This window comes from Pristiophorus japonicus, chromosome 16, assembly GCF_044704955.1.
Source record: "Pristiophorus japonicus isolate sPriJap1 chromosome 16, sPriJap1.hap1, whole genome shotgun sequence".
Classification (NCBI taxonomy): Eukaryota; Metazoa; Chordata; class Chondrichthyes; family Pristiophoridae; genus Pristiophorus; species Pristiophorus japonicus.
In genome coordinates this window covers 39,404,753-39,693,110 of record NC_091992.1, presented here as the reverse complement: position 1 = coordinate 39,693,110, position 288,358 = coordinate 39,404,753, and the positions used below count along the sequence as shown (strand labels likewise).

General features: G+C 47.1%; 3 protein-coding genes across 7 annotated transcripts; 2 read left to right on the top strand and 1 right to left on the bottom strand.

Moving 5' to 3' along the window:
• The first annotated feature begins 11,990 nt into the window (after positions 1-11,990).
• LOC139226458 (complement C1q tumor necrosis factor-related protein 2-like) lies at positions 11,991-29,331 on the top strand. 2 transcript variants are annotated; one of them, XM_070857242.1, is made up of 7 exons: positions 11,991-12,102; positions 16,424-16,500; positions 19,406-19,457; positions 21,324-21,388; positions 22,541-22,702; positions 24,921-25,082; positions 27,777-29,331. In XM_070857242.1, the coding sequence occupies exons 1-7, from the start codon at positions 12,071-12,073 to the stop codon at positions 27,818-27,820; spliced, it is 594 nt and encodes a 197-aa protein (XP_070713343.1). In that variant the 5' UTR covers positions 11,991-12,070; the 3' UTR covers positions 27,821-29,331. The 2 variants fall into 2 exon arrangements, with proteins under 2 accessions (XP_070713343.1, XP_070713342.1); XM_070857241.1 differs by having other exon boundaries at positions 26,933-27,809.
• A 53,188-nt stretch (positions 29,332-82,519) lies between these two features.
• Positions 82,520-156,039, top strand: LOC139226456 (myeloperoxidase-like). 4 transcript variants are annotated; one of them, XM_070857237.1, is made up of 15 exons: positions 82,520-82,618; positions 109,777-109,850; positions 117,349-117,442; positions 118,646-118,818; positions 120,588-120,717; positions 127,576-127,705; positions 135,101-135,307; positions 137,043-137,385; positions 138,083-138,243; positions 139,372-139,630; positions 145,659-145,829; positions 146,282-146,519; positions 148,000-148,205; positions 151,775-151,936; positions 153,882-156,039. In XM_070857237.1, the coding sequence occupies exons 2-15, from the start codon at positions 109,778-109,780 to the stop codon at positions 154,037-154,039; spliced, it is 2,505 nt and encodes an 834-aa protein (XP_070713338.1). In that variant the 5' UTR covers positions 82,520-82,618; position 109,777; the 3' UTR covers positions 154,040-156,039. The 4 variants fall into 4 exon arrangements, with proteins under 4 accessions (XP_070713338.1, XP_070713337.1, XP_070713339.1 ...); XM_070857236.1 differs by having other exon boundaries at positions 118,643-118,818; XM_070857238.1 differs by lacking the exon at positions 109,777-109,850 and having other exon boundaries at positions 82,539-82,618; positions 118,643-118,818.
• A 394-nt stretch (positions 156,040-156,433) lies between these two features.
• Positions 156,434-270,556, bottom strand: LOC139226457 (myeloperoxidase-like). Its single transcript, XM_070857240.1, has 14 exons — positions 270,478-270,556; positions 267,360-267,453; positions 263,882-264,057; positions 263,235-263,367; positions 183,935-184,064; positions 181,872-182,078; positions 178,769-179,111; positions 175,323-175,483; positions 174,380-174,638; positions 172,861-173,031; positions 168,459-168,696; positions 167,247-167,452; positions 163,907-164,068; positions 156,434-156,754 (listed from the first exon to the last, which is right to left on the bottom strand). Exons 1-14 carry the CDS (start codon positions 270,548-270,550, stop codon positions 156,732-156,734), a joined length of 2,376 nt encoding a protein of 791 aa, XP_070713341.1. The 5' UTR covers positions 270,551-270,556; the 3' UTR covers positions 156,434-156,731.
• Between the last annotated feature and the right edge of the window lie 17,802 nt (positions 270,557-288,358).

Below are 288,358 nucleotides of genomic sequence, written 5' to 3'. Positions count from 1 at the left end.
TGCGACCACCCACACCAGGTACAGAAAATTCCAGCCCAAGTCTGTGAACAGGATAAATTCACAGGGAGAAAAACTGACATGTGCACTGGGAGTAAGGTCTCATTAGCCAGTTCTTTTAATGAGTTTTGCGTGCATTTCACATAATAACGTTTTGGTTCATCTAAACCTATCCTTCAAGCCTTCCAACTGGTTCCTTACCCTGAACTAATAGCCTTGTATCCATTTCCCAAATGGGAATTCACCTGTTCCATTTTCAAAACCTGCCATGGTATTATGTTCTACCACCCTGCTGGGAACCTATTCTGCAATTCTGTCACTTCTTACTAAAGTTGTGGTATAAATGTCCTATATTCCTTTGACTTTTTTTTAAGCTGTATCGCCAGCCTATGATTCCTCTATACAACAGAAGAACTTTCCTGGATTCAAATTCTCCATACCTGTTAAAATTTTAAAGACTACCAGAATATCCTCCACCATCTTCCTCCTCTCCAGAGACTAAAGTCTCATGGTAGACAAAATCTCCTGATAACTTAACGCTATAAATTCAGGAATCAGCACTGGAGTCCCTCCAATAATTCTACATATTTTCTATAATACGGAGACTAAAACAGTACAATACTATAGATCCAGGGGTAGATTGTAATCATCAGATGACTGACCAGTGGGTGGAGATTATAAAAGCCCATGGTCTAATTTACATGATTAACAAACACCTGTGTAGTTTCCTGGATCAAGTATTTTTCTTGCCCAAAAGTGAATTAAAATGTGCCCCAACCTCCCCCCCCACCCAAAATATCAAATGCACTGATAACTGATTCATATAAAATAGGAAAAGTAATTGCTTGATTTGGCCAAAAAAAAATAGCAGCTTTTAAACCATGAAATGATGTTCCAGCAATGGCTCATGACACTCAATGTTCATCACTGTGCTGAGTTAGCTGACCTCAGTCACGATAGCACTGGTGGCAACATGGTTGACCGCAATGCTCCTAGCTTAGAGTGGGCAAAATTCAGCTCGTGTTTCCACTCCTGATCACTATCCAGTGACCCCCTGCTGGGAAGTGTGTGTGTGTGAGGGCACTTTGGTTAACATAGAAACATAGAAACATAGAAAATAGGTGCAGGAGTAGGCCATTCGGCCCTTCTAGCCTGCACCGCCATTCAATGAGTTCATGGCTGAACATGCAACTTCAGTACCCCATTCCTGCTTTCTCACCATACCCCTTGATTCCCCTAGTAGTAAGGACTTCATCTAACTCCTTTTTGAATATATTTAGTGAATTGGCCTCAACAACTTTCTGTGGTAGAGAATTCCACAGGTTCACCACTCTCTGGGTGAAGAAATTCCTCCTCATCTCGGTCCTAAATGGCTTCCCCCTTATCCTTAGACTGTGTCCCCTGGTTCTGGACTTCCCCAACATTGGGAACATTCTTCCTGCATCTAACCTGTCTAACCCCGTCAGAATTTTAAACGTTTCTATGAGGTCGCCTCTCATTCTTCTGAACTCCAGTGAATACAAGCCCAGTTGATCCAGTCTTTCTTGATAGGTCAGTCCCGCCATCCCGGGAATCAGTCTGGTGAACCTTCGCTGCACTCCCTCAATAGCAAGAATGTCCTTCCTCAGGTTAGGAGACCAAAACTGTACACAATACTCCAGGTGTGGCCTCACAAAGGCCCTGTACAATTGTAGCAACACCTCCCTGCCCTTGTACTCAAATCCCCTCGCTATGAAGGCCAACATGCCATTTGCTTTCTTAACCGCCTGCTGTACCTGCATGCCAACCTTCAATGACTGATGTACCATGACACCCAGGTCTCTTTGCACCTGCCCTTTTCCTAATCTGTCACCATTCAGATAATAGTCTGTCTCTCTGTTTTTACCACCAAAGTGGATAACCTCACATTTATCCACATTATACTTCATCTGCCATGCATTTGCCCACTCACCTAACCTATCCAAGTCGCTCTGCAGCCTCATAGAATCCTCCTTGCAGCTCACACTGCCACCCAACTTAGTGTCATCCGCAAATTTGGAGATACTACATTTAATCCCCTCGTCTAAATCATTAATGTACAGTGTAAACAGCTGGGGCCCCAGCACAGAACCTTGCGGTACCCCACTAGTCACTGCCTGCCATTCTGAAAAGTACCCATTTACTCCTACTCTTTGCTTCCTGTCTGACAACCAGTTCTCAATCCATGTCAGCACACTACCCCCAATCCCATGTGCTTTAACTTTGCACATTAATCTCTTGTGTGGGACCTTGTCGAAAGCCTTCTGAAAGTCCAAATATACCACATCAACTGGTTCTCCCTTGTCCACTCTACTGGAAACATCCTCAAAAAATTCCAGAAGATTTGTCAAGCATGATTTCCCTTTCACAAATCCATGCTGACTTGGACCTATCATATTACCTCTTTCCAAATGCACTGCGATGACATCCTTAATAATTGATTCCATCATTTTACCCACTACCGATGTCAGGCTGACCGGTCTGTAATTCCCTGTTTTCTCTCTCCCTCCTTTTTTAAAAAGTGGGGTTACATTGGCTACCCTCCACTCCATAGGAACTGATCCAGAGTCAATGGAATGTTGGAAAATGACTGTCAATGCATCCACTATTTCCAAGGCCACCTCCTTAAGTACTCTGGGATGCAGTCCATCAGGCCCTGGGGATTTATCCGTCTTCAATCCCATCAATTTCCCCAACACAATTTCCCGACTAATAAGGATTTCCTTCAGTTCCTCCTCCTTACTAGACCCTCCAACCCCTTTTATATCCGGATATTATCGAGTTTGGCAGTGATGACCTTTGTGGACATGATCTATTTAGAGCATTGCATTGATTCACTGCATTAGTATCAGGAGATAACCGAACATTAAGGGAAAATCACACAGAAGGAAAGAGAATAAAACTATCCAAACGGCGAGTGCTTGGAACTGGGGCAAAAGCAGAATAGCAATTTAGTGCATTCCTGAGAATATTTCTAAGTTGGACGAATTCATGCTCAGGAGTTGTATATTACATCAGACCATTTTTTTCCTTGTATCATTATATGAGCAATAGAAACAAGAAAAAAATGTCATGTTCTACTTGTTAATGTTCCAATAAGTTAGCCCAGCAGAAACGTTCCTGGCTCCTACATCAGTGAAAATGTCCAAACACGAATAAGTACACATCGTGGGAGAATACGCTGCACTTTGATGTTGTTGGCTGTCATAGAGTTCACCTGTTAATGTGTTAGCTCATGTGAGCTTTCCAGCAAGTTAATGAATTAGTGTTAAAAGCACAGCTACAATCTATACCATCACAGCTCCATCTGATGGAGGACATGATAACCAGATTACATAACAATATAGTTTACATAAACTACAGGAGCAAGTAAAAAGGTCCATCCAAGTCACGCAATGTACATTCAATGGAACTAAGATATATAGTGTTGGTCGGGAGACTTTGCACAATGTCTCAGAATCAGATCTAATCTGCCACATCTTTGTTTGATTGAGGGCATGATAACCTGCTGGAAGTCAACATGGTGACTAGTGGAGCAAAAAACATTGGCCTTCCCTGCCAGAAACTATCCATGTAAACTAGTCCGAGTCTGATTGTTTGATTAGTTCTGGATCAGGTCATTATTTATTGTTTGGTTAGTTATATTTGAGACACGTCATATGTACTGTGATCAACATTTAGCAATTGCTGTCTTGACCATCTTTGCTTTGGAATGGATTGAAAGATGAATCCCTGGGTTTTTGTATCCAAGGACTTAAGACTTTAGTTTTAGTGAAGCTGAAAAGGTTAAAAAATGACATGATTTAGGTCTTCAAGATTGTGAAGAATTACGAGATAAGCAATGGTAGTTTGTTCCCACTAGACAGTGATATATTAATGAGAGCACATATTTAAAATAATCACAAAAAGAGTTTCAGACGAAGTTAGAAAAAATTATTTTCACAGAAAGTAGTTAGACTATGGAATTCTCTGCCACAGATCATTACTGAAGCTGCATTCAATAATTATTTTAAAAGGGAAAAAGATAGTTATCAAAATAAGTAATATTAAAATGTTTTGGGACCAAGCAGGAAAAAAAGATTAGACTAGGTGGCTAATGTAGAGTGAAACGCCAGTACAGACTTGATGGACCCAATAGCCTGTTTCTATGTTGCAAATCGCTCTGCTTCTCCATTCATGTTATTTTGTACCCCCTCTCGCCTTGGGTCTCCAGAGGGTTCAATGGGTTAAAAAGTAATAAATCCCCCAAAGTGAACTAACTGCACCCCATGTTGCATAAAAGAGACAAAGGGGAGATTTGTGAAGCACTGGAAGAGATTTTGAGAGAGTCAATAACATTAGGGATGTTCTAGCAGACTGGGAACTGGAACAGTAGTTCACATATTGAAGAAAGATGACAGTGAAACCTGGCAGCTGTAGACCCACACAACTGACTTCAATAATCAGAAATGTAATGTGGGAGATATTGAATAGAGTGTCTCAGGGATCCAAGCTGGGATTCCTCCGCTTCATGCTAAGCATAAATGATCTGGAATCAAGGTTCCACTGCAGGAGAGTTAAGTTTAGAGCTGACCACAAACTTTGGAGCGGATGTGAACTAAAAAGAGTCAAGAACTTACAAAAGAGAGGTTAACAGAGTTTGAATCTAAGCTGATCAGCAACAAATGGAGATTAGTATGAACATATGCAAGGTACTGCTAATTGGAAACAGAAATAGGAGACACATGTACTTCATAGAGAGAATGGGCACAATTTTCCCCGGTCATTTGCGAAGTTTTTTTGGCGTAAATTTTTTAATTAAAGTTTCCCCGAGGAATTTGTGCCAGCGTAACTGAGTTAGTTACAACTTTTATAGATTCGGTTTTTTTTATGTAATAGGGGGCATTACCTCATGCCGGTGCCAGTTTTTATCATTTTTCAAAGTTTGGCCTAAAAATTTTTATCCTAGTTCAGCGTATTTGGCCACTCCCGAAAAACCTTCTGATGAGTTAAGAGAAAGCAACGCACAATGAAAAATCGGTGCAGAAAGGCGCCATTGTTTATCATCGAAGTTTTGGAGGGAGATAAGAAAACTTTAAATATGCATAATAAAGATTAATTTTTTTTTTATCTTACAATGGAGTAGATGGATTTTTGATGGAATTCTGAACTTTTCATTTTTTTTTTAACTCACACGCCACCACCGAACGTCTTCAAACAGGGCTGGAGGGTTGGAGCGTCGGCCGGCAGAATTAGCCCCGCACCCGGACAAAGGAGCTCGGCTGCAAAACAAGCCCGGGGGGGGGCGGGGGTGAAGGAGGTGGCGATCGGAAGACTGCACTTTGCATCAAATGAGCCCAGGGTGTTTGGGGTGGGGGGGGTGGGGGGGGGGCGGGGGTGGAAAGTGCTGTTGAACGCGATCGGAAGAAATCACAAGACTGCAATGAACCCGGGGGGTGGGGGGTTGGGGGGCGGGGGGGATTTCCTGATCACTGTGCTTGCTCAGACCTGGGTGTGGTCCATACAGACCTTGGGGAGAGAGAACAAAGAACCTGTCCTGCCTTCCTGCCATTTTGAGCTTCTTGCAAAGATAAAATTTAAGCATAGGGGCAATACTGACAATGCCATACCTTGTGCGAACCTTCTCCATCATGGTGCTGTGGAGGAGACGATTGATTCGACGTCATCGCATCTGGAATCTCAGGGCGCTGGGCAGGAGGCCTTACCTATCTCGGGTACATCGAGTGATGCAGGCTGTGTCAGAAGGCTGCACTCTCATTCTATGCATCCGGATCCTTCCAAGCTACAACTCGGGATTTGTGCGTCATTTCTCAACATGCAATACATGTCTGCATTTGGCAGGTGACTGCTGCACTATATGCGCATAGGAATGACTACATAAAGTTCCCCATGACCGCTCAGGCAATGCGTGACAGGGCTGTGGGCTTCCCCGGAACTGCTGGCTTCCCAAAGGTATAAGGTTGCATTGATTGTACCCACATCGCCTTGTGAGCACGTTTGCAGGATTCTGAGATGCACAGGAATAGAAAAGGCTTCCACTCCATTAATGTACGGCTCGTGTGTGTGACGACATGCGTCGAATCATGTCAGTGATGCAAGATACCCTGGGAGCTCCCATGATGCATTCATCCTATGTGAGAGCACTACATCTGCCATGTTTCAGCAGCAGCCAGAATGGCAGAGCTGGCTACTGGGAGTCAAAGGGTACGGCCTCGCCGCTTGGCTCATGAAACCCCTAAGCATAACCCAGACAGAAGCTGACCGGGAATACAACATGTCGCACATTGCGATGTGCAGCATCATAGAGAGGACCATTGGCATCTTGAAACAGCATTTCCATGCCTGGACCATTCCGGAGGCTTCTTGCAATACTCGCCTGAGATTGTCAGTCAGTTCACTGTTGTGTGCTGCATGCTGCATAACTTAGCCATCATGAGGCAGCAGCAGCTGGTAGTAGAAGACCCAACTGAGGTGAGAGTGGCTGATGATAATGATGAGAAAAATGCAGATGATGAACAGGACGAGGAGGAGGAGGATGAGGATGAGGAAGCCATGCAAGTACCTGAACCCAGAGTATGATGGTGGAGGAGTACGGGCCACCGTGCCCCTTAAACGATTGCTCGAGCCTCGCGCCAGCTGTTCATCCGTGAACACTTTGCTGCCTGAAGGCTCAGCGGCAACTATTCCACGTGGACCATGTTTACTGTTTGGACCTGTTCCGTAATGTTGTGTTGTGTTAATGGAACAAATGATGGAAATGATTCTTGTTTACTTCAAAAATTGTGTTAATAATGGAACAAATAATGTAAATGATTCAGTTATAATTTAAAATATATTTTATTCAAAAGTTTAACAAACATTTGTACTTCACTTAAATAAAAATATTCTATATCAAACTTTAAAGTTCAGTTAAGATCACTTACAAACTTTAAGATTATTTACAAACTTTAAGATCACTTACTAACTTTAAATTTGTAAATTTATATAACTTACAAAAAACTTTTAATTTGAGAACAACAGTTACAAAATTAACAACAATAATAACAACAACAAAAACAGCAAAGAAAGGCTGCACCCATCTTTCCTCCACCTTATTCTAAGACCGCCTGGTGACTGCACCCCTGCCTGCAGGGGGTGGCGCACTGTTTCTGGAACTGGTACCAAGCTCATTCTTTCTAACATCTCGGGTAATGTGCACCTGTTTCGGTGGGGGGAGGGGGGGGAGGCGGGGGGCACGCAGGCGGCAATGTGGAGGGCCCGGCTTGGGGCTCTTCAGAGGCTGGTGTGGGGATTGGAGTGGGAGTGGCAGTTGATTCTATCAATGGGCGTGGGGTCTGGGCGTGTTCCCTTATTGCAGCAGCTAACTGCTGCAATAAGGGAACACGCCCAGACCCACTCTTGCACACTTACAGTGTCTCAATGACCTGCAACATTCACTCCCTCATGGTCATTGAGAGTGTTTGAACTCTCTGTGACAGTCAGTCCCTCATGGTCACTGGCAGTGCATCAGCTACCTGTGACATTCTCTCCCTCATGTGAACCGACATGATTTCAGCTGACTGAGATATTCCCTCCCTCGTGAGAGTGTTGTTACTTCTCCCGACAGTCCCAATACCTCATTACCCACCCCACTGATGGTTTCCAGAAGCGATTGCATAAGATCAATGCACTCCGCACTCATTGCCATCATGTGAGCCACATCTGTTAGATCCTGCACCTCAGGAGAGCGCAGTCGAGCTCTTCTTCCCCTCCTCACCCTGGGTGTGGCTCGCATCATCCCAATGGGACCCGCAGCCTCGGACAGTGAGGCCCTGGGTGTGGCTCGCAGCATCCCAGTAGGACCCGCAGCCTCGGATGGTGGCGCCCTGGGTGTGCCTCCCTGCACCCCACTGGAATCCCCAGCCTCAGACGGTGGGAAACGATGGAATGTCCCACCAACACTCAAACCGTTAGTCAGGGAAGGGGCTTGCAACTCAATGAGCAGTACCTGTACCTCCTCCAAAGTGAGTACAAGAGATGGGGCTTCATTCATCCCCTTTATCTCCCCCATGCTCTTAATCTGGAAGATGGGATTGAAAGATGTCGTCCTCTTCAGGTTCGTCCTCATCTGGATATTCTTCTGCATTATCAGGGTTGGCCTCAAGTTCTGCAAAATATAACAGAACACAGACAAATGGTTAGCAGCAGAGGAGGGGGCAGAGTGGGTGGCATGAGTAGGCACACACAGCGCAGGCAGCATGCTCATTTGAAGGACCGTGATGAATGCTAGCATATTGCATCAACCGAACCGTAGCTGATGGAGACATCCCCATGAACCAAAGTCATGGCTAGCCCACGCAGTACTTAACATTTAGCAAAGCCAGACTGTGTAATTTTCAGGACTTACCCTCACCTCAAGTGTGGGCCCATCTTGTGCAGTGGTAGTTGCTTTTCTCCAGGCAGGACCCATCAAATATTGCAACCCTGTCTTCCAAAAGTGTCAGTGGGTGCAGATTTGCTGGGCCTCCTCCTGTTTGAGTTCTTTCCCTTTTGTTATGTGCCACTTTTCTCTACAAAGATGGAAATACAACTTTTTAGAGAGGGTGTCGTTCTGCTAGGTGGGACATATACAGCTGGTCACATTTACAATTGCAATTGCATTGAATAAATGAAAATATTACTTACACTAACTATTTGACCAAGATCCTGCCACTTCATTTTGCACCGGCCTCCAGATCTCGGGGTGGTCACCATTGCACAGTAATCTTCTGCAAGCTTGTTCCAGCGTTTCTTAATTTCTTTTGGTGGAACTTTTATGTGATCTCTGCTGGTGTCCAGCTCCTGTCATCTGGCCTCAATCACAGTAATTAGTGCCTCCACTTCATCCTGTAAAAAATTCTTGGTCCTTGCACCGCATTGTATCTTGTATTGCAGCTCCGATTTTTCCAATGTTCTCACACAGCACTCAACATTCTCACACACATAACTGGCTCTTTAAAAATGGCCGATTGCAGACCAGGAGCTATACTGCGCATGCGTTCCCATAGGAATAACGTCAAAAACGTTCTCTTTTTTTTCGCGCATGCGCAGAAGGTGCAGCATCAGTTTTTCGGTGCAGACAGCAGGCTCCACCCCCGAGGCGACTGGACAGGCTGCGCGACGCCAATTTTGAAAAATACAGCGAGGAAACTTGGCACAAATATTTTTGGAGTATTTCTAGCATAGAAAAACAGACGTAACTCTGGCAATACGCCAAAAAATGGCTTTTGGGCAGAATTGAGCCCATTACAACTAACTAGCTGAGGGGGAATTGGAAAGAAACCTAGCATGTTGTCTAATTGCTTACCATGTATAAACAGTGTAAGGCAGCAAAAGCAAAGTAAATAGGAGAATATACTATACTGCTTATCAAGCTTTTTTCAAAGGAGGCAATCAGCACAGTGGCGAATGTTTCCATGTATGGGTGGGTAAACAATTTTTTCAACCCCAAGTCTCCCTTAAAGTTCATTAAGGTTCTACTCATGTGCTCTAGTTCTACAATCACAATCCAAGTATTAATTGCTACATTAAAATGTTCTACTTCTGTTATCAGAAGACCCTTCCTGGTCTTTTGAGCCTGGAAATGTCACTCTATCTGGGGAGGAATTGAGGTGCAGAATCAGAAGAGTGGCTAGAACTTGGTGCAGAACCCTCCGCATTGATGCAACCACAGAAAATTCTCAACTAATCTTTTTGGGGGATGAGTGTGCTTCTTTTCCCAACCCAAAAAATATTGCAAAGAAACTAACATTTCTAATATCATCACAGATAATTGTCTCAATCAGATCCGTATAAAATCATTTTGATCGTGTCCTTCTGGATTGGCTGCCTTGGGTGAGTGCTGCCTTGGTTAAATGCTATTGTGGTTGAGTGATAACTTGATTGAGTGATGCCTTTGTTGAGTGATGCCTGGTTTTAGTGTTGTTGTGGTTGATGCAGTTATGGTTGAGTGCTGTTGTGATTGAGCGAGGCCTTGATTAAGTGCTGTCTTGGTTGAGTGCTGCTGTGGTTGAGTGTTGTTCTGGTTAAGCGATGCCCTGGTTGAATGTTGCCTTAGTTGAAAATTGCTCTTTTATAATGTTAACATAGAATGCACAGAATATAGCTATATAAGTAATGCAATGTGGACACAGCAAATTTCACAAAGTTTATTTGATGGATTGGTTTTATTAGGTTGCTAAGATACATTCTTATGTACTTCCAGGTTGCCATGATCTGGACCAGTATAGGTTGACTCCGATAACTGGATAATTAGATCAGCAGAATTAGTTTAGCATGCAAGTGCAGACTCTATGGGCCCAAGTTTCCCCATGAGTTGCAACGTCTTTTTTGGCGTAACTTGATTTTTCTGGTGTATCTTTTTAGTTGCAAATACGGCCATTTAATTTGCACCAGTGTAAGTGAGTTTGTTAAGTTTTTTGTTAGGTCCATTTTTTTTCAAAAGGGGGCGTTCTCGGCCACTTACACCATTTATGCCAATTTGGCCAGAAAAAAGTTGTACTAAACTAACTTAGGGCAGCGTATGTGTCCACTTTTGTCCGCACAGAAAGACCTAAGTTACAGTTACTGAATCGGCGCAAGTAACTACATTTAAAGCACCACCAAGCACCAAACAAAGCACAAAAAGTAATAAGCAATTAATTAACAAATAAAATAAAATATAAGGAACCCTGCCCCTAAAGCACCAAGACCATAGTAATAAGCAATCAATAAATAAAAAATAAAAAAAATAGAAGGAACCCTGCCCCTAAAGCATCAAAATCAATCAGTAAGTAACAAATAAAAAATAAAAGTCCTACCTTAGGGAACGCAGCGGGCCGCCGACGAGGGAGCCTATTCGGCCAGGGCTAGGAGGAGGGAGGAAAAGGAAGGGGGGGGAGAAAGGAGAGGGGAGAGGAGAGGGGTGGAGAGAGGAGGAGGAGGGGTGAGGGAGGGGGGAGAGGAGGGGGAGGAGGTGGGGGGGGAGAGAAGGGGGGGAGGTAGAAGTACCCTCTTGCGAAGCACGTCTACACTGATGTCCGGCATGGCATCAAACACCCGCATGAATCCCCGGTTCATCTGGTCGAGAGCTACAAACCCAGACCCCCAGAAACTCTTCAGGAGTTTTACAATCAGGTCAGAAACGTCGCCACTGGTGGATTCAAGAACCATCACCACGGGCCCCTCCCAGGCCAAAGTTCCATCTTGATTTTCTTAAAGTGTTTCTAATCTGTAAATCCCCTAATCCAAGGCTGAAAGGAATCAAATCATCTTTTGACATGAAGGGAAGAAAACAATCAGATGACACAGCCTGCAGAGCACACTCTGGCCACCGATGAGGGAGCCCATTCGGCCAGGGCTAGGAACGACGTGCTTCGGGCCCCTCCCACACAGCCTGCAGCGCGTTTGCAGAAACAGCCTGCCAGGAACTACTGCATATGCGCACAGAGGTCCCGGCACTGTTTTCAGCGCCAGGAGCTGGCTCCGCCCCCAATCCATTGGGCCACACTGCGCCACGACCGAGGAGAGGCTGTGGAGCAGCCAGAATACGGAGGTCTTTTTTCTGCGTGCTTGGAGGCAGACAAAAGTGATGCACCTCAAGCGAGGGCGCCAGAAAAACAGGTTAGGGAAATTCTAGCCCTATGCATGTAGCAGAAGATAATGAACACCAACGTCAATTCATAGAGTTTTGGGAATTCACTGTGTTGCAACCTCAAGGTGTGCCGCTTTTGTCTGCCTACAATCTCATCAGTACTGCGCAAGATCCCTATTATCAGTGTCTGAGCCCTGGTTATTAGCCAGACAATAATGTTACTTCATAAGGTTCTTCAGAAATGCACCTACTCGGCTGAACTGACTTCTATGTCACAGTCTAATATCCCAAATATTCCCTCCTTAGATCTAAATATAGGTGGAAGTTGGTTCATATCTATTACCCAATGGAACAAGCTTTAACACTATCAGAGGCATCCAAGCACTGCCATGATCAATTCGGGGCAGGTATTATTTTACTCTTTAAAACCTGGACCATGTTTTATTCAATAATTTATGGAAACAGATGAAGCAACTGACCAAAGAAAGAACAAACAGGTATTTATATACAGCCTTTCATGGCCTCAGTATATCTCAAATTAAGTACTTTTGAAGATTAGTCACTGTTGTAATGTTGGCAACATGACAGCCGATTTTACACAACAAGATCCCACAGAGAGCACTGAGATAAATGAGCAGATAATTTGTTGTTGTGTTTTCTGCTGTTGGTTGAAGGATAAATGTTAGCTAGGATACTGAGAGAGTCCACCTTGTCATGTATGTAACCTTCATGTAACTGTAACCTTCATAACAACACTGCATACTGTATACACCTAAGAAATGCACACCTTGACCACAGGGGGTGAACTTGTGGGAGACACACCTCACCTGGTCATCCAGGTATATAAAGGGTGGTCCCACGCAGGGTCATCGCTTCTTGGTCCTGTGAATAAAGGGTCACAGAGTGACCTTGTCTGCAGAATGTGCCTCGTGTAAATTTATAGTAATGTGTAAGGGCACAACACACCTAATCTTCTTCAAGTAGGAATCTTTACACCCACCTGAACAAACAGAAAGAACCATGGCTTAATGTCTCATCTGAATGACAGCACTTCTGACAGTGCAATAGTTCAGTGCCAGTCTAGATTATATGCTCAAATCTCTGAACCCATGACCTTCTGACTTAGAGCTAACAGTACTATCAAGATTCAAGGCTGATATGGTAATATTTCTTTCTGCTGGGAAGTACAGGCCATTCTTGGATACATACTCGCACCAGATGGTCTCATATCTTCAACATTCTAATATCTTTAATGAACACTTTGACCTGGTCACTTCATTATCCTTCAGTATGCAACTAGAAGAACAAAAAGAACAAACTCCAGGACATAGTCGACGTATTTACTGAGGCGTTCGAAAGCATGGGCCTTGCGTTAAACATCCGTAAGACAAAGGTCCTCCACCAGCCTGTCCTCACCGCACAACACTGCCCCCCAGTCATCAAGATCCACGGGACAGCCCTGGACACCATGGACCACTTCCCATATCTCGGGAGCCTCCTATCAACAAGAGCAGGCATCGACAACGTGATCCAACATTGCCTCCAGTGCGCCAGTGCAGCCTTCGGCCGCCTGAGGAGAAGCGTGTTTGAAGACCAGGCCCTCAAAACTGCCACCAAGCTCATGGTCTACAGGGCTGTAGTAATACCTGCGCTCCTGTATGGCTCAGAGACATGGACCATGTACAGCAGACACCTCAAGTTGCTGGAGAAATATCACCAACGATGTCTCCGCAAGATCCTACAAATCCCCTGGGAGGACAGACGCACCAACATCAGCGTCCTTGACCAGGCTAACATCCCCAGCTTTGAAGCACTGACCACACTCGATCAGCTCCGCTGGGCAGGCCACATAGTTCGCATGCCAGACACGAGACTCCCAAAGCAAGTGCTCTAGTCGGAACTCCTTCACGGCAAATGAGCCAAAGGTGGGCAGTGAAAACGTTACAAGGACACTCTCAAAGCTTGCCTGATAAAGTACGACATCCCGACTGACACCTGGGAGTTCCTGGTCAAAGACCGCCCAAAGTGGAGGAAGTGTATCCGAGAGGGCACTGAACACCTCGAGTTTCAACGCCGAGAGCATGCAAAAGTCAAACGCAGGCAGCGGAAAGAGTGTGCGGCAAACCAGTCCCACCCACTCACCCCTTCCCTCAACGACTATCTGTCCCACCTGTGACAGAGTCTGTGGCTCTCGTATTGGACTGTTCAGCCACCAAGGAACTCACTTCAGGAGTGGAAGCAAGTCTTCCTCGATTCTGAGGGACTGTCTATGATGATGATGATGAGAAGAACAAAGTGTTTCTACAGGGTTTATAAATGTCTAAAACTGAACAGAATATATGAGCATGAGCTCATTATGTTATCTATACAAGATGGAATAGCTTAGTTTGTCTTATGGTCTAATGCTCTTGAGGCTATTTGGTTGACTTTGTTGATAACAGCTTCATGTTGACTGGAAACATTCAGTAAATAATTTCCCCCAAGCCTTTTTTTGTCCCACCTTTGCTAGTGGACAACTCACAACATGTAGACTGCTGGTCACCACAAGGCACCTAGTTTAGATTTTACCTGATTTAACCCATTTGCTTTGATTTCATTTAATTTGATTTGATCTGGTTACAAATTGGGTTGGGTGAGCCAAACCTCACTGAAAGTTGTAGAGCTTTATCCCTTTCGGGAGGTCAATTGTATGTATCCCAATGGGGTTAGGCTTGTTTAACCCATAATTTCACCAGCCTGTTTAGAAAAGAAAGAGAAGTTGCTCCTTTTATCTTCATATTTGCTATGCTCTATTCAGGATTGACTATTTAAAGTCCATCTACCATTGCTGAGTTAAATTGCTTAACTGATCCTGGTTTCATTGAATTATGTGGACGGTTAATGAGTCCATTGGTCAGGTTGAACTGACTATAAGATCTGTAATAGTTGCTCCGAGACTCCCTACCTCATTGGGCTAGACGCCTCTGATGCACCTCTGCAGGAACAAGCCTTCCACTCCAACAATGTAAATGAGCCAATCCTTGTGATTTGAGGTCAATATCCATTGCAGTGGCAGCCAGACATCTGCTATTTTGGATCAACTGTGAATACTTGAGGAGAGAGGACTTCACGCAGAAACACTCATTCTTTGATAGTGGATTTTGCATTATGGGCAGTCAGGAGTCTTGAGTAAGGTTACGGCCTTTACCCGTAAACCTGTAAACACTACTGAAGCAATCCTTATAAGTGTGGCTGTTTATAAGTTCATCAGCTCAATTAGAGATCAGTAAATTGTTTGTAAATTTCAGGCTCCAGGAAGTTAATGACTGGCTTTCTTGTTTTAAAGTCTATTTTTTATCTGTAGCAAAATGTGGCAGTTGGCACACAAGGTCTCACATGGGTAAACTAGTATGTGAAATGAGTTGTGTGACATCTTTAATGTAACATTTGATATATGATTCTAGAACATGTGGTGTGAGGTCTAGTGTGTGCCATCTGGTGCTTGGTAGATTCATGCAAGATCTGAGATACTTCATAGACAGACAGACAGACAGGCAGACATCGGAAGAATATATCTTATGGAAACTCAAATGGCTGAAATAAAGAAAAGATGACAAATATTTATTATAATTTAATAACAGATGCATAACAATAAGGAAACTAACCCTTCAGCTGTGTAATGATCCATATCCAATATTAGGTGCATTGGAATGTACAGATAGTTGAGTTTTGAAAGAGGTTTCTGAATGTTGGGACCAACGTGTTAATGTCTATTGCAGGGTAACTGAACTGGGGGTATCCCTGACACTCTAGATTCGTGTTCCTAGTTTGATGGCTAAGAGGCCAGTTTTCAGTTCATGCTTTCTTATCTTACAATAATGCCCAGCCAAGCAGATCAGTGGATTTAATAATCTATCTATTTTGTTAGTTTGATGAGTATAAAGTTTATTTGGTGATGAGTAAAGTCATCTGATGCAGCCAGCCATGCAATTCAACACCATACAGTCTAAAACATAAATGGGTTTAGAATGAGCCCCTTGGATAGAACCACTGGCTATATTTTGTTGCAATACAGAAATCTTGGCATTTCACCTTCTATATCCTGGAAATATAGACCTTGTCTTCACAAATGATTGCAAAATATTTTCACTTTATCCAACTACTAATAATTTTAGATTTGAATAAATCCTCAAACACTCACGAGCATTTTCCTCCATCAGAATTACAGATTTTACAGAAGAAAGTTGCCTTTAAAGCTGGTGACACTGAGTGATTGATTCTGCTCGGTGTGTGGCATTGTATAAACCCATATAACTCACCGTGTAAAGTGACAAGCCAGAAAGGGATCACATTATGCAAATTGTGGGAGGAGCTAAGCTATTTAAAAGGCTGGGATTCTGAAACATGTTCAGAGAGATTCTGAAAGCCTGAGGTGAGTGACTGCCCCCCAGTCTGGGGGCTGTGCAGGTCACTCGCTGACAATCCGCAGGCCCTTGTTATATTGACATTAGCATTCAAGGTGACAGCTGGGATAATGACATTTGAAACAAGAATTCTGAAAAGCTAGCTGTAATATCAGGATTGGGATCGGGGAAGGAGAGCTTTGATCGGAATATGAAAATAACAAGCTTCCCTTTCAGGGTGGAGATTAGTTTAATGTTTCAGAATAAGGATCGCTTTAATATAAAGCTGCAGGTCTCAGGGAGCGTTCAGAGTTTGGCCCTGCTCCTTAAATCATTTATTATTTTCCATTCTAAAAGCACGGTTGAGTTTTTGGTATTTCTGACTCTGTCTCTGAACTGTCAGGTCTGATTCATGTACTCCATGTGTTTCTTTCAGAATGGTGCCCATGTGGTTGTTGGGTGTGTGCCTTGCTGGGCTTTTCATCCCTCAGACTTATGGAGTTCCTTATGCAGGTAAGAGACTGAACCTGGCTCCTCAGAGTAATGTCATAGAGTAGGAGAGATTGAGTGAGGTCTTGATGCTGACACCTTAAGGAAATGTAATAGAAGTGTCATGCAATTTAAATAATCCATCAATTTAAATCATCATGAGTTTGTCATCAGCCAGTTAGAAAAAAAGGCTCACCCCTTTATTTGGAGGAGGAGGGGAAGGTGAAGTCAAGTGTGGGCCCAAAATTGATTGGACCACACACTGTGTTCGATTGAGAATGAGATCGGCCACCTCGATTTTTAACTCTGTTACCATTCCATTTCCACCAGGCGGAGGGAGTTAAATCAACCCTAATGTGCTTTATAAAATAATACATTGGTTTCAACCCTGATATACGAAACATTAAAGCAGCATGTGATGTTTTCGATAGGATGCTGTAGCTCCTCCTAAATCGAACACATGGAAGCTCAGCCATCGGTGGCCGCTACTAACATTATCTCCTTAAATTATTGCCAGCTTAGACGCTTCCTTTAAACCAACTGGACATCCTGCTACAAGATTATATCCTGCTCACTGCTGTGGTGAGATATCCCCTGTGCTCAGCTCACTAACACCAAATTGACTGGTAAAGTCCTTACCTTTTGATTTGCTGCAGAACATCACATGGGCGTCTCATTAACAAGCTGAATGAGAAAAAGAAACAGACCTATTTTCTTCCGTTTAGTCAATGCTAATCTATTTTTAGAGGGTTGTGTATGCTTGGGCAGTGCCAAATATGGACAATTAGTCCATTCATAGTTTCTCCCAATTTCACACCACTTTTTACAAATGTCTAATTTTCAGTAAGATTACTGAACTTTGGCAAGAATATCAAACCCAGAGTCCATCAGGTCAGGAAAGTGGATGTATCTGTATGTATGTTTTTCTGGGGTTTTGTTGGTGTAGATACTCTAAGTAGTGTTAACTGCTGTCATATAACATTAGATTGTTTTCATGGTCACATTAATTTGTTGCATAATTTTGCTGCCGACAAGATAAATAGTGCATATAATAATGCCCCACACAAATAAAATAATGTGCCCGCCAAGAATATGCGGTCTTTGGCACTCACTACAGTCTCGTAATACTGTGGCAGGCATTACATCAATATCATTATTTGACCATCTGATGATCTAACAAACGGTAGTTGCAATGCCACAGTAATATTTCAGTCATAGGCCCCTAACTTGGTGAAACCTAAGTTCTGCCCAAGTGCCACACAAAGGACTGCTGAGATCCTGATGGTACTTTGGACAGAGGTTTCATGAAAGACCGCCTGGCGGCAAAAAAGGAACTTACGCCCTGAATCTGGGTGACTGCGGGTGGGAGCTCCCATTCTCGGCGGCAAATGCGATCCTCAGCAAAGTACCACTGAGGATTGAGTCGGGCCCAGGGAGGGGAGAATAGATAAAATTAAAAATTTCCAAAAAAAAAACCACTAGAAAACTTTCAAGGGACCCCATCCACCTGAATCACTGCAAAAAAAAAAAGAAAGAAAGGAAATATACTAACCTTTTTTTGCAGGTCTTCTTACTTACCGTTGAGGTTAGACCTGCCTCCACGTGGTGGTCCTTTCCCCTGCTGCAGCAGACTCCCGCCTGGACCAAACTGGCAGCTTGGCTGGCAGGAGGACACTTATCTGCGTTGCACACCAGTGGACGTCAGCGGGCGGTCCCCAGCGGTCTTCCCTCCCCGCCAGGGTGAGACCTCCACCAAACTCACTCGGAGGGGAGACCGCCCAGAAAACTCGGCAGAAGCTAAGTCCACCAATTTCGGCCCCATCGAATCTTACAGTATGGAAGAAAGCCATTTGACCCATCATGCTCGTGCCAGCTCTTTGATAAAGCTATCCAATTAGTCCCACTCCCCTGCTCTTTCCCCTTAGCCCTGCAATTTTTTTCCCCTTCAAGTGTTTATCCAATTTTCTTTTAAAAGTTACTATTGAATCTGCTTCTACTACCTTTCCGGCAGTGCATTCCAGATCAAAACAATTCGGTGTGTAAAATCAATCTCCTCATCTTCCCTCTGGTTCTTTTGACAATTATCTTAAATCTGTGTCCTCTGATTACCGACCTTCCTGCCAATGGAATCAGTTTCTCCTTATTTGCCCTCGCAAAACCGCTCTTAATTTTGAACACCTCTATTAAAACTTCCCTTAACCTTCTCTGCTTTAAGAAGAACAATCCCAATCATTGTTCATTAAAGTACCATGGATGACCTGCTTATATGGCCCATTGCAATCCTCTCCAAAAATGGCCAATTTTTTTTTTCGTTAATTTTTGTGGGGCCAGGAGGAGCAGGATTGCCCCACTTGGCCCCATAAAAATAATCCCCATCCTTGCACAGCCTTCCCCCAGGATCACCTCTGCTCCTCCGATCCGCACTGTCAGCTGGCTTAGCGTAGGAGCTCACACCCTGACTGACGAGCTGTCTCGTGCGTGTCCATTTGGAGCACACAGCTTGCCCACCACATGCTAATGAGGCTCAGCCACTAAAATGGTTCGGGCTTCTCCCTACTCTGATTGGGTGAGCTCCGTGACTACAACACCAGCCGCCCACCCAATTACTGCAGCAAACCAAAATCTCTCTTCCATAATATTTTATTTCAAATCTTGAATTAATTTCCTGCTTTTGGTATAGAACCTTTCCCCCATTAAAGCGCAGCTCCCAGGAGTGGAGCACTTTACAGGTTACTGAGAGTTAATGTGGTGACTGTTGAGTGAAACGTAACGGGAATAGGTGCTGATCAAAATTCCAGAGTCTCCTAACAGAGACCGGAAAGCCCTATTTCTGTGAATTTTATTTCCTGTTTCTCTGTGATATTTATACTTGGGCCATTTTCAAACTGTTTCTGTGAGTCTTGACATGTTGTACTTTTGATTTCTCTAGATTCTGATGCATCCACTGGACTAGCGTGGAGAAACTACCTCTACGATGACAAGTAGATATTTCCCTCAATAACTATGCTCTCACGCTGGACTGTATGTAAATGGTGACACAGTAATAATGTTAGATTCCGGGTGGGACTGTACTGAGCAGGATGGGAACCCCAGGATATCGCAATCATTGACGCACATTCAGTGGAACCAATCAAAAGCAGAGGAAATTCTGCTGCTGAGTTGCTGAGGGCATTACCCCCCTCCCACTCCCCTGGGATGGACACCCTCTTCCCATGTGGAAGTCCCTCTAGTAGGCTAACCAGGAGCCAGTAAAACTAGTCCCCTGGGGTCAGCGAGGTTAATAGTGAGTCAAACTGGGACTGGAAGCCTAGTCCTACTGTATCAGTGTGATATTTCCACTGCCCACACCTGTGATTCTCCCATCTCTGAGGCTAGAGACTGACCAATCATGAGTTATGATCATGTTTGTGCTGTGGGCTGCTGTTCTTTGGGATCAAACCAAATCTCAGATCCATGAACACCGTTTGAAACAAAATTGCTCTTGTAATGGGTGTGATTTGATAGATATCTACAGAAAGCCAAATATTTTATTTCTCCCAACAGAATTTACACATTATTGCACAGTCATTCCCATTGTTTAAAATGCAATGATCCTTTCCACCTGTTGTAGGAGGTATGAACTAATTGAGACACTGACCATTTGCAAGTAAACTCACAAAACACTCATACAATTGGAGGGGTCCATTCTGCTTGACAGAAAATCTTCTAGTATCTTTGCAGGTTCTTCCTGGTGTGGCTATATGGTAGATTTTGGCACAGACATTGGTTATGAGTTGAAGAATTATTTGTTCTTGTTGGCTTGGGACTAACTTGGCATTTTCTGTAATAAGGCACTAGCCAACAGTGTTTCTCTGCCCTTTGTAAACTTACAAATATATGAAAAGTAGTGACTTAGAAAATGTTAATTCTTAGCTGGGAAACAATCATGAAAGAGAGACAATATTATAAAAAAGTTACTTTTTCTTTCTGTCTCTTTTTTCTTGCACCTTGAATCCAATTTCTCTTTCCCTCTATTTATTTCTCTTTCTGTACCTGATTTGATATTGAATTCACCATTCTAACTTGCACTTCCTACTCAGACTTTATGCTAATTTTGGAATCCTTCAATCTGATAGTTTAAGGAGATGTGCAGTTGCTTGGCCTGTTGACTCAGATCCCAGGTGTCCTGTAGGGGGCGCTGCACCATTTCCATTTTGCACTTCGAGCAGGGCAAAATAGTGTTGACATTAAACAGGCAAGGGCAAGTCTAACTAACAGCTTCTTGGCCTGCCACGGCAGTTTTTGGGCCATTAAGTGTTCGCTTCACATAAAATGTTCAAATGAATTGAGTACTTGTTCAATTAAATGACTCAGAAATAATGGAAATTCCTATCCTGATACTTTGTAATCCCAAACCTAATCTGTGCATGAGAACTAATTCTCTAATTATGGTTAACCATCAGTGTGAGTGACTCTCAACTAAGCCATTTTCTACACAGACACTACAGTTTAGGCTTGCTTCCACCTTTCAGCAACTGGGAGAGTTTGGATATTAGAAGGATGGGCTTAAATGGGTGAGCTAATGTACTGGAGAAATGAGCTTCGATGGAACAGTTAATGGACTGGAGGTTGAACTTTGATGAGAGAGTTAGGACACTTGAACAGTGAACTTCGGTGGAAGAATTAATGTGAACCTTAATCCGCTTCATGGCCTTTTCTCATTCCATACTTTTCTTTTGTATTAGTATTCCCGAATTGACAATATTGCTTCATTAGAAAAATGTGCATTGTGAATTCATCAAAAGCTCTTGCTTATTAAAAGTTCCATTAATTGGGTCATTTCATCTAATTCCTTCTTTATTTTACAGCAATATAATTGCACCATCTTGGGACTACGCGGACAATTTTGATGATCTCCAAAAACATGTTTATTGTGAGTTGAGAAACAGCTTTAGACACAATCAAAGACATATTGTAATTGGGTGAGGATAAATGGCATAAACACTATTTACTCCATTTCTCTGTGGTTTTCCTGATTGTCTGCTGAAGTTATGATGGACGATTGGAAGAACCCCCATGGAAATTCAACCCCCTTTGTTCTGTAGTAGTATTACATTTCTGACATTGGCTACCATTAGTAGCAGTATAGACTACAAATCAGAAGAGGGGTGGGATTTGATGGCAGTGTTAACGTACCAGAGTGATGGACTTCAAAAGGGACGAATGCCATTTGCCCTTACTAATTTTTATTATTTAATTGTGTTTTTACATAAGTAACATTATAGGTCACATATAATGAAAGTTGTTTGACTTGTATGACTCCGAGGTTCATACAGTTTATTATAATATTTACCCAGGGTCCTCTACACTGGGTATGGTTTACAATTTGAAATCTGACTTATTTGTAGGTAATTATATGGCCAGTTTTCCTGTTCCTTGCGCCTGGGAAACTGCGCGTTAGCCAAGTGTAAGCATTAGGAACAGGGGCCAGGTTGCAACGCTTTTATGTTGCCCCAGGATTCCTAGTGCTTTTCTGCGGGGTAAGACAGAACCATGTTAATGAGGCAAGAGGAGGTGTTCTTGGCCCCTTGCCTCTTTTTTTCAGTGGAAATACTTGTTGGCTGCCCAAATGCAGGGCTTCCCAGAAAAGGCTGATACTGTGGCCTACCCTAAAACCCCAATGAACTGTGTGAATACAAAAGTCCATATGGTCCTAAGCGAAAGCTGAAGATTTCTGTAATGTGCTCCAGCTCCACAATACCCTATCCTGAACTTTCATTTCCTCTGATTCCAGACTGTTATGTATCCTTCCACCCCCCCCACCCATTTACCCCACCATTGGCGGCTGTGCCTTCAATACTTGGACTTCCGTCCCTAAACCTCTCAATCTCCCTCTCCTTATTTAAGAATCTTCTTAAAACCCACCTCTGATCAAGCTTTTTGTCACCTCTCCTAATCGCTCCTCCTTTGTCTTCTTGTCCATTTTTTGTGCCTCTTTGAAGGGTTTTGGGACTTAGTCCTAAGATAAAAGAACCATTAAAATGTTGTTGTACATGATTCTCAGATGATTTTATTCTTAATTCAGATTCTGGTTGCGGTAATCCACCGGAAGTCTTCGGTGGAGTGGCTCATGTTGCTGGTCACACAGTGACATACACGTGCAATCCTGGTTTTGCGATGGTAGGAACAGCAACACTACATTGTCAATCCACAGGTCAATGGGACTGTGAAGCACCAGTTTGTAATAGTAAGTAACTTAATGCTCTGCGTTTACAACATTAACTGATTGATAGTGCTTATTTCAGGTGGTGTGGTGGAGGTGTAGCAAGGAATATGGAGCAAGTAAGCCCATTGCCAAGTCCTCACTATAAATCAGCCTTTGGTATTCTCCTTCTGCCGCCTTCAGAGAGATGCTGACCACCCACGTGAAGCTCAGCTAAGCCAATGAAGTAGAGTGAAGACCTGGTCTTGGCCAACCCCTACTTTTCCTAAGCCTTCCTAACACCCACAAGTTAGCTTTGGGGGAGCAAGGATGGGAGTCAGTAGAAGCGTGTTTATAAAACCTTCCTGTTGCCTTTATCTGTGCCCCTCTGTGACACCACAGTATTTCCCCCAATTGCAGTGGTGGCCTTCCTCTGCAGAGCCTGCCCTGCACATATAATTTACCCCAATTCAAGAAAATGGATCAAGGTTAACTTAGCCAGTGGTCCAATGTCCTACCCTGACCCACCTCGAGTAGTGATATCACTTTGGATGAAAATCCAGTCCATGACTCGTTCCTGAGAAGGATAATGTGTGAAAGGACTTTCTCCAACCACAAAACATTTCAGTTGATTTTACGTGTAAAGTTACACATTTCACTTATTAGGGCTGATTTTTAACTTGGTCTGTCCAATCGAAACAGGGCGGTAGCACTTCTAAGACAGCTGTGCTACACTTAGCCATTCCCTCTCCGATCCCGATTGCAATTTTTTCCAAGGTCTTCCACTGGTTGGCCCAAGCCCCACCTGAATCAGGTTGGAGTTTCATTGCTGTGTGCATATCAAGGTCCTATGACGTATATTGGACCTCAATGCAATTTTGAGGAATAGCTGGCAATTGTTTAGGGCAGTAAGGCATAAAAGGTCCAAAAAAGTAAATACAGAATTATTTTTGGTGGGGCCAGGAGAGCAGGAGTGCTTCCCTAAGCTCCACAAATAAGACTGTGGGCCGCTGTTATCGTGGGCTACCCCACCTCTATGATTGGTTCCCCCATCCCCGGACCTCCCTACCTGCCTGGCATCCAGATCTGCATCTGTCCTGCTCAGTATTGTGCCAGCCCAGAGCTAGCGAGCTGGAGCCAGGAAAATGAGGCCCAGTCATCGAAAAGGCTCAAAATCTCACACCAGCAGGAAAAGACAGGTATTCTACCCACTCCATTCTAGGAGTTCACAACAGATGGTTCTGTGAAATTCTGTGAGGCCCGCAATCTGGCAAGAGTTTTGGGCCCTTGTTCACTAGGATGACCTGCCTTTCCCAGGATACCAGAAATTGCGGCGGAAGAATGGCCGGCTAAGCAAGAGCGCTGGGCCTTCCCAGAAATGCCTAAAGAATGCCCAAATCTGCCCCTTTATAAAGGGACAGTGAACTACTCACGAACCAGCGGAACCATTCAGTATTTAGGCTGCATCTGAAGTCTGACCTCCCAAGGTTGGCCCCACATCCACCGATCAGCAGCCTGATATGCCTGGATTTACCAGATGTACTATCCACTGATGTTCCACTGTTGTTCTGCGACCAGGAATGCAGGAACTCCTGATGTAGTGAACCATTGCTCCTTGATCCCTCCCCCTCCTGTGCCATTGACCTGATTTTGGATGGGAAGCAAGGCCAGTCAGAAACTCTGGACCTGCCATACCCAGGACCCAGGCTTGATTGCGACCCTTTCAGCACAATCCTGCCGGCATTATGGCAGAAGTGAGCTTGGCAGGGCCGACAACTTTTGGCTCCCTTGCGGTTAATATTATTCATGGCAACAGGAAATACAATGAGATAAAAATGTATCCTGCCCTACATGCTATAAACACTCACTCTTGCCTCTTGTGCATCGTACCTTCCCTTCATTATATCAACGGTAGAGGGGCCTTCAACCTCCTGGGTCCTACTGTCTGGAATTCCCTCTCGAAACCCCTCCACGCCATCCCCATCTCCCTTAAAGAAAGCTCTTCGGCCATGCTTTTGGCTACCTCTCTTTAATCTTTCTATTCCTGGCACAAATTGCATTCTCCATTCATTTATTCTGTGAAGCACCACGTGGTACTATTTTACAAGCTCGGTGCTATATAAATGCACGTATTTCTTTCTGTAGTGTGTTAGGGTACACAGTATATAATTCTCAGTCACTGCTTATCGCTGACATATCATTTCTGTAGTTTCACACTGTACACTATTTAACTTTTATAATTATTCTTAATTATATCTTACAGAAATTGTCTGCTCAACTCCTGCAACCATCGCAAATGGACAATTCAGTCATGTAGGAGGACGTGTGACATATTCCTGTGCACGTGGCTATTACATGTTGGGGACTGAAACACTGAACTGTCTTATTACTGGAAAATGGGATGGGCCCACACCATGCTGTATCCGTAAGTATTATTGCACCCTCTTCTTTTCAAATATAGCTCTTTCAAAGAGCTGACACAGGTGCAATGGGCCAAATGGCCTCATTCTGTGTGGCAAGATTGTATGGGGCCGGAATTGCCCTTTCTTTTAGCCCTGTTAGCACCTCCGGGGGGTGCTAATGGGGCGCAATGGTGTTTTCGCCTGGAGAAGGGGGCGCACTGGGGAAATAGCCCTGGAGGTGTAGTGGGGGGTGCTGTCCTGACAATGGCGGCCCTTGCATCGACCGGGCCACCATCGTGCAGGCCAGCACTCTGTTTTGGATGCCGGGCTGCTGGCCCAGTTGATAGTGTTCCTGGTGGCCCAGTGGCAGTCACCAATGGGCCTGCATAGTGCGCGGTGGCCCTCCCCTTTAATTGAAGGGGAAGGGCTTTGTAGCGCATGGATGCTCCGTGTAGCTGCCTTGGGAGTGTCCCTCCAAAAAAGCGGGCAGCGCTCTGCTTCCTTTGAGGGGCGCACGGCCTAATTCCGCGTTGGGGGCGGGACTTCTGGGCCGGACGCAGGAAGTCCCGACCCCAATCGGGGCGAAGGGAAATTTCCAGCCCTGTGATTCACAACTTTAACAGATGGATAGTTTGTTACTGTGAGGGAGTAAAGTATGAAAGGAGTTTGTAGAAACACTGAGCTTTTAGTCTGTGAAGCTAGAGGCCTGGATTATCCACTTTTGCAGATTAGAGGAGAGTGCCTGTTGTGGCGGCACCAATACTGACTACAAAGATGCACCTCTGAACCCAATTGATCTCCTGGCCTTAGGATCTTTACCATAATACAGGTGGCCTTCCAGCCTCTACTGTGGAGTCAGGTCAGGGTGAGTGGAGTTTAGCCGTGGTTGGCTACCTGTGAAATTTGTTTTTTAAAGTTCAAAAATATTGAAATCCTTCCGTCAATCAATGCTTTCTGTCTGATAAAATAAATCAAAACTTTATGCTCTGAAATGATCATGGCCTCTGTCATCCAGCATTGCTGCAATGCTAAATATATTGGAGAATGTGTTTCACTCATTTTGTCTCCTTATAATATGCCTGTCCATATACAGGTCGGTAGCCTGCTGGATATTGGGGGCATTTATAAATGGGCAGGGTGTGGCAGATCTTGTGCTCGCTCTTTTTTTGACAACCGCTGGCCTCAGTACCACCAAAACAAATCAACGGAGGGAGGGCTGGAATTCCTGCACCCTTGTTTCTTGAGTAAAATCTATGACTAAAGCTCACCTAATTTATCAATCCTGTGCTGATAGGAGCTCAAAATTCCCCAGGATATCATGAAGAGACAGACAGCTTTAGGGAGGGAATTCCTGATTGAGGGTCTAAGCAGCTGAAAGCATAACTGCTGATGATGGGATGAAAGGAGAGGGGATGTACAAGATGCAAGAGTCAGCGGAACATAAAATTTGGGGTGAGAATGTTAGAGCAATACGGAGGCACCAGGCCATAGAAGGATTTAAACATGATTTTAAATTTTAAGCACTGGGAAGACCAGAAGCCAATGTATATCTCTCTACTCCATGGTACAGATATTGCATATCTAACCAGAGCTACAATTGACTGATTTCTCTGACTCATTGGTCCCTTGAAGCTGTTCCCTTTTAATTTTCAGACTTGAATTCCAATCTAGTGCAGAAGATGAAAATTTCCCTCTTTGATGAAACAATGGATGCAATCAGTATCCAACACCAATTTCATATTTTACACTTTAAGGGTGATTGCATTGATCTCACATTACCATTGGGGATCCTTGCCATGTAATCATGTGTTATTTTATCACATAGTGCATTGAAGGTTCTGTGACCAAACCTGATCATTTTTTTTTTGAACAGTCATTAAGGCCCCCAGAGGACCACGAGGGGATCCAGGTCCCATGGGACCAGAGGGACCAAAAGGTGATCCAGGTGCAAATGGAGCGAGGGGACCAAGCATGCCAGGGCAGGCTGGAGAACGAGGAGAAGCAGGTGCCCAGGGCAATCCTGGGATACCTGGACCACCAGGTCCAAGAGGTCCCAGAGGACGACCTGGATCTAAAGGTGGAAGAGGTGTTTGTGGAATGCCAGGTGATGATGGTAACAGAGGTGATCCTGGGCAAAGGGGATCACCGGGCATGAGAGGAGAAATTGGGCTAGCCGGAGAAAAAGGAGTAACTGGAGCCCCAGGACCACCGGGTCCTCTAGCACCTTTTAATTTGGCATTTGCAGCTTTCTGTGTGAGTCTTGGCTGCAACTATCCAACACCTGGGACACCAATTAGATTTGAAAATGTAATATACAATGGCCACGGTGCTTTTAATACTGCAACAGGCCAGTTCAGATGTACTATTCCTGGTGTGTATTTCTTTACATTTCACTGTGAAGTCAATAGAATAAATGCATATATTGTATTAAAGAAAAATGATGTACCCATTGTTGTTGCCTACCAGGCATATCAAAATGCTTATCAATCAATGGCAGGAGGTGCTATCATAGCACTGGATGCTGGAGACACAGTTCACTTGGAAACTTTAGACGGACAGAATGGCATCACGAAAGCAAGTGTCTTTGCTGGACACCTGCTTTTTAAATGTCCAACTTTTACTCGTTAAAGACAGACATTGTGTATCTAATTCTATTAATCTCAGTGTGGACCTTATTTAATGATGCATCATCTCACAACTTTCACATTTTATTTTAGGATTACTCACAAATATAATCTCTTCGGGGAAAAAAACACAATAAATGTGATTTCGTTTTGAAGATTTTAAAAGTGACTATAAAGCAGTCCTATTTAACCTGTGAATTATGGAACCATACCTCTCCTGTCAACACCAAAGACAAGCCAAGTTTGTTTCATCAACTCTATCTAGACACGATTGAGGAGATGGATTTCTTCAGGATAGGCCAGTGATAAAGTAACATCAAACTGAGCAGTAACTGTTCAAGATAGCGATTCTGTAAAAGCACCAGTATGTATGAACATCAAGCAGAGTTAGAGCTTTGTGTGCCCAGTTAGGACAGAATGATCGGTAATCAGAACAAAGCAAGATCACTTTAAAACTTCAAAACACAGCTTATTTCTTGTGCATTTTCAAGAGCCTGTTAGTTTGATGAGTACTTCTAAAATAAAAAGATGAAGGAATCTGTGACTTAAAACAAATTGGACAGATCTCCGTAATTAGCTGTGTTGGCATCTAATAATCTTCCTGCGTAACATATAGATGAATAGGACATGAGGGAAGTATAAGCAGCAGATCACTTGAGATGAACTGAAACCTTAATGTTGATAAGGACACAGTGGTCGGTCATTGTATCTGCTTTAATCAGACTCTGCATCCACAGGACACCCAGTGTCAATCATATGTTGTCTGTAACTGAACATTGTTAGAAGGTAATGATGCTGAGGGGTTTAAACCCCAACTGCTGTTAAACATTAGAAAGAAAGGTTTTCATTAGAATTCATTACTCTCATTGGACTATGGATCTGCTCTCATTTATTACTGTCCATTTTTATGTATTTTCTACTGTGACCCGTCATCGAACCAGTTTCACAGCAGAAGCTTTGACAGAGGCTAGCTGAAGCTATGTGACAGCTCTTGGCCAATGAGAACTCTCCTTCATGGCTACTTCTAGCCCAAAGTTTTTGCTTCATGGATGTACACGTCTAGATTTACACTCTGACAAATGTCCCATCGGCAGGTTAACCAAGAGTTTAAATTCAGATCAATGACTGTGGGTCTTGTCCTCACTCTGTGGGAATCTACTGGCTACTGTTTACTGTGGGTCCTGCCCTTACCTGCCCTGCCCCTCACTGTCAGGGACCCCAGTGTCTGCAGGCTGCTGCTCCGTGATATTGGTAACAAATTATGGAAAAGGTAAAACACTAAAGAAAATCTCTCCTGTTTATATTCATTTCATGTCTGGATTTGTCTGATTTAAAACATTCTCACTTGACCTGCCACTCACAATTTTGATTAAGGACAATTACTAATGTGGGTATAAAGGGACTGATCAGTACCTGTTAAATTACAAAATGTTCTGCAATTCATATTATGAATATTATGAATGAACAATTGTAAAGAACTGGTTGGTAACAGAGTAGCTGGGTCAGCAGCATAATAAGAACCCAGTAGGTTAGTCCAGCAGGAAACAGATTGTTAGAACTGTCCTTTCGAAATGGTTGTTTCTGTAAAAATGTTATTGTATGGAAATTGAAACCTTGATTATTTGGAAACTTGCAAAATACACAATAAAGAACACTGTACTCTCATTCAGTAATGGTGATTTTATATGTACAACTCATGTTGTCGTGAGGGGCTATCTTTGTTTATAGTTCTGCCATGTTATGGCTCAGAATGAGTAGATTTTTGAGTGAAGTTTCCCACCGAGGAAACGTTTATATAAATGCAACTGTTGTGTATGCAACAAAGGTTCAAACTGAGTACTGTTTAACTAAGCAAGGTACAACCTTGGCTCTGCTTTATTTAGGCCCAAAGTGCCTGACTCTCAAAATGACTGGCCCTTTTATACCATGTGTGTGCTGCTCAGTGACCTCTAACAATGATGCCATCTGGTGGCTACAAACAGAATGTACATACATGATAGCAACCTAACATCCAGAAGGTGAGACTGCACACAGCCCAACTCAAACTGAGAGACAGACAAATTTGTTTTGCTTCTACTGTCAGAGGGCCTCACAAAATACCTATCAACTAAATTACCAGCTTCAAAGATCTGTCTGCATGCATGAAAATCCATGTACTCCACCATAAACAATCAGCAGCTTCAATTTCTGAAAACATCTTTCTTATTTAATATTTGAGACGGAGGGGGATGGGCAAAATTGAACCTTTCTTCACCTGTTTCTCAGGCGCACAATTATGCGGGGCTACAACCAACACCATATTTGCTCAGTTGATATTCAGGCATCTCTAGTGGCCACCTTAATCAGGCGTTTGCTAATGAAGGCCCACATTTATTTATTCTAGTTTCCCTTTATTGTTCTAATGTTAATCCTCAATCTATTTCCATTGTTACTGATTTTACACCCAGAGGAAAGTCCTTTATTGTTTACCCTCTCAAACCTTTCGCAATTTTGTAAACCTCTAATAGCTTCCCCCATAACTGTCAGGTTTCCTGGTTTGAGTAAATTACACAAGTGGATTGATTGCGCAAGGCATTGCAACAGGAAATGCCTAACTTTATGCAAATTACAACCTTATCTATTCCAGGCATTTCAGAGACTTCACAATGATGGTCTCCCCTTTGGTTTGCTCAGGTGTCAGACTTGGCTCACTGAACGCACTCTGACCTCTCAGTTAACCGGTCGTGGGTTCAAGCCCCACTCCAGACACATAATCTACCTCAGTGTAAAAATGAGGGAGCGCTACACTGTCGGAGATGTCATCTTTCAGATGAGATGTTAAAACGAGACCCCGTCTGCCCTCTCAGGTGGATGTAAAAGATCCCATGGCACTATTTGAAGAAGCTCTCCATGTCCTGGCCAATATTTATCCCTCAACCAATATCACTAAAAACAGATTATCTGCTCATTTATCTCATTGTTGTTTCTGGCATCTTGCTGTGCGCAAATTAGCTGCTCTGTTTCTCGAATTACAACAATGACTGTACTTTAAATGTTCTTCATTGGCTGTAATGTGCTGTGGGATACTGAGGTTGTGAAAGTCACTATACAAATGCAAGTTCTTTCTTTCTTAAGATTCCGGTGGGAACATGAAGGAGTTTTTACTGATAGCCAGCGTCAGGCTCTTGCTCAAATCTCCATGTCCAGGATAATCTGTAAGGGCTGGCCATCCTAGACTGGACGATGTGTAATGAGAAAGGACTAATTAGCAATTTCGTTGTGCAAGGCCCCTGGGGGAAGAGTAACCATAATATGGTAGAATTCTTTATTAAGATGGAGAGGGATACAGTTAATTCAGAGACTAGGGTCCTGAACTTAAGGAAAGGTAACTTCGATGGTTTGAGGCGTGAATTGGCTAGAATGGACTGGCGAATGATACTTCAAGGGTCGACGGTGGATAGGTATTGGCAAACATTTAAAGATCACATGGATGAACTTCAACAATTGTACATCCCTGTCTGGAGTCAAAATAAAACAGGGAAGGTGGCTCAACCGTGGCTAACAAGGGAAATTAAGGATAGTGTTAAATCCAAGGAAGAGGCATATAAATTGATCAGAAAAAGCAGCAAACCTGAGGACTGGGAGAAATTTAGAATTCAGCAGAGGAGGACAAAAGGTTTAATTAGGAGGGGGAAAATAGAGTACGAGAGGAAGCTTGCTGGGAACATAAAAAGTGACTGCAAAAGCTTCAATAGATATGTGAAGAGAAAAAGTTTAGTGAAGACAAACGTAGGTCCCTTGCAGTCAGATTCAGGTGAATTTATAATGGGGAACAAAGAAATGGCAGACCAGTTGAACAAATACTTTGGTTCTGTCCTCACAAAGGAAGACACAAATAACCTTCCGGAAATACTAGGTGACCGAAGGTCTTGTGAGAAGGAGGAACTGAAGGAAATCCTTATTAGGCGGGAAATTGTGTTAGGGAAATTGATGGGATTGAAGGCCAATAAATCCCCGGGGCCTGATAGTCTGCAATCCAGAGTACTTAAGGAAGTGGCCCTAGAAATAGTTGATGCATTGGTGATCATTTTCCAACAGTCTCTCGACTCTGGATCAGTTCCTATGGATTGGAGGGCAGCTAATATAACAACACTTTTTAAAAAAGGATGGAGAGAGAAAGCGTGTAATTATAGCCCGGTTAGCCTGACATCAGTAGTGGAGAAAATGTTGGAATCAATTATTAAGGATGAAATAGCAGTGCATTTGGAAAGCAGTGACAGGATCGGTCCAAGTCAGCATGGAATTATGAAGGGGAAATCTGGAAATCATGCTTGACAAATCTTCTGCAAGTTTTTGAGGATGTAACAAGTAGAGTGGACATGGGAGAACCAGTGGATGTGGTGTATTTGGACTTTCAAAAGGCTTTTGACAAGGTCCCGCACAAGAGATTGGTGTGCAAAATTAAAGCATGTGGTATTGGGGGTAATATACTGATGTTGATGGAGAACTGGTTGGCAGACAGGAAGCAGAGAGTCGGGATAAACAGGTCCTTTTCAGAATGGCAGGCAGTGACTAGAGGGGTGCCGCAGGGCTCAGTGCTGGAACCCCAGCTATTTACAATATACATTAATGATTTAGATGAAGGAATTGAGTGTAATATCTCCAAGTTTGCAGATGACACTAAGCTGGGTGGCGGTGTGAGCTGTGAAGAGGACGCTAAGAGGCTGCAGGGTGACTTGGACAGATTAGGTGAGTGGGCAAATGCATGGCAGATGCAGTATAATGTGGATAAATGTAAGGTTATCCACTTTGGTGGCAAAAACACGAAGGCAGAATATTATCTGAATGGCGGCAGATTAGGAAAAGGGAAGGTGCAACAAGACCTGGGTGTCATGGTACATCAGTCATTGAAAGTTGGCATGCAGGTACAGCAGATGGTGACGAAGGTAAATGGTATGTTGGCCTTCATAGCTATGGGATTTGAGTACAGGAGCAGGGATGTCTTACTGCAGTTGTACAGGGCCTTGATGAGGCCTCACCTGGAATATTGTGTTCAGTTTTGGTCTCCTAATCTGAGGAAGGACATTCTTGCTATTGAGAGAGTGCAGCGAAGGTTCACCAGACTGATTCCCGGGATGGCAGGACTGACATATGAGGAGAGACTGGATAGACTGGGCCTACATTCACTGGTGTTTAGAAGGATGAGAAGGGATCTCATAGAAACATATAAAATTCTGACAGGACTGGACAGGTTAGATGCAGGAAGAATGTTGCCGATGTTGGGGAAGTCCAGAACCAGGGGACACAGTCTAAGGATAAGGGGTAAGCCATTTAGGACTGAGATGAGGAGAAATATCTTCACTCAGAGAGTTGTTAACCTGTGGAATTCTCTACCGCAGAGAGTTGTTGATGCCAGTTCATTGGATATATTCAAGAGGGAGCTAGATACTGTAATGTCTGTAAGCTTGTAATGTTTGTAGCTCCACACTGTGGATGTGGATGTATTGTGTACTGCAACTGCAGAGTTAATAATAAACAGAACTAGGCTGTTCCGGAGGCTTCCGATAGAGCTGTCTGCCATGTTAGGAGCTCTGTGTGCTGTGCTCTGTGAATATATCACATTTGGCGATAAGATGGGATTTTTCGGATGATTTAAAGCTTAAATTTTGTTGGTGAAGGATTCAGCCAGCCAACAGAGAGACTTTGGAAGTTTCTGTCTTTGGAAAAAGCTACAAAAATCTGAGGTAAAATACAGCACACAATGTGAACAGTTAGAGATTAAAATGGCAGGTGTAATGGGACATTTGGGTGAATATAGACACGATCAGGAAAGGTTTAAAGCATATGTGGATCATCTAGAAATGTATTTCACTGCAAATAACATAATCGAAGTTCCAGACAATACAGTCCAGAACCGGGCTCTGTTGGAATGTAAGAAAGCGATCTTCTTATCGGAGGCAGGTCCGGCATTGTACGAAACCCTTGTAAATCTGCTTGTGCCTGACGAGCCAAAGGACACAACGCTTAAAAAGATTTTAACGAAGCTGGAGCAGCACTATAACCCCAAACCATTAGAAATTGCTGAAAGCTATTGTTTCGGGATTTGGAATCAAAAGGCTGATGAAAGTTTCAGTGATTACATCGTAGCATTAAAGAAAGCTATCGATGCACTGTAATTTTGGAAACTTTCAAAACCGAGCATTATGGGATCGTTTTGTTTGTGGGGTGAAAAATGATGCGATCAGAACGAAGTTATTGACGACGGATGACTTGACTTTTGAGATTGCTTGTCAGACAGCAAGGTCGATGGGCATGGCCGAACAATATTCCCGAGAATTAAATAATAATTACGGTCGTCAATCAACCGAGGTAAATCACCTACAGGTTCAAAGTAAAATATGGTGGGGCCCAAAGTCTCAGAAACTGGAAATTCTAACAGAGCGTCGAAGTCGTACTATAGGTGCCTGGGACAACACATTGCTCAAAGTTGTCCATACGTGAAGACAGAATGTTTCTTCTGCAGAAAGGCTGGGCATCTTGCGAAGGAATGCCAACTGAAGGGTAAATCAGCTTTCAAAGCTATGAGTCCAGCGTTCAAAGCTATGAGTAGAAATCCCAAGATACTACATAGCATGGAAGAATAACAACAGGACGAGGAGATGTTAGAATTCCACGTCATCAGGAGCACGAGGTTAATGGACAGCGATTCGGAAAGTATCAAAATCCAAATAGATGTTCTGGGATTCAAGATACCAATGGAAATCGACAGGGATGCATCCGTGAGTGCAGTACCGGAGTCGCTGTACCTCGACAAATTGCATGATTTCCAACTGGAGAAATCCTGGATAGAGCTGTGAGGCTACTCGGGAGAGAAAATTCCTGTGGTAGGTCGTATCACCGTACTCGTGAAATATAAAGATCAATTTCAGAACTTGCCTCTAATAGTAGTGAAAGGAGACGAGCCTGCCTTACTAGAAAGAAATTGGTTGAGCTCACTGAAGCTGGATTGGAGTGAGGATTTTCTGTGTGGAAGCGAGATTTTCATCAACGGATGAGGTTATCAAGAAGTATCCGAAGGTGTTCTGCGAAACGTGCAGTCCGATCCAAGGCTTCAAGGCGAGTGTCAGGGTACAGAAGGACACTAGATTGGTTTACTACAAGCCACGTTCCATACCATATGCACTCAAGGATAAAGTTGAGCAAGAACTCAAAAGACTAGAGACTGAAAACATTATTTGTAAGATACATCGATGTAATTGGGCGACACCCATTGTTGTTGTACCTAAGTCCGATGGCAAGGTAAGATTGTGTGGTGATTATAAAGTAACCGTAAACCAGGTTCTAGAGGGTAATGTCCGCAATACATTGCCGAATGTAGAAGATTTGTTCACAACACTGAAAGGTGGTCAGATCTTCTCAAAACTGGATCTTACGAATGCCTACTTACAGCTTGAACTAGATGAGGAGTCCAAGTCATGTTTGACTATAAATATCCATCTAGGCCTATATCAATTTAATAGGCTATCGTTTGGAGTGTCTTCCGCCCCTGCCATATTCCATGGGGTGATGAACCAGATTTTGAAAGATATTGAAGGGGTAGTATGTTATTTGGATGACATATTAATTTCAGCACCAAATAGGCAAATTCATAATAACATATTGAATGAAGTCCTCAAACAGCTAGAGAAGCACAGATTATGAGTGTCTGCTCGTAAGTGTGAGTTATTTAAAAACTTAGTGGAGTACTTAGGGTACAGAGTAGAAAAGATGGTTTACATCCGACCAAGGAAAAACTGGACGCAATCAGAAATGCACCCACTCCCAGGAATGTCACTGAACTTCGTTCATTCTTGGGTCTTTTGAACTATTATGGAAAGTTCCTACCAAATTTGGCTACAGTTTTACATCCACAAAATGAACTTCCATTGGAAGTGGTCAAAAGAATGCGATACAGCATTCAAGGAGTGTAAAAGCAACTTGGTAGAGAGCACCATGTTAGTTCACTATGACATATCGAAGGAGATTAAGCTAGCATGCGATGCCTCTCCATATGGAGTTGAGGCAGTGATTTCTCATGTATCACGTTTGGGGAGGAGAGACCAATTGCTTTTGCTTCATACACTCTCAGTGCGAGTGAGAGTAATTATGCGCAAATTGAAAGGGAAGCTTTGGCATTAATTTTTAGGATCAAGAAGTTCCACAAATACTTGTATGGTCGTAAGTTTACCATCGTTATGGACCATAAGCCCCTAACAGCAATCCTCCGTCCAAAGTCCCCAGTTCCAACATTAGCTGCAGCCCGAATGCAGAGATGGACTTTGATTTTGTCAGCATATACATATGATATTAAATATAGACAATCAGCTGATCACAGTAATGCTGATGCAATGTCTAGATTGCCTTCCCCATCACAAGTCACATTCGATAGGGAAGAACTATTCTATTTTTCATACATTGTTGAACTGCCAGTCACAGCTGAAGAGATTGGTAGAGCAACCAAATGTGACCCAGTTATATCAAAGGTGTATGATTATATTGCAAACGGATGGCCAAACCAAGTAACAGACAAAGATATTCATCCATTCTTCATTCGTTGGAATGAATTATCAGTCAATAAAGATTATATTATGTGGGGTGCAAGAGTGGTTACACCAAATAAATTCAGGTCCAAATTATTCAGAGACCTCCATGACCAGCATCTGGGAATGTGCTTGACCAAGAGTTTTGCACGCAGTTATTTATGGTGGCCAGATCTTGATAAAGATATAGAGTACATCGTGAGTCAGTGTACGACATGTCAATCAGTAAGCAAGCAACCACCATCAGTACTATTACAGCCATGGAAATGGCCTCCGAGGGTGTGGCAAAGGCTACATATTGATTTTGCTGAGTTAGAAGGACAACAATTGTTCATTGTGATTGATAGCCATTCGAAGTGGGTTGAGGTGTTCCCAATGTGGAAAATAACAACATGGGACATTTTACGAAGATTATTTTCTTCATTTGGCCTCCCTGAAGAAATTGTTTCGGATAATGGGCCACAATTTCGTTCAGAAGAATTTGCACAATTCACAAGCAAAAATGGTGTGAAACATACTAAGGTTCCACCATACCATCCTTCTTCGAATGGTGCAGCAGAGAGCACTGTACAAATTGTAAAACGTGCCCTCATAAAACAAATGTTAGATCCAAATCCAAGAAACTACAGTTGTCATTGGATCACAAATTGGCTAATTTTTTGATTACATATCGAAATACTCTTTGTACAACTACTGGTAGCACACCAGCAGAGTTGTTTCTCAAACGACAGCCATGAACCAGATTCTTGTTGTTAAAACCAAATTTGGCACAGTCTGTAGAAGAGGCACAATTAAGCCAGAAAGAGAATCATGATAGAGGTAGAGTAAAAGAGAGAAGTGTGAAATTAAACCAGAAGGTGAGAGTGAAGAACCATCACCATAAATGGTTAAAGTTGTTACTAGGAAGAGTGGTGAAGATATGTTGTCCTCACACATATTTGGTAAAGATGTTTGATAATGGACAGGTTAGGTTTGTTCATATTAATCATATTTTACCTACAGACATGGAAGGAGTTGAAGGTGGAAATGATTCAATTATTTCTGACTCATCAGATAGTTTTGATACACCAGAAGCAAGTCCTAAATCCAATGTACTGGAAACAAATCTAGGAGAGAATCAGAATGAAAGTCTGAGTCCGAGTTAGGAAAACAAAGAGCCTGAAGTTAAAGTGAGTTCAAATGAAAATCAAGGAAATTCCGTGGCGGAAAACGTTCCTCAGGATGAGCCTCGAATGAGTGTGAAATCGACACCATGTTTGGAAGGTTCTGTTCGAGAGTGAAGATATCCTCTTCGAAACAGAAAACAAGTGGTAAAGTTAAATTTGTAAATATGGAAAAAAAAAAGTCTATATCCTGTGTTATGCATAAAAATAAAAGTTATGTATGATGTTTCTTATAATAACTTCTTCATTAAGGAGGGAGACGTGTAATGCCTGTAAGCTTGTAATGTTTGTAGCTCCACACTATGGATGTGGACGTATTGTGTACTGCAACTGCAGAGTTAATAATAAACAGAACCAGGCTATTCCGGAGGCTTCCGACAGAGCTGTCTGCCATGTTAGGAGCTGTGTGTGCTGTGCTCTGTGAATAATGGCTAAAGGGATCAAGCGGTATGGAGAGAAAGCAGGAAAGGAGTACTGAGGTGAATGAAGGGCCGAATGCCTACTCTTGCACCTATTTTCTATGTTTCTATGTTTCTAATACCAGGATTCAATTTCTTCCTCGGGATGCACTTAGAGTCAAACCAGATCCACAAGGATATGTAAACTGAAGCCAGATAACCACAGGTAGACCTGAGTGCCTGGAAGGAGGATGTGGAAGGTATGGTATCTCTGGGCTGGGCCCAGCCTTCACAAACCTGACATTACGGTTCATTTATGTGAGTATAAAACCTAAGCAAATCTGCTGGTATAAGAAACGGGCAAAGAGAAGGTGAGTGCTGGGACTCTGAGCTCCATTTCTCTGCTCTTTACTGGCAATACTTTGCTCTTTGATAGGCTGCCTGTAATTTCTGGATCTCGATCTTTCTCGTTTACATGCACCCACAAATTAGGCCGTGGGATCCTGTAAGCTTATTTTGTTTATCGTCAAATGTAGTGATTCTGCAGAAGGAGCTGCAGCAGTATGGGCACCAGTAACCTTCCCTCCTGATTCCACAATGATACGCAGGGCAAGGCAAAGGTCACCTCATTAACATGCATCCACTATGGGTGTATCTTGCGCATTTGCCAAAGGGATAAGGGGTGGGAAAAATAGAGCCAGAAAGCCGCTTGTCAATTTTTATTCATATTGAGATTGCATGCCCAAGGACACTGTCTATTAATTATTTTTTATTTACTAATCGGAAATACAAATAGCCTCATCGAGATTCCCGAGGCTAGTGTTGAAGATATTGAACACCACTGCTTTAGACCATGGAGGTGAAATTACACTGCACCCTAATTGGGGGCGGTAACTATCTGAGGCCGGGACTTTCCGTACCCAGCACAGAGGTCCTGTTGCCACCACTGAATTCTGCTTATCACCCCTCAAAGGAAGCGGAGTGCAATCTCGCGCGCTCCACTTCCTCTGGGGGCGGTTACCGGACCGGCGGGGAGAGAAGCGCTATGCTGATGCTCCTGGAATACTGCGTGCAGTTTTGGTTTCCATATTTGCGAAAGGATATACTTGCTTTGGAGGCAGTTCAGAGAAGATTCACTAGGTTGATTCCAGGGATGAGGGGGTTTACTTATGAAAAAAGGTTGAGTAGATTGAGCCTCTACTCATTGGAATTCAGAAGAAGGAGAGATGATCTTATCAAGACGTATAAGATTATGAGGGGGCTTGACAAGGTGGATGCAGAGAGGATTTTTCCACTGATGGGGGAGACTAGAACTAGAGGGCATGATCTTAGAATAAGGGGCCACCCATTTAAAACAGAGATGAGGAGAAATTTCTTCTCTCAGAGAGTTGTAAATCTGTGGAATTCACTGCCTCAGGGAGCTGTGGAAGCAGGGACATTGAATAAATTTAAGACAGAAATAGACAGTTTCTTAAACGATAAGGAGATAAGAGGTTATGGGGAGCGGGCGGGGAAGTGGAGCTGAGTCCATGATCAGATCAGCCATGATCTTATTGAATGGCGGAACAGGTTCGAGGGGCCATATGGTCTACTCCTGTTCCTATTTCTTATGTTCTTATGTTTTTATGTCCTTATGTTCTTAAGTTCTTATAGTCTGACACGCCTCAACGCCCCTCCCCTTCGCTTAAAGGGGAGGGCCGTTGCACACTCTGCAGTACCTCTGATGGCCTCCACCAGGCCACTAGGGCAGCGTGGGACCAGGCCTGCAGCCCGGCACCCAGAATGGTCCTCTCGCATCCCGGACCACGCCAGGGCCGCCATCGTAGAGCTGACCTGAGAGTCGGCAATCAAAAAAAGATGGCGGCCCGGGGTGCTGGCGCTCTCCCCTTTAAGGAGCTCCCCGAGAAGGGATGTCGGCAAACTTCGCGGGCATTGACATCTGCTCGCGCCAACCTCACGGCCCACCAGGCAATCTCCCCCGCGGGGCTTTATCGGGTCGGTGCGGGGCGGTGAGGGGTCGCCATACACGGCGATGACATCACCAGCGGTTGTGCGGCGGCCGGGGTTCTGACCGCAGGGACGCAGCACTGCCATGGCAATGCCTCCACAAACTCGCAGGCAATTTCCCGGGAGGCAGTAGGGTCCCCAACCTCTCGGTGAAAAGGCACCACTGCCCCATTAACGCCCCCCCCCCAGAGGTGCTAACAGGGCTTTAAAAAAGGGCAATTTTGCCTCCCCATATATCTACTATTTAAGGGTGGATCTTTCTCTGCCCAGCTTCCAATCAGTGCCCAAAGTAAGGCTGCATTGCAGAGAAAAATAGGCTCTAATCATTTTACCCCCATTCAACACCTAACTAACACCACACCTGTATTTCCTCCGTGGCTTTTCTGCATCTGAAGAAGGTGCAGCTCTGTAAATTGCATGGTAATGGATGCCAATTGGCTTTGCACGCAGATTCTCTCTAATAGTGCTGAGCACAGATCAGAAGCAGACTGCCTCCCATTAAAAACCTGGTGCTCCTGCTTTCTGACCTATTATCTGTCTTAAAGTGACAGGTTGGTATTGTGAAGAAAGGCATTTATCTTTTGCATTAAAAATGTTGCAAAATGCTGTTTATCTCTTGCACTTAGAGACAGAGGCTGCACCATCACCCCATTTTTATGATATGACATATTTAGAGGCAGATGAGCAGAAACAACCACAAATCCCCTTGACAGCCGTTGAAAAAAACTGCCTGGTCCTCTCCTGAGCCACGAACAAGTTTCCTTACCACAGAACTAGATCACTCCTCTCTGAGCCATGCAATGAGTCCATCCCCACCTTGAATAAAAAGAGATGCGTCACAGTCAAACCAACACCCTCCTCTTATTACCATCATTCTTCACACTCACACTGGTTTCATTCTGTCTCTTCAAATTCAAAATATACCAATATCACTAATACGATAAAAGCACTTACGGCCAGTGCTATATTGAAACAAGTATGTGCTTGTGCGTCTATCACTTGATCCCACGATGCTTCCCATTTAGCAGTCCTTTCAAGGCTGCCTGCCGGTGTACCCGGAGTCCTGCTTGGGCTACTGGGCCAGCCCAGCACAAACACATTCGCAGAGGAAGTATATTTAAATAATCAATAATCAGCTTCTGGCTGGCATAATGTCTTTCAACACTCAGTTATTCGAGAGCAGCTAGAATTTTTAATTTCAAGCTTCAGTAAACAATGAAATACTCATAAATCAATCTACAGCACACATGAGGCTTTTACAGTACTTGCTCCTTTATTGTTGCTACTGCCTCCGTGTCTTCAGAAGCACCCAATCACCTTCTTCCCTGTTGGCCTGCACCCTATAGTGCACTGCCACATGCACCTGATGCAGATCTACTCTATTTAAATGAGGCCCAAGGTGAAGCTCAGAAACCGAGGTGACTGTACCAGTCCTCTGCTACACTCTGCCAGAATTGCACTCGGGGAGTGCTGAGAGCACAACACCGTTATATTGAAGTAACATTTCCGCAGCCATTCTCCTGTTCTCCCATCGTCACTTCCCAGAGAAATGCCATAAATAGCATCAATGGCGGCCTTCTGGGGTTTCTGCCAAAGTTATAGCGTAAGTTCAAGAGAACCCCATGGACATTTTACCCCAGTCTTTATTGAAGAGACCGGCACTGTTGACCCTCAGCTCCCATTTGGACAACTGACCCTTTAGTACTCAGACACTGCAGCATGCCTGCTTTAATTCGATTATCTCTCTACTTGCGAGTGCCCCCATACCACCACCTCAGTAATTGTGTTTCATTGGTGTGTTTCTCTATCTTCTCACTACCTCTCTTGACCCCTGCAATGTCTCTGTGTTGTCATACTTCTTATTGGATGAGCCAGAATTTCCTCCAGTTAAACACTGGGAAAACTGGAACCAACTTCCTCAGCTGCCGTCACAAACCCCATACCCTTGCTGGTGAGACCATTTTCCCGAGCCACCATCTCTAGCTGCATCAGATTGTTCTCAAACTCTGCATCCTTTTTAACCCCAACCTTAGTTTCCAACCCCATATACTCTATCACAAAGACCACCTACATGCACCTCCATAATCTCACCACCTCTGCCCCTATCTCAGCACAACTACTGTTGAAATCCTCATCCATGTATTTATCGCCTCAAGCCTCAATTATTTCAATAATTTCTTGCCAGACTCTCAACCTACACTGTCCATAAACTTCAACTGATTCAAACCCCTGCTGCCTGTATGCAATTCTGCACCAAGTGCCACTTTCCAATCACCCCTGTCTTGACTGACCTACACTAGCTCTTGCTCCTCAATTTGTCAAATTTAAAATCCTTGTGTTTAAGGCCCTCCGTGGCCTTTTATCTCTTTATCTCTGTAACCTTCACCAGCTCTACTACCCGTCTTCTCCTAACTTTCCATTCCTCTGACTCCAGCCTCTTGTCCATGCTCTCTCCTTTCACCCAACCATTGGCGGCCATGCTTTTATATTCTCTGCCATCTAGACCTCATGCACTGGAATTCCCTCCCTAAATCCCTCTGCCTCTGCATCTCCTGCTCTGTAAAACCCACCTCATTGACCAAGCATTCAGCAATCTGCTTACTCTTTTGGCTTGACAGTTATAATTGCTCAAATATTCCCTGCAATCTCTCCTGATTAGTGTAATGTTGTTCCCTTTACAGTGACCCCCTGCGGCTCCGTCCCTGTTGTCGCTCACACCCATTTCTCAATCTGTAAATCCTTGGTCAGGTACACCAGTGAGACCAGATTCAAGCTGGCCGGAAGGGATACAACTAAATGTGTGAGCGATGGACAGTGGAACTCTGCACCATCTAGCAGTATAGGGAAGAGCATTACTAAATGAATGAATGTAACAATTGAAATGGAACGAAGGAAACAATGGGGGATAATTTATTATTTGGACGGACGGCTGCTGACTGCCTTATTTTTTATTCATTCATGGGATGTAGGCATCGCTCGCAAGCCCAGCATTTACTGCCCATCCCTCATTGTTCTTGAGAAGGTGGTGGTGATCCGCCTACTTGAACCGCTGCAGTCCGCGTGGTGAAGATACTCCCATAGTGCTGTTAGGGAGGAAGTTCCAGGATTTTGACCCAATGACTATGAAGAAATGGCAATATATTTCCAAATCAGAATGATGTGTGACTTGGAGGTGATGGTGTTCCCATGCCCCTGCTGCCCTTGTCCTTCTAGGTGGTAGAGGTCGTGGGTTTTGGAGGTGGTGTCGAAGAAGCCTTGGCAAATTGCTGCAGTGCATCTTATAAATGGTACACACTGCAGCCACGGCGCACTGGTGGTGAAGAGAGTGAATGTTTAAGGTGGTGGTTGGGGAGCCTTTCAAGCCGGCTGCTTTGTCCTGGATGGTGTTGAGGTTCTTGAGTGTTATTGGAGCTGCACTCATCCAGTCAAGTGGAGAGTATTCCATCACACTCCTGACTTGTGCCTTATAGATGGTGGAAAGGCTTTGGGGAGTCAGGACAAGAAACACTCACCGCAGAATACCCAGCCTCTGACCTGTTGTTATAGTTATAGTATTTATGTTGGTGGTCCAATTAAATATCTGGTCAATGGTGACCCACAGGATGTTGATGTTGGGGGATTCGGCGATAGTAATGCCATTGAATGTCAAGGGGCCGTGATTAGATGCTCTCTTGTTGGAGGTAGTAATTGCTTGGCACTTGCGTGGCATGAATGTTACTTGCCATTTATCAGCCCAAGCCTGAATGTCGTTCAGGTCTTGCAACATGGACTGCCTCATTATCTGAGGAGTTGCGAATGGAATGGAACATCCCCACTTCTGACCTTATGATGGAGGGAAGGTCATTAATGGAGCAGCTGAGGATGGCTGGGTCTAGGATATTGCCCTGAGGAACTCCTGCAGCGATGTCCTGGGGCTGAGATGACTGGCCTCCAACAATCATAACCATCTTCCTTTGTGTTCGGTATGACTCCAGCTAGTGGAGAGCTTTTACCCCTGATTCCCATTGACTTTAATTTACTAGGGCTCCTTGATGCCACACTCGGTCAAATGCTGCTTTGATGTCAAGGGCAGTCACTCTCACCTCACCTCTGGAATTCAGTTCTATTGTCAATGTTTGGACCAAGTCTGGAGCCGAGTGGTCCTGGCGGAACCCAAACTGAGCGTCAGTGAGCATGCTATTGGTGAGTAAGTGCAGCTTGTTAGCATTGTCGACAACACCTTCCATCACTTGCTGAGAGCAAGGAGGAGTAGCAGCGTCGAGGCGGGAGGCCTATAAAGGCCCATCAGTCGCAGTCGGGGAGCGGGAGAGCGAGGAGGAAGAGCAGTGTCGAGTCGGGAGGCCTCCAAGAGGCCCATCAGTCGCAGTCGGGGAGTGGGAGAGCGAGGAGGAGGAGCAGCGTCGAGTCGGGAGGCCTACAAGAGGCCCATCAGTCGCAGTCTGGGAGTGGGAGAGCGAGGAGGAGGAGCAGCATCGAGTCGGGAGGCCTACAAGAGGCCAACTGGTGCAGCTGCAGCAGGGTGAGAAGGCAAAAAAGAAGTAGAAAGAAATCAAAAGGTGATGTCACAGCCAAGGGGGTAAGTGATTGGTAAGTAGTTTTTCTTTTTCTTTTATCAGTAAGTAACCTTTAGCATTGTTGTTGCCAATTTAAGTATATTTAAGGGTTAAGTCACGGCAGGAGAGCTCAGACACATGTTATGGTCCTCCTATACTATGTGGGAAGTCAGGGACGCTTCTGGTGTCCCTGACGACTACGTGTGCGGGAAGTGTATCCGCCTGCAGCTCCTGACGGACCGCATTGCGGCACTGGAGCTATGGGTGGATTCACTCTGGAGCATCCACAATGGTGAGAATGACGTGAATAGCACGTTTAGTGAGTTGGTCATACCACAGGTAAAGGGAACACAGTCAGATAGGGAATGGATGACCAACAGGAAGAGCAGTGCAAGGAAGGTATTGCAGAGGTCCCCTGCGGTCATCCCCCTGCAAAACAGATACACCACTTTGGGTACTGTTGAGAGGGATGACTCATCAGGGGAGGGCAGCAGCATCAAGTCCATGGCACCATGGGTGGCTCTGCTGCACAGGAGGGCAGGAAAAAAAAGAGTGGGAGAGCGATAGTGATAGGGGTTTCAATTGCAAGGGGAATAGATAGACGCTTCTGTGGCCACAACCGAGACTCCAGGATGGTATGTTACCTCCCTGGTGCAAGGGTCAAGGATGTCTCTGAACGGGTGCAGGGCATTCTGAAAAGGGAGGGTGAACAGTCAGTTTTCGTGGTGCATATAAGTACCAACGATATAGGTAAAAAAAGGGATGAGGTCCTACAAGATGAATTTAGGGAACTAGGAGCTAAATTAAAAAGTAGGACCTCAAAAGTAGTAATCTTAGGATTGCTACCAATGCCACGGGCTAGTCAGAGCAGGAATCACAGGATGCTCAGATGAATACTTGGCTTGAGGAGTGGTGCACAAGGGAGGGATTCAAATTCCTGGGACATTGGAACCGGTTCTGGGGGAGGTAGGACCAGTTCAAACTGGATGGTCTGCATCTGGGCAGGACCGGAACCAATGTCCGAGGGGGAGTGTTTTCTAGTGCTGTTGAGGAGGAGTTAAACTAATATGGCAGGGGGATGGGAACCTATGCAGGGAGACAGGGGGAAGTAGAATAGGGGCAGAAGCAAAAGATAAAAAAAAGAAAAGTAAAAGTGGAGGGCAGAGAAACCTAAGGCATAAAGCAAAAAGGGCCACATTACAGCAAAATTCTAAAGGGGCAAAGTGTGTTAGAAAGACAAGCCTGAAGACTCTGTGCCTCAATGCGAGGAGTATTCAGAATAAGGTGGACGAATTAACTGCACAGATAGCAGTTAACGGGTATAATGTAATTGGCATCACGGAGACATGGCTCCAGGGTGACCAAGGCTGGGAACTCAACATCCAGGGGTATTCAACATTTAGGAAGGATAGACAGAAAGGAAAAGGAGGCGGGGTGGCATTGCTGGTTAAAGAGGAAATTAATACAATAGTAAGAAAAGACATTAGCTTCGATGATGTGGAATCAGTATGGGTGGAGCTACAGAATACCATGGGGCAGAAAACGCTAGTGGGAGTTGTGTACAGACCACCAAACAGTAGTAATGAGGCTGGGGACAGCATCAAACAAGAAATTAGGTATGCATGCAATAAAGCTACATCAGTTATCATGGGTGACTTTAATACGCATATTGATTGGGCTAACCAAACTGGTAGCAATGCAGTGGAGGAGGATTTCCTGGAGTGTATTAAGAATGGTTTTCTCGACCAATATGTCGAGGAACCAACTAGGGAGCTGGCCATCCTAGACTGGGTGATGCGTAATGAGAAAGGACTTATTAGCAATCTTGTTGTGTGAGGCCCCTTGGGGAAGAGTGACCATAACATGGTAGAATTCTTTATTAAGATGGTGAGTGACACAGTTAATTCAGAAACTAGGGTCCTGAACTTAAGGAAAGATAACTTCGATGGTTTGAGGCATGAATTGGCTAGAATAGACTGGCAAATGATACTTAAAGGGTGAACGGTGGCTAGGCAATGGTAAACATTTAAAGATCACATGGATGAACTTCAGCAATTGTACATCCCTGTCTGGAATAAAAATAAAACAGGGAAGGTGGCTCAACCGTGGCTAACAAGGGAAATTAAGGATAGTGTTAAATCCAAGGAAGAGGCATATAAATTGGTCAGAAAAAGCAGCAAACCTGAGGACTGGGAGAAATTTAGAATTCAGCAGAGGAGGACAAAGGGTTTAATTTGGAGGGGGAAAATAGAGTATGAGAGGAAGCTTGCTGGGAACATAAAAACTGACTGCAAAAGCTTCTATAGATATATGAAGAGAAAAAGATTAGTGAAGACAAATGTAGGTCCCTTGCAGTCAGATTCAGGTGAATTTATAATGGGGAACAAAGAAATGGCAGACCAATTGAATAAATACTTTGGTTCTGTCTTCACAAAGGAAGACACAAATAACCTTCCGGAAGTACTAGGAGACCGAGGGTCTAGGGAGAAGGAGGAACTGAAGGATATCCTTATTCGGTGGGAAATTGTGTTAGGGAAATTGATGGGATTGAAGGTCGATAAATCCCCGGGCCGGATAGTCTGCATCCCAGAGTTCTTAAGGAAGTGGCCCTAGAAATAGTGGATGCATTGGTGATCATTTTCCAACAGTCTGGATCAGTTCCTATGGACTGGAGGGTAGCTAATGTAACACCACTTTTTAAAAAGGGAGGGAGAGAGAAAGTGGGTAATTATAGCCCGGTTAGCCTGACATCAGTAGTGGGGAAAATGTTGGAATCAATTATTAAGGATGAAATAGCAGTGCATTTGGAAAGCAGTGACAGGATCGGTCCAAGTCAGCATGGATTTATGAAGGGGAAATCGGGAAATCATGCTTGATAAATCTTCTGCAATTTTTTGAGGATGTAACAAGTAGAGTGGATAAGGGAGAACCAGTGGATGTGGTGTATTTGTACTTTCAAAGGGCTTTTGACAAGGTCCCACACAAGAGATTGGTGTGCAAAATCAAAGCACATGGTATTGGGGGTAATATACTGACATGGATAGAGAACTGGTTGGCAGACAGGAAGCAGAGAGTCAGGATAAATGGGTCCTTTTCAGAATGGCAGGCAGTGACTAGTGGAGTGCTGCAGGGCTCAGTGCTGGGACCCCAGCTCTTTACAATATACATCAATGATTTGGATGAAGGAATTGAGTGTAATATCTCCAAGTTTGCAGATGACACTAAACTGGGTGGCGGAGTGAGCTGTGAGGGGGACGCTAGGAGGCTGCATCGTGACTTGGACAGGTTAGGTGAGTGGGCAAATGCATGACAGATGCAGTATAATGTGGATAAATATGAGATTATCCACTGTGGGGACAAAAACGCGAAGACAGAATATTATCTAAATGGCGGCAGATTAGGAAAAGGGGAGGTGTAACGAGGCCTGGATGTCATGGTTCATCAGTCATTGAAAGTTGGCATACAGGTACAGCAGACGGTGAAGAAGGCAAATGGCATGTTGGCCTTCATAGCGAGGGGATTTGAGTATAGGAGCAGGGAGGTTTTACTGCAGTTGTACAGGGCCTTGGAGAGGCCTCATCCGGAATATTGTGTTCAGTTTTGGTCTCCTAATCTGAGGAAGGACGTCCTTGCTATTGAGGGAGTGCAGCGAAGGTTCACCAAACTGATTCCCGGGATGGCAGGACTGACATGTGAGGAGTGACTGGATCGACTGGGCCCTTATACATTGGAGTTTAGAAGATGAGAGGGGATCTCATAGAAACATATAAGATTCTGATGGAACGGGACAGGTTAGATGCGGGTAGAATGTTCCCGATGTTGGGGAAGTCCAGAACCACGGAACACAGTCTTAGGATAAGGGGTAGGCCATTTAGGACTGAGATGAGGAGAAACTTCTTCACTCAGAGAGTGGTTAACCTGTGGAATTCCCTGCCACAGAGAGTTGTTGATGCCAGTTCATTAGATATATTCAAGAGGGAGTTAGATATGACCCTTACGGCTAAGGGGATCAAGGGGTATGGAGAGAAAGCAGGAAAGGGGTCCTGAGGGAATGATCAGCCATGATCTTATTGAATGGTGGTGCAGGCACGAAGGGCCGAATGGCCTACTCCTGCACCTATTTTCTATGTTTCTATGTTTCTATGCTGATTGACAGTAGACTGATGGGGCAGTAAATGGCCAAATTGGATTTGACCTGTTTTTTGTGGAAAAGACATACCTGGGTAGTTTTCCACATTGTCAAGTAGATGCCAGTGTTGTAGCTGTACTGGAATAGATAAGCTAGAGGTGCGGCTAGTTCTGGAGCACATCTTCAGCACAACCACCATGACGTTATCGGGACCCATAGCCTTTGCTGTATCCAGTGCGCTCAGCCGTTTCTTGATATCATATGGAGTGAACCGAATTGACTGAAGACTGGCTTTTGTGATGGTGGGGACCTCAGGAGGAGGCCGAGATGGAATATCCACTCGCCATTTCTGGCTGAAGATGGTTGTAAACGCTTCAGCCTTGTCTTTTGCACTTGCGTGCTGGGCTCCGCCATGATTGAGGATGGGGATATTCATGGAGCCTCCTCCTCCTGTTAGTGGTTTAATGGTCCACCGCCATTCATGACTGGATGTGGCAGGACTGCAGAGCTTTGATCTGATCTGTTGGTTGTGGGATCATTTAGCCCTGTCTATGGCATGCTGCTTCCATTGGTTAGCATGCATGTATTGCAACTTATAGTCCTGTGTTGTAGCTTCCCCAGGTGCCACCTCATTTTTAGGTACATCTGGTGCTGCTCCTGGCATACTCTTCTACACTCCTCATTGAACCAGATTTGGACCCCTGGCTTGATATTAATGGTAGAGTGAACGATATGCCGGGCCAATCTCAGGGGAGGTACTGAGTGCAGTTCTGCAGTGACCAGCGTCTGCCTGAAAGGAGATGCTGAGTGAAGTCACACAGAGTGATTAGCCTCATGTCATTTCTTATCAGAAAAGCATTGGAGATGATACTAAAATAGAGAGAACAGTACAGACAAAGTACACAATTAATAATTTCTGAATGACCTGGCAGAAAATGCCAAATTAAATTGAGTACGAACAAATGTAAAGTATTGTATCGCATGTAAAAAAAAAAGCAACATGATTGTACAATGAATGGGATTGAATTAACATATAGAATTACATAGAAATTTACAGCACAGAACAAAACAATTCAGCCCAACAGGTGTATGCTGGTTTTATGCTCCGCATGAGTCTCCTCCAAACTATTTCATCTAATCCCATCAACATATCCTTAGGTTCCTTTCTCCATCATATACTTATCTAAACACAGGTAAGTTTATAAAGAGGTTTGAGAATGATGAAAGACATTGTCACTTCCAATGTCTCAACAAAATAATAAAGCAATTAAAAAAGCTAGAAGGTGGCCAGAACAGTAGAGTGATTAGAGTAGAGAGGTGATGCTGAGGTTTATAATTCATTGATCAGATCCCTGTAGAGTATTGTGAAGGATTATAGTCATCATGATCAAATGGAACATAGACACTGAAGAGGGTGCAGAGAGGAACAACAGGATTGATCCTAAGTGGGTGAGCTGTGAAGATTAGAGAAGCTCAGCCTCAACAATCTGGAGCCAAAGTGGTTAAGAACCTTAACAAACTACATAAAACATTAAATGAGGCTGATGAGGTAAACCAGGAATATAAACTTTAACATAAATTAGACTAATAGAACCCAGAGGTCATAAAATTAAATTAGTGAAAAGTGAATTTTGAACAAATACATGCAGGATAATAGAACTGTCCTAAAATTCCTGGATTGGGGAAAGGGTGCAAGTCAGTATTTGCGCATGTTTGGGCGCAGGAATTTGGTGTGGGCCATAGATCCATTGGGTTTCCACATCAAAATTGCAATGTCAGAAATGCCATCAGGTTTCAAGGGGACTGAAGAAGCGCACACCCTTTCAATGATAAGAGATATGTAAATAGGGAGTTAGGAAGAGATGGCATTATTCATCACTTCCGCATTCCATTGTACTCCATTATATTACAAGTGCAGTTGCCAGGTCTGCTCAGCAAAGCAAAAGTGGTTAGTTAATGTGAAGTTACTGAAGGTGAGATAGCTTTTGCAGTCAGTTGGCAATTTCTTGTAAATTGCCCGAGGTATCTGCAAGATTCTTGCAACATTTGTTCCAGTCAGTTTTCATCTACATGCTATTATTTGTGGAGAGGCTTGTACTGAAGGGAAATTAGGGAGCAAGTATCTGATGGCCCCAATAGGAACCCCACTTAATAGGATAGACATCCAGCAGGATGTATAGACCTAGGCAATCTTTACAAGATCTTTCTCATTAGCTGTGTCTCGAAAGCTGTGCTTCAGTCAGGAGCCTTAGAAAAGCTTTTCTTTCCCTCCCCCGCTCCCCCTGCCCCGCCCCAGGAGTGAAATCAGGCAGCACTATTTCCACCCAAAGGTAGTGAAAATGTATAGCTCGCCCTCAACAAGCTGTGGATGCTGGGCCAATTGAAATTTTCAAGATTGAGACCGACAAATTTTTATTAGCTAAGTATATCAGGGGTGGAATCAAATATAGGTAAATTGAATTGAGGTACAGATCAGCCATGATGTAATTAAATGGCAGAACAGGCTCAAGGGGCTGAATGGTCTGCTCCTGCTTCTACGTTCCTAGAGGCTCAGTGATGGGGCAGATGTGGTCGGCAATAGTTTAAAGTGAACTGCATTTTCATGTCAGCTATCATTCTTGGGTCTTTGAGATTTGGGACTATCAAGGTGCCATTTGTTGCCACAGCCATCTCCTTCCACAAGACCCGTACTGCTGCACCTAATGACAACTTCCCAACTATTCCAAAGATGTCCTGGCATTCCTCTGTCCTCTCATTTTTGACAGCTCAAACTTCAGTATCAGTTGATGATCACCGTCTTCACCATCTTGCACCCGTCATTGCGCACCCTCCTATGAGATCTTTCCGACACCATTGATTTGAATGGGACCATTAAATAATGAGGTTGTGGCCCTACTTCACCCTGTGTGTGGTGCAATTGGACTATTGTTGTTGGCAATCATGGCCTTGTCCGGCACAGCACTTTTCAAAGCAGCTGACCCTGGGATTCCTGGCCGGGTGGCTGTTCTTCGATGTCAGCCACTGGAAGCTCTGCTTCACTGTACTACTGCTGGGAGATTAATGATACCTCTCAATTCATAGTCTTAGTTCACTGCAATAAGGTTTCTCCAACATATTCAAGTTTTACTTTCTCACATCATTCCCTCTAACCTTGTTAATCACACTTTGCTTTATTCTGTAACATTCAGCTCTAAATCGAGCATTCAATCAGACACTAAAAGAAAGAACTTAGGGGGAGAAATTAGCGTCATTTGTGCCTCCTGTTTGCGCTACCGGGGGACGCTAACAGTGTGCAAACAAATTTGCGACAGGCATGGGGCCACTAACGACTTGCGCTAATTTCGGCGAGAGTGTAGCGTTGGCGCTATGGCAATGCGCCACGATTTCCTGTACCCGCAGATCGTGACATCATCACTGTGCGCAACACCTCGTTAGCGCCCCGGACCCTAAATTAGGTACCACCTCCTGAAGCTTCACCGGGCGATGACAGCGACAGCTTCAGGGGACGCATAACAAATAGCCGGCCGCTAGCAGGGCAAAAGTTAAAAGGGAGGTAGCCGGCAGTTCGTCAAAAAATGTCCGTTTTTCTTTTCCTCACCGATGTGGCTTTGGACATGGGGTCTGTGCGTAATCGCTCAGCCTGGCACTCTGCTCACGCAGATACATTTTATGAGCTGCGAAATCAGGAATTATGCTTTTTTTTTCTGGTTATCTCGCAGCGATATACTTAGCATGGTATCTGGCAAGGATTATACAAGAGAGCTATCAATTGTAGTCAAAAAGATTGAGTCAGGCCTCAAGTTGTATGTTATCTTTTCCTTTGTGAGTTTCCCTGTACAGTGGAGACTTTGGTGAAAGCCAACTTTTAGTAACATATATCATAAAAACATAAGAACATAAGAAATAGGAACAGGAGTAGTCCATAGGGCCCCTCGAGCCTGCTCCGCCATTCAATAAGATCATGGCTGATCTGATCATGGACTCAGCTCCACTTCCCCGCCCTCTCCCCATAACCCCTTATCATTTAAGAAACTATCTATTTCTGTCTTAAATTTATTCAATGTCCCAGCTTCCACAGCCCTCTGAGGCAGCGAATTCCACAGATTTACAACCCTCTGAGAGAAGAAATTTCTCCTCATCTCAGTTTTAAATGGGCGGCCCCTTATTTTAAGATCATGTCCTCTAGTTCTAGTCCCCCCTCATCAGTGGAAACATCCTCTCTGCATCCACCTTGTCAAGCCGCCTCATAATCTTATACATTTCGATAAGATCACCTCTTACTCTTCTGAATTACAATGAGTAGACGCCCAACCTACTCAACCTTTCCTCATAAGTCAAACCCCTCATCCCCAGAATCAACCTAGTGAACCTTCTCTGAACTGCCTCCAAAGCAAGTATATCCTTTCGTAAATATGGAAACCAAAACTGCATGCAGTATTCCAGGTGTGGCCTCACCAATACCTTATATAGCTGTAGTAAGACTTCCCTGCTTTTATAATCCATCCCCTTTGCAATAAAGGCCAAGATTCCATTGGCCTTCCTGATCACTTGCTGTACCTGCATACTATCCTTTTGTGTTTCATGCACAAGTACCCCCAGGTCCTGCTGTACTGCGGCACTTTGCAATCTTTCTCCATTTAAATAATAACTTGCTCTTTGATTTTTTTCTGCCAAAGTGCATGACCTCACACTTTCCAACATTATAGTCCATCTGCCAAATTTGTGCCCACTCACTTAGCTTGTCTACTTCCTTTTGCAGATTTTTTGTGTACTCCTCACACATTGCTTTTCCTCCCATCTTTGTATCATCAGCAAACTTGGCTACATTACTCAGTCCCTTCTTCCAAGTCGTTAATATAGATTGTAAATAGTTGGGGTCCCAGCACTGATCCATGCGGCACCCCACTAGTTACTGGTTGCCAACCAGAGAATGAACCATTTATTGCGACTCTCAGTTCTCTGTTAGTTAGCCAATCCTCTATCTATGCTAATATATTACCCCCAACCCTGTGAACTTTTATCTTGTGCAGTAACCTTTTATGTGGCACCTTGTCAAATGCCTTCTGGAAGTGCAAATACATCACATCCACTGGTTCCACTTTATCCACCCTGTTTGTTACATCCTCAAAGAACTCCAGCAAATTTGTCAAACATGACTTCTGTTATGCTCATAATAAATGATGAAACTGAGTACTGTGTGCAATGAGCAAGTATGACCTTAGCTCCTTTAATGCAACTCCAGAGTGCAGGTAACATGTGGGTGGCCTGCTTATATAACGTGCTCCCAAGGGATGCTGGGATCCCTTGGGACTCCAACAGGTAGGCCCTCTGGTGGTAGTGTAATACAGGTTACAAGGGGTTAAATACATAACATCACTCCCCTGTGATGTTAACAGTACACTTATTTATAACGTGAGACGAGCTGGGACTTTTCGTTCCCTTGTCGATCGTCTTGGTACAAATGTGGGTGTGGGTGAGTTGGTTAGTTCTTCACTGGACTGTTGGGCAGTCGGCCTTGCTGAGCTGCTGGGGATGGTGAGTTCGGCTTCGTGGACAAACATGATGTCAGTGCCACTTGTGTGTGTGTTGGAGGGTCAAAGTTGGTGGTGTCTTCTTCGGGTTGTTCGCAGCTGTTGGTGAACCGCAATCTGATTTGGTCCAAATATTTTCTGTGCGTTTGTCCATTGGTCAATTTGATCTGAAACACCCTATTCCCCTCTTTGGCTGTGACCATGCCAGCAAGCCATTTGGGACCATGTCCATAATTAAGCACAAACACAGGATCATTGATCTCAATATCGCGTGGCAAATTTGCACGGTCATGGTACACACTTTGTTGATGCCGCTTGCCCTCCACGTGATCATGGAGATCAGGGTGGACAAGCGGGAGCCTTGTTTTTAACGTGCTTTTCATGAGCAGCACGGCTGGGGGAACCTCGGTGAGTGAGTGGGGTCTGGTACGATAGCTGAGCAACACCCGGTTCTGCAGGGAGCCTTCCAACACGCATTTCAAACTTTGCTTGATGGTCTGAACTGCCCGTTCTGCCTGGCCATTGGATACGGGCTTGAACGGGGCAGATGTGACATGTTTGATCCCATTGCGGGTCATGAATTCCTTGAATTCAGCACTGGTGAAGCACGGCCCATTGTCGCTGACTAGGACATCAGGCAAGCCGTGCGTGGTAAACATGGCTCATAGGCTTTCAATGGTGGCTGTGGATGTGCTTACAGACATTATCGCACATTCAATCCATTTTGAGTAAGCGTCCACAACCAAAAACATTTTGCCTAGAAATGGACCCGCATAGTCTATGTGGACCCTTGACTACGGTTTGGAGAGCCACGACCACAAATTTAGCGGTGCCTCTCTGGGTACATTGCTCAACTGAGAGCAAGTGTTGCACTGGCACACGCATGACTCTAAATCTGAGTCGATGCCGGACCACCACACATGGGATCTGGCTATAGCTTTGATCATTACTATGCCTGGGTGGGTACTGTGTAGGTCGTGTATGAACGTGTATGATTACATAGTTGTATGCCGACAGCGTGATCGCACATCTTTGGATGCGGGCAGAAGCATTGGTGTTAATCCCTTTGCTCTCAGAGAACAACGATATGAGCGGCTTGTGGTCAGTTTCATGCTCAAACTTGAGACCAAATAAGTACTGGTGCATTTTTTTTACCTCGTAAATGCACGCCAGAGCCTCTTTTTCAATCATGCTGTAGGCCCTTTCGGCCTTGGACAAACTCCTGGACGCATACGCGACCGGTTGCAAGATCTCCGATTCGTTAGCCTGTTGTAGCACACACCCAATCCCATATGACGACGCATCGCAAGCTAGCACTAATCGTTTACAAGGGTTATACAAGACAAGCAGTTTGTTAGAACACAACAGATTTCTGGCTTTCTTAAAGACAGCCTCTTGTGAATTCCCCCATACCCAGTCATCTCCCTTGCGCAGTAGCGCATGTAGGGGTTCTAGCAGGGTGCTTAACCCAGGTAGGAAATTACCAAAATAGTTAAGGAGTCCCAGGATCGACCACAGCTCCGTCACGTTCTGTGGTCTCGGCGCGTTCTTGATGGCCTCTGTCTTGGCGTTGGTGGGTCTGATGCCGTCTGCTGCGATTCTTCTTCCCAAGAACTTGACCTCCTGTGCCAGGAAAACACACATCGAGCATTTCAACCTGAGCCCACATAATCCAACCAACTAAGAACCTCTTCCAGATTCTTCAAATGCTCAATGGTGTCCCGACCTGTAACCAGTATGTCGTCCTGGAAAATCACGGTGCAAGGAACCGACTTTAGCAGGCTCTCCATGTTCCGTTGGAAGATTGCCACTGCCGACCGAATCCCAAATGGGCACCTGTTATAGATGAACAGACCTTTGTGCATGTTGATGCAGGTGAGGCCTTTCGAAGACTCCTCCAGCTCCTGCATCATGTAGGCCGAGGTCAGGTCCAGCTTCGTGAATGTCTTCCCTCCAGCCACGGTCACAAATAGGTCGTCTGCCTTGGGTAACGGGTACTGGTCCTGTCGCGAAAAACAGTTAATCGTTACTTTATAGTCCCCACAAATTCTAACTGTGCCGTCCTCTTTAAGTACCGGGACAATCGGACTCGTTGAATTCCACCGGTGCGATGATGCCTTCTCGCTGCAGCCTGTACAGGTCAATTTCTACTTTCTCACACATCATGTACAGTACCACCTGTGCCTTGTGGTGGATGGGTCGGGTACCGGGAACCAAATGGATCTGCACTTTCGCTCCCGAGAAGCTTCCAATGCCTGGCTCGAACAACGATGGGAACTTGTTCAGAACCTGGGCACATGAGGCGGCGTCGATGGACGAAAATGCTCGGATGTTGTCCCAGTTCCAGTGGATTTTCCCAGCCAGCTTCTGCCAAACAACGTGGGGCCATCCCCTGGTACAATCCACAGCGGGAGTTCGTGTACTGCTCCGTCATAGGAGACTTTGACTTCTGCACTGCCAATTACAGGGATTAGTTCCTTGGTGTAAGTCCTTAGTTTGGTGTGAATGGGGCTGAGCTTGGGCCTGTGTGCCTTTTTGCCCCACAGCCTGTCGAAGGCCTTTTTACTCATTATGGACTGACTCGCACTTGTGTCCAGTTCCATAGATAATGGAATTCCGTTCAGTTCAACTTTCAACATTATTGGTGGATATTTCATAGTGAATGTGCGTACCCCGTACACTTCTGCCTCCTCAGTACGAGTCTCCAATTCAGCCTGATCCACAGTGGATCGATTTTCCTCTGCAATGTGGTGGTTTGCAGGGTTTGCAGCTCGCCTGCACATTCGCTGGAGGTGTCCCATTGTTCTGCAACCGTTTCATCGCATAGTGCTTGAAGCGACATTGATGGGACCGATGATCACCTCCACAATGCCAACAAGGTGTTAACTGCCTCGCATTAATGATTGATGGCGGACTCTGGGTCATCTGAGGTCATGCAGCAGCAACCCATGTATATTTCTGCCATGTATATTTCTGCTCGAAACCGATGTTACTTTATGCACAGTACTGGCCGAAACTTCTTTACTCTGCAAAATCTGTTCGGTGATGTCGCTGGTGGACATAAATGTCTGGGCTATCGTTATGGCTTTACTTAGGTTCGGAGTTTCTACAGTCAACAGTTTGAGAAGGATTGTCTCATGGCCAATGTCCAGTACAAAAATGTCTCTGAGCATTTGTTCTAGGAATCCCCCAAATTCACAATGTCCTGTGAGGCGCCTTAGATCGGCGACATAGCTCGCCACTTCCTGGCCCTCCGATCGTTGACACATGTAGAACCGATATCTCATCATTAAAACGCTTTCCTTAGGATTTAGGTGCTCCCGGACCAGTGTACACTATTCTTTGTAGGATTTCTCTGTTGTTTTTGCCGGAGCTAGGAGATTCTTCATGAGGCCATAGGTTGTTGCCCCACAGACAATTAGGAGGATCGCCCTTCGTTTGGCAGCGTTCTCGTCCCCTTCCAGCTCATTGGCCAGAAAGTATTGGTTGAGTCTCTCCACGAAGGCCTCCTAATTGTCCCCTTCTGAGAACTTCTCCAGGATACCAACTGTTCTTTGCATTTTCGCGCGGTTGTTTGTTACCTTGTCGCCAGTTGTTATGCTCATAATAAAGGATGAAACTGAGTACTGTGTACAATGAGCATATGTGACCTTAGCTCCTTTGATACAACTCCAGAGTGCAGGTACCTCGTGGGACTTCAACAGGTAGGCCCTCTGGTGGTAGTGTAATACAGGTTACAAGGGGTTAAATACATAACAACTTCCCCTTCATAAATCCATGCTGACTCTGCCTGACCGAATTTTGCTACTGCTTCTTTGATAATGGACTCCAACATTTTCCCAACCACAGATGTTAGGCAAACTGGTCTATGGTATCCTGCTTTCTGTCTGCCTCCTTTTTTAAATAGGGGCGTTACATTTGCAGTTTTCCAATTTGCTGGGACCTCCCCAGAATCCATGGAATTTTGGTAAATTATAACCAATGCATCCACAATCCCTGACGATACTTCTTTTAACACCCTAGGATGCAAGCCATCGGATCCAGGGGATTTATCTGCCTTTAGTCCCATTATCTTACTGAGTACCACCTCATTAGTGATTGTGATTGCGTTAAGTTCTTCCCCCCCATAGCCCCTCGACTATCCACTGTCGGAATATTGTTAGTGTCCTCTACCGTAAAGACTGAATAGTGGCCAGTTTTTCTGTTGTTAGATTAATTCAATACATCTTCTCCTCGAGTTGGCAAGAAACTAAAAGAATGGGATGAGGCAGTATTGTTCACAGACTGTTTGATCAGCCACAGATCTTCAGTTAGATACTACAGCCCCAAAATTCAGGGTCCCTGTACCAATGCAGGAAGTGAATGACATTGACCCCATCCCCAATGGCAGGAATTGGTCATTTCAATTTAATGAGGCAGACCATCCACACCTGTCCCCAAAAAATCAGAAACACACAAGCTGTCTGCTAGCTGGAAAATCGGAGCAATGCTCGGTCGCTCCACAATGGAAGAGGCACAAGCTCTTGAAGGGCTAAGCAGGTACAAAGCCATGTTTATCCTTTTCACCCCAAATGGACACAAGGACAGTTCCCTAAAGGTAATAAATCCCCCCAGGGATTAATTCCAGGGAAGCATTTTGGGCGACACAACTTGAAACTCATGTAAGCTGTCAGCTGGTGGAGCTTCTGCCCAGCCAAGAGTCGGCCATAAAGTCCTCCAACATAGGGGACCAGGCAGAAGACTTGCCTGCTTGCACCCCCCACAACTTATTACACAGTCAAGCTGAAAATGCATATCTTATTCAGCCTACTGCACTACACCTCAAGAAATCTTTTGATTTTGCTTTTTCTCTGATACTGCTACAGATTGAGATAAAAACAAAACAGTTATTGAAAAACCCAGGTGAGGGGGTAAGGTCCATAATGCAAGGCACCAGCAGTGTTGAGAAGAGATGGGGGGGAAGATGAAATTAATCTGGAAGTAATGATTAGGTGACAGTATTCAAGAAGAAGAAGATTGAAGAGGTGGCGAGTTCCAAAGTTTCGAAGTCCTTTTGAGCACAGGAAATGATGTGATAAATCCTGACTTCAAAATAGTGATGATAAATAAGGGTGGAAGAACATGTAAGGTGACACATTGCAGCTCAGAATGACAAAGAAAGGCAAATTGAGAAGAACAATGGGCATTGGGTATTGATAAAATACATAGATATAATGAGGACTGTGACATGGAGTGAGTGGTGGAGACTAGTGTAGAATTTACCAATATCTCGCAAAGATTCCAGGTACCTTTCCCCTACAGAGGAGAAGAATCCCTTTCTGGGCTTTTAAAATGAGTTTAAAGGGACAGACGAAGCCTACGGGGGATAAAAGGGGATGCATTCATGGAGACCCCCCCCCAGTGTTTGGACTCATAGGAAAGGGAATTCAAAATGGACCTAAATTACAGAAGCTTGAGATCCCCTAAACATCTATGGGAAGGAGCATATCAATTTTAAGATTCTACAACATTTTGGCTGCAAAACAAAAAGAGTTACCAAATACAGGAGGTGGGCCCAAATTCGTGTATTAAAGACCCCAGACGGTCTGGGGGAACTATTCACCCTCTAAGAGATAATCGAATTACCCAATCAAGCACAATGGAAATCATGGTCAAGAAACTGGACAATTCTAAAACAATGCAAAACCAGTGATAGCACATTCTCACACCCTAATCGAGTTACTGCTGACAAAGGAGACATTTGAAAATCAGTGGACAGAACAGTTCCAAGAGATTTGATGGGAGATAACGGAGCCTTTTTTTTTGGAATATATCTATCCCCCAGTTTTTACAAGGAAAGACCAGCAAGGAGCAGCACGCAGACTAGCAGAACACAGAAACTAGCAGAAGACAGGAGAGAAGCAGAGCACAGACTGGAACACAGACACAGACACAAGCAGCCGGAGCTGGGGAGTGAAGAAATGGAGCAGTGATGGAAACTACTGGAACTCATCAAGAACTGACCAAGCACGAGGCCCACGAAACGGAAGGTTGTCAGCAACCAAATTGACAACCCGGGCCACCACAACCAGCGAAACGACTAACCAAAACCAACTCAGCAAAAACCGAAGAATCAACATTTATTTCCACTCTACAATCTACTTTGGAACGACCAACGGGTGAGAAATTACCAAAAGGGACTAACTAAACTATTCCTAATCAAAGAAAGTGGGTACTTACCCCATACATCCAAAACGCAACTTACCGCATCAACGGAGCACCCCAACCGAAGACTACGCAGTCCGAAGTCCTCTCCTCCGACCGGGGTACGGCTCGCCTAGAAGGCCAAGTGCAGCGAACCCCGAAACCACGATTCACCGGCAACTGTCAAAAGGGATTGGTGAACATAGCCCCTGAACCCCCCAGAGCTATAACTTCGTTAGTTAGGGGAATTGGGAGGAGGGAGGCTGGGATAATTTGTGTAAATGTATCTGCATTTGCCTTTTTACCCCATTTAGAGTTTAAGCTGTATTCTTTTCCCCACAGATTGTAATTGGACAATTTATTCAATGTGTTGTACCCCTCAGTGTGTATTGGTCTGTGTGTGTTATTAAAGGTGTGCCTTTTACTTCTTTGTAAACACAATAAAGCCATATCTGCTTCCTACCTTGAAACCGATTGTCTGTCCAAGTCTGTCACAGTCCCTTCATAATTCCAGTGTCTAGAACCAAGGGTGTGGGAGCGATTCGGAACCGCTCATATAAGGTCAGAAGGGAAAGCTGACCCCCTGCAAACCACCCCTTACACTAGAAGTATGAGAACAATGGGCTGCCTTTTCTGGTATCCTGTAGGCTGATAGCAATATCTCTTCCCACTCCTCCCCAATCAAACAATCCACCAAACTGTTTCTGTATCCTCCACTCTTGTAATGGGTAAGCTTTCATAGAATCATAGAATGTTACAGTAATTACGGAGGCCATTTAGCTCATTGTACCTGTGTTGGCTCTTTGAAAGAGCTATCCAATTAGTCCCACTCCCCCGCTCTTTCCCCATAGCCCTGCAAATATTTCCTTTTCAAGTATATATACAATTCCTTTTTCAAATTTGCTATTGAATCAGGCAATGCATTCCAGATCATAACAACTTGCTGCATAAAACAAATTCTCCTCATCTCCCCTCTGGTTCTTTCGCCATCAACTTTGCTTTAGTAATGCACCTCAGTAAAACGTTGCTACTGCACAAATGTCACATTTTCATTTCCCACACTGCTACCCTTGTGGCCCCTGTTTTTTTTAATTCATTCACGGGATGTGGCCATCGATGGCAAGGCCAGCATTTATTGCCCATCCCTAATTGAGAAGGGGATGGTGAGCTGCCTTTTTGAACTGCTTCAGTCTGTGTGGTGAAGGTACTCCCACAGTGCTGTTAGGGAGGGAGTTCCAGGATTTTGACCCAGCAACGATGAAGGAATGGCAACATATTTCCAAGTCAGGATGGTGTGTGACTTGCAGGTGAACTTGGAGGTGGCGATGTTCCAACATGTCTGCTAGCCTTGACCTTCTAGGTGGTAGAGGTCATGGCTTTGGGAGGTGTTGCCGAAGAAAACGTGCTGAGTTCTGATTGTAATTGCTTGGTTTGTACCAAAATATGGAGTGCTTCTGTGTTTTGGCTGCAGCATAAAAACAGCCAAGTGGCTGTGGATTTAAAATTGAAGCTGCTTTTAAAGTGAACAGAATCAGTCCAAAGCACAGACAGCTCCTTCCCAAAACTGGCGTCTCTGTAACAGCTATGGAGAAAAGCTGGATTTCTGTGAAGCCAAATGTTATTGCCACTTTGATATCAGCAAACCGATATATTTCTTCTTATGTTTTTCTCTGATTAATTTTGGGGAGTACTGTGAACAGAAAGTATTCTGTGTAGCTTTTCTTTCTATTTTGTTTGGAACATGAACTTGGAACTTTAAAGCTTGAAAGGAGCAGGACGTACATGACTTTCATTTCGTGGCTTGTGATGTCCCAGTTCAGCTCATCTCACCTCTCCTGTCTTGGAGATATATTTTAGTAAAATGCTGCAGTGACTTTGAGTATTGCAGTCATGGGGAGTGGGACTAGCTGGCACGGGTTCGACGGGCCGAATGGCCTTCTGTGCTGTAACCATTCTATGATTCTATTCCACTGGACAGGATTGTCCTTCCACGGGCAACTTCACACTAAACGCTTTGCTTCGTCACTCAAAGTCATGGCCAACTGGATCTTAGCAACTCCTAATTTTGAAGTTCTAAATGAGGGATCTATGCACTCTGCAAAGTAAATCACTTGTGTAGTTACTGTGAATATCTATCAACTTAGCCACAGCTTCATTTGCGCTGGATCCCCAAATACCCCCGAAGTCCATTACATAACATAATATAAGAACATAAGAATTAGGAACGGGAGTAGGCCATCTAGCCCCTCGAGCCTGCTCCGCCATTCAACAAGATCATGGCTGATCTGGCCGTGGACTCAGCTCCACTTACCCGCCCGCTCCCCATAACCCTTAATTCCCTTATTGGTTAAAAATCTATCTATCTGTGATTTGAATACATTCAATGAGCTAGCCTCAACAGCTTCCTTGGGCAGAGAATTCCACAGGTTCACAACCCTCTGGGGGAAGAAATTCCTTCTCAACTCGGTTTTAAATTGGCTCTCCCGTATTTTGAGGCTGTGCCCCCTAGTTCTAGTCTCCCCAACCAGTGGAAACAACCTTTCTGCCTCTATCTTGTCTATCCCTTTCATTATTTTAAATGTTTCTATGAGATCACCCCTCATCCTTCTGAACTCCGACGAGTAAAGACCCAGTCTACTTAATCTATCATCATAAGGTAACCCCCTCATCTCCAGAATCAGCCTAGTGAATCGTCTCTGTACCCCCTCCAAGGCTAGTATATCCTTCCTTAAGAAAGGTGATCAAAACTGCACGCAGTACTCTAGGTGCGGCCTCACCAATACCCTATACAATTGCAGCAGGACCTCCCTGCTTTTGTACTCCATCCCTCTCGCAATGAAGGCCAACATTATATTCACCTTCCTGATTACCTGCTGCACCTGCAAACTAACTTTTTGGGATTCATGCACAAGGACCCCCAGGTCCCTCTGCACCGCAGCATGTTGTAATTTCTCCCCATTCAAGTAATATTCCCTTTTACTGTTTTTTTTTCCAAGGTGGATGACCTCACACTTTCCGACATTGTATTCCATCTGCCAAACCTTAGCCCATTCACTTAACCTATCTAAATCTCTTTGCAGCCTCTCTGTGTCCTCTACACAACCAGCTTTCCCACTAATCTTTGTGTCATCTGCAAATTTTGTTACACTACACTCTGTACCCTCTTCCAGGTCATCTATGTATATTGTAAACAGTTGTGGTCCTAGCACCGATCCCTGTGGCACACCACTAACCACCGATTTCCAACCCGAAAAGGACCCATTTATCCCGACTCTCTGCTTTCTGTTAGCCAGCCAATTCTCTATCCATGCTAATACATTTCCTCTGACTCCGCGTACCTTTATCTTCTGCAGTAACCTTTTGTGTGGCACCTTATCGAATGCCTTTTGGAAATCTAAATACACCACATCCATCGGTACACCTCTATCCACCATGTTCGTTATATCCTCAAAGAATTCCAGTAAATTAGTTAAACATGATTTCCCCTTCATGAATCCATGTTGTGTCTGTTTGATTGCACTATTCCTATCTAGATGTCCCGCTATTTCTTCCTTAATGATAGCTTCAAGCATTTTCCCCACTACAGATGTTAAACTAACCAGCCTTTAGTTACCTGCCTTTTGTCTGCCCCCTTTTTTAAACAGAGGCGTTACATTAGCTGCTTTCCAATCCACTGGTACCGCCCCAGAGTCCAGAGAATTGTGGTAGATTATAACGAATGCATCTGCTATAACTTCCACATTGTGTGCTGAGCCACTGTGACTCTAACGGTTTTAGCGTTGGCTCCAGATGATGGAAGCCGCATTGTATAATAAGTGATAGATATTGCAAGATGCAGATAAACATGGTGATCTATTCTTACAGTTCTCTCCGAATGCCTGTGAGAATAGAAGAACGATAATACCAAGCCAGCCTGGTTAATTGGACCTAAAGGAGATGCCGGGCCACCAGGACCTAAAGAAAGAAGTGTTCTGAAAACATCAGCCTTTTCTGCACAACTTGCAACAGAGAATCCAGAATCAAGCAAACCAATCCCATTTAGGGATGTGATTTATAACTACCAAAGAGACTATCTCTCACAGGCGTGTTCAGTTGTCATGTCTCGGGTGTGTACCATGTTAATTTGGAGTGGGTCGTACTGCAACTGTGTTTCTTACTAGAAATGCTGCTACAATGGTTACTTCATATCAGAACAGTGAACAAGACATTAAAGGCACTCTAGTTATCTCCAGATCTGTATGTACTCTTCTGACTAGTAATATTTTTTCAGTTATTCTTAGAACTTTGGTGCCAATTATCAATCTGGGTATGAAGAAGATGATCAGTAATTGTTGAATTACAAAATGTATATATAATTCACATTCTGAATGTTATGAATTAGAAATTGTAAAGAATCAGTTCTGAATATAATGGCTGGGTCAGCAATGCAATAAGAGCCCAATATGTTAGTCAGGCTGGAAATGGATTGTTGGAACTGATTTCTTGAAATGTTAATTTATCTGAAAGCCTAATTATATAGAAATTGAAATATTGATTGGTTTGAAATTTTCAAATAAACCCAATAAAGAATATAGCCCTCTAAACTAGGCAATGCTGGCTTCAAATGGATTTCATAAATGATGAGGAATGGCTTAGTCACTAGTAAATGATTTACACAGTGAGTGAAATGGCTACAACCAATCCAGGAGATGTCACCTGCTAATCTGGAACTGGCCAAGACTGAAAAGATCACAGATTGAGATATTGGGATTTTAACCACCAGGGCTCTGATGTACTTCATTGTAGCTTTCATATTTTAGCAACATGCTGAGAGCAGAAACTTAAATTATGGAAATGTACCAAATATAAAATTAGGCCAGATGAAGAGTGGGATATTGAGGTTAACCCATGAGGAAGTACTACTTTCAGAAACCTCATCCATGTGCTAAAATGTTTCCTTTTGGTATTTGCTGTATGAATCATGATAAGTGTGAAACGAAGAAACGCCACTTTTAATTTTTTTTGCAAAATGTCCTTGGATACCTCGAACTGGAGATAGTGTTAATATATCCAGAACTTAAATGCCTTAGTTGATCAATTTAATTTTTAATGCTGTCACAGCAGAATCGAGCTGATCGATCACACATTGCAATCCAACAAAGATTTGAGCCCGTTAATCTGCGCACACTTGAATTTGCTATTTTGGCCATGTTATCATAAGAAGATGCCAGACAGAAGCTAGGTGCTTTCCCAAAGGATGGATGTCAAATTGGAGACACAGATCACCTAGGATTGCTTCATATGTATCTTACTCACTGGATAATGGGTTTCTCGTCTGAAGACATCTTTCCCTGTCCCTTCTCTCAGTGAGGCATGTAATGTTCAATTGGAGGAAAATTAATAGAAAACACCTTACAAAAGAAAGTGTCATTAAGGTACCAAACCAAATACTGTACACCATTGTGTTTATATCAATTAATTTGAATGTTTTAAAATTCAGGCAAATATTAACAATTCACCACATAAAAGATAATGCAAAACTTATTTTGTTTCAAAAAGCTTCCAATTCAGAGACTCAATTATTCACATTCCAATAATCCATCAGATGTTTTGCAGGATAACTCCTTGTGTGAAATGTAACATCACTGCACAAGCATTGGATAGATCTTTCCCTTTAAAATTGGTAATGCCCATGTAGTTAGAAGCCATAGAGGTTTACCACAGAGAAGGAAGCCATTCAGCCCATCATATCTGTGGTGGTTCTTTGCTCGAACAATCTAAAACTAATCCCACTGTTCTGCACTCTCCACATAGTCCTATGTCTTTCTCTGTTTCACATATTTATCAATTTTTCACTTAAAAGATGCAATGGTAAATAACCATCTGCATAAAGAAACTAATCTATCTCCTTGCTGTCTTTGTGACAATTTTTAATTGATATCCCCTCACCTACTCCCTAACCAGAGGAAACCATCATTTGCTATGCATTCGATCAAAGTATTTCATAATAAATTTTAAAACCTCTATTAAATATCCCTGGCATAATTTTGGGAATCTGCTCTGTGCACACTCTAATATCCTTTCTCAAATAGGGTGGCTGAAAACTGCACACAGTACTGTAATTGTGACCGAGTCCATGTTTTGTACTAATTTATTATTATGTATTTACTCTTGTGCTCCATGCTCCTTTTTATTAAACCCAAAATGCTATTGGGCATTTTTCACAGCTTTATCTGCACTCACAGATTTGAACCCTTAAGTCTCTTATCGTCCACAATCTTCAGTACCTTTCCATTAAATGTATACTCCCATTGCTTCCTTTTCTTCCCAAAATGCCATCTGTCGGTCATTTCACTAATCTGCCTACGTCTCCCTGAAATCTTTTATAAAGTCTTCCTCACTGTATGCCGTCTCCTACTTTTGTGTTGTCAGCAAATTTCAAAATTGTGTTCCTTACACCCAAGTCCAAATCATCTCTATTTACCAAGAATAAAACTGAACGCAGCATTGATCCCCTCCCCCTGGGATTCATCACTTCCAACCCTCCCCTAATCCAAGAAACATCCATTTACTCTAATTCTTGTCTGTTAACCAACTTTCTATTTCCTTTTCTTAATCCTGGGAGTCAAACTAGAATCGCACCTACCACAGAACTTCACCACTGCTGAATTTTGTGGGTCAGGAGACGTGGGCGCTGTGAGCGGGAATTGAGTACTTTGGGAGAAAATCTGTGGCATTGTTCCCCTCCGTCACAAAGACCCTGGAACCAATATCAATGGCTGGCCGACCCAGGGGTGGGGAGGTAGTTCAGTCTCCTCCTGACCAACTAAGTGTTCTGGATCTTGATCTTCAAGGTTCAGGCCATTGAAATCAGCCCCTCCCACAGCACCTTTGCGTGCAAGCACAGGAGATGCAACACCTGTCCTTTTACCTCCTCTCTTCCCACTATCCAGGACACCAAATACTCTTCCCAGGGTTAAATCCCTACAAATTTTATAGACTATAGAATTTTTTGAAGAAATGACCAATTAGATAGATGAAAGAAATGCTGAGTTATTGTTTTCATGAATTTTCAGAAAAATTCAAGCCTATGGTGCAAAAGGAAATAGAAAGTTGGTTAACAGACAAGAAACAAAGAGTTAGGGTGAATGGATGTTTCTTGGATTAGGGAAGGGTTGGAAGTGATGAATTTACTATACTGTATTCGCTGCTCGCAATGTGGTCTCCTCTACGTTGGGGAGATCAAGCGTAAATTGGGTGACCGCTTTGCGGACCACCTCCGTTCAGTCCGCAAGTGTGACCCTGAGCTTCTGGTCGCCTGCCACTTTAATTCTCCATTTCATTCCCACTCTCCATCCTCGGTCTCCTACACTGTTCCAAAGAAGCTCAATGCAAGCTCGAGGAACAGCACCTCATCTTTCGTTTAGGCACTTTACAGCCTTCTGGACTCCACATCGAGATCAACAATTTCAGAGTGTAACCACTGCCAATCTTTAGCTCCCTTTTCTCCACACCTCCATACCCTCCCCCCCCCCCCACCCCCCACTCCATCCCCATCCCCTCAGAGCCTGTTTCTTTCTTGTTTCTCCTTGTCTCTAATGGCAGTTTGTCATTATACCGCCATTCACACTCTACCTTGACTAATGTTTTTCTAACTCCAGCATTACCATTTGAATTTGGGCCATCATCCCTTTTGTCTCTCTAATCTCTCCTGCCTTCCACCCTATCACAAACCTTCCCTATTGTTCCTTCTTCCCCCACCCCCCTTTCAGTGCTCGTTAAGAATCTGTTCTTTCCAAACACTCTCCAGTTCTGACGAAGGGCCATTGACCCAAAAACATTAACTGTGTTTCTCTCCACATATGCTGCCTGACCTGCTGAGATTTCCAGCATTTTCTGTTTTTATTCCAGATTCCAGCATCCACAGTACTTTGCTTTTGTATGGCTAATCTGATCTTGGGCTCAGCTCCACTTCCCTGCCTGCTCCTCATAATCCTTTACTCACTTATTGCTCAAACTCTGTCAATTTCCATCTTAAATATGTTCAATGACCCAGCCTCCACAGTTCTCTGGGGCAGAGAATTCCACAGATTTACAACTTTGAGAGAAGAATTTCCTCCTCATCTCAGTTCTAAATGGGCGACCCCTTAATCTTAAACTATGCCCCCTAGTTCTGGATTCTCCCGCGAGTGGAAACATCCTCACGGCAGCTACCTTGTCGAGCCCCCTCAGTTTCATATAAGTTTCAATAAGATCATCTCTCTCATTTTTCTAAACTCCAATCAGAATAGGCCCAACCTGCTCATCCTTTCTTCATAAGTCAACCCACTCATCTCTGGAATCAACCTAGTGAACCTTTGCTGAACTACCTCCAATGCAAGTATATCCCTCCTTAAATAAGGAGACCAAAACTGTACACAGTACAGTACTCTAGGTGTGGCCTCATCAATACCCTGTACAGTTGTAGCAGGACTTCCCTGCTTTTATATTCCATCTCCATTGCAATAAAGGCTAACATTCCATTTGCCTTCCTGATTACTTGCTGTATCTGCATAGTAACTTTTTGTGTTTCATGCACAAGGACCCCAGGTGCCCTCTGTACTGCAGCATTTTGTAGTTTCTCTCAATTTAAATAATAATTTGCTTTGTTATTTTTCCTGCCAAAATGGATAACCTCACACTTTCCCACATTATACTCCATCTGGCAAATGTTTGCCTGCTCACTTAGCCTGTCTATATCCCTTTGCAGATTTTTTGTTTCCTTCTCACAACTTGCTTTGCCACCCTTCTTTGTATCATCAGCAAACTTGACTACATTACATCGGTCCCTTCATCCAAGTCATTAATATAGATTGTAAATAGTTGAGGCCCCAGCACCAATCCCTGTGGCACCCCACTAGTTACCTTTTGCCAATCAGAAAATGATTCATTTATCCCCACTCTCTGTTTTCTGTTAGTTAGCCAATCCGCTATCCATGCTAATATATTACCCCAACCCCATGAGTTCTTATCTTGTGTAATAATCTTTTATGTGGCACCTTTCTGAAAATCCAAATACATCACTGGTTCCCCTTATCCACCCTGCTCGTTACATCCTCAAAGAACGCCAGCAAATCTTTCAAACATGATTTCCCTTTCATAAAACCATGCTGACTCTGCTTGACTGTATTACGCTTTTCCAAATGTGCTGCTACTGCTTCCTTAATAATGTATTCCAGCATTTTATCAACGACAGATGTTAAGCTAACTGGGCTATAATTTCCTGATTTCTGTCTGCCTCATATTTTAACTAGGGGCGTTACATTTGCGGTTTTCCAATCCACTGGAACCTCTCCAGATTCCAGGAAATTTTGATAGATTACAACCAATGCATCCACTATCTCTGCAACTATTTATTTTAAGATCCTAGGATGCAGGTCATAAGATCCAGGGGACTTTTCCACCTTTAGTCCCATTAGTTTACCGAGTACTTTTTCTTTAGCGATAGTGATTGTTTTAAGTTCCTCCTTCCCTATAGCTCCTTGATTGTCTAATATTGGGAATTTTTAGTGTCTTCTACCTTGAAGACCAATACAAAATATTTGTTCAAAGTCTCCGCCATTTCCCTATTCCCCATTATTAATTCCCCAGTCTCATCCTCTCAGGGATCAACGATTACTTTAGCTACTCTCTTCCTTTTTATATACCTGTAGAAGCTCTTATTATCTGTTTTTATATTTCTTGCTAGTATACTCTCATACTCTATCTTCCCTCTCTTTATAATTTTTTTTACTGGTCCTTTGCTGATTTTTTAAAAATTCCCAATCCTCTGGCCTCCCACTAATCTTGGCAACTTTGTATGCCATTTTTTTCAATTTGATACCATCCTTTACTTCCTTGGATAGTTATCCCTTCTCTTAACGTCTTTCCTTCTCACTGGAATATATTTTTGTTGAGAGCTATGAAATATCTCCTTAAATGTCTGCCACCGTTTATCAACCATCTTACACTTTAATCTATTTTCCCAGTCCACTTTAGCCAACTCTGCCTTCATACCTTTGTAATCGCCTTTATTTAAGATCAGGACACTGGTTTGAGATCCAACTTTTTCACCCTCCAACTGAATTTGAAATTCAACCATGTTATGGTCACTCTTTCCAAGAGGATCATTTACTATGAAATCATTTATTAATCCTCTTTCATTACACACTACCAGATCCAAGATAGTCTGCTCCCTGGTTGGCTCCACAATGTACTGTTCAAGGAAACTATCTCGGATACACACCACAGGCAACTCTCAATTATCTGTACACGAATCTAACGGAGAACCCGCTGTAACGGCACTTTTAAAAACTGTTACACACATGAATACCAGCTGATGTAATGAGGCTTGTCTCTTTGTCCCCAGTCAGGAACAGATGAAAAACAAAACATATCCTGCAGTTGGTTCTGGTTACTTACAGGGAGGTTAAATCATTGGGGGGGAATCCTTGGGATAGATGAAGTTCCGATACACATGATAGTGTCCCGTGTACAGCTGTACCAAGATGGACATTTCGCTGTTTTTCTAATCTCAGCACCGGATAACGAGCTGATCCCAACTGCAGCAGAAAGCAAAGCAAAGCTCCTGTCCAAACTACTCATTTTTGCTCTTTAACGCGCTATTACACACGACCATTAAACCCACCCCACATACAGTCCTGTGCTGACCACTTTCTGCATCGTCCGCTGTTTGCATGAAAGTGCTGATATCATTGAGTAACTGCAGCCCTGGGTGCAATGAATTATTTATTGAATGTTCCCACTCCAGAGAGTTTCAAAATATCCGCTTCCAACACAATAGGGTTCACTGTGCCCTTGCCCGCGGTTTTACCTTTCTCTCCACGTGAAAGACCGCGGATCAAATTTGGGACCCAAACATTCTCGCCAAGTACTGAACAGTCAAATTACAGGGGCATTTAAAAATAAAACATAACTAACACAGACGATATGAATCCATTGTTATGTATTTTATTACCTTCACGCTATGATAACACGAACTAAGTCTTTGTGGTTGGTCCTATCGCCATCAAATTTCAGCTCTGAGATGTGCGTTCACCCAAGCGGCAAAATCGTTTACCCGGAATAGCCCGATCCCTGAGGGACCCGGATAATCGAGAGTTGCCTGTATCAACTTCTCCTCAAGGCTACCTTGGCCAATTTGATTTGCCCAATCAATATGAAGATTAAAATCGCCCATGATTATTGCCGTACCTTTCTTACAAGCCTCCATTGTTTCTTTATTTATACTTCATCTAACAGTGTAGCTATTGTTGGGAGGCCTATAGACTACACCCCCCTCCCCCAGTGATTTCTTCCCCTTATTATTTCTTATATCCACCCAAACTGATTCTACACCTTGATCTTTACAATCTATATTAATGACTTGAATGAAGGGACCGCGTGTAATGTAGCCAAGTTTGCTGATGATACAAATTTGGGCGGAAAAGCAAATTGTGAGGACACAAAAAATCTACAAAGGGATATAGACAGGCTAAGTGAGTGGGCAAAAATTTGGCAGATGGAGTATAATGTGGGAAAATGTGAGGTTATCCACTTTGGCAGAAAAAATAAAAAATCAAATTATAATTTAAATGGAGAAAAATTGCAAAGGGCTGCAGTACAGAGACCTGGGGGTCCTTGTGCATGAAACACAAAAAGTTAGTATGCAGGTAAAGCAAGTAATCAAAAAGGAAAATGGAATATTGGCCTTTATTGCAAGCGGGGTAGGATATAAAAGCAGAGAAGTCCTGCTACAACTGTACAGGGTATTGGTGAGGCCACACCTCGAGTACTGCATACAGTTTTGGTCTCCCTATTTAAGGAAGAATTTTTTGCATTGGAGGCTGTTCAGAGAAGGGTCACTAGGTTGATTTGGGAGATGAGGTGGTTGACTTATGAAGATAGGTTGAGTAGGTTGGGCCTATATTCATTGGAGTGCAGAAAAATGAGAAGTGATCTTATCGAAACATATAAAATAATGAGGGGTCTCGACAAGGTGGATGCAGAGAAGATATTTCCACTAATAGGGGAAACTAAAACTAGGCGACATAGGGCTCAATTTTCCGCAGTGATTTGCGCCATTTTTTTGGTGCGCACCGCTTTTTTTGGCCTAAGTTTAAAAAATACAAGTTTCTCCATCAATGTGTGCCAGCGTAACTCAGTTAGTTACGATTTTTTTAGGTTTGGTTTTTTTTGTATACAATTATGCAAATTTGGTCAAAAAAAATCTCTCTTAGGTCGACGTATATGACCACTCCCGAAAAACCTTCTGGTGAGTTAAGAAAAACCACGCACATTGAAAAATCGGCGCAGAAAACTATGCAAAGTTTTGGAGGGAATGAAGAACATTTAAATATGCATAATAAAGCTTACATTTCTTTACCTTAAAATGCAGTTAGTGGAAGTTTGATGGAATTCTGTAAGTTTTAATTTTTTTTTAAACTCAAACATCTGCAAACAAGGCTCGAGGATCGGAGCATTGGCCGGCAGAATCTGATACTCGCCTGGACACAGGGGCTCGGGCTCGGTTTCAAAAGAAGCCCGGGGTGGGCTGTGGAAGGCATACAGAAGGCATCAGAAGCCTGCACTACCCATCAAATGAAGCCTGGAGGGTGGGAGAGGTTCCCGATCACTACACCTGCTCAGACCTGACTGTGTTCCATACAGACCTTGAGAACAAAGGACCTTGTCCCGCCTGCCGTTTGCAAAGGTAAAATGTACTCATGGGGGCAATACTGACAATGCCATACCTTGTGCAAGCCTTCTGCATCGTGGTGCTGTGGAGGAGATGATTGATTCGATGTCAACACATAAGGAACCTCAGAGCACGTAGAGTGGTGGGTAGGAGGCCTTACCCACATCTGGTATATCGAGACAGGTGTTTGTACCTGCACCTGAGTGATGCAGACTGTGTCAGAAAGCTGCTTTTTCGCAAAGAAGTTGTAAGTGAGATCTGAGAGTTAGTAAAAGCAGACCTGCAACCTAGAAAGGCCAGGAGGATTGCTTTGTCAGCTGAAGTGACGGTTACAGCTGCATCCGGATAGTTCCAAGATACAACTGGGGTTGGGATTGGGATTCAGTTTTTCAGCATTTTAACCTCCCAACTGACTCCAACCAACCCATTTGTTGGGGTTAAAATCCCCCCCTTTGGCTCTGTTTAACAGAACTTATGTTTCTGCCAAAGAAAATCAGTGAGCTGTGCACTCATTGTTCCAAATGGGATTGTTTTATATATATATATATAAACTTGTATATACCCTGTATAGCCACCAGTGGGCTCAACCCCTGGAGTCCCAAGGGATCCCATAATCCCTTGGGAGCACAGGTATTTAAGGAGGCCTCACAGGTTGGAGAGGCACTCTGGAGACCTGCAATAAAAGACCAAGGTTACACTTTACTTTGAGCTCACTGTATCCAGTCAGACTCTTTCTTCACAAATAACAAACCCAGCAATGCAGAGAACAGTGGGCATCCTGGAGAAATTCTCAGAGGGAGATGATTGGGAAACCTTCGTGGAACGAGCTGGAAGGAGAGGTGATTCTCCTCACCGTCTGCGAGGCACCAACGTATGGCCTCATGAAAAATCTGCTTGCTCCAGCGAAACCCACAGAGAGATCATACGATGATTTGTGCACACTGCCCCGGGAGCATCTGAACCTGAAGGAAAGTGTTCTGATGGCGAGGTACCAGTTCTACACCTACAAAAGGTCTGAAGGCCAGGAAGTGGCGACTTATGTTGCCGAGCTAAGACGCCTTGCAGGACATTGCGAATTTGAAGGACATTTGGAAAACATGCTCAGAGACTTTTTCGTACTTGGCATTGGCCATGAAATGATACTTTGCAAACGTTTGATTGTAGAGACCCCAACCTTGAGTAAGGCCATAGCGATAGCCCAGACATTCATTACCACCAGTGACAATACTAAGCAAATCTCTCAGCACATGAGTGCTGCTACTAGTACTGTGAACAAAGTGATGTTGTTTTCAAATCACAACGTACAGGGCAGGCCTAACATGCCTGCAGCTGCATGTCCGCAGATGTCTCAGAGGCTACCATCAAGGGTGATGAATGCAAGGCCATTAATACCTTGTTGGCACTTCGGAGGTGATCTTCATTTCCATTCATGCCGCTTCAAAGGGTACGTTTGCAAGGGCTGTGGAACAATGGGACATCTCCAACGTATGTGCAGGCGAGCTGCAAATCCTGCAAACCACCATGTTGCAGAGGAGGACAGATCCACGGCGGATCTCGATGAACCAGAGCCTCAGACCGAGGAGGCAGAGGTGTATGGAGTGCATACATTTACCACTAAGTGCCCCCCGATAAGGCTGAAGGTTGAATTAAATGGACTCCCGGTGTCAATGGATTTGGACACAGGCGCGAGCCAGTCCATTATGAGCAAAAAGACGTTCGAAAATTGTGGTGCAGCAAGGCCTCAAGGCTAGTCTTGACTCCAATTCGCACAAAACTGAGAACTTACACAAAGGAACTGATTCCAGTAATCAGCAGTGCTACTGTAAAAGTCTCCTATGATGGAGCGGTGCACAAGCTACCACTCTGGGTGGTACCAGTGATGGTCCCACGCTGCTCGGCAGGAGCTGGCTGGGAACGATACGCTGGAACTGGGACGACGTCCGAGCGCTCTCGTCTGCTGGTGACACTTCGTGTGCCCAGCTCTTAAACAAGTTCCCTTCGCTATTCGAACCAGGCATCAGGAAGTTCGAAGGAGCAAAAGTGCAGATCCACCAAATTCCGGGGGCGCGATCCATCCATCACAAGGCGAGAGCAGTACCATACATGATGAGAGAAAGGGTAGAGATCGAGCTAGACCAGCTGCAACGAGATGGCATCATTTTGCCGATCGAATTTAACGAGTGGGCCAGTCCGATCGTTCCTGTCCTCAAGGGAGAAGGCACCATCAGAATCTGTGCTGATTACAAAGTAACTATCAATCATTTCTCCCTGCAGGACCAATATCCACTACCAAGGGCCAATGACTTTTTTGCTACGCTGGCGGGAGGAAAGACATTTACGAAGCTGGACTTGACCTCGGCCTGCATGACGCAGGAGCTGGAGGAATCATTGAAGGCCCTCACCTGCATCAACATGCACAAAGGTTTCTTCATTTATAACAGATGCCCATTTGGAATTCGATCAGCGGCAGCGATATTCCAGAGAAACATGGAAAGCTTACTGAGTCGATCCCGCGCACCGTGGTCTTCCAGGACAACATCTTGGTTACAGGTCGGGACACAAGCGAGCATCTGCAGAACCTGGAGGAGGTTCTTAGTTGACTCAACCACATGGGGCTCAGGTTAAAACGCTCGAAGTGCATTTCCATGGCACCTGAAGTGGAGTTCCTGGGGAGAAGAATCATGGCAGACGGCATCAGGCCCACCAATTCGAAGACGGAGGCAATCGAGAACACACCGAGGCCACAGAATGTGACGGAGCTGCGGTCGTTTCTAGGACTCCTGAACTAATTTGGTAACTTCTTACTGGGTCTCAGCACACGTTAGAACCACTGCACGCTTTACTGCATAAAGGAGATGAATGGGTATGAGCAAAAGCCAAGAAAATGCCTTTGTAAAAGCTAGAAAATTGTTATGCTCAAACAAATTGCTTGTGTTGTTTGATCCATGTAAGCGTTTGGTACTAGCATGTGATGCGTCGTCGTATGGCGTCGGGTGTGTATTGCAACAAGCTAATGATTTTGGGAAACTGCAACCGGTTGCTTATGTATCCAAGAGTCTGTCTAAGGCTGAGAGAACCTATAGCATGATTGAAAAAGAAGCATTAGCATGTGTCTATGGGGTAAAGAAAATGCATCAATACCTGTTCGGGCTAAAATTTGAATTGGAAACTGAGAGTAAGGGGATAAATACTAATGCATCGGCCTGCATCCAGAAATGGGTGCTCACGTTGTCTGCATACAACTATGTCATCCGCCACAGGCCAGGCATAGAAAAATCTGCCGATGCTCTCAGCAGACTGCCATTGCCCACCACGGGGGTGGAAATGGCGCAGCCTGCAGATTTAGTCATGGTTATGGAAGCATTTGTGAATGAGAAATCACCCGTCACAGCCCGACAGATTAGAACCTGGATGAGCCAGGACCCCTTACTGTCTCGAGTTAAAAACTGTGTGCTTCACGGGAGCTGGTCCAGTGTCCCAGTGGAAATGCAGGAAGAGATAAAGCCGTTCCAGTGGCGCAAAGGTGAAATGTCTATACAGGCAGACTGCCTTCTGTAGGGAAATCGGGTAGTGGTTCCCAAGAAGGGCAGAGACACCTTCATCAGTGACCTCCACAGCACCCATTCAGGCATCGTAATGATGAAAGCGATAGCCAGATCTCACGTGTGGTGGCCCGGTATCGATGCGGACTTAGAGTCCTGTGTGCACAGATGTAACACGTGCTCGCAGTTAAGTAATGCACCCAGGGAGGCGCCACTAAGTTTATGATCTTGGCCCTCCAAACTGTGATCTAGGGTCCATGTCGACTATGCAGGCCCGTTTATGGGTAAAATGTTCCTTGTGGTTGTAGATGCGTACTCCAAATGGATTGAATGTGAGATAATGTCGGCTAGCACGTCCACTGCCACCACTGAAGGCCTGCGGGCTATGTTTGCCTCGCACGGGCTACCCGGTGTCCTGGTGAGCGACAACGGGCCATGTTTTATCAGTGCCGAGTTCAAAGAATTTATGACCCGCAACGGGATCAAACATGTCACATCTGCCCCATTTAAACCAGCATCCCATGGTCAGGCAGAGAGAGCAGTGCAAACCATCAAGCAAGGCTTGAAGAGGGTAACTGAAGGCTCACTGCTGACTCACCTATCCCGAGTCCTGCTTAGCTACAGTACGAGACCCCACTCGCTCACTGGGATCCCACCTGCTGAACTGCTCATGAAAAGAGCACTTAAGACAAGGCTCTCGTTAGTTCCCCCTGATCTACATGAACAGGTAGAGTGCAGGCGGCTTCAACAAAGTACATACCATGATAGCGCAAATGTGTCACGCGAGATTGAAATCAATGATCCTGTATTTGTATTGAATTATGGACAAGTTCCCAAGTGGCTTCCCGGCACCGTTGTGGCCAAAGAGGGGAGCAGGGTGTTTTGGGTCAAACTTTCAAATGGACTCATTCACTGAAAACACTTGGACCAAATCAAACTCAGATTCACGGACTATCCTGAGCAACCCACTTTGGACCCTAGCTTCTTTTAACCCCCAACATACACACCAGTGGCAACCGACACCGCGGTTTGCCACGAAGCAGAACCCATCATCCACAGCAGCCCAGCAGGACTCACCACACCAGGCAGCCCAGCAAGGCCAGCTGCACAGCAGCCCAGCAAGGGCCCAACAGACGATTCACCAACACCAGCATTTGTCCCGAGACAATCGACTCACCTTGTAAATAGTTGCACTACTGACTTGGGGGGGGTGGTTGTTATATATATGTAAACTTGTATATACCCTGTACAGCCACCAGAGGGCTCATCACAGGTTGGAGAGGCACTCTGGAGACCTGCAATAAAAGACTAATGTCACACTTTATTTTGAGCTCATAGTATTCAGTCAGACTCTTTCTTCATACTTAACAGGGATGATTGCTTCACTCACACTGAGGGGTTGGGCTTCCTGGTACCTGTGTGTGCAAAGCACTCTGATTGAACTGTTTCTGCAACCAGGATTCAGAGTTCAGTAAAGCAAGGTTGTCCACTTCTTGCTCATTTCTCCGGTCGCCCTGCGCACTCTCTGGGGCGTGGAATGCTGCACTGTAGGTCCCAGCATGCCAGCCCTGGTCGCAGTCCCCGTGTGCAGGCCTTTCTTTACAAGGTGGTCTTGGAGGGTAATGGGCTGCCAACTCGCAATCTCACTGAAAAGTAATAAATAAGAATGCCAGATTTTGAACACAAAATGAAAAAAAGCAAGTCGGTGGCTGCTTTCCAGTAATTCTTCCTGTTAAGAAATGATAGCTTTTGCTTAGGGTATGGTTAGATATGTGGATAGCTATGCATAATATGAATCCTTTCGTACCTGAATATGTCCTCGTCGCATTGATGGGCCCTGGGTTTGAAAGTTCCTTCTGCGATCGCTCAGCTTGTTGCAGCATGCTGCCCCTGGTCACATTTGCAACCTCTGCCCCCCCCTCCCCCCAACCCCCGGCCCGACCCATTACAGTCCCATTTGTCACCACTTCAGTTACAGTTGTAGTGTGCCGTACCCCGATACAGTGCCAGTGTGCTGCACTGGTTATGCTCCAAATTGCAACATGTCATAATTCCACCAGAATTCTGATTCACCACATGTGAGGTGGCATTTCACCCTCAGTTACTTCAAATCCTCAACTGTATTATTCCTAGTTAAGGTCAGAATATCATGTTTCAGTTTGTAGTGAAAGCCTCTCAAGAACAGCCTTGTTGATTACACTGAACACTAAGGGGCCAAACTTGGTAGACTTACCGCCCGCTGTCACCGAGTTTTCTGGGCGGTCTCCCCTCTGAGCGAGTTTGGTGGAGGTCTCACCCTGGCGGGGAGGGAAGAGCGCTGGGGGCTGCCCGCTGACATCTGCTGGCGCACAACGCGCGTAAGTGTCCTCCCGCCCGCCGAGCTGCCAGTTTGATCCGGGTGGGAGTCTGCTGCAGCAGGGGGAAGGACCGCTGCGTGGAGGCAGGCAAGTATGAAGACCTGCCAGAAAAGGTTAGTAAACTTCTTTTCTTTATTTTTTTTCCCAGCGATTCAGGTGGATGGTGTCCCCTGAAAGTTTCCCTATTTTTTTTTTATTTTTTGGAAATGTTAATTTTTATCTGTTCCGCCCTCCGTGGGCCCGACTCAATTCTCGGCGGTACTTTGCCAAGGATTACATTTGCCACCGAGATTGGGAGCTCCCGTCCGCTGCCGCCCAGATTCATGGTGCAAGTCCTTTTTTTGCCGCCGGGCAGTCTTTCTAGGACTTTTTCATGAAAGTTCCGCCCAAAGTACCATCAGGATCTCAGCGTTCCTTTGGGCAGCACTTGGGCGGAACTTAGCTTCCGTCAAGTTCGGGGCCAAAGAGTCAGAAATTCACCCAAATTGTTTCCCATTTTGCTAATAAACACCCTTCATGTTTCTGTTTGAAGTTATACTTTGTGCCCAGGTGACCTTTGAATACCACATGTGATGGCCTTATCCATATCACTATACTTGGCTATTACAATGCACTCCTGGCCAGCCGTCCACATTCTACCCTTCATAAACTTGAAGCCATCCAAAACTCTGCTGCCCATACCCTAACTCACACCAAGTCCCGTTCACCCATAACCCCTGTTCTTGTAGACCTACATTGGCTCCCGGTTAAGCAATGCCTCGATTTTAAAATTCCCATCCTTGTTTTCAAATTCCTCCATGGTCTCGCCCCTCCCTATCTCTGTAACCTCCTCCAGCTCAATGACTCACCGAGATATCTGCATTCCTCTAATTCTGGCCTCTTGAGAACAGATTTTAATTACTCCACCGTGCCTTTAGCTGCCAAGGCCCTAAGCTCTGGAAAGGCCTTCCTAAATCTCTCCGCCTCTCTCCTCCTTTAAGATGCTCCTTAAAACTTACCTCTTTGAGTAAGCTTTTGGTCACCTGCCATAATATCTCCTCAGCTAGCTCGGTGTCAAATTTTGCTCCTGTAAACAGGGTAGTTGCTGAGAGGTTGTTTCCCCTGGATGGAATGTCTAGAACTAGGGGGCACAGTCTCAAGATAAGAGGTAAGTCATTTCAGACTGAGATGAGGAGGAATTTCTTCACTCAGAGGGTTGTGAATCTTTGGAATTCTCTGCCCCAGAGGGCCGTGGATGCTGAGTCTTTGACTATATTCAAGGCGGAGATAGATAGATTTTTGGACTCTAGGGGAATCAAGGGATATGGCAATCAGTTAGGAAAGTGGAGTTGAGGACAATGATCAGCCATGATCTTACTGAATTGCAGAACAGGCTCGAGGGGCCATATTGAAATTCTCCTAATTCTGGTGTTCCTATGTAGCCCCTTGGGATGTTTTACTGCGTTAAAGGTGCTATATAAATACAAGTTGTTTTTGTTGTTGTTCATAAAGACTCAAGTGGAATTTCACCAAATGCCATATGGAAATCCAAGTTGGCTATACAGACTGGTTATGCCTCATCAGCCAAATCATTACCTTCTCAAAAAATGATGAAACATTAATGAAACATGGTCTATGGCTTCCAAGTCATGCTGACCATTTTTCTTTTGGTTGCAATGCTCTTTACATGAATATTTAAAACATCCTGTAAAATATTCTTGGATGCTTGCTGTGCTACCTGCATTAGGTTTGCTGATGTTTTATTGGTTCCTAAGCTAGAATGCTTGGCTCTGGATACATCAAAAGTCTCCATTTGTGCAGTCTGAGGTTTAGTTTGTACTATCGTGAAGTCTCTTCGTGTGACGATACTGTATGTCAAGACTGAGTGTGTCACTGTCCATAACTTTTGGAAAAGATATCTGCTCCTCACCTTTACCCTAATGTGATTTGCTGTGTCTATGTACAAAGCCATTGAACACTTCTACAGCCCACAACACTTAATTACTCCTCCTATAAACAAACATCTTGGGCTAGGGAGAGGATGGAAGTGAAGGAATTTGGGAATAAGATAAAGGAGACAAGTGGCACAGCCTAAGAAGAGCTTTTTGAAGGAAGGATGAAATGATTTTCGAAGGGAATTCCAGCAGGCAGGGTGGCTGAAAGAGTAACTGCTGGTAGTGGAGCAGAGATGGCAGAGAATAAGTAGTCATCGGGAGTCAGAGGGGTAGAGACAGGAGGGGATAAACAGTAATCCAGAGTCAGCCAAGGGGGCAGGATGGGACGGACGTGTGACTAGAGATGTATCTGGTAGGATGGCGCTTGCAGAAGATTTTTTAAAGTGAGCAGGAGAATTATGAAATGGACTCCTTGGGACACAGGGAGTCAAAGAAACCCAGCAAGGACATGGACAATGAATGTGCAGAACTTTGTGTGGGAAAGAACTCATTTCTAGTTCAGCTGAATTTTGTTGGGTTGGAGGTCCTGGTGAGGTGAGCATTTGGAAAAATCGATAAAGACACGTGCAAGGGCTTCAGCAATTCTCCGACTAAAAACCATGGGCTAGAAATTCCGTTGCACCCCATTTGGGCTGATATCTTTTGAAATCTCTGAAAAATATCGGCAGGCGATAATCATTTTTTGCTCCTGGGAAATTCAGCTTTAGTGCTCCAAGAGGGAAGTGGAGCGCTAAATCAAGGGCTAACCACTTCTCTGAGGGTGCTAAAGTGCGTGAGGGGCTGTGGAGGCAGAGCGCTGAAGATTGTGCAGTGCAGCACTGCCGGCATCAGAGGCTCCTTCCCTCGCTTAAAGGGAAGGGCCAATGATGGTTTACAACATTCTTCTACTTAGTTCCAGGTGGCGAGGCGACCTGTCCCAATCACTCTCAGAGAATAGAGGGCTTGGACATCGCGCAGCAGTGAGGCATCAAAAACTTTCAGCAGGCACCAGACTGGTGCGAAGAATAAAGTTTGGCCTACCTGAACACTACTGCCTATAATTATCGCTCCCCAAGTGGCCAGCCAAGGTGACAACGTCTCCTCTTCCCACCGTAGTTGATGCCCGGTGATATAGCAGGAGGCAGGAGGCAATTTCACATCTGGGGCGGTAGCGGGGCGCTGCGCACTTGATGATGTCACGATCTAAGGGGCGCGAGAGAGCGAGGCAGTAGCGCCAGCGCAAAACCGGCAGGGAAGTTCGTGGGTGCCGCTGAATTCACCGTGTCGGTCGGTATCCCCTTAGCTCCCCGTGCCTGTTAGGTATGCAATAAAGGTTCAAACTGAGTACTGTTTAACTAAGCAAGCTACAACCTTGGCTCTGCTTTATTTAGGCCCAAAAATGCCTGACTCGGAAATGGCTAGCCTTTTATACCAGAGCAGCATCCTGTGCATGCTGCTCAGTGGCCTCCAACAATGACACCATCTGGTGGCTACAAACAGCATGTTGACACCCCCCCCAGGTGCTAATGGGAGGCACAAAGCAGACGAATTTCTCCCCCCAGACCTTTGTTGCCGGTGTGCTACACCTCCACAGTCATTGCATTCATTGCATCTCAACATATGAAGAAATGATGGCTGGATTCCATGTACGCCTCGGTTGAGAACATTTTGGAATTACACAATGTAGCTTGCTGCCCTACCAACACAAATGCTTTCCTTATCTAAGTATCTTACAACACCTTCATGGAAAATTCCTTATTTACTGGAAATAAAATCTTGGTTCAAAAAGTCAACATTCTCACATGATCACTCAACACAATTTAAATTAAGACCTGAAATACCAATTGTCTGAGCCCCTGGATCTGGAAGGTTGCAGATACAGACTTGCTCATGTCAGATCTGTAAAGGTAGGTAAATGCGTTTGAATTAGTTACTTTAAAAAGGGTTCAATTGGAAAATGAGTTGTGCCAACTGTCTAATGACAGCACCAATCTATACTCTGATGAACTCAGTTCTTTGCTGTTGGGTTTGTAGCAGTATTTTTTGTAATAATTGCAGTTTATAAAGATTATTAGCCCTTCCCAGCAGTACATAACAATAGGTAGGTGAGAACACAGCTGAGAGTAGAATAGACACTGTTCTGCTGGTGAGGGGTGGGCAACATTCACTGTCAATTTTTTTATTGGTGCGAGGTAAGCTGAACTGAACTGAGGAATAACTTTGACAAACAGGAGAATGAGAAATATCCATGCCAGGTGGATCTAGTGTATGAAAAACATAGAAGTGACTGAAGCCCTGTGCCACTGAGGGCAGGACTACAACTGTGGGCCACACTGAATGTGTTTCATATTTCACCTGTGTGGTACCCAGCTGTGCTCATTTTAGCCTGGTCACCATTTCAAGTTAGCCTTTGGTGATGCTACCACTGCCTTACCCCAGATTACGCACTATGGTAATCTATAAGCCGTTATTTGGTATATGTCAGAACATGGGGTACTAGTCAATAGATAGGCAATGCTCTCAGCAAATTTAACTCGACTCACCTTGTGTTTTCAGTCACCAAGAAGTAATGTCCTACAGATTAAAGTGAAAGCATCGAGCTACTTTTGTTATGATTAACTGGGGTCCTGGCCAATAGAGTGACTGATTAAACGTCCCAACTATGACTGTATAGTACGTGTCTGTGCAGAAATCTATGTACATCCTGTGCTATTTAATGCTTTAAGTACCAAGTATCCTAAAGTTATCCTTCTCTAGTTTGAACCCGTGTTGTCCCTTGCTGGGCTAAATTAAACTGAACACGAGAAAGTAGTGAACAAAGCTATTAGAAAGCAGTCACAGACCTTCCTCTTACTGTTAGCACAGGTCACAAGTTTGCTCCATTGAAATATGTTACCAAATCTCAACAGGGACAATAGGATAATACCAGAGCTGTGAAACTGTAGTTATAAGGAGAGACTTGAGACAATGGCGGAGGGGGGGGGTTCTGTACCTTAGTGCCTCCCGATAGCACCAGCAGATGCCGCTAACAGGATGCAAGAGCATTATCGCTGAGGCGAGGCGAAACAAACGGTGCAAGCAAATTCCCGCCCGCCCCGTCCCATCCCCGCAGAGGCACTGCTAACGGTTATCGCCGGGAGCCTCAACATCAGGTAGATCAGGACGTCAGTGAGTGTACAACGCTGACTGACCACCCGAACTGTTAAGTTGATAGTCGCTACCTAAATTAGCACCTGGACGAAACAGGGAGAGCTGGCGAGAAGCCAGCTTCAGGACATTATTTAAAGGGATTATCAGCAATGAGTTGCAGCTGGAGGTTAGTGGAATTTCAGTGCTTTCTTGTCAGTTTCACATAGTACAACAGTCTCATTCCGTAATTTCATAAGATCATAAGAAATAGGAACAGGAGTAGGCCATTTGGCCCCTCAAGCCTGCTCTCCCATTCAATAAATCATGGCTGATCTGATCATGGACTCAGCTCCACTTCCCTGCCCGCTCCCCATAACCCGTTACTCCCTTATCGTTCAAAAATCTGTCTATCTCCATCCTAGGGTATTAAAAGAGATGGCAGAAGTTATAGCAGATGCATTCGTTATAATCTACCAAAATTCTCTGGACTCTGGGGAGGTACCAGCGGATTGGAAAGCAGCTAATGTAACGCCTCTGTTTAAAAAAGGGGGCAGACAAAAGGCAGGTAACTATAGGCCAGTTAGTTTAACATCTGTAGTGGGGAAAATGCTTGAATCTATCATTAAGAAAGAAATAGCGGGACATCTAGATAGGAATAGTGCAATCAAGCAGATGCAACATGGATTCATGAAGGGGAAATCATGTTTAACTAATTTACTGGAATTCTTTGAGGATATAACGAGCATGGTGGATAGAGGTGTACCGATGGATGTGGTGTATTTAGATTTCCAAAAGGCATTCGATAAGGTCACTGCAGAAGATAAAGGTACGCGGAGTCAGAGGAAATGTATTAGCATGGATAGAGAATTAGCTAGCTAACAGAAAGCAGAGAGTTGAGATAAATGGGTTCTTTTCGGGTTGGAAATCGGTGGTTAGTGGTGTGCCACAGGGATCTGTGCTGGGACCACAACTGTTCACAATATACATAGATGACCTGGAAGAGGGGACAGAGTGTAGTGTAACAAAATTTGCAGATGACACAAAGATTAGTGGGAAAGCGGGTTGTGCAGAGGACACAGAGAGGCTGCAAAGAGATTTAGATAGGTTAAGCGAATGGGCTAAGGTTTGGCAGATGGAATACAATGTTGGAAAATGTGAGGTCATCCACCTTGGGAAAAACATCAGTAAAAGGGAATATTATTTGAATGGGGAGAAATTATAACATGCTGCGGTGCAGAGGGACCTGGGGGTCCTTGTGCATGAATCCCAAAAAGTTAGTTTGCAGGTGCAACAGGTAATCAAGAAGGCGAATGGAATGTTGGCCTTCATTGCGAGAGGGATGGAGTACAAAAGCAGGGAGGTTCTGCTGCAACTGTACAGGGTATTGATGAGGCCGCACCTGGAGTACTGCGTGCAGTTTTGGTCACCTTTCTTTAGTAAGGATATACAAGCTTTGGAGGGGGTACAGAGACGATTCACTAGGCTGATTCTGGAGATGAGGGGGTTACCTTATGATGATAGATTGAGTAGACTGGGCCTTTACTCATTGAAGTTCAGAAGGATGAGGGACGATCTTATAGAAACATTTAAAATAATGAAAGGGATAGACAAGATAGAGGCAGAGAGGTTGTTTCCACTGGTCGGGGAGACTAGAACTAGGGGACACAGCCTCAAAATACGGGGGAGCCAATTTAAAACCGAGTTGAGAAGGAATTTCTTCTCCCAGAGGGTTGTGAATCTGTAGAATTCTCTGCCCAAGGAAGCAGTTGAGGCTAACTCGTTGAATGTATTCAAACCACAGACAGATAGATTTTTAACCAATAAGGGAATTAAGGGTTACGGGGAGCGGGCGGGTAAGTGGAGCTGAGTCCACGGCCAGATCAGCCATGATCTTGTTGAATGGCGGAACAGGCTCGAGGGGCTAGATGGCCTACTCCTGTTCCTAATTCTTATGTTCTTATGTTCTTAAATATATTTAATGACCCAGCCTCCACAGCTCTCTGGGGCAGAGAATTCCATAGATTCACAACTCCCTGAGAGAAGAAATTTCTCCTCATCTCAGTTTTAAATGGGCAGCCCCTTATTCTAAGACTATGTCCCCTAGTTTTAGTTTCCCCTATGAGTGGAAATATCCTCTCTACATCCACCTTGTCGAATCCTCTCATTATCTCACATGTTTCAATAAGATCACCTCTCATTCTTCAAAACTTCAATGAGTACAGGCCCAACTTATCTTCAAAAGTCAACCGCCTCATCTCCAGAATCAACCTAATGAACCTTCTCTGAACAGCTTCCAATGCAAGTATATCCTTCCTTAACTACGGAGACTAAAACATAGAAACATGGAAACATAGAAAATAGGTGCAGGAGTAGGCCATTCGGCCCTTCTAGCCTGCACCGCCATTCAATGAGTTCATGGCTGAACATGCAACTTCAGTACCCAATTCCTGCTTTCTCACCATACCCCTTGATTCCCCTAGTAGTAAGGACTCGATCTAACTCCTTTTTGAATATATTTAGTGAACTGGCCTCAACAACTTTCTGTGGTAGAGAATTCCACAGGTTCACCACTCTCTGGGTGAAGAAATTCCTCCTCATCTCGGTCCTAAATGGCTTACCCCTTATCCTTAGACTGTGTCCCCTGGTTCTGGACTTCCCCAACATTGGGAACATTCTTCCTGCATCTAACCTGTCTAACCCTGTCAGAATTTTAAACGTTTCTATGAGGTCCCCTCTCATTCTTCTGAACTCCAGTGAATACAAGCCCAGTTGATCCAGTCTTTCTTGATAGGTCAGTCCCGCCATCCCGGGAATCAGTCTGGTGAACCTTCGCTGCACTCCCTCAATAGCAAGAATGTCCTTCCTCAGGTTAGGAGACCAAAACTGTACACAATACTCCAGGTGTGGCCTCACCAAGGCCCTGTACAACTGTAGCAACACCTCCCTGCCCCTGTACTCAAATCCCCTCGCTATGAAGGCCAACATGCCATTTGCTTTCTTAACCGTCTGCTGTACCTGCATGCCAACCTTCAATGACTGATGTACCATGACACCCAGGTCTCGTTGCACCTCCCCTTTTCCTAATCTGTCACCATTCAGATAATACTCTGTTTTTACCACCAAAGTGGATAACCTCACATTTATCCACATTATACTTCATCTGCCATGCATTTGCCCACTCACCTAACCTATCCAAGTCGCTCTGCAGCCTCATAGCATCCTCCTCGCAGCTCACACTGTCACCCAACTTAGTGTCATCCGCAAATTTGGAGATACTACATTTAATCCCCTCGTCTAAATCATTAATATACAGTGTAAACAGCTGGAGCCCCAGCACAGAACCTTGCGGTACCCCACTAGTCACTGCCTGCCATTCTGAAAAGTCCCCATTTACTCCTACTCTTTGCTTCCTGTCTGACAACCAGTTCTCAATCCATGTCAGCACACTACCCCCAATCCCATGTGCTTTAACTTTGCACATTAATCTCTTGTGTGGGACCTTGTCGAAAGCCTTCTGAAAGTCCAAATATACCACATCAACTGGTTCTCCCTTGTCCACTCGATTGGAAACATCCTCAAAAAATTCCAGAAGATTTGTCAAGCATGATTTCCCTTTCACAAATCCATGCTGACTTGGACCTATCATATCACCTCTTTCCAAATGCACTGCTATGACATCCTTAATAATTGATTCCATCATTTTACCCACTACCGATGTCAGGCTGACCGGTCTATAATTCCCTGTTTTCTCTCTCCCTCCTTTTTTTAAAAAGTGGGGTTACATTGGCTACCCTCCACTCCATAGGAACTGATCCAGAGTCAATGGAATGTTGGAAAATGACTGTCAATGCATCCACTATTTCCAAGGCCACCTCCTTAAGTATTCTGGGATGCAGTCCATCAGGCCCTGGGGATTTATCGGCTTTCAATCCCATCAATTTCCCCAACACAATTTCCCGACTAATAAGGATTTCCCTCAGTTCCTCCTCCTTACTAGACCCTCCGACCCCTTTTATATCCGAAAGGTTGTTTGTGTCCTCCTCAGTGAATACTAAACCAAAGTACTTGTTCAATTGGTCTGCCATTTCTTTGTTCCCCGTTATGACTTCCCCTGATTCTGACTGCAGGGGACCTACTTTTGCCTTTACTAACCTTTTTCTCTTTACATATCTATAGAAACTTTTGCAATCCGTCTTAATGTTCCCTGCAAGTTTCTTCTCGTACTCCATTTTCCCTGCCCTAATCAAACCCTTTGTCCTCCTCTGCTGAGTTCTAAATTTCTCCCAGTTCCCTGGTTCACTGCTATTTCTGGCCAATTTGTATGCCACTTCCTTGGCTTTAATACTATCCCTGATTTCCCTTGATAGCCACAGTTGAGCCACCTTCCCTTTTTTATTTTTACGCCAGACAGGAATGTACAATTGTTGTAGTTCATCCATGCGGTCTCTAAATGTCTGCCATTGCCCATCCACAGTCAACCCCTTCAGTATCATTCGCCAATCTATCCTAGCCAATTCACGCCTCATACCTTCAAAGTTACCCTTCTTTAAGTTCTGGACCATGGTCTCTGAATTAACTGTTTCATTCTCCATCCTAATGCAGAATTCCACCATATTATGGTCACTCTTCCCCAAGGGGTCTCGCACAACGAGATTGCTAATTAATCCTCTCTCCTTACACAACACCCAGTCTAAGATGGCCTTCCCCCTAGTTGGTTCCTCGACATATTGGTCTAAAAAACCATCCCTTATGTACTCCAGGAAATCCTCCCCCACCGTATTGCTTCCAGTTTGGTTAACCCAATCTATGTGCATATTAAAGTCACCCATTATAACTGCTGCACCTTTATTGCACGCACCCCTAATTTCATGTTTGATGCCCTCCCCAACATCACTACTACTGTTTGGAGGTCTATACACAACTCCCACTAACGTTTTTTGCCATTTGGTATTCTGCAGCTCTACCCATATAGATTCCACATAATCCAAGCTAATGTCCTTCCGAACTATTGCCTTAATTTCCTCCTTAACCAGCAATGCTACCCCACCTCCTTTTCCTTTTATTCTATCTTTCCTGAATGTTGAATACCCCTGGATGTTGAGTTCCCAGCCCTGATCATCCTGGAGCCACGTCTCCGTAATCCCAATCACATCATATTTGTTAACATCTAAACTGTACGCAGTACTCCAGGTGTGGCCTCACCAATACCCTGTACAGTTGTAGCAGGACTTCTCTGCTTTTATACTCCACCCCCCTTGCAATAAAGGCCAACATTCCATTTGCCTTAGTGATTACTTGCTGTACCTGCATACTAACTTTTTGTGTTTCATCCGCAAGGACCCCCAGGTCACTCTGTATTGCAGCACTTTGCAATTTTTCTCCATTTAAATTATAATTATAATTTCTATTATTTCTGCCAAAGTGGATAACCTCACATTTTCCCACATTATACTCCATCTGCCAAATTTTTGCCCACTCACTTAGCCTGTCTATATCCCTTTGCAGATTTTTTGTGTCCTCCTCACAATTTGCTTTCCCACCCATCTTTGTATCATCAGCAAACTTGGCTACATTACACTTGGTCCTGCCATCCAAATCATTAATATAGATTGTAAATAGTTGAGGACCCAGCACCGATCCCTGCGGCACCCATCTAGTCACTGTTTGCCAACCGGAACATGATCCATTTATCCCGATTCTCTGCTTTCTGTTAGTTAGTTAATCCTCAATCCATGATAATATATTACCCTCCAACCCTGTGAGCTTTTATCTTGTGCATTAACCTCTTATGTGGCACCTTATCGAATGTCTTCTGGAAATCCAAATACATCACATCCACTGGTTTCTCCCTTAATCACCCTACTCGTTAAATCCTCAAAGAACTCCAGCAAATTTGTCAAACATGATTTCCCCTTCATAAAACCATGCTGACTCTGCTTTTCCAAATGTCCCGCTACTGCTTCCTTAATAATGGACTCCAGCATTTTTCCAATGACAGATGTTAGGCTAACCGGGCTATAGTTTCCTGTTTTTTGTCTGCCTCCTTTTTTGAATGTTATTTACTCTTTGGAGCATTGTGGCAACTAAAAATTAGTTACATTTATTCTTCAAAAAATAAAACTGCTGCACTTGGTATCCAAGAGCACGTCTCCTACCTCCAATTAACAACAACAACAACTTGTATTTATATAGCACATAAATGTTCCAAGGTGCTTCACAGCAGTGTTATAAGACAAAACAAATAAATTTGATACCAAGCCACACAAGAAGAAATTACAGCAGACGACCAAAAGCTTGGTCAAAGAAGTAGATTTTAAGGAGCGTCTTAAAGGAGGAAAGAGAGGTAGAGAGGTAGAGAGGTTTAGGGAGGGAGTTCCAGAACTTTGGGCCCAGGCAGCTGAAGGCACGGTCACCAATGGTTGAGCAGTTATAACCAAGGATTATAATTAAGCGAGGAGCAGTGCATTAGAAGGTTAAGGAGGTAGTCACAGAACTCTACCATCTCTTGCAACCAGACCTCTTGCCTCAGATCAGGGCAACCACAGCTCTCTCAGTGACAGAAGAGATTACATTTCCTTCTCTGTCACCAGAGAGAAGCAGGATGAGTGTGCAAGTGACTTTGCCAGGATAACCGGATTCCCCATGGTGCAGGGCGCCATTGACTGCACACATATGGCTTTGCGGTCACCAAATAACAATCCTGCAATCTTCTGTAACAGCGAAGGCTACCATTCATTTAACGTGTTGGTGTGCGACCATAGACAGTGAATCCTCAAAGTCACTGCCCGCTTTCCTGGCAGCAACCACGATGCTTTCATCCTGTGCCAGCACTCTTCCAACCACCAGGTCAAGCTCGCGGCTGGCTGGTCAGAGACTGGGGCTATCCGCTCTCCTTCTGGCTCTCTGACTCCTCTCCACAACCCCAGCACTCCTGCCCAGCACTCATATAATGAGAGCTATGCTGCCACCAGGAACATCATCGAGCAGACTATCGGCCAGCTGAAGCAATGGCCCTGCTGCCTTGACCACTCGGGAGGAGCCCTCCAGTATTCGGTTGAGCGGGTGTCCATTTCGTGGTGGTCTGCTGCATGCTCCATAACTTGGCCATCATGAGGGCCCAGCGCTTGCCACTAGAGATTACGGGACCACCTCAGGAGGAGGAAGAGGGAGAGGAGGAGGTGGACGAAGAGGGAGTTGAGGAGGATGAACAGGAGCGAGGGAGGAGGCAACCACTCAATCAGCCTTCGGGAAGGGCGGTCCGTGACCGTCTCATCAGACTGCGATTCGAAAGAATCAAACCCCAGATCCCCGTTGCTCACCACATCCCCATATTACTATCCCTGTCGCAGGCCATATCACAGCGTAAAGCTGAAATGAGACACACCACAAAAGAATCCAAACTGAAGGATTAAATTTATCAAAAATCAGTGAACACATACAACAAAAATATTAAATATTCATCCTTGTGCAATATCTTGGTGCTTCTTGTTACTGTGCCTTTGCCTACTCTAGTGCTCCTGTGCAGTGTTGGCCCAGTGGCCCAGTGCAGGCTGCTGAGTGCCCGTGCGGGAGACTTCAGATGGCCTTGCAGGATGTCCTCGACCAGCTCTGGGCCTGGAAGCCTGGCTGTAGACTGCACCACCTCAGGTTGGGCGGCAGAAGTCTGAGTTGGCTGGATGACAGGCAGCGACAAGGGCAATGGCTGAGTGGCAGTGGTGGGAGCAACAATGCTGTTGTCCTGAGAGAGGACAACAGGTTCCTGCTCCAATGACCCACTGCCCCACTGCCATTCCCCCGGGGCAGCACCTCAGCACAGATTGCTGGCCTGCTGTGACACTGTGAAAGGCCCGGTTGACGGTAGTAGGCCCAGCGGCGATGGCAGCAAACAGAGTTTACGTGGCATCAAGCTGAGGCTGCATGAGAGCAGACTGAGATTGGATGCCACCAAACATAGACTGCATAACAGCATTATGACGCTTCTGCCTGTGCTGCAATGGAAGCTGCCAAATCTGCCATCACACGCAGCATCTCTCTGGGAGTCTACCATCCTTTGCAGACTGGAAATGATGGGCTCCATGGTGTGCGCTGAGCCTTGTGCTGTGTTGGAGGCAGACTCCTCCATGCTCCTTGCCGAGAGGCTCTCGGGCGCACTTGCCATTGCATGTGCATGCCCATCACCCTTCTTCTAAATGCCTCCCCATCAAGGTCCTCATCAGAGTCCTGTGCAGCAGAACTCATGCGCGAACTCGCCCTCCAGGGAGCTGGTCCCCGAGCTACCCTTTCCCCCTTGGCCTTGCTGCAGCCCAATTAACCCCCTGTGCCTCATCCGGTGCAGATATCACTACTATGCCAGCCTTGAAAGAATGCATATTGCCAGTGTCTGAGCTGGTGCCTGCGGGTGGGACATGCAGTGACGCGGTGTGTTCTTCCTCCTCCTCTTTTCTCACCTTGTTCTCTACAGTGTCATCAGGGACAGGCTGCTCGGGTGCTTGCTCATTATTTGAAAGCATAAAGGCACAGAGTCGGGTTAAGGTGAGGGGAGGGGGGCAGGAGGGGAGAAATACATGCATACAGCATAATTAGGTGGAAAGTGCAAAAGGCTTGTGGGCTGAGGGGGAAGTGGGATGTGAGAAGAAGGAGTAGGCTTGAACAGACTGTTGTTGTCCCCAAGGGGGTCAACGTCGCCGGTGGCCACGGTGCCCACCACCTGGCACACAATAATCTGTAGCACCCTATTTTCCAGCTCAAACAGTGGCTGGGTGTCAGCTTGTCCCCTCACCCATGCGCTGCTGCTCCCTCCGGATGTGAGCCACCTTGGGATGCAAGAGAAAGGAAAGTGTGTGAGTGAAGTGTGGAGCAATGTGTTTGGGTGATGTGCCTGCCATAGTTGAATAGCTGTCAATGTGTGCAAGGTGTGAGATGTGGGTGTGAGTGTGGGTAGGTCGAGATTATCTGGTGGGTGAGTGCTGGGGCTGTAGTGCATTGGGCATTGTGTGAAGACTGTGTTTCAGATGGTGGTATGTAGCATTTGTTGAAGCATTCACTCACCCTGACCACCCGAGTGAGGTTGTTAAATTTCTCCTTGCACTATGTGTGGGTCCTGGGGACCACAGTGCTGCCCGAGACGTGTTGCGCTACCTCCTTCCACATGGTGCGGAAGACTTGTGGGAAGGGCCTCCTGCCACTTGCCAGGTAAAGCACCGATCCTCCGTCTCTCCACAACGAACACCAATGCCTCCAATGCTTGATTGCAGAATCTGCGGGCTCCCTCCTTGGGGCGTGGATCTGCCATGAGTACAGCTGCTTCTGTCCTCGGGCTCCTTCGCCTTGTCCTGCTGCTGCATGTTGAGGCCGCTGCACAGCCAGCAATGCTGAGAATGAGGTTCTGCAGCATCAATGAAACTTCTTTTTAAGAACTGAAAAAAACACTGTGACAATCATGACTTGCAATTAGACTGCACCTGATGTTGTCCACCCAATGGGCACAAGTTTCCGATATCCGCTGGAACGGCGCACCTCCGAGAGGCCCGCCTACTTTTTGGAATGAAAAATGCGCCAAAAACTTACCTAGCGATTCTCCGAATGCAGCAGGCCTGTTCAGCCGTCAGCGTGACGCAGCACAACAGCGGGGGGGGCGGAGCTACAGCCCTGGGCCAAAAAGAGTGCCGGCAGCTGCCAGCGTGTGCAGTGGAGTCTGCGTGTGTGCGCAGTGGAGTCTGCGCGTGTGTGCAGTAGCTCCTGGCCCCCACATTCTGTGTGCGTGTGCTGCTGGCTGTGTGGGAGGGGCCCGAAGGACGCAGCCCCTAGCCCTGGCCGAACGAGCTCCTGCAGAATGCCGATTTCTAGCCTGCAGCATGCAGCCCCTAGCCCTGGCCGGGCTCCCGAACGGGTAGGTGAGGTAGGAACTTTTTATTTTTTATTTATTGATTTATTTATCATTTATTATTGATGATGGTTCTTTATTTTTAAAAGTGAAGTGTTTAATGCTTTGGAAAATCCCCTCACTTCCCTCCAACTTCCCTTCCCCCTCCCCATCTCTGGCTTACCTGTGCCTAATTCTAAAGTGTACGCAAGGTTTTTCTGAGCGTACAAAAGTCGACACTTACTCCGTTATAAGTTAGTTTGGAGCAACTTTTCGGTGCCTAAACTTGCAAAACAGGCGTAAGCGGCTGATAATGCCCCCTTTTGAAAAAAAAACTGAACTAAAACTAAACTAAACTAACTCACTAGAACTGGAGCAAACTAAATACCAAGAATTGCGATTACTAAGATACTCCAAGCTAAGCTAGTTGCTCCAAAAAAATAGGAGCAACTCCAGCCAAAACTTGGGCCCATTAGTGTAACGCCAATCACTTGGGCTTTAGGACTTGAATTAAGACTCCAATCATTTCTTTGAGCAGTGAGCACAAATTTTGCATGCAGGATAAACACAGAAACATAAAAACATAGAAAATAGGTGCAGGAGTAGGCCATTTGGCCCTTTGAGCCTCCACCACCATTCAATAAGACCATGGCTGATCATTCCCTCAGTACTCCTTTCCCGCTTTCTCTCTATACTTCTTGATCCCTTTAGCCGTAAGGGCCATATCTAACTCCCTCTTGAATATATCCAATGAACTGGCATCAACAACTCACTGCGGCAGGGAATTCCACAGGTTAGCAACTCTCTGAATGAAGAAGTTTCTCCTCATCTCAGTCCTAAATGGCCGACCCCTTATCCTAAGATTGTGTCCCCTGGTTCTTGACTTCCCAACATCGGGAACATTCTTCCTGCATCTAACCTGTCCAGTCCTGTCGGAATCTTATATGTTTCTATGAGATCCCCTCTCATCCTTCTAAACTCCAGTCTCTCCTCATATGTCAGTCCAACCATCCCTGGAATCAGTCTGGTGAACCTTCGCTGCACTCCCTCAATAGCCAGAATGTCCTTCCTCAGATTAGGAGACCAAAACTGAACACAATATTCCAGGTGAGGTCTCACCAAGGCCCTGTACAACTGCAGTAAGACCTCCCTGCTCCTATACTCAAATCCCCTAGCTATGAAGGCCAACATACCTTTGCCTTCTTCACCGCCTGCTGTACCTGCATGCCAACTTTCAATGACTGATGAACCATGACACCCAGGTCTCATTGCACCTCCCCTTTTTCTAATCTGCCGCCATTCAGATAACATTCTGCCTTCGAGTTTTTGCCCCCAAAGTGGATAACCTCACATTTATCCACATTATACTGCATCTGCCATGCATTTGCCCAGTCACCTAACCTGTCCAAGTCACCGTGCAGCTTCTCAGTGTCCACCTCACAGCTCACACTGCCACCCAACATTAGCACCTGCCGCTAATTCTCCAACTTTTCTAATTATACTGCCCATTCCTGGGCTATAATGAATTTGGACTATTTACACTGGTGCAGAGGAGATTAATTAGATTTTGAAATTATGCAGGGTTTTGACAGGGTGAATAAAAAATGACTATTTCTTCTGGAGCTCCATTGACAAGGGGGCACCAATTTAAAATTATCACCAAGAGTGAAGAGAGAAGTTAGGAGAAATTTATTTCATGCAGATTATCATAAAAGCATGGAATGATTTGCCACGGGGAATAGTTGAGCCAGAAACCATCGCATCTTATAATGGAAAAGTGAATAATTATTTGAAGCGGAGGAACACAACACCTCCCAAAGTTGCGACGTCTACCAGCTAGTAGGACAAGGGCAGCAAATACATAGAAACACCACCATTTCCAAGTTACATACCATCCTGACTTGGAAATATGTCGCTGTTACTTCATCATCAGTGGGTCAAAATCCTGGAACTCCCAACCTTCACCTCAAGGGCAATTATGGATGGGCAATAAATGCTGGCCTTGTCAGCGAGGTCTACATCCCAAGAATGAATTAAAAATGCAGAGGAAGATACAGAGGCACAGTGAGACTGGAGGATAGAAGGATAAATTTTGGATTTAACAAAGAACTGACACAGACATGAAGGGCTGAATGGCCTCTTTTTTGCATAGTTGTGCAGAAATGAGCTCAACCTAAGATTGTGTCAGTTCAAGTGTGTTTTACGACAATCTAACCTTTATGAAACCAAAGTTTGAATAGAGTACTGACTGAATGCAGTGGCAGACTTGGAGGGCTGCAGAAAACGCAGCCAGATGTCCCCTTCATTAGCATAACCATATTGTCAGCTAGGACCCAATCCAACCTTTGTTATTCTTATGTCTCAAATAAAGTAATGCAACTGAATACTGTAGACGTGAGTAAGTGCGACCTTAGTTCCTTTATTCTAACTCCAGTGGCGGTATAATACTGGTTACATAGGGTTGCATACATAACATCACTCCCTCCCAAAGTCAATAGTACACTTATTTACAGGGTGAGACGATCTGGGGCCTTTCGCTCCCTAGTCGATCATCTCGGTACAAATGCAGGTGTAGGTGAGTTGGTTGGGCCGTCGCTGGGCTGCTGTGCAGCTGGCCTTGCTGGGCTGCTGGGGATGGTGAGTTCAGCTTCATGGTCAACCGTGATGTCGGTTGCCACTTGTGTGTGTGTCGGAGGGTCGAAGTTGGTGGTGTCCTCTTCGGGTTGCTCGTGGCTGTCTGTGAATCGCAGTTTAGTTTGGTCCAAATGCTTTCTGCAAGTTAGTCCATTTGTGAGTTTGACCTGAAACACCCTATTCCCTTCTTTGGTTATGACAGTGCCAGCAAGCCATTTGGGCCATGTCCACAGTTGCGTACAAATACAGGGTCATTGACTTCAATATCGTGTGACAAATTTACGCGATCATGGTACATGCTTTGCTGATGCCGCCTGTCCTCGACGTGATCATGGAGATCAGGGTGGACAAGAGAGAGCCTTGTTTTGAGCGCCCTTTTCATGAGCAGCTCAGCTGGGGGAACCCCGGTAAGTGAGTGGGGTCTGGTGCGGTAGCTGAGCAGGACTCGGGATAGGCGGGTCTGCAGGGAGCCTTCCGACACGCGTTTCAAGCTTTACATGATGGTTTGGACTGCCCGTTCTGCCTGGCCGTTCGATGCGGACTTGAACGGGGCTGATATGACGTGCTTGATCCCATTGCAGGTCACAAATTCCTTGAATTCAGCACTAGTGACGTACGGCCCATTGTCACTGACAAGGACATCAGGCAAGCCATGCGTGGCAAACATGGCTCACAGGCTTTCGATGGTGGCAGTGGACATGCTTACAGACATTATTACACACTCAATCCATTTTGAATAAGCATCCACAACAACCAAAAACATTTTGCCTAGAAACGGGCCAGCAAAGTCAACGTGGATCCTAGACCACGGTTTGAAGGGCCATGACCACAAACTTAGCGGTGCCTTCCTAGATGCATTGCTCATTTGCGAGCAAGTGTTGCATTGGCGCACACAAGAATCCAAATCTGAGTCGATGCCGGGCCACCACACATGGAATCTGGCTATCACTTTGATCATTACTATGCCTGGGTGGGTACTGTGTAGGTCATGTATGAACGTTTCCCTGCCTTTCTTTGGCAAAACCACGCGATTACCCCACAAAAGACAGTCCGCCTGTATGAACATTTCGTCTTTGCGCCGCTGGAACGGCTTGATCTCTTCATGCATCTCCGCTGGGACGCTGGACTAGCTCCCGTGGAGGACACAGTTTTTTTACAAGGGACAGTAAATGGTTCTGGCTGGTCCAGGTCCTGATCTGGCGGACCGTAACGGGTGACTTTTCATTTTCTACTGCATCTATCACCAAGAGCAAGTCTGCAGGCTGTGCCATTTCCATCCCGGTGGTGGGCAGTGGTAGCCAACTGAGAGCAACAGTGCAGTTCTCTGTGCCTGGTCTGTGGCAGATTACATAGTTATAAGCAAATAGCGTGAGCGCCCATCTTTGGATGCAAGCAGAGGCATTGGTATTAATACCTTTGCTCTTTGAGAATAGCAATATGAGCGGCTTATGGTCAGTTTCTAACTCGAACTTAAGCCCAGATACTGGTGCATTTTTTTTACCCCATAAACGCATGCCAGAGCTTCTTTTTCAATCATCCTGTAGGCCCTTTCGGCCTTGGACAAACTCCTGGATGCATAGGCGACCGGTTGCAATGTTCCCAATACGTTTGCTTGTTGTAACACACACCCGGCCCTGTACGAAGGCACATCGCAAGCTAGCACTAAACATTTACATGGGTCATACAGAACAAGCAATTTGTTGGAACACTACAGATTTCTGGCTTTCTCAAAAGCAGCCTCTTGTGATTTCCCCCATACCTAGTCATCTCCCTTGCGTAGCAACACATGTAAAGGTTCTAGCTTAACCCAGGTAGGAAATTACCAAAATAATTGAGCGGTCCCAGGAACGACCGCAGCTCCGTCACGTTCTGTGATCTCGGCGCGTTCTTGATGGCCTCCGTCTTGGCGTCGGTGGGTCTGATACCGTCTGCTGCAATTCTTCTCCCTAAGAGAAAACACACTTCGAGCGTTTCAACCTGAGTCCATACGATCTAGCCGACTTAGAACCTCTTCCAGGTTCTTCAAGTGTCCAATGGTGTCCCGACCTGTGATCAGTATGTCGTCCTGGAAAACCACGGTGCACGGAACCGACTTTAGCAGGCTTCCCCATGTTCCTTTGAAAAATAGCCGCGGCCAATCGAATCCCAAATGGGCATCTATTGTAGATGAACAGACCTTTATGCGTGTTGATGCAGGTGAGGCCTTTCGAAGATTCCGCCAGCTCCTGCTTCACGTAGGCCGAGGTCAAGTCCAACTTGGTGAACGTCTTTCCTCCTGCCAGCGTCGCAAATAGGTCGTCTGCCTTGGGTAGCAGGTACTGGTCCTGCAGCAAAAAATGTTTAATCATTACGTTAGAGTCCCCACAAATTCTGACCATGCCATCGCCGTTGAGGACCGGAACAATCGGACTGGCCCACTCGCTGAACTCCACTGGCGCGATGATGCCTTCTCGTTGCAGCCTGTCCAGCTTGATCTCCACTTTATCTCGCATCATATATGGCATCACCTGTACCTTGTGGTGGATGGGTCGTGTACCGGGAACCAAGTGGATCTGCACCTTCGCCCCCGAGAAACTTCCGATGCCTGGCTCAAATAACGACAGAAACTTGCTCACTACCTGGGCACATGAGGCTTCGTCGACGGACGAAAGCGTCGGATGTCGTCCCAGTTCCAGCGGATTTTTCCCAGCTAGCTTCTGCCGAACAGTATGGGGCCATCTCCTGGTACAATCCATAGTGGGAGTTCGTGCATTGCTCCATCATAGGAGACTTTTACTGCTGCGCTGCCAATTACAGGGATCAGCTCTTTAGTGTAAGTTCTCAGCTTGGTATGAATAGGGCTCAGCTTGGGCTTGTGGGCCTTGTTGCACCACAGCCTGTAAAAAGCCTTTTTGCTCATGATAGACTGACTCACACCCTTGTCCAGTTCCATAAATACTGGAATTCCGTTCAGTTCAATTTTTAACATGATCGGTGGACATTTCATGGTGAAGGTGTGTACCCCATACACTTCTGCCTCCTCAGTCTGAGTCTCTAGTTCAGTTTGACCTGCCATGGATCAGTCTTCCTCTGCAACGTGGTGGTTTGCAGGGTTTACAGCTCGTCTGCACACTCGCTGGAGATGTCCCACTGCTCCACAGCCTTTGCACGCATAGTGTTTGAAGTGGCATTGATGGACTCGATGATCACCTCCGCAGCACCAACAAGGTGTCAATTGCCTCGCATTAACACTTAATGGCGGACTCTGGGGTCATCTGAGGTCATGCAGCTGCAGGCGTGTACGTTCTGCCATATGCATTCCTGCCTGAAAGCGATGTTACTTTGTACAATACTTGCCGAAACCTCTTTATGCTGCGAAATTTGTTTAGTGTTATCGCTGGTGGACATAAATGCCTGGGCTATTGTTATGGCTTTGCTCTGGTTCGATGTATCAGTCAATAGTTTGCGAAGGATAACCTCATGGCCAGTGCCAAGCACAAAAATGTTTCTTAGCATTTGCTCCAGGAATCCATCGAATTAGGCGCCTTAGTTCTGTGACGTAGCTCGCCACTTCCTGGCCTTCAGACCGTTGACATGTGTAAAATTGATACCTTGCCATCAGAACGCTCTCCTTCGGATTTAGGTGCTCCCGGACCAGCATACACAGTTCTTCATACGATTTGGCTGTTGGTTTCACCGGAGCAAGAAGATTCTTCATGAGGCCATCGGTTGTTGCCCCGCAGATGCTGTGGATGATCGCCCTTCATTTGGTAGCGTTCGCGCTCCCTTCCAGCTCATTGGCCACGAAGTATTGGTCAAATCGCTCCACGAAGGCCTCCCAGTCATCCCCTTCTGTGAATTTCTCCAGGATGCCAACAGATCTCTGCATTTTCACGTGGTGGTTCGTTATCTCGTCGCCAGTTGTTATGTCTCAAATAAAGTAATGCAACTGAGTACTGTAATCGTAAGTAAGTGTGACCTTACTTCCTTTATTCTAACTCCAGAGTGCTATTACAGCATGGGAGACCTGCTTATATACAGTGCTCCCAAGGGATGCTGGGATCCCTTGGGACTCCAACAGGTATGCCCTCTGGTGGCAGTATGATACTGGCTACATAGGTTTACATACATAACAGTTATCAATACAAACCTAGCTCAAGCCAACTCTGGCTGACAGCACAAACCTGATCCAACTTCCACTGACACAGGAACATTCAAATGAAAGAGCTCCAGCCAATTTTCAGTCATTGTTGATGCGATGAGCTTGACGATAATAAGGAAGTGAAGTTACAGGAATTATAAAAACGGTGTGTTACACCTAATCCCTATGCCATACTAAGGTGTCTGATCTGGTGTATTCAGTATGTGCCGGCCATTCAATTATTGAGTTTGTAATCTCAATTGTACGGCTCAAAATTTTGGATTTTCAAAATCTAAACTTAGAATTTCTAAGGAACCAAGAGGTTCTCAACTGCAGATGAGTTTCAATTAAAGTTCCAAGAACTCTGACACACATCAACCAACAGACTTTCATGGTTGACAGTCATCAACCACCCTAGACTGCCATAGCTACTGCACATCAACCAGCAGATTGCCATGACTGACGTACTCCAACCTCCATCACTCTGACACACATTAACTCATAGGCTACCAATAGACGCATACCAATAAATAGACTTCCATGGCTGACACACATCTAGCAAAAGACTGACATAACCATCAATAGGTTGCCATGGCTCTGAAATATACCTGCGCAAATTGATGTAGATTAGCTGGAAGATTTCCTTCTTCCATTAAACCATTGTTGTCTAAGGCATTCACTCCTCTCCACGAAACCTGGGACAGAGATATACAGCACCTAAACTACCAAGATTCAACCTTCTCTCTCGCATCATTTTACTAAGGCTTCAGATCCATAATCTATTAACAGATTCCAATGAGTTTACATTTTCTTTCCGTGTTCCTTGTGTTTCCTTGTGTATCTACTGATAGATTGCTAAGGGTTAGAATCACACCTTCCCATGCTCAAACAAGACAGGCACAACTGTAAAAAAACGAAAACATAATCCTAATTTCTAGAAAGTTTAGAACCTTCACCAAAACCACATCATTTATTATGTATAAGAAAGAAAGGAGGAGTTAAAGATAGTGAACAATCTCTGGAGCATTTATAAACTGCACAAATTTCATTCTTACAGGGTATGACCCAATATTAACCTCCTTATTGTGCTGCCATCTCATACCTCCCTACTTCTCTATCAACTTATTTGATTTGAAGGAAAGGAGCTGAATGGCTCTGTTCCTTTCTGTTCCCAAGGTTGATAAGTGAACATTAGCACAGGTTATAAAATTGTACATGCAAGGTTGATGCTCATGCCACCATACTGTATGTTCTGTATCTTCTGCAAAATGTTCGCCCTTCAACCAACACTACCAAAAAACAAATTATCTGGTTATAATTCATTTGCTGTTTGTGAGACTTTGACCACAATTGGCTGCCACATTTGTCTACATACAACAATGACTGCACTTTAGAAGTAATCAATGGCTGTGAAGCACATTGGAATGACCTGATGGTATAATAAGGTGCTATATAAGTGCAAATTCTCTCTTTAGTTCAAAATGATATTGCTGTGGAATAGAATACTTTCCACTTTTGGTAACTTATACTCATTTGGGTGTGAGTTAAAGTCATATGATCAGATACCTGACCGAACACAGGCACCTGAACATCTGTGGCTCATGACATTTCCCGGGCTGCTGGGAGTAGAAAGTGTATCATCTGTGGAATGTGGGTGTCCAGAGTAAATAATGTAGAATGTGTGTCATGTATCTTACATTATTATATATAACTGTATCCTAACATGCTATACATGACTGTAATAAGATATGACCTGTAACCACCAGCATACCTTACCACCAGGGGTGAACTTGCAAGAGACAGATATATAAGGACAGGTCTCAGGCAAGTGCAGCATTCCAGAGCTGTGAAATAAAGGTGCAGGTCCAGAGTGACCTTGACTTCACTACATGCCTCGTGTGAATCTGTACTGAGGGGACAGGACTTTACAATGTGAATGCAAAGTTACACTGTAATACGAGTGTAATGGTAGACTGTGCAATTTGGGAATGTAATTTTAAACTGTAAAATGTGTGTAATGTTACACAGTAAACTAGTGTAATGCTGGACTGTAATGTAAGATGACCTGGAATAGTGTAGAATGTAATATGGAGTGTGATGCTAGACTGTAATTTCAGAAAGTAATCTTGAATAATGTAGATTGCAACACTGGACTGTTATGTGAGATTGTAATCTCAAATTGTAACAGTTGAGTGGGAATTCCCTCACCTAGTTCCATAGCCAGAGAATAACCTGCAATGGCTTCTCTTTCCACTCTCGCACCGTTACCTCTGGAGTCCCCCAAGGATCTATCCTTGACTCTCTCCCATTTCTCATCTACGGATTGCCCCTTGGCGATATCATCTGAAAACACATCAGGTACCACATGTTAGCAAACAACACCCAGCTCTATCTCATCATCGCATCCCTTGACTCCTCCACTGTCTCTGATTTGTCACATGGCTTGTCCGACATCCAGTATTGGATGAGTCAAGGTTTTAGGGAATCGAAGCCATTGTTCCCTAGCCACTGACTCCATTCCTCTTCCTGGCCACTATCTGAGGCTTAACCAGATTTTTCGCAACCGTGACATCCTATTTGACCCTGAACTAAGCTTCCAGCTCCATATCCTCTAAGGTCAGACGTTGGGATGTTCGTTGATGATTGCATAGTGTTCAGTTCCAATCGTAACTCCTCAGATTAAAAAACCTCAGATTTTTCTTCTAGACTGTTACTTCTAGACTCAACTATTCCAATTCTTTCCTGGCCAGCCTCCCACCTTGGACCTTCCATAAGCTTGAGCTCATCGAAAACTCTGCTGCTCATATCCTAATTCGCACCAAGTCCCAATCACCCAGCACCTCTGTGCTCACTGACCTACATTGGCTCCAGGTTAGGCAACATCTCAATTTCCTTCTTTCTCAAATCCTTCCATGGCCTTGCTCCTCCCTATCTCTGTAACCTCCTCCAGCCCAACAACCCTTCAAGATCTCTGCGCTCCTCCATATCTGGCCTCTTGCACATCCTGATTTTCATCGCTCCATGTTAGACTGTTATATATCATTTTAATGTTAGACAGTTATTGGCGGCAGTGCCTTCAGCTGCCTAAGCCGTGAGCTCTGAAATTCCTTCCCTAACCCTCTCTGCCTCTCTATCTCTCTCTGCTCCTTTAAGATGCTCCTTAAAACCTACCTCTTTGACCAAGCATTTGGATACCTGTCCTAATATCCCCTTACATGGCTCGGTGTTAAATCTTTTTTGATTACGCTCCTGTGAAGCACCTTGGGACAGTTTACTACATTAAACACACTATATCAATGCAAATTGCTGATGTTGCCATATAATATGTTCGACTGTAATGTCAGATTGTAGCATGATGGTGTAATGTCAGATTATAATGTTAGACTGTAGTGTGAATGTAATATGACATTGTAATGTTAAATTGTAGTGTGAATGTAATGTGACATTTTAATGTTAGACTGTTATATAACATTGTAAAGTTGACTGTTATGTGACATTATAATGTTGGACTTTTATGTGGAATTGTAATGCGAGATTAATGAGAGTGTTAGCTAGAATAATATATGTTGCAGCGTGTGAGTGCACCAGAATAAATATTTACTCTCTATCTACCCTTGCAAATCGTTTAATCATCTTAAATGCCTCAATTAGATTATCCCTTAGTCTTCTATACTCAAGGGAATACAAGCCTAGTCTAAGCAGTCTGTCCTCATAATTTAAGAGTTTTAGCCCAGTATCATTCTGGTGAATCTGCGCTCCACCCCTCCAAGGCCAATATATTTTCCTGAGGTATGGTGCCCAGAACTGAACACATTGCTCTATTCCTGTCAAGTTTTCCTATCATAAATCACCTTCAATAGCAGATTGGATAAATGTGAGCGCAGATTTTTAGAAGGAGCGGGTTTGCATTTCTGGTCAATTTGTCTTCTACGGAAGTGACTTACTAATATTTTGCAGTTGATATTCTGAAGCTGAGTCTCAAAGGATTATTTTGACGACATCACTAAGTTAGGTGGCACAATAATTAGTATATATATAAGCAGGAAGTTGCAAAGGGACATTGATAGATTAAGTGAGTGAGCAAAACTGTGACAAATGGAGTTCAATGTAGGGAAGTATGAGGTCATCCACTTTGGAACTAAAATAGATAAATCAGAGTATTTTCTAAATGGTGAGAAGCTAGGAACTGTGGAGGAGCCAAGAAATTTAGGGGCCCATGTACAGAAATCATTAAAAGCTAGTGCATAGATACAAACATTAATGAACAGGCTAATGGGATGTTAGACTTTAACTCAAGGAGGCTGGAATACAAAGGGGTGGAAGTTATACTACTGTTGTATACAGCTCTGGTTAGACCAGATGTGGAGCACTGTGTTCAGCTCTGGGCACCACACATCTGGAAGGATATATTGGCCTTGGAGGGTGTCATGTATCTCACACTACTGTATATAACTGTATCTTACCATGTTAGACATGACTGTAACTAGAGATGACCTGTAACCACTAGCTTACCTTACCACCAGGGGTGCACTTGCAGGAGACATTGGATACCTGCCCCAGACAGGTATTTAAGGACAGGTCTCAGGCAAGTGTGGCATTCGAGAGCCGTGTAATAAAGGTGCAGGTCCTGAGTGACCTTGACTTCAGTATGTGCCTCATGTGAATCTGTACTGCAGGGACAGGACTTTATAGTGGCGACAAGTTACGGGATTACAGAATCCACAGAATGGCGACCAACGGCTCAGATGAAAAATACAATGCTGGAGATAATTGGGAGGACTTTATAGAAAGGCTCCAGCAAAGCTTCGTAACCAAAGACTGGTTCAGCGGCAATAAGGCAGACAAGAGAAGAGCCCATCTCTTGACCAGCTGTGGCTCGAAAACATATGCCTTAATGAAGGACCTGCTGGCACCCGAAAAACCAGCAAACAAGTCGTTTGAAGAGTTGAGCACACTGGTAAGAGACCATCTGAAGCCAGCGAGCAGCCTACACATGACCAGATACAGGTTCTACAACTACAGACGCTGTGTGGGCCAGAGCATACCCGACTTCGTGGTGGAACTTCGGAGGTTGGCTAGCTTATGCGAGTCCTCCGATGAACTAAGGAGAGCAGTACTGAGAGACTTTTTTATTGAGGGAATAGGCCACGCAGGCATATTCCAAAAGCTCATAGAGACCAAGAACTTGACCCTAGAGGCAGCAGCACTGGTTGCACAGACATTCTTGGCAGGAGAAGAAGAAACGAGGTTGATCTACACTGCGGGTATGACAACGAACGAAACATCTGAACAAGGGGTTCACAGCGTGAAACAAGCCGCTACCCCCACACACAGACAAAGGCAGGAGAGCAGGCCCTCAACAGCAGGCAGTGGCGCCAGAAGCCATCAAGGGCCACATGAATGGCCGTTCACACCTCATCAACACACAATGCGAGCAATCAACTACAAACTGAGAGAAGCTCAAGAGAGATCAGCCAGACGCAGCTCATCCTTTGGAAACAATGGAAGCGGTCTGTGCTGGAGATGTGGGGGAAGGCACTCATCAAGGGGGTGTCAATTTCAGCATGCTGTTTGCAGAAACTGTGACTATACAGGGCATCTGGCCCGCATGTGCAGAAAAATGGCAGCTCGGCTGGTATACGAATCGGAAGGGTCGGAAAATGGACCAGAAGATGGTGGGGACAGTACCCGGGACACCGAGGTACAACAGGTCAACACGATCAATGGCCACGCCTCCAATAATGATGAGGGTCCTACTCAACGGGATACCCGTCAACATGGAGCTGGATATGGGAGCGAGTCAATCTCTCATGAGCGCTCAACAATTTGAACAGCTGTGGCTGCACAAAAGAAACAGACCAAAGCTCACAAGGGTCGACACCAAACTAAGGACCTATACCAAAGAAATCGTCCCAATCCTTGGCAGCGCCATGCTCTCAGTCACACACAAAGGGACAGTGAACCGACTTCCCCTGTGGATTATCCCCGGAGATCTCCCAGCACTGCTGGGGAGAAGCTGGCTGGCAAAATTAAACTGGAAATGGGATGATGTTCACGCCATGTCATCAGAGGAATGGACAGTTCTAAGTCGATTTGAACATCTCTTTCAGCTAGGTGTGGGCACCTTCAAAGGGGCTAAAGTCAAAATCTACATCACACAGGATGCTAGACCGGTCCATCACAAGGCTATAGCTGTGCCCTATGTGATGAGGGAAAAGATTGAACATGAACTGGACCAGCTTCTGCGGGAAGGCATTATCTCACCCGTGGAATTTAGCGACTGGGCAAGTCTCATCGTCCCAGTCATGAAGCCTGATGGATCCGTACGAATCTGTGGGGACTACAAATCTACCATAAACAGAGTCTCCCTACAGGACCAATACCCGCTGCCCAGAGCGGAGGACTTATTTGCCACATTGGCTGGAGGAAAACTTTTCTCAAAATTAGATCTCACATCTGCATATATGATGCAAGTACTGACCGAGGAATCCAAGCTACTCACCACCATCAATACACATCGAGGCCTTTTCATGTACAATCAATGCCCATTCGGCATTGGGTTGGCAGCTGCTATATTCCAGCGCAACATGAAGAGTCTACTCAAGTCCATCCCAGGGATGGTTGTATTTCAAGATGACATACTTATCACGGGCAGGGACACCGACTCTCATCTCCGCAATTTGGAGGACGCACTAAAGCGGTTGGATCGGGTAGGCCTAAGAGTTAAGAAATCCAAGTGCCTGTTTCTCGCGCCCGAGGTTGAATTTTTGGGCAGAAGGATTGCCGCTGATGGAATTTGCCCAACAGAGTCCAAAACCGAAGCAATTCGCCTGGCACCCAGGCCCCGGAATGTCTCAGAACTGCACGCCTTTCTCGGGCTACTCAATTACGTTTGGAACTTTATGCAGAAGTTAAGCACGCTGCTAGAACCTCTCCACGTGCTACTCAGAAAGGGGTGCGATTGGTTTTGGGGGACGCCCAGGAACGCGCCTTCAATAAGGCACGCAACCTTCTGTGTTCCAACAGTGTTTTGGCTTTCTTTGATCCAGGTAAAAAGCTAGTTCTTACATGTGATGCGTCAGCGTACGTGGTCGGGTGTATTTTACAACATGTCAATAGTGCGGGTAAATTACAACCCATAGCTTATGCCTCCAGGTCACTTTCGCGGGCGGAGCGCGGGTACGGAATGGTGGAGAAGGAGGCGCATGTGTGCATGTACGGTATCAAAAAGATGCACCAATACCTTTTCGGGGCCAAGTTCGGGTTAGAAACTGACCACAAGCCCCTCACATTCCTACTATCCGAGAACAAGGCAATAAACGCCAATGCCTCAGCGCGCATTCAACGGTGGGCACTCATGCTGGCCTCTTACGATTACACCATAAGGCACAGACCAGGCACAGACAACTGTGCTGACGCGCTTAGCAGGCTACCCCTGGCGACCATGGAAGGGTCTGACGGACAGGACTGTGAGATAGTCATGGCGATCAATGCCTTTGAGTCCACAGGTTCGCCCATGACAGCTCGCCAAATCAGAGCCTGGACGACCAGCGACCTCACATTATCCCTAGTAAAAAGATATGTCTTAACTGGTGACTGGGCAGAGGCTCACGATGCCTGCCCCGAGGAGATCAAACCTTTCCATAGGCGCATGCATGAGCTGTCGCTACAAGCAGACTGCCTGATGTGGGGCAGCCGAGTAGTTATGCCTCTGCGAGGCAGAGAGGCATTTGTTCGGGAGCTCCACCGCCAGCACCAGGGGATCATTCTCATGAAGGCCATAGCCAGATCCCATGTTTGGTGGCCTGGCATTGACGCGGACTTGGAGCTCTGCGCCCGACAGTGCACCATTTGTGCCCAACTTAATAATCCCCCAGGGAGGCCCCACTGAGCCACTGGCCCTGGCCCACCAAACCGTGGTCGCGGGTGCACGTAGACTATGCGGGCCCATTCATGGGCAAAATGTTCCTCGTAGTTGTAGATGCATTTTCTAAGTGGATCGAATGCACCATTTTAAACTCGAGCACCACCTCCACCACTGTGGAGAGCCTTGGAACCATGTTCGCAACGCACGGCATTCCTGACATATTGGTCAGTGATAATGGTCCGTGCTTCACCAGCGCAGAATTCCAAGATTTTATGAGTGACCACGGCATAAATCACGTTAGGACCGCACCTTTCAAGCCGGCCTCCAACGGCCAGGCGGAGCAAGCAGTGCAGATCATTAAACAAGGCATGCTCAAAATCCAAGGTCCCACGCTGCAGGGCCGCCTGTCGCGACTGCTGCTAGCATACAGATCCCGTCCGCATTCATTGACTGGAGTTCCCCCGCGCAACTATTGATGAAACGGACCTTAAAGACAAGGCTCTCGTTAATCCTCCCAGACATGCATGAAATCGTTGAGGCAAAGCGCCGTAAGCTAACTGAGTACCATGACCGAAATTCAAGGGGGAGGTGGAATGAGATAGGGGTCAAAGTGTTTGTGCTAAACTATGGCAGGGGTCCCAAATGGCTTGCAGGGAAAAAAACAGGCAAGGAAGGAAACAGACTACTGGTGGTACAAATGGACTATGGCCAAACCTGCCGGAGGCATGTAGACCAAGTCAAAAGTAGATTTACCAACAACACTGCTGAACCAGAAGCAGACTACAATATGGAACTCACACCACACCTGGTGGACAGACAGAGGGAACAAACTGAGGAAAGGGCAATCCCAACAGACAGCCCAGGTGAGACACCAACAATCACACTGAACGAAACAGACAGCCCAGGCGAGATACCAGCAATCACACCGAAAGAAAAACAGGCACCAAGGCAAACAACTGAACCACAACTAAGACGCTCCACGCGAGAGCGTAGACCACCTGAGAGACTGAACCTATAAAGGCAATAAGACCTTGGGGGAGGGTGATGTCATGTATCTCACACTACTGTACATAACTGTATCTTACCATGCTATACATGACTGTAACTAGAGATGACCTGTAACCACTAGCTTACCTTACCACCAGGGGTGCACTTGCAGGAGACACTGGATACCTGTCCCAGACAGGTATATAAGGACAGGTCTCAGGCAAGTGTGGCATTCGAGAGCTGTGTAATAAAGGTGCAGGCCCTGAGTGACCTTGACTTCAGTATGTGCCTCGTGTGAATCTGACTGCAGGGAGGGTGGATTCACCAGAATGATACTGGGGCTAAAATGGTTAAATTATGAGGACACGCTGTGTAGCTGAGGCTTGTATTCCCTTGAGAATAGAACACTAAGGGATGATCTAATTGAGGCATTAGCCCTGACTCATACAGAATGTTTTCCTTTCAGAATGTTGCCCATGTGGTTCCTGGGAATGTGCTTCACTGGGTTTCTCCAGACTGAGATTGATGGAATTCCAATAGGTAAGAGATTGAACCCAGCTTTTTGAATACTGATTGCATAAATAAAGGGAATGCAGTCGATGTAGATATGGGTTTTAAGAAGAAATCAATATGATGTCTTACAAGAAGCATGTTAGAAAAATTCAGGTAAATATTAGGGGCTCAATTTTCCCCAATGCTGTTTTTTGGCATATGACAAGAGGTACGCCCATTTTTTGCCAGTTTCCCCGTTCTATTTTTTGAAATTGGCACAATGCAGCCTGTCCTTTAGCTTCGGGGGCTGGAGCCTAATGTCTGCACTGAAAAAACAATGTCCCGCCCACCCCCCCCCCTGTTATATTTTATGTCCTGTTATATTTTGCAGAACTTGAGGCCGGCCCTGACGATGTAGAAGAAAATTCAGACAAGGCCCAGCCTGAACAGGATTAACATCTTCGAATCCAACCCTCCAGACCAAGAACATGGGGGGGGAGGGGGAGGGGATGGAGCTGAATGAAGCCCCCACTGTTTTACTAATTTTTGAGGAGGTGCTGCTCATTGCGGTGACAGCCCCTTCCGTGACTAGTGGTTTGAGTGCTGGTGGGACATACCATGGTTTCCGAATGTCCAAGGTTGCGGGTCGCAATGGTGGGGTGCAGTGAGGCACACCCAGGGCCCCACCTTTCGAGGTTGTGGGTCCAGGTGGTGGGGAGCAAGCCACACCCGTGGGGAGGAAGGGAAGGAGAGCTCGATCGCGCTCTCCTGAGGTGCAGGATCTAATAGATGTGGTTCAGATGATGTCATTGAGTGCGGAGGGCATTGACCTTACCCGATCACTCCTAGACACCACCAGTGGGGTGAATGATGAGGTAGCGGGATTGTCGGGAGAAGGAACAGCAATGACACGAGAAATGGCAACGATGTCCGGGACCATCAGTGAGGGAATAGTGACCATGAGGGAGGGAATGTCAGAGCTGGCTGATGTGCTGTCAGTGACCATCAGGGAGGGAATGCCAGAGATAGTGTAAACACTGTTACTGACCATGAGGGAGGGAATGTTGCAGGTCGTTGTGACACTGTCAGGGTGCATGAGAGACGGCATGTTGGAGTTAGCTGCTGCAATAAGGGAAAACGCCCAGATCCCGCGCCCATTGACAGAATCAACTGCCACTCCCACTCCAATCCCCACACCAGCCACTAAGTCACTTACGCCGGCGCAGATCACAGGGGGAAACTTTGAAAAAAATAAATACACCAAAAAAAACGGCACACGCCAAAAAAATGCGCAAATAATCCGGGAAAATTGAACCCATTGACTCTATGAATGTTGTTAAAATAGCTAATGATGAAGTTGAAAGAGACCTAGGAGTCTTAGTAGATTCAGTAGACTCAATGGGGCCAAAATTGCCTCTTTCCTTAAGACCTGTTACCACCGGAAATCAGTGGCCACACTGTGGCGAGCAATGGCCACTGATTTTTCGTGTAATAGCCGCCATTATCAAAATTCTGTTCCTGCGGTATCCCAGCGGTGACCCGCTCACCGCCTACCGCTCCGCTGCTGCTGGGCCGTCCTAAGTGCGTCATCAGAGTGTGCTCCGTCAATGCTCCCCCCCCGACCGATGGCAAAATTCCGCCGAGAAAATCTTCCTCCCGTCGGGCAGTGCTAAAACCTACTTTTTTGAGACAGCTCAGTGAGGCTGTGGCCTTCTAAAATGATGGTGTGGCTCCCATTAAAGGGGAGGATGCACTGCCGCTGCCGCCATGTTTTTTTTTGTCATCCGACTGGCATGTCGGGCCGACAATTATGCCCTTGGGTTCAGCTGGCCCGCCAACAGGCAGCGTGGCACCCCCTCTTGGGTACCAGGCCGCTGGCTTGGCCGAAACCTTCCCTGATGACTCAGTGGGCTGAACTTAAAAAATCGTGCAGGCTCTCCCCTTTAAGTGAAAGGGAGAGCCGCGGTGTTCCGGCGTCGCGATGAAGTCATCAGTCATCATAGGCAATCCCTCGGAATCGAGGAAGACTTGCTTCCACTCTTAAAGTGAGCCCTTAGGTGGCTGAACAGACCAATATGAGAACCACAGTCCCCGTCACAGGTGGCACAGATAGTCGTTGAGGGAAAGGGTGGGCGGGACAGGTTTGCCGCATGCTCTTTCCACTGCCTGCATGATTTCTGCATGCTTTCGGCGATGAGACTCGAGGTGCTCAGCGTCCTCCCAGATGCACTTCCTCCACTTTGGGCGGTCTTTGGCCAGGGACTCCCAGATGTCAGTGAGGATGTCTCACTTTATCAGGGAGGCTTTGAGGGTGCCCTTGTAACGTTTCCGCTGCCCACCTTTGGCTCGTTTGTCGTGGATGAGTTCCGAGTACAGCGCTTGCTTTGGGAGTCTCGTATCTGGCATGCAAACGATGTGGCCTGTCCAGCAGAACTGATCAAGTGTGGTCAGTGCTTCAATGCTGGGGATGTTGGCCTGGATGAGGACACTAATATTGGTGCGCTTGTCCTCCCAGGGGATTTGTAGGATCTTGCAGAGACATCATTGATGGTATTTCTCCAGCGACTTGAGGTGTCTATTGCACATGGTCCATGTCTCTGAGCTATACAGGAGGGTGGGTATTGCTACAGCCCTGTAGACCATGAGCTTGGTGGCAGTTTTGCGGGCCTGGTCTTCAAACACTCTTTTCCTCAGGCGGCCGAAGGCTGCACTGGCACACTGGAGGTGGTGTTGGACCTCATCGTCAATGCCTGCTCTTGTTGATAGGAGGCTCCCGAGATATGGGAAGTGGTCCACATTGTCCAGGGCCGTGTCGTGGATCTTGATGAAAGGGGGGCAGTGCTGTGCGGCGATGATAGGCTGGTGGAGGACCTTTGTCTTACAGATATTTAGCGTAAGGCCCATGCTTTTGTACGCCACAGTAAATACGTTGACTATGACTTGGAGTTCAGCCTCTGTATGTGCGCAGACGCAGGTGTCGTCCGCGTACTGTAGCTCGACGACAAAGGTTGGATTGGTCTTAGACCTGGGCTGGAGACGGCAAAGGTTGAATAGGTTCCCACTGGTTCTGTAGTTTAGTTCCACTCCAGTGGGGAGCTTGTTGACTGTGAGGTGGAGTATGGCGGTGAGGAAGATTGAGAAGAGGTTTGGGACGATGACACAGTCCTGTTTGACCCCGGACCGAACGTGAATTGGGTCTGTGATGGATGCGTTGGTAAGGATCACAGCCTGCATGATGTCATCAGTGCGACGCTCATGACAGACAGCGGCAGCCACTACATGTCCCATCAAGTGTGCTCATTGCTGCACTACTGCCCCCATTATGAGCAACTTCTGGTCCGCAGAAAAAAAAGCCAAAGAGCGGAATTTCGCTCAAGAGTCCACATCATCCACCACGGCGGTGAAAACACAAGAAATGGGGTAGGAGCACCCCGTTTCCAGCGGTGGGCAATTTTGGCCCCAACATGTCCAAACAATGCAGAGCATCAAGCAATAAAGTGTCAAACTATATAGCCAGAGTAGTAGACAAGGGGGAAGATATTCATCTTAACCACCTGGACAGTAATCTTGGAGGATGGATTGCCTGCTTTTATTAGAGCCCATCTTATTTTTATTGCATTCATATAAATGGAATGAAAATCGGGCAGGTTCTATAAAGGATAGGCGATCCGCTCTGCCACATTATCACCCATCGTCTACTATTTTGGCAGCAGAAGTCATGATCAAACTGTACCATGCTCTGGTCAGACCACACCTCGAGTACTGTGTCCAGTCTTAGGCACTGAGAAACAAGCAGTGACATAGGCGGAAGGTGTTCAGGATGTTCAAAAACATCCTGAAATTTACATTTTTTTTAAATAAATCGGATCGCTCCTTCTTTCGAAAGATCATGCCTCAAATCATGTGATAGAACACCGATACAAGGGATGTTTGTCCAGAGCTAATCAGTTCCACAATTCCACCAGTGCACTTCTAAATGTTCACTGGGATATTGCAGTGAACAGTAGTGAAGTTATTGATCGACTAGTGATATATAACCAGAGGTTGGACTTCATGATTTTTCTTCTCATTTGTTTTATTTGAATTGTTAGATTAATGGAGGTAATATTGTTTCTATTTGAACCTAATTGTGAAATTCTGAAAAATAGACCTTTTTGAAATAGTGTTTTATTGATCTGGTAAGTTCTTATCTAAGCACCCTGCCCAATAAGAAAAGAATTATCCTGCCTACACCACTTAAAATGGGAGAGATCAAGCGCTGGAAGCAGTATAACAAGCCACAAGACTGATCCTAATGTCAGGGCCGGAGTTATGAGGAATAGCTAGAGAGACTTGGGCTTTTCATCCAGGAAAGGAGATTTCTGCGCGTATATTTCATAAGGGTATGTGAGAGTTATTGGAATGGAAAGGGTAAATCTGGACTTAGACTTTACTAGCTTGAACTAATGTCCCTCTGAACTACTCTCACAATTTAGTTTAAAAGGTACATTTAAGACCGATGTCAGGTGGTTCTTCACGCAGAGACTGATCAATACATGTAATGAACTCCTGGATAGAGTAACAATGGTAAAAACCTAGTCATTTAAGGAGCAAGTAGACGCAACAATGGGTGAGATTGTCGAGTCTTTCTGGATGATGAATTAAGATGGGAGGAATGGCCTGCTGCGCCTGTAAGTACCTTGTATTGTCAGAGTAGGAGAGGCTGAGCCTGATTCCCAGCTGTGTCTCATACACCACGGATTACTCCTTCTCCAGATGTGCATGTAGTTTAATGACAGGTTAGAAGCTAAAGCAACAGTTTGTCTCCTGGCCTGACACTTTGGAAAGTCCCTGAAATTCACAGACAAACAGTGAGCAGAACATCCGCAACATAATCACATTCTTTGCAAATAAAGACTACGGACAGATTCTGTAAATCAGCACAGGAGGGGTTCAATGCTATCATTATGAAGCCATTTCACAGAAATCTGCAAACCGAGACATGGTCAGTTTAGCCCACCTTAATGCACAGAGCTGCTATTAACAAACCCTTAAACCAAAGTAAAAGGTTAAGCCTCAATTAAAAGTTAATGAGCAGGTTTTCTGATGCTTGTCTTCTCGCTCACATTGTGTTTATGATGTCCTCTCTGAAGTTGGCATTAAACCAGCAGGAGGAGTTGGCAGAGCACAGAGATCTGTCAGCAATGAATGAAAGTGATACTCCCACAGGCTCTGTTCATGGAACAGCATGGTCCTGCCAAATAGCAGCCGGTCTGTTCACTGTTAAATGATCCAGACACCTGGTGCTGGCGGTTACATTAAATTCAGGACGCAGCAGGAGTGAGTGATGCTTTGGGGACGAAATTTGGTAGAGATCTGGAGTTGGGGAGGGTGGAGACGGAGCTTGGTAATCGGGGGAGGGGTTTGACAGGCAGGTCGTCCGGCAGGAGAGGAGTGGGTCACCGATCGCAACAGTAAGGAGAGGCTCCAATCGGCGAAGATTTGCTTGAGGAGCCAAGGGGAGCACTCCTGGCCCACAAGCAGTGCTCTAAAAAACACTTTCCTTCTGCAGCCAGCTGCCAGGTTTCCTGAGACCTGGGAAACCCGGTCAGCATACTTCACATTTAAATCAGGCTCCCAACTGCACTGTGGGAGCCTGATTTAAATATTATACTGGAATATCCCACCTCTACAAGACGGGGCACTCGCACACCACACAACCTGCCGCTATAAAAATGGTGACCAGCACAAAAGTGGCGGGTTTGGGTCGCATTTCGCTATTTTTAATTCTTAACCCCCGCCCCCAGCCCCTCTTGACTCACTCCCATCTGTTGTGATGGGGTTACTATCTATCCCTTTGACTATGTGCCTAGTAATCCTAGGTCAGGTACTGCATGAGGCAAATGAGTAAAGCTTCCTCCATAGTGGCAGCAATGGTGTCGTCAGTGGTGTTCAAACTACAGCCCATGTGACATGTGCCGTCACCAACCCTGGTAATTAGGCCCATGAATCTTAGGCAACTGTGTTCCATTTGTGCTCGTATTTGTTATTCGCTAGTTATTCCTGTTTGAATTTCATAAGCCAGGTGAATAAATCCGAAACTAGAAGACCAAGATCTGTTCATATCAGAAGCGCGAGGTAAATGCAAATAATCAGAACCTTAAACTTTATTGGTCGATCTCTCATGGCATCGCTCATGAGGAGTCCAGGCCAAGTGCAGTGTGCAGGCCAAGCAGCTTGCGGGATGAATTGGACTAAAGTTGGGGGAGGGGAAGAGAGGAGGCAAATGGGAGAGATGAAGAGAGATAGAGGGGAAGAAGGAGTGGGAAGGAAGGGGAAGAGGGAGGGGAATAGAGGGAGCAGCAAAACGGGAGAGGAGAGGGGAATGAAATGGGGAGGGAAGGAGTGAGAAGGGGTTGAATAGTGGAGGGTAAAGTGAGGGGATAGGAAGCAAGAGCAGGGAATTGGGGAATAGGGGAATGGGAACAGGAGAGGGAATGAAGAGGATCTTAACCTATGTTAGAGGAAGGCGAGAGCTTTTTGCAGGGTTGTAGCTCACTGATTACGCAGGATAGGATCCTGGCAAGATTCCCGCCATGTGGTGACCAGCCAGTTTAGAGATTTTTTTTTATAATTCATTCGTTCACAGGATTTGGGCATCACTGGCAAGGCCAGCATTTATTGCCCATCCCTAATTGTCCTTGAGAAGGTGGTGATGAGCTGTCGCCTTGAACCACTGCAGTCCATGTGATGAAGGTACTCCCACTTTGTTGTAACAGTTTGTTACAGCTGACTGGCTTGCTAGACCATTTCAGAGAGCAGTCAAGAGTCAATCACATTGCTGTGGGTCTGGAGTCATATAAAAGCCAGACCAGGTAAGGACGGCAGATTTCCTTCCCTAAAGGACATTAGTGAATCGTTGGGTTTTTCTGACAGTATGGTAGTTTCATGGTCAGCATTATTGATACTAGCACTTTAATTCCAGATTTATTTAATTAACTAAATCTAAATTCCCCCAGCTGCCATGGTGGGATTTGAACTCACATCTCCAGAATAGTCCAGGCCTCTGGATCACTATTCCAGTAACATAACCACTGTGCTACCGTACCTGAAATAAGGCAACACAATAGTGAGACACACACTTAAGTGTCTCAAAGATGCGGAGCCTGCTATAAAGGAGGATGAAGTGCCCCAAAGAATTTCTTAACAATGAGAGGAAAAGATTCTGAGAGAGCCGCAAGCCCTTCAGACAAGATATGGGAGCTGAAGAGTGGGAGAGGTGGAAAAGAGAGCCATTCCCCAGCAATAATAACCTTTGCTCTTCACAAACCTTCAACTCTATCTCCTCCCCGCCCCAAAATAAGAGCTGTTGCTTGAAAAATGTACCGTTTTCCATATGATAGCATACTGTTCACTGAAATGAACTGAAGACTCCTGAGCAGCTCAATGGTCTGTCCAGCGACATCCCTTATATTATTAATTTACAGTCAAACTCCCTAAATGATGAAATGAGCTGTAATGTCAGACGAGTTTAAACTGAGTGTCTGTGTTCTTCCTGTGTGCACAGGTTCTGAGGAAGCCCTGGGCAGTCTGTTCAATCAAAGTGCCATACAGGAAGCTATCAAAATGGTGGACAGAGCGTATAAAGAGACCAGACATGAGTGAGTAATTACCCCAATAACACTGCCCTCGGACTGGCTTCACCAATAATTTATATGATTCGAATAACTTGTTTTGACCGAGTCAAATGCTCCTGCGATGCTCCCAGTTCAAAAGGAGTCTTGCTGATAATAGTTTCACACTGAATGTGTAACCAGTGAACTGTCAATAATCTAACCAAATCATGTCCCATTTTCAGCTTCGCTAATCAAAATTCCTTATTGTGTAGACGTCACATTCCAATAGTCATACCTTACCTTAATGTAATCTGTATTACAGGGCGTCATGCCATTTCATGGTTCATCTGCTTAACTGGTCTCATTCTCTTTGGATGGGCTCAATTTCCTTTGTATTAATTACGTGCCATATATCTCGATGTCTTCAGCACATTTGCTAATATTACAAGAATTAAGATTCTTCACACCATTTGTGAATAATTTGAAGAACATGGAACCCAAAGTACAGCCACTTGCTTTACTTTCTCGCCAAGTGCAGATTTTTATTTATTGTCTCTGTTTTTAATTAATTGGCCATGAACTTCAGCTCATTCCTAAAACCTTCACTGCTCACTACAATGAAGAGGGGAAAAAGAAGGACATTGCATTTAATCCCCCAACCTGCTTGGCCTCTTTCAACTTCCCGCACCTCAAAGCCGCTTCCTTGCTGGTACAAAAAGGCTGAATTTCATTGGTCTAAATACACCAATCAGCAAACCCTTTTTCTAGTCGTGAAGACCCAGGGAGTTTGAACTGATCAGCGTACAAACAGATTGAAAAGACCCCTTTTACAGCCTTGCAGGCTGTGTTTTGGACACCATGAGGATCAATATCTGCTATTTTGCTGGGCTTTCTATGGATCTTCCTCGGCAGTTGAGCGAGAGAACCCCCAGTGGAAATTCACCCCATGTAAGCTACTCGGTGCCAATTTGGCAACAGTACCTGCTAAATAGTGGGTACATCCTGCTAGGTATAGAGAGTAAGAGGTAGAAACATCCTACCCAGAAAGCAGATATTCAATGAGGTGCAACCTTAGAGTGATGAGATTGGTGTAAAATTACAATAATCACCCTGGTCACCCGACATCTTGATGAACTTGCACAACAGAAGGTATTTTTAGAAAACTTGCAAGTAATCATGGGCATTTGTCCAACTGACTCATGGCCTTAATGAAACCCATCAGATTGTTTTGCTCTTCTATTTTAGCAGCAAAGAAAATATTGGCAAAGCATCCCGAACACCTTTAGGCCCCCTGACCTTCTTAAAGCACCTTATAGCAGCGAATAGGACTGCAGTGAAAGCTGCTGATTCTCTGGAGACTGCATTGAGACTCATCCAACACCATATTCACGTGAACCACCAAAGGCCACTCAATGTATCAGGTCAGTTTTGAAATGGCTTCAGCCAGAAACAAGCACGTCTCAAACTCAGTAGGTCGACAACCAATTGGTGCCTCAAGAATTTGTGCATGTTTGATAAACAGATGTTGATCGAATTTTCTAGTAAGTCAAAGCTGTATACCCCCATTTTCCAATCTGTTATCTGCCGTCGCACCCAGAAATCCAACTTTCTCCTCCAAAGGGTCTGGTAATTTTTTGATTATTCTGAAATTGAGGTCATGGGCCAAAGCCCACAGAGCAAGGTTAGAAAAATGATAGAGTGGGAGTTAAATCAAGAGTTAGAGGTTGGGTGATGTAGAGTTTGGATTTTAAAACTTGTAGGCCAGAATTTTCTTTACCTTGACGGGTCTGGTGCAGCCACAGTCGGTGGCAGATCACGACCCTGCTGCTGGCATCTTCCCGCTGTAGAAATGAACTTACCTTGATGGGGCCTATTAAGGCCACTCAGGGCGTTACCCAATGAGATGGAGCGGGTCTGGTAAGGTCATTCATGACGTGTTTTAAGCAGGGATCCTTAAAGGGACCCTGGCCACATTAAATTTTAAGTTTAAACTAACATAGTGGGTGTTGAATCTTTACTGTGTTAAATACAATAAGTTATATATGTGTGACAAAGAAATATTTAAATATTATTAAGTAATGTGACTCCATCTACAAATATGATCAAGAACAAAATTCAAGAAAATAATTTTAAAAGTACATTAATTGGGAAGTTATTGATGCTTTAGTCACAAATATATAAGGCTGGATTTTCGGCTTTGCTCATTTTGGGGCGGTAATGGTGGCGGGTTGGTACAGTTTGTGCCTGGGAACAGTTTGCACCTCAGTCAGCAAAATTAGGCAGCTGGGCCCTGAGTGTGGGGTGGGCGCTAGGCCGGCTGAGCATGCGGAAATCCCGAGCTAAACAGCCGGCCTGGGAGCACTCAAAGAGAGGCCTGGTAGAAAAAAAAACAGAAAAAAACCCACCAAAAACATTCCCAACAAATAACTCAAGCCACCACAGCATTAATCGCAAAAAAAATACAATAAAAAGCAATCGCACTTACCTGAGGTGGACATTACTTACCTCACTGCAGCCGCGACAGCTCGGACCGACCGTTTTCACAGGTGGTCCCAGCACGTCGCTCTACGGAGCGCTACGGATCGGGCAGAAGCCACAAATCGAGCCAGTGTCGCAACCAGGGACATTGCAAACTGGCTTGCCTCTTCGGGCGGTAAGGCTCTGCGCCCCGCCAAAGCCAGCCCCGAAAACCCTGGCTGTTCGCTGGAAACTGGCCGCCCGCCCGGAAGAGCTTCCCACCGCAATTGCCGCCCCTCCAGGGCAAAAACAGAGGCAGCAACAAATGGAAAATCCAATGGTATAAGTAACTGGTACAAATAAGCAGATTTTAAATGTAATTGTAAAGGGGTGGATTTAAAATCTTATGCAAGTTAAGTGGAACATCTGCGGAATACCTGGCAAACAGTATAAGTTTTGCTTACAATGTGTTTCTGGGATTTCCGCAGCTCTTCTGTTATAGCATTCAGCTGCATACAAAAATTGTGATGCCCAATAAACAATATAACCTCCACACTTCCTGAGCCATTTTAGAAGCTTATTTTCAGGGAAAACTATCTGTGGTGAATTCACTAAATGTGACGATCAGCATTAATACTTGCATTAAAAATAGATTTGCTATCTGTTTCAATATAAAGTTTTATTCCCAGCCGCTTCCACTTATCATCAATCAAAATGTTTTTTTTTCCCATAGACCCATTAACCCTGAGTGACATGGACAGTACGATACACACCACAGGCCACAACATTGTCCAGCCCTCTGTCTGCAAGAATGACTGTTGGTCCAACCGATATAGAACCATCAATTCTATCTGCAACAATAGGTACCCGAGTACAAGTATCACTCAACTCTGGATGAAAATAGATGACATTGAGAAAACATAAATAAGAAAAGCTGAATTATTTAAATTAATAACATTGTATGGGCTGCATAAGTAAACTGAGGCAAATGAAATAATACAAAATACTCTTCATAAATTTGTACCCATACAATCTACAGCTACTATGCCCAATAATAACAGTGAAAAATCTGCACTCAACAACAACAACTTGCATTTATATAGCACTTTTAACATTGTAAAAGCTCCCAAAGTGCTTCACAAAGAGCATTTTCAAACAAAATTTGACACTGAGCCATTTAAGGAGATATTAGGACAGGTGACCATAAGTTTGGTCAAAGAGGTAGGTTTTAAGGAGCATCTTAAAAGAGGAGAGGGATATGGAGAGGGGAGAGGATTACGAAGGGAATTCCTGTGCTTGGGGTCTAAACAGCTGAAGGCACAGCCGCCAATGGTGGGGTGAAGGAAATTAGGAATGCAGAAGAGGCCAGAATTGGAGGAACGCAGCATTCTCAAAGGGTTGTAGGACTGGAGGAGATTACAGAGATAGGGAGGGGTGAGGCCATGGAACGTTAAGTCTTTAAGCCAGGAATTTCCTTAGAGCTACTCCCGTTCCGCCACCATAAACGGAGTTTCCATCGCACTTCCAGTGAAGTTATGGTGGTGGAGGAGGATCAGGAACAGCTTTGAGGAAATGCCTGGCCGTAATTACACAAAAATCTACAGCATTATATATAGAGATACAGGATGGCCGAGATATGGATATAGAATAATATGGAGACAATGATGCCGAGGTTAAGGAGACAATGATGCCGAGGTAAAGACAAAGAGTGGTACTGACATATTGAAACAGAACGATAGAACAGGACAGAATAATAAAGGTAAAGGACTCTGGGGGAGAAGTTTCCTCTTTTTTAGAGGCCTCCGGGGGGGCGATAACAGGGCGGAAGACTCTTTTCGCCCGGGGGTGGGGGGAGGGGCTAATTGCCTGGGAGTTTGCGGAGACACCGCCATAGCAGCGCCGTGCCCCATGGTTAGCGCCCTCATCGCCCCACTCCGACCCCTTACGTGGGGGAAATTGCCCCATGGGCCACAAGGCTGGTGCGAGCTGGCCGACATACGCTCTCGGGGCAGGACTTAAAAGAGAGGGCGCCAGCGCCCCACGTCACCATCTTTTCTGGTTTGTTGACTGTTGGGTGGGCTCCAGTATAGCAGCCCTAGCATGGTCTGGGATGCCATCGTGCAGCCCAGCACACCGTTTTGGATGCCAGGCTGCAGGCCCGGTCCCAAGCTGCCCTGGTGGCCTAGTGGAGACCATCAGAGGCCTTGCAGAGTGCACAGCAACCCTCCCCTTTAAGCGAAGGGGAGGGGCGTTGAAGCACGTCAGCGCTACGCAAAGCATCCGCATAGCGCTGCAGCCCTCGCCCAGTAGCGCTGTGGGAACCGCCCCTAAAGGAAGTGGAGCACGCAAGATTGCACTCCACTTCCTTTGAGCTGCAATAAGCCCAATTCAGCGGCAGGGGTGGGACTTCTGTGCCGGCTAGGATAGACTGGCGAATGATACTTAAAGGGGTGATGGTGGATAGGCAATGACAGACATTTAAAGATCACATGGATGAACTTCAACAATCGGACATCCCTGTCTAGCGTAAAAATAAAACGGGGAAGGTGGCTCAACCGTGGCTAACAAGGGAAATTAGGAATAGTGTTCAATCCAAGGAAGAGGCATATAAATTGGCCAGAAAAAGCAGCAAACCTGAGGACTGGGAGATATTTAGAATTCAGCAGAGGAGGACAAAGGGTTTAATTAGGAGGGGGGAAATAGAGTATGAGAGTAAGCATGCAGGGAACATAAAAACTGACTGCAAAAGCTTTTATAGATATGTGAAGAGAAATGATTAGTGAAGACAAATGTAGGTCCCTTGCAGTCAGAATCAGGTGAATTTATAATGGGGAACAAAGAAATGGCAGACCAATTGAACAAATACTTTGGTTCTGTCTTCACTAAGGAAGACACAAATAACCTTCCGGAAATACTAGGGGACCGAGGGTCTAGCGAGAAGGAGGAACTGAAGGAAATCCTTATTAGTCAGGAAACTGTGTTAGGGAAATTGATGGGATTGAAGGCCGATAAATCCCCAGGGCCTGATAGTCTGCATCCCAGAGTACTTAAGGAAGTGGCCTGGGAAATAGTGGATGCATTGGTGGTCATTTTCCAACATTCTATAAACTCTGGATCAGTTCCTATGGATTGGAGGGTAGCTCATGTAACCCCACTTTTTAAAAAAGGAGGAAAAGAGAAAACAGGGAATTATAGACCGGTTAGCCTGACATTGGTAGTGGGGAAAATGTTGGAATCAATTATTAAAGACGTAATAGCAGCGCATTTGGAAAGCAGTGACAGGATCGGTCCAAGTCAGCATGGATTTATGAAAGGGAAATCATGCTTGACAAATCTTCTAGAATTTTTTGAGGATGTAATTAGTAGAGTGGACAAGGGAGAACCAGTGGATGTAGTGTATTTGGACTTTCAAAAGATTTTGACAAGGTCCCACACAAGAGATTAGTGTGCAAAATTAAAGCACATGGTATTGGAGGTAATGTATTGACATGGATAGAGAACTGGTTGGCAGACAGGAAGCAAAGAGTAGGAATAAATTGGTCCTTTTCAGAATGACAGGCAGTGACTAGTGGTGTGCTGCAAGGTTCAGTGCTGGACCCCCAGCTATTTACAATATACATTAATGATTTGGACAAAGGAATTGAATGTTATATCTCCAAGTTTGCAGATGACACTAAGCTGGGTGGCAGTGTGAGCTGTGAGGAGAATGCTAAGAGGCTGCAGGGTGACTTGGACAGGTTAGCTGAGTGGGCAAATGCGTGGCAAATGCAGTATAATGTGGATAAATGTGAGGTTTGGTGGCAAAAACAGGAAGGTCGAATATTATCTGAATGGTGACAGATTAGGAAAAAGGGAGGTGCAACGAGACCTGGGTGTCATGGTACATCAGTCATTGAAGGTAGGCATGCAGGTACAGCAGGCGGTGAAGAAGGCAAATGGCATGTTGGCCTTCATAGCGAGAGAATTTGAATATGGGAGCAGAGATGTCTTGCTGCAGTTGACAGGGCCTTGATGAGACCACACCTTGAATATTGTGTACAGTTTTAGTCTCCTAATCTGAGGAAGGACATTCTTGCTATTGAGAGAGTACAGCGAAGGTTCACCAGACTGATTCCCGGGATGGCAGGACTGACATATGAAGAAAGACCGGATTGACTAGGCTTATATTCACTGGAATTTAGAAGAATGAGAGGGGATCTCATAGAAACATATAAAATTCTGACGGGATTTGACAGGTTAGATGCAGGAAGAATGTTCCCGATGTTGGGCAAGTCCAGAACCAGGGGTCACAGTCTAAAGATAAGGGGTAAGCCAATTAGGACCGAGATGAGGAGAAACTTCTTCATTCAGAGAGTTGAGAACCTGTGGAATTCTCTACCACAGAAAGTTGTTGAGGCCAGTTCGCTAGATATATTCAAAAGGGAGTTAGATGTGGCCCTTACGGCTAAAGGGATCAAGGGGTATGGAGAGAAAGTAGGAATGGGGTACTGAAATTGCATGATCAGCCATGATCATATTGAATGGTGATGCAGGCTCGAAGGGCCGAATGGCCTATTCCTGCACCTATTTTCTATGTTTCTATGTTTCTATGAACTAGATTTACTAGCTACCCCCAGCTATCTAAATCTACAAATATTGGTGATGAAGCCCCGAGAAACCAGACAATAAAATAACGGCCATTGTGGCCAACATGTGATAGTACATTTCCCAATTGGCTCATGATCTACAATTAGCAAGGAACACCCAGCTTCATGGAGCTTCAGGGAATCTGTTGTGGTCTCCAGAATTGGCTGGTAGACTTGTTGGGACCTTCAGTCTGATGGACAGAGCCCAACAAAATACCAAGGGTGCTGGTGACAATTGATCAAAGAGGCTGAGTCAGTGATGCTATTTGCCAGAAATCCGGCAATCCTCTTCTAGCCAGCTCAGAGGTGGAATTCATCAGATCAGAAACATAGAAACATAGAAAATAGGTGCAGGAATAGGCCATTCAGCCCTTTGAGCCTGCATCACCATTCAATATGATCATGGCTGATCATGCAATTTCAGTACCCCATTCCTACTTTCTCTCCATATCCCTTGATCCCTTTAGCCGTAGGAGGGTGAATATCCCACCAGTCACTGTGTAATGACCTCATGGATACATTGGTGAAGATTGCCTTGGTTTGCTAGTTGAAGTGAAATTGCATGCACGTTCTAAAAGAACGCAGAGCAGATTAAACCATCCCAAACATATGATGTCATTATTGCAACAACCAGAGGAATTTGTATATCAGGTACTTGAAGTAAAGACACATTGAGCTGGATTTTGCGGGGGTCAGTGGGCATGATGGGTGGTTGGTCGGGTGGGAAAGTGCTTTTCTTCCCCTAGCGGGTCGGAATCCTACTATGAACCCGCTGCCACGCGCCTTTCCCCAATGTCGGGTCTGTCAGCGCTGAACAGACCCAACATGCAGCAGTGGGTTCACAGCGGGAGACCCAATTCAGGTGATTAGTGGCTTGTTTAGAGCCACTTAAGAATTAATTTCAGCTCATCTTCTGCATTTGACAGCACGCCCACGGGGTCCATGCTGGTCATGGACCATGTCTGTCAAGCTGAGGTGGGAGTTCAGTGGCCATTGAATCAGCTGTGAGTTGACAGTTTCAAATGTACAGTAGAAGCTTCCACCCTCCAGAGATATCTTCCTCACTGCATTTCCACATCAGATTCACCATGCTGCAAGTCTTTACACAAGTCTCCATCCAGTCTGACCTAATTATCTCTCTCACCATTGAAAGATTGTTTCTGTCATCTCTACTTCATCTGCCATCAATCACACCACAATCATCACCAACACCAGCTCAGGCGCACCAGCAGCACCACCAACCTTCTCCTCAATCACCTGATGCTGCACAGGACAGAGGGCATCAGCATCCGACCACATTGCTGCCTGGGAGCCAGGCGTGACCTCACCATGGACAGATTTACATCACTTGGCACGGTACATCTTAGCTGCCACATGATGTCCCAGCCAATCATGGCATCACCCCACACCAACACCATAAAACATTCCTACAATACCCAAGCCATCCTTTTCACACTGATCACCATTGCAGTGGGGGTGGGTACTGTTAAGTGGCAACTCAGTAAGCCACTTCCAAAGGTACACGCAAATCTGCCCAAGAACACAAAGGGGCCAAAATTGCCCCTTTTTATAGCCCCATTAGCATCTCCGGGGGTGCTAACGAGGCGCAATGGCATTTTCGCCCAGCGGAGGCTCCCAGGGAAATTATCCCTAGTAGCCCAGTGACGGCCACCAAAGGGCCTGCAGAGTTCCCAGCAACCCTCCCGTTTAATGGAAGGGGAGGGTTTTTGGAACACGTCAGCGCTATGCGGATGCTTCACGAAGCACTGGCCTTCTCTGCTGGACTCAGTGCCGCGCTGCCGCCCCACCACCCCAGGAGCGCACATCAAAGGATGCAGACACCAGAGACAGCACTTCGCTTTCTTTGAGGGGCGCACGGCCTAATTCCGCGTCGGGGGCGGGACATCCGGCTCAAGCGCAGGAAGTCCCGGCCCCTGAAGGTTACCGCCCCCAATCAGGGCAAAGGGCAATTTCTAGCTCAAAGTGTTGAAAATAAAGGTTTCACTGTTTGACACCACATTAACAAAAACTTTACATGACCATCGCATAAAACACCCAACTGCCTACCCTTTTGCGTTGGTTGGTATGATTGCACTAGAATGAAGGTGTGTATGAAGGGTGGCTAGTGAGATGGGGATGTGAAAATATAAATAGAGAGGGATGGGTGGAGGTGCAAGGTAAGTTGGTGTAAGGATTTGCAGGAAATGGGGAGGGAAGGCAGAGTGATGGGGACGTGTGAGAGGCACAGCAGGATGAGGTTGAGTGTGGCTTTGTACTAACGTTTTGTGATCCACTGAGATCATTGATAGATTTACACCACTGCACCCAGATCCCCCTGCCCACATCCCTGCTTGTGCCCTCCTGTACAACCAGGCTGCGTTGATCTCCTGGGGATGTCTCCTCTGCCCATGGGAAGGGAAGAGAACCTCCCTTCTTGCTGCGGCTCCCTCCGTAAGCAACTGGAGGTAGTCATGGAGAACCTGGGTGCAGCCCTGCACCTCTGTGTCGTGATTGTCAGTGTTTGCAGCACCTCAATGCTGTAGAACACTGACAGCACAAATGTCAAAATAAAGTTGGCCATGGTCCCTTTAAGGAAACCGGCTGATGATGCATCATCAAATGATGTCACCAGACCCGCTTCCTCTAATTGAACGGCAAACACAGTGGGCGAGCTTAACAAGCTCAATCAGGAGAAATTCATTTCAGAGGCCGAGATAGAGCCAGCAGCAAAGTCAGGTCCCGCCACCAATGTCGCCCACCATGGACCCGCCGAGGTCAGCAAAATCGCAGCCACAGATTCTAAATTCAGAATTGCTTTGATTTTTCTTGTTGAAGGATAAATGCACACGGTGAATGTTCACTGGCCTGAAATAGTGCTTCTTGGGGATTTGATTTTTCACTTCTATTAAATAAGTAGAAGGAGAGAGAAAAGCATCATAGTGAAGTCCTCCCTGCCTCCTGAAATTAAACCAGTTCTAACAAGAGAAATACTTTGTTGACCTGAAACCCGTATTTCGACCTTAATTTTACATTTATGGTGATTGCACGTACAGAAATTGGAGTCAAAGTTGATCCTTTTCTTCTGTTCTTTCCCAGGAGGACCCCTCATCTGGGAGCATCTAACATGCCTTTTGCACGCTGGCTCCCAGCTCAGTATGAGGATGGATTTTCACTTCCAAAAGGCTGGATAGAAGGGAAACTATATTCAGGATTTCCTCTGCCACAGGTAATTATCATTGTTGCTCTAGATCAATCAGAGAGAATCCAATCTGTAACAACAACTTGTATTTATATAGTGTCTTTAATGTAGTAAAACGTCCCAAGGCGCTTCACAGGAGTGCTATGAGACAAAAAAATAAATATATTTGACACCGAGCCACATAAGAAGAAATTATGGCAGATGACCAAAAACTTGTTCAAAGAGGTAGATTTTAAAGAGCATCTTAAAGGAGGAAAGAGGTAGAGAGAGACGGAGAGGTTTAGGGACAGATTTCCAGAGCTTAAGGCATAGGCAGCTGAAGGCACAGCCACTGATGGTTGAGCGATTATAATCAGGGATGCACAAGAGTGCAGAATTTGAGGAGCGCAGATACCTCAGGAGGTTGTGAGGTTGAAGGAGATTACAGAGATAGGGAGGGGCGAGGCCATGGAGGAATTTGTAAATAAGGATGAGAATTTTGAAATCGAGGCGTTGCTTAACCTTAATGTAGGTCAGCGAGCACAGGGGTGATGGGTGAGTGGGACTTGGTGCGAGTTAGGACACAGGCTGTCGAGTTTTGGATAATCTCAAATTTACGTAGGGTGGAATGTGGGAGGCTGGCCAGGAGTGCATTGGAGTAGTCAAGTCTAGAGGAAACAAAGGCATGGATGAGGGTTTCAGCAGCAGATGAGCCGAAGCAGGGGCGGAGATGGGCAATGTTATGGAGGAGGAAATTGGCGGATTTAGTTATGCCTTGGATATGTGGCCGGAAGCGCATTTCAGGGTCAAATATGACACCTAGGTTGCAAACGGTCTGATCCAGCCTCAGAGAGATGCTAGGGAGAGGGATAGAATCGGTGGCTAGGGAACACAGTTTGTGGTGGGGACCAAAGACAATGGCTTCGGTCTTCCCAATATTAACTAAGAACATTTCTGCTCATCCAGTACTGGATGTCAGACAAGCAGCCTGACAAGTTAGAGACGGTGGACGGGTCGAGAGAAGTGGTGGTGAGGTAGAGCTGGATGTCATCAGCGTACGTGTGGAAACTGATGCCGTGTTTTCGGATGATGTCGCAAAGGTGCAGAAGAACGAGGAGGAATAGTTTACCTTTGTCACAGTCACAAAGGATGTCATTTGTGACCTTGATGAAAGCCATGGCAGGGGCGGAAATCAGATTGAAGGAATCCAAACATGGAGTTCCAGGAAAGATGGGCATGGATTTTGGAGGCGACAACACGTTCAAGAACTTTGAAGAGGAAAGGGAGGTTGGAGATGGGGTGGTAGTTTGCATGGACGGAGGGTTCGGGGTTTGTTTTTTTGAGGAGAGGGGTGATGACGGCAGATTTGAAGAAGAGGGGGCAGTACCTGAGGAGTGAAAACCGTTAACAATGTCAGCTAACATGAGAGCCAGAAAAGGAAGTTGGGTGATCAGCAGTTTAGTTGGAATAGGGTCAAGGGAGCAGGAAGTGGGTCTCATGGACAAGATGAGCATGGAGAAGTCAAGAGGGGAGATCGGAGAGAAACTGGAAAAAGATGCGAGTTCAGGGCTAGGGCAGGGGGGAACCTCAGAGGAGGTTCGGCCCAGTGGGCTAGGGGAAGGAAGTGAAGTGGCAGAGGCAGCTGATCGGATGGTCACAATCTTTGAGACAAAGAGGTCCATGAACTCCTCACATTTGTTGGAGGTGAGTGTGGTGGAGACAGGGGAGAGAAGTATAAGAAGATGGTTAGCAGTAGAAAATAGCAGCCAGGGGTTATCTTTGCATTCCAGAATGATCCTGGAATAGTGAGCAGTTTTGGCAGACGAGAGTAGGACCCGATAGTGCTTTATGTGATCCAGCCAGATCTGGCGATGAATGGCTGAACCAATTATCCACCACCTCCATTTAAGTCTGCACCCCTTGGACTTGAGGGAGTGAAGATGAGAGCCGTACCTTCATCTGGAGCATCCCTGACACTGTCCTCATGGCAGTGTTTAGCTGCAAGTCCACGATCTTTGTGTAGCAGCTGCAGGACCAGGAGGCAGAGCAGTATTCTGCAGCAGAGTAGACCAGGGCCACTGTTGCAGTGCAAAGTGTTCTGGCTGTGCTCCCGCAAGACACTTCAGTGAGTTTCTGCCCATTTGCATCAGGCACTGAGCTGCCTCTCCAGCAGTCCTTAAAAGGGACAACGTGCATTGAAAATGATGAAGTTTAATTCTAGCTTTACAATCTGTGGGGCCAGGAGGAGCAGCAGACACACTCCCACGGACAACCTTTACACAAGCACACACTCCTTATAACCCCTTCATACAAGGACACAATCCCGGGAATCCCCTGAATACAAGGACACACTCCCGGGAATCTCCTGTATACAAGGACACACTTCCGGAATCCTCTGTATACAAGGACACACTTCCCGGAATCCCCTTTATACAAGGACACACTCCTGGGAATCCCCTGTATATAATGACACATTCCCGGGAAGCCCCTGTACACAAGGACACAATCCCAGGAATCCCCTGTATACAAGGGCACATTCCTGGGGAGCCCCTGTATACAAGGGCACACTCCCGGGGAGCCTATGTATACAAGGACACACTCCCGGGAATCCCCTGAATACAAAGACACACACCCGGGGAGCCCCCGAATACAAGGACACAATCCCGGGGAGCCCCTTTATACAAGGACACACTCCCGGGAATCCCCTTTATACAAGGACACACTCCTGGAAATCCCCTGTATATAAGGACACACTCCCTGGGAGCCCCTGTATACAAGGAGGGAGTCGAGCCTGGGACAGCGGCAAGAAAGTCGGAAGGTTGAAAAGTAATGAAGGGTTGGGGTAGGGATTTTGGAGGACAGAGTATCCGAGAGAGGAGAGATGAAAGACGACATGACAACATGAGAACCTGGTCAGAGAAGGATAAGGAGAAAAGAAAAAGCGGGAGAAAGAAGTGGAAATAGAAGTGAATTGCTCGGGTCCGAAGCGGCAGCCAAAATGCGCAAGCAAATGGGCACATACAAAATCTCAAGTTACATAAGCCTGGTTATGTAGCAATTATAAGGATGCATATTTCCTGGTAGTAACAGGGAACAGGTTGGTGACAATAATAAGGAGTCCAAAGTTAAATTTGGAGGTCCCGTGGAGGGCAAAAGTTGACATCGGTAGGATGGAATCGGTTTGGAGCATCAACGAACTGTTGTCCAAGTTCGGAGACAGGAATAGCAGGTGAGAGAAGTCCAGAAGTTATTTGCAGGATAGAGAATTGAAAGATGGAGGTTATTGCCGTGGTAATGAGAGTGAGTTTCAGTACAGGAAGATGATGGCGAAGTTCCTGCAAAGCTGGAGGTCACTGTAGATCAGAAGCAGTGGGGAAAATGTGAAACTACACAAGCCAGTGACCAACAAAGCAGAAAAAACAGTAGAATGAGTCATCCAACTCAACAGAGAGATGACAGCAGTAACCAATGGGGCTGAAAAAAACTGTTGAACCAGTCTCCCAGCTCAGCAGAGAAACAGCCACAGTGAGGAAGATAACCTTTTGTGGCGCAGCGTTTCTTGGATTGGTACCAAGTTTATTCTTTCGAACATTTCGGGTGATGCGCACTCTGTGATGGAGGGGCCAGGGGGGCGCAGCCAATAATGTGGAAGGCCCAGCTTGGGCCTCTTCAGAGGCTGGTCTGGGGATTGAAGTGGGATTTTGATTCTGTCAATGGGCATGGGGTCTGGGCGTGTTCCCTTATTGCAGCAGCTAACTGCAAAATTCCCTCTCTCATGTGCCCCGACAGTGTCTCAACTACCTCCAACATTCCCTCCCTCATGTTCGCCGACAGTGTCTCAGCTACCTGTGACATGCTCTCCCTCATGGTCACTGAGAGTATTTGAACTACCTGCGACATTCCCTCTGTCATATGCAACGACATGATTTCAGCTGACTGAGACATTCCCTCCATCATGTTCCTGGACAGCATTCCCATTTCCCGTGAGAGTGTTGTTAACTCTCCCGACAGTCCCGATACTTCATCACCCACCCCACTGATGGTGTCCAGGAGTGATCGGGTAAGGTCAATGCTCTCCGCACTCATTGCCATCATCTGAACGACATCTGTTAGATCCTGCACCTCAGGAGAGTGTGGTTGAGCCCTCCTTCCCCTCCTCACCCTGGGTGTGGCTCGCATCATCCCAGTGGGACCCACAGCCTCGGATGGTGGGGCCCTGGGTGTACCTCGCTGCACCCCGCTGGGACCCACAGCCTCGGATGATGGGGCCCTGGGTGTGCCTTACTGCACCCTACTGGAACCCACAGCCTCGGATGGTGGGGCCCTGGGTGTGCCTTGCTGCACCCTACTGGGACCCACAGCCTCGGATGGTGGGGCCCTGGGTGTGCCTTGCTGCACCCTACTGGGACCCACAGCCTCGGATGATGGGGCCTTGGGTGTGCCTTGCTGCACCCTACTGGAACCTGCAGCCTCGGACGGTGGGGCCCTGGGTGTGCCTTGCTGCATCCCACTGGGGTCCACAGCCTTGGATGGTGGGCCCCTGGGTGTGCCTCACTGCACCCCACCACTGGGATCCGCAGCCTCGGACGGTGGGGCCCATGATGTGCCTCGTTGCACCTCACTGACATCCCCAGCCTTGGATGGTGGGAAACGATGGAATGTCCCACCAACACTCAAACCACTACTCAGGGAAGGGGCAAGCAGCTCAAAGGGTGGCACCTGCACATCCTCCAAAGTGAGTACAACAGTGGGGACTTCTTCCATCCCTTCCCCCTCCCCCTCACCTCCATGCTCTTGGTCTGGAAGGTGAGATTGGAAGATGTTCTCTTCAGCCTCATCCTCATCTGAATATTCTTCTGCATCGTCAGGGTTGGCCTCAAGTTCTGCAAAATATAACAGAACAGATAAATGGTTTGCAGCAGAGGAGAGGCAGGATGGCATGAGTAGGCTCACACAGCGCAGGCAGCAGGCAGATTTGAAGGACCACGATGAATTATAGCACATTGCATCAACCAAAGCATAGATGATGGAGACATCCCCATGAACCAAAGCATAGCTAGCCTCATTTTTTCGGCACAGACAGTAGGCTCCACCCCACGAGCTACAGGACAGGCGGCGGCAATTTAGAAAAATAGAGCAGGGAAACTTAGCACATTTATTTTTGGAGTAGTTCTGGCCTAGAAAAACAGGCATAATTCTGGCAATATGCCAAAAAATGGCTTTGGGCAAAATTGAGCCCATAGTAATTTGCAACAATTCCCACTGGCAGAGTTGCATTCCTTATGGAATTCCTCTAGCCATCCGACATCTACAGGTCAAGGAAATGTCCAGAGGATTGATCAGAGGGTGGGGTCTAAGTGTGCCTGAGGCAGATTATGCAGAGCCCTTCCCCGCCCACCCCTGTAGATGAGACCACAGAGTTACTTGGGCATGTGCCTTCACCAACACATGTGGTGAGGGAGGCTTTTTAGTACTTTGGGATTGTGCCTCCAAAGCGATATCCTGTATAAGTAAATACAAGTACCCGCGTATCATGCGACTTTTGAAGACCTAAATTGTAACCTAAATTTGGGGGGTCGCATGATACGCGAGATACAAAATTTGCGGGTGTGAAGTGCTGGCCAAGATTAGGCTGTTAGGCTGTTAAGCAGACCGTATCCACGCTGAATCTCGGCATGTATCTCCTGGGCTGGATTGCAGCCTCTATTGTCGCTTGTACTGTATCTTTGCTGTGGTATAGAGATCGGCACCCACAACTCCCTCTGAAGTTTGCTGCATTATTAGAGGCTCCATCTATCTCAGCCCATGCTTCTTTTACCCGCAAACACAGTAGAGGCTGTGGCTGAACGACGCTAGTCAAGCCAGCTGGAATGATTGCTGTATCGGTGTTCGATTCGCGAACAGCTTTCACAGCAGAATCCACTCGATGTTTCATGTTAAGGTATGTATTCGATCGTTGTTATGTGTTAGGGTACTTGTTACGTGTTGGGTACTTGTTAAACTTGTTTGAAAGCCTAGCCTAGTGGCATCTGGTATCTCAAAAAAGTGACTCGCATGATACATGAGATATATGATAAAATCATGTTTTGGGGACGAAAATTTAGGGGTCGCATGATACGTGAGATCGTAGGATACGCGAGTATATACGGTAATCTTGAGAGGGTGGACGTTGAAGCTCATCCACAATAGGGAAAGGTTATTTCTTCGGTTAGGGAATCAGCGTTAAGAGATTATCAATTTAACTGTAACTTGAGAGTGAGAAGAGCTGTTAGGAGTAATTCTTTACACAGAGGGTTGTTGGAGCAGAGAATGCTTTGCTAGAGGGAGTGATTGAGGTAGAGATCATTGCCTCTTTTAAGAGAAAATTGAATAAATATTTGAAGAAATAGAAGATACTGGGCTATGTTGAGAGCACATGTGTGAGAGCTTGGCATGGACAAGGTGTAAATGTGGAACAGATTGACAAGCTACAATTTGCGACATTAACCTTGGACTATCCTTCATTTCCAGAGTGGATCTGTTCCCAGGCCCTGCAGGTAATGTACACATTGTGCAGGCTGGTTACTGCCTCTTGTCCAGATTAGTTCATTCAGTGTCAGATAGGGTAACTTCCTTGAGCCACATTTTTCTCAACTTAGGATATGGGCAAAGCTGCATTTATTGCCCATCACTAGTAGCCCTGAGGAGGTGGCGCTGGTGGGTTTTCTTGAACTATTGTAGTCCTTGTGTTGATGGTGCTCCACAATGGTGTTAGGTAAGGAGTTCCAGGATACTTACCCAATGATGGTGAAAGAATAACAATATATTTCCAAATCAGAATGGTGTGTGAGCTTGTAGAGAAGATGGAGATGGTGGTATTTCCACAACAATGCTCCTCTTGTCCTTCTTGGTGATAGACGTTCAGGGGCTGGTGGTAAGCTTGGTGAGTTGCTGCAGTGCAACGTGGAGATTGCACGTACTGCAGCTCAGAGTGCTAGTGATGGAGGGGTTGGATAGCAAGGCCTGTGGCAAGCATGCCAATCAAGCGGACTGTTTCATCCTGGATAATGTCCAGCTTGTTAAGCAGTGGTATGGCTGCACCCACCCAGTGGCAAATAATAAATCACACTCCAGACTTGAGCCTTTCAAAACCATTAGTGTTGCGGTACTGAATATTGGAGACACTGGGAAGTAATCTGGGTTGAAAATAGAGATACAACAAGATAAACCCGAATACCAGTAAAAAAACCTTTACTACAGTCTATTTTCTCTTGTCCACAATGTTATGTACATGTTGCTGAGACTTGTTGGAGATGAATGCAGTTGATGGGGCACTGCTATGACACCGACTGTCCTGCTCAGCCTACCCTCGGGGCCTGTAACTCACAGAATGAGCCTACTTTAAAAAACTTGTAAGGAGGGTCCATGTTCTGAACATTGAAAATGATTATTATTCTTTTTCAGGTCCGAGAGGTTTCCAACAAGATCCTAAAAGCATCCATTAAAGACATAGTTCCAGATTCCAAATGGAGTCAGATGTTTGTGCAGTGGGGGCAGTGGCTCTCTCACGACATGAGTTTCACTCGTCCGTCCCCTACCCTCCAGACTTTCAGCAATGGTATCAACTGTAAAACGTCTTGTGTGCAGAGAAGTCCTTGTTTCCCAATTAAGGTGAGACATTGATTCTCTGTTTAAAGACAGCTGAGGATTATGCTTGAACCAGACATGCACTATGTAGGATCATTAGAATTTTCATCCAGTTCCAGTGTTGGTAACTCAAGGCTGATCTCCATCCTAATTACAAGGTTGTCCATGATGCACCTTAATTCTTGTTAAAATGGCTTCATCTGTTTGCACCCCTCGAAACACTCGCATCAATCAGAAAGGGCTTAATAGTTCCTTGTCCAGAGATCAACTCTGGCCCTAGCCCAGTTACCCATGATGGTCTCTTCCATCCATTTTCCTTTCTTCCTCCCCAAGCTCATCTTTACCTTGAAGAAATGAGGATGTTAAGTGCAGCTGATGATCATATGTCTGGATTTCAGCGATGAGACAGTAATGCCGCCACATTTAACACTGCGAGGGTGGGGATGTTTCCCTGATACACTGGCAGGTGTGAGCACATGCAGCAAAGCAAGTGCAGTCAGCTCCTGAGAGCAGTCGGAGTCATATCCCACTGCCACTCGGCACCTCATCTGTTTAAATTGTACATTTCCTTCAAAATATTCATTGTCATTATTTTGTATGCTGTCAATGGTTCTCATGAATCGCAGATAGTAAAATTGAATCAATTCTGCCTTATTTTGAATAGCATTTGCCGATTCCTGAATGTTTTTCTAATCACCCTTAAAAGTCCTAATCAAAGATCCAGGGAATGTAAAGCCTTTATTTTAGTACAAGCTCTGAAACTCTGAGCAAGTTGTGCTTGAATTCAAGTCACAGGTTACAAAACTATTTGGGTAAACCTGTAGACTTTGGGATGAAGCTCCAATAAAAGCCCATGGTAGGACATGACCAGCGCTGGTTTGATCTACAGTTTGGTGGCTCCATCTATTGCATGAAAACCAGTGGTTGGGATGATTTGCGTTGGTATCGGTAGCATAAGGAATGAAAGAAAATTATATTCTTGGGGACAATGCTTACAATGCAAATTTGTTCCTTGTTTAAGGTGTTAATAAGACTGTCTATTAATAATCTTCAGAAATACTTTCTAGCACTGCCAACTCAGCTGCAGCAGTTACCAAGGAGCACAGGACCTGAAAAGAGTCTGTAAACCATCTTCCTGCCCCCTAAAACCAATACACCTCATTCGCCATTCCCTCAAACATCTCCAACCCTCCTTTAAATGTTAACATACTATCTGGCTTTCTGGGCAAATCCATTCCACATGTTTACCACTCTCTGCAGAAGGTAGTTAAACATAGTGGGAGACATCAGCATCTAGAAACGAGAAGGATCCCAAATTGATGCAGGTACTCACAGATGGAATTTGTGACTGGCACCTGCCAGTGCTTGGGAAAGCCCCTACCTTATAAAATATCCCTCTCATAGTGGTACATTGTTAATAAATAGTGTCTCCTTATTTAATATTAAATGCCAAACATTTAAGTGCATAAGAGAAAGGAGTAATTTGCACTGTAATTACTTCACAAGGGGATGGGAGCATTGTACACTTTAGCTACTTCCCTCGACCAGATCTGCCTTTGTAAAACAAAGGTAACAATCTCATCCAGTTTGCACATCCCTCCAATCAAAGGACAAAGAAAACTTGGAGAATTTATAGCAAAAGCCTCTTCAGAACCACAATAGGACTATGGGTTTTCGAGGCTCATACTGAACGGACTAGTACTTCTCTCTGGGTCTATCAGTATCTGCTTCCATCACTGTCCTGACCTTTCATCCACAGATAAGCTATGACGACCCACGGATTACAGACGCTCGTCAGTGCATACCATTCATCCGATCAGCTCTTGCCTGCTGCTCAGCGTTTGAGGGCATGAGTACATGCGAGCAGATCAATGAGCAGACAGCCTACATTGATGCCAGCAATATATACGGCAACATGGAGCACCAGGCAAAGAAACTCAGAGATTTCACCAGTGACCTGGGCCTGTTGATGGTCAATCCCACCTTTTCAGACAACAACTTGAAATACATGCCTTTCAGAAGCTTTAAGCAGACGAACCCTTGTGCCGTGACCCACAACAGCTCCTCTTGCTCTGGTGTTACTGTTCCTTGTATGCTGGCTGGTAAGAAATTATTGGTTGGTGACATCATATGACACACATAATAGCACAGTGCATCTGAATCCAGGCCAAGCCAACCCAAACCCTGATCACTGTGCGTCGAACCCTCGCTATCTCAGTGAGTGAACCATGTGATACTGAGCATTCAGAGCTAAGAATCAAACCTGAGAACTTCAACCTTCCTGATCTGTATGGCCATTCTCTTGATCTAGCCTCAGGTAACAGCACCTCTACTTGAAATATGAATTGTAAAAGTCTACTCATTTGGGTAGAGAGTAAAGCTTCCTCGACACTGCCCCTGTAATGTGCCTTATCCCCAAGCTCAGATGTGTACATCTTCAGCACCAGAGCAAATATTACAGTTTCCCACATCAGCCATCCATATGGTCTCTCTGATTGAGATCACAAGTTTGCTCAGGAGATGCGCTGATGTGGTCCAATGCCATTTCCTTACAGTGATTGCTTAGAAGAAAATGTCACCCTGTTGGTCTGGGTTGGATTTTTACACAGGTCCCAAGAGTGTGAAGTTGTGTGCTGACCCACTGGACTAGCCAGTCCATCAACTGCTTTATTTCATTGTAGTGCTTCCTTTATTCACCAATCTGGGTTCCTAGGTACAAGATCAATCTCACCCACCCACATATTATTCGGTGCGTGTCTTTCTCTTTTTGCAAATAGTGCAGTAATCGTATTCCCACAGGTGATGCCCGTGCCAATGAAAACCTGGGGCTGTTGTCTTTTCATACGATATTTCTACGGGAACACAATCGCTTAGCGAGAGAGCTGAAGAGATTGAACCCGCACTGGAGTGGAGAAACAATCTACCAGGAGGCGAGGAAAATCATGGGAGCATTTCAACAGGTAGTGTAAATGGAATATACCTGAAGATGGAGGAGACCTATGGGGCTGGATTTTCGGATTTGATGATTTCGGGGCGGTAAAGTTTGCACCCAGGAATAGTTTGCACCTCAATCATCAAAATTGGGCAGCTGGGCCCAAGACTGGAGCGCTGCACTAAGGGAGGTGTTGTACACCTCTCGTGGATGTTAGCATGGGAAAATCCCAAGCTCTGAGAGACACCTGGAGAGAAGAAAAAAAAACCTGAAAAAAAAACCCACAAAAACATTCCCAATACATAGACCATGCCACCACAACATAAATCGCAAAAAAAATGTAAAGAAAAAAACAATCACACTTACCTTAGGACTGCATTACTTACCTCTCTGCAGTTGGTAGAGGTTCCCTGACCAATTTCCCAGGCAGTCACTGCAGGGCGTGCTGTAGGGCGTACGGGACATACGGGAGTCAAAATCGCGCCGGTGCTGCAACCAGGGGCGTTGCACACCGGCGCAGCTCTTCTGGGCGGTGCTGCTCCACGCCGCCGCAAAACCAACGCGAAATCCCCCGTGGGGCGCAGGCGGCTGACCGCCCGCCCAGAAAACCTCACCGTCGCTATTGCCGCCACTCCGGGATGAAAAACAGAGCGCAAAGGATTGGAAAATCCACCCCTAGATTTCCAAAGTTCTCCATCACTGGGGTTTTCTTCACGTCATGTCTGGGTCTGTTGTAGACTAATTGATTGCTATGGTTCGTTAACAACTCCATTATCATTGTATCATATGACTGCCAGGGTGGTAGAAGGCAAAATAGATGGACCTTCAGTCTTGCCAATGTTTAGCTGGAGGAAATTGCAAAATTGAGAGAGGTGGTGAGATATTAGATGTAATTCCATGATCCCACACTCCCAGGTTCAGTACAAGTCTAAGAATTAGGGCTGCAATGTTGCAGCCCGATATCCAACCCATGCTCCCTGAAATGTGCCTCCCATTTGGGAGCATAGGATTATGGAATTACAATGATAAAAGAAAAGAAAAATTGTTGGAGACAAAATTAAAAGAATGGATCTGTGACAACTACTTTAATGACTAAAGCCGTTTACTTTTCACTTACAAAATGTTTAATAATTACTTTCTGACTTCTCTCTGACAGATTATAAACTACAGGGATTATGTTCCCCTAGTAATTGGCAAGAAAGCAACAGAGAAATATCTCTCTCGATACCAAGGCTACAACGAGTCTGTTGATCCTAGGCTCGCTAATGTTTTCACTACGGCTGCAATGCGCTTTGGGCATGTCACGATCCAGCCAATCATGAAACGTTATAATGAAAAGTTCCAGGAGGACTCAAAGTATCCCAGCATGCTCCTGCACTACACCTTCTTCACTCCATGGAATTTAATCGAGAAAGGTGCTCAATATTCTCATTCCCCACGCAAACAAACAGCAGGCCGTCTACTGTAAAATAGCAACCAATTTAAAATATTGGTGCACTCTTGTATTCAATGGTTATGTCAGTGCTGGATTATAGAACAACTTTCCAATTTTAGCTTCCAAAATGAATATGCAGCACTCCCAGACAGGTATAATGAAGTTTAGACACAAGGTCTGACTGATTCTATACTGCCCCATCAAGCACTCAGGTACAGCACAGGTTAGATACAGAATAAAGTTCTCTCCACACTGTCCCATCAAACACTCATGGGTCAGGTACAGCATGAGTTAGAAATGAATGTAGGAAAGTACAAGATCACAAACAAATCAATAGTACCTCTGTCCACATGCTCTAATATTAGTAGAAAACACCTGACATATCCTCACGCAATATAGATAAATATTCTTAACTTGCATATTTACTTAACAAGAGGCAAAGCTTAATACCCCTCACTCACGTACTACCTCAAATAATTTTTCCACACATCTGCATGCACTGCCTCCTCGGGTAACCCATTCCATACATACACAAACCTCCACATCATAGTTAAATCTAAATTGTCTATGCACTTCTCCTTTAAGCTTGAGTACATATCCCCTCGTACTAGAGTTGGTGGAAATCTGGAACATATTATCAGGGTTCGATTGATCTAGTCCCTTAAGATCCTGGAAGTCTTGAATGATATCTCCCCTGAGCAGCCTTTTCTCCAAAGTCAATGATCCCAGGTTCTTCAACCTCTTCTCACAGCTCAGATGCTTTAGGCTAGCTATCAGTTTGGTTGCCTTTCCCTATGCTGCCTCCAGTACTTGGATATCCTTTCTGTACTACAGCGACTGAAATTGTACACCACGATCCAAGTGAGGCCATAATCCCACTATACTGAACAGATGTATTGTCACCTACTGGGATCTGTGCTGTATCCCTTTTTTCCCTCGAGGCAATAATCCCAGTATCACAAGCCTCTCCTTATAACTGGTGAAATCGGCTGTCTACTCTCTATGGTTTCAATACTCTTTTCCATAAGGGGAATGACTAAAACTGCTCACAGTACTCTAACTATGGCCCAACCAATGTTTTGTACAAAGTTATCATTTACTTCTTTCCTCTTGCACTCTATGCCCTTATTTATAAAACCCAAAATATAGTCATTTTTTTCGTTTTGGCTTTATCGACCTGCACTCACACTTTCAGAGAATTGAGTTTGACTGCCTACATCCCTCAGTTCATCCACACCCTTCAGTGTCTTGCCATTGAGTGTATGCTCCCATTACTTGTTTTCCCTCCCAGAATGTATTACCTCACACTCGCATTAAATTGGATCTGGTAGCTGTCTTCCCATTCCACTAACCCATTGGGGTCAATTTTCATCTTCATCACCTGGGCAGTAATTGGTGGAGCAGATCATCCAACCATTGTAGAACCCATCCAATTGAAATCGATGGAATGATAGAGGCATCTATTTCCCCCATGCGTTAGTCAAATGTGTTTATTTATTTTGCCTTTATTTCCTAAGTGCTACTATCTTTTCACTCCTCACACTTGCCTTATGTACAGAGTAATATCAAGTGTATCTGCAGTGACGTATCAAGCACTCCCAACTCTTTTGGGAGAAAAAAGTAAACATTAAATCGTGCCCCCCGATCTGGGGGACACTCCAAACATTTTTCAAGGCCCTTTTTTGTGTTTTTTTGGGGGGTTTTTGGGTGTTTTTTTGGGCACTAAAATCATATTTTTTTCAAGGCCGTGAGCATACCGGTGGACAAGCACTCCCAACTCTTTTGCGGGGGGGAACAAAATAAACATTAGATCAAGTGCCACCTGATCTGGGGGACACTCCAGACACTTTTAACCGCCCTCTTTTTTTTGTTGTTTTTTTTTGTAGGTTTTTTTTTGTGTTTTTTTTTAGGGCATTTAAAATAAATTTAAAACATACAAAATCAAATTAAAATTTGGTTGCCGGGGTTGATAATGCACTCCAGTCCCTCCGGCGCCCACCTCTCGTGGAAGGCCGCGAGCGTACCAGTGGACAAGCACTCCCAACTCTTTTGCGGGGGGGAACAAAATAAACATTAGATCAAGTGCCACCCGATCTGGGGGACACTCCAGACACTTAGAACTGGCCTCTTTTTATTTTACTTTTTTTGGGGGTTTTTTTGTGGTTTTTTTTCTTTTTGATTTTTTTTGGGGCATTAACATTATATAATTTACAACTGCCCCTATAAAAGGGGAGGGGGACACTAAAACCCGGCAATTAAAACAAATTAAACTTTAAAACAAATAAAATCAAATTAAAATTTGGTTGCCGGGGGTAACGATGCACTCCAGTCCCTCCGGCGCCCACCTCTCACGGAAGGCCGCGAGCGTACCGGTGGATACCGCGTGCTCCATCTCCAAGGACACCCTGGCGTGGATGTACGTGTGGAAGAGGCAGGCAGTCGGGCTGAATGACCCCCTCGACCGCCCGCTGCCTGGACCGGCTGATGGCACCCTTGGCCGTGCCCAGGAGCAGTCCTACGAGGAGGCCCTCGGACCTACCCGCTCCCCTCCGCACAGGGTGCAAAAGATCAGGAGTGTGGGACTGAAGTGCAACCAGAAATTGAGGAGCAGCCCCTTTAAATAATGAAACAGGGGCAGCAACCTCGCACACTCCATAAAAACATGGAACACGGACTCTTCCAGACCGCAGAAATTGCAAGTGGCCTGGGAGCCCGTGAACCGACTTAAAAATTTATTGCACGGCACTGCTCTGTGCACCACCCTCCAGGCCAAGTCCCCGATAAATAGTGGGAGGACTCCCGCGTAGAGTGCCTCCTCCGGACGGCAAGATGGTACGCCATGACGTGTCCGGATGGCCGACGAGGATGGCAAGTTTGAGAGTGTGCAGGAGCAGCCCGTACAGGAAACCCCTCTGCGCAGAACTGAAAGGCACGGAGGGGATTTCCCCGAGGCGACGGCTCCCGAGGGAGGTTCCGGGGTTTGGCGCCTATGAGGAATTCCGTCCGGACGGGGGTCAGTTCGGATGGGATCTCCCCACGTAAAATAGTTTACTGCTGCTCCTATTTCTCATGTTAACCTGAGTCAGCAAGATCCGAACCGGCAACGGGAAACCCCAATGGACTTCTAGACCATCGCCTTAACCACTCGGCCAGGACTACTGGCCAAGCACTCCCAATTCTTTTAGAGGAGACAAATAAACATTAGGTCAAGTGACCCCCGATCTGGGGGACATGCCAAACATTTCGCAAGGCCCTTTTTTTTGTTTTCTTTTGTTTTTTTATATATTTTTGTAGATTTTTTTTTTGTTTTTTTTGGGCTCTAAAACCATAATTTACAAGTACCCCCTATAAAAGGGGAGGGGGACACTAAAAAAAAAAACCAGCAATGAAAACAAATTAAACTTTAAAACATAAAATCAAATTAAAATTTGGTTGCCGGGGGTGACGATGCACTCCAGTCCCTCCGGTGCCCACCTCTCATGGAAGGCCGCGAGCGTACCGGTGGATACCGCGTGCTCCATCTCCAAGGACACCCTGGCGTGGATGTACGCGTGGAAGAGAGGCAGGCAGTCGGGCTGAACGACCCCCTCGACCGCCCGCTGCCTGGACCGGCTGATGGCACCCTTGGCCGTGCCCAGGAGCAGTCCTACGAGGAGGCCCTCGGACCTACCCGCTCCCCTCCGCACAGGGTGCAAAAGATCAGGAGTGTGGGACTGAAGTGCAGCCAGAAATTGAGGAGCAGCCCCTTTAAATAATGAAACAGGGGCAGCAACCTCGCACACTCCATAAAAACATGGAACACGGACTCTTCCAGACCGCAGAAATTGCAAGTGGCCTGGGAGCCCATGAACCGACTTAAAAATTTATTGCACGGGACTGCTCTGTGCACCACCCTCCAGGCCAAGTCCCCGATAAATAGTGGGAGGACTCCCGCGTAGAGTGCCCTCCATCGGGGACCCCCGCCTCCTCCGGACGGCAAGATGGTTCGCCATGGCGTGTCCGGACGGCCGACGAGGATGGCAAGTTTGAGAGTGTGCAGCAGCAGCCCGTACAGGAAACCCCTCTGCGCAGAACTGAAAGGCACGGAGGGGATTTCCCCGAGGCGACGGCTCCCGAGGGAGGTTCCGGGGTTTGGCGCCTATGAGGAATTCCGTCCAGACGGGGGTCAGTTCGGATGGGATCTCCCCACGTAAAATAGTTTACTGCTGCTCCTATTTCTCATGTTAAACTGAGTCAGCAAGATCCGAACCGGCAAGGGGAAACCCCAATAGACTTCTAGACCATCACCTTAACCACTCGGCCAGGACTACTGGCCAAGCACTCCCAACTCTTTTAGAGGAGACAAATAAACATTAGGTCAAGTGACCCCCGATCTGGGGGACACTCCAAACATTTCGCAAGGCCCTTTTTTTTGTTTTTTTATATATTTTTGTAGATTTTTTTTTGTTTTTTTGGGGCTCTAAAACCATAATTTACAAGTGCCCCCTATAAAAGGGGAGGGGGACACTAAAAAAAAAACCCAGTAATTAAAACAAATTAAACTTTAAAACATAAAATCAAATTAAAATTTGGTTGCCGGGGGTGTCGATGCACTCCAGTCCTTCCGGCGCCCACCTCTCATGGAAGGCCGCGAGCATACCGGTGGACACCGCGTGCTCCATCTCTAAGGACACCCTGGCCCGGATGTAGGCACGGAAGAGAGGCAGGCAGTCAGGCTGAATGACCCCCTTGACCGCCCGCTGCCTGGACCGGCTGATGGCACCCTTGGCCGTGCCCAGGAGCAGTCCTACGAGGAGGCCCTCGGACCTACCCGCTCCCTTCCGCACAGGGTGCCCAAAGATCGGGAGTGTGGGACTGAAGTGCAGCCAGAAATTGAGGAGCAGCCCCTTTAAATAATGAAACAGGGGCTGCAACCTCATACATTCAATAAAAACATGGAACACGGACTCTTCCAGACCGCAGAAATTTCAGGCGGCCTGGGAGCCCGTGAACCGGCTTAAAAATTTGTTGCACGGGACTGCTCCGTGCACTACCCTCCAGGCCAAGTCCCCGATAAATAATGGGAGGACTCCCGCGTAGAGTGCACTCCATTGGGGACCCCCGCCTCCTCCAGACAGCAAGATGGTACGCCATGGCGTGTCCGGACGGCAGACGAGGATGGCAAGGTTGAGAATGTGCAGGAGCAGCCCATACAGGAAACCCCTCCGCGCAGAACTTCAAGGCACGGAGGGGATTTCCCCGAGGCGGCTCAAGTTGTGAGGCGCCGGCTCCCGAGGGAGGTTCCGGGATTTGGCGCCGATGAGGAATTCCGTCCGGACGGGGGTCAGTTCGGACGGGATCTCCCCACGTAAAATAGTTTACTGCTGCTCCTATTTCTCATGTTAACCTGAGTCAGCAAATCCGAACCGGCAAGGGGAAACCCCAATGGACTTCTAGACCATCGCCTTAACCACTCGGTCAGGACTACTGGCCAAGCACTCCCAACTCTTTTGATTGGAGACAAAATTCACCAGTTAAGTCAAGTGCCCCCCAATCTGGGGGACACCCCAAACATTTTTCAACTGCCCTTTTTTGGAGGTTTTTTGTGATTTTTTTTTGGGCAATAAAATTAGAAATTTTACAAGTGCCCCCTATAAAAGGGGAGGGGGAAAAGCCTACTGCACCTGGTATTTCCAGGCGGTCCCCCATCCAAGTAATAACCAGGCCTGACTCTGCTTAGTTTTAATCATTAAACAAGATTGGGCATTTCCAGACTACTGTGGCCTTAGATGCAAGCACTCCCAATTCAAGCACAGCACAGGTCAGGTGCAGAGTATCTGATTAGTAACTCTGGTTAGTACTGAGACTGTTGCATGACTCCGTCAAGCCCTAGGTTAGCTGATTATAGGTGGGGGGAGTTAAGGAGATGTAAAATATGAGAAATGCACACTCATTTGCAATTATTCTATGATTTAAAAAAAGACCAAGACTTAAAGTATCAATGGAAATAACAGTGAGTTGTTGTTTAGGTGGAATTGATCCAATCATTCGGGGGCTGGTCGGTTACCCTGCCAAACTGCAGACCCAAAGCTCCATGATGCCGGATGAGCTGCGTGAGAAGCTATTTGCACTGCAGGGTCATACAGCTCTGGACCTGTCTGCCATAAACATCCAGCGTTCCCGGGACCATGGGCTCAGAGGTAACAGAAGATTACTGCAGTGAAGAGCCTGACTCGCGAAGCTCGATCTTTCAGTCACAAATGTTGGATAAATACTTGATGAAGTAAAGATTGCAGGGCTATGGGGAAAGAGCGGGGAAGTAGAACTAACTGAATTGCTCTTGGAAAGAACCGGCGCAGACTCGATGGGCTGACTGGCTTCCTTCAGTGCTGTACTATTCTGTGATTCTATGTAGTTGGTTGTGATTTTGTTGCCTCTCATAAGTTCTGATTATAGATCTATAAGCACGTAATCCATGTGTGATGATGATGTATCACACTGAGAGCTGGATTAGTCAGCCTCAGTTTGCAAGTTATGAAACCCTCAGACTGCAGATTTTGAGATGTTTTTATTTTCTTGTGCTAATTATATCTTGCGTTCACTTTAACTCATAAAAATGTGTAACCCCCGCATCTCCCCACTCTGAATCCAGGTTACAATGCTTGGCGAAGGTTCTGTGGACTTTCTGAGCCCCAAGATGTTTTTGATCTTTCTTTCATCCTCAACAATGTGGAACTTGCAACTAAGCTCCTCGAGTTGTACGGAACCCCAGACAACATCGACGTGTGGTTGGGGGGAATCTCCGAACCATTCGTGGAAGGTGGGAAGTTGGGCCCTTTGTTCGCCTGTTTAATAGGAAAACAATTCAAGAACCTGAGAGATGGAGACAGGTAACAGAAGTATTGAGACTTTGATGGCAATCCAGTTGTATACCATGTTACTATGTTCTTCCTTCAATGGAACAGTTTTGCCCTCCAAGAGTCCTAAATTCTGCAGCCCAGTTATTCATGAAAACGTGGAAAAGAAAGTTGGCATTGCCAGCATCAACCTCTGCTTCTCCTCCTGTCTATTACCATTACCTCCTCCACCACTAGCCTCCTCTCTATTACCATTACCTCCTCCACCACTAGCGTCCTGTCTATTACTATTTCCTCCTCTACCACTGTCCCCAGCTAGCCACTCATTATTACTATGGGCAGAATTTTCGGGTCATTTGCGATCGGATTTTCGGCATGTTTTGACTCTCCGCGGCGAAAAATGGGGCGGTCAGCAGTTTTTCGCCCGGTTGCGATCCTTGGCTCGTTTTTTGTGCGGCGCTTAGAAGCACCGCCGGGGAGAGCTGCGTCGGGTGTGCAAAGGCTCGCATTGTGACATCGCTGCGAGTTTCAATAATCACCCGACCCGGACGTGCCCCACAGTGACCGCCAGGTAAAACACAGCAGTGCAGTCCTGCCGGCGGCGGTGAGTTGGATAAACTGGAAAAAAGGTAGGTTAAAGTTTTTATTGTTTTATATTTTTGCAGTGTTTTTTGAATGTTTTAATGAATTTCGTTCCCCCTCCCAAGGCCTCTCTCGGAGCGCTCTCGGCCCCGCAATAAAGTTGACGAGGATCCCGTTTTTGCGCTGCAAAATAGTACAATGCTCCCTTTGTGCTGCGCTACTGGCACAGGGCCAAAATGAAGAAAGTTAGGCAATTAATCGCGAATGCTAATTGGGCGATAATTTTCCTGTCCTGCCTCCGTTTTTACCGCAAAAACGGCAAAGCCGAAAATCCACAGCCCTATCACTTTTAGAACAAATTTCAATTTTAGCTTTCAGAATTAGGATCCATTTCCATCATTATCTCCACCATAATTACCATTTGATATTTGGCCCATATACCATAAAACCTGCCGGAAATGCAGGCTGAAGCTTGTTGGCCTGAGGGAAATGTCGGGTTCTTCCCCCTGCCGCCCACCCCGTTTCCTCTTGGATCAGAAAGCTGTGGATCATGGGCCCTGTATCATGGGGCTACTTAAAAAATTCGGAATGATTATTCACCACGCATTTTTGACTCTGCATGCGTGGTGCCAAGTGAACAAGTGAAGACTAGTTCTCAATGCCGAGCAGTGCTAGTAGCTATAAATCACGAGAAAGAAAGGAGTTGAATGTATATAATGCCATCCAGGACTCTCAGAACAATTCCCATATACTTCACATAGAGTATTACATTGTATAGTCACTGTTGTTATGTCGGCAATTTTGTCCAGTAAGGTCCCACAAACACCAATGACTAGTTCACCTGTTTTGTTGGGATTGGCTGAGGGTTAAATGTTGGCCAGAACACTCACACTCTTCCTAATGACTGTTTTCCTCATTCTTCGTGTTTTAGATTCTGGTGGGAAAATCAAGGGGTTTTTACTGCCAGCCAGCAGCAGGCTCTTCAGCAAATCTCATTCTCCACAATAATCTGTGATAACACCAGGATTGAAGAACTCCCTCGGGATGCGTTTCAGTTCAGGCTGTACCCAGAAAGATATGTCGGGTGCACCAATATATCACGGGTAGACCTGAGTGCCTGGAGAGAGAAGATCAATGGTATGACACTGTTAGACCGTTCCTAGCATTCTGAGAAAAAACATTATGGGGGCAAAATTGCCCCCTTTTTAACAGGCCTGTTAGTGCCTGCGAGGGGTGGGGGGGATGGGGCGCTAATAGGGAGGAAAAGACTTTTCACCGGGGGGGGGGGCTACCGGCTCTCGGGAAATTGCCCAGACGTTGACGGAGGCGCTGCCTTGGCCGCCGCACAACCGGTGATGACATCATTACTGTGCACAGCGACCCCTTACCGCCCCACGCGCCGCAAGGCTGGCGAAAATTTGCTCTTTGAGCGGGACTTAAAGGGGAGGGTGCCAGCACCCCAAGCCGCCATCTTTACTGGTTTTCCGACTCTCAGATCGGCACCAGGATGGCGGTCCTAGCATGGTCCTTTAAGTGAAGGGGAGGGGCGTTGAAGCGCCTCAGCGCTATGTGGAGCATCTGCGTAGTGCTGCAGTCCTCGCCTCAGCAGCTCCTCAGGAACCGCCCCTAAAGGAAATGGAGCACGCCAGACTCTGCTCCACTTCCTTTGAGCGGTGGTAAGCCCAATTCAGCAGCGGGGGTGGGTCTTCTGTGCCAGGCACAGAAAGTCCCGGCCCCAGCTGGTTACCGCCCTCAATCGGGGGCCCAGGGAAATTTTGTCCCAAAACTGAGCAAGTGACTGATGGTGTATGGAGGTGGTGATCCCCAGCTTTGAAGACAATGCTGATATGATGTGACATGCAATTGATTTGAATGCAAGAGGCTCCCGATTGGGTAGCCTTAACTTATTGCCTTCTTTTAGTGTCCTGTAGAATCTGATGCCTGTTACGTTGGAATGTGCTGAAGGCGTGGCAGTCAGATTGGTGTTGCGGGCAGGCGTTCGACTTTCTGTAGTATCGACAGATCAGTGGAATTTGCCTCCCGGCACTCTCGCCCACCAATGCAGCTGCCATCAGTGGTAATGGTTAATGTCAGTATGTTCAGAATAAAGCAGACACTTGAGATGTGTGAAGAATATTGTGCTGTCAATATAGTTATTGAACATGTAATTGGGGAGAGAGGGGTTAGGTAAACTATTAAGTGTTAAGTAAAATAAAACTCCTAAAGCTGTCTCTGAAAATTGAATCAGGCTCTGCTTATATCACATCAAATTGAAAATGAGCCAAAATACTTGTCCCTCAATCAATTAAGGTATCCATTGAACTAACAGGGTCCCAGCACTGTACAGGAAGTATATGGTCAACAACTTCAATCTGTCGGAAATGTATGTCAGATCCTGTTTGACAACTGCTCACTATGAGGACAATAAATTCAAAATCCCAACATCTATCCTTAAATTATCTATTTAATAGCTGTGAGGCAAACATTTCACTGAAAATTCTAATATAAACCAACCTTTATGGGAATTCTCATTCTAATAACAACTTGCCTTTACATAGCACCTTAATGTATCAAAACATTCCAAGGCTCTTCACAGGAGCATAATCAGTCAAAAAAAAATTGATATTGAGCCAAAGAAGGAGACATTATGGCAAGTGACCAAAAGTTTGATCAAAGAAGTAGGTTTTAAGGAGTGTCTTAAAGGAGGAGAGCAAAATGGAGAGGTTTAGGGAGGAAATTCTAGAGCTTAGGGCCTTGCCAGCTGAAGGCATGGCGCCAACAATGGGGCGAAAGGAATGGGAGATGCACAACAGGTCAGAGTTGGAGGAATGCAGAGTTCTCGGTGGGTTGGAGGGCTGGAAGAGGTCACAGAGATAGATGAGGCAAGGCCAATAAGGGATTTGAACACAAGATTTTAAATGTGAGACTGGGATTCAAGGTAGGTCAGTAAGCACAGGGGTGATGGGTGAATGGGACTTGATGCGAATTAGAATATGGGCAGCAGAGTTTTGCATGAGCTCTCAAGTTTACAGAGGATGGAAGATGGGAAGCCAGTCAGGAGAGTACTGGAATAGTCGGATCTGAAGATAACAAAAGCATGGATGTGCCTACATTTTTTGTAAATACCTTTTGATTCTTGGGATTGTGATACATCTTACAGTGTTAAAGCCGTCACATCTTGCCTGTCACATAACACCCACTGTTTTATAATAAGTATCCTGTAGTGGGAAAAAAACTGCTTTCCATCTGCATGTAGTTGCAGGCTGTAGCCACCAGGTGACAGTGCAGGCCATCCCATCCCCTTTCCCCAGCCCCGCAAGCTCCTATTTTCAGCCTTGTTGGCTTTCCTTTCTGGGCAATAAGTAGCCAGCTAAGTTCTCGATTCTTTAACATTTTAATTGATTTTGTGTGCCCCAACAAATGTTTTTCCCACACCCCTTCCCCCTGACTAGTTGCCATGGCCCATTTGGAGTAATTCTCCATTGCAGCAGCACCACTGGCAGGAAAATTTACCTGCAGCATAACATAAGTAGTTTCCATTTTAAATGGGAACATAAGAATTTATCATAGTGATATACAGATAAGGTCAGGTGTATGACTTTAAAATTGGGACTTTATTACGTCTGGCCACACTGGACCAATTAGCCTAATGCATCTAACCACGCTTCACCTGAAGTCCACAATTGGCCCTAACTCTTCATTTAATATGCCATCGGAGATCGACTAGTATGTATAAAAAAATCCCCCAATTCCAATACCTTATCTATATGTTATATAATAAATTATTAATCCCAGTGCTTCATTTGCTATATATTAAATAATTCCTCCATCCCAATAGTAAACCTACATGATTATTACATATGTCCTTGCATATGGATGACATGCATAAAAGCATACCATCTCTCTTTTAGGTAACAGGCTGGCTGTAGTGCTGGTGGTTCTGCCTTCCTCTGTGAGGCTTCAGGTGACATCTGATTGTCCATCGTGACCTTCTTCCCTTTGGTCAGCTTCTAACCTTACCTTTGTTAGCCTCACTTGTTCCACTTCAATATTTACAACATAACTTTTCTGAAACCTCCTTTCTAGCATTAAAAATTCTCTCTTTACATTCTAAATCCCTTTTGAAAAACTGATTTAAGTGATTGATATCCGACTGAAATACTTTAAACTACTACAGGGAATCCCAGTTCAGGTGACCAGACCAACTACACTGATGACGTCAGCTACAGAATCACTTTGAAAGATGTCGTGCAGCTAAGCATCTTAGAAACTGGAAGTTCAAAATTTTAATTTGCTTTACAAAATCTTAATTCCAAATATCTCCCAGTATATAAGTATCTCCCAGTATATAAATCACCAAGAAGGAATGTGTTACTGATAACGTCTTCTCAAGGCTAAGATCCATCCAAGGACTATGAAACAAATTTCCCTTTTCCTGTACTGACAACTTCTCACTCTAGCGCTTCAGTATCATTGATGTATCTAGATTGAAAAAAATAACATTAACTTCAGCAGCTCTTACAACTGGTGATTAAAGGAATTCGTTTCCCTAAAATATTCAACAGGATTTTAGATTATATAGAGGCAGTGTCCATATTCTGGGGACAGAGTTTAGAAATATATTGTTGTTTTACAAACACTTGCTCAAATATTCCCTGTATTTCTCGACCTCCCTCTCCTGACAGCTTCTGTTGCCCCCTTTACAGCGACCCCCTGCGGCTCCGTCCCTGTTGTCGCTCACGCCCATTTCTCAATCTGTGAATGCTCGGTCAGGTACACCTGTGAGTCTGGATGGAATCTGGCAGGAGGGGATACGATAAAATGTCTGAGTGATGGACAGTGGAACTCTGCACCACCTACCTGTACAGGTAAGATCTGAAATCCAGTGTAAAAAGCTTGAATTTAAACAGTCATTTTACCTTTAGCCAAACATAAACTATTCAGAGCCCTTACTAAACTGTCTAACAACTTAAAAGCAAATCATGAAAATGGTTAGAGCCAGCATGGTGTCCAGTCGGAGGGCCGAATGGCCTACTACACCTTTTTTCCATTTTCAATGTTGTACTGATTGAATTGAGGAATGTTATTTCTGGGAAATAGAACATTTTCCATTTGAGGGACCCAGTGTCCACATCAATCATCAACAACAGCTCTAACTTGCTTTTAAGAACATAAGAATTAGGAGCAGGAGTTGGCCATACGGCCCCTCGGGACTGCTCCACCATTCAATAAGATCATGGCTGATCTTCGAAATAAACTCCACTTTCTTGCATTATCCCCATATCCTTGATTCCTTTAGAGTCCAAAAATCTATCTATCTCAGCCATGAATATACTCAATGACTCAGCATCCACAGCCCTCTGAGGCAGAGAATTCCAAAGATTCACAACCCTCTGAGTGAAGAAATTCCTCATCAGTCTTAAAAGGCCGACACCTTATCCTGAGACTATGACCCTTATTTCTAGACACTCCAGCTATGGGAAACAATCTCTCAGCATCTACCTTGTCAGTCCCCCTCAGAATCTTGTATGTTGCAATGAGATCACCTCTCATTCTTCTAAAATCTAGAAAGTATAGATCCAAATCTACTCAATCTCTCCTCACAGGACAACCCTCTCCTCCCAGAAATCAAACTATTGAACCTTCGTTGCAACCCCTCTAAGGCAAGTAATATCGTTCCTTAGATAAGGAGACCAAAACTGTGCATAGTCCTCCAGGTGTGGTCTCATCAAGGCCCTGTACAATTGTAGTACCTCTAATGTAATCAAACATCCCAAGGCACTGCATAGAAGCATTATCAGGCAAAATTTGACACCAAGTGACATAAAGAGATATTAGGACAGGTGACCAAAAGCTTGGTCAAAGAGGTAGATTTTAAGAAGAAACGTAAAGGAGGACAGAGAGCTGGAAAAGCAGAGAAATTTAGGGAGGGAATTTCAGAGCTTAGAGCTCTGGACTGAGTGGGAAGTAAACTCCACATTGACTCTGACTCAGTCTTGCTTATCATCACAATTCACCTTAAATTACTATAAAATGTGTAAGTTTTTATAAACTTTTATGTCTATGCCTCTAACTTTTCTGAAAGAGGTTCCTCTCTGTATAATGATGCCAAATTCAATCAGCGTTTATCCACTTTGTATATCAGAGTGCAAACCTACCCCTCTCTGATATGCATGGTTATATTCATACACTCTGATATTCATGATTAGATTTCTGCTCTCTAATATACAGGTCTAGTATAGTTCCATCTAGTGGACTACTGCTCCACCTAGTGGACGACTGTGGTAATGCAACTAATGCTGTTTACAATAATAAAAAAGGAATGGAGCCATCTTGTAGTCCTGTGTGTTTGTGATGTTGTAGAGAATATACCATATTCCACTCTCTGATTATACAGAGATAGAATTCCACTCTCTGATTATACAGAGATAGAATTCCACTCTCTGATATAAAGGGTTAGATTTGCAGGCACTGATGGACAGGATTAGATTCCAAAGATTCAATTCCTATACAGCTGTAGTGCTGTCGATTCCAAGTATGCCTGTGATGTTTCCAGTCTACATTTGTACTCTATCTTTAAATTATTGAAATATCTTGAAATTTACTCTGAAATCCCCTCTCTATATCGACTTTTGAAAAGATATTTCAAAGAACCAATTGAATTCTACATTTCCCAACTTTTATTAAAGTATTTTTCTGAGCTAACTGTCAATGCACACTGGAATTTCTGCTCTTGGATTAAGTGATGGACGGTAAATTTCTTCAGTATGTGACAAATTTGAGGGCTGTACACATTAACATGTTAAATAATAGTTTCAGAACTTTCTGGAAGCTTGGATGGAATAACGAGCTCAAAAGGAGGTAAAAGTGAACCCGGATCAACGGAATCCAAAGAAGATACAGGGGATGCAGATTTTCTCGATGACAGTTCTAAGTTTGATTCAGGATCTGGCGCTTGGCCTACAGCCTAAGGCCAAAAGTATCGTGACAGCAGAGATGTAATAAGGGAGGTGCACACTGGAAGGGAATGAGATTCATCACTCTTTTTAATGTAAATATAAACACAGCTTGTACTCTTCTGAGGATGGTCTTTGACAATGCATTCAATCACTGGTTCAAAATCCTCTGACTCCAGCCCTCATACTTTTTGTTTACTTGTTCCTGGGATGTGAGCAACACTGACAAGGCGGCATTTATTGCTCATCCCTAGTTTCCCTGAGATGGTTATCTTCTAGACCCACTGCCATTCCCATATAGTGATGGTGATCCAGCAATAGTGGTAGTAGGGAATGCCAGGATTTTGATCCAGCACTGATCAAGGATGTGTGTAAGCCAGCATCCTGTGTGATTGGAGAGGAAATTGGGGTTATGGTGATCTCATTACATCTCATGAAATGATCTCATTTCCTACATTACAACAGTGACTACACTTCAAAAGTACTTCACTGGCTGTAAAGCATTTTGGGATGTCAGGAGGTTGTGAAAGGTGCTCTTTAAATGCAGGTCTTTCTTTTTTTCTCATGGAATTGCTGCTTTTGTCTTTCTCGGTCATGGCACGACAACTATTGGTTGTATTCTCTCTTCAATAAAGGACCAAGTCAGGAAGTCGAGTCTCTGTCCTCCCCTTCCTCGTTCCCCAGCGCTTACAGAGCGTTGATTCCAAACATCTATGGTGTGCAGTACAGAGTGCTATATAGGAGCAGAAGTAGGCCACCCAGCCCCTCGAGCCTGCTCCACCATTCAACAAGATCATGGCTGATCTGATCATGGACTCAGCTCCAGTTCCCTGCCCGCTCCCCATAACCCTTTATTCCCCTATCGCTCAAAAATCTGTCTATCTCCGTCTTAAATATATTCAATGACTCAGCCTCCACAGCTTTCTGGGGCAGAGAATTCCACAGATTTACAACCCCTTGAGAGAAGAAATTTCTCCTCAGCTCAGTTTTAAATGGGCGGCCCCTTATTCTGAGACTACTGGAAATATCCTCTCTGCATCTACCTTGTCAAGCCCCCTCATTATCTTATATGTTTCGATAAGATCTTGAGGCAGCAAACTCAACTTTCACAGAGCAGGGATGTTGGCACTACTAGGGGCAATGACACTCCAGTGCAGTAATCAGAGAGGCTTTCCTTTGGATGATATGTTAAAGTGATCTGCCTATTCAGATGTTGCTAAAGATTCCACAGCCCTATTTGAAAAAAGAGCAGTGTTCTCCTGGTGCCTGAGCCAACAACTCTTTTGGGGGAAAAAATAAACAGTTAGATCAAGTGCCCCCCCCCCCCCCGATCTGGGGGACACTCCAGACACTTTTCAACTGCCCTTTTTTTTAAATATTTTTTTTGTGTTTTTTTTAATGTTTTTATGGGGGCCTAAGCCAACATTTCCTCCTCGATCAACACCACCAAAAACCTATTAACTGGCCATTAACTTCATCTGCTGTTTGGGAGAATTGGCTGTGTGCAAATTGGCTTCTTCATTTGCCTTCGTAATAGTGACTGCAGTTCAATTGAATGTGATATCCTTTAAATGTGATAAATGTAAGAATTTCCTAATAATTACAGACATTATTGTAATTCAGTACAGTGAATTCGTTTGATTTGTTGTGCTGTGTTAAATTGTTCCCAATGACAAATACAGTTAATGTCCCAACATTAATACCTGTAGCAATAAAAGGCTGCTTTTGACCCAACAGCTGATCAACTTTGGTTCTGGGTTCAGTCAAGTTTCAGATTCTGGCATTGACACTTGAATTCATTAAATTAGCAGAAATGTTGACTTAGCAACATATACGCAGCACAGGGAAGTCTATGAAAGATTGTTTCCTCCCAAAAGACTTGCAGGTTATCTGAAAAATATACTTTAACCTCTATAAACTGCTTTTAATTCATTTTTTTAAGCATTTGTTGCTGTGTTTTTATGCTTCTGTGTAATTATATTACTGGTAAATAAATATATTAGTTTTAGCTTGCATGCAATGATCTGAGAGTGTGACATTTCCTGTCTTTCAGAATAGACCAGCTAATGGCTCTATTCCACCTGAGGCGCAAACATTCGCACGTGTGACATTTTGCTTTGTTGGGCCAGGGCTATCATTAAAGGGCTGTGATTCTGAAATTTGACTGACAACAGTCAGGACTACCCACTACAGAACAACTGGTATTAATTGATCTCTATCGCTGTATCCCACACATTATTATAGTCACAAAATGGTGCTCACTCATGTCTTCCTGGCTCTCCTACTCAGTATTGATCTCTTTCTCATACAAATAGGAAATTTATATCTGAAACAATTAGCACTGAAGTAATGTTGCACACATTGCTTTTATTGGTTAATTATGTAACAGGATTACAATTTATCTCAGAATAGTAATCAGGTGCAATCGGCATGTTGAATATAGACTGATTGTTCATTCTCCACTCTTGGTATCAGTGGGGACATCAATATGTTCTAGAATTTCTCAGTCTATTAACACAAATCATCATTCAATCACATTTCAATGTAAAGCCTCTGAACATCAACAATGTTTATAATTGAAGTTGCATCTAGCTCAAAAGGTGTGCTTAGAAGTTTCTAAATTGACTGGGATCTTGTCCTCGAAGTCTGGGCAGATGGCCCCACATTACTTAGCAACATATTCTTTTCAAATCCAAGTGGTGAAGAATCATATTTCATTTGTTGAGGTATCTGTAGGATAAAACAATTAAAAACAAGTTAGAATGAATCGTGACGGCACTTAAGGGACAGAGGGGGAAGAATTGCTGCAGTCACTGTGAAAACACAGCTTGCAGGGAACATAACAACTGACTGCAAAAGCTTCTACAGATATGTGAAGAGAAAAAGATTAGTGAAGACAAACGTGGGTCCCTTACAGTGAGAATCAGGCGAATTTATAATGGGGAACAAAGAAATGGCAGACCAACTGAACAAATACTTTGGTTCTCTCTTCACTGAGGAAGACACAAATAATCTTACGGAAATACTAAGGGACCGAGGGTCCAGCGAGAAGGAGGAACTAAAGGAAATCCTTATTAGTCAGCAAATTGTGTTAGGAAAATTGATGGGATTGAAGGCCGATAAATCCCCAGGGCCTGATAGTTGCATCTCAGTACTTAAGAAAGTGGCCCTAGAAATAGTGGATTATTTTCCAACATTCTGAATCAGTTCCTATGGACTGGAGGGTAGCTAATGTAACCCCACTTTTTAAAAAAGGAGTGAGAGAGAAAACGGAATTATAGACCGGTTAGCCTGACATTGGTGGTGGGGAAAATGTTGCAATCAATTATTAAAGATGTAATAGCAGCACATTTGGAAAGCAGTGACCGGATCAGTCCAAGTCAGCATGGATTTATGAAAGGGAAATTATGCTTGACAAATCTTCTAGAATTTTTTGAGGATGTAACTAGTAGAGTGGACAAGGGGAAGCAGGTGGATGAGGTGTATTTAGACTTTCAAAAAGCTTTTGTCAAGATCCCACACAAGAGATTGGTGTGCAAAATTAAAGCACATGGTATTGGGGGTAAAGAACTAGTTGGCAGACAGGAAGCAAAGAGTAGGAATAAGCGGGTCCTTTTCAGAATGGCAGGCAGTGACTTGTGGTGTACCGCAAGGTTCAGTGCTGGGACCCCAGCTATTTACAATATACATTAATGATTTAGATGAAGGAATTGAATGTAATATCTCCAAGTTTGCAGATGACACTAAGCTGGGTAGCAGTGTGAGCTGTGAGGAGGATGCTAAGAGGCTGCAGGGTGACTTGGACAGGTTAGGTGAGTGGGCAAATACATGGCAGATGCAGTATAATGTAGATAAATGTGAGGTTATCCACTTTGGTGGTAAAAACAGGAAGGCAGATTATTATCTGAATGGTAACAGATTAGTAAAAGGGGAGGTGCAAGGAGATCTGGGTGTTATGGTACATCAGTCATTGAAAGTTGGCATACAGGTACAACAGGCGGTGAAGAAGGCAAATGGCATGTTGGCCTTCATAGCGAGAGGATTTGAGTATAGGAGCAGGGAGGTCTTACTATAGTTGTACAGGGCCTTGGTGAGGCCACACCTTGAATATTGTGTACAGTTTTGGTCTTCTAATCTGAGGAAGGACATTCTTGCTATTGAGGGAGTGCAGCGAAGGTTCACCAGACTGATTCCCGGGATGACAGGACTGACATGAAGATAGACTGGATCGTCATGGCTTATATTCCATGGAATTTAGAAACATGAGAGGGGATCTCATCGAAACATAAAATTTTGACGGGATTGGACAGGTTTGATGCAGGAAGAATGTTCCCGAGGTTGGGAAAGTCCAGAACCAGGGGTCACAGTCTAAGGATAAGGGGTAAGCCATTTAGGACCGAGATGAGGAGAAACTTCTTCACTCAGAGAGTTGTGAGCATGTGGAATTCTCTACCACAGAAAGTTGTTGAGGCCAGTTCGTTAGATATATTCAAAAGCGAATTAGATGTGGCCCTTACGGCTAAAGGGATCAAGGGGTATGGAGAGAAAGCAAGAATGGGGTACTGAAGTGCATGATCAGCCATGATCATATTGAATGGTGGTGCAGGCTCGAAAGGCCGAATGGCCTACACCTGCACTTACTTTCTATGTTTCTATGTTTCATTCACGGTGATCCCCATTGGTCATATTTCTTGTGAAATAGTAAATGTTGTGTATAGAAGAACGCCACAAGGCTGAGTACTGTGAGCTAATTCCACAGATTCACAACCCTCTGGAATTTCTTCTCCCAGAGGGTTGTGAATCTGTGGAATTCTCTGCCCAAGGAAGCAGTTGAGGCTAGCTCATTGAATGTATTCAAATCACAGATAGATAGATTTTTAACCAATAAGGGAATTAAGGGTTATGGAGAGCGGCGGGTAAGTGGAGCTGAGTCCACGGCCAGACCAGCCATGATCTTGTTGAATGGCGGAGCAGGCTCGAGGGGCTAGATGGCCTACTCCTGTTCCTAATTCTTATGTTCTAACGTTAGTGTGATTTTAGTCTACTTTATTACAACTCCAGAGTGCCTAAACAACATGGCAGCCAACCTTTTATGCTGGCCATGCATGTGTGTGCAGGTGACCATTAGGACTCCAACAGTCGCGCCCTCTGGTGGCAAGTATTACATAGTTACATACATAACATCACTCCCGCCCCCCCCCCGCCGCCCCAAAGTCTTCGGTACAAATTATTTACAAGTTGAAGCGATCCAGAGCCCTTTGCTCCCTGGTTGATCGTCTAAGTTCAAACCCTGGCATTGGCCAGGCCATTGCTGCATTGCACTGCGGCTGGTCTGACCAGACTGTCAGGAATAGTGGGTTCATCCTCGAGATTGACAGCGAGGTAGATTGCTGGTTGGGTGTGTGTTGGTGGATCGTCGATGGTGATGTCCTCTTCAAGTCGTTCCTGGTTGTCAATAAATCTGAATTTGTTCTGATTGAAATGCTTTCTGCACGTTTGACCATTTAACAGTTTGATTATAAACAGCCTATTCCCTTCCTTGGCCAAAACAGTGCCAGCAACCCACTTGGGACCATGACCGTAATTCAGGACAAACACGGGGTCATTAACATCAACGTCACGTGAAACAACCGCGTGATCGTGGTACATGTTCTGCCGGTGTCGCCGGGTTTCCACGTGATCATTAAGATCTGGGTAGACTAGGGAGAGCCTGGTTTTGAGGGCTCTCTTCATTAACAATTCTGCTGGGGGAATCCCGCTGAGCGAGTGGGGTCGCGTCCCGTAGCTGAGCAGAATGCAAGACAAGCGGGTTTGCAGGGAGCCATCCGTCATGCGTTTCATGCTCTGCTTGATTGTTTGGACTGCCCGCTCCGCTTGACCATTAGACGTGAGCTTAAACGGAGCAGACCTGACATGCTTGATGCCATTGCGGGTCATAAACTCGTTGAATTATGAGCTGGTGAAACACAGTCCATTGTTGCTGACAAGGACGTCGGGCAAGCCATGGGTGGCGAACATGGCCCGGAGGCTTTCAATGGTGACTGTGGATGTGCTGGATAACATGATTACACAGTCAATCCATTTGGAGTAAGCGTCCACAACTACTAAAAACATCTTTCCTAGAAAGGGGCCAGCAAAATCTACGTGGATCCTGGACCACGCTTTGGAGGGCCATGACCACAGACTCAGTGGAGCCTCCGTTGGTGCATTGCTCAGTTGCGAGCAAGTATTGCACTGATGCACACTTGACTCCAAGTCCGAGTCAATGCCGGCCACCAAACATGTGACCTGGCAATTGCCTTCATCATGACAATGCCTGAGTGGGTATTGCGTAGGTCGCGTATAAACGTTTCCCTGCCTTTTTTTGGCAAAACCACGCGATTGCCCCATAAGAGGCAATCCGACTGGATGGATATTTCATCTTTGCGTTGGTGAAACAGTTTAATTTCATTTTGCATTTCCCGGGGAACAGCCGACCAGTTCCCATTTAGGACGCAACTCTTTACTAATGATAGCACAGGATCCTGGCTGGTCCAGGTCCTGATCTGGCGAGCTGTGACGGGTGACCCCTCACTCTCAAAAGCATCCATGACCAGTAGCAAGTCTGCGGGCTGCGCCATTTCAACCCCAGTGGTGGGTAATGGTAGCCGACTGAGAGCATCGGTACAGTTTTCAGTGCCTGGTCTGTGACGGATAACATAGTCATAAGCGGATAATGTTAGTGTCCATCTTTGGATGCGGGACGAAAAATTGGTATTTGCTCTCTGAAAACAGCAAAATGAGCGGCTTGTGGTCAGTTTCAAGCTCAAACCGAAGTCCAAATAGGTATTGGTGCATTTTCTTAACCTCATGTACACATGCTAACGCCTCTTTCTCGACCATACTATAGGCTCTCTCAGCCTTAGACAGACTTCTAGACGTGTATGCAACCGGTTGGAGGTTGCCCGATAATTGGCTTGCTGTAACACACAGCCGACCCCGTACGATGAGGCGTCACAAGCTAGCACTAAACGTTTACATGGGTCATAGTGTACAAGTAACTTATTTGAACATAGCAGGTTCCTGGCCTTCTCAAAGGCTGTGTCTTGAGATTTGCCCCAAACCCAGTTGTCACCGTTACGTAGCAACATGTGCAAAGGCTCTAACAACGTGCTCAACCTGGGTAGAAAGTTACTGAAATAGTTGGAGTCCCAGGAACGAACATAGCTCCGACACATTCTGTGGTCTGGGTGCATTCTTGATGGCCTCTGTCTTTGAGTCCGTGGGCCTGATGCCATCTGCTGCAATCTTTCTCCCCAAAAATTCGACTTCTGGTGCCAGGAAAACACACTTGGAGCATTTCAGCCTGAGTCCCACTCTGTCTAGGCAACGTAGAACCTCTTCCAGGTTGTGTAGATGTTCGATGGTGTCACGACGAGTGATCAGGATGTCGTCTTGAAACACAACGGTGCGCGGAACAGATTTCAGCAAACTCCATGTTTCTCTGGAAAATGGCTGCAGCCGAGCAAATCCCGAAAGGGCATCTGTGGTACATAAACAGCCCTTTGTGTGTGTTGATGCACGTCAGTCTTTTCGAAGATTCAGCCAGCTCCTGTGTCGTGTAGGCGGATGTTAGGTCCAACTTGGTGAACGACATCCCCCTCCCCCCGCTAACGGTGGGCAGGGGGTACTGGTCCTGTAATGAGTCTCAGTTAATCGTTACCTTGTAGTCTCTGCAGATTCTGACTGTGCCATCGCTTTTCAACATTGGAACAATTGGACTGGTCCATGAGTTGAACTCGACTGGCGATATGATTCCTTCGCGTTGGAGTCTGTCCAGTTCGATCTCGACTTTCTCCCTCATCATGTGCGGAACCGCCCGAACCTTGTGATGGACGGGCCGTGCATCGGGGCCTAGATGGATCTGTACCTTGGCGCCTGTGAAGCTGCCAATGCCTGGTTCGAATAGCGAGGGAAACTTACTCAGCACTTGAGCACACGAGGCGTCATCCACTGAAGACAGTGCTTTGGTGTTGATCCAATTCTATCTAATCTTTTCTAGCCAGCTTCTGCCAAACAGCGTTGGGCCATTGACTGGAACAATCCATAATGAGAGGTCATGCACAGCTCCATCATACGATACCTTCACTGCCGCACTTCCAATGACTGGTATGAGCTCTTTGGTGCAGGTACGCAGCTTTGCATTAATCGGGCTTAGTTTGGGCCTTTGTGCTTTATTGCCCCACAGTTTCTCGAAAGCCTTCTGGCTTGCACCCGTGTCCAACTCCATGGATACTGGAACCCCATTTAATTTGACTTTCAGCATTATAGGAGGGCTCTTGGTGGTGAAGGTATGTACCCCATACACTTCTTCCTCGGGTTGAATTGCCTGTGCTGCGTGGTGTGCGCCGGATCGATCATCCTCTGCCACGTGGTGTGTCGCAGCACGTTTGCACATTCGTTGGAGGTGCCCCATCGTTGCGCAGCCTTTGCACACGTAGTGCTTGAATCGACATTGATGGGCCCGATGACATCTTCCACAGCACCAACACGGTGCTAATAGTTTCACATTCACCCCCGATGGCGGACTCTGAGTCATCACAGGTCTTGCAGCCGCAGATGTATAAGCCCTGCCATATGCAGTTCGGCCTGATAGCGATGTCATTTTATGCACCGTACTTGCCGTTGAGAAGATATTATCTGTTTGCTGTTATCGTCCGTGGCCATGCATGCCTGGGCGATCGCGATGGCCCTGCTCAGGTCTAGGGTTTCTGCAGCCAACATCTTTCGAAGAATCACCTCGTGGCTGATGCTCAGCACGAAAAAGTTCCGCTACATTTGCCCCAACGCAGCTCCAAAACCGCAAGGTCCCGGAAGGTGTCTCGGGTCGGCAATATAGTCCGCCACGTCCTGGCCCCCAGAGCGATGGTGCGTGTAAAAACGATATCTGGCCATGAGGATACTCTCCTTCGGCTTGAGGTGGTCCCGAACCAGCGTGCACAACTCTATGTTCCTTCTCCGTTGGTTTTGTCGGTGCGAGCAGATTCTTGATGAGGCCGTATATTGTAGGCCCACAGACGGTGAGGAGAACCGCCCTGCGCTTGGCCGGGTTAGTGTCTTCTTCCAACTCGTTGGCCACAAAGTACTGGTTGAGACGCTCGACGAAGGCTTCCCAATCATCACCCTCTATGAATCTCTAATATTCCAACAGCAGCCATGGTTGCGTGAAGGTTTGTATTCTGTTACTCGTCGCCAATTGTTGTGTATAGAAGAACTCCATGAGGCTGAGTACTGTGAGCTAAACTTAGTGTGACCTTAGTCTTCTTTATTATAACTCCAGAGTGCCTAAACAATATGGCAGTCAACCTTTTATACGGGCACTGCAAGTGTGTGCAGGTGACCATTGGGACTCCAACAGTCGCGCCCTCTGGTGGCAAGTATTACATAGTTACATACATAACAGTAAACACGATTCAAAAAAATGTGCAAGAAACACTGAACAGCGGGAACTGCCATGAGCTAATTTATAATGTCACTACACAGAGCCAACAGCAGAAATCTTGACCTAGTATTTGTCTGAAGATGGAAGTAGAGACTCACTTTGGAGGAGCTATTTAATCTATATGTGCACTTCTGTTTCTTGGATGAGGCTCTACCATGGAGAAGAGCCTGTGTTAGTGCTAGCACTACGACTGGGCCATGCTAATGACCTGGCCCACCACATTCAGGCATAACTCAATCTCAACAGGCAGAGTAGTCCCCAGCAGACATGTGTCGCTTTTCTCACATTACCGAAATGGATTTCTAAATCCATTGAATAACCTTCTAACATAATTGGATATCCCCACAGCTACAGGTTAGGCTTTTATTGGTGCTACAAAGTTCCTGGTTTTCAGCTCTTACCTGTACAGCTAGGTGGTGCAGAGTTCCACTGTCCATCGCTCAGACATTTTATCGTATCCCTTCCGGCCAGCTTCCATCCAGACGCACAAGTGTACCTGACCGAGGATTTACAGATCGAGAAATGGGCGTGAGCAACAACAGGGACGGAGCCGCAGGGGGTCACTGTAAAGGGAAACATTGACTAAATGGCAGAGTCAGGATTAAAGCAATGTGACAGCTTTCTGATCACAAAAATATAAAAGGGCTGAAATTCCACTGAGGTTTCTGTGGTCAGAAGCAATGACGAAAGACAAGCGGAACTGCTGCAGTATTTCAGTTATAAAAATTCTGGCAAAAGAATTCACTAAGGGACATAGGGCTGGATTTTCGGTTGCCTATAGCCTCAGTTAGCTGCCAGAGGGGGTGTTAATGGGAGCGTAAAAGGTTACCGACCTGGAGTACAGCTTTTAACATCCTGACCAAAAATTAATTAGAGGCTCACAAGGCGGACAAACCACTAGCACCTGGCTGCTGACAATCACTCCGATCATGACGTATTCCTGGTGCAACGCACATGCTTGCGCCCCGGTCAGTAAATTCGGCGTGTGTGCCTCATTGAGCGCCCGCCAATAACAATGTCTGGAAAAACAGTCATTGCAGGCTTGCAGTGTCATTAACTGGTGGCTACTTAAAGGGATGAGGAAGCACTTCCCTCGGAGGTCACAGTCTTGTGCAACATTTAACACAGAGCACGGTGCGTGAGCCTCCATGTTTGCAGCAGCAGACAGACATAACGGTACAGGTTGAAAACAAGTGATTTTGAAAACTTTAATGGGTGCCGTGCCTTTAAGACTTGGCTTTTCCCGGGATCTGATTTCGGAGTTCCGTGCATGCGCAATGGGTCTGCAAAATGTACCGACCAAACTTTCGTTATCGACCCCCTCCCCAGCTCTGGTTGCAATGGCTGGTTTATTAGCTGTCAGCTCTTCGAGCAATTCTGACGAATTTCTGGGCGGGAGGCACAAACTTTTTCAAGGCGCTAAAAGTACCACTTCTCCTGGATTGACACTGCAACAGAGGCGCGATCAAATTTCTCCCCCACAGAATCATTGAATATTAAAATACAGAAGGAGCCCATTCGACCCATCATACCTGTGCCAGCTCTTTAAAAGAGCTACGCAATTAGTTCCATGACCCTGCTCTTTCCCCATAGTCCTGCAATTTTTCCCCTTCAAGTATTTATCCAATTCCCTTTGAAAGTTACTACTGCATCTGCTGCCACCACCTTTTCAGGCAGCGCGTTCCAGATCAAGACAACTCGCCCTGTCAAAATAATTCTCCTCATCTCACGTCGGATTCTTTTGCCAATTACCTTAAATCAATATCCTCTGGTTACTGACCCTTCTGAGTTGCTCCTTAATTACTCTAACAAAACTGTTCATAACTTTGAACACCTCTATTAAATCTCTCCTTACCTTCTCTGCTCTAAGGAGAACAATCCCAGCATCTCTAGTTTGTCTGTGTAACCCTGGTACCATTCTAAGAAATCTCTTCTGAACCCTCTGCAAGGCCTTGACATCCTTCCTAAAGTGTGGTGCCCAGAATTGGCCACAATACTCTTGCTGAGGTATATCATTTTTTTTTTTATATTCATGGGATGTGGGCATCACTGGCAAGGCCAACATTTATTGCCCATCCCTCATTGCCCTTGAACCTTCTTGAACGTATATCATTTTTTTTTTAATATTTATGGGATGTGGGCATCACTGGCAAGGGCAACATTTATTGCCCATCCCTCATTGCCCTTGAACCTTCTTGAACCGCTGCAGCCCACATGGTGAAGGAACTCCCACAGTGCTATTAGGGAGGGAGTTCCAGGAATTTGACCCAACTTCGATGAAGGAACGGCAATATACTTCCAAGTCAGATTTGAACAGATCAACGAAAGCAAGTAAGTTATGATGAATCTTTATATAACCCTGGCTCAGCCACAACTGGAGTATTGTGTCCAATTCTGGGCACTGCACTTTAAGAAAGATGTAAAGGTTTTAGAGAGGGCGCAGAAAAGATCTACAAGAATGTTTCCAGGGATGAGGGACTTTAGTTATGTGGCTAGACTGGAGAAGCTGGGCTTGTTCTCCTTAGAGCAGAGAAGATTGAGAGGCGATTTGATCGAGGTGTTCAAAATCATGAGGGGTCTGGACATAGTAGATAGAGAGAAACTGTTCCCATTGGCAGAAGGGTCGAGAACCAGAGGACACAGATTTAAGGTGATTGGAAAAAGAACCAAAGGCGACATGAGGAAAAAACATTTGCACAGCGAGTGATTAAGATCTGGAATGCACTGCCTGAAAGGGAGGTGGAGGCAGATTAAATCATGGTTTTCAAATGGGAATTAGATAAGTACCCGAAGAAAAAAAATTGCAGGGCTACAGAGAAAGGGCGGGGGATTTGGACTTGCTGAAGTGCTCTTGCAGAGAGCCGGCACGGGCGCGACAGACCGAATGGCCTCCTTCTGTGCTGTAATGATTTTATGAGTTCCATTACTGCAACACAAGGCCAGCAGGTTAAAGATGATTAAAATCTCATTTGAAAAGGAGTGGTGGGTGCGACGAGCTGCAGTGTGTTGGAACACATGGGAGTAGATTTTAACTGTCGGGCAGCTGACCAGCAGAGGGCGCCGGCCAGCCACCCCATCCTGCCGGCTGGAGGCCTGCTACAGTTTGAGAGTGGGCCTCGTTACCATGCCTGCATGCGCCAAATGCTACAGCTCACAGTTTCCAGATTGGTGCAATATCTGGTCGCCCACAGACCGACCCGATTGGCCAGAAGTTAGGTCTTTGGAGTGGCGGTGGGGCTGCTGGGGAACAATTGTGGAGAGGGGGAGCCCAGGTCAGCAGCAGCTTCTGGTGGACCTCAGTGGAACACCCCTGCTTCTCCTAGCACTATGATATTTTTTAACTTAGCTTTTTGATACCTCTTCTACTGTACTGCCTGGTAAAAATAGGCAGAGCCTACACGATGCCCAGTTGTCCATCAAAATTGCAATTGTAGTCCCACATATGCCCAATTTGCACATTACAATGACCTTTGTAAAGAACAGGCCTTCGTTGCTCTGTTCTGTTTGATCATCAAGCCAACTATCAACTTTTATCCCCACCAGATCTGTTGAATTTTTCCCTGTTACACTAACTAGAGAAGGTTCTCAAACTGCTCTCATGCACTCCTTTATCCAAAAAGACTTCTCTAAACCCTCTCTCACACTTCTGTTTTACACTAACAGCTCAGCTTACATTTAGCTCAGACAAGAACTATACTGATAGAGTATAAGAAACATGGCTCTGTCTTGAGGATACTGTACCTTCCACATCCTCATTCCAGGCGCTTAGATCTACACGTGGAATCTGAGTGCAGTTTACATATCCTTCTGGGTATGGCCTGAACCTAAATACATACTGAGGGAGTTCTTCAATCCTGGTATTATCACAGATTAACCTGGAGAGCGAGACTTGCTTCAAAGCCTGCTGCTGGCTGGCGGTAAAAATCCCTTGGTTTTCCCACCAGAATCTGAAGGACAAAGAAAGAGTATAATGTTAGATTAGACAATTCTGGGACTCTGTGATCTGCGAACTGTGGTAAATCTGCTCTTAGTTGTGCTCAATGGGAAGTTACAATTCTAAGGCAGGGAAATTCCTTGGAGCTGCTCCCACTCGGCCAGTGTTTCCTCACCGCAAGTACAGCAGAAACCTGTTTGTAAACAGAGTTTCTAGCACATGGTCCATAATTATAAGTTGTTTCTTTCACCATTGATGTCCTATTGGGAAGATCATCCCACATGCACAACTGTGTAGCATCAAGGCATCCAGCGCAGAAAGTCCTCGTTTCTGCTGACCTCAGTCAGGACAATAGTTAAGGCCTTCACCACACCTAGCCTTGTTCTACGGAGAGATAAATTAGCTAGGGTTTCTGCTCCTGAACACATTCCACTGACCCGTGCTGGCAATTAGTCATGTGCAGACAGGATTGGGCTCAGCTTGATGGCCAAAGACAAATAACCTACTTGCACTCACTGCCAAAATTGACACGTGATTAGGTTACTAAGGTGAGGCACACAGCTCCAGTGGAACTGTCCCACAACAACGGACCTTCAGGAGAGAAGCGGAGATAATTGATAATTTTATTGAAGAAATTGCTTCTATTTTTCCCAGCTGTATTTTATTCAGTAATAACATTGCTCTGCCCATTGGCACCTCTTTCGTACCAATATAAGCTGCTGAGTGACGGCAAGGTGCTTTCTCACCCAAGACCATTGCTGTTGTCAAAAACAGCTCAAGATCAGCCAAAAGAAGGTATTCAGGATGGTCAGTCAGTAAGTCTTTCTCCTGCACATAATGCTTTAAATTTAATTCAGCCAAACATCATCCCTTTCAGCAGGAGAGCTTCAATGTTGCTCAAGACTGGGACTTTGACTCAAGCTCTAGGATTTAGCCCGAAGCCCTCCAACTGGGAGATGCCCAAAGTTTTTTTAATCTTTTCGATTTTCATGGTGTAGAAAGTAATAGTTATCTCTTACCTGTCTCCATCTCTCAGATTTTTGAACTGCTGTCCTACCAAACAGGCAAGCAGTGGGCCCAAACTTCCACCTTTCACAGATGGCTCAGACACTCCCCCCAGCCATGGCTCAATGTTATCCGCAGTTCCATACAGAGAGAACAGGTTTCTCGCCAGGCGTGCATTTCTGAGGATTGCTCTGAGCTCCTTCACACTCTTGGGCTCAGAAAGACCACAGAATGTCCTCCACGCATTGTAACCTGTGTTCAGATTAGAAGGGAAACAAGGAATACAATTTGGTCTTTGCTCTCCAGGATTTCCCTCCCAATCCCCGCACCCATGCCTGAGCCCTCAAGCAGCTCACCCCAGTGGTCATTTAAGTGTGAGCTCTGCCAGATGTGCATTTCAGCCTAATGCTGTCTTTGCCCAATGTCCGCACAAGTATTTCCCAGCAGGACCATCGTCAGAAACAGGAAGTCCAGTTGATTTTCCCTTCCTAGCCCAAGGATCAATTGTTGTGTCCCCACCATCCCATTAACTGAGGTCAACTGAATCAGCACAGACCAAGGATGGGATCTGGGACCTCCTTTGTCTGTACAGCTGCACCACATAAAGAAATGTCCACTAAGACATTGGGGGTTGATTTAAGTTATTTGGTGATTGAGGTAAAATACTAAGTAATAAATCACACAGAGGTTGCGGGATGTCAGAGCTCCAACAATTGGGTTTGGGTTGACTCCGCCCACTGGCTTCCTCACCTCATTCGTACTAATATAAGCTGCTGTGTGATGAGCAGGTGCTTTCTCACCCAAGGTCATGGTTGTCAATGTTCTAATGGTTAAGTACCAAGCAGAACCAACTGAGGTTTGTCATTGTCCCGAGGCCAAGGCCAGTGCTTGTTGTGGGCATGAAGCCTCAGGAAAGAGGAAAAGAACTACACTAAAGAGGGAATCTTACCCTAAACCCAATGATAAAATCCATTACTTGGGCATGTACAACGCAATGAAGGCATCTGATACTGGAACGAGGTTTATGCTCACAACAATGACACTCAGATTTTTTTACTGTGTGATCAATTGCTTTAGAGCTGACAGCCCTTTAATATTTAAAGTCCTCTTTTGGTGCCTTAGCAACACTGGCTCTCAGGAACGCAATGGTGTTCCTGAGGCTCAGTATTGTTAAAGTGAGAAATATGTTGGATGATGTTTTCTCATCATTAACCTACAATATGCATAAGGCTGCTGTCACTTCCAACAGAAAATGCCAGAATTAGCAGTGAAAGCCAGGGAGCTGGCAGAACAGTTCGTGCTGCACTTCTTGCCTTGGTGAGGCCACACCTGGAGTATTGTGTACAGTTTTGGTCTACTAACCTGAGGAAGGACATTCTTGCTATTGAGGGAGTGCAGCGAAGGTTCACCAGACTGATTACCGGGATGGCGGGACTGACCTATCAAGAAAGACTGGATCAACTGGGCTTGTATTCACTGGAGTTCAGAAGAATGAGAGGGGACCTCATAGAAACGTTTAAAATTTTGACGGGGTTAGACAGGTTAGATGCAGGAAGAATGTTCCCAATGTTGGGGAAGTCCAGAACCAGGGGACACAGTCTAAGGATAAGGGGGAAGCCATTTAGGACCGAGATGAGGAGGAATTTCTTCACCCAGAGAGTGGTGAACCTGTGGAATTCTCTACCACAGAAAGTTGTTGAAGCCAATTCACTAAATATATTCAAAAAGGAGTTAGATGAAGTCCTTACTACTAGGGGGATCAAGGGGTATGGTGAGAAAGCAGGAATGGGGTACTGAAGTTGCATGTTCAGCCATGAACTCATTGAATGGCGGTGCAGGCTAGAAGGGCCGAATGGCCTACTCCTGCACCTATTTTCTATGTTTTCTATCTATGTTTTCTATCATCTACCCAAGGTTCAAAGGCCAATAACAAGGATGCCAACTTCTCCTGTCATTGTGTTTTTGAATCTGGCTAGATTGACATTCTGTACTTAGAGACCTCATAGGCTGTGATGAATATAAGATTTTTGTCGTTTTTAAGTTTCATGCCCTTCGACTGATAACTCCACATCACAGCAGCGAGGTAGAACTCCAATTGCTCATCCATTGTTTGACCCAAGACTCCCAAGACTGTAAGAGATTGAAGAATGTTGTCTCTTCTTCTCCGATGAACTTTCTGAGTTCTGTACAAGTTATTACCTTTTGCCGACAATGCCGTTTTGCTTCTGTAAAAACTTATGCCTTACAATAAACACAATTGCAGGTTTTAGTTTGAAAGATATGGGGGACAATTTTGTCTTCTTACTGCTCCAATTTCGAGGCACAGTTGGGACAGCAGAAGTCAAGAAATCCAGCATAAATCAATTCTGCACAATTCCTGCTGCTTTTAAACCTCACTTTAACTTCCAATCGGGCCTGGTGTGGGCATCTAAAGCTCCTGCCCAAAGAGCCGCAGACTTTAAAGATAAGCACCTTCGGCTTTTTAAAGACATTCTTGTAGTTTTTTTCCAACTGGCATTTAGGCTTTCATGAACCTTTGTGCTAGTTATTCGTTATTTATTTATTATGCCCTGAACCAGAGGGTATGCCACCAGAAATCCTTCAACTTGGTGTTCAAAGGAAAAAGGCGACCAGCATATGAATGCCAGGCAGGTCAGGCCAACCTGAGAGGCCAAAGCCCACACGCCCAAACTCTCAGAGAGACATAAAATATCTCATTTTGGCAGAGCTTGGTGGAGGTTCCTCTTCCCAATGACTCTGCACCAGGAGGCTGCTGGTGGCATTAAACGAACTGCAAATACCTGTCTATGCTGGAAGTTCTGTCAGAAGCATCTCAATCACCATCACGTATCATACTTTACATGGTATGCATGAAAGCAGGCATGCCAGAATGATCAGGAGCCAGCCCTGCCTGTTTGGCTACACATGCCAAGACTACACCAGCTATTTCTGTGGGCCCTGGGAATGACTGGTAGCCTGCCTTCTCAGGGCCTGGATCAGCAGTGGGGGAAATGTCAAGCTCTGCCATCTGCTGCATAGACAGCAGTGGTGACCATGCAGCATAGAGCTTGCACATGTGGAGGCTGAAACGTGGCTGTGCCTTCTTGCAGGCATGCTGCAGGGCTGACGCTACAGAGTGACACAGTCAGAAAATCCTCCTCCCAAGTATCTCATGAGGCACCAAGTCTACTTCAGCAGCCATCAAGGAGGAGCCCAACTGCTCAGCTCCATCATTACTTGTCCACACTCTCATGCCTGCTCCTGGCGTCCATTTCCCTTCATCCTGGCCTGTCATGTCTTAATCCCCAACCCTTCTGGGTTGAGACGCTTATTAATGTTCTCCAGAAGCTTTCAAAGTTCATGCTGCACTGAAGAGACACCCCTTTAATTGTCCTTTCCTTAAAATTTAACTCTCACACAATTTTACTCTCTTACCAGTTGTGTCATCGCTAGACCCAGCAAGTTTGCATCAAGAATTAGGAATAATTATGCAAATGAGGTTAGAACAGAAAATTGAGCGCGATTAGCACTTGAGATTCAGGTGGGTTTTAAAGCAGTGCAAACCAAATTAGAAAACAGAAATCTCTCCCATGGTCTGTTATCATGGTATTTGTTTCCACCTATCAAAGTAATTAGGAGTGTACGTTGGGCAACCTATACTGTTTCTAGCATATATCTCAGTGGTATACAAGTAGACAGCTTGCACTGCAGAATGTTATCCCTTGTGCTTCAGGGAATAAGGTTATGTTTCAGTTCATAAGAAATACACGGCTACCCATTACTGGGGCCTTCTGCATTAAGCACAAACAAAGAGCATTGGATACAAAAGTAAGTTGGGAGTGTTTGTGTATATGTGTCTCTCTATGTGAGTGTGTGTACATGAGAGTATGTCTATGAGTGTGTGTGCATGTATATATATGTGTGTGTGTATGCATTTGTATGTAAGAGTGTGTTTGTCTGTATATGAATGTGTGCATTGTCTGTATATGAGAGTGCGTGTACTGTCTGTATATGAGAGTGTGCATTGTCTGTATATGAGAGTGCGTGTACTGTCTGTATATGAGAGTGTGCATTGTCTGTATATGAGAGTGTGTGCGTTGTCTGTATGAGAGTGTGTATTGTCTGTATATGAGAGTGTGTAATGTGTGTGTATGAAATTGTGTGTGTTGTCTGTATATGAGAGTGTGCATTGTCTGTATATGAGAGTGTGTGTGTGTTGTCTGTATATGAGAGTGTGTATTGTCTGTATATGAGAGTGTGTATTGTCTGTATATGAGAGTGTGTGCTGTCTGTATATGAGAATGTGTGCATTGTCTGTATATGGGAGTCTGTGTATTGTCTGTATATGAGAGTGTGTGTGTTGTCTATATATGAGAGTGTGAGTACGTGCAGGCACATCTGCGCATTTCCCAATACCTGGGAGTCCATGATCCCGGGAGCGTTGTAGATTTAATGAGGCCAGGTCCAGTGGTAGGCGACTCATCAACTCAAACAAATGTTGGCGCAGATCATCCACTAACATCCGATTTTGCTCCTGCCGCTTGGCCGGATTAGCCAGTAACCCCCGAAGAATTGGCTCAATTCCACCTGACAGAATAAATCATGGTTTAATTAATATTATTCCTGTTTCTTCTCCTCAGTATTTTTCATCCAGGTTGCTTTCTTCCCTTTAGTTTCATCAGCTGGGCAGCACAGCGAGTAACAAACAGCAATAGGCAGCCATCCCTTGATCAAACACTTTTACTGATGTTTCCTGGGACAGTTTCACTTCCTTAATCACTTCCTAGCTAAAAGCAACAGCTCCGACTGGCTTGTGTCAAATTGGCATCTCTATCTCAAAGATTTACTTCAAAAGATGGTTTGGAATGCTGTCAGCGTAAAGTGGCTAGCAGCAGGATGGTTGTCTTCTGCCAAGTACATAAGTGAGTCCATATGTGCATGGTGCCAGTATGTATATGGTGCCAGTGTGTGTATGGTGCCAGTGTGTGTATGGTGCCAGTATGTGTATATGTGTATTGTGCCAGTTTTGCTCCTCACTATTCTTTCAATATTCCTTGAAATTTCCCCTGTAATTTGGGGGGAGTTTATTGATTGCAAGAAGATTCTCATACACTTTTAATTCCATCTTTTTTAAAAAATCTGTTATTCCTGATTCTGGGTTTTTTGTGCCCCTAAGACATGGAATTTCAGTGCAAGTGAGTAGAACATTTGCTGAATTTTTGCATCCAATGGCATCAAAAATGTGTAAGTCAGGTACTGCACAGATTAATAAAGATTCCTCTACATTGTCCAATTCAACACTCCCAGGTTAGGTGGAACATGGGTAGATGCAGATTAAAGCTCCCTTTACATTGTCCCATCAGACACCCCCAGATTAGTTACACCACTCGTAACAGTCAGAATAAGGCTCCCTTTACACTTTCTCATCACTTGGCTTTACTCCTAGTTCAGTTAAGCACACTCCATTGAACTAGAATTATACTTCTATTACCCACTGCAAATTATTTGTTGTAGACTCACACCACTAGGGAGGTTGCAGCCTGCACCAGCGCACTTTCCTCAGCTCCGTGCAGAGAAGGTCAGAGGATCGGATGGGAGAGAGGAGAGAGGATCAGAAATCTAATCTTGTACTCCAAGGGGACCAATCTGGTGTTGCAAATAAACATAACCTATTGGTCTGGACTTAGTGCTAGATTCACAGATGGCAATACTCTGACTTGCTAATGTAACAAATAAAAGGCTTGTATTTGTATCGTGTTTATCACATCTCTCAGAAAAATCTCCAAGTGCTTCACATTGATTTTCTTTGCTGTTCAGTTACTGTTGCTATATAGGTGTAATGTTTGAGCTGTGTCTAAAGGCAGCATGTTTTTACACGAGTGCATGAGTGGCAGCAGATGGTTAATTCATGGTGATATTGAGATTTATTACTTACCTTGATCCACAATTCTCCAGGGAGAGAAGAAGGAATTGTGCAAAGGGAGGTTTGGGTAAAGTGGGTGTTCCTGGTAGCTTTCGTTGAAACGATAAACAATCGGATGAATGGTGACATGTGAGTACCGGAAACCAGCCGTGGCAAAAACATTGGCAATTCTGGGATCGATGGAGTCATTGTAACCTTTGTAGGGAGGGAGATATTTCTGCATTGCGGCTGGACCGAGGAGTCGAGGAACATAGTCTCTGTAGGTTATTATCTGTCAGAGAGGAGCCAGGGAGAGAAATGCATGAGTTTATTATCTTCCAAGGATAAAGAAGTCCAGAGAAGTCTGGATTTTAAACGATAACAGAGCACAAACCTTTCACTCAGCGACTGATTGGGAATATGGTGCAGAGTCAGTGAAAGTTTCCTTGATTTGATGGAAACTGCTTTGGAGCCCGAGTGGCCAATAAGCAATTGATATTCCAATTAGTCGCCTCAGAAAGGATCAAGGGTGTCAACACTGGCAGAAAGGCAGATGGTAAAGTATATGGCAGGAGCAAACACTTTATTTTGTAGATAATCCGTGAAGAATTTAGGATTCTGTAAAACTTTAAAATATCTGCATTGAGTTCTTTAAATTTACTTCTGTCTTTTCCCCACAATCTACCAACCCTAGAAACACTTTGTGTATGGACACGAATACCTCTGAATGCAAAAGAAATGCTAATGATGGAAAATGCTCATATGATGTGCCCACATCATTATCACCTCGCTGAGCTATGCATGTCCATTTTAGGGCACTCCTACCAAGGTTGGGTGGGTGCTAAAGAGGGCCAGAATAAAGCATTACCCCCACCCCCATCACAAACCCCCCACCCCATTTACCACCCCTGCACGATCAGGTGGTATTCATTACAAAATCCATCTCTCAGTTTTGGTGTATCCTGCTATATTTTACCTGATGAAATGCTCCCATGATTTTTCTCGTCTCCTGGAAGATAGTTTCTCCACTCCAGTGTGGGTTCAGTTTCTTCAGCTCTCTTGCTAAGCGATTGTGTTCCCGTAGAAACAATACATGAAAGGATAACAGCCCCAGGTGCTCATTTGCACGGCCATCCCCTATAGGCCCAAGATAAATGTCATAGCGATAGCAATATTGAAGAACGATATATCAAAATTTCCCCAACAGGAGCATTTCTTTACTGGTCTGAAATTATTTCTTACTTTTCTTTCTTTAATTTTTGCAGTTTTTGGTTCTGATATCACATTCCTCCTTCATCTAACATAGACCAAACAACCTCCCTGAGCCTCACTGAGATGAACCAACAGAAAGCACAATTTGATCAACAAAATGACAACATCATAGCTATCCTTTTTTACCATTCCCTGCCCTTTCCAGATACCTGTTACAGCAGGAGTCCACCACAACAGCCAAGCAAATTCAGGGCATAGTGCTGGATTGGCTTCAGTAATTGAGGATAACAGGTGGCCTAGCCAAACAAGGAAGGTTTCCCATTCAAGAAGGTGGCTTGTATGACCATTGTTGAGCCAATTCTCACCACAGAAAGCTGAGGGAGGAGTCGGGTCAATTTTCTGGCATCCCACAGGAAACCGGGGGAGTCAATTTGTTTCCGATCTACCCGGTGGCAGCATGAGGCCATGACAATTTTAACCACTGGACCTCATAACCAAGCTGCCAGCTTGCTTCCCGCCTGGAATGGACATGAATTGGGTGAGAAGTGGCTTCTGTAAAATTGCCATCACCCAGATAAGTGTGGGGGAAGGGGGTCCTGGGGTGGGGAGGGGGGAAGGGGGGACTGTGGGGTGGTCTCATGGGAAAGAAGAAGCTGGAGTCTGGGGCAGAGGAGGCCTAAACTTTCTCTGTGGGGTGTGGAGGAGCACTCCTGACCTCCTGGTCCCACAACAGAATAAAAAACTTACCATGCAGGGCCTCTTCACGTCTCGATCTGCTTCTGTCCTGCTTCAGCCAGGCAGGAAAGCCACAGCAGCTTCCCCGCTCAGGCCCTGAGTTAAAATTACAGTCGGGGCCCAATTAGGTACTCAAAAGAGCAGGTTACAATCAGGGTAGTTAGGATCTACACGGGAAATCAGGGGATATGTCCCCGGGCATTTTAACTGACCACATGCCTGGGTTTTATGAAGATAATCCTCAAGTCTATTGATAATCAATTCCATTATTTTACACAGTACTGAAGAAAGATTTATTGGTCTGTCGTTGTCTGTCTCTGTTTTGTACTATGTTTTGAAAATGGGGACCACATTAGTCTGTTTCCAATTCACCGGTAACTCCCCAAGGTCCAGAGGCTCCCTCCTAATGATCATCAGTGCCAAACAAATCTCCTTACCGATCTCTCTCAATATAAATGATGGAAATGTATTTGTTTTGAGCCCTTTTAGCCTGTATAGAACTTTTATCTGATTTGTATTGTAATAGTTAATTCTGCTTAGGATATTTCTGTTTGGGCTTTGCACGTTGCTCAGTTCTTGCCTTATGAATACTTGAATGAAGTAATCCTTCACAATATTAAGTATCTTGTTCTCATCCACTGTTTCAGACTCATTTGCATCTTTTATGGAATTCATCTCGTTTCTGACTGTCCTGTTACTGTTGAAGGAATTTCTCACGTTAAATCCATTGATGATCATACTTCTTTAGTTTGCACTTGCTGATTCTGGGTGTTTACTTAGAATCATAAAATGATACAGCACAGAAGGAGACCAGGTGCCTGTACTGGCTCTTTGAAAGAGCTATCCAACAGCCCCACTCACCTGCTCTTTCCCCATAGCCCTGAAAATGTTTCCACTTCATTTATCCAATTCCCTTTTGAAAGCTATTATTGATCGGCTTCCTCCACCCTTTCAGGCAGTGCATTCCAAATCATAACAACTTGCTACATCAATGTGTTTTCCTCATATCCCCTCTGGCTCTTTTACCAAATACCTTAAATCTGTGTCCTCTGGTTATTGACCCTGCTGCCACTGGAAACAGTCTCTCCTTATTTACACTATCAAAACGCTTCATGATTTTGAACACCTCTATCAAATCTCCCCTTCTCTGCTCTTTCATCCTTGGTACCATTCTAGTAAATCTCCTCTGCACCCTCTTGACATCCCTTCTAAAGTGTGGTGCTTCAATTTATTAACCCATATTTGTCCAAGTGCTGATTAATTTTGTCCTGGTTAATGTCTCTAAAGGTTTACCCACCTCTGTTGTGAGCCTGATTGGCCTGTAGTTGCTGGGCTTATCTCACCGTCTTTGAACAGTGGTGTAACATTTGCAATCCTCCAGTCCTCTGGCACCACTCCCATATCTAAGGAGGATTGGAAGATTATGGCCAGACCCTCCACAATTTCCATCCTTACATCTCTCAGCAACCTAGGATGCATCCCATCTGGACCGGATGACTTTACTACTTTGAGGGCTGCCAACCTTTTAAGTTCCTCCTCTTTATCTATTTTTATCCTATCCAATTTCTCTACTACCTTCTCCTTTACTGTGGCATTGGCAGCATCCTCTTCTTTGTCTGGAACTATTGTCTGTTCCACCTGACTTTATTTTGTATTATTAGCCCTGGATTTGTCATACATCTTATTTAAGTCTCATTTTAATTTTAATTTTTCATCCAAGGTAGTCCATCTTATGCTGCACCCCCTTTACTTCTTGTCTAGTTTGTACTCTAATTATCTCCTGTTGGCACATTTATTATTGTTTGTCCACTTATCTGCCATTTTTCTTTCTGTTTATCTGTGCTCGCTGCCTTTTTATTTCACTGGAATTCCTTTTCCCCAGTGAAGAAACTTTTTTTTGACTGTTCCCTTTTTTTTTCAATTTTGTGCCTAAAAGGAATTGAATCCCTAATGCTAAACTGATTCTTTGTTGGGCAGACCCTAACTTTCTCTCACAATTTAAATCGTTTTCAGCTCTGAATGTTTTGAGTTTAATATTTCCTTCTCCAATCCACTAAACCTGAGTAATGAAGACACAGACCAGCCAATAAATTAACCCTGAGTGAAAAAGAGGTTAAGTCTCAGCGATAAACAGAAAGCACAACCAGTGGGTTGAATCTCAGTGATGGAGAGAATGCACAGCCAATAGATTACATTTCAGTGATGGAGAGAGAGCACGGTCAGTGGGTCAAATCTCAGTGATGGACAGAGAGCATGACCATTAAGCTTCTCCCCAGTCACTGTTGTGTGGACTGGTTTGAGGTCCGTTTCCTTGCGTTCAGCAAATTTTCTGCCCGTTGGCCTAAGCGAAGAGAATCAAACCTGGGCTTCATCCGAGGAGTTCTATGCTGATCAATTCATTGTGAAGATGCAATAATCTTGATCAATGAGGAGTGTTCTATATGTACAGGGCATGTCATGTATTGGAATTCTCACCTGCTAAGAAACATGGAACACGAGTGCTGTTGGGGTTCATAGCACTTGGGCTCTCTAACTGGACTCTGCTAAATGGTAAGTAATCCAGCCCGTTGTCAGAGTAGTTCTGGTTAATTGTCAGCAATCCCAGATCAATCGTTTGGTTTCGGATTCGATTTGCAGTAGATTTTCCGTTACCGTACACCATGCTGGAATCGATAAAGGCTGTTACTGCATTTATCTGTTCCCGAATGTTAACGTATCCAAACAATGAGCCCAGCTCACCAGTGCCACATACAGGAGCAGATCGAAAGAAAGGCATGCAGTGTATGGTGTCATTGAACTTGGAGTCATTGGGAGGTATCTGACAATAAAAGACAAGAACAACAATAAAACCAATTTCAGACATTTGTGCACACACAAGCTAATTAGCAAGATAAACTTTAGCGTTCCTTTCAGATAAAGCTCACTCTCAGAAATACACATGCAAATGCAGGTACACACTCTTTGACAAAATTGAAAACTTTTAATGTCATGAAATTTTGCTACTGGGTGAGATCCATCCCCAACCATCATGAGAGTCGTCAACCCTCCAAGATTGCCCTGGAATCTCCAGATATTGAAGATTAATCTCCTGGACACTGCTGCTAGCAAATCAGGAGAAAAATCAAAGTGGCATTAAAGACATTTGTGCTTTTTTTGTTTTCTTTCAACATTTTAATTTATTAGTTATAAAAATGTGGACGATGGGGAAAAAAAGGCTGTTTGATTGAATGGGGCAGTTGGAGGCGGGAAATCATATGATGAAACCTCCAAGAATACGACTAATCAGAGCTGGCAATCCTAACACTTATGGGGATATTTGTGCAAAACTGCAAGAGAGCTGCCTAAAGTTAGAAGGCTAGCCATTTTGTATGTGAAGCATCAAACGTTCCCAATATAACAATGCCATCTGTGGAAGGCCCCATATCAGCCATCAATAAAGAAGCAGGGTAGTATCAACCCTGTTTAGGCCGGACATTGGACGGGCATTGAGTGATTGCCAATATCAGTAACATTGCATTAGTTATAGTTGAATGATATTAGTTGGCTCTGATGTAAACCAATATACATGCATGTTCTATCTATCAGCAGCCAGTTAAATGGGGAATGATGATTTACTGGTTTCTGGTTGGTTCTGATGCATATGTCCATCACAGAGTAACAAAAACATAGCAAAGAAACTGATCCAAGCTAAACTTCACCATCGGCAACAGAGACTGATATAATCTTAGAGTGTTTCTGTCTGCACTATCCACAGTCACTAGGGGATTTCAGAAACATAGAATGAGCCATTGATCTCCAACCACTAAATTGATAGTTAATATAAAACATCCATCTGCCGCCTGTGGTTGTGTGGTGGGTATATATCAGTTACAGATAGAGACCTTGCTGGTGAATATCAGCGACTCACAAGTGACCCTGTGCATTTGCAGCGGGCATATATCAGCAATAACAACTTGCAATTATATAGAACCTTTAACATGAAAAAGCATCCAAAGATGTATCACAGAGGTGTAATCAAACACTCAGTCAAAGAAGTAAATAATAGGAGGGGTGTCCAAAAGCTTGGTAAAAGAAGTGGATTTTTAAAGGGGACTTGCAGGAGGAGAGGGAAGTGGAAAATGGTGGGGTTTCGGATGGGAATTCCATTGCATGGGGCCTAGGCAGCTGAAGGCGTGGTCACTGATGGTGAGATGAAGGGAGGGGATTTACAAGAGGCGAGAGTTGGAGGAATGCAGTTATGCTGGGGGAGGGAGATTGGCATGGAAGGGATGGGGTTGCATGGATAGGGGAGGTTACAGTGACGGAAGGCTGAAGCCATGAAAGGATTTAAACACAGGGATGATAATCTTAAATTAGATTAATTGTGGGACCCGGAACCAATGTAGGTCATCAAGAACAAGGGTGATGGATGAGTGGAACTTGGTGTTGGATAAAATTTGAATATCAGAGGTTTGAATGAGCTGAAGTTTACGGAGGGTAGCGGGTGCGAGGCTGGCCAGGAATAGTCAAGTCTGGAGGTGACAAATGCATGAATGAGAGTTTTAGCGGCAGATAGGCTGGAGTAGGAGAAGAGTCGGGCGGTTTTGCAGAAGTGGAAGTAGGTGGTCTTTGTGATGGAAAGGATATTGGGTAAGAAGCTGATCTTGGGGTCAAATAGGACGCCGAGTTTGCAAACAGTCTGCTTTGGCCTGAGACAGTGGTCGGGGAGGGGCACGAAATCAGTGGCAAGGTGGAGCTTGTGGCGGGGTCCGAAGATGATGGCTCCCAATGTAAAAATGTAAATTGGATGATGTTGCAGCTCATCCAAGACTGGATGTTGGACAAGTGGTGGAGGGGTTTAGAGAGGTAATGGAGGGGTAGATCTGGGTGTCATCAGTATACACATGGATGCTGACACCCATGTCTGAAGATGACGTTGCCAATTGGTGGCATGTAGATGAGGAAGAGGAAGGCGTCAAAAATAGAACCTTGAAAAATTCCAAAGGTAAAGGGGACAGGAAGAGAAACTATTACTGGAGATGTTCTGGCTACAATCAAATAGGTAGAAGTGCACCAAGCAAGGGAATCTCATAGAGCTGGACAATGGAGGAGAAGCATTGGAGGAGAAGGTCAACAGTGTCAAAGGCTGCAGAGAGGTCAAATTGGATGAGGAGGGATAATTTATCATGGCCACAGTCAATGAGGATGTCATTTGTCCCTTTGATTAGTATCGTTCGATGCTGGGGATGAAATCTGATTGGAGTTGCAGGAAAGATGGGCATGGATTTGGTAAGCAACATGTTCAAGAACTTTGGAAAGGGAGTTTGGAGATGAAGCATTAGTTTGCAGGGACAAAGTAGAGTGCACTTTTTGAGGAGGGGAGTGATGCTGGTGATTTTGAAAAGGAGGGACACACAATGATTTCTCACTAAGGTTTTGAGGCGTGAACTACACAGGCAGGCTAATACAAAATTGTTGCTTCAATGCCGGAAACTGGACTGTTTTTCTAGTTTCTTTGTGAAGTTGCTAAGGAACTGAAGTTAAAATCATACTGGCTCTGTGCTGATTCTGTCTCATATCAAGTACAAAGAATCCTGACCATGATGGGAAAACATGGGCTTTTCCTTGCACATGTTTTGTCACAGTTAATGCCATCGTTGAATGTTTGGACACTGCCAGATTGAGGGGCCATGTCCAAGTCATGGTCAAGCCATTGGCCCCACTGCACAAAGATGTGAGTATTGTCCTGATCCAGCGGTATATTCGGATTGGCCATCTGCAGGATCTGGTTCGATACACTTCGCACCTGAGAAAGGAATAGAAATAAATTAAAATGTAAATCTACGTTAAGCCTTATCCTTGAGAACACCGAGCCTGACTCTGAAAATCCACAGTGTACGATCCTGGTGAAAGTGTCCTGTCCTCTGTCCTCACTGAAGTATCTGGGATCAGAAGGAGCTTCTATTATCAATGTATAGCTGCCAATCGCTGCAGAGCAAGGGGATGTGGGGGGTGGGGGGGATGAGAGAAATGGCATATTCCAGCCACTACAGCCAATCATGGCAGCCCCAGCCAAACTTGTAAGTTTCAATGGTCCTATCAGCTCCCTTGTAAGGGGAGCCCAGTAGGCCGAAAGCGGAGGTTAAGTCTTTGTTGGTCCAGGTCACGACACAGACATTAACCACTCAGTGGGTCCCACACTGTTGGCAGAAGGTCTGGTATACTTCCCTTCACCTGGAGTAACTGCCTGGCAGATCCTAAACTGAGGCCAAGGGCAGTCATGGGCCTGGGACTTCACTCACCCAACCCACGCCACATCTGACAGAGGGAATCATGCTTGGGGTGGATGTTACTTCCGCCCCAAACATGGCCTCCTGTACAGTCACAGCAGAAGCTTGGACCTGGATATGCTAAGTCCCAGCCTAGTTTGTGGGCCTTTGGTCACACTCCTGTCCAGCTTATGGCAAGAATGCACATAAGGCACATGGACTTTCAAGGCCCATTTGAGAAACTCTTGTTCATATTGAGGAGATTTTCCACTCCCATGGATCAGTGGTGTGAGTGTATGCCAGGCACACAGCCATGGATAAATGGGCATGGAGAATCGGGTTCCCTGGTATATACCGGGGATTGTGATGAGGCAGCAGAAGTCTCAAGCCATTGAAGTCCACGATTCTTATCAGACCTGCACATCATAACTGTGCATCTGTATAAACCAGACAAATTTACATCCAGACTTCCTGGCCTGCAGCACCAACATTTTTAACGCTGTATTGCAAGGGCACTATTCCCCACGTATGTGAATCCACAAACACTAACAGAGCTTCTTAGTGGATGAAGGCATATCTGCTGACATCTTCCAAGAAGCTCTGCCTTCACCAGCTGCTGTTGACCAGGAGGCTATCTCCAGGTTGGGACTGTGCCCTTGAAATCTCATCTTGTTAGCCAGCAGAAAAATAGTTTAGAGATACTGGAAACTGAAGGATCACATGCAAAGTGGCAGAAATAGGCACAACCTACACATCAACATGGATATCAGTAAGTGTCTCTGCATCGTGTAGCGAGGTTGTTTTACAACAAGTTAATATGTTATGACTTTGGAAGCTGTGAGATTCTCAAGGTTTTCAATTATACATTGTATCCTGAAGCTCTTCCCTATTGAGGTATGGGCATGCAGAAGATTATTGAAAGGGATTGGCTTGGGCAAACAGGAAATGTGGAACAGGTAGACAGGCAACATTTTAGAGCATGCAATCTTGCATCATCCACTCGATACGTGATACTGTTGGGTGCTGTTTACTTATCAGATTCCTTTAAGTAAGCATCTGTTCTCAGGTTGTGCAGGTGCTGTACAAAGTCATGGAAAATATAGTTCCAGGTCTAGAATTCAGCAGAGGAGGATGATTCAGTGAAGGCTGGGAAGGAACAGGCGTAGTTCATAAGGGACTTCTACTTTCAGCAATTGTTTAGCTTGGTTCTCTGCCTCTATTTTATATTACAGGCATTGTCTTTTACCCCAGGCTCTCTAAACCTGGATGACTTGGAAATGTGAAAGGTACTTTTCTCCTTCAGTGCTGAGGGTAGTATTGTGATAGAGCCAAAATTGAAGCAATTCTCTGTTGCCTCATCCATAGTGTTTATCTAAGTGAGTATTACACTTACTAGTGGCAGACGGAATCCTGAATATAATGTTCTCCTGGTCCAACCCTTTGGAAGTGAAAATCCATCCTCGTACTGAGCTGGGAGCCAGCGGGCAAATGCAACATTAGCTGCTCCCAGGCGAGGAATCTTCCTGGAAATAAAACAAAACAGATGAGTTTATTTAATCTCAAGTTTGTCTAACTTAAAACTCCGAATGCAGCCCCCCACCCCGCTCCTCGCGGAACCTATACGGGATTATCCTTCCAACCTCTATAAATCCTAGGGCCAGACAGAACTACCCTTCTAACCCTCTACCGACCCCATGACCTGCATAGGCTTGTTCTTCCAATTATGAAGGGTTCCAGGTCTGGGAAAGGACTGCCCTTCCAACCTGACTGACTGTAGGACCTGTACAGATCTGTCTTTCCAATTCCTAAGTACCCCAACACTTGTACAGAACGGCCCTGCTAATCTCTACTGATCCCAAGACCTAATTAGGACCAAACACCACTAATAATCCTGATGCCAGAATTGCCAGATGCTGACTGTTCCACACAGCTTTTTTAACCCTTCCCTACATTTAGGGAAGTGTTTCCTCTGTTGGTGCTTCCATCACAACAAGAAGGCTATGATCAGGCTGCACCAGGACTAAAATGGATGTTTACCATTACATGGCTGCATACCTCCTCACCTCTCCACATCTGTGGGCACAATACCACAGGCGCTTCTTCATCTCATTATATATTTCTACGTTATAAAGGCCTGTGTATGTGGCTCATTATCTGGTAAAAATCACTCAGTATCTGGTGTATATGAATCAGTACTTGCTGTGTGTGTGATCTATATGGCACAATACCCAGCTGGTGTGAGATTCAGTACCCAGCTGGTGTAGGATTCAGTACCCAGCTGGTGCAGGATTCAGCACCCAACTGGTGTGAGATTCAGCATCCAGCTGGTGCAGGATTCAGTACCCACCTGGTGTAGGATTCAGTATCCAGCTGGTGTGAGATTTAGTACCCAGCTGGTGTGAGATTCAGTACCCAGCTGGTGCAGGATTCAGTACCCACCTGGTGTAGGATTCAGTACCCAGCTGGTGCAGAATTCAGGACCCAACTGGTGTGAGATTCAGTATCCAGCTGGTGTAGGATTCAGTACCCACCTGATGTAGGATTCAGTACCCAGCTGGTGTGAGATTCAGTACCCAGCTGGTGTTGGATTCAAATCCCAGCTGGTGTAGGATTCAGTATCCAGCTGGTGCGAGATTTAGTACCCAGCTGGTGTGAGATTCAGTACCCAGCTGGTGCAGGATTCAGTACCCAGCTGGTGCGAGATTCAGTACCCAGCAGGTGTGAGATTCAGTACCCAGCTGGTGCAGGATTCAGCACCCAACTGGTGTGAGATTCAGCATCCAGCTGGTACAGGATTCAGTACCCACCTGGTGTAGGATTCAGTACCCAGCAGGTGTGAGATTCAGTACCCAGCTGGTGCAGGATTCAGCACCCAACTGGTGTGAGATTCAGCATCCAGCTGGTGCAGGATTCAGTACCCACCTGGTGTAGGATTCAGTACCCAGCTGGTGTGAGATTCAGTACCCAGCAGGTGTGAGATTCAGTACCCAGCTGGTGTAGGATTCAGTACCCAGCTGGTGCGAGATTCAGTACCCAGCTGGTGTGAGATTCAGTACCCAGCTGGTGTAGGATTCAGTACCCAGCTGGTGCAGGATTCAGCACCCAACTGGTGTGAGATTCAGCATCCAGCTGGTGCAGGATTCAGTACCCACCTGGTGTAGGATTCAGTATCCAGCTGGTGTGAGATTCAGTACCCACCTGGTGTAGGATTCAGTATCCAGCTGGTGCAGGATTCAGTACCCAACTGCTGTGAGATTCAGTACCCAGCTGGTGCAGGATTCAGTACCCACCTGGTGTAGGATTCAGTATCCAGCTGGTGTGAGATTCAGTACCCACCTGGTGTAGGATTCAGTATCCAGCTGGTGCAGGATTCAGTACCCAACTGCTGTGAGATTCAGCATCCAGCTGGTGCAGGATTCAGTACCCACCTGGTGTAGGATTCAGTATCCAGCTGGTGTGAGATTCAGGACCCAACTGGTGTGAGATTCAGTACCCAGCTGGTGTGAGATTCAGTATCCAGCTGGTGTAGGAGTCTGTACGCAGCTGGTGTGAGATTCAGTACCCAGCTGGTGTAGGATTCAGTACCGAGCTGGTGTGGAATTCAGTACCCAGCAGGTGTGAGATTCAGTACCCAGCTGGTGTGAGATTCAGTACCCAGCTGGTGCAGAATTCAGGACCCAACTGGTGTGAGATTCAGTATCCAGCTGGTGTAGGAGTCAGTACCCACCTGGTGTACGATTCAGTATCCTGCTGGTGCAGGATTCAGTACCCAGCTGGTGTGAGATTCAGTATCCAGCTGGTGTTGGATTCAAATCCCAGCTGGTGTGGGATTAAGTACCCAGCTGGTGTGGGATTCAGGACCCAGCTGGTGTGAGATTCAGTACCCAACTGGTGTAGGATTCAGTACCCAGCTGGTGTGGGATTCATCACATGGCTGGTGTAGGATTCAGGACCCAGCTGCTGTGAGATTCAGTACCCAGCTGGTGTAGGATTCAATAACAAGCTGGTGGAGGATTCAGTACCCAGCTGGTGTGAGATTCAGTACCGAGCTGGTTTCAGATTCAGTACCCAGCTGGTGTGGGATTCAGTACCCAGCTGGTGTGAGATTCATATCCTAGCTGGTGTGACATTCAGTACCCAGCTGGTGTCGGATTCAGTACCCAGCTGGTGTGGGTTTCAGTACCCAGCTGGTGTGAAATTAAGTACCCAGGTGGTGTCGGATTCCGTACCCAGCTGGTGTGAGATTCAGTACCCAGCTGATGTGGGATTCAGTACCCAGCTGGTGTGAGATTCATTACCCAGCTGGTGTGAGATTCAGTACCCAGTTGGTGTGAGGTTCAGTACCCAGCTGGTGTGAGATTTAGAACCTAGCTGGTGTAGAATTCAGCACCCAGCTGGTGTAGGATTCAGTACCCAGCTGGTGTGAGATTCAGTACCCAGCTGGTGTGAAATTCAGTACCCAGCTGGTGTGAGATTGAGTACCCAGCTGGTGTAGGATTCAAATCCCAGCTGACGTGGGATTCAGTATCCAGCTGGTGTAGGATTCAGTACCCAGCTGGTGTGAGATTCAGTACCCAGCTGGTGTGAGATTCTGTACCCAGCTGCTGTGAGATTCAGTAGCCAGCTGGTGTAGGATCCAGTACCCAGCTGGTGTGGGTTTCAGTACCCAGCTGGTGTAGGGTTCATTACCCAGCTGGTGTGAGATTCAGTCCCAGCTGGTGTGAGATTCAGTACTCTGCTGGTGTTGGATTCAGTACCCAGCTGGTATGAGATTCAGTACCCAGTTGGTTTGAGATTCAGCACCCAGCTGGTGTGAGATTCAGTACCCAGCTGGTGTGTGATTCAGTAGCCAGCTTGTGTAGGCTTCAGTACCGACCTGGTATGAGATTCAGTACCCAGCTCGTGTAGGATTCAGTGCCCAGGTGGAGTGAGATTCAGTACCCAGCTGGTGTGAGATTCAGTACTGAGCTGGTATGAGATTTAGTACCCAGCTGGTGTTAGATTCATTACCCAGCTGGTGTGAGATTCAGTACCCAGCTGGTGTGAGATTCAGTACTGAGCTGGTATGAGATTTAGTACCCAGCTGGTGTTAGATTCATTACCCAGCTGGTGTGTGATTCAGTAGCCAGCTTGTGTAGGATTCAGTACCTAGCTTGTGTAGGCTTCAGTACCGACCTGGTATGAGATTCAGTACCCAGCTCATCTGGGATTCAGTACCCACTTGGTGTGAGATTCAGTACCCAGCTGGTGTAGGATTCAGTACCCAGCTGGAGTGAGATTCAGTCCCCAGCTGGTGTAGGATTCAGTGCCCAGCTGGTGTTGGATTCAGGACCCAGATGGTGTAGGATTCAGTACACAGCTGGTGTGAGATTCAGTACCCAGCTGGTGTGAGATTCAGTACCCAGCTGGCGTGAGATTCAGTACCCAGCTGGTGTGGGATTCAGTACCCAGCTGGTGCAGAATTCAGGACCCAACTGGTGTGAGATTCAGTACCCAGCTGGTGTAGGATTCAGTACCCACCTGGTGTAGGATTCAGTGCCCAGGTGGAGTGAGATTCAGTACACAGCTGGTGTGAGATTCAGTACCCAGCTGGTGTGGGATTCAATACCCAGCTGGTGTCGGATTCAGTACCCAGCTTTTGTGGGTTTCAGTACCCAGCTGGTGTGAAATTAAGTACCCAGGTGGTATCGGATTCTGTACCCAGCTGGTGTGAGATTCAGTACCCAGCTGATGTGGGATTCAGTACCCAGCTGGTGTGAGATTCATTACCCAGCTAGTGTGGGATTCAGTACCCAGCTGGTGTGAGGTTCAGTACCCAGCTGGTGTGAGATTTAGAACCCAGCTGGTGTAGAATTCAGCACCCAGCTGGTGTAGGATTCAGTACCCAGCTGGTGTGAGATTCAGTACCCAGCTGGTGTGAAATTCAGTACCCAGCTGGTGTGAGATTCAGTATCCAGCTGGTGTAGGATTCAGTACCCAGCTGGTGTGAGATTCTGTACCCAGCTGCTGTGAGATTCAGTAGCCAGCTGATGTAGGATCCAGTACCCAGCTGGTGTGGGTTTCAGTACCCAGCTGGTGTAGGGTTCATTACCCAGCTGTTGTGAGATTCAGTCCCAGCTGGTGTGAGATTCAGTACTCTGCTGGTGTTGGATTCAGTACCCAGCTGGTATGAGATTCAGTACCCAGTTGGTGTGAGATTCAGTACCCAGCTGGTGTGAGATTCAGTACCGAGCTGGCGTGATATTCAGTTCCCAGCTGGTGTGAGATTCTGCACCCAGCTTTTGTCGGCTTCAGTACCCACTTGGTGTGAGATTCAGTACCCAGCTGGTGTAGGTTTCAGTACCCAGCTGGAGTGAGATTCAGTACCCAGCTGGTGTAGGTTTCAGTACCCAGCTGGTGTGAGATTCAGTACCCAGCTGGTGTGAGATTCAGTACCCAGCTGGTGTGAGATTCAGTACCCAGCTGGTGTGAGATTCAGTACCCAGCTGGTGTTGGATTCAGGACCCAGATGGTGTGAGATTCACTACCCAGCTGGTGTCGGATTCAGTACCCAGCTGGTGTGAGATTCTGTACCCAGCTGGTGTGAGATTCAGTACCCAGCTGGTGTGAGATTCAGTATCCAGCTGGTGTAGGATTTAGTACCCAGCTGGTGTGAGATTCTGTACCCAGCTGGTGTGAGATTCAGTATCCAGCTGGTGGAGGATCCAGTACCCAGCTGGTGTGGGTTTCAGTATCCAGCTGGTGTTGGATTCAGAACCCAGCTGGTGAGAGATTCAGTACCCAGCTGATATGAGATTCAGCACCCAGCTGGTGTATGATTCTGTACCCAGCTGGTGTGGGATTCAGTACCCAGCTGGTGTAAGGATTCAGTACCCAGCTGGTGTACGATTCAGTACCCAGCTGGTGTGAGATTCAGTACCCGGCTTTTGTGAGATTCAGTATGGGCTGGTGTGCGATTCAGTACCCAGCTGGTGTAGGATTCAGTACTCAGCTGGTGTAGGATTCAGTACCCAGCTGGGATAGGATTCAGTACCCAGCTGGTGTAGGATTCAGTACCCAGCTGGTGTAGGATTCAATACCCGGCTGGGATAGGATTCAGTACCCAGCTGGCGTAGGATTCAGTACCCAGCTGGTGTAGGTTTCAGTACCGAGCTGGTGTAGGATTCAGTCCCGAGCTGGTGTGGGATTCAGTACCCGGCTGGTGTGAGATTAAGTACCCGGCTGGTGTGCGATTCAGTACCCAGCTGGCGTAGGATTCAGTACCCAGCTGGCGTACGATTCAGTACCCAGCTGATGTGAGATTCAGTATCCAGCTGGTGTCGGATTCAATACCCAGCTGGTATAGGATTCAGTACCCAGCTGGTGTAGGATTCAGTACCCAGCTGGTGTAGGATTCAGTGCCCAGGTGGAGTGAGATTCAGTACACAGCTGGTGTGAGATTCAGTACCCAGCTGGTGTGGGATTCAATACCCAGCTGGTGTCGGATTCAGTACCCAGCTTTTGTGGGTTTCAGTACCCAGCTGGTGTGAAATTAAGTACCCAGGTGGTATCGGATTCTGTACCCAGCTGGTGTGAGATTCAGTACCCAGCTGATGTGGGATTCAGTACCCAGCTGGTGTGAGATTCATTACCCAGCTAGTGTGGGATTCAGTACCCAGCTGGTGTGAGGTTCAGTACCCAGCTGGTGTGAGATTTAGAACCCAGCTGGTGTAGAATTCAGCACCCAGCTGGTGTAGGATTCAGTACCCAGCTGGTGTGAGATTCAGTACCCAGCTGGTGTGAAATTCAGTACCCAGCTGGTGTGAGATTCAGTATCCAGCTGGTGTAGGATTCAGTACCCAGCTGGTGTGAGATTCTGTACCCAGCTGCTGTGAGATTCAGTAGCCAGCTGATGTAGGATCCAGTACCCAGCTGGTGTGGGTTTCAGTACCCAGCTGGTGTAGGGTTCATTACCCAGCTGTTGTGAGATTCAGTCCCAGCTGGTGTGAGATTCAGTACTCTGCTGGTGTTGGATTCAGTACCCAGCTGGTATGAGATTCAGTACCCAGTTGGTGTGAGATTCAGTACCCAGCTGGTGTGAGATTCAGTACCGAGCTGGCGTGATATTCAGTTCCCAGCTGGTGTGAGATTCTGCACCCAGCTTTTGTCGGCTTCAGTACCCACTTGGTGTGAGATTCAGTACCCAGCTGGTGTAGGTTTCAGTACCCAGCTGGAGTGAGATTCAGTACCCAGCTGGTGTAGGTTTCAGTACCCAGCTGGTGTGAGATTCAGTACCCAGCTGGTGTGAGATTCAGTACCCAGCTGGTGTGAGATTCAGTACCCAGCTGGTGTGAGATTCAGTACCCAGCTGGTGTTGGATTCAGGACCCAGATGGTGTGAGATTCACTACCCAGCTGGTGTCGGATTCAGTACCCAGCTGGTGTGAGATTCTGTACCCAGCTGGTGTGAGATTCAGTACCCAGCTGGTGTGAGATTCAGTATCCAGCTGGTGTAGGATTTAGTACCCAGCTGGTGTGAGATTCTGTACCCAGCTGGTGTGAGATTCAGTATCCAGCTGGTGGAGGATCCAGTACCCAGCTGGTGTGGGTTTCAGTATCCAGCTGGTGTTGGATTCAGAACCCAGCTGGTGAGAGATTCAGTACCCAGCTGATATGAGATTCAGCACCCAGCTGGTGTATGATTCTGTACCCAGCTGGTGTGGGATTCAGTACCCAGCTGGTGTAAGGATTCAGTACCCAGCTGGTGTACGATTCAGTACCCAGCTGGTGTGAGATTCAGTACCCGGCTTTTGTGAGATTCAGTATGGGCTGGTGTGCGATTCAGTACCCAGCTGGTGTAGGATTCAGTACTCAGCTGGTGTAGGATTCAGTACCCAGCTGGGATAGGATTCAGTACCCAGCTGGTGTAGGATTCAGTACCCAGCTGGTGTAGGATTCAATACCCGGCTGGGATAGGATTCAGTACCCAGCTGGCGTAGGATTCAGTACCCAGCTAGTGTAGGTTTCAGTACCGAGCTGGTGTAGGATTCAGTCCCGAGCTGGTGTGGGATTCAGTACCCGGCTGGTGTGAGATTAAGTACCCGGCTGGTGTGCGATTCAGTACCCAGCTGGCGTAGGATTCAGTACCCAGCTGGCGTACGATTCAGTACCCAGCTGATGTGAGATTCAGTATCCAGCTGGTGTCGGATTCAATACCCAGCTGGTATAGGATTCAGTACCCAGCTGGTGTAGGATTCAGTACCCAGCTGGTGTAGGATTCAGTACCCAGCTGGGATAGGATTCAGTACCCAGCTGGCATAGGATTCAGTACCCAGCTGGTGTGAGATTCAGTACCCAGCTGGTGCAGAATTCAGTACCCAGCTGGTGTGAGATTCAGTACCCAGCTGGTGTTGGATTCAAATCCCAGCTGGTGTGGGATTAAGTACCCAGCTGGTGTGCGATTCAGTACCCAGCTGGTGTAGGATTCTGTACCGAGCTGGTGTGGGATTCAGTACCCAGCAGGTGTGAGATTCAGTCCCCAGCTGGTGTGAGATTCAGTACCCAGCTGGTGCAGAATTCAGGACCCAACTGGTGTGAGATTCAGTATCCAGCTGGTGTAGGAGTCAGTACCCACCTGGTGTAGGATTCTGTATCCTGCTGGTGCGGGATTCAGTACCCAGCTGGTGTGAGATTCAGTACCCAGCTGGTGTTGGATTCAAATCCCAGCTGGTATGGGATTAAGTACCCATCTGGTGTGGGATTCAGCAACCAGCTGGTGTGAGATTCAGTACCCAACTAGTGTAAGATTCAGTACCCAGCTGGTGTGGGATTCATCACACGGCTGGTGTAGGATTCAGGACCCAGCTGCTGTGAGATTCAGTATCCAGCTGGTGTAGGATTCAGTCGCAAGCTGGTGGAGGATTTAGTACCCAGCTGGTGTGAGATTCAGTACCTAACTGGTTTCAGATTCAGTACCCAGCTGGTGTGGGATTCAGTACCCAGCTGGTGTGAGATTCATATCGTAGCTGGTGTGACATTCAGTACCCAGCTGGTGTCGGATTCAGTACCCAGCTGGTGTGGATTTCAGTACCCAGCTGGTGTGAAATTAAGTACCCAGTTGGTGTCGGATTCCGTACCCAGCTGGTGTGAGATTCAGTACCCAGCTGATGTGGGATTCAGTACCCAGCTGGTGTGAGATTCATTACCCAGCTGGTGTGAGATTCAGTACCCAGCTGGTGTGAGGTTCAGTACCCAGCTGGTGTGAGATTTAGAACCCAGCTGGTGTAGAATTCAGCACCCAGCTGGTGTAGGATTCAGTACCCAGCTGGTGTGAGATTCAGTACCCAGCTGGTGTGAAATTCAAAACCCAGCTGATGTGGGATTCAGTATCCAGCTGGTGTAGGATTCAGTACCCAGCTGGTGTGAGATTCAGGACCCAGATGGTGTGAGATTCACGACCCAGCTGGTGTGAGATTCAGTATCCAGCTGGTGTAGGATTCAGTACCCAGCTGGTGTGAGATTTTGTACCCAGCTGCTGTAAGATTCAGTAGCCAGCTGATGTTGGATCCAGTACCCAGCTAGTGTGGGTTTCAGTACCCAGCTGGTGTAGGGTTCAGTACCCAGCTGGTGTGAGATTCAGTCCGAGCTGGTGTGAGATTCAGTACTCTGCTGGTGTTGGATTCAGTACCCAGCTGGTATGAGATTCAGTACCCAGTTGGTATGAGATTCAGCACCCAGCTGGTGTATGATTCTGTACCCAGCTGGTGTGGAATTCAGTACCCAGCTGGTGTAGGATTCAGTACCCAGCTGGTGTGAGAGTCAGTATCCAGTTGGTGTGAGATTCAGTACCCAGCTGGTGTAGTATTCAGTACCCAGCTGCTTTGAGATTCAGTACCCAGCTGGTGTGAGATTCAGGACTGAGCTGGTGTGAGATTTAGTACCCAGCTGGTGTGAGATTCATTACCCAGCTGGTGTGAGATTCAGTACCCAGCTGGTGTGTGATTCAGTAGCCAGCTGGTGTAGGATTGAGTACCCAGCTTGTGTAGGCTTCAGTACCGACCTGGTATGAGATTCAGTATCCAGCTGGTGTAGGATTCAGTGCCCAGGTGGAGTGAGATTCAGTACACAGCTAGTGTGAGATTCAGTACCCAGCTGGTGTGAGATTCATTACCCAGCTGGTGTGAGATTCAGTACCCAGCTGGTGTGAGATTCAGTATCCAGCTGGTGCAGGATCCAGTACCCAGCTGGTGTGGGTTTCAGTACCCAGCTGGTGTAGGGTTCAGTACCCAGCTGGTGTGAGATTCAGTACCCAGCTGGTGTTGGATTCAGTACCCAGCTGGTGTGAGGTTTAGTACCCAGCTGGTATGAGATTCAGCACCCAGCTGGTGTATGATTCTGTACCCAGCTGGTGTGGGATTCAGTACCCAGCTGGTGTAAGGATTCAGTACCCAGCTGGGATAGGATTCAGTATCCAGCTGGCGTCGGATTCAGTACCCAGCTGGTGTGAGATTCAGTACCCGGCTGGTGTGAGATTCAGTACCCAGCTGGCGTAGGATTCAGTACCCAGCTGGTGTTGGATTCAGTACCCAGCTGGTGTAGGTTTCAGTACCCAGCTGGTGTAGGATTCAGTCCCGAGCTGGTGTGGGATTCAGTACCCGGCTGGTGTGAGATTCAGTAACCGGCTGGTGTGCGATTCAGTACCCAGCTGGCGTGGGATTCAGTACCCAGCTGGCGTAGGATTCAGTACCCAGCTGATGTGAGATTCATTATCCAGCTGGTGTCGGATTCAATACCCAGCTGGTATAGGATTCAGTACCCAGCTGGTGTAGGATTCAGTACCCAGCTGGCATAGGATTCAGTACCCAGCTGGTGTAGGATTCAGTACCCAGCTGGTGTAGGTTTCAGTACCCAGCTGGTGTAGGATTCAGTCCCGAGCTGGTGTAGGATTCAGTCCCGAGCTGGTGTGAGATTCAGTATCCAGCTGGTGTCGGATTCAATACCCAGCTGGTATAGGATTCAGTACCCAACTGGTGCAGGTTTCAGTACCCAGCTGGTGTAAGATTCAGTACCCAGCTGGTGTGAGATTCAGTACCCAGCTGATGTGAGATTCAGTACCCAGCTGGTGTGCGATTCAGTACCCAGCTGGTGTAGGATTCAGTACCCAGCTCGTATCTGATTCAGTACCCAGCTGGCTTAGGATTCAGTGCCCAGGTGTGGTGAGATTCAGTACACAGCTAGTGTGAGATTCAGTCCCCAGCTGGTGTGAGATTCAGTTCCCAGCTGGCGTGATATTCTGTTCCCAGCTGGTGTGAGATTCTGCACCCAGCTGGTGTCGGCTTCAGCACCCACTTGGTGTGAGATTCAGTACCCAGCTGGTGTGAGATTCTGCACCCAGCTGATGTTGGCTTCAGCACCCACTTGGTGTGAGATTCAGTACTCAGCTGGTGTTGGATTCAGTATCCAGCTGGTGTAGGATCCAGTACCCAGCTGGTGTGGGTTTCAGTCCCCAGCTGGGATAGGATTCAGTACCGAGCTGGTGTAGGTTTCAGTTCCCAGCTGGTGTAGGATTCAGTCCCGAGCTGGTGTGGGATTCAGTACCTGGCTGGTGTGAGATTTAGTACCCGGCTGGTGTGCGATTCAGTACCCAGCTGGTGTAGGATTCAGTACCCAGCTGGCGTAGGATTCAGTACCCAGCTGGGATAGGATTCAGCACCCAGCTGGGATAGGATTCAGTACCCAGCTGGCGTAGGATTCAGTACCCAGCTGGGATAGGATTCAGTACCCAGCTGGTGTAGGATTCAGTGCACAGCTGGTGTACGATTCAGTACCCAGCTGGGATAGGATTCAGTACCCAGCTGGTAAAGGATTCAGTACCCAACTGGTGCAGGTTTCAGTACCCAGCTGGTGTAAGATTCAGTACCCAGCTGGCGTAGGATTCAGTACCCAGCTGGGATAGGATTCAGTACCCAGCTGGTGTAGGATTCAGTGCACAGCTGGTGTACGATTCAGTACCCAGCTGGGATAGGATTCAGTACCCAGCTGGTATAGGATTCCGTACCCAGCTGGTGTAGGATTCAGTGCACAGCTGGTGTACGATTCAGTACCCAGCTGGGATAGGATTCAGTACCCAGCTGGTATAGGATTCAGTACCCAACTGGTGCAGGTTTCAGTACCCAGCTGGTGTGAGATTCAGTACCCAGCTGATGTGAGATTCAGTACCCAGCTGGTGTGCGATTCAGTACCCAGCTGGTGTAGGATTCAGTACCCAGCTCGTATCTGATTCAGTACCCAGCTGGCTTAGCATTCAGTGCCCAGGTGTAGTGAGATTCAGTACACAGCTAGTGTGAGATTCAGTACCCAGCTGGTGTGAGATTCAGTACCCAGCTGGTGTTGGATTCAGTACCCAGATGGTGTGAGATTCACTACCCAGCTGGTGTAGGATTCAGTACCCAGCTGGTGTGAGATTCATTACCCATCTGGTGTGAGATTCAGTACCCAGCTGGTGTGAGATTCAGTATCCAGCTGGTGCAGGATCCAGTACCCAGCTGGTGTGGGTTTCAGTACCCAGCTGGTGTAGGGTTCAGTACCCAGCTGGTGTGAGATTCAGTACCCAGCTGGTGTTGGATTCAGTACCCAGCTGGTGTGAGGTTTAGTACCCAGCTGGTATGAGATTCAGCACCCAGCTGGTGTATGATTCTGTACCCAGCTGGTGTGGGATTCAGTACCCAGCTGGTGTAAGGATTCAGTACCCAGCTGGGATAGGATTCAGTATCCAGCTGGCGTCGGATTCAATACCCAGCTGGTATAGGATTCAGTACCCAGCTGGTGTAGGATTCAGTACCCAGCTGGCATAGGATTCAGTACCCAGCTGGTGTAGGATTCAGTACCCAGCTGGTGTAGGTTTCAGTACCCAGCTGGTGTAGGATTCAGTCCCGAGCTGGTGTGAGATTCAGTATCCAGCTGGTGTCGGATTCAATACCCAGCTGGTATAGGATTCAGTACCCAACTGGTGCAGGTTTCAGTACCCAGCTGGTGTAAGATTCAGTACCCAGCTGGTGTGAGATTCAGTACCCAGCTGATGTGAGATTCAGTACCCAGCTGGTGTGCGATTCAGTACCCAGCTGGTGTAGGATTCAGTACCCAGCTCGTATCTGATTCAGTACCCAGCTGGCTTAGGATTCAGTGCCCAGGTGTAGTGAGATTCAGTACACAGCTAGTGTGAGATTCAGTCCCCAGCTGGTGTGAGATTCAGTTCCCAGCTGGCGTGATATTCTGTTCCCAGCTGGTATGAGATTCTGCACCCAGCTGGTGTCGGCTTCAGCACCCACTTGGTGTGAGATTCAGTACTCAGCTGGTGTGAGATTCAGTACCCAGCTGGTGTGAGATTCTGTACCCAGCTGGTGTTGGATTCAGTATCCAGCTGGTGTAGGATCCAGTACCCAGCTGGTGTGGGTTTCAGTCCCCAGCTGGGATAGGATTCAGTACCGAGCTGGTGTAGGTTTCAGTTCCCAGCTGGTGTAGGATTCAGTCCCGAGCTGGTGTGGGATTCAGTACCTGGCTGGTGTGAGATTTAGTACCCGGCTGGTGTGCGATTCAGTACCCAGCTGGTGTAGGATTCAGTACCCAGCTGGCGTAGGATTCAGTACCCAGCTGGGATAGGATTCAGCACCCAGCTGGCGTAGGATTCAGTACCCAGCTGGTGTAAGATTCAGTACCCAGCTGGTGTAGGTTTCAGTACCCTGCTGGGATAGGATTCAGTACCCAGCTGGTGTAGGATTCAGTGCACAGCTGGTGTACGATTCAGTACCCAGCTGGGATAGGATTCAGTACCCAGCTGGTATAGGATTCAGTACCCAGCTGGTGTAGGATTCAGTGCACAGCTGGTGTACGATTCAGTACCCAGCTGGGATAGGATTCAGTACCCAGCTGGTATAGGATTCAGTACCCAACTGGTGCAGGTTTCAGTACCCAGCTGGTGTGAGATTCAGTACCCAGCTGATGTGAGATTCAGTACCCAGCTGGTGTGCGATTCAGTACCCAGCTGGTGTAGGATTCAGTACCCAGCTCGTATCTGATTCAGTACCCAGCTGGCTTAGGATTCAGTGCCCAGGTGTAGTGAGATTCAGTACACAGCTAGTGTGAGATTCAGTACCCAGCTGGTGTGAGATTCAGTACCCAGCTGGTGTTGGATTCAGTACCCAGATGGTGTGAGATTCACTACCCAGCTGGTATAGGATTCAGTACCCAGCTGGTGTGAGATTCATTACCCAGCTGGTGTGAGATTCAGTACCCAGCTGGTGTGAGATTCAGTATCCAGCTGGTGCAGGATCCAGTACCCAGCTGGTGTGGGTTTCAGTACCCAGCTGGTGTAGGGTTCAGTACCCAGCTGGTGTGAGATTCGGTACCCAGCTGGTGTTGGATTCAGTACCCAGCTGGTGTGAGGTTTAGTACCCAGCTGGTATGAGATTCAGCACCCAGCTGGTGTATGATTCTGTACCCAGCTGGTGTGGGATTCAGTACCCAGCTGGTGTAAGGATTCAGTACCCAGCTGGGATAGGATTCAGTATCCAGCTGGCGTCGGATTCAGTACCCAGCTGGTGTGAGATTCAGTACCCGGCTGGTGTGAGATTCAGTACCCAGCTGGCGTAGGATTCAGTACCCAGCTGGTGTTGGATTCAGTACCCAGCTGGTGTAGGTTTCAGTACCCAGCTGGTGTAGGATTCAGTCCCGAGCTGGTGTGGGATTCAGTACCCGGCTGGTGTGAGATTCAGTAACCGGCTGGTGTGCGATTCAGTACCCAGCTGGCGTGGGATTCAGTACCCAGCTGGCGTAGGATTCAGTACCCAGCTGATGTGAGATTCATTATCCAGCTGGTGTCGGATTCAATACCCAGCTGGTATAGGATTCAGTACCCAGCTGGTGTAGGATTCAGTACCCAGCTGGCATAGGATTCAGTACCCAGCTGGTGTAGGATTCAGTACCCAGCTGGTGTAGGTTTCAGTACCCAGCTGGTGTAGGATTCAGTCCCGAGCTGGTGTGAGATTCAGTATCCAGCTGGTGTCGGATTCAATACCCAGCTGGTATAGGATTCAGTACCCAACTGGTGCAGGTTTCAGTACCCAGCTGGTGTAAGATTCAGTACCCAGCTGGTGTGAGATTCAGTACCCAGCTGATGTGAGATTCAGTACCCAGCTGGTGTGCGATTCAGTACCCAGCTGGTGTAGGATTCAGTACCCAGCTCGTATCTGATTCAGTACCCAGCTGGCTTAGGATTCAGTGCCCAGGTGTAGTGAGATTCAGTACACAGCTAGTGTGAGATTCAGTCCCCAGCTGGTGTGAGATTCAGTTCCCAGCTGGCGTGATATTCTGTTCCCAGCTGGTATGAGATTCTGCACCCAGCTGGTGTCGGCTTCAGCACCCACTTGGTGTGAGATTCAGTACTCAGCTGGTGTGAGATTCAGTACCCAGCTGGTGTGAGATTCTGTACCCAGCTGGTGTTGGATTCAGTATCCAGCTGGTGTAGGATCCAGTACCCAGCTGGTGTGGGTTTCAGTCCCCAGCTGGGATAGGATTCAGTACCGAGCTGGTGTAGGTTTCAGTTCCCAGCTGGTGTAGGATTCAGTCCCGAGCTGGTGTGGGATTCAGTACCTGGCTGGTGTGAGATTTAGTACCCGGCTGGTGTGCGATTCAGTACCCAGCTGGTGTAGGATTCAGTACCCAGCTGGCGTAGGATTCAGTACCCAGCTGGGATAGGATTCAGCACCCAGCTGGCGTAGGATTCAGTACCCAGCTGGTGTAGGATTCAGTACCCAGCTGGCGTAGAATTCAGTACCCAGCTGGGTTGGAATTCAGTACCCAGCTGGCGTAGGATTCAATACCCAGCTGGGATAGGATTCAGTACCCAGCTGGTGTAGGATTCAGTGCACAGCTGGTGTACGATTCAGTACCCAGCTGGGATAGGATTCAGTACCCAGCTGGTATAGGATTCAGTACCCAACTGGTGCAGGTTTCAGTACCCAGCTGGTGTAAGATTCAGTACCCAGCTGGCGTAGGATTCAGTACCCAGCTGGGATAGGATTCAGTACCCAGCTGGTGTAGGATTCAGTGCACAGCTGGTGTACGATTCAGTACCCAGCTGGGATAGGATTCAGTACCCAGCTGGTGTAGGATTCAGTGCACAGCTGGTGTACGATTCAGTACCCAGCTGGGATAGGATTCAGTACCCAGCTGGTATAGGATTCAGTACCCAACTGGTGCAGGTTTCAGTACCCAGCTGGTGTGAGATTCAGTACCCAGCTGATGTGAGATTCAGTACCCAGCTGGTGTGCGATTCAGTACCCAGCTGGTGTAGGATTCAGTACCCAGCTCGTATCTGATTCAGTACCCAGCTGGCTTAGGATTCAGTGCCCAGGTGTAGTGAGATTCAGTACACAGCTAGTGTGAGATTCAGTACCCAGCTGGTGTGAGATTCAGTACCCAGCTGGTGTTGGATTCAGTACCCAGATGGTGTGAGATTCACTACCCAGCTGGTGTAGGATTCAGTACCCAGCTGGTGTGAGATTCAGTACCCAGCTGGTGTGAGATTCAGTATCCAGCTGGTGCAGGATCCAGTACCCAGCTGGTGTGGGTTTCAGTACCCAGCTGGTGTAGGGTTCAGTACCCAGCTGGTGTGAGATTCAGTACCCAGCTGGTGTTGGATTCAGTACCCAGCTGGTGTGAGGTTTAGTACCCAGCTGGTATGAGATTCAGCACCCAGCTGGTGTATGATTCTGTACCCAGCTGGTGTGGGATTCAGTACCCAGCTGGTGTAAGGATTCAGTACCCAGCTGGGATAGGATTCAGTATCCAGCTGGCGTCGGATTCAGTACCCAGCTGGTGTGAGATTCAGTAGCCGGCTGGTGTGAGATTCAGTACCCAGCTGGCGTAGGATTCAGTACCCAGCTGGTGTTGGATTCAGTACCCAGCTGGTGTAGGTTTCAGTACCCAGCTGGTGTAGGATTCAGTCCCGAGCTGGTGTGGGATTCAGTACCCGGCTGGTGTGAGATTCAGTAACCGGCTGGTGTGCGATTCAGTACCCAGCTGGCGTGGGATTCAGTACCCAGCTGGCGTAGGATTCAGTACCCAGCTGATGTGAGATTCATTATCCAGCTGGTGTCGGATTCAACACCCAGCTGGTATAGGATTCAGTACCCAGCTGGTTTAGGATTCAGTACCCAGCTGGCATAGGATTCAGTACCCAGCTGGTGTAGGATTCAGTACCCAGCTGGTGTAGGTTTCAGTACCCAGCTGGTGTAGGATTCAGTCCCGAGCTGGTGTGAGATTCAGTATCCAGCTGGTGTCGGATTCAATACCCAGCTGGTATAGGATTCAGTACCCAACTGGTGCAGGTTTCAGTACCCAGCTCGTATCTGATTCAGTACCCAGCTGGCTTAGGATTCAGTGCCCAGGTGTAGTGAGATTCAGTACACAGCTAGTGTGAGATTCAGTACCCAGCTGGTGTGAGATTCAGTACCCAGCTGGTGTTGGATTCAGTACCCAGATGGTGTGAGATTCAGTACCCAGCTGGTGTGCGATTCAGTACCCAGCTGGTGTAGGATTCAGTACCCAGCTCGTATCTGATTCAGTACCCAGCTGGCTTAGGATTCAGTGCCCAGGTGTAGTGAGATTCAGTACACAGCTAGTGTGAGATTCAGTACCCAGCTGGTGTGAGATTCAGTACCCAGCTGGTGTTGGATTCAGTACCCAGATGGTGTGAGATTCACTACCCAGCTGGTGTGAGATTCAGTACCCAGCTGGTATGAGATTCAGCACCCAGCTGGTGTATGATTCTGTACCCAGCTGGTGTGGGATTCAGTACCCAGCTGGTGTAAGGATTCAGTACCCAGGTGGGATAGGATTCAGTATCCAGCTAGCGTCGGATTCAGTTCCCAGCTGGTGTGAGATTCAGTACCCGGCTGGTGTGAGATTCAGTACCCAGCTGGCGTAGGTTTCAGTACCCGGCTGGTTTAGGATTCAGTCCCGAGCTGGTGTGAGATTCAGTACCCGGCTGGTGTGCGATTCAGTACCCAGCTGGCGTAGGATTCAGTACCCAGTTGGCGTAGGATTCAGTACCCAGCTGATGTGAGATTCAGTATCCAGCTGGTGTCGGATTCAATACCCAGCTGGTATAGGATTCAGTACCCAGCTGGTGTAGGATTCAGTACCCAGCTGGCATAGGATTCAGTACCCAGCTGGTGTAGGATTCAGTACCCAGCTGGTGTCGGTTTCAGTACCCAGCTGGTGTAGGATTCAGTCCTGAGCTGGTGTGAGATTCAGTATCCAGCTGGTGTCGGATTCAATACCCAGCTGGTATAGGATTCAGTACCCAACTGGTGCAGGTTTCAGTACCCAGCTGGTGTAAGATTCAGTACCCAGCTGGTGTGAGATTCAGTACCCAGCTGATGTGAGATTCAGTACCCAGCTGGTGTGCGATTCAGTACCCAGCTGGTGTAGGATTCAGTACCCAGCTCGTATCTGATTCAGTACCCAGCTGGCTTAGGATTCAGTGCCCAGGTGTAGTGAGATTCAGTACACAGCTAGTGTGAGATTCAGTACCCAGCTGGTGTGAGATTCAGTACCCAGCTGGTGTTGGATTCAGTACCCAGATGGTGTGAGATTCACTACCCAGCTGGTGTAGGATTCAGTACCCAGCTGGTGTGAGATTCATTACCCAGCTGGTGTGAGATTCAGTACCCAGCTGGTGTGAGATTCAGTATCCAGCTGGTGCAGGATCCAGTACCCAGCTGGTGTGGGTTTCAGTACCCAGCTGGTGTAGGGTTCAGTACCCAGCTGGTGTGAGATTCAGTACCCAGCTGGTGTTGGATTCAGTACCCAGCTGGTGTGAGGTTTAGTACCCAGCTGGTATGAGATTCAGCACCCAGCTGGTGTCGGCTTCAGCACCCACTTGGTGTGAGATTCAGTACTCTGCTGGTGTGAGATTCAGTACCCAGCTGGTGTGAGATTCTGTACCCAGCTGGTGTTGGATTCAGTATCCAGCTGGTGTAGGATCCAGTACCCAGCTGGTGTAGGTTTCAGTCCCCAGCTGGGATAGGATTCAGTACCGAGCTGGTGTAGGTTTCAGTTCCCAGCTGGTGTAGGATTCAGTCCCGAGCTGGTGTGGGATTCAGTACCTGGCTGGTGTGAGATTTAGTACCCGGCTGGTGTGCGATTCAGTACCCAGCTGGTGTAGGATTCAGTACCCAGCTGGCGTAGGATTCAGTACCCAGTTGGGATAGGATTCAGCACCCAGCTGGCGTAGGATTCAGTACCCAGCTGGTGTTGGATTCAGTACCCAGCTGGTGTAGGTTTCAGTACCCAGCTGGTGTAGGATTCAGTCCCGAGCTGGTGTGGGATTCAGTACCCGGCTGGTGTGAGATTCAGTAACCGGCTGGTGTGCGATTCAGTACCCAGCTGGCGTGGGATTCAGTACCCAGCTGGCGTAGGATTCAGTACCCAGCTGATGTGAGATTCATTATCCAGCTGGTGTCGGATTCAATACCCAGCTGGTATAGGATTCAGTACCCAGCTGGTGTAGGATTCAGTACCCAGCTGGTATAGGATTCAGTACCCAGCTGGTGTAGGATTCAGTACCCAGCTGGTGTAGGTTTCAGTACCCAGCTGGTGTAGGATTCAGTCCCGAGCTGGTGTGAGATTCAGTATCCAGCTGGTGTCGGATTCAATACCCAGCTGGTATAGGATTCAGTACCCAACTGGTGCAGGTTTCAGTACCCAGCTGGTGTAAGATTCAGTACCCAGCTGGCGTGAGATTCAGTACCCAGCATATGTGAGATTCAGTACCCAGCTGGTGTGCGATTCAGTACCCAGCTGGTGTAGGATTCAGTACCCAGCTGGTGTAGGTTTCAGTACCCAGCTGGTGTAGGATTCAGTACCCAGCTCGTATCTGATTCAGTACCCAGCTGGCTTAGGATTCAGTGCCCAGGTGTAGTGAGATTCAGTACACAGCAAGTGTGAGATTCAGTCCCCAGCTGGTGTGAGATTCAGTTCCCAGCTGGCGTGATATTCTGTTCCCAGCTGGTGTGAGATTCTGCACCCAGCTGGTGTCGGCTTCAGCACCCACTTGGTGTGAGATTCAGTACTCAGCTGGTGTGAGATTCAGTACCCAGCTGGTGTGGGTTTCAGTCCCCAGCTGGGATAGGATTCAGTACCGAGCTGGTGTAGGTTTCAGTTCCCAGCTGGTGTAGGATTCAGTCCCGAGCTGGTGTGGGATTCAGTACCTGGCTGGTGTGAGATTTAGTACCCGGCTGGTGTGCGATTCAGTACCCAGCTGGTGTAGGATTCAGTACCCAGCTGGCGTAGGATTCAGTACCCAGCTGGGATAGGATTCAGCACCCAGCTGGCGTAGGATTCAGTACCCAGCTGGTGTAGGATTCAGTACCCAGCTGGCGTAGAATTCAGTACCCAGCTGGGATAGGATTCAGTACCCAGCTGGCGTAGGATTCAGTACCCAGCTGGGATAGGATTCAGTACCCAGCTGGTGTAGGATTCAGTGCACAGCTGGTGTACGATTCAGTACCCAGCTGGGATAGGATTCAGTACCCAGCTGGCGTAGGATTCAGTACCCAGCTGGTGTAGGATTCAGTGCCCAGCTGGTGTAGGTTTCAGTACCCAGCTGGTGTAGGATTCAGTACCGAGCTGGTGTGGGATTCAGTACCCGGCTGGTTTGAGATTCAGTACCCGGCTGATGTGCGATTCAGTACCCAGCTGGCGTAGGATTCAGTACCCAACTTGCGTAGGATTCAGTGCCCAGCTGGTGCAGGTTTCCGTACCCAGCTGGTGTAGGATTCAGTCCCGAGCTGGTGTGGGATTCAGTACCCGGCTGGTTTGAGATTCAGTATCCAGCTGATGTGAGATTCAGTACCCAGCTGGTGCAGGATTCAGTACCCAGCTGGTGTAGGATTCAGTACCCAGCTGGTATCGGATTCAGTACCCAGCTGGCTTAGGATTCAGTACCCAGCTCGTATCGGATTCAGTACCCAGCTGGCTTAGGATTCAGTACCCAGCTGGTGTAGGATTCAGTACCCAACTGGTATAGAATTCAGTACCCAGCTGGGATAGGATTCAGTATCCAGCTGGCGTAGGATTCAGTACCCAGCTGGTGTAGGATTCAGTACCCAGCTGCTGTAGGTTTCAGTACCCAGCTGGTGTAGGATTCAGTCCCGAGCTGGTGTGAGATTCAGTATCCAGCTGGTGTCGGATTCAATACCCAGCTGGTATAGGATTCAGTACCTAACTGGTGTAGGTTTCAGTACCCAGCTGGTGTAAGATTCAGTACCGAGCTGGTGTGGAATTCTGTACCCAGCTGGTGTGCGATTCAGTACCCAGCTGGCTTAGGATTCAGTACCCAGCTTGTGTAGGCTTCAGTACCGACCTGGTATGAGATTCAGTACCCAGCTGGTGTCGGATTCAGTGCCCAGGTGGAATGAGATTCAGTACCCAGCTGGTGTGAGATTCTGCACCCAGCTGGTGTCGGCTTCAGCACCCACTTGGTGTGAGATTCAGTACGCAGCTGGTGTAGGATTCAGTACCCAGCTGGAGTGAGATCCAGTCCCCAGCTTGTGTGAGATTCAGTACTCAGCTGGTGTGAGATTCAGTACCCAGCTGGTGTGAGATTCAGTAACCAGCTGGTGTTGGATTCAGTATCCAGCTGGTGTAGGATCCAGTACCCAGCTGGTGTGGGTTTCAGTACCCAGCTGGTGTCGGGTTCAGTACTCAGCTGGTGTGAGATTCAGTACCAGCTGGTGTGAGATTCAGTACTCTGCTGGTGTTGGATTCAGTACCCAGCTGGTGTGAGATTCAGTACCCAGCTGGTATGAGATTCAGCACCCAGCTGGTGTATGATTCTGTACCCAGCTGGTGTGGGATTCAGTACCCAGCTGGGATAGGATTCAGTACCCAGCTGGGATAGGATTCAGTACCGAGCTGGCGTAGGATTCAGTACCCAGCTGGTGTAGGATTCAGTACCCAGCTGGTGTAGGATTCAGTTCCCAGCTGGTGTAGGATTCAGTCCCGAGCTGGTGTGGGATTCAGTAACTGGCTGGTGTGAGATTTAGTACCCGGCTGGTGTGCGATTCAGTACCCAGCTGGCGTGGGATTCAGTACCCAGCTGGCGTAGGATTCAGTACCCAGCTGATGTGAGATTCATTATCCAGCTGGTGTCGGATTCAATACCCAGCTGGTATAGGATTCAGTACCCAGCTGGTGTAGGATTCAGTACCCAGCTGGTATAGGATTCAGTACCCAGCTGGTGTAGGATTCAGTACCCAGCTGGTGTAGGTTTCAGTACCCAGCTGGTGTAGGATTCAGTCCCGAGCTGGTGTGAGATTCAGTATCCAGCTGGTGTCGGATTCAATACCCAGCTGGTATAGGATTCAGTACCCAACTGGTGCAGGTTTCAGTACCCAGCTGGTGTAAGATTCAGTACCCAGCTGGTGTGAGATTCAGTACCCAGCATATGTGAGATTCAGTACCCAGCTGGTGTGCGATTCAGTACCCAGCTGGTGTAGGATTCAGTACCCAGCAGGTGTAGGTTTCAGTACCCAGCTGGTGTAGGATTCAGTACCCAGCTCGTATCTGATTCAGTACCCAGCTGGCTTAGGATTCAGTGCCCAGGTGTAGTGAGATTCAGTACACAGCAAGTGTGAGATTCAGTCCCCAGCTGGTGTGAGATTCAGTTCCCAGCTGGCGTGATATTCTGTTCCCAGCTGGTGTGAGATTCTGCACCCAGCTGGTGTCGGCTTCAGCACCCACTTGGTGTGAGATTCAGTACTCAGCTGGTGTGAGATTCAGTACCCAGCTGGTGTGAGATTCTGTACCCAGCTGGTGTTGGATTCAGTATCCAGCTGGTGTAGGATCCAGTACCCAGCTGGTGTGGGTTTCAGTCCCCAGCTGGGATAGGATTCAGTACCGAGCTGGTGTAGGTTTCAGTTCCCAGCTGGTGTAGGATTCAGTCCCGAGCTGGTGTGGGATTCAGTACCTGGCTGGTGTGAGATTTAGTACCCGGCTGGTGTGCGATTCAGTACCCAGCTGGTGTAGGATTCAGTACCCAGCTGGCGTAGGATTCAGTACCCAGCTGGGATAGGATTCAGCACCCAGCTGGCGTAGGATTCAGTACCCAGCTGGTGTAGGATTCAGTACCCAGCTGGCGTAGAATTCAGTACCCAGCTGGCGTAGGATTCAGTACCCAGCTGGGATAGGATTCAGTACCCAGCTGGTGTAGGATTCAGTGCACAGCTGGTGTACGATTCAGTACCCAGCTGGGATAGGATTCAGTACCCAGCTGGCGTAGGATTCAGTACCCAGCTGGTGTAGGATTCAGTGCCCAGCTGGTGTAGGTTTCAGTACCCAGCTGGTGTAGGATTCAGTACCGAGCTGGTGTGGGATTCAGTACCCGGCTGGTTTGAGATTCAGTACCCGGCTGATGTGTGATTCAGTACCCAGCTGGCGTAGGATTCAGTACCCAACTTGCGTAGGATTCAGTGCCCAGCTGGTGTAGGTTTCCGTACCCAGCTGGTGTAGGATTCAGTCCCGAGCTGGTGTGGGATTCAGTACCCGGCTGGTTTGAGATTCAGTTCCCGGCTGATGTGCGATTCAGTACCCAGCTGGCGTAGGATTCAGTACCCAACTTGCGTAGGATTCAGTACCCAGCTGGTGTAGGTTTCAGTACCCAGCTGGTGTGAGATTCAGTACCCAGCTGGTGTGAGATTCAGTATCCAGCTGATGTGAGATTCAGTACCCAGCTGGTGTGCGATTCAGTACCCATCTGGTGTAGGATTCAGTACCCAGCTGGTGTAGGATTCAGTACCCAGCTGGTATCGGATTCAGTACCCAGCTGGCTTAGGATTCAGTACCCAGCTCGTATCGGATTCAGTACCCAGCTGGCTTAGGATTCAGTACCCAGCTGGTGTAGGATTCAGTACCCAACTGGTATAGAATTCAGTACCCAGCTGGGATAGGATTCAGTATCCAGCTGGCGTAGGATTCAGTACCCAGCTGGTGTAGGATTCAGTACCCAGCTGCTGTAGGTTTCAGTACCCAGCTGGTGTAGGATTCAGTCCCGAGCTGGTGTGAGATTCAGTATCCAGCTGGTGTCGGATTCAATACCCAGCTGGTATAGGATTCAGTACCTAACTGGTGTAGGTTTCAGTACCCAGCTGGTGTAAGATTCAGTACCGAGCTGGTGTGGAATTCTGTACCCAGCTGATGTGCGATTCAGTACCCAGCTGGCTTAGGATTCAGTACCCAGCTTGTGTAGGCTTCAGTACCGACCTGGTATGAGATTCAGTACCCAGCTGGTGTCGGATTCAGTGCCCAGGTGGAATGAGATTCAGTACCCAGCTGGTGTGAGATTCTGCACCCAGCTGGTGTCGGCTTCAGCACCCACTTGGTGTGAGATTCAGTACGCAGCTGGTGTAGGATTCAGTACCCAGCTGGAGTGAGATCCAGTCCCCAGCTTGTGTGAGATTCAGTACTCAGCTGGTGTGAGATTCAGTACCCAGCTGGTGTGAGATTCAGTAACCAGCTGGTGTTGGATTCAGTATCCAGCTGGTGTAGGATCCAGTACCCAGCTGGTGTGGGTTTCAGTACCCAGCTGGTGTCGGGTTCAGTACTCAGCTGGTGTGAGATTCAGTACCAGCTGGTGTGAGATTCAGTACTCTGCTGGTGTTGGATTCAGTACCCAGCTGGTGTGAGATTCAGTACCCAGCTGGTATGAGATTCAGCACCCAGCTGGTGTATGATTCTGTACCCAGCTGGTGTATGATTCTGTACCCAGCTGGTGTGGGATTCAGTACCCAGCTGGGATAGGATTCAGTACCCAGCTGGGATAGGATTCAGTACCGAGCTGGCGTAGGATTCAGTACCCAGCTGGTGTAGGATTCAGTACCCAGCTGGTGTAGGATTCAGTTCCCAGCTGGTGTAGGATTCAGTCCCGAGCTGGTGTGGGATTCAGTAACTGGCTGGTGTGAGATTTAGTACCCGGCTGGTGTGCGATTCAGTACCCAGCTGGCGTAGGATTCAGTACCCAGCTGGCGTAGGATTCAGTACCCAGCTGGTGTAGGATTCAGTGCACAGCTGGTGTACGATTCAGTACCCAGCTGGGATAGGATTCAGTACCCAGCTGGCGTAGGATTCAGTACCCAGCTGGTGTAGGATTCAGTGCCCAGCTGGTGTAGGTTTCAGTACCCAGCTGGTGTAGGATTCAGTACCCAGCTGGTGTAGGATTCAGTATCCAGCTGGTGTCGGATTCAATACCCAGCTGGTATAGGATTCAGTACCCAACTGGTGCAGGTTTCAGTACCCAGCTGGTGTAAGATTCAGTACCCAGCTGGTGTGAGATTCAGTACCCAGCATATGTGAGATTCAGTACCCAGCTGGTGTGCGATTCAGTACCCAGCTGGTGTAGGATTCAGTACCCAGCAGGTGTAGGTTTCAGTACCCAGCTGGTGTAGGATTCAGTACCCAGCTCGTATCTGATTCAGTACCCAGCTGGCTTAGGATTCAGTGCCCAGGTGTAGTGAGATTCAGTACACAGCAAGTGTGAGATTCAGTCCCCAGCTGGTGTGAGATTCAGTTCCCAGCTGGCGTGATATTCTGTTCCCAGCTGGTGTGAGATTCTGCACCCAGCTGGTGTCGGCTTCAGCACCCACTTGGTGTGAGATTCAGTACTCAGCTGGTGTGAGATTCAGTACCCAGCTGGTGTGAGATTCTGTACCCAGCTGGTGTTGGATTCAGTATCCAGCTGGTGTAGGATCCAGTACCCAGCTGGTGTGGGTTTCAGTCCCCAGCTGGGATAGGATTCAGTACCGAGCTGGTGTAGGTTTCAGTTCCCAGCTGGTGTAGGATTCAGTCCCGAGCTGGTGTGGGATTCAGTACCTGGCTGGTGTGAGATTTAGTACCCGGCTGGTGTGCGATTCAGTACCCAGCTGGTGTAGGATTCAGTACCCAGCTGGCGTAGGATTCAGTACCCAGCTGGGATAGGATTCAGCACCCAGCTGGCGTAGGATTCAGTACCCAGCTGGTGTAGGATTCAGTACCCAGCTGGGATAGGATTCAGTACCCAGCTGGTGTAGGATTCAGTGCACAGCTGGTGTACGATTCAGTACCCAGCTGGGATAGGATTCAGTACCCAGCTGGCGTAGGATTCAGTACCCAGCTGGTGTAGGATTCAGTGCCCAGCTGGTGTAGGTTTCAGTACCCAGCTGGTGTAGGATTCAGTACCGAGCTGGTGTGGGATTCAGTACCCGGCTGGTTTGAGATTCAGTACCCGGCTGATGTGTGATTCAGTACCCAGCTGGCGTAGGATTCAGTACCCAACTTGCGTAGGATTCTGTGCCCAGCTGGTGTAGGTTTCCGTACCCAGCTGGTGTAGGATTCAGTCCCGAGCTGGTGTGGGATTCAGTACCCGGCTGGTTTGAGATTCAGTTCCCGGCTGATGTGCGATTCAGTACCCAGCTGGCGTAGGATTCAGTACCCAACTTGCGTAGGATTCAGTACCCAGCTGGTGTAGGTTTCAGTACCCAGCTGGTGTGAGATTCAGTACCCAGCTGGTGTGAGATTCAGTATCCAGCTGATGTGAGATTCAGTACCCAGCTGGTGTGCGATTCAGTACCCATCTGGTGTAGGATTCAGTACCCAGCTGGTGTAGGATTCAGTACCCAGCTGGTATCGGATTCAGTACCCAGCTGGCTTAGGATTCAGTACCCAGCTCGTATCGGATTCAGTACCCAGCTGGCTTAGGATTCAGTACCCAGCTGGTGTAGGATTCAGTACCCAACTGGTATAGAATTCAGTACCCAGCTGGGATAGGATTCAGTATCCAGCTGGCGTAGGATTCAGTACCCAGCTGGTGTAGGATTCAGTACCCAGCTGCTGTAGGTTTCAGTACCCAGCTGGTGTAGGATTCAGTCCCGAGCTGGTGTGAGATTCAGTATCCAGCTGGTGTCGGATTCAATACCCAGCTGGTATAGGATTCAGTACCTAACTGGTGTAGGTTTCAGTACCCAGCTGGTGTAAGATTCAGTACCGAGCTGGTGTGGAATTCTGTACCCAGCTGGTGTGCGATTCAGTACCCAGCTGGCTTAGGATTCAGTACCCAGCTTGTGTAGGCTTCAGTACCGACCTGGTATGAGATTCAGTACCCAGCTGGTGTCGGATTCAGTGCCCAGGTGGAATGAGATTCAGTACCCAGCTGGTGTGAGATTCTGCACCCAGCTGGTGTCGGCTTCAGCACCCACTTGGTGTGAGATTCAGTACGCAGCTGGTGTAGGATTCAGTACCCAGCTGGAGTGAGATCCAGTCCCCAGCTTGTGTGAGATTCAGTACTCAGCTGGTGTGAGATTCAGTACCCAGCTGGTGTGAGATTCAGTAACCAGCTGGTGTTGGATTCAGTATCCAGCTGGTGTAGGATCCAGTACCCAGCTGGTGTGGGTTTCAGTACCCAGCTGGTGTCGGGTTCAGTACTCAGCTGGTGTGAGATTCAGTACCAGCTGGTGTGAGATTCAGTACTCTGCTGGTGTTGGATTCAGTACCCAGCTGGTGTGAGATTCAGTACCCAGCTGGTATGAGATTCAGCACCCAGCTGGTGTATGATTCTGTACCCAGCTGGTGTATGATTCTGTACCCAGCTGGTGTGGGATTCAGTACCCAGCTGGGATAGGATTCAGTACCCAGCTGGGATAGGATTCAGTACCGAGCTGGCGTAGGATTCAGTACCCAGCTGGTGTAGGATTCAGTACCCAGCTGGTGTAGGATTCAGTTCCCAGCTGGTGTAGGATTCAGTCCCGAGCTGGTGTGGGATTCAGTAACTGGCTGGTGTGAGATTTAGTACCCGGCTGGTGTGCGATTCAGTACCCAGCTGGCGTAGGATTCAGTACCCAGCTGGCGTAGGATTCAGTACCCAGCTGGTGTAGGATTCAGTACCCAGCTGGTGTAGGATTCAGTACCCTGCTGGGATAGGATTCAGTACCCAGCTGGCGTAGGATTCAGTACCCAGCTGGTGTAGGATTCAGTACCCAGCTGGTGTAGGTTTCAGTACCCAGCTGGTGTAGGATTCAGTCCCGAGCAGGTGTGGGATTCAGTACCCGGCTGGTTTGAGATTCAGTACCCGGCTGATGTGCGATTCAGTACCCAGCTGGCGTAGGATTCAGTACCCAGCTTGCGTAGGATTCAGTACCCAGCTGGTGTGAGATTCAGTATCCAGCTGGTGTCGGATTCAATACCCAGCTGATAGATGATTCAGTACCCAGCTGCTGTAGGTTTCAGTACCCAACTGGTGTGAGATTCAGTACCCAGCTGGTGTGAGATTCAGTATCCAGCTGATGTGAGATTCAGTACCCAGCTGGTGTGCGATTCAGTACCCAGCTGGTATCGGATTCAGTACCCAGCTGGCTTAGGATTCAGTACCCAGCTCGTATCGGATTCAGTACCCAGCTGGCTTAGGATTCAGTACCCAGCTGGTATAGGATTCAGTACCCAGTTGGTATGAGATTCAGTCCGCAGCTGTTGTAGGATTCAGTACACAGCTGGTGTGAGGTTCATTACCCAGCTGGTGTGAGATTCAGTACCCAGCGGGTGTGAGATTTAGTACCCAGCTGGTGTAGGATTCAGTACCCAGCTGGCGTAGGATGCAATACCTAGCTGGTGTGAGCTTCAGTACCCAGCTGGTGTAGGATTCAGTACCCAGCTGGCGTAGGATTCAGTACCCAGCTGGTGTAGGATTCAGGACCCAGCTGGTGTATGATTCTGTACCCAGCTGGTGTGGGATTCAGTACCCAGCTGGTGTAAGGATTCAGTACCCAGCTGGGATAGGATTCAGTATCCAGCTGGCGTCGGATTCAGTACCCAGCTGGTGTGAGATTCAGTACCCGGCTGGTGTGAGATTCAGTACCCAGCTGGGATAGGATTCAGTACCCAGCTGGCGTAGGATTCAGTACCCAGCTTGTGTTGGATTCAGTACCCAGCTGGTGTAGGTTTCAGTACCCAGCTGGCGTAGGATTCAGTACCCAGCTGGCGTAGGATTCAGTACCCAGCTGATGTGAGATTCAGTATCCAGCTGGTGTCGGATTCAATACCCAGCTGGTATAGGATTCAGTACCCAGCTGGTGTAGGATTCAGTACCCAGCTGGCATAGGATTCAGTACCCAGCTGGTGTAGGATTCAGTACCCAGCTGGTGTAGGTTTCAGTACCCAGCTGGTGTAGGATTCAGTACCCAACTGGTGCAGGTTTCAGTACCCAGCTGGTGTAAGATTCAGTACCCAGCTGGTGTGAGATTCAGTACCCAGCTGGTGTGAGATTCAATACTCAGCTGGTGTGAGATTCAGTACCCAGCTGGTGTGAGATTCTGTACCCAGCTGGTGTTGGATTCAGTATCCAGCTGGTGTAGGATCCAGTACCCAGCTGGTGTGGGTTTCAGTCCCCAGCTGGGATAGGATTCAGTACCGAGCTGGTGTAGGTTTCAGTTCCCAGCTGGTGTAGGATTCAGTCCCGAGCTGGTGTGGGATTCAGTACCTGGCTGGTGTGAGATTTAGTACCCGGCTGGTGTGCGATTCAGTACCCAGCTGGTGTAGGATTCAGTACCCAGCTGGCGTAGGATTCAGTGCCCAGGTGTAGTGAGATTCAGTACACAGCTAGTGTGAGATTCAGTACCCAGCTGGTGTGAGATTCAGTACCCAGCTGGCGTGATATTCTGTTCCCAGCTGGTGTGAGATTCTGCACCCAGCTGGTGTCGGCTTCAGCACCCACTTGGTGTGAGATTCAGTACTCAGCTGGTGTGAGATTCAGTACCCAGCTGGTGTGAGATTCTGTACCCAGCTGGTTTTGGATTCAGTATCCAGCAGGTGTAGGATCCAGTACCCAGCTGGTGTGGGTTTCAGTCCCCAGCTGGGATAGGATTCAGTACCGAGCTGGTGTAGGTTTCAGTTCCCAGCTGGTGTAGGATTCAGTCCCGAGCTGGTGTGGGATTCAGTACCTGGCTGGTGTGAGATTTAGTACCCGGCTGGTGTGCGATTCAGTACCCAGCTGGCGTAGGATTCAGTACCCAGCTGGCGTAGGATTCAGTACCCAGCTGGGATAGGATTCAGTACCCAGCTGGTGTAGGATTCAGTACCCAGCTGGCGTAGAATTCAGTACCCAGCTGGGATAGGATTCAGTACCCAGCTGGCGTAGGATTCAGTACCCAGCTGGGATAGGATTCAGTACCCAGCTGGTGTAGGATTCAGTGCACAGCTGGTGTACGATTCAGTACCCAGCTGGGATAGGATTCAGTACCCAGCTGGTGTAGGTTTCAGTACCCAGCTGGTGTGAGATTCAGTACCCAGCTGGTGTGAGATTCAGTATCCAGCTGATGTGAGATTCAGTACCCAGCTGGTGTGCGATTCAGTACCCAGCTGGTGTAGGATTCAGTACCCAGCTGGTGTCGGATTCAGTACCCAGCTGGTATCGGATTCAGTACCCAGCTCGTATCGGATTCAGTACCCAGCTGGCTTAGGATTCAGTACCCAGCTGGTGTAGGATTCAGTACCCAGCTGGTGTAGGATTCAGTACCCAGCTGGGATAGGATTCAGTACCCAGCTGGCGTAGGGTTCAGTACCCAGCTAGGATAGGATTCAGTAGCCAGCTGGCGTAGGATTCAGTACCCAGCTGGTGTGGGATTCAGTACCCAGCTGGTGTGAGATTCATTACCCAGCTGGTATGAGATTCAGTACCCAGCTGGTGTGAGATTCAGAATCCAGCTGGTGTGCGTTTCAGTACCCAGCTGGTGTAGGGTTCAGTACCCAGCTGGTGTGAGATTCAGTACCAGCTGGTGTGCAATTCAGTCCCCAGCTGGTGTGGGATTCAGTACCCAGCTGCTGTGAGATTCAGTACCCGGCTGGTGTGAGATTCAGTACCCGGCTGGTGTGCGATTCTGTCCACAGCTGGTGTAGGATTCAGTACCCAGCTGGCATAGGATTCAGTACCCAGCTGGTGTAGGATTCAGTACCCAGCTGGCATAGGATTCAGTACCCAGCTGGTGTAGGATTCAGTACCCAGCTGGTGTAGGTTTCAGTACCCAGCTGGTGTAGGATTCAGTACCGAACTGGTGTAGGTTTCAGTACCCAGCTGGTGTAGGATTCAGTACCGAGCTGGTATGGGATTCTGTACCGAACTGGTGCGAGATTCAGTACCCAGCTGGTGTGAAATTCAGTACCCAGCTTGTGTGAGATTCAGTACCCAGCTGGTGTGAGATTCAGTACCCAGCTGGTGTGAGATTCAGTACCCAGCTGGTGAGCGATTCAGTACCCAGCTGGTGTAGGATTCAGTACCCAGCTGGTAAAGGATTCAGGACCCAGCTGGCTTAGGATTCAGTAACCAGCTAGTGTAGGATTCAGTACCCAGCTGGTGTGAGATTCAGTACCCAGCTGGTGTGAGATTCAGTCCAGAGCTGGTGTTGGATTCAGTACCCAGCTGGTGTGAGATTCAGTACCCAGCTGGTATGAGATTCAGCACTCAGCTGTTGTATGATTCTGTACCCAGCTGGTGTGGGATTCAGTACCCAGCTGGGATAGGATTCAGTACCCAGCTGGGATAGGATTCAGCACCCAGCTGGTGTAGGATTCAGTACCCGGCTGGTGTCGGATTCAGTACCAAGCTGGGATAGGATTCAGTACCGAGCTGGCGTAGGATTCAGTACCCAGCTGGTGTAGGATTCAGTGCCCAGCTGGTGTATGTTTCAGTTCCCAGCTGGTGTAGGATTCAGTCACGAGCTGGTGTGGGATTCAGTACCCGGCTGGTGTGAGATTTAGTACCCGGCTGGTGTGCGATTCAGTACCCAGCTGGTGTAGGATTCAGTACCCAGCTGGTGTGAGATTCAGTACCCAGCTGTTGTGAGATTCAGTACCCAGCGGGTGTGAGCTTTAGTACCCAGCTGGTGTAGGATTCAGTATCCAGCTAGTGTAGGATTCAGGACCCATCTGGTGTAGGATTCAGTACCCAGCTGGTGTGGGTTTCAGTACTCGGCTGGTGTGAGATTTAGTACCCGGCTGGTGTGCGATTCAGTACCCAGCTGGTGTAGGATTCAGTACCCAGCTGGTGTAGGATTCAGTACCCAGCTGGGGTAGGATTCAGTAGCCAGCTGGTGTAGCATTCAGTACCCAGCTGGTGTGGGATTCAGTACCCAGCTGGTGTGAGATTCATTACCCAGCTGGTGTGAGATTCATTACCAAGCTGGTGTGAGATTTAGTACCCAGCTGGTGTGAGATTCAGTCCCCAGCTGGTGTGAGATTCAGTACCCAGCTGGTGTGAGATTCAGTACCCAGCTGATGTTTGATTCAGTCCCCAGCTGGTGTGAGATTTAGTACCCAGCTGGTGTGAGATTCAGTACCCAGCTGGTGTGAGATTCAGTCCCCAGCTGGTGTAGGATTCAGTACCCAGCTGGTATAGGATTCAGTACCGAGCTGGTGTGAGATTCAGTACCCAGCTGGTATAGGATTCAGTACCCAGCTGACGTAGGATTCAGTACCCAGCTGGTGTAGGATTCAGTGCCCAGCTAGTGTGAGATTCAGTGCCCAGCTGTTGTAGGATTCAGTACCCAGCTGGCGTCGTATTCAGTACCCAGCTGGTGTAGGATTCAGTACACAGTTGGTGTGAGATTCAGTACCCGGCTGGTGTGAGATTCAGTATGGGCTGGTGTGCGATTCAGTACCCAGCTGGTGTCGGATTCAGTACCCAGCTGGTGTAGGATTCAGTACCCAGCTGGTGTGAGATTCAGTACCCAGCTGGTGTAGGATTCAGTACCCAGCTGGAATAATATTCAATTCCCAGCTGGTGTAGAATTCAGTACCCAGCTGGTGTAGGCTTCAGTACCCAGCTGGGATAATATTCAATACCTAGCTGGTGTAGGATTCATTACCCAGCTGGTGTGAGATTCATTACCCGGCTGGTGTGAGATTCAATACCCAGCTGGTGTAGGATTCAGTACCCAGCTGGTGTAGGATTCAGTACCCAGGTGGTGTAGGATTCAGTCCCCATCTGGTGTAGTATTCAGTACCCAACTGGTGTAGGATTCAGTACCGAGCTGGTGTGGGATTCAGTACCCAGCTGGTGTGAGATTCATTACCCGGCTGGTGTGAGATTCAATACCCAGCTGGTGTAGGATTCAGTACCCAGCTGGTGTGCGATTCACAACCCAGCTGGTGTAGGATTCAGTACCCAGCAGGTGTGGGATTCAGTACCCAGCTGGTGTGGGATTCAGTACCCGGCTGGTGTGAGATTCAGTATGGGCTGGTGTGCGTATCAGTACCCAGCTGGTGTCGGATTCAGTACCCAGCTGGTGTAGGATTCAGTATCCAGCTGGGATAGGATTCAGTAGCCAGCTGGCGTAGGATTCAGTACCCAGCTGGTGTGGGATTCAGTACCCAGCTGGTGTGAGATTCAGTACCCGGCTGGTGTGAGATTCAGTACCCGGCTGGTGTGCGATTCAGTCCCCAGCTGGTGTAGGATTCAGTACCCAGCTGGTGTAGGATTCAGTAGACAGCAGGTGTAGGATTCAGTACCTAGCTGGCATAGGATTCAGTACCCAGCTGGTGTAGTATTCAGTACCCAGCTGGTGTGAGATTCAATACCCAGCTGGTGTGGGATTCAGTATCCAGCTGGTGTGACATTCAGTACCCAGCTGGTGTGAGATTCAGTACCCGGCTGGTGTGAGATTCAGTACCCGGCTGGTATGAGATTCAATACCCGGCTGGTGTGCAATTCAGTCCCCAGCTGGTGTGGGATTCAGTACCCAGCTGCTGTGAGATTCAGTACCCGGCTGGTGTGAGATTCAGTACCCGGCTGGTGTGCGATTCAGTCCCCAGCTGGTGTAGGATTCAGTACCCAGCTGGCATAGGATTCAGTACCCAGCTGGTGTAGGATTCAGTACCCAGCTGGTGTAGGTTTCAGTACCCAGCTGGTGTAGGATTCAGTACCGAGCTGGTATGGGATTCTGTACCGAACTGGTGCGAGATTCAGTACCCAGCTGGTGTGAAATTCAGTACCCAGCTGGTGTGAGATTCAGTACCCAGCTGGTGTGAGATTCAGTATCCAGCTGATGTGAGATTCAGTACCCAGCTGGTGTGCGATTCAGTACCCAGCTGCTGTAGGATTCAGTACCCAGCTGGTGTCGGATTCAGTACCCAGCTGGTATTGGATTCAGTACCCAGCTCGTATCGGATTCAGTACCCAGCTGGCTTAGGATTCAGGACCCAGCTGGTGTAGGATTCAGTACCCAGCTGGTGTAGGATTCAGTACCCAGCTGGGATAGGATTCAGTACCCAGCTGGCGTAGGATTCAGTACCCAGCGGGTGTAGGATTCAGTACCCAGCTGGTGTAGGTTTCAGTACCCAGCTGGTGTGAGATTCAGTCCCGAGCTGGTGTGAGATTCAGTATCCAGCTGATGTGAGATTCAGTACCCAGCTGGTGTGCGATTCAGTACCCAGCTGGTATCGGATTCAGTACCCAGCTCGTATCAGATTCAGTACCCAGCTGGCTTCGGATTCAGTACCCAGCTGGTGTAGGATTCAGTACCCAGCTGGTGTAGGATTCAGTACCCAGCTGGGATAGGATTCAGTACCCAGCTGGCGTAGGATTCAGTACCCAGCTGGTGTAGGATTCAGTACCCAGCTGGTGTAGATTTCAGAACCCAGCTGGTGTAGGATTCAGTCCCGAGCTGGTGTGAGATTCAATATCCAGCTGGCGTAGGATTCAGTACCCAGCTGGTGTAAGATTCAGTACCGAGCTGGTGTGGAATTCTGTACCCAGCTGGTGTGAGATTCAGTACCCAGCTGATGTGAGATTCAGTACCCAGCTGGTGTAGGATTCAGTACCCAGCTGGTGTAGTTTTCAGTACCCAGCTGGGGTGAGATTCAGTCCCGAGCTGGTGTGAGATTCAGTATCCAGCTGATGTGAGATTCAGTACCCAGCTGGTGTGCGATTCAGTACCCAGCTGGTATCGGATTCAGTACCCAGCTCGTATCGGATTCAGTACCCAGCTGGCTTAGGATTCAGTACCCAGCTGGTGTAGGATTCAGTACCCAGCTGGGTTAGGATTCAGTACCCAGCTGGGATAGGATTCAGTACCCAGCTGGCGTAGGATTCAGTACCCAGCTGGTGTAGGATTCAGTACCCAGCTGGTGTAGATTTCAGTACCCAGCTGGTGTAGGATTCAGTCCCGAGCTGGTGTGAGATTCAGTATCCAGCTGGCGTAGGATTCAGTACCCAGCTGGTGTAAGATTCAGTACCGAGCTGGTGTGGAATTCTGTACCCAGCTGGTGTGAGATTCAGTACCCAGCTGGTGTGAGATTCAGTACCCAGCTGATGTGAGATTCAGTACCCAGCTGGTGTAGGATTCAGTACCCAGCTGGTGTAGGATTCAGTACCCAGCTTGTATCTGATTCAGTACCCAGCTGAGTTAGGATTCAGTACCCAGCTTGTGTCAGCTTCAGTACCGACCTGGTATGAGATTCAGTACCCAGCTGGTGTAGGATTCAGTACCCAGCTGGAGTGAGATTCAATGCCCAGCTGGTGTGAGATTCAGTACCCAGCTGGTGTAGGATTCAGTACCCAGCTGGAGTGAGATTCAGTCCCCAGCTGGTGTGAGATTCAGTACCCAGCTGGTGTGAGATTCAGTACCCAGCTGGTGTGAGATTCAGTACCCAGCTGGTGTGAGATTCAGTACCCAGCTGGCGTGATATTCTGTTCCCAGCTGGTGTGAGATTCTGCACCCAGCTGGTGTCGGCTTCAGCACCCACTTGGTGTGAGATTCAGTATGCAGCTGGTGTAGGATTCAGTACCCAGCTGGAGTGAGATTCAGTCCCCAGCTGGTGTGAGATTCAGTACCCAGCTGGTGTTGGATTCAGTATCCAGCTGGTGTAGGATCCAGTACCAAGCTGGTGTGGGTTTCAGTACCCAGCTGGTGTAGGGTTCAATACACAGCTGGTGTGAGATTCAGTACCAGCTGGTGTGAGATTCAGTGCTCTGCTGGTGTTGGATTCAGTACCCAGCTGGTGTGAGATTCAGTACCCAGCTGGTATGAGATTCAGCACTCAGCTGTTGTATGATTCTGTACCCAGCTGGTGTGGTATTCAGTACCCAGCTGGGATAGGATTCAGTACCCAGCTGGGATAGGATTCAGCACCCAGCTGGTGTAGGATTCAGTACCCGGCTGGTGTCGGATTCAGTACCAAGCTAGGATAGGATTCAGTACCGAGCAGGCGTAGGATTCAGTACCCAGCTGGTGTAGGATTCTGTGCCCAGCTGGTGTAGGTTTCAGTTCGCAGCTGGTGTAGGATTCAGTCCCGAGCTGGTGTGGGATTCAGTACCCGGCTGGTGTGAGATTTAGTACCCGGCTGGTGTGCGATTCAGTACCCAGCTGGTGTAGGATTCAGTACCCAGCTGGTGTGAGATTCAGTACGCAGCTGTTTTAGGATTCAGTACACAGCTGGTGTGAGGTTCATTACCCAGCTGGTGTGAGATTCAGTACCCAGCTGTTGTGAGATTCAGTACCCAGCGGGTGTGAGCTTTAGTACCCAGCTGGTGTAGGATTCAGTATCCAGCTAGTGTAGGATTCAGGACCCATCTGGTGTAGGATTCAGTACCCACCTGGTGTGGGATTCAGTACCCAGCTGGTGTGGGTTTCAGTACTCGGCTGGTGTGAGATTCAGTATGGGCTGGTGTGCGATTCAGTACCCAGCTGGTGTAGGATTCAGTACCCAGCTGATGTTTGATTCAGTCCCCAGCTGGTGTGAGATTTAGTACCCAGCTGGTGTGAGATTCAGTACCCAGCTGGTGTGAGATTCAGTCCCCAGCTGGTGTAGGATTCAGTACCCAGCTGGTGTAGGATTCAGTACCGAGCTGGTGTGAGATTCAGTACCCAGGTGGTATAGGATTCAGTGCCCAGCTAGTGTGAGATTCAGTGCCCAGCTGTTGTAGGATTCAGTACCCAGCTGGCGTCGTATTCAGTACCCAGCTGGTGTAGGATTCAGTACACAGCTGGTGTGAGATTCAGTACCCGGCTGGTGTGAGATTCAGTATGGGCTGGTGTGCGATTCAGTACCCAGCTGGTGTCGGATTCAGTACCCAGCTGGTGTAGGATTCAGTACCCATCTGGGTTAGGAATCAGTACCCAGCTGGCGTAGGATTCAGTACCCAGCTGGCATAGGATTCAGTACCCAGCTGGTGTGAGATTCAGTACCCGGCTGGTGTGAGATTCAGTATGGGCTGATGTGCGATTCAGTACCCAGCTGGTGCAGGATTCAGTACCCAGCTGGAATAATATTCAATACCCAGCTGGTGTAGGATTCAGTACCCAGCTGGTGTAGGCTTCAGTACAAAGCTGGGATAATATTCAATACCAAGCTGGTGTAGGATTCATTACCCAGCTGGTGTGAGATTCAGTACACAGCTGGTGTAGGATTCAGTACCCAGCTGGTGTGATATTCAGTACCCAGCTGGTGTGAGATTCAGTACCCAGCTCGTGTGAGATTCATTACCCGGCTGGTGTGAGATTCAATACCCAGCTGATGTCGGATTCAGTACCCAGCTGGTGTGGGATTCAGTACCCAGCTGGTGTGAGATTCATTACCCGGCTGGTGTGAGATTCAATACCCAGCTGATGTAGGATTCAGTACCCAGCTGGTGTAGGATTCAGTCCCCATCTGGTGTAGGATTCAGTACCCAGGTGGTGTAGGATTCAGTCCCCATCTGGTGTAGTATTCAGTACCCATCTGGTGTAGTATTCAGTACCCAACTGGTGTAGGATTCAGTACCTAGCTGGTGTGGGATTCAGTACCCAGCTGTTGTGAGATTCATTACCCGGCTGGTGTGAGATTCAATACCCAGCTGGTGTAGGATTCAGTACCCAGCTGGTGTGCGATTCACAACCCAGCTGGTGTAGGATTCAGCACCCAGCTGGTGTGGGATTCAGTACCCAGCTGGTGTGGGGTTCAGTACCCGGCTGGTGTGAGATTCAGTATGGGCTGGTGTGCGATTCAGTACCCAGCTGGTGTCGGATTCAGTACCCAGCTGGTGTAGGATTCAGTATCCAGCTGGGATAGGATTCAGTAGCCAGCTGGCGTAGGATTCAGTACCCAGCTGGTGTGGGATTCAGTACCCAGCTGGTGTGAGATTCAGTACCCGGCTGGTGTGAGATTCAGTACCCGGCTGGTGTGCGATTCAGTCCCCAGCTGGTGTAGGATTCAGTACCCAGCTGGTGTAGGATTCAGTAGACAGCAGGTGTAGGATTCAGTACCTAGCTGGCATAGGATTCAGTACCCAGCTGGTGTAGGATTGTGGGATTCAGTATCCAGCTGGTGTGACATTCAGTACCCAGCTGGTGTGAGATTCAGTACCCGGCTGGTGTGAGATTCAGTACCCGGCTGGTGTGAGATTCAGTACCCGGCTGGTGTGCAATTCAGTCCCCAGCTGGCGTAGGATTCAGTACCCAACTTGCGTAGGACTCAGTACCCAGCTGGTGTGAGATTCATTATCCAGCTGGTGTCGGATTCAATACCCAGCTGGTATAGGATTCAGTACCCAGCTGGTGTAGGTTTCAGTACCCAGCTGGTGTGAGATTCAGTACCCAGCTGGTGTGAGATTCAGTATCCAGCTGATGTGAGATTCAGTACCCAGCTGGTGTATGATTCTGTACCCAGCTGGTGTGGGATTCAGTACCCAGCTGGGATAGGATTCAGTACCCAACTGGGATAGGATTCAGCACCCAGCTGGTGTAGGATTCAGTACCCAGCTGGTGTAGGATTCAGTACCCAGCTGGCGTAGGATTCAGTACTCAGCTGGTGTAGGATTCAGTCCCGAGCTGGTGTGGGTTTCAGTACCCAGCTGGCGTAGGATTCAGTACCCAGCTGGGATAGGATTCAGTACCCAGCTAGTGTAGGATTCAGTACCCAGCTGGTGTAGGATTCAGTACCCAGCTGGGATAGGATTCAGTACCCAGCTGGCGTTGGATTCAGTACCCAGCTGGTGTAGGAGTCATTGCCCAGCTGGGATAGGTTTCAGTACCCAGCTGGTATAGGATTCAGTACCCAGCTGGTGTAGGATTCAGTACCCAGCTGGGATAGGATTCAGTACCCAGCTGGCGTTGGATTCAGTACCCAGCTGGTGTAGGAGTCAGTACCCAGCTGGTGTTGGTTTCAGTACCCAGCTGGTGTAGGATTCAGTCCCGAGCTGGTGTGGGATTCAGTACCCGGCTGGTTTGAGATTCAGTACCCGGCTGATGTGCGATTCAGTACCCAGCTGGCGTAGGATTCAGTACCCAACTTGCGTAGGACTCAGTACCCAGCTGGTGTGAGATTCATTATCCAGCTGGTGTCGGATTCAATACCCAGCTGGTATAGGATTCAGTACCCAGCTGGTGTAGGTTTCAGTACCCATCTGGTGTGAGATTCAGTACCCAGCTGGTGTGAGATTCAGTACCCAGCTGGTGTATGATTCTGTACCCAGCTGGTGTGGGATTCAGTACCCAGCTGGGATAGGATTCAGTACCCAGCTGGGATAGGATTCAGCACCCAGCTGGTGTAGGATTCAGTACCCAGCTGGTGTAGGATTCAGTACCCAGCTGGGATAGGATTCAGTACCGAGCTGGCGTAGGATTCAGTACTCAGCTGGTGTAGGATTCAGTCCCGAGCTGGTGTGGGATTCAGTACCCGGCTGGTGTGCGATTCAGTACTCAGCTGGCGTAGGATTCAGTACCCAGCTGGCGTAGGATTCAGTACCCAGCTGGTGTAGGATTCAGTACCCAGCTGGTGTAGGATTCAGTACCCAGCTGGGATAGGATTCAGTACCCAGCTGGCGTTGGATTCAGTACCCAGCTGGTGTAGGAGTCATTACCCAGCTGGGATAGGTTTCAGTACCCAGCTGGTGTAGGATTCAGTACCAAGCTGGTGTAGGATTCAGTACCCAGCTGGGATAGGATTCAGTACCCAGCTGGCGTTGGATTCAGTACCCAGCTGGTGTAGGAGTCAGTACCCAGCTGGTGTAGGTTTCAGTACCCAGCTGGTGTAGGATTCAGTCCCGAGCTGGTGTGGGATTCAGTACCCGGCTGGTTTGAAATTCAGTACCCGGCTGATGTGCGATTCAGTACCCAGCTGGCGTAGGATTCAGTACCCAACTTGCGTAGGACTCAGTACCCAGCTGGTGTGAGATTCATTATCCAGCTGGTGTCGGATTCAATACCCAGCTGGTATAGGATTCAGTACCCAGCTGGTGTAGGTTTCAGTACCCATCTGGTGTGAGATTCAGTACCCAGCTGGTGTGAGATTCAGTATCCAGCTGATGTGAGATTCAGTACCCAGCTGGTGTGCGATTCAGTACTCAGCTGGTATCGGATTCAGTACCCAGCTCGTATCGGATTCAGTACCCAGCTGGCTTAGGATTCAGTACCCAGCTGGTGTAGGATTCAGTACCCAGCTGGTGTAGGATTCAGTACCCAGCTGGCGTTGGATTCAGTGCCCAGCTGGTGTAGGATTCAGTACCCAGCTGGTGTAGATTTCAGTACCCAGCTGGTGTAGGATTCAGTCCCGAGCTGGTGTGAGATTCAGTATCCAGCTGGCGTAGGATTCAGTACCCAGCTGGTGTAAGATTCAGTACCGAGCTGGTGTGGAATTCTGTACCCAGCTGGTGTGAGATTCAGTACCCAGCTGGTGCGAGATTCAGTACCCAGCTGATGTGAGATTCAGTACCCAGCTGGTGTAGGATTCAGTACCCAGCTTGTGTCGGCTTCAGTACCGACCTGGTATGAGATTCAGTACCCAGCTGGTGTAGGATTCAGTACCCAGCTGGAGTGAGATTCAATGCCCAGCTGGTGTGAGATTCAGTACCCAGCTGGTGTAGGATTCAGTACCCAGCTGGAGTGAGATTCAGTCCCCAGCTGGTGTGAGATTCAGTACCCAGCTGGTGTGAGATTCAGTACCCAGCTGGTGTGAGATTCAGTACCCAGCTGGTGTGAGATTCAGTACCCAGCTGGCGTGATATTCTGTTCCCAGCTGGTGTGAGATTCTGCACCCAGCTGGTGTCGGCTTCAGCACCCACTTGGTGTGAGATTCAGTACGCAGCTGGTGTAGGATTCAGTACCCAGCTGGAGTGAGATTCAGTCCCCAGCTGGTGTGAGATTCAGTACCCAGCTGGTGTTGGATTCAGTATCCAGCTGGTGTAGGATCCAGTACCAAGCTGGTGTGGGTTTCAGTACCCAGCTGGTGTAGGGTTCAGTACACAGCTGGTGTGAGATTCAGTACCAGCTGGTGTGAGATTCAGTGCTCTGCTGGTGTTGGATTCAGTACCCAGCTGGTGTGAGATTCAGTACCCAGCTGGTATGAGATTCAGCACTCAGCTGTTGTATGATTCTGTACCCAGCTGGTGTGGTATTCAGTACCCAGCTGGGATAGGATTCAGTACCCAGCTGGGATAGGATTCAGCACCCAGCTGGTGTAGGATTCAGAACCCGGCTGGTGTCGGATTGAGTACCAAGCTGGGATAGGATTCAGTACCGAGCTGGCGTAGGATTCAGTACCCAGCTGGTGTAGGATTCAGTGCCCAGCTGGTGTAGGTTTCAGTTCCCAGCTGGTGTAGGATTCAGTCCCGAGCTGGTGTGGGATTCAGTACCCGGCTGGTGTGAGATTTAGTACCCGGCTGGTGTGCGATTCAGTACCCAGCTTGTGTAGGATTCAGTACCCAGCTGGTGTGAGATTGAGTACGCAGCTGTTTTAGGATTCAGTACACAGCTGGTGTGAGGTTCATTACCCAGCTGGTGTGAGATTCAGTACCCAGCTGTTGTGAGATTCAGTACCCAGCGGGTGTGAGCTTTAGTACCCAGCTGGTGTAGGATTCAGTATCCAGCTAGTGTAGGATTCAGGACCCATCTGGTGTAGGATTCAGTACCCACCTGGTGTGGGATTCAGTACCCAGCTGGTGTGGGTTTCAGTACTCGGCTGGTGTGAGATTCAGTATGGGCTGGTGTGCGATTCAGTACCCAGCTGGTGTAGGATTCAGTACCCAGCTGGTGTAGGATTCAGTACCCAGCTGGGGTAGGATTCAGTAGCCAGCTGGTGTAGCATTCAGTACCCAGCTGGTGTGGGATTCAGTACCCAGCTGGTGTGAGATTCATTACCCAGCTGGTGTGAGATTCATTACCAAGCTGGTGTGAGATTTAGTACCCAGCTGGTGTGAGATTCAGTCCCCAGCTGGTGTGAGATTCAGTACCCAGCTGGTGTGAGATTCAGTACCCAGCTGATGTTTGATTCAGTCCCCAGCTGGTGTGAGATTTAGTACCCAGCTGGTGTGAGATTCAGTACCCAGCTGGTGTGAGATTCAGTCCCCAGCTGGTGTAGGATTCAGTACCCAGCTGGTGTAGGATTCAGTACCGAGCTGGTGTGAGATTCAGTACCCAGCTGGTATAGGATTCAGTACCCAGCTGACGTAGGATTCAGTACCCAGCTGGTGTAGGATTCAGTGCCCAGCTAGTGTGAGATTCAGTGCCCAGCTGTTGTAGGATTCAGTACCCAGCTGGCGTCGTATTCAGTACCCAGCTGGTGTAGGATTCAGTACACAGCTGGTGTGAGATTCAGTACCCGGCTGGTGTGAGATTCAGTATGGGCTGGTGTGCGATTCAGTACCCAGCTGGTGTCGGATTCAGTACCCAGCTGGTGTAGGATTCAGTACCCATCTGGGATAGGAATCAGTACCCAGCTGGCGTAGGATTCAGTACCCAGCTGGCATAGGATTCAGTACCCAGCTGGTGTGAGATTCAGTACCCGGCTGGTGTGAGATTCAGTATGGGCTGATGTGCGATTCAGTACCCAGCTGGTGTAGGATTCAGTACCCAGCTGGAATAATATTCAATTCCCAGCTGGTGTAGGATTCAGTACCCAGCTGGTGTAGGCTTCAGTACCCAGCTGGGATAATATTCAATACCTAGCTGGTGTAGGATTCATTACCCAGCTGGTGTGAGATTCAGTACACAGCTGGTGTAGGATTCAGTACCCAGCTGGTGTGGGATTCAGTACCCAGCTGGTGTGAGATTCAGTACCCAGCTCGTGTGAGATTCATTACCCGGCTGGTGTGAGATTCAATACCCAGCTGGTGTAGGATTCAGTACCCAGCTGGTGTGGGATTCAGTACCCAGCTGGTGTGAGATTCATTACCCGGCTGGTGTGAGATTCAATACCCAGCTGGTGTAGGATTCAGTACCCAGCTGGTGTAGGATTCAGTACCCAGGTGGTGTAGGATTCAGTCCCCATCTGGTGTAGTATTCAGTACCCAACTGGTGTAGGATTCAGTACCTAGCTGGTGTGGGATTCAGTACCCAGCTGGTGTGAGATTCATTACCCGGCTGGTGTGAGATTCAATACCCAGCTGGTGTAGGATTCAGTACCCAGCTGGTGTGCGATTCACAACCCAGCTGGTGTAGGATTCAGCACCCAGCTGGTGTGGGATTCAGTACCCAGCTGGTGTGGGGTTCAGTACCCGGCTGGTGTGAGATTCAGTACCCAGCTGGTGTCGGATTCAGTACCCAGCTGGTGTAGGATTCAGTACCCAGCTGGTGTAGGATTCAGTATCCAGCTGGGATAGGATTCAGTAGCCAGCTGGTGTAGGATTCAGTACGCAGCTGGTGTGGGGTTCAGTACCCAGCTGGTGTGAGATTCAGTACCCGGCTGGTGTGAGATTCAGTACCCGGCTGGTGTGCGATTCAGTCCCCAGCTGGTGTAGGATTCAGTACCCAGCTGGTGTAGGATTCAGTAGACAGCAGGTGTAGGATTCAGTACCTAGCTGGCATAGGATTCAGTACCCAGCTGGTGTAGGATTGTGGGATTCAGTATCCAGCTGGTGTGAGATTCAGTACCCGGCTGGTGTGAGATTCAGTACCCGGCTGGTGTGCAATTCAGTCCCCAGCTGGTGTGGGATTCAGTACCCAGCTGCTGTGAGATTCAGTACCCGGCTGGTGTAAGATTCAGTACCCGGCTGGTGTGCGATTCAGTCCCCAGCTGGTGTAGGATTCAGTACCCAGCTGGCATAGGATTCAGTACCCAGCTGGTGTAGGATTCAGTCCCCAGCAGGTGTAGGTTTCAGTACCCAGCTGGTGTAGGATTCAGTACCGAGCTGGTATGGGATTCTGTACCGAACTGGTGCGAGATTCAGTACCCAGCTGGTGTGAAATTCAGTACCCAGCTGGTGTGAGATTCAGTACCCAGCTGGTGTGAGATTCAGTACCCAGCTGGTGAGCGATTCAGTACCCAGCTGGTGTAGGATTCAGTCCCCAGCTGGTAAAGGATTCAGGACCCAGCTGGCTTCGGATTCAGTAACCAGCTAGTGTCGGATTCAGTACCCAGCTGGTGTGAGATTCAGTACCCAGCTGGTGTGAGATTCAGTCCAGAGCTGGTGTGAGATTTAGTACCCAGCTGGTGTGAGATTCATTACCCAGCTGGTGTGAGATTCAGTACCCAGCTGGTGTAGGATTCAGTACCCAGCTGGTGTAGGATTCAGTACTCAGCTGGTGTAGGATTCAGTACCCAGCTGGTATCGGATTCAGTACCCAGCTGGCTTAGGATTCAGTACCCAGCTCGTATCGGATTCAGTACCCAGCTGGCTTAGGATTCAGTACCCAGCTGGTATAGGATTCAGTACCCAGTTGGTGTGAGATTCAGTCCGCAGCTGTTGTAGGATTCAGTACACAGCTGGTGTGAGGTTCATTACCCAGCTGGTGTGAGATTCAGTACCCAGCGGGTGTGAGATTTAGTACCCAGCTGGTGTAGGATTCATGACCCAGCTGGTGTAGGATTCAGTACCCAGCTGGTGTGAGATTCAGTACCCAGCGGGTGTGAGATTTAGTACCCAGCTGGTGTGGGATTCATGACCCAGCTGGTGTAGGATTCAGTACCCAGCTGGCGTAGGATTCAGTACCCAGCTGGTGTAGGATTCAGTACCCAGCTGGTGTGGGATTCAGTACCCAGCTGGTGTGGGATTCAGTACCCGGCTGGTGTGAGATTCAGTACCCAGCTGGTGGAGGATTCAGAATGCAGCTGGTGTAGGATTCAGTACCCAGCGAGGATAGGATTCAGTAGCCAGCTGGCGTAGGATTCAGTACCCAGCTGGTGTGGGATTCAGTACCCAGCTGGTGTGAGATTCATTACCCAGCTGGTATGAGATTCAGTATCCAGCTGGTGTGAGATTCAGTATCCAGCTGGTGTAGGATCCAGTACCCAGCTGGTGTGGGTTTCAGTACCCAGCTGGTGTGAGATTCAGTACAAGCTGGTGTGAGATTCAGTACTCTGCTGGTGTTGGATTCAATACCCAGCTGGTGTGAGATTCAGTACCCAGCTGGTATGAGATTCAGTACCCAGATGGTGTGAGATTCAATACCCAGCTGATGTTTGATTCAGTACCCAGCTGATGTTTGATTCAGTACCCAGCTGATGTTTGATTCAGTACCCAGATGGTGTGAGATTCTGTACCCAGCAGGTGTCGGATTCTGTACCCAGCTGGTGTGAGATTCTGTACCCAGCTGGTGTGAGATTCAGTGCACAGCTGGTGTGAGATTCAGTACCCAGCTTGTGTCGGCTTCAGTACCGACCTGGTATGAGATTCAGTACCCAGCTGGTGTAGGATTCAGTGCCCAGGTGAAGTGAGATTCAGTACACAGCTGGTGTGAGATTCAGTACCCAGCTGGTGTGAGATTCAGTTCCCAGCTGGTGTGAGATTCTGCACCCACTTGGTGTGAGATTCAGTATGCAGCTGGTGTAGGATTCAGTACCCAGCTGGAGTGAGATTCAGTCCCCAGCTGGTGTGAGATTCAGTATCCAGCTGGTGTAGGATCCAGTACCCAGCTGGTGTAGGTTTCAGTACCCAGCTGGTGTAGGGATAAGAACCCAGCTGGTGTAGGATTCATTACCCAGCTGGTGTGAGATTTAGTACCCAGCTGGTGTAGGGATAAGAACCCAGCTGGTTTGGGATTCAGTACCCAGCTGATGTGCGATTCAGTACCCGGCTGGTGTTAGATTCAGTATGGGATGGTGTGCGATTCAGTACCCAGCTGGTGTAGGATTCAGTATCCAGCTGGGATAGGATTCAGTAGCCAGCTGGCGTAGGATTCAGTACCAGCTGGTGTGAGATTCAGTACTCTGCTGGTGTTGGATTCAGTACCCAGCTGGTGTGAGATTCAGTACACAGCTGGTATGAGATTCAGCACCCAGCTGGTGTAGGATTCAGTAGACAGCAGGTGTAGGATTCAGTACCTCGCTGGCATAGGATTCAGTACCCAGCTGGTGTAGGATTCAGTACCCAGCTGGTGTGAGATTCAATACCCAGCTGGTGTGGGATTCAGTATCCAGCTGGTGTGACATTCAGTACCCAGCTGGTGTGAGATTCAGTACCCGGCTGGTGTGAGATTCAGTACCCGGCTGGTGTGAGATTCAGTACCCAGCTGGTGTGCGATTCAGTACCCGGCTGGTGTGAGATTCAGTAACCAGCTGGTGTAGGATTCAGTACCCAGCTGCTGTGAGATTCAGTACCCGGCTGGTGTGAGATTCAGTACCCGGCTGGTGTGCGATTCAGTCCCCAGCTGGTGTAAGATTCAGTACCCAGCTGGCATAGGATTCAGTACCCAGCTGGTGTAGGATTCAGTCCCCAGCTGGTGTAGGTTTCAGTACCCAGCTGGTGTAGGATTCAGTACCGAGCTGGTATGGGATTCTGTACCGAACTGGTGCGAGATTCAGTACCCAGCTGGTGTGAAATTCAGTACCCAGCTTGTGTGAGATTCAGTACCCAGCTGGTGTGAGATTCAGTACCTAGCTGGTGTGAGATTCAGTACCCAGCTGGTGAGCGATTCAGTACCCAGCTGGTGTAGGATTCAGTACCCAGCTGGTAAAGGATTCAGGACCCAGCTGGCTTAGGTTTCAGTAACCAGCTAGTGTCGGATTCAGTACCCAGCTGGTGTGAGATTCAGTACCCAGCTGGTGTGAGATTCAGTCCAGAGCTGGTGTGAGATTTAGTACCCAGCTGGTGTGAGATTCATTACCCAGCTGGTGTGAGATTCAGTACCCAGCTGGTGTAGGATTCAGTACCCAGCTGGTGTGGGTTTCAGTACCCAGCTGGTGTGAGATTCAGTACAAGCTGGTGTGAGATTCAGTACTCTGCTGGTGTTGGATTCAATACCCAGCTGGTGTGAGATTCAGTACCCAGCTGGTATGAGATTCAGTACCCAGATGGTGTGAGATTTAATACCCAGCTGATGTTTGATTCAGTACCCAGCTGATGTTTGATTCAGTACCCAGCTGATGTTTGATTCAGTACCCAGATGGTGTGAGATTCTGTACCCAGCAGATGTCGGATTCTGTACCCAGCTGGTGTGAGATTCTGCACCCAGCTGGTGTGAGATTCAGTGCACAGCTGGTGTGAGATTCAGTACCCAGCTTGTGTCGGCTTCAGTACCGACCTGGTATGAGATTCAGAACCCAGCTGGTGTAGGATTCAGTGCCCAGGTGGAGTGAGATTCAGTACACAGCTGGTGTGAGATTCAGTACCCAGCTGGTGTGAGATTCAGTACCCAGCTGGCGTGATATTCTGTACCCAGCTGGAGTGAGATTCAGTCCCCAGCTGGTGTGAGATTCAGTATCCAGCTGGTGTAGGATCCAGTACCCAGCTGGTGTGGGTTTCAGTACCCAGCTGGTGTAGGGATAAGAACCCAGCTGGTGTGCGATTCAGTACCCAGCTGGTGTGGGATTCAGTACACGGCTGGTGTTCGATTCAGTATGGGATGGTGTGCGATTCAGTACCCAGCTGGTGTAGGATTCAGTATCCAGCTGGGATAGGATTCAGTAGCCAGCTGGCGTAGGATTCAGTACCAGCTGGTGTGAGATTCAGTACTCTGCTGGTGTTGGATTCAGTACCCAGCTGGTGTGAGATTCAGTACCCAGCTGGTATGAGATTCAGCACCCAGCTGGTGTAGGATTCAGTACCCAGCTGGGATAGGATTCAGTACCGAGCTGGCGTAGGATTCAGTACTCAGCTGGTGTAGGATTCAGTACCCAGCTGGTGTAGGTTTCAGTTCCCAGCTGGTTTAGGATTCAGTCCCGAGCTGGTGTGGGATTCAGTACCCGGCTGGTGTGAGATTCAGTATGGGCTGGTGTGCGATTCAGTACCCAGCTGGCGTAGGATTCAGTACCCAGCTGGCGTAGGATTCAGTACCCAGCTGGGATAGGATTCAGTACCCAGCTGGTGTAGGATTCAGTACCCAGCTGGGATAGGATTCAGTACCCAGCTGGCGTTGGATTCAGTACCCAGCTGGTGTTGGAGTCAGTACCCAGCTGGTGTAGGTTTCAGTACCCAGCTGGTGTAGGATTCAGTCCCGAGCTGGTGTGGGATTCAGTACCCGGCTGGTTTGAGATTCAGTACCCGGCTGATGTGCGATTCAGTACCCAGCTGGCGTAGGATTCAGTACCCAACTTGCGTAGGACTCAGTACCCAGCTGGTGTGAGATTCATTATCCAGCTGGTGTCGGATTCAATACCCAGCTGGTATAGGATTCAGTACCCAGCTGGTGTAGGTTTCAGTACCCAGCTGGTGTGAGATTCAGTACCCAACTGGTGTGAGATTCAGTATCCAGCTGATGTGAGATTCAGTACCCAGCTGGTGTGCGATTCAGTACCCAGCTGGTGTGGGATTCAGTACCCAGCTGGTGTCGGATCCAGTACTCAGCTGGTATCGGATTCAGTACACAGCTCGTATCGGATTCAGTACCCAGCTGGCTTAGGATTCAGTACCCAGCTGGTGTAGGATTCAGTACCCAGCTGGTGTAGGATTCAGTACCCAGCTGGGATATGATTCAGTACCCAGCTGGCGTAGGATTCAGTACCCAGCTGGTGTAGGATTCAGTATCCAGCTATTGTAGGTTTCAGTACCCAGCTGGTGTAGGATTCAGTCCCGAGCTGGTGTGAGATTCAGTATCCAGCTGGCGTAGGATTCAGTACCCAGCTGGTGTAAGATTCAGTACCCAGCTGGTGTGCGATTCAGTACCCAGCTGGTGTAGGATTCAGTACCCAGCTCGTATCTGATTCAGTACCCAGCTGGTGTAGGATTCAGTACCCAGCTCGTATCTGATTCAATACCCAGCTGGTGTAGGATTCAGTACCCAGCTCGTATCTGATTCAGTACCCAGCTGGCTTAGGATTCAGTATCCAGCTTGTGTCGGCTTCAGTACCCAGCTGGTGTAGGATTCAGTACCCAGCTGGAGTGAGATTCAGTCCCCAGCTGGTGTGAGATTCAGTACCCAGCTGGTGTAGGATTCAGTACCCAGCTGGAGTGAGATTCAGTCCCCAGCTGGTGTGAGATTCAGTACCCAGCTGGTGTGAGATTCAATACCCAGCTGGTGTGAGATTCAGTACACAGCTGGTGTAGGATTCAGTACCCAGCTGGTGTAGGATTCAGTACCCAGCTGGAGTGAGATTCAGTCCCCAGCTGGTGTGAGATTCAGTACCCAGCTGGTGTGAGATTCAGTACCCAGCTGGTGTGAGATTCATTACCCAGCTGGTGTGAGATTCAGTACCCAGCTGGCGTGATATTCTGTTCCCAGCTGGTGTGAGATTCAGTACCCAGCTGGTGTGAGATTCAGTACCCAGCTGGTGTAGGATTCAGTACCCAGCTGGAGTGAGATTCAGTCCCCAGCTGGTGTGAGATTCAGTACCCAGCTGGTGTGAGATTCAGTACCCAGCTGGTGTGAGATTCAGTACCCAGCTGGTGTGAGATTCAGTACCCAGCTGGCGTGATATTCTGTTCCCAGCTGGTGTGAGATTCTGCACCCAGCTGGTGTCGGCTTCAGCACCCACTTGGTGTGAGATTCAGTACGCAGCTGGTGTAGGATTCAGTACCCAGCTGGAGTGAGATTCAGTCCCCAGCTGGTGTGAGATTCAGTACCCAGCTGGTGTTGGATTCAGTATCCAGCTGGTGTAGGATCCAGTACTCAGCTGGTGTGGGTTTCAGTACCCAGCTGTTGTAGGGTTCAATACACAGCTGGTGTGAGATTCAGTACCAGCTGGTGTGAGATTCAGTGCTCTGCTGGTGTTGGATTCAGTACCCAGCTGGTGTGAGATTCAGTACCCAGCTGGTATGAGATTCAGCACTCAGCTGTTGTATGATTCTGTACCCAGCTGGTGTGGGATTCAGTATCCAGCTGGGATAGGATTCAGTACCCAGCTGGGATAGGATTCAGCACCCAGCTGGTGTAGGATTCAGTACCCGGCTGGTGTCGGATTCAGTACCAAGCTGGGATAGGATTCAGTACCGAGCTGGCGTAGGATTCAGTACCCAGCTGGTGTAGGATTCAGTGCCCAGCTGGTGTAGGTTTCAGTTCCCAGCTGGTGTAGGATTCAGTCCCGAGCTGGTGTGGAATTCAGTACCCGGCTGGTGTGAGATTTAGTACCCGGCTGGTGTGCGATTCAGTACCCAGCTGGTGTAGGATTCAGTACCCAGCTGGTGTGAGATTCAGTACCCAGCGGGTGTGAGATTTAGTACCCAGCTGTTGTGAGATTCAGTACGCAGCTGTTTTAGCATTCAGTACACAGCTGGTGTGAGGTTCATTACCCAGCTGGTGTGAGATTCAGTACCCAGCTGTTGTGAGATTCAGTACCCAGCGGGTGTGAGATTTAGTACCCAGCTGGTGTAGGATTCAGTATCCAGCTAGTGTAGGATTCAATACCTAGCTGGTGTGAGCTTCAGTACCCAGCTGGTGCAGGGATCAGTACCCAGCTGGTGCAGGATTCAGGACCCATCTGGTGTAGGATTCAGTACCCACCATGTGTGGGATTCAGTACCCAGCTGGTGTGGGTTTCAGTACCCGGCTGGTGTTAGATTCAGTATGGGATGGTGTGCGATTCAGTATCCAGCTGGTGTAGGATTCAGTATCCAGCTGGGATAGGATTCAGTAGCCAGCTGGCGTAGGATTCAGTACCAGCTGGTGTGAGATTCAGTACTCTGCTGGTGTTGGATTCAGTACCCAGCTGGTGTGAGATTCAGTACACAGCTGGTATGAGATTCAGCACCCAGCTGCTGTAGGATTCAGTAGACAGCAGGTGTAGGATTCAGTACCTCGCTGGCATAGGATTCAGTACCCAGCTGGTGTAGGATTCAGTACCCAGCTGGTGTGAGATTCAATACCCAGCTGGTGTGGGATTCAGTATCCAGCTGGTGTGACATTCAGTACCCAGCTGGTGTGAGATTCAGTACCCGGCTGGTGTGAGATTCAGAACCCGGCTGGTGTGAGATTCAGTACCCAGCTGGTGTGCGATTCAGTACCCGGCTGGTGTGAGATTCAGTAACCAGCTGGTGTAGGATTCAGTACCCAGCTGCTGTGAGATTCAGTACCCGGCTGGTGTGAGATTCAGTACCCGGCTGGTGTGCGATTCAGTCCCCAGCTGGTGTAAGATTCAGTACCCAGCTGGCATAGGATTCAGTACCCAGCTGGTGTAGGATTCAGTCCCCAGCTGGTGTAGGTTTCAGTACCCAGCTGGTGTAGGATTCAGTACCGAGCTGGTATGGGATTCTGTACCGAACTGGTGCGAGATTCAGTACCCAGCTGGTGTGAAATTCAGTACCCAGCTTGTGTGAGATTCAGTACCCAGCTGGTGTGAGATTCAGTACCTAGCTGGTGTGAGATTCAGTACCCAGCTGGTGAGCGATTCAGTACCCAGCTGGTGTAGGATTCAGTACCCAGCTGGTAAAGGATTCAGGACCCAGCTGGCTTAGGATTCAGTAACCAGCTAGTGTCGGATTCAGTACCCAGCTGGTGTGAGATTCAGTACCCAGCTGGTGTGAGATTCAGTCCAGAGCTGGTGTGAGATTTAGTACCCAGCTGGTGTGAGATTCATTACCCAGCTGGTGTGAGATTCAGTACCCAGCTGGTGTAGGATCCAGTACCCAGCTGGTGTGGGTTTCAGTACCCAGCTGGTGTGAGATTCAGTACAAGCTGGTGTGAGATTCAGTACTCTGCTGGTGTTGGATTCAATACCCAGCTGGTGTGAGATTCAGTACCCAGCTGGTATGAGATTCAGTACCCAGATGGTGTGAGATTCAATACCCAGCTGATGTTTGATTCAGTACCCAGCTGATGTTTGATTCAGTACCCAGCTGATGTTTGATTCAGTACCCAGATGGTGTGAGATTCTGTACCCAGCAGGTGTCGGATTCTGTACCCAGCTGGTGTGAGATTCTGCACCCAGCTGGTGTGAGATTCAGTGCACAGCTGGTGTGAGATTCAGTACCCAGCTTGTGTCGACTTCAGTACCGACCTGGTATGAGATTCAGAACCCAGCTGGTGTAGGATTCAGTGCCCAGGTGGAGTGAGATTCAGTACACAGCTGGTGTGAGATTCAGTACCCAGCTGGTGTGAGATTCAGTACCCAGCTGGCGTGATATTCTGTACCCAGCTGGAGTGAGATTCAGTCCCCAGCTGGTGTGAGATTCAGTATCCAGCTGGTGTAGGATCCAGTACCCAGCTGGTGTGGGTTTCAGTACCCAGCTGGTGTAGGGATAAGAACCCAGCTGGTGTGCGATTCAGTACCCAGCTGGTGTGGGATTCAGTACACGGCTGGTGTTCGATTCAGTATGGGATGGTGTGCGATTCAGTACCCAGCTGGTGTAGGATTCAGTATCCAGCTGGGATAGGATTCAGTAGCCAGCTGGCGTAGGATTCAGTACCAGCTGGTGTGAGATTCAGTACTCTGCTGGTGTTGGATTCAGTACCCAGCTGGTGTGAGATTCAGTACCCAGCTGGTATGAGATTCAGCACCCAGCTGGTGTAGGATTCAGTACCCAGCTGGGATAGGATTCAGTACCGAGCTGGCGTAGGATTCAGTACTCAGCTGGTGTAGGATTCAGTACCCAGCTGGTGTAGGTTTCAGTTCCCAGCTGGTTTAGGATTCAGTCCCGAGCTGGTGTGGGATTCAGTACCCGGCTGGTGTGAGATTCAGTATGGGCTGGTGTGCGATTCAGTACCCAGCTGGCGTAGGATTCAGTACCCAGCTGGCGTAGGATTCAGTACCCAGCTGGGATAGGATTCAGTACCCAGCTGGTGTAGGATTCAGTACCCAGCTGGGATAGGATTCAGTACCCAGCTGGCGTTGGATTCAGTACCCAGCTGGTGTAGGAGTCAGTACCCAGCTGGTGTAGGTTTCAGTACCCAGCTGGTGTAGGATTCAGTCCCGAGCTGGTGTGGGATTCAGTACCCGGCTGGTTTGAGATTCAGTACCCGGCTGATGTGCGATTCAGTACCCAGCTGGCGTAGGATTCAGTACCCAACTTGCGTAGGACTCAGTACCCAGCTGGTGTGAGATTCATTATCCAGCTGGTGTCGGATTCAATACCCAGCTGGTATAGGATTCAGTACCCAGCTGGTGTAGGTTTCAGTACCCAGCTGGTGTGAGATTCAGTACCCAACTGGTGTGAGATTCAGTATCCAGCTGATGTGAGATTCAGTACCCAGCTGGTGTGCGATTCAGTACCCAGCTGGTGTGGGATTCAGTACCCAGCTGGTGTCGGATCCAGTACTCAGCTGGTATCGGATTCAGTACACAGCTCGTATCGGATTCAGTACCCAGCTGGCTTAGGATTCAGTACCCAGCTGGTGTAGGATTCAGTACCCAGCTGGTGTAGGATTCAGTACCCAGCTGGGATATGATTCAGTACCCAGCTGGCGTAGGATTCAGTACCCAGCTGGTGTAGGATTCAGTATCCAGCTGGTGTAGGTTTCAGTACCCAGCTGGTGTAGGATTCAGTCCCGAGCTGGTGTGAGATTCAGTATCCAGCTGGCGTAGGATTCAGTACCCAGCTGGTGTGCGATTCAGTACCCAGCTGGTGTAGGATTCAGTACCCAGCTCGTATCTGATTCAGTACCCAGCTGGTGTAGGATTCAGTACCCAGCTCGTATCTGATTCAATACCCAGCTGATGTAGGATTCAGTACCCAGCTCGTATCTGATTCAGTACCCAGCTGGCTTAGGATTCAGTATCCAGCTTGTGTCGGCTTCAGTACCGACCTGGTATGAGATTCAGTACCCAGCTGGTGTAGGATTCAGTACCCAGCTGGAGTGAGATTCAGTCCCCAGCTGGTGTGAGATTCAGTACCCAGCTGGTGTAGGATTCAGTACCCAGCTGGAGTGAGATTCAGTCCCCAGCTGGTGTGAGATTCAGTACCCAGCTGGTGTGAGATTCAATACCCAGCTGGTGTGAGATTCAGTACACAGCTGGTGTAGGATTCAGTACCCAGCTGGTGTAGGATTCAGTACCCAGCTGGAGTGAGATTCAGTCCCCAGCTGGTGTGAGATTCAGTACCCAGCTGGTGTGAGATTCAGTACCCAGCTGGTGTGAGATTCATTACCCAGCTGGTGTGAGATTCAGTACCCAGCTGGCGTGATATTCTGTTCCCAGCTGGTGTGAGATTCAGTACCCAGCTGGTGTGAGATTCAGTACCCAGCTGGTGTAGGATTCAGTACCCAGCTGGAGTGAGATTCAGTCCCCAGCTGGTGTGAGATTCAGTACCCAGCTGGTGTGAGATTCAGTACCCAGCTGGTGTGAGATTCAGTACCCAGCTGGTGTGAGATTCAGTACCCAGCTGGCGTGATATTCTGTTCCCAGCTGGTGTGAGATTCTGCACCCAGCTGGTGTCGGCTTCAGCACCCACTTGGTGTGAGATTCAGTACGCAGCTGGTGTAGGATTCAGTACCCAGCTGGAGTGAGATTCAGTCCCCAGCTGGTGTGAGATTCAGTACCCAGCTGGTGTTGGATTCAGTATCCAGCTGGTGTAGGATCCAGTACTCAGCTGGTGTGGGTTTCAGTACCCAGCTGTTGTAGGGTTCAATACACAGCTGGTGTGAGATTCAGTACCAGCTGGTGTGAGATTCAGTGCTCTGCTGGTGTTGGATTCAGTACCCAGCTGGTGTGAGATTCAGTACCCAGCTGGTATGAGATTCAGCACTCAGCTGTTGTATGATTCTGTACCCAGCTGGTGTGGGATTCAGTATCCAGCTGGGATAGGATTCAGTACCCAGCTGGGATAGGATTCAGCACCCAGCTGGTGTAGGATTCAGTACCCGGCTGGTGTCGGATTCAGTACCAAGCTGGGATAGGATTCAGTACCGAGCTGGCGTAGGATTCAGTACCCAGCTGGTGTAGGATTCAGTGCCCAGCTGGTGTAGGTTTCAGTTCCCAGCTGGTGTAGGATTCAGTCCCGAGCTGGTGTGGAATTCAGTACCCGGCTGGTGTGAGATTTAGTACCCGGCTGGTGTGCGATTCAGTACCCAGCTGGTGTAGGATTCAGTACCCAGCTGGTGTGAGATTCAGTACCCAGCGGGTGTGAGATTTAGTACCCAGCTGTTGTGAGATTCAGTACGCAGCTGTTTTAGGATTCAGTACACAGCTGGTGTGAGGTTCATTACCCAGCTGGTGTGAGATTCAGTACCCAGCTGTTGTGAGATTCAGTACCCAGCGGGTGTGAGATTTAGTACCCAGCTGGTGTAGGATTCAGTATCCAGCTAGTGTAGGATTCAATACCTAGCTGGTGTGAGCTTCAGTACCCAGCTGGTGCAGGGATCAGTACCCAGCTGGTGCAGGATTCAGGACCCATCTGGTGTAGGATTCAGTACCCACCATGTGTGGGATTCAGTACCCAGCTGGTGTGGGTTTCAGTATTCGGCTGGTGTGAGATTCAGTACCCAGCTGGTGTAGGATTCAGTACCCAGCTGGTGTAGGATTCAGTACCCAGCTGGGGTAGGATTCAGTAGCCAGCTGTTGTAGGATTCAGTACCCAGCTGGTGTGAGATTCAGTACCCAGCTGATGTTTGATTCAGTCCCCAGTTGGTGTGAGAGTTATAACCCAGCTGTTGTGAGATTCAGTACCCAGCTGGTGTGAGATTCAGTCCCCAGCTGGTGTAGGATTCAGTACCCAGCTGGTGTAGGATTCAGTACCGAGCTGGTGTGAGATTCAGTACCCAGCTGGTATAGGATTCAGTACCCAGCTGACGTAGGATTCAGTACCCAGCTGGTGTAGGATTCAGTGCCCAGCTAATGTGAGATTCAGTGCCCAACTGTTGTAGGATTCAGTACCCAGCTGGCGTCGTATTCAGTACCCAGCTGGTGTAGGATTCAGTACACAGCTGGTGTGAGATTCAGTGCCCGGCTGGTGTGAGATTCAGTATGGGCTGGTGTGCGATTCAGTACCCAGCTGGTGTCGGATTCAGTACCCAGCTGGTGTAGGATTCAGTACCCAGCTGGTGTAGGATTCAGTACCCAGCTGGGATAGGAATCAGTACCCAGCTGGCGTAGGATTCAGTACCCAGCTGGTGTGAGATTCAGTTCCCGGCTGGTGTGAGATTCAGTATGGGCTGATGTGCGATTCAGTACCCAGCTGGTGTAGGATTCAGTACCCAGCTGGGATAATATTCAATACCCAGCTGGTGTAGGGTTCAGTACCCAGCTGGTGTAGGCTTCATTACCCAGCTGGGATAATATTCAATACCTAGCTGGTGTAGGATTCATTACCCAGCTGGTGTGAGATTCAGTACAGAGCTGGTGTAGGATTCAGTACCCAGCTGGTGTGAGATTCATTACCCGGCTGGTGTGAGATTCAATACCCAGCTGGTGTAGGATTCAGTACCCAGCTGGTGTAGGATTCAGTACCCAGGTGGTGTAGGATTCAGTACCCATCTGGTGTAGTATTCAGTACCCAACTGGTGTAGGATTCAGTACCCAGGTGGTGTGGGATTCAGTACCCAGCTGGTGTAGGATTCAGTACCCAGGTGGTGTGGGATTCAGTACCCAGCTGGTGTGAGATTCTTTAGCCGGCTGGTGTGAGATTCAATACCCAGCTGGTGTAGGATTCAGTACCCAGCTGGTGTGCGATTCAGAACCCAGATGGTGTAGGATTCAGTACCCAGCTGGTGTGGGATTCAGTACCCAGCTGGTGTGGGATTCAGTATCCGGCTGGTGTGAGATTCAGTACCCAGCTGGTGTGCGATTCAGAACCCAGCTGGTGTAGGATTCAGTACCCAGCTGGTGTGAGATTCAGTACCTAGCTGGTGTGCGATTCAGTACCCTGCTGGTGTCGGATTCAGTACCCAGCTGGTGTAGGATTCAGTATCCAGCTGGTATAGGATTCAGTACCCAGCTGGTGTAGGATTCAGTATCCAGCTGGTATTGGATTCAGTAGCCAGCTGGCGTAGGATTCAGTACCCAGCTGGTGTGGGATTCAGTACCCAGCTGGTGTGAGATTCAGTACCCAGCTGGTGTGAGATTTAGTACCCAGCTGGTGTCGGTTCAGTACCGACCTGGTGTGAGATTCAGTACCCAGCTGGTGTGAGATTCAGTTCCCGGCTGGTGTGAGATTCAGTACCCAGCTGGTGTGCGATTGAGTACCCAGCTGGTGTAGGATTCAGTACCCAGCTGGGATAGGATTCAGTACCCAGCTGGCGTAGGATTCAGTACCCAGCTGGCGTGACATTCTGTTCCCAGCTGGTGTGAGATTCTGCACCCAGCTGGTGTCGGCTTCAGTACCCACCTGGTGTGAGATTCAGTACCCAGCTGGTGTAGGGTTCAGTACCTAGCTGGTGTAGTATTCAGTACCCAGCTGGTGTAGGATTCAGTACCCAGCTGGTGTGGGATTCAGTACCCGGCTGGTGTGCGATTCAGTACCCAGCTGGTGTAGGATTCAGTATCCAGCTGGGATAGGATTCAGTAGCCAGCTGGCGTAGGATTCAGTACCCAGCTGGTGTGAGATTCAGTACCCAGCTGGTGTGAGATTCATTACCCAGCTGGTGTGAGATTCAGTACCCAGCTGGTGTGAGATTCAGTACCCAGCTGGTGTGAGATTCAGTAAACAGCTGGTGTGAGATTCAGTAACCAGCTGGCGTGAGATTCAGTACACAGCTGGTGTAGTATTCAGTACCCAGCTGGTGTAGGATTCAGTACCCAGCTGCTGTTGGATTCAGTACAAAGCTGGTGCATGTTTCAGTACCCAGTTGGTGTGAGATTCAGTATCCAGCTGGTGTGAGATTCAGTACCCATCTGGTATAGGATTCAGTCCCCAGCTGATGTGAGATTCAGTACCCAGTTGGTGTGGGATTCAATACCCAGCTCGTGTGAGATTCAGTACCCGGCTGGTGTGAGATTCAGTACCCAGCTGGTGTGAGATTTAGTACCCAGCTGGTGTAGGGATAAGAACCCAGCTGGTGTGGGATTCAGTACCCAGCTGGTGTGGGATTCAGTACCCGGCTGGTGTGAGATTCAGTATGGGCTGGTGTGCGATTCAGTACCCAGCTGGTGTAGGATTCAGTATCCAGCTGGGATAGGATTCAGTAGCCAGCTGGCGTGGGATTCAGTACCCAGCTGGTGTGGGATTCAGTAGCCAGCTGGTGTGAGATTCATTACCCAGCTGGTGTGAGATTCAGTACCCAGCTGGTGTGAGATTCAGTACCCAGCTGGTGTGTGATTCATTACCCAGCTGGTAATTAGGTACCCAGCTGATTCACCCAGCTGGGTACTGAATTCACACCAGCTGGTATGGTTCAGTACCCAGCTGGTGTGAATTCAGTACCCAGCTGGGTAGATTCAGTAACCAGCTGGTGTGATTCACACCAGCTGGGTACTGAATCTACACAGATGGTGTAATGAATCTCCCACCAGCTGGGTAGTAAATCTCACCCAGCTCAGTACTGAATCTAACCCAGCTGGGTGGGATTCATACACCAGCTGTGTACTGAATCTACACCAGCTGAGTACTGAATCCAACACCAGCTGGGTACTGAATCGCACCAGCTGGGGAAGGATTCATACCAGCTGGGTAGGAATCAATCTCCAGGTGGGCAGTAAATCTCCACCAGTCAGTACTGAATCTCACACCAGCTGGGTACGAATCTACACAGCTGTGTACTGAATCCTACACCAGCTGAGTACTGAATCCTACACCAGTGGGTACTGAATCTCACCAGCTGGGTATTGAATCTCACACCAGCTGGGTACTGAGACCTACCACCCAGCTGGGGGACTGAATCCTACACCAGCTGGGTACTGAATCCGACACCAGCTGATCAGTACACAGCTGGTGTAGGATTCAGTACCCAGCTGGTGTGAGATTCAGTACTGAGCTGGTGTGAGATTTACTGCCCAGCTGGTGTGAGATTCAGTACCCAGCTGGTGTAGGATTCCGTACCCAGCGGGTGTGAGATCCTGTCCCCAGCTGGTGTGCGATTCAGTACCCAGCTGGTGTTGGATTCAGTACTCAGCTGGTGTAGGATTCAGTACACAGCTGGTGTAGGATTCAGTACCCAGCTGGTGTGAGATTCAGTACTGAGCTGGTGTGAGATTTACTACCCAGCTGGTGTGAGATTCATTACCCAGCTGGTGTGAGATTCAGTACCCAGCTGGTGTGAGATTCAGTACCCAGCTGGTGTCGGATTCAGTACCCAGCTAGTGTAGGATTCAGTACTCAGCTGGTGTAGGAACCAGTACCGAGCTGGTGTGAGATTCAGTACCCAGCTGGTGTGAGATTCAGTACCCAGCTGGTGTGAGATTCAGTACCCAGCTGGTGTAGGATTCCGTACCCAGCGGGTGTGAGATCCTGTCCCCAGCTGGTGTGAGATTCAGCACCCAGCTGGTGTTGGATTCAGTCCCCAGCTGGTGTAGGTTTCAGTACCCAGCTGGTGTAGGATTCAGTACCCAGCTGGTGTGAGATTCAGTACCCAACTGGTGTAGGATTCAGTACCCAGCTGGTGTAGGATTCCGTAACCAGCGGGTGTGAGATTCCGTACCCAGCTGGTGTGAGATTCAGTACCCAACTGGTGTAGGATTCAGTACCCAGCTGGTGTGAGATTCTGTACTCAGCTGGTGTGAGATTCAGTCCCCAACTGGTGTGAGATTCAGCACCCAGCTGGTGTAAGATTCAGTACCCAGCTGGCGTGAGATACAGTACCCAGCTGGTGTGAGATTCTGTACCCAGCTGGTGTGAGATTTAGTACCCAGCTGGTGTAGGGTTCAGTACCCAGCTGGTGTGAGATTCAGTACCCAGTTTGTATGAGATTCAGTACCCAGCTGGTGTCGGGTTCAGTACCCAGCTGGTGTAGGATTCAATACCCAGCTGATGTAGGACTCCGTACCCAGCGGGTGTGAGATCCTGTACCCAGCTGGTGTGAGATTCAGTACCCAGCTGGTGTTGGATTCAGTACCCAGCTGTTGTAGGATTCAGTACCCAGCTTGTGTGAGATTCAGTACCCAGCTGGTGTAGGATTCAGTACCCAGCTGGTGTAGGATTCCGTAACCAGCGGGTGTGAGATCTTGTACCCAGCGAGTATGAGATCCTGTCCCCAGTGAGTGTGAGATTCAGTACCCAGTTTGTATGAGATTCAGTACCCAGCTGGTGTGAGATTCAGTACCCAGCTGGTGTAGGGTTCACTACCCAGCTGCTGTGAGATTTTGTACCCAGCTGGTGTCGGATTCAGTACCCAGCTGGTATCGGATTCCGCATCCAGCTGGTGTAGGATTCAGTACCCAGCTGGTGTGAGATTCAATACCCAGCTGATGTTTGATTCAGTACCCAGCTGATGTTTGATTCAGTACCCAGCTGATGTTTGATTCAGTACCCAGATGGTGTGAGATTCTGTACCCAGCAGGTGTCGGATTCTGTACCCAGCTGGTGTGAGATTCTGCACCCAGCTGGTGTGAGATTCAGTGCACAGCTGGTGTGAGATTCAGTACCCAGCTTGTGTCGGCTTCAGTACCGACCTGGTATGAGATTCAGAACCCAGCTGGTGTAGGATTCAGTGCCCAGGTGGAGTGAGATTCAGTACACAGCTGGTGTGAGATTCAGTACCCAGCTGGTGTGAGATTCAGTACCCAGCTGGCGTGATATTCTGTACCCAGCTGGAGTGAGATTCAGTCCCCAGCTGGTGTGAGATTCAGTATCCAGCTGGTGTAGGATCCAGTACCCAGCTGGTGTGGGTTTCAGTGCCCAGCTGGTGTAGGGATAAGAACCCAGCTGGTGTGGGATTCAGTACCCAGCTGGTGTGGGATTCAGTACACGGCTGGTGTTAGATTCAGTATGGGATGGTGTGCGATTCAGTACCCAGCTGGTGTAGGATTCAGTATCCAGCTGGGATAGGATTCAGTAGCCAGCTGGCGTAGGATTCAGTACCAGCTGGTGTGAGATTCAGTACTCTGCTGGTGTTGGATTCAGTACCCAGCTGGTGTGAGATTCAGTACCCAGCTGGTATGAGATTCAGCACCCAGCTGGTGTAGGATTCAGTACCCAGCTGGGATAGGATTCAGTACCGAGCTGGCGTAGGATTCAGTACTCAGCTGGTGTAGGATTCAGTACCCAGCTGGTGTAGGTTTCAGTTCCCAGCTGGTTTAGGATTCAGTCCCGAGCTGGTGTGGGATTCAGTACCCGGCTGGTGTGCGATTCAGTACCCAGCTGGCGTAGGATTCAGTACCCAGCTGGCGTAGGATTCAGTACCCAGCTGGGATAGGATTCAGTACCCAGCTGGTGTAGGATTCAGTACCCAGCTGGGATAGGATTCAGTACCCAGCTGGCGTTGGATTCAGTACCCAGCTGGTGTAGGAGTCAGTACCCAGCTGGTGTAGGTTTCAGTACCCAGCTGGTGTAGGATTCAGTCCCGAGCTGGTGTGGGATTCAGTACCCGGCTGGTTTGAGATTCAGTACCCGGCTGATGTGCGATTCAGTACCCAGCTGGCGTAGGATTCAGTACCCAACTTGCGTAGGACTCAGTACCCAGCTGGTGTGAGATTCATTATCCAGCTGGTGTCGGATTCAATACCCAGCTGGTATAGGATTCAGTACCCAGCTGGTGTAGGTTTCAGTACCCAGCTGGTGTGAGATTCAGTACCCAACTGGTGTGAGATTCAGTATCCAGCTGATGTGAGATTCAGTACCCAGCTGGTGTGCGATTCAGTACCCAGCTGGTGTGGGATTCAGTACCCAGCTGGTGTCGGATCCAGTACTCAGCTGGTATCGGATTCAGTACACAGCTCGTATCGGATTCAGTACCCAGCTGGCTTAGGATTCAGTACCCAGCTGGTGTAGGATTCAGTACCCAGCTGGTGTAGGATTCAGTACCCAGCTGGGATATGATTCAGTACCCAGCTGGCGTAGGATTCAGTACCCAGCTGGTGTAGGATTCAGTATCCAGCTGGTGTAGGTTTCAGTACCCAGCTGGTGTAGGATTCAGTCCCGAGCTGGTGTGAGATTCAGTATCCAGCTGGCGTAGGATTCAGTACCCAGGTGGTGTGGGATTCAGTACCCAGCTGGTGTGAGATTCATTACCCGGCTGGTGTGAGATTCAATACCCAGCTGGTGTAGGATTCAGTACCCAGCTGGTGTGCGATTCAGAACCCAGATGGTGTAGGATTCAGTACCCAGCTGGTGTGGGATTCAGTACCCAGCTGGTGTGGGATTCAGTATCCGGCTGGTGTGAGATTCAGTACCCAGCTGGTGTGCGATTCAGAACCCAGCTGGTGTAGGATTCAGTACCCAGCTGGTGTGAGATTCAGTACCTAGCTGGTGTGCGATTCAGTACCCTGCTGGTGTCGGATTCAGTACCCAGCTGGTGTAGGATTCAGTATCCAGCTGGTATTGGATTCAGTAGCCAGCTGGCGTAGGATTCAGTACCCAGCTGGTGTGGGATTCAGTACCCAGCTGGTGTGAGATTCAGTACCCAGCTGGTGTGAGATTTAGTACCCAGCTGGTGTCGGTTCAGTACCGACCTGGTGTGAGATTCAGTACCCAGCTGGTGTGAGATTCAGTTCCCGGCTGGTGTGAGATTCAGTACCCAGCTGGTGTGCGATTGAGTACCCAGCTGGTGTAGGATTCAGTACCCAGCTGGGATAGGATTCAGTACCCAGCTGGCGTAGGATTCAGTACCCAGCTGGCGTGACATTCTGTTCCCAGCTGGTGTGAGATTCTGCACCCAGCTGGTGTCGGCTTCAGTACCCACCTGGTGTGAGATTCAGTACCCAGCTGGTGTAGGGTTCAGTACCTAGCTGGTGTAGTATTCAGTACCCAGCTGGTGTAGGATTCAGTACCCAGCTGGTGTGGGATTCAGTACCCGGCTGGTGTGCGATTCAGTACCCAGCTGGTGTAGGATTCAGTATCCAGCTGGGATAGGATTCAGTAGCCAGCTGGCGTAGGATTCAGTACCCAGCTGGTGTGAGATTCAGTACCCAGCTGGTGTGAGATTCATTACCCAGCTGGTGTGAGATTCAGTACCCAGCTGGTGTGAGATTCAGTACCCAGCTGGTGTGAGATTCAGTAAACAGCTGGTGTGAGATTCAGTAACCAGCTGGCGTGAGATTCAGTACACAGCTGGTGTAGTATTCAGTACCCAGCTGGTGTAGGATTCAGTACCCAGCTGCTGTTGGATTCAGTACAAAGCTGGTGCATGTTTCAGTACCCAGTTGGTGTGAGATTCAGTATCCAGCTGGTGTGAGATTCAGTACCCATCTGGTATAGGATTCAGTCCCCAGCTGATGTGAGATTCAGTACCCAGTTGGTGTGGGATTCAATACCCAGCTCGTGTGAGATTCAGTACCCGGCTGGTGTGAGATTCAGTACCCAGCTGGTGTGAGATTTAGTACCCAGCTGGTGTAGGGATAAGAACCCAGCTGGTGTGGGATTCAGTACCCAGCTGGTGTGGGATTCAGTACCCGGCTGGTGTGAGATTCAGTATGGGCTGGTGTGTGATTCATTACCCAGCTGGTGTGAGATTTAGTACCCAGCTGGAGTAGGAATCAGAACCCAGCTGGTGTAGGGTTCAGTCCCCAGCTGGTGTGAGATTCAGTACCCAGCTGGTGTGAGATTCAGTACCCAGCTGGTGTGAGATTCAGTAACCAGCTGATGTTGGATTCAGTACACAGATGGTGTGAAATGCAGAACCCAGCTGGTGTAGGATTCAGTACCCAGCTGATGTGAGATTCAGTACCCAGCTGGTGTGGGATTCAGTACCCAGCTCGTGTGAGTTTCAGTACCCGGCTGGTGTGCGATTCAGTACCCAGCTGGTGTAGGATTCAGTAGCCAGCTGGTGTAGGATTCAGTCCCTAGCTGGCATAGGATTCAGTACCCAGCTGGTGTAGGATTCAGTATCCAGCTGGTGTAGGATTCAGATCCCAGCTGGTGTGAGATTCAGTACCCAGCTGGTGTCGGATTCAGTACCCAGCTGGTGTAGGATTCAGTCCCCAGCTGGTGTAGGTCTCAGTACCCAGCTGGTGTGAGATTCAATACCCAGCTGGGTGAGATTCAGTACCCAGCTGGTGTAGGATTCAGTACTCAGCTGGTGTAGGATTCAGTACACAGCTGGTGTAGGATTCAGTACCCAGCTGGTGTGAGATTCAGTACTGAGCTGGTGTGAGATTTACTGCCCAGCTGGTGTGAGATTCAGTACCCAGCTGGTGTAGGATTCCGTACCCAGCGGGTGTGAGATCCTGTCCCCAGCTGGTGTGCGATTCAGTACCCAACTGGTGTTGGATTCAGTACTCAGCTGGTGTAGGATTCAGTACACAGCTGGTGTAGGATTCAGTACCCAGCTGGTGTGAGATTCAGTACTGAGCTGGTGTGAGATTTACTACCCAGCTGGTGTGAGATTCATTACCCAGCTGGTGTGAGATTCAGTACCCAGCTGGTGTGAGATTCAGTACCCAGCTGGTGTCGGATTCAGTACCCAGCTAGTGTAGGATTCAGTACTCAGCTGGTGTAGGAACCAGTACCGAGCTGGTGTGAGATTCAGTACCCAGCTGGTGTGAGATTCAGTACCCAGCTGGTGTGAGATTCAGTACCCAGCTGGTGTAGGATTCCGTACCCAGCGGGTGTGAGATCCTGTCCCCAGCTGGTGTGAGATTCAGCACCCAGCTGGTGTTGGATTCAGTCCCCAGCTGGTGTAGGTTTCAGTACCCAGCTGGTGTAGGATTCAGTACCCAGCTGGTGTGAGATTCAGTACCCAACTGGTGTAGGATTCAGTACCCAGCTGGTGTAGGATTCCGTAACCAGCGGGTGTGAGATTCCGTACCCAGCTGGTGTGAGATTCAGTACCCAACTGGTGTAGGATTCAGTACCCAGCTGGTGTGAGATTCTGTACTCAGCTGGTGTGAGATTCAGTCCCCAACTGGTGTGAGATTCAGCACCCAGCTGGTGTAAGATTCAGTACCCAGCTGGCGTGAGATACAGTATCCAGCTGGTGTGAGATTCTGTACCCAGCTGGTGTGAGATTTAGTACCCAGCTGGTGTAGGGTTCAGTACCCAGCTGGTGTGAGATTCAGTACCCAGTTTGTATGAGATTCAGTACCCAGCTGGTGTCGGGTTCAGTACCCAGCTGGTGTAGGATTCAATACCCAGCTGATGTAGGACTCCGTACCCAGCGGGTGTGAGATCCTGTACCCAGCTGGTGTGAGATTCAGTACCCAGCTGGTGTTGGATTCAGTACCCAGCTGTTGTAGGATTCAGTACCCAGCTTGTGTGAGATTCAGTACCCAGCTGGTGTAGGATTCAGTACCCAGCTGGTGTAGGATTCCGTAACCAGCGGGTGTGAGATCTTGTACCCAGCGAGTATGAGATCCTGTCCCCAGTGAGTGTGAGATTCAGTACCCAGCTGGTGTGAGATTCAATACCCAGCTGATGTTTGATTCAGTACCCAGCTGATGTTTGATTCAGTACCCAGCTGATGTTTGATTCAGTACCCAGATGGTGTGAGATTCTGTACCCAGCAGGTGTCGGATTCTGTACCCAGCTGGTGTGAGATTCTGCACCCAGCTGGTGTGAGATTCAGTGCACAGCTGGTGTGAGATTCAGTACCCAGCTTGTGTCGGCTTCAGTACCGACCTGGTATGAGATTCAGAACCCAGCTGGTGTAGGATTCAGTGCCCAGGTGGAGTGAGATTCAGTACACAGCTGGTGTGAGATTCAGTACCCAGCTGGTGTGAGATTCAGTACCCAGCTGGCGTGATATTCTGTACCCAGCTGGAGTGAGATTCAGTCCCCAGCTGGTGTGAGATTCAGTATCCAGCTGGTGTAGGATCCAGTACCCAGCTGGTGTGGGTTTCAGTACCCAGCTGGTGTAGGGATAAGAACCCAGCTGGTGTGGGATTCAGTACCCAGCTGGTGTGGGATTCAGTACACGCCTGGTGTTAGATTCAGTATGGGATGGTGTGCGATTCAGTACCCAGCTGGTGTAGGATTCAGTATCCAGCTGGGATAGGATTCAGTAGCCAGCTGGCGTAGGATTCAGTACCAGCTGGTGTGAGATTCAGTACTCTGCTGGTGTTGGATTCAGTACCCAGCTGGTGTGAGATTCAGTACCCAGCTGGTATGAGATTCAGCACCCAGCTGGTGTAGGATTCAGTACCCAGCTGGGATAGGATTCAGTACCGAGCTGGCGTAGGATTCAGTACTCAGCTGGTGTAGGATTCAGTACCCAGCTGGTGTAGGTTTCAGTTCCCAGCTGGTTTAGGATTCAGTCCCGAGCTGGTGTGGGATTCAGTACCCGGCTGGTGTGCGATTCAGTACCCAGCTGGCGTAGGATTCAGTACCCAGCTGGCGTAGGATTCAGTACCCAGCTGGGATAGGATTCAGTACCCAGCTGGTGTAGGATTCAGTACCCAGCTGGGATAGGATTCAGTACCCAGCTGGCGTTGGATTCAGTACCCAGCTGGTGTAGGAGTCAGTACCCAGCTGGTGTAGGTTTCAGTACCCAGCTGGTGTAGGATTCAGTCCCGAGCTGGTGTGGGATTCAGTACCCGGCTGGTTTGAGATTCAGTACCCGGCTGATGTGCGATTCAGTACCCAGCTGGCGTAGGATTCAGTACCCAACTTGCGTAGGACTCAGTACCCAGCTGGTGTGAGATTCATTATCCAGCTGGTGTCGGATTCAATACCCAGCTGGTATAGGATTCAGTACCCAGCTGGTGTAGGTTTCAGTACCCAGCTGGTGTGAGATTCAGTACCCAACTGGTGTGAGATTCAGTATCCAGCTGATGTGAGATTCAGTACCCAGCTGGTGTGGGATTCAGTACCCAGCTGGTGTGGGATTCAGTACCCAGCTGGTGTCGGATCCAGTACTCAGCTGGTATCGGATTCAGTACACAGCTCGTATCGGATTCAGTACCCAGCTGGCTTAGGATTCAGTACCCAGCTGGTGTAGGATTCAGTACCCAGCTGGTGTAGGATTCAGTACCCAGCTGGGATATGATTCAGTACCCAGCTGGCGTAGGATTCAGTACCCAGCTGGTGTAGGATTCAGTATCCAGCTGGTGTAGGTTTCAGTACCCAGCTGGTGTAGGATTCAGTCCCGAGCTGGTGTGAGATTCAATATCCAGCTGGCGTAGGATTCAGTACCCAGCTGGTGTAAGATTCAGTACCCAGCTGGTGTGCGATTCAGTACCCAGCTGGTGTAGGATTCAGTACCCAGCTCGTATCTGATTCAGTACCCAGCTGGTGTAGGATTCAGTACCCAGCTCGTATCTGATTCAATACCCAGCTGGTGTAGGATTCAGTACCCAGCTCGTATCTGATTCAGTACCCAGCTGGCTTAGGATTCAGTATCCAGATTGTGTCGGCTTCAGTACCGACCTGGTATGAGATTCAGTACCCAGCTGGTGTAGGATTCAGTACCCAGCTGGAGTGAGATTCAGTCCCCAGCTGGTGTGAGATTCAGTACCCAGCTGGTGTAGGATTCAGTACCCAGCTGGAGTGAGATTCAGTCCCCAGCTGGTGTGAGATTCAGTACCCAGCTGGTGTGAGATTCAATACCCAGCTGGTGTGAGATTCAGTACACAGCTGGTGTAGGATTCAGTACCCAGCTGGTGTAGGATTCAGTACCCAGCTGGAGTGAGATTCAGTCCCCAGCTGGTGTGAGATTCAGTACCCAGCTGGTGTGAGATTCAGTACCCAGCTGGTGTGAGATTCAGTACCCAGCTGGCGTGATATTCTGTTCCCAGCTGGTGTGAGATTCTGCACCCAGCTGGTGTCGGCTTCAGCACCCACTTGGTGTGAGATTCAGTACGCAGCTGGTGTAGGATTCAGTACCCAGCTGGAGTGAGATTCAGTCCCCAGCTGGTGTGAGATTCAGTACCCAGCTGGTGTTGGATTCAGTATCCAGCTGGTGTAGGATCCAGTACTCAGCTGGTGTGGGTTTCAGTACCCAGCTGTTGTAGGGTTCAATACACAGCTGGTGTGAGATTCAGTACCAGCTGGTGTGAGATTCAGTGCTCTGCTGGTGTTGGATTCAGTACCCAGCTGGTGTGAGATTCAGTACCCAGCTGGTATGAGATTCAGCACTCAGCTGTTGTATGATTCTGTACCCAGCTGGTGTGGGATTCAGTATCCAGCTGGGATAGGATTCAGTACCCAGCTGGGATAGGATTCAGCACCCAGCTGGTGTAGGATTCAGTACCCGGCTGGTGTCGGATTCAGTACCAAGCTGGGATAGGATTCAGTACCGAGCTGGCGTAGGATTCAGTACCCAGCTGGTGTAGGATTCAGTGCCCAGCTGGTGTAGGTTTCAGTTCCCAGCTGGTGTAGGATTCAGTCCCGAGCTGGTGTGGAATTCAGTACCCGGCTGGTGTGAGATTTAGTACCCGGCTGGTGTGCGATTCAGTACCCAGCTGGTGTAGGATTCAGTACCCAGCTGGTGTGAGATTCAGTACCCAGCGGGTGTGAGATTTAGTACCCAGCTGTTGTGAGATTCAGTACGCAGCTGTTTTAGGATTCAGTACACAGCTGGTGTGAGGTTCATTACCCAGCTGGTGTGAGATTCAGTACCCAGCTGTTGTGAGATTCAGTACCCAGCGGGTGTGAGATTTAGTACCCAGCTGGTGTAGGATTCAGTATCCAGCTAGTGTAGGATTCAATACCTAGCTGGTGTGAGCTTCAGTACCCAGCTGGTGCAGGGATTAGTACCCAGCTGGTGCAGGATTCAGGACCCATCTGGTGTAGGATTCAGTACCCACCATGTGTGGGATTCAGTACCCAGCTGGTGTGGGTTTCAGTATTCGGCTGGTGTGAGATTCAGTACCCAGCTGGTGTAGGATTCAGTACCCAGCTGGTGTAGGATTCAGTACCCAGCTGGGGTAGGATTCAGTAGCCAGCTGGTGTAGGATTCAGTACCTAGCTGGTGTGAGATTCAGTACCCAGCTGATGTTTGATTCAGTCCCCAGTTGGTGTGAGAGTTATAACCCAGCTGTTGTGAGATTCAGTACCCAGCTGGTGTGAGATTCAGTCCCCAGCTGGTGTAGGATTCAGTACCCAGCTGGTGTAGGATTCAGTACCGAGCTGGTGTGAGATTCAGTACCCAGCTGGTATAGGATTCAGTACCCAGCTGACGTAGGATTCAGTACCCAGCTGGTGTAGGATTCAGTGCCCAGCTAATGTGAGATTCAGTGCCCAGCTGTTGTAGGATTCAGTACCCAGCTGGCGTCGTATTCAGTACCCAGCTGGTGTAGGATTCAGTACACAGCTGGTGTGAGATTCAGTACCCGGCTGGTGTGAGATTCAGTATGGGCTGGTGTGCGATTCAGTACCCAGCTGGTGTCGGATTCAGTACCCAGCTGGTGTAGGATTCAGTACCCAGCTGGTGTAGGATTCAGTACCCAGCTGGGATAGGAATCAGTACCCAGCTGGCGTAGGATTCAGTACCCAGCTGGTGTGAGATTCAGTTCCCGGCTGGTGTGAGATTCAGTATGGGCTGATGTGCGATTCAGTACCCAGCTGGTGTAGGATTCAGTACCCAGCTGGGATAATATTCAATACCCAGCTGGTGTAGGGTTCAGTACCCAGCTGGTGTAGGCTTCAGTACCCAGCTGGGATAATATTCAATACCTAGCTGGTGTAGGATTCATTACCCAGCTGGTGTGAGATTCAGTACAGAGCTGGTGTAGGATTCAGTACCCAGCTGGTGTGAGATTCATTACCCGGCTGGTGTGAGATTCAATACCCAGCTGGTGTAGGATTCAGTACCCAGCTGGTGTAGGATTCAGTACCCAGGTGGTGTAGGATTCAGTACCCATCTGGTGTAGTATTCAGTACCCAACTGGTGTAGGATTCAGTACCCAGGTGGTGTGGGATTCAGTACCCAGCTGGTGTAGGATTCAGTACCCAGGTGGTGTGGGATTCAGTACCCAGCTGGTGTGATTCATTACCCGGCTGGTGTGAGATTGAATACCCAGCTGGTGTAGGATTCAGTACCCAGCTGGTGTGCGATTCAGAACCCAGCTGGTGTAGGATTCAGTACCCAGCTGGTGTGGGATTCAGTACCCAGCTGGTGTGGGATTCAGTATCCGGCTGGTGTGAGATTCAGTACCCAGCTGGTGTGCGATTCAGAACCCAGCTGGTGTAGGATTCAGTACCCAGCTGGTGTGAGATTCAGTACCTAGCTGGTGTGCGATTCAGTACCCTGCTGGTGTCGGATTCAGTACCCAGCTGGTGTAGGATTCAGTATCCAGCTGGTATAGGATTCAGTAGCCAGCTGGCGTAGGATTCAGTACCCAGCTGGTGTGGGATTCAGTACCCAGCTGGTGTGAGATTCAGTACCCAGCTGGTGTGAGATTTAGTACCCAGCTGGTGTCGGTTCAGTACCGACCTGGTGTGAGATTCAGTACCCAGCTGGTGTGAGATTCAGTTCCCGGCTGGTGTGAGATTCAGTACCCAGCTGGTGTGCGATTGAGTACCCAGCTGGTGTAGGATTCAGTACCCAGCTGGGATAGGATTCAGTACCCAGCTGGCGTAGGATTCAGTACCCAGCTGGCGTGACATTCTGTTCCCAGCTGGTGTGAGATTCTGCACCCAGCTGGTGTCGGCTTCAGTACCCACCTGGTGTGAGATTCAGTACCCAGCTGGTGTGAGATTCAGTACCCAGCTGGTGTAGTATTCAGTACCCAGCTGGTGTAGGATTCAGTACCCAGCTGCTGTTGGATTCAGTACAAAGCTGGTGCATGTTTCAGTACCCAGTTGGTGTGAGATTCAGTACCCAGCTGGTGTGAGATTCAGTACCCATCTGGTATAGGATTCAGTCCCCAGCTGATGTGAGATTCAGTACCCAGTTGGTGTGGGATTCAATACCCAGCTCGTGTGAGATTCAGTACCCGGCTGGTGTGAGATTCAGTACCCAGCTGGTGTGAGATTTAGTACCCAGCTGGTGTAGGGATAAGAACCCAGCTGGTGTGGGATTCAGTACCCAGCTGGTGTGGGATTCAGTACCCGGCTGGTGTGAGATTCAGTATGGGCTGGTGTGCGATTCAGTACCCAGCTGGTGTAGGATTCAGTATCCAGCTGGGATAGGATTCAGTAGCCAGCTGGCGTGGGATTCAGTACCCAGCTGGTGTGGGATTCAGTAGCCAGCTGGTGTGAGATTCATTACCCAGCTGGTGTGAGATTCAGTACCCAGCTGGTGTGAGATTCAGTACCCAGCTGGTGTGTGATTCATTACCCAGCTGGTGTGAGATTTAGTACCCAGCTGGAGTAGGAATCAGAACCCAGCTGGTGTAGGGTTCAGTCCCCAGCTGGTGTGAGATTCAGTACCCAGCTGGTGTGAGATTCAGTACCCAGCTGGTGTGAGATTCAGTAACCAGCTGATGTTGGATTCAGTACACAGATGGTGTGAGATGCAGTACCCAGCTGGTGTAGGATTCAGTACCCAGCTGATGTGAGATTCAGTACCCAGCTGGTGTGGGATTCAGTACCCAGCTCGTGTGAGTTTCAGTACCCGGCTGGTGTGCGATTCAGTACCCAGCTGGTGTAGGATTCAGTAGCCAGCTGGTGTAGGATTCAGTCCCTAGCTGGCATAGGATTCAGTACCCAGCTGGTGTAGGATTCAGTATCCAGCTGGTGTAGGATTCAGATCCCAGCTGGTGTGAGATTCAGTACCCAGCTGGTGTCGGATTCAGTACCCAGCTGGTGTAGGATTCAGTCCCCAGCTGGTGTAGGTCTCAGTACCCAGCTGGTGTGAGATTCAATACCCAGCTGGGTGAGATTCAGTACCCAGCTGGTGTAGGATTCAGTACTCAGCTGGTGTAGGATTCAGTACACAGCTGGTGTAGGATTCAGTACCCAGCTGGTGTGAGATTCAGTACTGAGCTGGTGTGAGATTTACTGCCCAGCTGGTGTGAGATTCAGTACCCAGCTGGTGTAGGATTCCGTACCCAGCGGGTGTGAGATCCTGTCCCCAGCTGGTGTGCGATTCAGTACCCAACTGGTGTTGGATTCAGTACTCAGCTGGTGTAGGATTCAGTACACAGCTGGTGTAGGATTCAGTACCCAGCTGGTGTGAGATTCAGTACTGAGCTGGTGTGAGATTTACTACCCAGCTGGTGTGAGATTCATTACCCAGCTGGTGTGAGATTCAGTACCCAGCTGGTGTGAGATTCAGTACCCAGCTGGTGTCGGATTCAGTACCCAGCTAGTGTAGGATTCAGTACTCAGCTGGTGTAGGAACCAGTACCGAGCTGGTGTGAGATTCAGTACCCAGCTGGTGTGAGATTCAGTACCCAGCTGGTGTGAGATTCAGTACCCAGCTGGTGTAGGATTCCGTACCCAGCGGGTGTGAGATCCTGTCCCCAGCTGGTGTGAGATTCAGCACCCAGCTGGTGTTGGATTCAGTCCCCAGCTGGTGTAGGTTTCAGTACCCAGCTGGTGTAGGATTCAGTACCCAGCTGGTGTGAGATTCAGTACCCAACTGGTGTAGGATTCAGTACCCAGCTGGTGTAGGATTCTGTAACCAGCGGGTGTGAGATTCCGTACCCAGCTGGTGTGAGATTCAGTACCCAACTGGTGTAGGATTCAGTACCCAGCTGGTGTGAGATTCTGTACTCAGCTGGTGTGAGATTCAGTCCCCAACTGGTGTGAGATTCAGCACCCAGCTGGTGTAAGATTCAGTACCCAGCTGGCGTGAGATACAGTACCCAGCTGGTGTGAGATTCTGTACCCAGCTGGTGTGAGATTTAGTACCCAGCTGGTGTAGGGTTCAGTACCCAGCTGGTGTGAGATTCAGTACCCAGTTTGTATGTGATTCAGTACCCAGCTGGTGTCGGGTTCAGTACCCAGCTGGTGTAGGATTCAATACCCAGCTGATGTAGGACTCCGTACCCAGCGGGTGTGAGATCCTGTACCCAGCTGGTGTGAGATTCAGTACCCAGCTGGTGTTGGATTCAGTACCCAGCTGTTATAGGATTCAGTACCCAGCTTGTGTGAGATTCAGTACCCAGCTGGTGTAGGATTCAGTACCCAGCTGGTGTAGGATTCCGTAACCAGCGGGTATGAGATCTTGTACCCAGCGAGTATGAGATCCTGTCCCCAGTGAGTGTGAGATTCAGTACCCAGTTTGTATGAGATTCAGTACCCAGCTGGTGTGAGATTCAGTACCCAGCTGGTGTAGGGTTCACTACCCAGCTGCTGTGAGATTTTGTACCCAGCTGGTGTCGGATTCAGTACCCAGCTGGTATCGGATTCCGCATCCAGCTGGTGTAGGATTCAGTACCCAGCTGGTGTGAGATTCAGTACCCAGCTGGTGTGGGATTCAGTACCCAGCTGGTATTGGGTTCCGCACCCAGCTGGTGTAGGATTCAGTACCCAGCTGGTGTGAGATTCAGTACCCAGCTGGTGTAGGGTTCAGTACCCAGCTGGTGTAGGATTCAGGACCCAGCTGGTGTAGGGTTCAGTACCCAGCTGGTGTAGGATTCAGTACCCAGCTGGTGTAAGATTCAGGACCCAGCTGGTATTGGGTTCCGCACCCAGCTGGTGTAGGATTCAGTACCCAGCTGGTGTAAGATTCAGGACCCAGCTGGTGTAGGGTTCAGTACCCAGCTGGTGTAGGATTCCGTAACCAGCGGGTATGAGATCTTGTACCCAGCGAGTATGAGATCCTGTACCCAGCAAGTGTGAGATCCTGTACCCAGCTGGTGTGAGATTCAGTATCCAGCTGGTGTGCGATTCAGTACCCAGCTGGTGTAGCACTCAGTCCCCAGCTGTTGTGAGATTCTGTACCCAGCTGGTGTAGGATTCAGTACCCAGCTGCTGTGAGATTCTGTACCCAGCTGGTGTCGGATTCAGTACCCAGCTGGTGTGGGATTCAGTACCCAGCTGGTATCGGATTCAGGACCCAGCTGGTGTGAGATTCAGTACCCAGCTGGTGTGAGATTCAGTACCCAGCTGGTGTAGGATTCAGTACCCAGCTGGTGTAGGGATTCAGTACCCAGCTGGTGTGGGATTCAGTATCCAGCTGGTGTAAGATTCAGGACCCAGCTGGTGTGAGGTTCAATACCCAGCTGGTGTGGGATTCAGTACCCAGCTGGTGTAGAATTCAGTACCCAGCTGGTGTGAGATTCAGTACCCAGATGGTATGAGATTCAGTACCCAGCTAGTGTGAGATCCTGTACGCAGCTGGTGCAAGTTTCAGCACCCAGCTGTGTAGAATTCAGTACCCAGCTGTTGTAGGATTCAGTACCCAGCTTGTGTGAGATTCAGTACCCAGCTGGTGTAGGATTCAGTACCCAGCTGGTGTAGGATTCAGTACCCAGCTGGTGTAGGATTCCGTTACCAGCGGGTGTAAGATCTTGTACCCAGCGAGTATGAGATCCTGTACCCAGTGAGTGTGAGATTCAGTACCCAGTTTGTATGAGATTCAGTACCCAGCTGGTGTAGGATTCAGTACCCAGCTGGTGTGAGATTCAGTACCCAGCTGGTGTGAGATTCAGTATCCAGCTGGTGTGAGATCCTGTACCCAGCTGGTGTGAGATTCAGTATCCAGCTGGTGTGTGATTCAGTACCCAGCTGGTGTAGGATTCAGTACCCAACTGCTGTTGGGATTCAGTACCCAGCTGGTGTGGGATTCAGTACCCAGCTGGTGTCGGATTCAGTACCCAGCTGGTATCGGATTCAGGACCCAGCTGGTGTGAGATTCAGTACCCAGCTTGTGTGAGATTCAATACCCAGCTGATGTGAGATTCATTACCCAGCTGGTGTGAAATTCAATACCCAGCTGGTGTGAAATTCAATACCCAGCTGGTGTGGGATTCAGTACCCAGCTGGTGTAGAATTCAGTACCCAGCTGGTGTGAGATTCAGTACCCAGATGGTATGAGATTCAGTACCCAGCTGGTATGAGATTCAGTACCCAGCTGGTGTGAGATTCATTACCCAGCTGGTGTGAGATTCAGTCCCCATCTGGTGTGAGATTCAGTCCCCATCTGGTGTGAGATTTAGTACCCAGCTGATGTAGGATTCAGTACCCAGCTGGTGTGAGATTCAGTACCCAGCTGGTGTTTGTTCAGTACCCAACTGGTGTAGGGTTCAGTCCCCAGCTGGTGTGAGATTCAATACCCAGCTGGTGTGAGATTTAGTACCCAGCTGGTGTGAGATTCATTCCCCAGCTGGTTTCGGATTCAGTACCCAGCTGGTGTGAGATTCAGTACCCAGCTGGTGTGAGATTCAGTACCCTGCTGGTGTGAGATTCTGTACCCAGCTGGTGTGAGATTTAGTAGCCAGCTGGTGTAGGATTCAGTACCCAGCTCGTGTGACATTCTGTAAATTTACCTTTTATTAGCTTGAACCTGTGTCCCCTTGTCTTACTCTTGCAATTTAATTTCAATTTCTATGACTCATGAACATTTCGGATTTACTTTTTCCATTCACTTAACCATCTTGTCTGCCTCTCTGAGATCACCTCTCAGATGCCTCCTTCCAAAGCTGAAAAGCTGAACCCTATCCAATCTTTTTATTATAACTCAGTGCTCTGACACTAGGGATCAACCTCATAGCTCTTTTCTGTATTGCCTCCAGTGCTTGCATACCTCCCGTGTGCCTTGACAACCAGAACTGGACACAGTGGTCAAGGTGTGGTCTGACCAGAGCAATATCAGCATCATCATAGGCAGTCCCTCGGAAGCGAGGAAGACTTGCTTCCACTCCTGAAGTGAGTTCTTTGGTGGTAGAACAGTCTAATACGAGAGCCACAGACTCTGTCACAGCTGGGACAGATAGTTGTTGAGGGAAGGGGTGGGTGGGACTGGTTTGCCGCATGCTCTTTCCACTGCCTGCGCTTGATTTCTGCATGCTCTCGGCGATGAGACTCGAGGTGCTCAGCACCCTCTCGGGTACACTTCTTCCACTTAGGGCGGTCTTTGGCCAAGGACTTCCAGGTGTCAATGGGGATGTCGCACTTTATCAGGGAGGCTTTAAAGGTGTCCTTGTAACGTTTCCGCTGCCCACCTTTGGCTCGTTTGCCGTGAAGGAGCTTCGAGTAGAGCACTTGCTTTGGGAGACTCGTGTCTGGCATGCAAACGATGTGGCCTGCCCAGCGGAGCTGATCAAGTGTGGTCAGTGTTTCAATGCTGGGGATGTTAGCCTGGACGAGGATGCTGATGTTGGTGCGCCTGTCCTCCCAGGGGATTTGTAGGATCTTGCGGAGTCATCGTTGGTGATATTTCTCCAGCGACTTGAGGTGTCTGCTATACGTGGTCCATGTCTCTGAGCCATACAGAAGGGCAGGTATTACTACAGCCCTGTAGACATGAGCTTGGTGGCAGTTTTGGAGGCCTGGTCTTCAAACACTCTTTTCCTCAGGCGGCCGAAGGCTGCACTGGCCCACTGGAGGCGGTGGTGGATCTTGTCGTCGATGTCTGCTCTTGTTGATAGGAGGCTCCAGAGATATGGGAAGTGGTCCATGGTGTCCAGGGCTGCGCCGTGGATCTTGATGACTGGGGGGCAGTGCTGTGTGGTGAGGACAGGCTGGTGGAGGATGTTTAGCGTAAGGCTCATGCTTTCGTACGCCTCAGTAAATACGTCGACTATGTCCTGGAGTTCATTCTCTGTATGTGTACGGACGCAGGCATCGTCCGCGTACTGTAGCTCGACGGCAGAGGTTGGGGTGGTATTGGACCTGGCCTGGAGACGGCGCAAGTTGAACAGGTTCCCACTGGTTCTGTAGTTTAGTTCCACTCCAGCGGGGAGCTTGTTGACTGCGAGGTGGAGCATGGCAGTGAGAAAGATTGAGAAGAGGGTTGGGGCGATGACACAGCCCTGTTTGACCCCGATCCGGACGTGGATTGGGTCTGTGATGGCTCCCCCACTCCAAACAACTCCCACCAGCTCTCGGCAACTTCCCACCCTCCAACCCACTACCCCCCCTTCCGCTGTCTAAACCTCCCTTAACCAAATAGACCCTAATAGGGGGTCCTGAGCACGTAAACCCAAACCCTTCCCCTTTACCCTAGTCCCATCCCTGCGAGTCCCACGAGTTCAGGCCATTCGGGCCTACCGAAGGCTTCCCACCACATCACCCATCGGCGACCCCCAACGATCTCCGGTGACCTCCGACGTACTCCGGCGACCTCTGATGACCTCCGACGACCTCCGGAGGTGGCGTCCTCGACCTGGACCTGGCTATCAGGCCTCCACCCCACCCTACCTCCAGCGGTGAACTGATCGGAACATCTCCAGTGACGGCAGATGGGTCTTTCCTCCACGATGGAATCTGGGCCACCTCGGCGACGGCTGGACCTCCCGTGGCGACAGACGACCCCCTCCGCAACGACGACCGGGTCCCCCTCTCTTATGACGGCAACTGGCCTCCCCTCCTCCAGAGCAATATACAGCTTTAGCAGGATCCCTTGACTTGTACTCTGCTGTTTTGGCTCTGTAGTTTAACATTCTATTGACCTTGTTGATTGTTGCTCTCCATTGATGGAACATGTTGAGTATTCAAGGCTCCTAGTTCCCTCTTAGCTTCCTCCTGGGGTACTTCAACGTAATTTATGGAGTACACTTCATTCTAGGGGCAATATTTTACACTTAACTGCATTAAATTTTATTGTTATTGTTCTGCCCACTTAAATGGTTTGTCCAATTTATTCAGTAATTTCTGCATTCCTCTGATCGTAATGTCTGTCCTAGTTTGGTATCATCTGCAAATGTAACCACTTTTGCTGAATACAAGTTAGTAATGTATATTAGAAACAATATTGGCCCCAAAATCAAAGCCTTGAGCAGCTCATCGTGACATAAATCCTATAATAAGCACTCAGTGTTTTCTACTCTTCACCCAATGTCTTATCTATTCAGAGGGTTTATCCAGAATCCCCACATTAAATAAGTAGCCTTTATTTGCTTTCAGCCCTTTTAGCCTATCTACAATTACCATCTCATTTATATTGAAGTGATTTGTATTACTTAGTATCTGGTGTGTCAGAGTCAGTACCTGGTCAGTGCGGCTCAGTGTCTGGTCAGAATGGCTCAGTGAAGGAAATGATGGATCCTGTCGGACGGTTCCCCGAGCAGACTGTCAAACTCGTTTGGCAGAATGTCTCATCGCCAGAGCTTTCACACAAGCAGCGGTGAGAAGGACCCTACCTGTCAGATCCTTCATACACAGCCGGGGTTCCAGAGACACGGCACTCTGCCCCCGAGTCGGCTGTGGTGTGGACGAGACTGTCATCCATCTCCTTCGGGATTGCCCCTTTGCAAGGCAGGTTTGGAAGAAGATGCAGTGATTGCTGTCGAGGTTCATCCCAAGCAGCTCCGTAACACAGGACTCTGTGTTCTGCGGACTGTTCCCAGGGATGTACACCAAGACAGACATCATCTGCTGCTGGAGAGCCATCAACTCGGTGAAAGACGCACTTTGGTCTTCCCGAAACTTGCTGGTCTTCCACAGCAAGGAGATGTTAACGGCCGAGTGTTGTAGACTGGCACAATCCAAGGTCCAGGAGTACATGCTGAGGGACGCACTAAAGATTGGTGCAGTCGCCGCAAAGGCACGATGGGGAAGAGCCACAGTTTAAAGCCCTCCCGCCACAGTAAACCCAGGGGCTGGAATCAGACCCCCCTCGGGCTGTACTTGTTAATCTGCTTGTATACATAGAGCACCATGTACTGAAAAACACCTGTGTTGTGCCATGTATAATGAAAGTCTCTGCACTGTTTAGTAACTTGTAAAGAAATGTAAATGTATTCTCATCCGTTCCGTGTACTGCTTTCATCTGCATAGTGCTACATGTAACGTGATTCGTGATCGGTATTGAAATGTATCCTGGAATGTAATATAAACCTGTTCTCATCTGCTCCATGTAATACCCTTATTTGCACAGTACTACATGTAACATGATTTAAGGATTATACTAAACTGTACATTGAAATGAAATGCATGTTAGTTGTATGGAATGAATTGTATGGAATTGCTGACCGCAAGATACTCAACTATTTGCCAATGTATTGTGAAAATTTTATATGAATAACGTATATTTTTGGAAAAAAAAAACCTGGTCAGAATGGCTCAGTACCTGGTCAGTATGGCTCAGTGTCTGGTCAGTACGGCTCAGTGTCTGGTCAGTACGGCTCAGTACCTGGTCAGTATGGCTCAGTGTCTGGTCAGTACGGCTCAGTACCTGGTCAGTACGGCTCAGTGCCTGGTGGGTATAGTTCAGTTCCACATCACAGGCTGTACGTGCCCACTGTACTTGTGGGATGTCCACTATCTTAGTTTTCAAATTAATCCTGAAGGTGAGATTTCCTCTTTAAAAAAAAATGGGTGCATTCCACTGCAATTTTGATGTATTAACTCAAGCTTGTGCTTTGGAAGTTGAATTGGATCTCGTCCCTAATATAGAGTTTATCAGTTCCTACCTGTTGTTGCACACGGAGGTGAAGGTCCTGTATCGGTTTGACCAACAGTTGTCCTCACAAACTGGGGGCAGGAGTGCAGCTGAACAGCCCGTGATCCGCGAGATGGTGTCCAGGTCACTCTGTGTTAATAGATCTGCGGGATACACACGTTCATGAGAAAATTGTAATCTCTGGAAAACATGGTCCTTACCAAGGTTCCACTGACTGTAATACGCCAAGCTCCAAACTGAACGTGGCTGCTCTACCCCATGTTAAGGTTTTATTGTAAGTGCCACATATTGTTTAATTTATGCAAGATGGTAAATTCATTTCCCAACAAAAATGTACGTGATGATTCATGCTCCCACCACTTAATACATTATTCCTATCGGGATTGTTTCAGGCGAGCTGGGATTGGAATTGCCTTGTCTGTTGGCAGAAAGATTTGTGTTTTTTGCTGGAGCAATTCCTTAACAAGCCTCAATGAGGATCATACCATCCCTGGGCAGGAGATATCTGGCAGTATAGGTGGCAGCACCATCTTGTATCCAGCAGCTGGAAGGTGAGGGCAGGGATGGATGCCCCTCTTGTTTTGCCACCCTGTGAGATCAGAATACTGCTGTGTGGGGAGTCATGTGCACAAGGCCATGCCCTGCGGCCAAACTGACCTGATGCATTGAGCGAGCGTTTGTGGATGTGGTTGGCATTGCGAAGGATGAGGCCCAGTGCAGTTTCCATGTACTCCGCCGATCGCACCGCAGTTCTGGTCTCTGCCATAGGCTGCTTGAAGTAGGCTAGAAGGTCGGCTGAGGTCAAGGCCCTTTTAGTGAGCTTCAGTTTGTGGCTTAAATAAAGAAAGCAACAAATATTAAATATCATATAATATATTAGATATCATATAACAGTTATCAAATAAAACAGATAGCAGATAACAAAACATATATTGTATCGCAGATAACCACAGATCTTGATTTATATAACACTTAATAAACATTCCAAGGTGTTTCACAGAAGCATAAAGAATAAAATAAAGAATATCAAGAACAACAGTACCGGTTAACAAATAGCAAATAACAGATCACAAGATAATTACAGATGAGGAAAGCCATTCGGACAATCTTAATGCATCCATTCAGAATGACCTAAAGTTTTCTCCTCTCCTTGCAGTATCCCATTGGTTATGAAATGATTCCAGAACTTTCACCTCCATCACTTTATCGGCGAGTCCGTTCCATGTGTTGATCACTTTTTGTGTGAGGAAAAATGCCCTGATATCAATCCTGAAGTTATCACTTATGAGTTTGAATCTGTGTCCATTGTCCCACTCTCAATTTAATTTCATGTAACATACCTTTTCTCTTCCCCGAATGATCTTATATACCTCTATAAGATCTCCTCCTGTCAAGGATAAGGAGCCCAAGTTTATCCAGTCCTTCCTCATAACGCAGACTCCTGACACTGAGGTTGAGTCTCATGGCTCCTCTTTGCACTGTTACAATACTTGAATGTCTGCCTTGTGTCTTAGTGACCAGAAATGGACATAATACACAAGGTGTGGTGTGACCAAAGCACTATACGGTTTGATTATGACTTTCTACAACCTTAGCTATATAGTTTAGCAATCCATTGGCTTTGTTGATTGCTTCTCTGCATTGGTTGATCTTTAGTCTGATAGGATTCCAAAGTCCCTTTCAACTTTAACCTGAGCTATTTGAACACTCTGCATGAAGTATGCAATACATTTCATCTGCTATTTTTCTGACCATTTGCATATTTTGTCCAACTCATTCTGAGCTGCTTGTACTGATGTCATTGGCCCTCCCGGTTTGGTGCCATCTGCAAATTTGAACAATTTGCATTGGGTTTCTGACTGCAAGTCATTGATGTAAATTAGAAAAAATAATGGTCCCAACACCAATCCCTAGGCACGGTGTTGATTTCTTCCCTCCAGCATGACATACTAGAGGGCACATAACAGATAAAAGAAAGCAGATAACAGATACCAGATAATAGAACAGAAAGGAATAAACAGCTGGCAGGTTGCACAACAGAACTTAGACAATATAACATATCAAATAACAGAAAACATAGATATCAGATCACGGAGAGCAGATAGCAAAGCACAATTAGCAGATAACTGATTGCATATAATACATCAAATAACAGAGAACAGAAAACAGACAGGACAAACTAGCAGATAACAGATAGCAGGTAACACAATAGAAGGCAGATAACATAGCAGATGTCAAAAGATAACAGGAGAGATAACAGATAGCAGATGGCTTATTATATAACAGATAGAAATTAATAGATAACATAACAGTACATACAGTAGAAACAAAATAACATAAAAGATCACAGATATCAGATCACATATCAGAGAGTTTGGCTTAGTGATAGCCTTCTTCTGAGCCAAGTGATCATGGATTCAAACCCCAGGATTTGAGCATATAATCCAGGTTGCCACCAGTGCAGTACTGAGGGATTGCTGCTTTGTTGGAGGTCCCTCTCCGACTGCATAAATGGTTCCAGGCCTTAAATACTCCCTGACACCTAGCAAGCAGATCCTCTTAAACCTCACCTTTGTTTCCCAGTCAAATCATCCACTCATTCCTTCCCAGTCCCCAGCTCCCTTCCAGACCCATGCTCTGGTGTTGATTGCAGTCATGTGTTAGTTTGTACATTCTGTAGAGGTCAGACTCTCCCTGAGGCTGAACCAGACTGTTTGCAAACTTGGTGTCACATTTGATCCCGAGATATCTGCACCATCACTAAGACTGCTTATCTCCACCTTTATAACATCGCCCAACTGCGCCCCAGCCTCAGCTCATTCGCTGCTGAAACTCTCATCCATTTTTACATCTAGACCAACGCACTCCTGGCTGATCTCCCATCTTCCACACTCCATAAATTTAAGCTCATCCGAAACTCTGCTGTCCATATCTGAACTCAGACCAAGTCCAGTTCACCTATCACCCCTGTGTAGGCTGACCTATATTGGCTCCCGGTCTGGCCATGCCTCGATTTTAAAATTCTCATCCTAGTTATCAAATTCCTCTATGGGCTCACCCTCCCTATCTCCTCCAGTCCTACAACACTCTGAGATGTCAGTGCTCCTCCAATTCTGGCCTCTTGCGCATCCCCGATTTTAATCATTCCATTTACCAAGGGGCTAAGCTCTGGAATTTTTTTCCATAAACCTCTCTGTCTCTCTACCTCTTTTTCCTCCTTTAAGATGCTCCTTAAAACCTACCTGCTTCATCTGCTGTAATCCCCTTATGTGGCCTTTTTTTTTGGTAACGTTCCTGTTAAGCGCCTTGGAACATTTTACTATGTTAAATGCACTATATAAATACAAGTTTTATTGTTGTTGACTGAAAACTCGTACCAATACCAGATTATAAAACAGATATCAGAACATAGCAGCTCACTCAAACACAGTATACCTTCAAAGCAGCACACCTTAAAGAGAAACGCACCAGCAGATTATTAACCCTCACTACTGAACCCTCTACTCTTCATCTGTGAGCAGCACCATTGGATTTAACTAGTGCATTTAAACATTAAATTCTCTCCACTTGCCTGGATGAGTGCAGCTCTAACAACAATCAAGAAGCTCGACACCATCCAGGACAAAGCAGCCCGCTTGATCGGCGCCCATCCACCACCTTAAACATTCACTCCCTCTACCACCAGCATACCATGCCTGCAGTGTGTACCATCTACAAGATGCACTGTAGCAAATCGCCAAGGTTTCTTCGGCAGCACCTCCAAAACCCACGACTTCTACCACATAGAAGGACAGGGCAGCAGGAGCATGGGAACACCACCACTCCATGTTTCCCTCCAAATCAGACACCATCCCGACTTGGAAGTGTATCGCTGTTCATTCATCATCGCTGGGTCAAAATCCTGGAACTTCCTCCGTAACAGCACTACGGGAGTACTTTCACCACACAGACTGCATCGGTTCAAGAAAGTGGCTCACGATCACCTTCTCAAGGGCAATTAGGGCTGGGCAATAAATGCAGGCCTTGCCGGCAATGCCCACATCCCATGAACAAATAAATTTTAAAAAAATTAAACGAGTTTGCTTCATATAACTGGCTCCCATCTGAGGTCAGTGTTACTGAGGTAATTACTCACCTCTCTCTGGTCTCTTTATATGCTTTGTCTACCATTTTGATGGCTTCCTGTACAGTGTTGTGTATGAACAGACTGCCCAGGGCTTCCTCAGAACCTGTACACACAGGAGGAACACAGCAGCTTCAGCCACACCGTCAATTGAGAAACTATGGGCTTTAAGGAGCGTCTTAAAGGAGGAAAGAGATGTAGAGAGGCAGCGAGGTGATTATTAAAAATAAGTAGATCTATAACAAGTGAGTAGGGAATTGAGCCCAGGCGATAAATCAGAACAGTTTGATGAAGTGATAGGTAGAATGGGATGGAGTAGGACACAACCTTTTAGCTGAAGCAGGAATTGTTTCCTGTTTTCTGACAACTGGGAGTGGCAAGTCTGGGGCCTGACAAAGAAAATCACAACTGCTCTCACTACTGCTAATGACTCTCCAGTGTCCTTTCCCATTACTGAATGGGGGAGGGGAGAGATGCTGATAACAAACAGGAGCTCTGTAAATGGTCAGTATTGCTGTCAATCATTAAAAATCCTGGTGCATTATGCACACGAACTCTTATCATTCCCTCTTTTCCTCTCTCATTCTAAAATATGACTGCTTACTGGTCTCAGAAGACTGACACTGGTACATTCTGGCAGTTGTACTCATTCAAGTGAGCTAGTAGTTAACACAGGGGTAGCTGTGAGAAGCTCATGGAGCTCAAATGACCAGGTACATGAAAGAGGGACATGCCTCTGAAGACAGACATTGCTGGAGAGATTTCAAACACAGAAAAGGCAACTGTACAGGTAACTGGGATTTTATTTTTGTAACGTGTCTAATTTTTGTGTTTGTTAAGTTAGAAATTATTTTTAGTACCGTCTCCCTGCTTTATTAACAAAACAAGATAGTCACTAAAAGAATTTTCAAAAGGTAATTTGAGTTATCTAATTGTGTCACTTCTTTCCATTTATTGTGTTTGCCAATTCTTCATTGACCATTTTCAATTGGTTCATTTGTTGGTTTCCTATCTATTCAGTGGTGGTTTGTTGCTTTTTATGAATATAGCAATTGAGCCCATCATGATTTTATAGTCTAACATATGGTGTCAAATCTCTAATGACTTTTGAAGTAGCTATCCTAGCAGATCTCTTGTGGCATTGATCAGAGTGAAATACAATTTTATAACAGTAGGAGAGCCATGCAACACATAATTTACTATCAATGGTGTCTATTCTCGGCTCCTTCGCGAAGGAGCGGTGAGAGATTGCAAAGGGGCGTGATCGGGGCCCAGGGAAGGCGTGAGTTCGGGGCCAGGGACCCAGGAGCAGCACGGGCCAGCCCACACTGCGATATGTGTGCGCACTAGGTCCATGCAGCAGAGCAGGTCTCCAGTCGTCTTGGATAATCCTTGCCACTGGACCAAGACCTAGTTCTGTCAAGCCCATGTGGTGGCTGCTGTGCAACAGCCACCACACATTAAAAAAATCCACACCAGGCATCTTCCACCCTTCAGGATGTAGGTCAGGACCTGGAATTTTAGGTCCTTCATTGGAATACCTGTGAACTTATCCTTTTTTGGCGTGGAAGCAAGTCATCCTCGTTTTGAGGGCTGCCCATGATGATGATGATGATGATGATTCTCGGCATCGCCGAGAGCATGCAGAAATCTAGCGCAGGCAGCGGAAAGAGCGTGCGGCAAACAAGTCCCACCCACCCCTTCCCTCAATGACTATCTGTCCCACCTGTGACAGGGACTGTGGTTCTCATATTGTACTGTTCAGCCACCTAAGGACTCATTTTAAGAATGGAAGCAAGTCTTCCTCGATTCCGAGGGACTGCCTATGATGATGATGATGATGATTCTACTTGTTTTTGATTCTTATGTTCCTTACCTCTTCAATTCTGATTTGCTACTGTTTTACTTTGAGTCAATCATAAAGTGTGATGGCTGAAATGTGACAGGAAGTGTGATGCTTAGAGAAAGTGCGCGCTATACACAAGGCTTTTAATATATTCGGTATATTATGTAGATGTCAATGTTTCCTAATGCAACATATATAATGGAAAAACATTGCGCCAAATTTCCTCAGGGATTCCACCGAACTCCTCCAACCATTATAACTGGATTCCAGAGAAACTACTGCAAAAAGGCATGGCTGCTTGTGTTGGGTCCCTGTTGATTCTGGGATTTTTTTGGTCAGTCTTGTAAGAAGTGTGGTCTCTACCAGCCCCTTAAAAGGTCAATAATTAAAGAGGACAGAGCCAATGTTGGAAATTCCCATTTCCTCAGCTCAGGAGAAATCTGGCATATTACTGGAGCCCAGTACGATGAATGAGCTGAGGCATACCGGCCTCCAGATGGGCACAAATGGGCCCCACTGGGGGGGAGGTCCAAACCAAGGGAGGAGCCTGGACCCTTGAAGAAAGGGACAGCACGTTTGTATTCCCAAAGAATCTGTATCTACTCCCTCACATAGAGGCCGAAGGGGAGATGGCTGGGTTTTTGGGGGAGGGATTGGACCTCTTCTCTCCGCCCCCCCCTCACCAGATGGCAGGCAGGGGATTTTCTGACCACAGGGGGCAGGTGGGCAGCAATCTGTAGTGGTTCTTATGTTCCTTACCCCACGTAAATGAGATGCCCTCCTGCTGATCTCATAAAATGTCAGTGGGTCAATGCTGGAGCACATCGGCAGGCACAATCCCTACGGTTACCCCCGAATTGTGGTCTGCCAATTATCGTGCTCTATTAAACCCCTTTATAATTTTAAAGAACTCTATTGGATCACCCCTCAGCCTTCTCTTTCTGGAGAAAAGAGCCCAGCTTCTTCAGTCTTTCCTGATAAGTATAGCCTCTCAGTTGTAGCATCATCCTTCTGAATGTTTTTGGCCTTATCCATTACCTCTTTATAAAATGGTGACCGGAACTGTGTACACTACTCCAAGTATCGTCTACTCAAAGTTTGATACAATTACGTGAATGTTGTAATGTACTCTACACAGTGCTGCTCCCTCTGATTTGATTTATCCGGGCATCGTTTCGCTAGTATTTTCAGTTAGATTAAACTTATTTCAGGCGACAGCACCAAAGTCTCTCCTACTCTGTGACATTATGAGACACGTTGGGGGATTCACGCTTAGTTTCTTACCTGCATGGACTCCGTCAGTCCGTGGCATGAAAAATCCAGTAATGAACGCGCCCAGGAACCACATGGGCACCATTCTGAACAAAACACATTCAGTACATGAGTCAGACTGACAGTGCAGAGATGAAAGCAAGTCCAGCTGAATATATCGTATTAAAAAGCGGTATAGCAAAGAGTTACGCAGTTGCACCAACCATGCAGTGAGTCACATCAAACCCGCACTCAGTCATAGCCCCAACCCAACACCCAGTCACAACACCAGACCAACACCCAGTCACAACACCAACCCAAGACCCAGTCACAACACCAAACCAGCACACAGTCACAAACCGGACCAGCACCCAGTCATAACACCAGACCAGCACCCAGTCACAACACCAGACCAACACCCAGCCACAACACCAGACCAGCACCCAGTCACAACACCCAGCCACAACACCAGACCAGCACCCAGTTACAACACCAGACCAGCACCCAGTCACAACACCAGAACCCAGTCACAACACCAGACCAACACCCAGTCACAACACCAGAACCCAGTCACAACACCAGAACCCAGACACAACACCAGACCAGCACCCAGTCACAACACCAAAACCCAGTCACAACACCAGAACCCAGTCACATAACCAACGCAGCAACCAGTCACAACACCAGACCAGCACCCAGTCACAACACCAACCCAACACCCAGTTACAACACCAGAACCCAATCACAACACCAGAACCCAGTCACACAACCAACCCAGCATCCAGCCTCGTGACTAACACAGCACACCATCACAACAACAACCCAACACCTAATTAAATCACTAACCCAACAATAGTTACGGTTCCAACCAGCACCCCTTACCAAGGCAACATGTTAGTCCAACACCAATCAAATAAGCAAACTAACACCCTTCATCCAGTCAACCGTACCAACTCCTGGCCCACTCACACCAACCCAGTGCCCAATTTCTCAGCAATGCTCTCGCCCACTCATGCTGTCACACCAACCCAGGATCTAGTCACAAGCCTAGCACCTAGCCCCAGCATCAGTACAGCCAGTGTAGGCTGCGTTACTGCTTTTGAAGAAACTGAGTGATGGAGTTTCTAGGTTTCTATGGTAGGGTGAATCAGACGAGTGCGTACTCCATCAACCAGATTGGGCTTTGTCAAATCCCAGTTAAAACAAAGCAAAGAAATATCTGTAATATAAATGAGAGTTTAGGAAACTTTCAAACGAAATGTAAAAGGCAAGTGTGAGAATACAGAAACCCAGTCAGTGGTTGATGATGCACTTTGAGATAGACAGTTACATAGAATCATGGGGTGTAAAGTGGATAGGGTAATCTATAAAAACTAACACTACAACAAAAGGAACAACAACAAGGCAAAACGGACCCTGGCAACATTACCTGCAGTGAAACCACATCACAAGGGACCATTGACACTCCCCCACCACCTGTCAGTCACAATATTAACTCACACATCTTAAGGATGCAGTTACACTATGGGATGATGGAAAAAATTCAAACCCAATCACTTTCCTCTTACAGCCAAGTCACTGGGGCTGAAGCTAGCAGTGAGACTCCAGCTGTAGGGCTCGCTCCCTTCAATTACACCAAACGCAATTGTATTTCTGCGCTGCCCAATGGAAGGATATGAATTTCCTTTTAGAAACATAGAAACATAGAAAATAGGTGCAGGAGTAGGCCATTCGGCCCTTCGAGCCAGCACCACCATTCAATAAGATCATGGCTGATCATTCCCTCAGTAATCTTTTCCTGCTTTCTCTCCTTGATACCTTTAGCCGTAAGAGCCATATCTAACTCCCTCTTGAATATATCCAATGAACTGGCATCAACAACTCTCTGCGGCAGGGAATTCCACAGGTTAACAACTCTCTGAGTGAAGAAGTTTCTTCTCATCTCAGTCCTAAATGGCCTCCCCCTTATCCTAAGACTGTGTCCCCTGGTTCTGGATTTCCCCAACATCGGGAATATTCTTCCCGCATCTAACCTGTCCAGTCCCATCAGGATCTTATATGTTTCTATGAGATCCCCTCTCATCCTTCTAAACTTCAGTGTATAAAGGCCCAGTTGATCCAGTCTCTCCTCATATGTCAGTCCAGCCATCCTGGAAATCAGTCTGGTGAACCTTCGCTGCACTCCCTCAATAGCAAGAATGTCCTTCCTCAGATTAGGAGACCAAAACTGAACACAATATTCCAGGTGAGGCCTCACCAAGGCTCTGTATAATTACAGTAAGACCTCCCTGCTCCTATACTCAAATCCCCTCGCTGTGAAGGCCAACATACCATTTGCCTTCTTCACTGCCTGCTGTACCTGCATGCCAACTTTCAATGACTGATGAACCATGACACCCAGGTCTCATTGCACCTCCCCTTTTCCTAATCTGCCGCCTTTCAGATAATATTCTGCCTTTGTGTTTTTGCCCCCAAAGTGGATAACCTCACATTTATCCACATTATACTGCATCTGCCATGCATTTGCCCACTCATCTAATCTATCCAAGTCACCTTGCAACCTCTTAGCATCCTCCTCACAGCTCACACCACCACCCAGTTTAGTGTCATCTGCAAACTTGGAGATATTACACTCAATTCCTTCATCTAAATCATTAATGTATATTGTAAAGACTGAACCTTGCGGCACCCCACTAGTCACTGCCTGCCATTCTGAAAAGGATCCGTTTATCCCGACTCTCTGCTTCCTGTCTGCCAACCAGTTCTCTATCCACGTCAGTACATTACCCCCAATATCATGTGCTTTGATTTTGCACACCAATCTCTTGTGTGGAACCTTGTCAAAAGCCTTTTGAAAGTCCAAAAACACCACATCCACTGGTTCTCCCTTGTCCACTCTACTAGTTACATCCTCAAAAAATTCCAGAAGATTTGTCAAGCATGATTTCTCTTTCATACTAACCCATAATGATCTCCAATCTAAAATGTAGATGTCATTACGCTATCCCTAAAATCCGAATGTCAGACTCACTGAAGTATATGTACATAGTGCTGGGCAGATGGATTATCACTCACCTCCTGTAAGTTTCAGATTCTTTGACTCTGTTGCTGACACTCATCCTATTTAACGGCAGAGCCGCTCCCACAGGCTGCATAGACTGACACCCCTTTCTGGCTACTCAAGTTACCAATGCAACAAATGTATCGCGTCTGCTTTACGTTGGTGTGACAATCTATGTTTAGTCAGGCATATTGAGCGTGCAATCACAAGACTAACAGCAACACTGGGGGTGCCAACCAATCACCTGTTACATTTATAATATGGGGTTGAAGTAATACCAGTACTGAACCAGTTATTATGGGATGGATTCCACTGCATTACAATTTCCAAGAGTTTGAAATCCTCTACACCAACAACAGTCTCAGTCCAACCAGGGTTTGATTGGCTCAAATTAATAGATTGGGCTAGATTTTGACTGTGTGCCATATTATAAAATGGGCGATATCGGCTCAGCTGTCTGTTGTACTCCCGAGTTTTATTTCCATTGACTTCAAATGGGCTGGGAATTCGCTATTGCCTGTTTATCGCACAAAGTCAAAATCTACCCCATCGTGTTTCATATTCTTCTAATTTATGAGGGAACTTGCAAAGTAAAATGATTTCTCAAAGCTTAGTGATGCCCTGTGATCAGTTACAAAATGTTTGTTTCTTGCTGTGTATAAAAGATCCATTAATATAACCAATGGAAATGGAAATAATAACAGCACAAATACAGTGAAATCCAATCCAGCAGCAATTTAGCTACTAATTCAAAATATCGACTTAGCAACAGTGACATCAGGCTACTGTAATTGGAATCGACCAGCTCCGTTGGGCGGGCCACATCATCCGCATGCCTGACACGAGACTCCCAAAACAAGTGTTCTATTCGGAACTCCTACACGGCAGGTGAGCCCCAGATGGGCAGAGGAAACACTTCAAGGACACCCTCAAAGCCTCCTTGATAAAGTGCAACATCCCCACTGGCACCTGGGAATCACTGGCTCGAGACCGCCCTAAATGGAGGAAGAGCATCCGGGAGGGCTCTGGGCACCTCGAGTCTCGTCGCCGAGAGCATGCTAAGGACAAGCGCAGGCAATGGAAAGAGCGTGCAGCAAACCAGATTCCCCACCCATCCTTTCCTTCAACCACTGTCTGTCCCACCTGTGACGGAGACTGTAATTCCCGTATTGTCACCTGAGAACTCATTTTTGGAGTGGAAGCAAGTCTTCCTCAATTTCGAGGGACTGCCTATGATAATGAATTGGAATTGCCCAAACAAAGTTGTAAAGGTGTTTGTTCATTGCAATGCATCAGATCTGTTGCTGTTTTACCAGCCCTGCATATTACTGCTGCTTAATCTGTGCAGCATTGTTTGTGGGTCAGTGTGTGTAATGGTCAGTATGTGTGTGGGTCAGTGTATGGGTGGGTCAGTGTGTGTGTGGGTCAGTGTGTGTATGGGTCAGTGTGTGTGTGTGTCAGTGTGTGTGGGTCAGTGTGTGGGTCAGTGTGTGTGTGGGTCATGGTGTGGGTCAGTGTGTGTGGGTCAGTGTGTGGGTGGGTCAGTGTGTGTGTGGGTCAGTGTGTGCGTGGATCAGTGTGTGGGTCAGTGTGTATGTGGGTCAGTGTGTGGGTCATTGGGTGGGGGTTAGTGTGTGTGTGGGTCAGTGTTTGGGTGGGTCAGTGTGTGTGTCAGTGTGTGGGTCATTGGGTGAGGGTCAGTGTGTGTGGGTCAGTGTGTGTGTGGGTCAGTGTGTGGGTCATTGGGTGAGGGTCAGTGTGTGTGTGGGTCAGTGTGTGGGTCATTGGGTGGGGGTCAGTGTGTGTGTGGGTCAATGTGTGGGTCAGTGTGAGTGGATAAGTGTGTGAGTGGATCAGTGTGTGTGGGTCAGTGTGTGTAGGTCAGTGTGTGTGTGGGTCAGTGTGTGTGTGGATCACTGTGTGGGTCAGTATGTGTGTGGGTCAGTGTGTGTGGGTCAGTGTGTGTGTGGGTCAGTGTGAGGGTCAGTGTGTGTGTGGGTCAGTGTGTGAGTGGGTCAGTGTGTGTGTGGGTCAGTATGTGTGTGGGTCAGTGTGAGGGTCAGTGGGTCAGTGTGTGTGTGGGTCAGTATGTGTGTGGGTCAGTGTGTGTGGGTCAGTGTGTGGGTGGGTCAGTGTGTGAGTGGGTCAGTGTGAGTGGGTCAGTGTGTGAGTGGGTCAGTGTGTGTGTGGGTCAGTATGTGTGTGGGTCAGTGTGTGTGGGTCAGTGTGTTGGTGGGTCAGTGTGAATGGGTCAGTGTGTGTGGGTCAGTGTGTGTGGGTCATTGGGTGGGGGTCAGTGTGTGTGTGGGTCAATGTGTGGGTCAGTGTGAGTGGATAAGTGTGTGAGTGGATCAGTGTGTGTGGGTCAGTGTGTGTAGGTCAGTGTGTGTGTGGGTCAGTGTGTGTGTGGATCACTGTGTGGGTCAGTATGTGTGTGGGTCAGTGTGTGTGGGTCAGTGTGTGTGTGGGTCAGTGTGAGGGTCAGTGTGTGTGTGGGTCAGTGTGTGAGTGGGTCAGTGTGTGTGTGGGTCAGTATGTGTGTGGGTCAGTGTGAGGGTCAGTGGGTCAGTGTGTGTGTGGGTCAGTATGTGTGTGGGTCAGTGTGTGTGGGTCAGTGTGTGGGTGGGTCAGTGTGTGAGTGGGTCAGTGTGAGTGGGTCAGTGTGTTGGTGGGTCAGTGTGAATGGGTCAGTGTGTGTGGGTCAGTGTGAGTGGGTCAGTGTGTGTGGGTCAGTATGTGTGTGGGTCAGTGTGTGGGTGGGTCAGTGTGTGGGTGGGTCAGTATGTGTAGGTCAGTTTGTGGGCCAGTGTGTGTATGGGTCAGTGTGTGTGTGGGTCAGTGTGTGTGTGGGTCAGTGTGTGGGTGGGTCAGTGTGTGTAGGTCAGTGTGTGTGTGGGTCAGTGTGTGTGTGTGGGTCAGTGTGTGTGTGGGTCAGTGTGTGGGTCAGTGTGTATGTGTGTGGGTCAGTGTGTGGGTGGTCAGTGTGTGTAGGTCAGTGTGTGTGTGGGTCAGTGTGTGTAGGTCAGTGTGTTTGTGGGTCGGTGTGCGTGGGTCAGTGTGTGTGTGGGTCAGTGTATGTGTGGGTCAGTGTGTGGGTCAGTGTGTGTGTGGGTCAGTGTGTGGGTCATTGCTGGGGGTTAGTGTGTATCGGTCAGTGTTTGCGTCATTGGGAGGGGGTTAGTGTGTTTGGGTCAGTGTGTGTGGGGGTTAGTGTGTTTGGGTCACTGTGTGTGTGGGTCAATGTGTGGGTGGGTCAGTGTGTGGGTCATTGGGTAGGGGTTAGTGTTTGTGAATCATTGGGTGTGGGTTGGTGAACTCCTGGATGTGGACAGGACTTGGTGATATGTCCCCAATCTGAACTCTAAGCAAGGTGGAATCACTGAACAGTGGATGATGGGCTGGGGCAGGGGAACCATCAGTTCCATCGATGCTCAGGTACAATCAACACGCTGCAGACAGCAAGACACTCATACATGAGATTGCTATCTCCTGCCCTGCAGCTTTCCCTCCTCAGGATGACAATCTCACATCTGTAGGGACTATGATGGTAACTCCCAACATTATAACTATCGGACCCACAGTTTTACGAGGTGACGTTCACAGCCACTCCGCATCTTTAGATAGATTAGAAGACATTCAAAAATCCCACAGCCAGGCGACCTGTGAAGACAAAGAAAGGAAAGAAAAAAGAAGCCACGCAGAGAACCGGGATATGAGAAAAAGGAGGGAAAATGGATTCATGCCACTCAGCCATCCGCTGATTTGACTCCCCACTTTTAAACACTTTCAGAGTCAATGAACACTGGGAAGGCTTTGACAGGCTGGAATGAGCAAATGTAGTTCCCATTTTGCAGACGAGTTATAGGACTTACCTGCAACTAAAGACCCATCAGGAGAGCAAAGGCCGAAATTGCCCCTCTTAAAGGTCCATTATCACCTCCAAGAAGGGCGGTAAGATCCTACAGGGGCTCTAATTACAGAATAAACCTAGAATAATGTGTCAGATACACCAGGGCAACAGGACTAGAGCATTGCCTTCCGCTGTTATGGACAAATCAAAGCCAAATATCAGGAATTATTTATTTAACAGAGGGAGCAGGTTCACAGGAAGGATGGGCGAGGCCAACACACTGGGTTCCTTTAAGAAACAGTCAGATGGTATAATTGGTATTCTGATTAAATGGTATGAAAGATTCTTTATCTAAAGCTTCCTCATAATGTAAAGTGTATATAGCGTGACAGGAACATGATCCTATTTGGCATATAGTAAAGAGTACTCTGATATCTTTAATTATACAGTACTTCCATCAAAGCATCCCCCAAATTTGCATTATTTCATTATCTCAGACACTGATCCTTGTCCTTTTCATGTGGCACTGACTCCTGGTCCAGCCTCTTTCTAGCAGATCTTTCTAATTTCAGGGTCCGCTGGATTTTCTTTCAATTTGTTACTTAGGGTGAATGATTCATCGCAATTTAAGTTGCTGCTTCAAGGTAATTTGATCTCATATGATTGCAGTTCTGAATCACCTTATCGTTCCTTGCTGTTGATCTTCCTGCCATGCAGTGGCCAAATAGCAACTTCCATAAAAGCTCATACAACCAGATTATTGCATTTTACAGGGCACCAATACCCTTAATGTCTTCCACTATTCTGCTGTTTTGCAGGAGATCTATCCTTGCGACTTCAGAAGGCGCTCAAATTATCAGTCAGGTCTGTGACTGGAAAGATGAGCAGTTGTGACAACAAAAGATGGACAAACATGAGGGTTGGAGACACAGAGAAAAGCATTTCCCTCTGTATCTGGAAATTTCCAAAACTCCTCACCTAAAGTACAACATTCGTGGAGAAGCTTGAGATTCTGTTACCAAGCAGCATCTGTTAAGCAATGGCAAGGTTGAGCCTATCAGAAATGTATAATTGGCAAGGTTAATCAGCAGATTCACAGAACATCACAACAAAAACATACATAGAAAAATAAATCTATACTAATGCAAAAAGCCATACTTCCTGATTAGTAAGCATATTGCACGATGTGTTACTGAGGCATGCAGGCCCCTTATTACAAATTCAGGTGTGCCACAGATACCTTCTCGGTTTCAGTGGCACCATTCACTCCTTTAAGCGGTCTGGGCATCTTAGTTGACTCACACGATTCTATATCTACTTGTCCAAAAACATAACGCAAGAATGTAGCAATAGCATCCCCAAGTGCTCTACGCTACATCCTTGTGCTTTTCACATGTTTATCTTCTATCTCTCTATAGGTGGACCCAGTTTAACACTACATGGAGTGTAGTTAATATAGATGAACTGCTTTATTTCACAGCAAGATGCAGAGCAATACTTATGAGCAGATTCATTCAGTTCAGTCGAAACAACTTATCTCAACATAATATAAAAATAATGAACATGCTACTGTACCCCACATCCAGTCTGACACTGCCTGTGCATTTTATGCTGATGCTCATGGTATGAGTTGCAAGCAGCAGTCAAGTCACAGTAGATTATTTCTGCAGCATCTGATAAAAATGGAAGGTTCTTTAACACAGTTACCTTCATGGCCATTTGTGAAGCATCTCTCATCTTCACCAGACAGATTTGCTGAACATTCTGAAAACTACTTTAACAGAGATTATGTAAGGGCCACATATGGAGCCGTGTGATGCAAAGCTAAGGGAAACAAAATACGACAGCACACATGAATACCAATGGGTCTCAAATATAATAATTTACTATCATAGTTGGAGTGACCCTGAGCTCATAATGAGCGACAAAATCAATCTTACAACTGCTAAGAATACCCATTGAGGTTAACTGTTGAAGATACCCACTGAGGATACGCACTGAAGATGCCAGCTGTGGATAGCCACTAGGCTGGTATACATATATCCTTTGCATGCCAAGCCATTATTTTTTTTCTGCTTTCTCTTCTCCATTTCCATAGAGAATCGCAGGTTGTCTTGTTCTGATGTGTCAAGATTGATTGTTGCCTCTGATTAAGGTGGGAGGGAAACACGCTACACGACTGAACACTTTTGTTCTGTTCCAAGCTGCTACCACATAGCAGGTGGCAGGAACCCAACCAGTGAGTAGAAGCAGTTGTATTTTTTTGAGAAATGACATGATGCATGAATTGCGCTGTCAGTCTGGTGCTAAGAGTATCTTCGTCACCACATATTCCAAGCAGAATAATATCCAGTTTCAGCTGCTCATTTTCAGCATTGCTACACTTAAGTCACAGCTCTGAGCAAAAGAAAACTTTGGGGGATAGCTGGTACAAATCCTGCTGCAAGGGAGAGGGCCATGTGCTTCAACAATGTAGCATTGGAGACATTGGTGGGGCAGTGGAAAGAAGGAGGGAATCGCTGTTCCTTGCATCTGGAAGGAGGCCATCTCCAGAGCGATGTGGCAAGTAGGTGTCGGCCAGAACAGTTGTGGACAGAAACTTGACACTGCCACAAGAAGTTCAACGACCTCAGTCGGGTGGTTAAGGTGCGTACACGCTTCCATACCTCCTACATACCAGCCTCTGAACCTCTGCCTGTGCACACTGAGCAAACCACCACTCACCCATCTGAACCTCTGTCTGTGCACACTGCGCAAACCACCACACCCCCACCACTCACCCACCAAACATGTGCAGCTACACAAACTCACATCCTCAAATCACACCTTGCCTACATTCACAGCTATTCAATGACGGCAGGCATATCTCCCACATCCATAGCTGGACTCTGACTCACACAAGTTCCTTTCTGTTGCAGGCCAAGATGGCACATAAGAGGGAGCAGCAGAGGACTGGCGGGGGGTGAACCTCAAATGCAGGAGCTTAGTGACCTGGAGGAGCGAGTGCTGCGGCTCATTAGCCCGCAGGTGTTGGGTGCTGTAGCTGGCGGTGATGTTGACTCCGCTGGGGACAACAACGGCATCTTTATCCCCTCTCCTTTTCTCATCCCACTTCCTCGTCAAACCAGAAGGTTTTATCACTTTCCATCTCCTGATACTGTCTGCCTTCCTTGCTCCATTCCTACCCCCTGCCCTCACCTTAACACGGGTCTTGTGCCATTTATGTTTTCAGATAATCAGAGGTGGAGATGGAGGACGAGGACTCAAGCACAGCGTCATTGCAGTCCTTTGAGGTTAGGTTAGCGGAGGGGTATGCACTGGGTGATGCACGGGGGCCTAGCCGGCTGCAGCAAGGTCAAGGTCAAGGGAACTCAGGAGCCAGATCCCCAGAGGGATAGTTTGCACGGGACTCAGATGAGGGCCTCGATGGGGAGGCATACAAAAGAAGGGTGATGGCCATGCACTCTGAGTTGATAGGTCCAATGGCAAGGGTATCTGAGAGCCTCTTGGCAATGGTAAGGAGCGTGAAGGAGTCCACCTCCAGCATTGCTTAGAGCTCTGCGCACACCATGGAGCCTATCCTCTCCAGTCTGCAGACGATGGTGGACTTCCAGAGAGACCGTGCGGATCCAGACCTCATGACATGTATCATGGGCGATGTGGCAAATTCCATTGCAGCAGAAGCAGAAGCAATGCAACGTCTTGGTGCTGTGATGCAGAGCATGTTTAGTGCCATTGAGTTTCTGACTGCTCTCATGCAGTCTCAGCTGGATGCCACGTGTGCTCTGACTGCTGCCATCGCTGCTGGGTCCAGCACAGTCGACCGGGGATCTCAGCCCACCAATCTGTGCACCAGCAGCTGAGGTGCTTCCCCGGGAGAGTGGCAGTGGGTCAGGAACCTGCTGTCCTCTCTCAGGATGACAGCATTACTGATCCCACAACTGCCACTCCACCATTACCCTTGTTGCTGCCTGTCACACTGCCAGCCGTCCAATCTGAGATGGTGCAGTGTACAGCCGGGCTTGCCAGGCCCAGAGCTAGTCGAGGGCATTCTGCAAGGCAATTTGTAGTCTCTGGCCCTGACACTGAACAGCCATGCTGCAGCCACAGGAGACACAGTGCAGAGGGGTTGTGGAATTATTAAACCAAAAAGGGGATATAAGGAAATGCACAAGGGTGATTCATAAATACATTTGTTCTTTATGATACTGTTAATTGTTGTTACATAAATTTTAATTGGAATGTTTAATCTTTGCTGATGTCTCTCATTTTAATTTTGGACTTTGGTAAGGAAGGGCAAATTGAGGTTGTGATGGGGACATCCAGAGGAACCAGGAAGTGGGATGGAATTCACTGGAACCGAAGTCTGATGAGGGGACTGCCCTTCCAGAATGCTGATTGTCTGCCTGCCTCCTCCACCGTTGCTGTTGATTCTCTTGCTCCTCTTCATCCTCCTCCTGCTCCTCCTCTACCTGAGATGGTGGAGCTATGTCTGATGGCAATGGCTGACCCCCATGATGGCCAAGTTGTGCAGCATGCAGCAGACAACTACAAATAGGGACACCCACTCAGCCGAGTACTGACGGACTCCTCCTGTGCGGTCAAGGCAGTGGAACAATTGCTTGAACACTCCAATGGTCTGCTCAATGATGTTCTTGGTGGCTGCATGGCTCTCATTATATGAGTGCTGGGCAGGAGTGTTGGGGTTGCGGAGGGGACACATGAGCCAGATGGAAAGTGGATAGCCCTTGTCTCACACCAGCTAGCCGCAAGCTTCGTGTAGTGGTTGGAAGAGAGCTCGCGCAGGATGAAGGCATTATCGCTTCTGCCAGAATAGCGGGCATTGACGGTGAGGATTCTGCGTGAGTGGTCGCACACCAACTGCACAGTGAATGGTAGTCATTGCGGTTACGAAATACCTCAGGATTGTTGTGCGGTGCCCGCAAGGTGAAGTGGATGCAATCAATGGTGCCCTGCCACATGGGGAATCCCACTATCCTGACAAAGTCACATGCACACACCAGCTGCTGCTCTATGGTCATGGGGATGGAAATGTATTCCCGTCTCCTTCTGTACAGAGCATCTGGGACCTCGCGGATGGAGCAAATGATGGCAAACTGAGAGATGTTGGAGATGTCTCCAGTTGCACCCTAGAAGGATCTATTGGCATAGAAATTGAACGTGATGGTAACCTTGAGAGCCGTCCTCAATCTGGTCTGAGGCTCGAGGTCTAGTTGAAGGAGGTGGTAGAGCTCTGTGACCACAGTGAAATTGATGTAGAACTGCTACAGATACCCTGGGAGAGTAAGGTCTCCTGTTGACAGCCCTGTTGGGCCTCCTCCCTCTGGTCACATTTTGCTGCCTTTCTCCCTGTATTTCTCTGCCTAAGCTGCTACCGACAGTGACATCGGAGCAGGTCGAGTGCCAAGACAGCCCCCATGAAACGATTTAAATGTTGTCCTTTAAAATCTGCCCTAATGAAAAACAGGAATGGTTAATAGGCAGAACACCCCTACTGAAAATCGTTCAAATCTGTCCAACAGCAAGTCTGCCTATGTGTTAGTAAGCTGCAAACAGTAATGGCCAACAAAAATTGTTTCTAAAGATGGCGCCTTTAAATAGCGCTCCTCCAACTAACTGAAACTCAACAGCTGAAGCTGTTGCTGTCAGTACCGGGGGTAAGTGAGTGGGCGCCACCGAATTGCTCTTAGGGGGCTGTAACGGTGCAGCCGAGCGGGGCTCTATCCCTTAGTGCCTCCGCAAAACCTCAGGACAATTTCGCAGAGGGTACTATTCACGCCGCGCCTGGGCGAAAACTCATTTGCGCTCCATTAGCACCTCCCACAAACTAACGGGAGGTGCAAAGTACCCGAATTTCACATCCCCAGCATGTTCATTCTTTCCTGATACCAGAACTGCGAGGTTATACCCATCATCCTTGCAAATCTTTTTTGCACCCTCTCCAGTGCCTCAATATCCTTTTTTTAATATGGCGACCAGAATTGTACCCTGTACTCCAAGTGTGGCCTAACCAAGGTTCAATACAAGTTCAGCATAACTTCTCTACTTTTCAATTCTATCACTCTATAAATAAATCCTAGTATTTGGCTTTATTAAGCTGCTTCACTACTTTTAGTGACTTGTGTATTTGTACTCTCAGATCACTTTGCTCCTCTAACCCAGTTAGATTCTTATCTTTCAAGTAATATGTGATCTCCTTATCAAAATATAATACTTCACACTTATGTGTTGAAATTCATTTGCCAATAATATGCCAATTCTGTAAGTTTATTAATGTCTTCTTGTAATTTGTTGCAGTCCTCCTCAGTGCTGACTATCCCCCCAATTTGATGTTGTCCACAAATTTGGAAATTTTGATTTTGATTCCAAAGTCTAAACTTTGTCTCCTCTCCTGAAGCTGTTGATTCTTCTGGCTTTTGTTTCATGGCCACTGGCTCCCAACAGGCTATTCAACAGTGGCAGCCATCATAGCCAAGCCCTATTCTGTCTAAATCTAACATCTACATACAAGGTATAAGGACTTTCCAGCAGGGGATCACTGGTTAGAAATCAGGATTGGGGAGCCCTGGCAGATTTTCCCACGCCCTCACGGAAATCAAGCATCCCAAACAGCAGAATGTGTTACCTGTTTGATCTTCTGTCCTTTCATCTGTTTGAGCACTCCAGTCAATCTATTGCTACATTCCTTCACTATCTTTTCTTCAGTTAACTTTAAGTCCATATTGGCTGCTTAACACAGCCAGTCTCTTCACTAGCTGTAAACAGTCAGTGGGGAGAAGAGATGCATTTTAAAATGAAGCTTTGGATGTCAGGCACTAGCATGGTATTTAAGGGAGGGCCTGGAGCTGCAGTAATGACAGGGTATCCTTGCTCAAGTTAGATTTCTGGCCTCAGTGCCTGAACAAATAATCAGTATTGTGTAGCCGTTTTATTCTGAATTTTTTATTAACAGGCTAATCTGAAAACAAAACTCCAGAATCATTCATGTGCATCATACAGGATTTAAATAGTGAGGGTTACATTCAGGGCCATGATTAAAACTAAAAAACACATCAATTTTTACATCTTGCATGTTTTTGTCTTTTAATATAAGTTTAGGAAAGATTTTTGGTTAAAGCTCCTAATGCTGATGGCATTGGGGGACTGAGCCCTGTGATGCAAGGAAGTGCAGTCAGTTGGTAGAGGCAGTCATTAACCCACTAACATTACAGCCAACAGAGAGTGGGGTCTTTCATCCATTTGTGCGGCTGATTCTATAGGTGAAAGGGCAGTGTGTAACCCACAATCACGAGCAGCTCTTGTACAGACAGAATTCCATTCCTGGAAACATATGCTGTGATCTGGTAAATAACAAAAGCTTTTGTTGAATGTAACACATAGGCCCCAAGTTTCCACACGATAAAAAACGGGCACCCCTCCGAGCTGGGCGCCCGTTTTTCGCGCCGAAAATAAAACGCGCGATTCTGGAGCGCCCTGCAGCTCCATGTCTGCTTGGCGCGGCGCCCAGGGGGGCGGAGCCTACCACTCGCGCCGATTTTGTAAGTGGGAGGGGGCGGATACCATTTAAATTAGTTTTTTCCTGCCGGCAACCCTGCGCGTTGGAGCGTTCGCGCACGCGCAGTGTGAAGGAAACATTGGCACTCGGCCATTTTTGTAGTTCTTTGTAGCTGTTTAATTTTTGAACATTTTTTAATAAAAGCACATTGCCATCAGCACATCAGCACTGAGGCTTCTTGCAGCAGAGAGAAGGCTGCAGGAAGCCTCAGAAAGTTGAGGCAGTCGTTTCCCGACGGCCTCCCCCCCCTGCCGTCAGGAAATGGCTGCTGAACTTGTGAGGCTTCCTGCAGCCTTCTGACTGTCTCCTTCCCCCCCCCCCCCCCGCCCGCTGTCGGGAACGGCTTCCTCCTTCCCCCCCCCCCGTGGGAACGAACGGCTGCCTCCTTCCCCCCCCCCCGCGGGGACGAATGGCTGCCTCAACTTGTGAGGCTTCCTGCAGCATTCTCCCTGGCTGAAGCACTTTCACACAGGTAGGAAGATGGTTTATTTAATCTTTGCTTTGCTTATAAATTTTTATTCAGGTTGGATTTATTTGTATAATATTTGTATAAGTATAAATAAGGATTTATTATAGAATTTAATGACTTCCCTCCCCCCCCCCCCCCCCCACCTCGTTCTGGACGCCTAATTTGTAACCTGCGCCTGATTTTTTAATGTGTAGACAAGGTTTTTTCAGTTCTACAAAAATCTTCACTTGCTCCATTCTAAGTTAGTTTGGAGTACGTTTTCACTGTGGAAACTTTCAAATCAGGCGTCAGTGGCTGGACACGCCCCCTTTTGAAGAAAAAATTCTGTTCCAAAGTGAAACTGTTCTAACTGACTAGAACTGCAGGAAAAAAAATGTGGAGAATTGCGATTTCTAAGATAGTCCATTCTCCACCAGTTGCTCCTAAAAATCAGGCGCAAATCATGTGGAAACTTGGGCCCTTTAAAGGGTGATTGAGGTAATAAAGTAATAAATGTAAAATATGCAAGAAACACTCATCAAGGAAACCCACAACTCGCAAAATACACTGGAGGCACAAAAATAGTGTCGGCAACTCTCAGAATACCCCAAACACACACAACGTATGATCATAACTCTCAGAATACCTAAAACACGTACAAGGTATGATCCTAACACTTAGAATACCCCAAACACACACAATGTATGATCCTAACAGTCAGAATACATGAATGATGAACAAGGTCATACTAACCATAGGTTTATAACACAGTATATCTGAATAAGAAGTCGTTTCCGTTTCTACTGGCAGCATAGCTTGGATGAATGGTTTGAAAATAAGTGTATGCAAATGTTAGTGAGTCAGTTAGAGCAGGCAATAACCAAGAAAAAATAAATTGGAAATATGATGCAGTCCAATGGGGATAACACGTATTGAATTAAATCTTTCTTGAGCCTTGAGTTTGATTTATGTCAGACAGGAGGAGATTGTGTTAGCAAGATATGCAATGATACAAAATTTATCTTGGAGAAATTCTGGTAGATTACCGGGAATGCAGATAATTGAAGTTTTTAATGATTATAGATACCATTGTAAAAGGTCTGGGAATCCAGAGTAGAAAATGGGAGAGCATGAGAAGATGGTTAAACGACAGGACAGTGGTGTTTTATTGGGCAAGACTGGCGGGGGTGAGGGTAGTGGTAAGTGGGATCCCACAAGGGTCAGTGTCAGACTGGTGGCCGGGGGGAGGGAGGTGCTATGTGGGGTCCCCACAAGGGTCAGTGTCAGACTGGGGGGGGGGGGGGGAACATGCTGTGTGGGGTCCCACAAGGGTCAGTGTCAGACTGGAGGGGGAGGGAGGTGCTGTGTGGGGCTCCACAAGCATCAGTGCTTGCACCCTGTTGTTTCTAATTTACATGAATGACCTGAATACTGAAACCAATTATAAACTGGTCATATTTGTAAATGACACTGAAACGGGGATACCAGTAGAAACAGATAATAATTAACTATTTAGAGAAGGAACTTAGACCAATTATGCACACAAATGAAATTTAATGCTAAATGTAATGTAACAGATTGGGTGAAAAAATGTGCAACAATTATACAATGCATCAGTGTCTAGATAATGTGGTCATCTCATTAATAAAGCTGATTGAATATAGGCACACCAGTGGAGTATAAATGTAGGCATTTTGCTGAGGTTTTACACTGCTTGGGAGCGACATAGAGTGCCAACTCTCCCGGATTATCAGGGGGTCTCCTAGAATGGAAGATGAATTTCCAGGGCACTGCTGCTAGAAACCCGGGTGAAAAGTAGAAGTTCACATCTGTGGTTTGAGCCTGTGAACTTTCTTCGCCTACTCCTGAGACGCATTTTGGTTCTCAAAACTTCACCAGCTCCTCCCAAACCAATGACTTCCACCACCCAGAAGCACAAGGGCAGCAGGCGCACAGGAACACTATTACCTTCAAGTTTCCCTCCAAGTCACACACCATCCTGACTTGGACATGTACCACCATTCCCTTCATCATCGCTGGGTCAAAATCCAGGAACTCCCGACCTAACAGCATTGTGGGAGCACCTTCATCACATGGATTTCAACTGGGGATGGGTAATAAATAATGCCTTGCTAGTGATGCCCACACCCCAAGAATAAATCTTCTAAAACTTCTCACACCACAACTGCTCGCACAAAACCACGAGCAAAGACACTCAATTACAGGGGACCCAACCTTTATAAGGTAAATGCAAAAAAATTGTAAAGCTGCGAAAAAGTGATGTGATCAGACGTTATGTCAGATACACTTGATCCAATCTCCAGGATTATGTTCAACAAGATTTGGCCACCTTAGTCTGACCTCACCTGGAAACTGGGTCAAACTTTGGTCATCACAATATAATAAAACCACAGAAATGGACTGGAGTGGGTGCAGAGAACAGAAACAAAACTGATTCCAATGTAAATGGGTTGGGCTGTGAAGGAAGATTAGAAAAGATTACTGAGTGAGTGAGTTCGGGTACAAGTGAGATCAGTATTGTAGACTGAATAGTTGATTATCATTGATTGTTTTATCTCACTATTCTGTGGCTCCAAATTCTGAGGAAATGTGAATTTTCACCCCTGGTTTACAACCTCTTGGTCTGGGCCTGTGGTGAGAAAAGTTGGGCAGGGGTGTCCATCCAGTGGCTGGTGATGGACAGAGAGCTGGCACTTCATGCTGAGGCCTGTGTTCAGAATACATTTTGTCTCTTACCACCCGCCGCCCCAAACCCCAATGTATCCAAGAAATATTTTGGAACATTGTCTTTGATTGATAAAGTCCTATTGCAACCATTTTTTTTCCAAGTGTAAAAACGTGCTGGTTTGCAAGTATTGAAGTTACCAACAGGGCAGGAAGCAGAAAGGGGGAATCCTAGGTACATCAATAATAACTGCCTGGTCAGTGTACCTCAGACCTCACCCAGCTGCCTGACAT

Excerpts from the sequence above, each read along its gene's own strand:
- LOC139226458 (XM_070857241.1), top strand. The coding sequence starts at position 12,071 with ATGAAGCAACTGACCAAAGAAAGAACAAACAG. Across the intron at positions 16,501-19,405 it reads TTATGGAGTTCCTTATGCAG|ATTCTGATGCATCCACTGGA; the intron begins GTAAGAGACTGA and ends TGATTTCTCTAG. Across the intron at positions 25,083-26,932 it reads GCCCACACCATGCTGTATCC|TCATTAAGGCCCCCAGAGGA; the intron begins GTAAGTATTATT and ends TTTTTTGAACAG.
- LOC139226456 (XM_070857236.1), top strand. The coding sequence starts at position 109,778 with ATGTTGCCCATGTGGTTCCTGGGAATGTGCTTCACTGGGTTTCTCCAG. Across the intron at positions 117,443-118,642 it reads TATAAAGAGACCAGACATGA|CAGCAAAGAAAATATTGGCA; the intron begins GTGAGTAATTAC and ends CTTCTATTTTAG. Across the intron at positions 151,937-153,881 it reads TGCACCACCTACCTGTACAG|TTTCAGAACTTTCTGGAAGC; the intron begins GTAAGATCTGAA and ends GTTAAATAATAG.
- LOC139226457 (XM_070857240.1), bottom strand. The coding sequence starts at position 270,550 with ATGGTGCCCATGTGGTTCCTGGGCGCGTTCATTACTGGATTTTTCATG. Across the intron at positions 174,639-175,322 it reads TCATGGGAGCATTTCATCAG|ATAATAACCTACAGAGACTA; the intron begins GTAAAATATAGC and ends CCTCTCTGACAG. Across the intron at positions 167,453-168,458 it reads AATCTGAGAGATGGAGACAG|ATTCTGGTGGGAAAACCAAG; the intron begins GTAAGAGATAAC and ends TTTGTCCTTCAG.